We start from the raw sequence: 287,852 nt of genomic DNA on the forward strand, positions 1-287,852 counted from the left end.
GGCAGACACTACAATCCTCCCCAGGGAAACCCTTGTACAGATGTGGTTCCCCCCCAGCCTTCCCCAATGGCCTGCATGCCCTCCCATCCCCACTCCATTAATAGATTACGTTTCACAGGGTATAGCCCTCATCACCAGACTGGCATCTCCACCTTGGTTATGCTGAGGATTAACTCAAGGCTGACACCCACACCCTGCACAACAGCTCCCACCGCTGGCTCCTCTCTCAGCTACCAGATACACAGCACCCTCATCTTGACTCAGCCCTCCAGCTAGATTTCCATCTAGGTTTCCTCCTTCCAGGGGTAGATATCTCTGGAAAACAGTCCAACCAGAGGCAAGTGGGAGGGGACCCACCCACTACTCCAGGCCCCTACCCAGAGACCCTGTAAACATCAACCTCCTGCTGCTCCTCTGTAACCTCAGTCAATGCCACTCTATTTCCCTGGGTCACTTCCCTAAGGCCCCAACACCTTCTTCACCCTTGGCTCAAGGCCTCAGCTGCTCAGTCCAAGGTGCTCTTAGCCCTCTAAGGATACAAGCCTTACTCTCTAGACTCCAAACAATAACTAACTCTGTGCTACCCTGCAGCTCTTTTTATGTGGGCCTGCTGGGCCCTTATTGGGTATTCCTCACAGCCCCTCTCCTATTGGCTGCTTCCTGTGCAGCCTCCCCAGAGTTCTATTAACCCCTTTTCTGCCAGTGTGGGGTGGACTTCCCATCACACTAGGAATGGAGCAGGGATCATAGGGACAGCGGGCACATCCACTGAGACGGGCTATGAGGGAAGGAGGCAGCTGTGACTCTGCTGGGGACAGAGGCCCATTGAAAGGTGGTGGTTCCTCAAGAAGCTAGATCCTCTGGTACTCAGGAGCTTTGGGGATTTGGGTCTTCCAGGTGGGAAGCAGCCTTTCAGTGCCCTGGGGCCCCTAGGTAGGCAGCAGTCCCTTGGGTACTGATGGAGCTGCTTTTAGGCATCTGCCCAATCACACACCACTTCTGGCCAGTTCTGAACCCCAGTGGCCCTGCGGCTTCCCTTTTGTCCGGCAAGGGGAGGAAGGAGTGGGAAAGAGGATATGGCATTACTTTGATTGGTCCCAGGGACGGTGCCTTCTCCAGGTCCACTGGGAAGGGATAATACCAGGGAGAGGTCTGAACCCTAAAGTTGGGGGGGGAAGGGCAAGTGCAGGGGTGATGGGGAGGAGTGAAGATCAGTAGGAGGTTCCTCATCCCCAGTAGAATGTATGGGAACTCCAGCTTGGGCAGCATAAAGAGCACACGTGCATGCGTACCAGGTGGAGAGGATAACTCCCGTAATGGCCACCAGCCATGTTGACATCAGTCTCCAGGCTAAAGCACCAAAAAAACCTGCATCTTGTCACACTTTCCAATCCTTCTGCAAATGCCTATAGGAGGCATTTTGCAAGTGCCTTTATAGCATAAAGAACTGTGTAGTTTAGATTGGTGCAGGTCTCCCCCGATGTCTGGGGTAGTTGCTGATTTATGTCCCATCGTAAACAGTTTGCCTATCAATCAATCTTGCTTTAACTTACCCCGGGAGTTCGAATAACTTTTTCTTCTTTTTTCCCCAGTTGTAGGAGTTTGGTTTCCTGTAGTTTTCTAGGACTAAAACTTTCCCAGACGATTACCGTTTGATGGATGGTGTGCTGTGTGACACCCCCAACTGGCCCAATTCACACATCCAGCTGAACTGTATAAGGAATGGGCAGGTGTAAAGTGGCTTTTTGCCACCTTTGTGCTCTTGAATACGGGGGCTGATTCAACCCCAGACTAAGTCACCTTAGTGCTGCTCTAACCTATGCCGAGCTGTCTATAGTTAGAAGATGTCTCATTGTAGCCATGTCAGTCCCAGGATATTACAGAGACAAGATGGATGAGGTAATATCTTTTATTGGAGCAACTTTTGTTGGCTCAAAAACTTGTCTCTCTCACCAACAGAAGTTAGTCCACTAAAAGATATTACCTCACGCACCTTGTCTCTCTATAGTTAGAAGATGCTGTCTGGCAGCCAAGAACAGCTTGAGCCTAGAGATGCAAAATAAATCTCATACAACATGTCCATAATTGAGGACTGGTGTTCTTCTCTGTCATGAAGATTTTGTGACATCTATTAAATGTGTAATAAATTTAAAAAACCCAATCTAGGAAAATTCTTTTATGATTATTACTGCCTGCCCCCAAATAACTAGCATGTAAGCAGACACAAGATAGACTTTTTTAATGACTCTCCATTGACTGATATCCTGCAACTTGGTGTATGTCCACATTGCAATAAAACACCTGTGGCTAGCCTGTGTCAGTTGACTCGGGCTCACAGGGCTCAGGCTGTGGGGCTATAAAATTGCAGTATAGCTGTTTGGGCTCAGGTTAGAGCCCAGGCTGTGGGACCCTGCGAGTGGGGAGAGACCAGTGTCCAGAGCTCAGACTCTAGCAGAATCTGAATGTCTATACAGCAATTTTGTAGTCCTGCAGTTCGAACCCTGCGAGCCCAAGTCAGCTGATGTTTTATTGTAATAAAACTGGTGTTTTATTGTAATATAGACATACCCTTATTTATTTTTTTAAAGAATGACTGTCACTTATTTTAAAATGAAACTTGGACACAAACACTCCATTTTGAAGGGTTCGGTCCTGCACTCAGCTCATTTGACATCACGTCTCTTGCTGTGATTGCTTAGAAAATGTTTCCCTTCTGATACTCAGTATTTTTACACCTATGTGTCACCAAGGGAGTGATCCTGAGAGAGGCTGACCACACACCACTCAATGAGGGTTGCAGTTGCTTGGCTCCTTTCAGAGTAGGCTCTCACTGAGGATGACTACCTTATTATTCATTTACTGCTGATACAAATAATTAGTCTCAGTAGAAAATTATTAAAAATAAGTTACATGCAACTTACTGTACAAGTTATTTCTAAATGTAAGCAACTAAGCAGATGTGCTTTGTCTCTATTTAGTAGATACATATGGACAGTGGGGAAAATCCTGAGCCCATTTAAGTTAATGGTAAAGGTCCTACTGCTTTTAATGAGGCCAGGATTTCACCAAGGCTTGACCCTGCCCAGTTGAAGTCAATGGACATTTTTGTCATTGATTTTTAATGGAAAGTGGATCAGACTCATATTTAGGGATTCCAACTCGCAAATTTAAAGTGACAACCAACAGAAAACATTGATTGTAACTTTAAAACCCTGCTTTTTAAAAAAACAAATTCAACTTCTCCCCCACCCTCCAAAAATGAGAAGGTTCCTTTCAAGGGATTTTCGACAAAATCCACATCTTGTTTATGTCACCTGCTGAAAATTTCAATGTGCATCAATTTCTGTTCCTGTTCTTCAGTATTCATGTTTTGGTTGCACATAGCAGCTTGCTTTCTTTGTGTGTGTGTGATTACAGTGGGGGATCATATGTTGCAAACAATAAATGAGACTTAAAAAATGTTTATGAGTATTTTAAAAAAGTTTCTGTTTATTTCATTGCTAATGAAACAACTGATTTCTGCTCAAATTTATAGCCATTCAAATAATCCTATAAAATGATTTTTCTAGGCAGTTACAAGGCACAGAAGTCACCAAATATAAACAAGGAAAAGTAGCCAACCCACCCCCCTCCCCCCACACACAATCCCTATATATAGTTTTAGAGGTATGTGAATGATTTACAAGAATCTGAATTGCTCTAAAGAGTGGGCAATGGATCTTTTCATATTTGACCCAACTAATTGAAAAAAGTAGAGCTAGACTGTGCCTTTCGGTCAAACCCAAAGTAAGGAGCAGTGTGAAGGTGAATTGCCACAAGGGAAGCACCAGGTGGCATTCTGACTCAAGGCTTGTCTAGGCTTAAAATGCTACAGCATTACAGCTGAGCTGCTGCACCTACGCTACTCCAGCGTTTCAGTCTAGACACTACCTACGTTGACGGGAGGGATTCTCCAATCAGCATAGGTACTCCACCTCCCAGAGAGGTGGTAGCTAGGTTGATGGAAGCCTTCTTATGATGACCTAGCACTGTCTACATGGAGAATTAAGTTGGTTTAACAGCGCTGCTCGGGGGAGTGGATTTTTCACACCCGACCAACATAGTTAAACCGGAGTGCCTGTGCACACACAGTTTGCACTGTCATTACGACATCCCTTTGTGCATTGTAGTTTACAACCCCTGGTGCAATCAGCCATTTCTGCAAGCCCCACTCGTCCCTATTGCATCTTATTTCCTCCCATCATTGGGCACCCATGTAAGGACCAGGGGGATTCAGGCCTGGATCCACAGAGGAACTTAGGCGTTTCAAGGGCAGCATTGCAAAGACTAACTTTGAGGCACCTAGAAAAGCCACTGAAATCCACAAACCCTGAGTTAGGCGCCTATGCTCCCTACAAAGGCATACAGAGAGTTAGGCACCTAAGAATGGGATTCACAAAAAGCAGCATGCCGGTTGGGGAGCCACGTAAACTAAGGAGATGCTGAGAAGAGGCGTGTGTGTTAAGCCTCACCTCTCTACTAAGTCCAGGAGTAGGTAAGTCCAGGAGTAGGGAAGTCCTATCTCTGCTTGAGTTCCAGAGCTGGGAAACCTTCTCCTGGGATCAGGCACCTAAGCCATTTCTTGCAAGAAACACTGATGGGAGGTGGGGGTCCTGCCCACCTTATTACTTTTAGCCAGTGATTAGATTAGATCATTTGCCCAGCATATGGGAGAGCTGCATTCAATGCCCCTCTCTGTCTGGTGGAGAGAAAGGATTTGAACAGGGGGCTCCCACCTCTTGGGGGCATGCCCCTAACCACTGGGCTACAGGATAGCCTGATGTGTGACTTCCTCAGTTTCTCCTGTTGAAGCTGTTCCACCTTGTATAGTGCTAAATTGAGAATGAACCTGGAAATGGGGGCACTCCCTTGGAAGATGGGACACCCAGGGTCCACTACCAGTGCTCCAATGACTAATTATTTTTCCAAAGTGGAACAGCTTCAACAGGAGAGTTTGAGGGAGTCCCACATCAGAACATCCCATAGTGGTTAAGGCACTCACCAGTGTGGTGGGAGACTCCTCTTCAAAAATCCTTTCCTCCAAAAAGGCAGAGGGGGCAACCAAACACTGGTCCCCCACATCCCAGGTGAGTGCTCTAACTACTGAGCTAAACTTTTTAAGGGGGGATTAAGGGGGGAGGTGGAATTGCCACCACTTCCTCAGCTGGTGTGACTTTGAATGTTCCCCAATTTGGTAGGCATTCTGTGAGAGAGCTAGGCAGAGGAACGCCTATCTTAGCCTCAACTGAGGACCCTGCTGGGGCATGAGATAGGTGTCCAGATGTCTGACGTGAGGTTGTGCGCTTGCCCGAAGGCAGGAATTTAGGTGCCTAGGGAACTTTTATAACAAAAATTGAGTTTAGGCACCCAAAGGATTAGGTGGCAGCCAAGCAGGTTTTGTGTATTGCAGTGGTGCCTACATCTGGGATTTAGGTGCCTGAATCTGGGGCAGAGGTGCCTAAATCCCTTTGTGGATCTGGATCTGAAAGTTGACTTTGTCAAAGTAGCTTAAGGATAACAAACTTTTCAAAGGTTTCAGAATAGCAGCCGTGTTAGTCTGTATTCGCAAAAAGAAAAGGAGGACTTGTGGCACCTTAGAGACTAACAAATTTATTTGAGCATAAGCTTTCATGAGCTATACCTCACTTCATCGGATGCATAAGCTTTCATGAGCTACAGCTCACTTCATCAGATGCATACATCCAATGAAGTGAGCTGTAGCTCACGAAAGCTTAGTCTCCAATAAATTTGTTAGTCTCTAAGGTGCCACAAGTCCTCCTAAACTTTTCAAAATGGCCTTTTTAGGGAACTGTCTAGCACACAATAATTATTTTTTTTAATTATTGCTTAAGGGAATCTTGCAACCTATAAAAATAGTCCATTTTGATTTTAATTTATAGGCAGAAAGTGTTAGCAAATAGCTTTTATCACTCTGCACGCTCAACCTACATATATCTTTTCCAACTAACCTAAAAACAGTCATGGACTCCATGTCACAGGTTTTTCATACAAATATATTGTACTGCAGTTTCTTTTCCTTTAACATGAACCACATCCTTTGAATCATTCTAAGTATACATTCACATATTTAAGAGTAATGATTTAGCTAAAAATATGTGTCTATTTCTTATCTGATTGTAGTAATTAACCTATCAAGGATAATTTGCTATAAAAGGTACAGTACTAGAAATAAATAGTTCTACAGTTCAAAGATCTTCAAAGCAGGTTGCCATTTTCAGTCTGTTAAATTTTCTGAAGTCCTTTCAAAGCATGAACTAAATTTACTACAGTCAAGAAGATAATTTGGACCTACATATATATAGTCCCAGTCAAATGAGAAGCTAATTTCACTTAATCTCCTTCTTGGTTTTGTAATGGGCAGAAACAACCAAGTAATTGTCTGGATTCATGTCCTTGATGGTGGGAGACTTGCTCTGGATTGGAGAGGTTTTCCCATCCACCCGAGAGATCTGCATTATTCGGCAAGGGTCATGTTTCAGCAAGTACCCTGCAAAAGTCTCCCATCCTCCTCCTACACGAACCATCACATGTTTGTTGTGCAGCATCTGAAATTGCATAAAAGACAAAATCTTGAAGGGCTACCATCAAGTTGAAAATCACATTTCTGTTTGAACATGTTGTGCTTACTATAATTACAAGTAACATAGTTTGCAGCCTAGTTTACAAGAAGAATGGGAAGAGGCAGTAGCTTCTGGCTTGCACTGCAGGTTAGTGCAAAAAAAGTGGGGCACGAGCAGGGGAGACAGAAAAGTAATTGCATGTAAGGAAATGGAGCAGCACCCAGTCAGATTTTTCCATTTTAAAAAAATGTTCACTACACGTTCTTGTAGCCTTCCTGAAGAAGCTCATGTTGTTCTTTAGATGTTTATTGATGAGCTCCTTAGTAAAACTGGATATTTTTTAGCTGTATTTGTTGCAAGCATATTTAGTAACGATGCAGCTTTTGATGTTGTAAAAACTGGCTTCTGATTTATTATGGAGAAGGGGCCCTAGCTCTAGAAAGGGTCAACATCCAAAACAATCTACTCTGCCCAAAATTGTTAAATGAGATGTGGAGTTAATTTCTTTAATAAAATGAAGCTCCCTTCAGTGTCAGTGATATGATTTAGCATTTCTGACACACACTGTAATGTACAACAGTAACAGATAAAGTACTGTGGGTCTAAAATGAGGGACGTCTAAAATGACGACGGTACCCTGAACCTGTTATGGAGATGTCTGATTTCAGAAATAAATGGCAAGTGAAAATACAGATGGAGGGCCGGAGGTATTATAATAATTATTATTAATTTGCGTTTGCATTGGGTCCAAATTAAACACACTATTTGTTATGCTTGTAATCTGTATTTTGGAGACACTTGGACATTAAAAAATAAGCATGTTGCTTGTCAGGACTCACTTGCATTAACAGAGCTGTATTGAGAAACTTGAACACTGCCTATCTGCACCATGCCTAGTTCTAATACTAAGTCATCTAATACTTAGTCACCCTGATTTTCATGAACTAAGTATCCATATTTAATCTGTTGTGCACTTATAGCTGAATTGTTGTTATTATTGTGTGTGCGCATGTGCACAGCATGCGATATAGGTCGCCATCAAGTATTAAGTGGTGGAACGTTGCAATCTTATTTGTTACGTCTTTTCTTTTTCCTGATACAGAGTGAGAAATGTGATCCCACCCAAGTAAAATGTAACTTCCCTAATGTCTTCACCTGATATTTCAGCTGGTAGTTTCACATTCACTTCTTTTCATCTCATTTCCTATATATCATAGTAAAAGAAATGTCATCTGGGAATCATAAATGAGCAAGTTCTATGACAGCCACAGCTTAATTCGGGTAATGAAAGATACTTTGATTAATATATTTCACAAAATGCTAGACATCTTTCATCTAGGGTGTAACAAATTCGACTTCTGGTTTGTAAGAGCTCCACCTCTGTGAAAATTCCTCAGCATGCCTACGTAGTCTAGATAATGAGACTTGGATTAATAGCTGTGGTGGGTGTATGTGTGAAATTCACCTAAGGGTCCACACTATTTTGAAGACATAAATGGGACTTAAGTGCTACAAAGGCCTTGTGCTGGTCCTCTGCATAGGGGTAAATTTTATCCAATTTGTCATTTAAACCAGCAAACAGAGTAGTGGGGAGAGAGGAGGGAGGAGGAGAGGAAGTCAAGATAATGAAGTGTTACACTATTAATTAGTTGTTCACACCCACGCTTACAGTAGCTTTTCTTTTGGGGTCATAATTCCATTAAAAAATATATCATCATATGGAAACCAAAGAACAAGTTGCAAGGATTTCTGAAGTGTCAAAGACAGGACACATTTAAATTGAATCAATCTCTCAGGTTTGAATTAGTAGCTGAAGAAAGAAATTAGAAAAGGTTGAAATATTTCATTCAAAAAATGTTTTCAATTAAAATGGCCTTTTTTTCTAAACATTTTTGTTTCAACATTTTATGAAAATGAAAAAAAATTGTTTTCAGTTTGTGAAAACTATGAAAAACTTTTCATTTTTTATAGAGAAACAAAATACATTGAAAATTTTTGAATCAAATCATTTCATTTGAAAATTTTTACTGAAAATACTTAACAATTTCTGATGGGCTCTAATAGAAATAGAACGTTTCTTTACTCCGAGACCTGGGCAACATTTTGGACCTGACTCTGATCTTCCTTACACCGGTATAACTGCATTGACTTTGCTCAAGTTACACCTGATTCACACAGATAGAAAGGGGAGCAGAATCAAATGATCTGACTTTTTTTTAAAAAGTTATTCAAATACTGTATATGTGTAAATTGTTGGAGTGGGCTACATGGTCCTGAAACAGAAGTCAGTCAAACTTTGTAAAATTCTGTCAATCTGAATACATTTGGAGTTTTTCTGGATTTACCTAGTGTGAGATCTGAATCAGGCCCTTACTATGGATAGGATAATCACAAAAAAACCCAAAAGGTTTTTATGTAAGGTTGGAGAAACCCCAGCTCAGACTACCCCAGCCTTCTAGAAACTGGTATACAGCTTCTTTCTCTTCAGGGGCTTCCTCCTGGGTGAGCGCGCTCTTCTATTGGCTACGGCTACACTAGAGAGCTTACAGGGCACATCTTACAGCTGCACCAATGCAACTGTGCTGCTGTAAGCTCTCTAGCATAGCCACTCTAAACTGCCAGGAAAGAGCTCTCCCAGCAACTTAGTTAATCCACCCCCAACAAGCAGCGGTAGCTGTGTTGGCAGGAGAAGCTCTTCTGCTCACATAGTGCTGTCCACACCGGCACGTAGGTCGGTGTAACGTATGTCGCTGAGGAGGGTGGCTTATTCACAGTCCGGAGTGACATAAGTTATACCGACATAAGTGGTAGTGTAAGACATAAACCTCTAAGACATGATCCAAAGCCTTTTGAAGTCAATGGACTTTGGACCTGGATCTTAGTCCCAGACCTAGTTCATTGCACCCTTCTATACTACTGTGGGAGAGAGTTAATTCCTTGTCTGCTGGTGTTCAGCTGATGCTTCTACCCTTTGTCACACAGTGGCTCTCATTTCAAAAGCAATTAGTATCTGGATTTTTGATTTTGTCATACAAGTTAGAGATGGAAAGTTAGCAAAACATATATTAAGTTCATCCCCCTGCCAATGCAGGATTATTGTGTAATTTATAGTGTTTTTTTTTCAAAAAGAAAAGGAGTATTTGTGGCACCTTAGAGACTAACAAATTTATTTGAGCATAAGCTTTCGTGAGCTACAGCTCACTTCATCGGATGCATTCAGTGTGTTTTTTTTTGTAATCTAACTTTAAATTTTTCAAGTGATGCAGCTTCCGCCACTTTCCCCTTAGAGACTATCCCACAAACAAATAAAACTCATTGTTGATAAGTTATTTCCTGATATTCAACCTAGCAATACTCTACAGCCTCTTCTTGTCTTTCCCCAGGCTGCTTTCGCCAGTTTTGTATTTTATTATAATTTGTTATGACATAGTGTTATGCATTTACTACCCATTCTTTCTCTCTCTATATATATAAATGATGTTTTGTTGCCTCCTAAATGTGTCCATTGTTTTGTGCTATGTTCTACCCTGAAAATTCCAATAATACATATATAGTCTGCATTGTCATCTCATTTACACCAGAATAACTCTTCTGGCTTCAAATTACTCCAGATTCACACTTGTGTTAATGAGTCCAGAAGCTGGCAATTTGATAAAACAATAAATACATGAAATAGCACATTGCATTCTTCTCATTTAAAAAACAAACAAACAAATAAAAAACAATCTTTTCCCTACATATTACAGATGACATTATTGTTGACCTGATTCAGTGACTCTATTGGATGAGAATTTAGGAAACAGTAAGAATTTGGATTCAGCAAGTGTAAAACTTTTTCAGTGTTGACGTGAAGGAATTTTCATATTGCTACCAAGTGAATTAAAACTAAAATGAGAAAAACTTTATGATTCAATCATTTCCAGGAGATGTTTAAGAAGGATATAAAATCTTTATTATTTGCTGTTTTCTATGAAGCATGGCTTCCACAAGAGAGTTGTTTTCTCCAGAATCTGCATTTGAATTAGTATAGAAGAGTCTGTGGTGTAGTAGAAAGATGAGAAAACAGCCTTAACAGGCAACAGCATCACAAAGGAATATATGAATGACGTACCACTGTAGTATACATTAAAGTTGTCTCAAGCGGTAACATGAAATGTACATAGAAACATTTGCAGTATGAATCATGTGGACTGAACTGTCATTATATAAGACTTTGGAACTTCAGTGAAATATACTAAAAATGGATGTGTGTTTCACATAAATTAATGTATCGAGAGCTTTAGGGCTTATTAAAGAGATATTGGGCCTATACCCTTAACTCATGTCAATGTAACTCAATAAATAGAGCTATGGTGGTTTACAAGAGTGGAGGATCTGGCCCAGTATGTTATTCTCTATACTATATTACAGCCATATTTAAGTATACACTTTGGGGGGAGAAATTACACACCCTGAGCCTGATCCAAATCCCATTAGAGCCAAATGGAAGCAATCCCACTGACTTTAATTGGAGTCGTATCAGGCCTTAGAAACCAAAATCAGCAAAATTCCACCTGGAGTAAGTTGGAAACCTCTAGGCCAAATTTAGCGGTGACATAAATCGTAGAGTAAGATATGTGTTAGGCATACATTGGTCATAAAGCGCATGGGGGCTAGTGACAGAGTAGGGTTACTTGCACCTATCTGGCATTCAGTGGTTGTGCAAAGTGCGTGAAACTTACACACTGAAAAGATGGAAGGTTGTAAAGCAGGAAAAGCAACTGATAGTGGGCGTGTCTGGTTCTAGGATAAAGATCACATCCACTTCAACTTAGCTCAGCTGAATTGGGGCCACTTTGTCAAATTCATTCTTGTCATCAGAGGGCACAACTCTCATTTGCCATAGTTTACCACTAAGCGTCCCATTCTGAAAGGCACTTAGAACTACAACTCCCATGGATGTCTAGAATCACCAGTTTTTACATAGGCAAGGAGACAAATGCTCTTGGCACTTCTTTAGGGGTGGAGTGGGTAAGAAGGGTAAGACTGCATCATGAAAGGGGTGCATTTCCGTGGCAATGTTTTACTATATGTTTAAAATATTTTGATATAATAAGGTGTGGAAATTCCTAGTGCATTGCTAAACAGCTACAGCTTTTTACCCCAGAGGTGGCTGCATTTCAATGGTGGAAGAAATTATCCTTGTGCATTGTTGGAAAATCATTGCTAAAACAATGGGAGTACTCACATGCAAGTTAATTGCCTCGTGTTTGCAGGATTGGATTCAAATTAATTTAACAAATATTTTATTATAAGAATATATACTGCATAATATATTATGCAAATACGTTTCAGCCTATGGATAAGTCACAAACAGTTCATTATTCACAGGAATTACACTGATAATTTAATATTCACAGTTCCAAATTCAAATTGGTTTGATTGGACACAAATAATTTAGTATGTTTCTGTTGCCTTACTGGTTAAGCATAAAGTCTTAAAGTTAGATTTACAGTGCAAACGCTTTCAATTCTGAATTCCAAATCTGATTTTTCTGTAAACATTTTTGCCGGTAATTTAATTTTTAATTTAATATTTGTGAAAAGCAAACCCCCCAAAAAGTGAAAATGCTATAGTGAGAATTCATTTAAAATGTGAATGAAAAGTTGACTTATTTTTTTCAGTATTTATTCAACCTTAATATTAAAATATTATGGGTTGTTTGATGTACATAAATTGCTATACAAAACACCTTAAATTTCTAAGCTTTTCTTAAGTTTTCAACACTATGATTCATGTAGGAGATGTAGAAGTCAACATTTGAAATCAAAAGACACCAACATAGATCTGGAGTAACTCCAATAGCTCCATCTGTTTTATGTATTTGAGGTATTATATGGTTTTAAAACACCATGTGCATTTTCAGCAGTCCATGAAAAATTAAAATACCAGTTGGATTTACTACTGTAAAAGACCATGTTTTTAAAATTATTAGACTAACTTATATTCAAAATAGTACATAGCAAGTTGAAATTTCAGTTATCATTAATGCAATATCATATTGGATGTTTATTTATACTTCATCACCCGACATCAGATATTTTTCCATCTACTAGTATATTGGGCTCCATTCAACAAATTCTCTTAATACATTCAAATAAGGAAGTAGCCTTTTAGAAATTGGTAGGTAATTGTTGCTATGTTTTAATAGCTTTGAGAATGCCTACTCATCAAAACAGGAAAGCAAGAAAATGAAAATTCCCAGCATGAATATGAAAGAAATACTGAATGGATACTAACTGAAATAGCTAACATTTTCCCATAATATTTTGAACAAAATAGGCCATTTAAAAGATTACAGAACAGATTTTTGCTGGTGTTAATCCAGAAAAACATCACTGATTTAAAGACAGAGTAATGTTACTGATTTAAACCAAGGGGATTAGTTTGTATTTATATCTGTGTAACTGAGATCCAAATATGTCTCTAATATCAGTATTAGAGCATCTCCATTTATTTTATATAGTCTCTCTCTCTCCCCCCACCTTTTTAATTAAAGGTCTATCTAGTGTAAAGTCACTCCCCACACCAAGGCGCACACTGAATCTTACACTGATGGTATGGTCTAATTAGTTAGAGTAGCAGTTTGGCAGTTGTGACTCTTAGGAAAAGTTTTGTTAGAATATACAAGAAAAGTTTTGTTAGTATAGCTATGGTGGCAAACCCTCCTAGCGTAGATGCAATTTTGCCAATATAGTTTATACCAGTTGTCTGCATGAATTTGCAAACAATCCCAGGCAGATCACATATCTGTAGGAAGCAGTCCAGTAACAGCAGGGGATTGGAAGCTATCAGAATTAGGTTCTCCTATCAACTCTGATAGTGACTTAATGTGTGGCCATGTGTAAGTTGTCCAGTGCCTCAGTTTCCCCATTTATAAAACTGGGGTAATACTATTTACACTCCTTTGTAAAGGTTTTGAGATCGAGGGTAGGGTAAACAGACATATCTCCACTGACTTCAATGGAACAACACCCATTTCCATCAGCTAAGAATTTGACCCTTAACAGCTATGTACTTCGGGAAGATTGTACACTTCCTCTATTTTATAATGAAAACACATCACCTCTAAGTGACATTGTGGATTGCATGATGTTCTAGCAAATTACCATGTATTTCAGACATGGTAAGAAGGAGTAAGATACCATGCTGGGAGGTGTTCAGATACTATTCAGAGGAGTGTGGTTTAAATACATAGATCAAGAGATAACCTTATATTCTTAGTCTTTAAAATATACTTATTCAGCAACCTGGGCAAGAATTCATGTGATGAGAAATGGATGTAATGACAAAGGCAGGCAACCACAGGATTTCATGCTTCATTATATGAAGGTATATGTCAGGATGAAAGAGGACAAGCTCAGGCCCCCTAATCAGTCTCTAAACCCCCAACTGCAGCATTCCCATTCTCTGCAACAGCAGGAATGAAGCCAGGCAGAGATCCGTGTGTTATTTTTTATGGAGCTCTATCTGCACTTAGGGTTTAGTGCAGAGCTTGCAGGGATAGGAGAAGGAGTTTTTTCTTCCCCCTCTTCCTTCGGTATGTGGGAGGCAGGGAGAAGAGGTGTTCCGGGGCTACTTCCTAACTCCCTGCCAAGACTCTTGGGATTTGTGGCAATATTGACCTTACCTAGTGGGACCCTGATGATGGAAGATGGAGCAAACAGCTATTCAACACCCCTCAAAGATATGAGGTAGTGCAGGTGGCCAAAAAATCCCAAGAATGATAACAGTACAAGGGGAAGGAGGAGGTGGAGACGGCTGAGGAGATCCCCATGGATATGTGCAGGAGTTAAAGCACAGGTCCCCCTGTTACAAAAGCAGGAAAACTCTCCCGCAGCTACTTACCCTCTTGGCTGTGTAGTGAGAACTTCCCATCTGTCATTCTACTTTATGTGTGTGTGCATCAAATATTTCTCTGTGGGTTGGTTTGAGTCTGTCAGAAAATAGGCCCATTTGATGCTTAAGTTCTTATAGAGGTGCCTAGGTGCAGATTTAGGGAACCATATTTGAACCCTGAACTGCCCACACCAATTTATGTAAATACAGGCACTGACTGCCTCCTAAGAAACTGCAATGCAAATCCGGTAGCCAATTTCAGATATTAATCTTTGACCATCCTTGAGTCATCTATATACAATATTCATGTATGGATTGATAAACAACAAAGTTAAAACTGGAAGAAACAAGACATTTCCCAACTTTGAAAGAATAGTCAGAACCTTTTTTTCCCCATTTCAATAAAAAATTAATCTCATTAAGTCACATTTTGTCCAATCCTCTGTCATTGTGGCATTGTTCTCTATAGAACATTTTCAAGTGTCTTTTCTCATCTAGTTCTAAATGTCTCAAGTGTTCCAGCTTCCACTACTACATCAGAAAAACTATGGGTTGTTTCAAACACCTTTTTTTTAAAAAAAAAAAACCTCTGAGATTTTGTTTTCCAAGTTCTAGCTCTAAACCCCTGAAAAAGGATTGAATATTGCAAATGCTGGCTTTGCCCTCAGGGGCACTTGTGATAATGAACACACAGAATAGTTAATACATTGGGGTAACATTTCCATCTCATTGCTGGGGATTTACATGCACAAATCCCATTAACTGAATCCCCTATAACACGGGATGAAAAAAATCACCTATAATAAAGCTAGATCTGAAAAACATCTCCAGAGCTTTGTAAGAGTCCTGTTAATTGCTTGTCACAACATATCCAGCTGTATCAAGAAGTGGCTTTTATAAATAATACTTTGTTTTGAGCTGTACTTCTAAAGAATTTAATATCAGTTTTAGAACAAAAGATTCTATCAAACATGTTAAAGTGTATTCCCTTGTTTATCAAAACAATGCATTAGTGGGCCCTCTTCCCTCTGAACAATTCATTGTGATATACTGCATATTCAAAGAACAGGCTGGGAATCTGTTGCTGTTTAATATTTAGAACTTAGGTTCACTGATTTAAGTCACCAGTTCCAGAGTAAATCAATCAAATGTAATTTTTCATGATTTTGTAGTGATTGTCTCTCATGGAAAATAAAGTGGAATGGAGTCACTTTACAGAGTCCTTTAGTTTCCAGCTGAGACCAGGGTAGACTTTGCCATTGTATTTTAATCTTTCTTTCTATCTCTTGCTTAAAGAGCTCAGTTTCCAAGTAGAAACAAATAGAACTACCAACTGCTGTGGCAAAATTGCCACACTTATGCATTGCACCCATACTGACCTACATTTAAAATACACACACATGCACAATGAGTGCTTACATGCAAGTAGCACTGACTTAACCATTCAGAAAGTGCTAAAAGTTCCATCCAACTGGAAGGAGTTTTGGCAGCTGCTGGTTCACCGATGCCATAGGCTTCCCTGGCTAGACAGACACCGAGGCTACTACCTGTCCCCTTTTCAGCACCCACATTCTGCTCCTAACCCTTTCATAGGAACAAGGTCTGTGATTGCTAAATATGGTGATCAGGCTCTGAGGTGTCACTCAGCATGTGATCAGCTGTACACTCAGTGATATTCTTTCCCAGATGATTTAGGGACAGATTTTCAAAGAGCAGAAATCCAGGGCACTTGCACAATCCAGAATTTGTAAACACAAATGCTTTGTAAGATGTAGGGTTGCCAACTTTCTAATTGAACAAAATCGAACACCCTTGTCCCTCCCTCTTTTTCCCCCTTCCCCAAGGCCCTGCCCCGGCCCTCCCCTCTCTCTGAGGCCCCACCCCACACTCACTCCAGCCCCCCTCCCTCTGTCGCTTGCTTTCCCCCACTCTCACTCACTTTCACTGGGCTGGGGCATAGGGGTGGAATGCGGGGGGGGGGGGGGGGGGGGGCGGAATGAGGGCTCCAGCTAGAGGTGCAGGCTCCGGGATGGGGCCAGAAATGAGGGGTTATGGGTTCGGGGGGGGTGACGGCTGGGGGTGGGGGGTGCGGACTCAGGCTGAAGATGAGAGGTTTGGGGTGCAGGTGGGGACTCCAGGCTGGGTCAGGGGGTTGGGGTGTTGGAGTGGGCTCAGGGTTGAGGCAGGGTGTGTGGACTCTGCGGTGAGACCAGGGATGCGGGGCTTGGGGTGCAGGAGGCAGCTCTGGCCTAGGGCCGAGGGGTTAGGAGTGCAGGAGAGGGTTTGGGGCTGGGGCAGAGGGTTTGGGGTGAGGGCTCCAGGATGGAGTTTGGGTGTAGGATGGGCTTTTGACCTGGGGCAAGGTGTTCAGGGTGTGGGCTCCGGCCAGGCAGTGCTTCCCTCAGGTGGCTCCTGGTCAGCGGCACAGCGGGGCTAAGGCAGGCCCCCTGTCTGCCCTGGCTCCGAGCTGTTCCCCAATGCGGCTAGATGGACGCATGGCCAGGCAGCTCTGTGCAGTGTATGCTGCCCACAAGCACTGCCCCTGCAGCCCCCATTGGCCGTGGCTCCTGGTCAACTGGAGTTGTGGAGGCGGCTCTGAGGGTGGAGGCAGCACACGGCACTTCCCTGGCCACCCCTCCACCTAGGAGCCAAAGGGAAATACTGGCCACTTCCAGGAGCTGTGTGGAGCCAGGGCAGGCAGGGAGCCTGCCTTAGCCGTGCTGAACCGCCGACTGGACCTTTAACGGCTCAGTCAGCAGTGCTGACTGGAGCTGCCAAAGTCCCTTTTCGACCAGGCATTCCAGTTGAAAACTGGACACCTGGCAACCCAAGTTAGATATCCAAATAGTCATTTGCATGTGCTAATACCCAAACTGCTCATGCAATCACTGGAGCTGTGGAGGGGAAAAAACTGCTCTGCCCTTTCCAGAAGCTGGCCACAAATATCAATCAGTAAGGAAACATCAATCAAAGGGGCCTACAGATAGTTGTCTCTGAGCAGCAAACTGTTCAATTTTGGAAGCCAGCCAAGGAGAAGAAATAGAGCATGCAGCTTTAAGTTTCTCCTCAATTTACAAAAAGCTGGAAACCATCACACTATTTTCAACACTTTTTCTGAACAAAGATTGCTATTAAAATCAGTATATTCAGAAAAATAAGGAAATAAGAATAATTTATAATCTATTATTTAGGTAGTAAGGGCCAGATTCTCAAAGGTGCATAGAGTCCTAACTTCCATTGAAATCAATGGAAGTTGGAAGCCGAAATACTTTGAGGATGTGGGCCTAATCTTTGTGAGTCAAAGACCATCTTTTTGTAATGTGTGTTTACAATGCCTAGCACAATAAGGTCTTTGTCTCTGATTGGGGCAGAATATGTGCTACCACAAGACAAATAAGTAAGAATAATAGGGCACAATGGCAAATTTATATGCAATTTTAACTTGAGCAAATTTCAAACTGCTTCAGAAGGACACATGCAGTATTTCAGATTCATATTTATAAAGCTTCCTTTTAATATTCTTTTTAGCAATGAAAATACAATAATTTTAATAATGTTTTGCAGACAACTATAGGAGGTACCTTGACTTCAAAGAAAACCCTGAAAGAAAACCATTTAGGAAAAAATGAAAGATTCATAAGCTCTAGAGATCAATCAACAAAAGTCTAAAGATGGCACCAGTCTACCAAGGGACCAGATGCTTGGGCTTTTGAATTATGATACCACTGTACTCTGATTAGGAGGTGTTTTATCCTCCCCAATCGTGTCACTCATTTCAGTGACATAAGCAGACCTGAATAACCTTGAGATTCTCACAGTATTTGTGCAGCGTCACTGGCTTAAATTAAGGCATTAAAGAATTCTTTACCTGAGGCAAGCTGTTGTTACATATATAACAGCCTCTTAGCAGATTTTCTTTTGAAGAGGTAATGGAAATATTTATGTTGCATATAGAAAGGCAGATTATTTTTTTTCCAAATGCGGAAGCTTACTGAATTGATGTCAGCAGAAAACCAGTTAATAATCACAACTATGCTCTTGACATTTACACTTTCTTCAAGGTTAGTAGGGTTTTGTAAATGTTTTTATTTAGGTCAGAGAGAAAGTCAAAAGCAAAATGACTTCCAGTAAGCACAGTTTGGCAACAAACAGATTCATGCTCATATTTGATCACAGTACACTAACTTTCTTTTTCTGCTGTTCTTTTTAAAATGATAAAATCAGTGGAATGAAGGATTGGATGGCTCAGGACAATGGGGTAGAACAGCATATGTAGTCTTTTACATCTACCTTACCTATTCAATCTGATCCAAGAGGGTACTGACCCAAAATCATTACTGTCTGATAGCTGTTTAGTAGATTATGTAAACTGAATCCAATTACTTGTTGACAGGTGCCCACAACACAAATCATCCTTTCTGGCCATCTCAGCAGAGAAGCCAGGGATTTGGCTAGTCATGGAAAATGAACTACCCTCTCATCCCTCAAGGCAATTGGACCCATTTAGGATTGAGGCACTTGACTGGGCAGTTTAGGGATGCTGGCACTGCCATAGCCTGTGCTGCACCTGTTTTGTTAGATAATTAGAACATTTATACTTTGTAAGAATGTGCATTAACGATTTTGACCTTGTTCTCACTTTGTTATTCATCTCTCTTCTTCTGCCCACGGGATTTCCTGTGATACAAGAAAAGTACTTGATTGCTTAAAGAACATCCCAAATATCGATGCACATACCAATATTTAGTGACGGAGGAAAAGGGTATGCTTGAGAATATGAATTTCAATATTGGCATGAAGATGTTATTTTTAACCACTTGATACATCCAACAGAGACTCATACACAATGGGCCCAATGCACATTTTCATCACAAACACTCAGCATCCATTAATAATACGTAGAACTTTTAATCTGCAGAGTACTTTGTAAACATTAGATCTCTGTGAAGCAGATAAGTAAATACTTTTAAACCTTCTCTGCTGGCAAATTTCCTTAATACGCATAGCTGAAGTCTAAAAAAGATAATATTGACATTTCATAAAATTGACAGTCAGGTTATGCAGCATTTTCATTTAGGGCCTGATCCGAGGGTGTATCTACACTTCAAATGCTACACCAGCATACCTGTGCCACTGCAGCTACACTGCTGTAGCATTTCAGTGCAGACATTACCTGCACTGATGGGAAAGATTCTCCCACTAGCATAGGCAATCCACCTCCCCAAAAGGCGGTAGCTGGGGCGACAGAAGAATCATTCCATCGACCTAGTGCTGTCTACGTAGGGACTTAGGTTGGCCTAACAATGCCACTCAGTCGTGTGGATTTTCCACACCCCTGACTGATGTAGTTAAATGACCTAATTTTCTGGTGTAGATCAGGCCCAATTCCCACCAAAGTCAACTGGAATCTTTCCATTGCCTTAAATGGGCTTTGGATCAGAACTTTATTAGATCCAAAATGACCCTTCTGTTTTAGTAAAATGTCATTTTTTTTCAGAGAAAGGCATTCAGATAGCCTTATGATGGACATTGTAGAAATACATAGCAGGTCCTAATTAAACCCACTCCTAATTCAGATGCCCTAGTGTTCTCTTTCATCCGAAAGACATTGCTATAAAATATGTAGAGTAACACATGGCACCAACTTGATCACTTCACAAAATTAGTTCCCTCATTGTAGAAAATGAACTTGCTCTGTTAAGATACGTGTGGGATAGAATGAATTGTTTTGTAGCTTTCACAAGCCTTACCCTCACATAATTGATCAGACAGTAATTTTGCTTTTATATTGCTTTCCCTTCCCTCCAAGCTCAGATTACTGTCCATTCTGCAACTTCTTTCATTTGCAGGAAACTTTTTTTATGAGCTAGTCAGCCTTTAACAGCAGGAGTATGGAGAAAGCTGACCTAAATTTAGAACACCTTCGCCTATCGGGACTCACCATAGTGTGTTTTCAAACACCTTATTATTTATTCCATTCACAGGTTGTCTCTACAGGCTATTTGCACCTTGAGTGAGATTTTTTTATCACCAATTGAGTCTTCTGACATTTATACATCTTTTTAAGCTACTTTATGAGTCAACATTGTGTTATATGAAACATTATTCTAAGATGGAGCACTCTCAGCATAGGTCTGCTGATGTAACCCAGAATTGAGGACACTGGTATCCAGGGAAACACTGAGGAACTTGAAAACAGGTGTTCAGTAGATCAACTGGAAATCAGACTACTAGCAAAGGCTGAATACTTACAGATAATCACACAGTAAGTGTGACCATCATTACCATGGCACCTGCTAAATAAAATTATTTACCTGTAGTTCTGCTTCTCTGAACATATCATTCCAACAGGATTCTAACTGCTGAGTTTTTTATGCTTGAGGATAGTGGGAGCCCAGTAGCCAGACCCCTATTGACCATGGTGCACTATCTCTTTTGGGGTATAAATACTGCCCTCTGAATGTTCTAGTCAGTGCTTTTGGTTGCATCAGAAGCACAGCCTCATTTCAGGCCAACCAAGGTCATACCAAGGTGAAATACAATCAGCTACCCATTTAGACTTAGTCATGACACCCACCACACTTGTAGAAAGCACATTGAAATGAAAAATGCTATGGAAGTGCAAAGTAAAGTATTATTTGTATTGCAAACTCTGAATACAAGTCAGAAGCCATTGCAATCTTATGTTTTTTATTTCTTAATTTTCAGAGTATATCAGATCCTTAGCAGGAACTGGGTCAAAGTTGGCTCACAGTTACAATGCTGTAAACCATGGAAGTCAATGGAAATACTTTGGATACACGCTGGTGTAAATAACAGCAGGATTTGGGATTCACAGTTCTGTGATTAAACTTTTTGTTGCTCTTATTTCCGGCTTGTGTCTGGCACACACTGCTTTTTTTTTTTCTTTAATAGGGGTTGGGGATATTCTGCTTTTGGATGTCTAATTAACACTCCTGCTTCTAAAAGGAAGCATGTGTGGGCGAGCTCCTTATATGTGAGAAATGATTCAGATACAGAAAGAAGTAAACACACTTGTTTATTCATTAGGAGGCAAGTGAAGCCTGGGGCTTCTCAGGCATTCGTATAGGAGGAACAATATGAAGCAAAATTAATTGGACGTGGTAGTCTCACTCACAGAATGGCATTTTCCATTTCCCTAGTACTTCACAGCATCCTATTGCCACTGTAAAATTAGGAGAACATAGGGACTGTGGGCTTGATCCAATATCTATTGACTTCGATGCACTTTAGATAAGGCCCTGTGTGAGGGGAACAAGAGATGGAAACTTCTTGCACACTTCTTCTCTATCCACTCATGCAGGGGCCAGCTACAATATAGGCCAGAGTTCTCCATCAAATTAAATCTGGGCTGTTTAGCAGAAATCTAAGTACCAAGCTCCTGCACATTTCCAGCCAGAGCAAGTGACTCATAACAAATATTTTATGCAATGCTCAGCAGAAAAGGTGATGTGGTGAATAGATTAAATATGAAGCAAAAAGCCAGGGGGAGAGTTGATGAGGTTAAGGGGGAAGACAAAAAATGTAAACTGGCAACTGCATGGAGACACGGAAAACCAGATGTATTAAGATTAAATAATATGGGAAGGGGAAAAAATATATAAAAAAGTGCAAAACACATGAAACTGTCAAAGCAAAAGTATGCATTATTGTAGGAGAGAGAAGGGCCAACTATTATCTTTGAATCAAACACACAGCTGTACCTTCTTAGATGTAGACAGCTAATTATTAATTCTTAGTTTTGTATCCATAATGTTTGTACAAGCATTTAGAGCCTCAGAGAGCCACTTATTACAAGCAAATAATTAATTAAGGACAGATTCTGCCTTGCTTACTTATGCTGAGTAAGCCTTTCTTATCCACTAGTCCCAATGAAATCAATAGCACTAGTGGGGGAGAGAGGATATGGTTGAGGGCATAAGTAAGGGTGGCAGATTCTGGCCCTACATAAATAAATGCATAGTAGTGCTCATCAGCAGCCATACTACAAAACAAAGCTGTAAATAAAAAGGAATTTATTCATTTAAAGGGATACTATCAACCTATTTAGGTCCCCCAAATTTACTGTCCTTTAAGGAAATTAAGTTTTTTTAGAAAGTGCGTGCATACAAAAATCCTAGCCATATTGATGTCAATGAGAGTTTTCTCATTCGGTGTTTTTACATATACCTCCCCTCACCTATAGGCACACATTGCAGAGCCCATGTGATAAATGTATTTATCATGCCTGCTTAAGCACCTAATCTGTTCTCTGCCTTCTAAACCAGCCCCTCAAAACTTACTCTGCCAGTCCAAATTTCTAAGCAGCCGCTTCAAACAGCTACCAATAAAGAAAATCAACCTGCCCCCAAAATCTTTCTTCCTCCTCCACAAAATATGGAATTTCCTATCAAAATTGCACTTGGCTGATATGGAGGTAATGTACATGTCATATACAGTACAGATATGTCATAAATAAACTTAACATACGCCAGTGGAATTTATCACATACCGATGACTGCACCACCTGCACACTAATCTAACTCCTCTGGGATTCATTTAACATTCCAACCCCTTCAGCTGCTTTTAACAGCTCTCTCTCTCTCTCTCCAGTGTATGTGATACCATTTTAGAAGCTTGGAGTTAAAATGGCTTGTTTGCTTTCTTCCTTTTTTGTGCATCAGCATCCGTGGGAATGCCACTGCAGCACAGCCAGTACTGATACTCCGTTTGTACACCTGCATTTGAGCTGGAAGGTACAATTTCTAGCTCATGCAGACATACCCCTGCTAGCTCTGCTCAAGCTAGTGTGCTAAAAATAGCAACGTAGATAGCACAGGTGTTAGCTTGAGCTAGCTGCCTCAGTAAATACCCCAAGGGTTCAGGTGGGCAAAAACCTGGTCAGTCTCTTACTATGTGTTTGTGAAGTCCTTAACTCAATAGATACCTGATCTCAGTTGGGGCTTACAGGTGCTGCAGTAATACAAATAATTAATACTTAATAGTAATAATATAAAATGGGATATGGAACCACACTGTTTTTATTTTATCAAAGCAAAATCTTATCAAGAGGTTTTGTGAAAATATAATCACTCCCAGTTTTACTCTTTAAAGAAATGGGCCCAAACTAGAATAATTTATCTTCACCTCCTGAACTTTGGAGATTGTATAAAAGGTAATCTTGATCCAACCAACCCCCTTGTTGTCAACCCATCCCTAGTTGAACAGAATTATCACAGTTGCACATGTATACAATGTGTCAATGTGACCTCAGTGCCACAAGGCATACAAGTAGACCTTCTAACACACCATACTGCCAATAACACAGGTGATTGCCTAGAGTAGCACCATTTCATGGAAAGCAAAACTTACATGGGCAGATTAAGACTCTTTCAGGCTGGTATAATTGAGAGCAGCATTTCGCCTGCTGATTCATAAGATTTTAAACCCAGTTAGCAACGGGAGGATGTGCTGCTCCATTTGGTAATGGCATCTTGACAGTCTTGTGCAATGATACGTGATGACAGAGCAAAACAATGTGCTCATCAGTTCATTAACAAGCCCTGATATGTGAGATTGTCAAGTGACTCACTCTTACATGTTCCTGAGAAACAAAGATATGCCACATATGTCATTGCATTATTTAACTGACTAATGGGATCTAAGCCTACCTCCAGTCTTCTGGGGAAAGCAAAAAAGACTGTGGAGCTGCAGTTATAAAGCAAATCACTGGGTGGCGGACACACACTATGTCCAGAAGGCATGAAGAGGATCATTCAAGACATCTGAAGCTCAAGGAGGAGGCAGTTTTGACCAATTAAGTGAACTTTAGTTTTTCTTCTGCTTATATTATCAAAACCAAGCTCATTGTGAAGGAGTGGAGTATGAATCAGGTTTGAAATCCCTAGACAACCTGGAAGCATAAGTTCCCAGCAGCATAACACCATGCAGTTCACTGTAGCAGGTGATGATGTGATTGATGGGTGATCACTCGTTACCGAGTAAGATCATCTTCCATAGCTCAGGTGGCTAATAAGGCCAATCCTTGAACCACAAGCCCTTATGGTCAAGTCAAGAGATACAGGACACTATTTAGCTTTCCTCTGCACCTACAACCAGGTTACCCATATCCCCTTCACTCATACAATACAATACATTCTAGCCTGCCTATGAACCTGTTTGGATTGTGGCAACCACTAGCCCCCCTCACCTGTTTGTGAAGTTCTGCGAACTGCGGGGAGGCAAGCCAAGAGTCTGTCTCACCCTGCTGGAATGGAAGGTGGAGGCTTGACCTTGATGCTCCCTGAAAAGTCAGTGTGGGAAGTGGCCAGCTAGCACACCTTGCAGAGCCCAGGAGTGAGATGGAGGCCAGGAAGAAAACAACAGGGTCCCCAGGAAGGAGTACTGGACATAGGGACTAGTTTCTGCTTCTGAACTCTGGAAGTAGAAATTGGTCTTTCACAGATTTTGGATCGAAACCCAGAAGATGGGTCTGCTGTTCCCAATCTGAATACACCAAAGTTCTGGGGTATTCAGATCTGGAGTTCCAATCTAAGACCATACCTAATTTGGGGGGATTTTGGAAAAGGTTGATTAAATTTCAGAGAGAAGTGGAGGAGGGGCAGGTAGGTCAATAGGAAAGAACCAGGGAAGAGGAGAAACACAAAGAGAAGCCATCTACTGTAACTTCATTTACTCTTCTTAGATGATAAAAAAAAAAGTTTAATCCACCCACCCTAGATAAAAATGACACCATCATAAAACTGGAAGACTTTGCATTAGGGATTTCTGCTGAACCCCCTATTCCCCCATTGAAAACCCTCTTTCTTTGGAAGGTCTTTTAAACCTTGCACAAAGCAGTATTGGGTAATAGATATCAGAATAGTGTAATATTGCAAAGTACTCCTGCCATTCATTAACTCCATGAAGCATGAATTATTGATTGCCTGCTAAAATCTAATAATAATCTTACCAACCCCCAATTCACCCTCCCCTATTTTTCTTTTCAAGGCCGGTGATACCTTTGTGTAAATAGCAGCCAGAGAAAATTACTAAACCTGAAAACCCTAGTATGTGCGGCCAACAAAAAGAGTGATTTTTAATTACAGAACATTTATTAATGCTCCCAGAATTTTGTTCTCAAAGAGGGAGCTTTCCCCCCAGTACTGCTCTCTGCTAGTGCACCTAGGGATTCTAGCCACCCTAGAAGGGGTGGGGAGGAATACAAGAGGGCTGTGTACCTCCCACACTCATGCCAGCACCCTCATGTGGGGTGGCACACTGGATCTCCATGAAGCCATGGCACTCCCTAAGGCAGAGTGGCCTTGTATCATTGCCAATACAGGCCTGTGCCTTAATGGCACAATCTGGCTCTGAGATGACAAATGGATTCCCAATATACTGAAACAGATCTTCTCCTCTGACTCACTTCCCAAAGGTCATGAGGCAAAGAGTAGGCTTGGCTCCCATACTTTCACCCAGCCCTCTGTAGCAGGAGCTGTGTCCTAGAACCTTTCCATCACTCCAGCCCTCACCTCATTCCCTTGATGAGCTCCAGAAAAGAACCATGTTGGGTGGCGAGTCTCACACTCCCTATCGCTTTTGAGCAACCAGCAGGCCGCTGCATACACCTATTCTGGACAACATACCAATAACCTCTTTCCCCAGCATGCTCTCCTAAAACATGTCACACACCAGAGGGCACATAGATGGATGGATTTAGGAAGGGTAGATGAAAGGCAGGGATACTTAGTGAGAGAAGGTGGGTCTACTCAGGACTTTCTCAGTTCCATTTTAGCTCCAGCTCCCTGAAGCTAGAAGCCCTCTCTCCTCCGACCACAACAATGCCTGGTGGTCTCCCCCAAAGCCCTGGGGGTTAGGGTCCTTAAGGTAAATCACACCTAAAAAACAGACCTGTATCTTAAGGGATGAAGATTTTTTTCAGATGTTGATTCCTGCCTCTCAGATGAATGCCTTAACCCATAGAGTTATTCTCACTTTTCTCTCTCCCAAAGCATATTTAATTATTTATACACAGCAAAACAGCTTCAACAGGAGAGATTGAGAGCAACCCACATCACAATATTCCAGAGGTCAGTTAGGGCACTATAAGGTGGGAACCCCAAATCTTTTCACTATATCAGGCATTGGAGGTAGTTGAACCAGGGTCTCCCATGTCTTGGTGAGTTCCCTAACCACTGGGCTAATGGTTATAAGGGGGGCCACAGTCTCTCCTCCCTGACATTTTGCGTGGAGGCAGGTGTGTACCGCTACTGTTCCTGCAAGCAACTGCCTGATTCCAGAAGAGAGGTTCCCAACTGCAAACCCTGAGGAGGTAGGCATCTCCTTCCAGCCTGGACTTAGGCACTAAATTCCCTGTGAGGGACAGAGTGTACGACACACCCCTCATGTCAGCATCTCCTGTAAGCTAACTTGGGCAGTTGCCTTCCTAGTATACTGGCTTTTGTGGATCCAATTCTTAGGTGCCTATCTCTCCCCATTATAGGGAACCAAGCTGCCTAACTCAGGCTTTGTGGATCCCATGAGTGGCTAGGTGTCTTAAAGTTAGGTGTTGTAACACTCAGCATTGCAATGTGTAAGTCCCTTTGTAGATTTGAGCCTAACTCTTTTGAATTCAATGGACTTGATTATCCTTACAACCACACTGGTTTAACTCCACTGACTTTATTAGAATTACTCCTTATTTACATTGCTGTAAATGAGGGGAGAATTAGGTCCCCCTACTTTATATAATGTTTATGTTTAGACCATATTTCCTTTAAGCAGCACAAACCATCCTCACAAAGTTCTCAAGATGACATAACTGCAAGCCTACAGGGGATAATATTACAATGTTGGAATGAAATGATGTCAGTGCAAGTCTATGAATGCAACATTGTATAAAAGTAATGAACTAAGGCTATATTAATGCATGTTATACAATCATTGCAGGAGCAGCTATCTAAGCAAATTAAACATTAAATAAAATTAAGATGAAGTCAGACTTACAAAAGCACAGAAATTATGATTTAGCTCTGCCATAACAATCATCAATCTTAACTGGATATACTGAGTCAAATTGAGCCAAAAGCAAGCTGGAATATGTTGGCCAAATTCTCGTCTACCGAAGTCCACCTGGCTGCAGTGCATGCAGATTGCCTGGAAATCTCTGGGCCAAATTCACCAGTGATGTATGCTGTGGTGAAAACTACACCTGTAGTCTGGAAACATGTAAGTAATCAAAGTAGTGTAACTTGCACTAATGTGGAATGCTGTGGGGACCAAATTCAATCCTGGGATAAGGAGGAGCAATTCACAAAGGAATGTCAGTCAACCAGATTCTGATTTCAGTTACACTACTGTATAGCCAGGGTAATTTAACTGAAGTGTGGAGGACAGTGTGGGCATAAATTAACATGGGCATGTGATGAAGGGGCTGTTTTACCTTACAGTACTCTGTTAGCTACTTTTCCAGTTCCACGCTCTTCCTTTCACCTGGGGGCCAGGTTCTGTACTCATTTACACAGAAGTCCAAAGTTACACCAAATTCAAAGTCCATTTATATCAACTTACTCTGAATTTAAACTGGTGTAGCTGAGTGCAGACCTTACACTTCAGCATGTAGGTTACACTCATTTTACTCATTCAAGATGATAGTTTCTTGCAAATTACAGTACTTTGTGACTTATACTCATTTTCTGATCACCTGACCAACAACCTGTCTGTAACCTACACCTCTGATTACATCAATGTTGAATATGACTGGATATGCAAAACTTCACAAACTCAATTCACAAAGGCTTATGCAAACCTTTCCTTTGGTTTCAGACAACATGGATTTGCATCTTCTGAGTGTTTCCTCTGCATTTCTGTTTGACTTAACCCCAAACTTCACTTTAAAATTCAGCTGAAACCACAGTTTCATCTGAAGCCACACATTTTCTCAGGGTTTTGAAATAAAGACCATAAATCTCAGATAAGCTTAAAACTGTGCACGATTTGCCCCCGTGTCTCCTTGGTGGCAAAAGAGAAAAATGCTAATGACTTGCCAAAGATCTTCTGTTTTTTTCGTGTTTGCTTTGACAGCATGCCTGATATTGAGCTTGTATCTAATCCTCTCCTTTCCCCAGGAAGGGTCCAGAAAAAACATTGGCAATACTATCTCCTTTGTTCTGTGGAAGTCTGAGTTTATCTTTAGAGTGAGTTCTGGGGCTGTTCACTGTTCTACTTTATTCTTGCAGCACTGATGAGAGATTGCCAAACTGCCAATCCCGGAAATCCATCTACGTGATGGGATTGTTACCAGAAAAGTCACTTTTCTGGGGTGGAAGTTTAGATACTGAGCTGATGACCTCAAAGGGAGATACAGCCTGTGCCTTGAGCGCTATATTGAGTTTCCATGTTATACTTATCCTTATCTTAGTGGGATTTGATAGCCTTATGGCTCTGATAACTCCCTTGATGTGAGGATGAATTATCTGAATTTAGCATTAGCAGGCTAGTTTGTTTCTGGTGGCTGCCAATTGTAACTTGATGGCACTCAGGCTTAGTCCCATGAAAATCCCCTGCTGCAGAAATGCTAGTATGTTGGCTCTCTTTGCACTCATCAGTTTTATATCTTTCCTCCTATACCAGAAGAAAAATCTTTTTAGATTCTGGCAAAGGTCTTGGAATAGGTTCTAGCTGCCAAGGCACTGATTATTGTAACAGAGTCTCCTGGAACTTTTATTCTTTTTTCTGAAAAGCTGGATTCTGGTGTAGAACTGGGTCTTGTGACAGAAGGTATTTTGCCAGTGATAATTTGTGTGTAGTTTGGTTATCAATAACTCTGCTGTCTTGGAGTTCCATAGCCACTTCAGCCAACTTAGAGTGATCAGTATCAAATAACACATTGTCTTGAATCTTATGTAGCTTGCTTAGTATTAGAGTTGGAGAGAGTGCATACAGGAGCTAAGGGGAGAGAGAGGTCACTTACATGACACAGCATCTATGCCCTTCCTGCCATGATTTTTGTAGCTGGTGAAAAATCATTTGCCTTTGTTTTTCTCTTAATTTAAGGAGGTCCACCTGTATGCAACCAGAGCATGTGACTACTTGTTTAAAAAGCTTTTGGCATTTAGGTTCCACTTCCACTATCTTTCTGCTTCGTCTGTCATCTAGCTGGATTTTCCTCAGATACTGCTCTCACAGAGAATTTTGTGAGACAACTACATTGCATACAACAATAGAGAATTCTGTGGCATACAAAAATGTCTGCAAGGACATCTTGTGTAGTAATGACATACAGTAACTCCTGACTTGAAGTCGTCCTGGTTAACATTGTTACGTTGCTGATCAATTAGAGAACATGCTTGTTTAAAGTTGTGCAATGCTCCCTTATAATGTTGTTTGGCAGCCACCTGCATTGTCCACTGCTTGCAGAAAGAGCAGCCCGTTGCAGCTAGCTGGTGGGGGCTTGGAATCAGGGTGGACTGGCAGCCCCCTCATTAGCTCCCCTAAGTTCCCTGTGCGGAAGCTGCCCAGCAAGCTATCAATTGCCCGCAGTTCAGATGTCCCTCCCCCCACTGCCATGTGCTGCTCCTGCCCTCTGCCTTGGAGCTGCTCCCGGGAGCCTCCTGCTTGCTATAAAAGGGGGGGAAGAGGGGTGCTAATGTCAGGGTGTCCCCCTCTTCCCTACCCCCTTCTCCTGTACCTTGTCTCCACAGAGCAGGGGGCAGGGGGACACCCTGACATTAGCACACCTCTTCCCCCCTTTCACAGCAAGCAGGAGGCTCCCGGGTATGTGTATATATATGTCTTTTGTCTGGCAAAAATTTTTTCCCTGGAACCTAACCCCCCCCCCATTTACATTAATTCTTATGGGGAAATTGGATTTGCTTACTGTTTCACTTAAAGTAGCATTTTTCAGGAACATAACTAAAACATTAAGCGAGGAGTTACTGTATCTATTTGTATGGCTGTGTGGTATTTCTAAGTTGCTTATCATTCTAAAAATGCCCTAGCATAAAGCCATAGAGGCCATGGAAATATGCATACCTGAAGCAGATGCCTCAAAATTGCTCCCCAAGTACTCTTATATGATTCTAGTCTTTGGCATGAACAGTTCCCTTCAGAAGAAATTACTTTTGCACTATCTACCTTAGGAAGGTCTATAAGCTCTTTTATGTCCATAAAGACCTTATACTGCCTATGGACTCTAGTAGTTGGTTGACAGAGCATGAAGCTTTGTAAACAAATGTGCAGGTCTAGGCATCAGTTCTGATATAGGTAGTCTTCCTGGAACCCCAAGTTCAAATCCAACAAGTTCAACTCAACCTTTCCAGCTAGATTATGAAGGTGACTGTCTGGTTCTTTGAAATGGTCCTCTCTACCTAGGTCTCCATGTAGAAAACCATGTGCAATTGCATGACCGATTTACATGCAAAATTACTATATGTACAATGGAAATTTAATATTATATATTTAAATAGAAATAAGGGGCCTACTTAGTCATATGTGCACCAGTATATCAGCTGCTGACCTTTTGAAAATCAAGTTGCAGTGGTTCCTAGGCATTCTTTGTGAGAACAGTGTTTGCCCAAACAGTGCTGGCTAATACATCTCTTTCTTCCATTTTTATGTAGTGTTCAGTATTTTGTCACTGTCCACCCAAGACGTGGCTGCATTTCAATGATATAGTATGTGTGTCCTGTCATTTGTGAAACAGTTTGAGATCTTCAGAATGAAAAGTACTGGGTATATGTAAATACAAATGATACATTTTTCTCAGCCCTATACCAAAAAAATTCTGGAGAAAACACAGGCTCCCTCCCCACAGCTACAATGTTCATTAGAGGGAACACTTTTCCCTTTCAGAACTGCTGTTTCCTTGACTAACAAGAAAAAGCTAATACACGAAAAAACATATATCAGAACACATAAGAAGGGTGGATTTGCCAGAATCACTCGCCTGTAAGTTCTATAAATCCTGATTTCAGACTGTATTCTGTGAACATGAAATTATGACCAAACATTTACACACATCACTGTTCTTGAATACTGTGAAATATCTGAGATGCTATGCTAGAACTGAAACGCTAATGGACCATAAAAATCAAGATCAATACTCATTTGAAAACAAAATTTTACCTAAAATGTTTAGTGAATCAAAATTTCAGCTGATTTGAAAAAAATTTTTTTTTACTTATTCTGAGTTGGCATCCTATGGTATTTGTTAAGAAGTGTGACTTCAGTCTGAACTGATATCTGAGAGAACAGTGTTGCACACATACATAAATAATAACTGGGTAGGGCTCACTGGGCCTGGGTGACACCATCACTAATTCAGCCAAGAGTTTTTAAATGCAAATAAACTGTTTGATTTTTTGTGTCTTTGGAGATGATGTTCTTGGATATTTTGCAGTATTGTATCATCAGAACTAGACATTGGGGCGCAGAGAATGCAAGCCACACCTTCTTTAGCTTGAGAGAACCTAAGGGTATCTTCAACTATTTAAAAAAAAAATTTCTAGACCTTTTTTTTACAGAGAGAGAGAGAAGTTAGTTTCTGATTTTTCCAAAGACCATGGTTTATTCACTGGCTCCACACAATAGGCCCCAGATAAATATAGGGTTATAGGAGCTCTTGCCAGCTGGGCTAGAAATGATGATGGTAGGGCTCCTAGAGCTTCCTCACAAAAGATTTTCTGCAGCTGAGCTCAGCCATCTGTTGAGCAGTTATTGTGGATTCTGATCAGCTGGGTAACGAGAGGCAGCCTCACCTAGTGGATTGAAAACAAGGTATTCCTGTGTTTTAATCCCAGTGCTGACACTGAGTTCCTGAATCTGGTTATATTACTTAAATATTTTCTTTATTTTCCCATCCAAAATATTCGGGATAATACTCACCTACTTTTCCATGCATTTTTGAAAAATTAAGGTTATAAATGCTAAAATTCAAAGGTATCCACACAAAGTCCCTCAAAGGTTCAAGGCCTAGCAGCAGCCAGACTTCTGGATCTTTGGGAAATATTCCAACAAAGACTTCTTTTAAATGTTGACAGACCCCAGCTCACAGTTTCCTGCAGCAAAGATCACCCACCTTACTGTACAAAGTGAGTCAGTTAAGCTCAGAAGTGTCTCATCTCACTGACCTTTCCAAAATGCTCAGACCACCCCTGGGAACAGTGGAGTGATCAGAGTGGAGAAAAGTCACCTATGTCAGTCCAGGGCAGGGGTGGGCAAACTTCGGCCCGCCAGCCATTTTAATCCGGCCCTCGAGCTCCCGCTGGGGAATGGGGTATAGGGCCGCTCCGCATGGCTCCCAGAAGCAGCGTCCTGGCCCCCTCCTGCTCCTATGCATAGGGGCAGCCAGGGGGCTCCACTCTGCATGCTGCCTCTGCCCAAAGCGCTGCCCCCGCAGCTCCCATTGTCTGGGAACTGCAGCCAATGTGAGCTGCAGGGGCAGTGCCTGAGGACAGGGCAGCATGCAACAGAACTGCCTGGCTGCCCCTCCGCATAGGAGCCAGAGAGGGGACATCCCGCTGCTTCTGGGAGCCGCTTGAGGTAAGCACCTCCCAGAGCCTGCACCCCTGAGCCTCCCCTCGTGCCCCAACCACCTGCTCCAGCCCTGATCCCCCTCCTGTCCTCCAAACCCCTCAATCTCAGCCTGGAGCACCCTCCTGCACCCCAAATCTCTCAACCCCAGCCCCACCCCAGAGCCTTCACCCCCAGCCAGAGCTCTCACTACCCCCCACCACCATGCCCCAATCCTCTGCCGCAACCCTGGTCCCCCTGCCACACTCTGAACCCCTTGGTCCCAGGCCGGAGCACCCTTCTACACCCCAAACTCCTCATCCCCTGCGCCACCCCAGAGCCCGCACCCCCAGCCAGAGCCCTCACCCCCACACACACACACCCCACTCTCCCTCGCCCAGCCTGGAGCCCTCTCCCGCTTCCTGAACTCTTCATTTCTGGTCCCACCCCAGAGCCCGCACTGCCAGCCAGAACCCTCACTCCCTTCCGCACCCCTACCCCAATTTTGTGACCATTCATGGCCCACCATACAATTTCTATACCCAGATGTGGCTCTTGGGCCAAAAAGTTTGCGCATCCCTGGTCCAGGGGATAAAGGACAATGAGGCAAGCCCAGCCAGAAATGCTATGGCTATGAAATATTCTTTACTAACTGTAAGACACTTGGACATATAGCACACTGGATGGTGTGAACCATACCAAACAAACTTATTTTGCTCTTTTTCTTAAGTACTCCATGCACATGTACACAAAGGACTCTTCAGAAGGGGAACTAAACAAGGTTTAAAGTTCAGGGTTATTTCCTTGCATTGGCAGGATATTTATCCTCTAGTTTTACTGTATGGGAGGGATTTTCAAAAGCTTTCAACTTTGGCTCACTATGCTCCCACTGAAATCAATGAGAGTTTTACCACTGACTTCAGTGAGAGCAGAGTTAGATCAGTGCTGAAGGCTTTTACAAATTTCACATGGGAGAATAGGTAGAGCAGGTACTTTAAAACAAAAAAAACAAAAAAACCCTCCTGTGTATACTGCTTGCCTTCACTTCTCTCAATTTAAGATGCTTTCCAAAATAAGTCCAGCCTTTGTAGTCCTGTCAACAACTATTGATAGACACTGACTCTGAGCAGAGTTAACAGCCTCAGCTATATATCAAGAACCATGGATGATCGCATGAATAATTCTCCAAAGACACCTGAACCATGTTTGCAACGGCCCTGAAAAGTGAGTTCATGCCCATACTACTTGTGGGAGGACTTCACACTTTTCAGGGCTGTCATTTTGGCACTTTTCACAAACACTGAATTTCTTTTTTTTTTTTTTTTTTTAAGAACTATAGAGAGCACCCTGGGGAGAAATGGGGGAGGGTCTGAGAACAATGTACACTTTCAGCATGAAAATGCCATGATATCACTCTTTGGCTTGCTAGTGTATATATTTTGGGAGGGGGAAACAGAAACAGGGCTCGTTGTACCATTATGAAAATGCCAAATAACTCCCTGTCCTCTCCCTTATTAAATCATAGAGAAGCAGTTAAGTAACATGAACCAAGAAGCAAAAAAATTAGCACTAAATATACCATGGTTATTTCTGAAAAATAGGTTTAACTAAAATGCCAGACTGTCATTTTATCTGATTTATTTGACTCTAGTTGACAGATCTTAACAGAACGTAAAAACCACCATAGACCTAGAATTTAAGCACAAATGGAGTATTGATCCTATTTTTTATTGTTTTCCCCCCCAGTGGAGGCTCCTCAAGCTGGGCAGAGGCTTTGTCTACCCCATTTGAATCAGATCTATTTGTCTTATGTGTATATAGAGAGCACAGTATCTAAGCTCTAACATTATGATTTTTACCTGCTGTTGTAAATTGTCTCTGAGTTCACTTCTAAGTGTTAATGTCACCTCCCACTTGTAGATGTTACCAGCCTCCATTGTCTGTTGTTTCAGTGAGGAACTGACTGGAAGTACATTTAATCTTACATTTAAAAAAAATCATACCAGTCTAATCATGCCAAATTAGAGAAACTAACCTTATTTACAAGTGGAAATTATGACATGTTGACACCCAGCAGACTGCCGTACCAGCCAGTAACACTTGGAAGTCCAAAATCAACAGGTTGCACTTTTATATATCTATTGCTCTAGTAGGAGTAAAACTAGACTAGGCAATTAAAAATGGACTAATCAATGCTTGGTTAAAAAGCTGCTGGTATGCTAAAAGTTTAGCAAGAAGATCAACTCCTTCTGCATGTAAGTACCTCTTAAAGATCCAATTTTCATATGCAGCTACAGTGAATCTAACTGACCTGTATAAAAATTCCTTATTTATTGTTCCCTGTCCTATAACCTCTAGCCACCTGCCTCTGTTTGCCTTTACATTATAGGCCCCTCAAGGAAGGCACCATCCCTTTTAAATGTCTGGAAAGTGCTTACCATATTGTGGGTGCTGCCGCAAACAAATAATGAATAGTTGGAAAGGACTTTGCTTTGATCACAGAGCCCTGGAATATTTCTCCCCGTCTGACTTTTGGAAGACACCCAGAATATTAAAAAATCACCTTCAATTTTGTAAACACTCTAATTGATGTTCAATCTCATTTGACTGCTACTATGTTTGTTTTTCTATGAGACTCCCATTGAAGTTTTAAGGAAGATTAAACAAAACCAGAAAGAAATGCCAAAATAGCAGCACTGTGATGAGACTGTCTAAAAGACAGTATTGCTTTAAACTAAATGAACCAGCTCTTCAGCTGATGTAAATCTGCCTAGCTCCATTTGCTTGCTTGTTTTCATCTGATACTAGAAGATCAGGTGAGGCTTAACAAAGATAATTAAATAAAGGAAATAATACATAAGATCAATACATTAATGGATAAACAGAAAGATCAATACATAAAGGGAATAGTTGTGAGGGTTCCCTAGATTAATTTAGGAGTCATTTGAGATGAAATCTTTTCAGGTTTGAAGCTTAAAAATCCAGTAAAAGCCACTAAGTGCACCTGATAGAACATCTTATAAACATTGTGATTAACTATTTTACAAGAGGTTTTATCTGAGATGTACCATCCTAGTGGCCAGGGAAACAGCATGGCTGATGATAAAATATTTCTCAGCTCTAATGCAGAAAGTAAGCACTGATTTGTGATCTGAAGAGATACTGTAGTGCTAGTTCTTTTGAATGGGTTCTCAGAAAAGTATAACATGCTTGAAACTGTTGTGTATTAAGTTGCCCTAACACCAAAATAAAACAGATATTCATTCTATTTAAAACATCTAGGTGGCAGGTGATGGTTTTTCTCTCTCAGCACATCTTTCATTGCTAGCAGTGCGTGGCATCAAAAATGATACCTGAAATGTTAAAGAATCCTAGCCTAGGTTTCTAAAAGCCAAACATTTGATAATGGAAATTCTTATTTAGTGACCCTGCTGTATACGGGATCAGCCTAAGATGGGCCCTTAGTGTATCACATCTGAGGTAATACAAGTGGAAGAACACTGGCCAATGGTCACTCACAAAAAAAGCCGGTCCTCAGATACTCTTTAGGAGCTATGGAGTTTGTTTCTCCCATTCTCAGCTTCAAAAGGGGTCCCTCCTGCTTCTGCTTAGGCATCTTCTGGATTCAGCAGCATGCTGGAGTCCCTCACACCGTTTGCTTCAGTATCTACATAGATGTGTTGTGACCTCTGGGGGAAAGGATTCCAAGTCATATTTGGGGATTATAAATTGGCTTGTTCTGCAAAGTCCAAATCCAGATGTAAATTTCCCCAGGGTTCGAAGGTGTTTGGATCAGCAGTTGTGGCTTGGGCTCACCTGTATGAGGAACTCAAGGTCCCCACTGCTTGCAATAGAGGAGAAAGAGACACAGTTCTGGAGGAAGAAATGACACGGATCAGAGCCCAGGTGGGTTATTAAGCAGAGTGGGTTGCTGGCAGGAAAGGAAGAGTGATTGGGAGGACAGGAGACCATCAAATCCTGCACCCAAAGCCTCAATCGCTGCTGCCTTACCGTGATCAGTAGGAATACTTTTATCAAAAAGCGTTCAAGTAGATTAAGACTTCATGAACTTTTCTGGACTGAGAACACTGAGTCTCTTGCTTTATATTTAAGAACAGTCTCAGTTTGGAATTGTTGGGAGCCTTTATTTAAATTAGAGATCCCTTTCTAGCTATGCATTTCACAGATAGTTAGTCGGGTCTCTTTATGAATACAACATTGTTTTTTAACTTCACATGGATTTTTTTATTTGTCAGGATGTTCATGCTGAAAGGTGATAATATTAAGAAAAGCCAAATTGCCATAGACTTTATCAAATAAACAGGGTAGAGGGAGTGCATATTCTGCAGTGATGGGATTAAAGAAAGATTTTCATACAGATTAAAAATGTTGTATGGAGATATTTTCAGCCTAATATATAAAAACATTCACCACTCAAAGTCTAATCGCAGGTTTCATATTTACAACATTCAGTTCTACCACCTATGCAACTTTATAAGCTTGTGTAAATCAGGTAATGATCCATTTATTTAGCCAGGGGCATTTTTCTGACAATGAAGCTTGTTTGCACACTGACCAGATCAATTTTTATTCCAGTATGAGTTTTGCCTAAATAGAGGCTGAACAAAAACTGAGTAAGGACTTCAGCATGTGGCCCAAGGATTGGAATATTGATTGAAAAAACACCAGAATTAAAAAAAAACCTGATGTGAATTATCATTTTAATTATCCTGTTCCTAGATTATATCTCTCCAAAAAACCAAGCACAACATAAAATGGCTTGGATCAGCTGGTGTGCAGTCAGGATCTTGGGAATGGCACTCTCTATCTGGCCTTCATTTACATAATTTAGGATTTAGGATATACTAATTTCAACAAACATTTGAGTCACATATCTCCTAATTTCCCCATGGAGAATTATTTGCTGTATTTAATACTTCCTTACAACACAGGATTCTTGTTGTATTGCTATGAGATCCTCAAGAGACAAATATTGTATAACTTAAGACCAAAACAGCCAATGCTACTGCATGTGTGTGAACAGATTCTGAACGCTCATAATGTTAACATTTCTCAACCAATTCTCTTCAAATTCATTCCTTAGGTCTCAGTGAAACCTACAAAACAAATAAAGTTTAACTAACACTGCTCCATTTGTTTTTGCGTGATGTGTATGCAAAACTCCCAGTCATAACATCGGAGGAAAATATTTGCTTTCAACAAACACACCCAGCCCTCAAAACAAAAATATCAACTCAAGGCCACCTAAAAACAAAAAACAAACAAAAAAAAGGCACCTCTGAGCTCAGATCAAATTTTCAGTCGAAAAGGAAATTAAACAATGGTGGTGGTTGTGAGTTATAATGACATTTTTATGTTGTTTTATGTATAGCTTCCATAATAGCAGAAGCTGCAATAAGGCATAGCTTCATGGACTTCAGTGGAGTTATTCCAGATCCAGCTGAGGATCTAGCCCATTAGGTTGCAAGCACAACATAACTCATTTACTTGAGGTGAGAGGACACTAATTATTGCCTTAACACTTAGCTGCAAAAGGAAGGTAACTTTAGTAAATAACACTTGCTAAAATCCATTAACAGCTGATGTACAGAGCACAAATGGTCTAATGATCAAGTGCTACAATGATGTAGCATGCTGAGAAGACATGAAGGGACTAAGGAAAAATGAAGCACAAAACAAACTTAGGTTTCAGAGTAACAGCCGTGTTAGTCTGTGTTCGCAAAAAGAAAAGGAGGACTTGTGGCACCTTAGAGACTAACCAATTTATTAGAGCATAAGCTTTCGTGAGCTACAGCTCACTTCCTCAGATGCATCTGAGGAAGTGAGCTGTAGCTCACGAAAGTTTATGCTCTAATAAATTGGTTAGTCTCTAAGGTGCCACAAGTCCTCCTTTTCTTAAAACAAACTTAGAGCCAAATTCTGACTTTGGTTGTGCTTTTGTAGTTCTCTTCAATGGAAGCCCTGCATTAATTAGATGCAGGATGTAAGCCACGTACAAAAGTATCACAATTCTTTCACACAGAAAATCATAATGTACAAAATAACACAAAAAGATTTTCCTAAAATCTGTTGATGCAAAATAACTTCATCATAGGTAGATTTCTGTATTTCTCTAGTACTTTTTATCCAAGAATCTCAAAATACATTGAATTAAGCCTAATTTCATACCGGTGAAGTAGGCATTATTATTCCTATTTTTACGAATGGGGAGATGGAAGGACAGAGTTTAAGTGACTTGTCCCAGTCTGTCCTTGAAGTCTATGGCGGAATTAGTAGCCAATCCTGTAATAAACTAACTAAAGATTTATTAACTAGGAAAGGAAATGAGAGTTATTTACAAGGTTAAAACAGGTAACACACACACAGTGACTCGTTAAGGTTTTGTATTAACAAACAAAACTAAACAACAATACCACAGGATCAACTTCAACAGGAGAGACTGAGATATACCCATGCCAGAATACTCATAGCTCAGTGGTTAGGGCACTCACCTGGGAGGTAGGAAACCCAAGTCCCTGCTTCACATCTGGCAGAGAGAGGATTTGAACCTGTGTCACCCTTACCCTGGATGAGTGTTTTAAAACCATGGGGCTATTGAGTAAATTTGGGTGGTGGATGGGGGATGGGTGGCTGCATCCCTGTAGTTTGTGCAGGGCCCAATGCAATACAAATGCCCAGAGGCTGCCTTAGAGCAGTGGTTCTCAACCTTTTTCCATTTGCAGACCCCTAAAAATACTGACTGGAGGTGTGGACTCCTTTGGAAATATACTATCTGTGTATATATACTGTTGAATTCTGTTCAGTCAGTTTTCAGGCTATGTCTTTCACGGACTCCTTAGACATAGTCCGTGGACCACAGGTTGAGAACCACTGCCTTAGAACCTATCTACAGATCCATCCCTATAGGCAAGATAGTTGAGTGAATGCCTAGTTTGTGAATCCCACTGGGACATAGGTGTGAGTTAGGCACCAAGCTGCTCAGTGGTGTCAGAAATTAGGTGACTGTGTACATGCATGGCAGAAATGTAGGTGTCTTTGGGCATCTACAGGGTTGGGTGGCAGCTGAGCAGGTGTTTTGAGAATCTAAGTTTTGGGCTTAGGCACCTAAAATCCCCTTTGCGAATCCCATCCAAAGTGTTTAAGTGATTTGTCCAAGATCATACAGGAAATCTGTGGCAGATCCAAGAACTGAACTCAGATTTCCTAAATCCCAGTCCACTGTCTTAACCCCAAGGCCATCTACTCAGACCTTAAGCCACCAAAACTCATTGAACCAAATTTATCATCGGAGTAACTTCAGTGAAGCCAGAGGAGTAGCAAAGGGGCACATTTAGCCACTTGTTTCAATTAGAAAAAATGGAACATCAATTTAATTATTTGTATCTGGTTTAATGGGGCTAAGAATTGTTTAGTAATTTAAAACAGGGACTAAGACACACAAATCGCTGAGTTCTAGTTCTGACTCTGCCAGTGACATTCTGTGTAGTCATTTAGACCCCCATATTTAATTGTGCATATATTTTGCCCTTGAGTTGCACACACAGCATTTGACCTGTGCATGTGGCATGTGTCTGCCTTAGAGATTGTCCACAAGCATAAACTTTTTAAAAACTGGGCCACAACCTCATTTCCTCTGTTTCCTCATCTGTAAAGTGATAACTATAACAGTTTCCCTCCTACCTACTGTACCTGGCTATGGTGTAAAAATTAATTACTTCAATCTTGCAAAGTGTTTTTAACTATCAAGCACACTATAAATGTTAAGAATTAGTATTATTCATCATAATTTTTCACATAACTATGCTATTGAGCTTTTATCAACTTAAATATAATCTCAAGAAATTTGTACTTAGAAAAACATTGTTCAACATATCCTACACAATTTAGCACAAGGGAGATGCATACTGAATTTAAAATCACCATGATATTTCACAGCATATGTCTTTGGTTCCCAAGCAGATTAATCAATAATTCAAGGATACAATATATTATTTATAAAATGTCTCATTTTTTTACCCATTCAACACCAGAAATCTTTACTTTCGGTATATAACTTTTAAAAAATGAACAGACTCACACTCTGCAAATATTACTGTGGAAGGTGCTGAGGTATTTTATGGTATGTTAGAACATAAAACCATAAGCCCACAAAATGCCATAATTGCCATGGTAAAAGTAAAACATTAAAAAGTGATTTTTTGGTAATCTAAAAGACAACTTAAATAACAATGGAGGTCCATGGCATAGGGTGTTTAGTAGCTCAGTTAATCAGTTTTGGGATTCTTTCATACAACTATAACCTCAGAGAGGTGGGGTTCAGTCTCCCATACATAGTGTGGATCAAATCTTATTCATGGAATTCAATTAATTTGGCAAAATGGAATACTCAAAAGGAGATTTTCAAAGGTACAAGCAGGAGTTAGGAACCCAGCTACTAGGAATTGGGCACCTGACTGAGCTTTGTGCTCTTGATCATCTCTCCTCAGATGATATATGCTTAAAAAGTGCTCCTTCTTAGCATTTCTGTAATCTAACAAAGATTGTTAAGATTTTAAATTCTGTAACTTGGTTTTTGGTTTGTTTCTTTAAAAAAAACCCCAAAAAACAACAACAACCCTCTCTCTCTCTGAGATGAGGAGAGATTTTAAAAGATTGCCCTCAGACACGTACAGTCCAGTGGAGCACAACTTGGAATATTCTTTGATGTGTAAATCCAAAGTATCTCCATTGAAAACACTGCCCATTCCTGAGTGTGCTGAGTAGGATTTGGCTCAAAGTTAGGACACTCTGGGAACCGGGTTTGAGAGTTTGCTGCTGTTCAGAGCCAGAAGACGACACATTATTAAAACAAATACAGATTCTGATGCCTTCATTCATGGCGAGTAGTGTATTACTCTGTAACTAGTACCACTGGATGGAATGAGCCTACTTGTAGTATAACACACTATTCAGTGTAAGGCCATCAGATTTTGGCCCTTATAAAGCCCTGTAAATATAAACTGTGCTTAGCAAAGTAGACTAATGCCTTAAATCCTCATTTGTACCAATGTAAACTGGAGTAACTCCATTGCTTTCAGCAGAATTATTCCAGATTGATATCGGAGAGCTGAATTTGGTCAGATGATTTCTGCCCCGAAGAAATGACAAGGCTGTATTCCACTGGAGTGCTCTAGCACTTCTGGCTCTGATGCAATGTCTTGTCCCATTGAAGTCAATAGGGTTATTTGTCTGAATAAGACCAGCATAATTTGCAAGCAAGGGGAGCAAAAACAAAGAAAATGAATAACTTCTAAATGGAAAAGGACTCAGTAAGGGAAGAAAATTTATTCTTGAGTTTGTAAAAGTATTGTAAGGAATGGCAAAGTAAAACAAAAAACCCTAAAAAATGCATTTGGATGTGTTCCTTTTATTTCAGCAGCAGAAAGACCATGTCACACATCACAAACAATCTAAATCTTACATACTGTATTGCCAAACCACTGGCCAATTCAGCTCTAATTACACAGTAATACTATTCTTATGTTAAAATGTAAAGCTTTTAAGTCTCCCTGGAAATCACAATATAAACTATGTGTCCTTTTAAGAACATTCAAAACCAGAACATGACCATAAATCTATAGAGATTGCAGTTAAACAATATTTTTATGCCTGAGTCCTGAATGTGTAGAGAGAATTGCTTCTACCGCACAGAGGCATGTTTGCTGTAGAAATAAATGAGTCTTCTGCTGGTATCAATAATTTCTCTCAGCTGTACAATAATAATGTCATTTATGTTTACAGCACGAAAATAATCCCTTAGTAGTACAAAACATCTGTATGCACCGAAAACCATAACTTAAACAATTGTGCAAATAGTAAAAGTTACCACAATGTAGCAGTTGCCTAAAGGTAAACTTCACTTCGTCCATAAGACATTTCACCATTAAGCCTATAAAACAGAGGTTTCTGCTTTGACTGATTTGAATTCTGTCCACATTATGCTTCACTTCACCAATTGCTTTGGAAGGAAAATCTGAAGCTCAACGTTTTCCATCCTTAAAACATGACAGCAATGGGTAGCTGCGTTCCCATTTCTAACACTCAGGGTTAGTAACTCCAAACTGTGGAAAGCACTTACTGTCTCATCCCTAAAGCAAAATGTGTTTCTACAGCAAGACTTAATCAATTTCCAGTTATTCCGGGCATATTATCATAGCAAAATGGTATCACTGAACCATAAGAAAATTCCCTATTTTCCATGGATACTTCCAATTATACTTACATAAACTTTCCAGAGAACAGCATTACAGTTCTTGAAGGAGAACATCCTGTAATGCTCATTTTTCAAAAAGGCTCCCAAGGTGATCCTGGCAATTACAGGCTGATAAGCCTAACTTTAGTACTATGCAAATTGGCTGAAATTATAGTAAAGAACAGAACTATCAGACACATAGATGAACACAATATGTTGGAGAAGAGTCAACATGGCTTTTATAAAGGGAAATCATGCCTCACCAATCTATGAGGATGTCAATGAACATATGAACTAGGGTGAATCAGTGGATATAGTGTACTTGGACTTTTAGAAGGCCTTTGAGGAGGTACCTCATCAAAGGCTTTTAAGCAAAGTATGCAGTCATGAGATAAGAAGGAAGGTCCTGTCCTGGATCAGTGACAGGAAATAAAGCATGGGAATAAATGGTCAGTTTTCACAGTGGAAAGGGGTAAATAGTATCATCCTCAAGAATCAGTACTGGAACCAGTGCTATTCCATATACTCATAAATGATCTGGAAAAAGGGATAAACAGTGAGGGGGCAGAATTCATAGATGATACAAAATTATTCAAGATAGTTAAGTCTGAAGCTGACTGTGATGAGTTACAAAGGCATTCACAAAGCTGGGTGACTGGGCAACAAAACAGCAGATGCAATTCAGTGTTGACAAATGTAAAGTAATGCACAATGGAAAACATAATCCCAACTATAAATACAAAATGATGGGGTCTAAATTAGCTGTTACCACTCAAGAAAAAGATCTTCGAGTCATTGTAGATAGTTCTCTGAAAACATCTGAATCTTTGAAATTTACTTCCAAAATCCTTATATGGGAAAATGGTCTCTTTTTCCCAGGTGTCCTCTCAACTCTTTAAATTGAGGTGGTTCCCTATCCTCAAAGAAAAAATGGACCAACTGTATTAGTTCAGAGGAACAAACAATGCTATAAAAACAAAAAGAAGTCTCCCCTTCCCCACTTTTTTTTGACATGATGCCTTTGCTGAGAAGCTGGAAGTAGGTCAGCCATAGAGGAAATCCCCAGGATGGGGTTATGGGTCACAGACATAGCAAAAAAGGAAGTGGCAAATAAGAGGGTATAGAATTTAGAAGATGAGGATGTTGGGCTCAGGAGAGGCAGAACAGCTGCTGTGGTGTTGAGGGTAAGGAGGAAAGTTAGAACAACCAAAGATAGGCTGGAGGCAAATCCAGGCATAATAAGCATATCATGGGAAAACTGTGAATATAGCTGTGTATGCATCTCTGGGTCCGAATGGTAGCACAAAATATTTGGGATCATGGCAGTTTCAGCATAATTTGTGCTTAGCAAATGTCCCCCCACAAAATGTCCATATTATCTTATTTCTCATGGTTAATTCCGTGATGATTTCCCTGGGTGGATGTAAATAAATATAAAACAACACATTCTTCTTTCCATGAAGGGGCAGAAGTGTATACTAGATTACTGTTTAGAGACTAATCATATGCACACACAGAGATATACTGGTGCCCCTTTCCATATGAATCCCAAAAGAAAATGCCCAGGCTCTGTTTCCATAGCAACCAAACTATAGTGATGTTCTGTGCATGGGTTTATACATTGAGTTAGTTGTAGATAAATCCTTTGGTATTACTACTAGAATAGAATACTGAAGAATATAAGTATTAGAAAAGCACACAGAAATAAAAATGTGATTGTATATGAGAGAGTATGTATTACTCATCGTTTGGTTTGCAGGGGATGATCCTGCAAAATATGGAGCATCTTTCATAGATTCATAGACTTTAAGGCCAGAAGGGACCGTTAGATCATCTACTCCACCATTTTTCAAAGTTAGGGTCGTAACCCACTACTGGGTTGCGGCATGTAAGGCACTGGGTCACGCTGGTCAGCTCCACCCACTGGGATGTTAAAAATCCCATCGGTGGTGCTGCCCAGCTAAGGCAGGCTAGTGCCTACCTGTTCTGAAACCGTGCAGCGCCCTAGAAGAGACCAGTTGCAGGTCTGGCTTCTAGGCAGGGGGGCCATGGGGTTCTGCATGCTGCCCCCACCCTGAGCACCTGGGGGGCACGGTGTCTGCAGGTGAGAGCTGCGCAGAGCTGCTTGCATGCCTCCGCCTAGAAGCCAGATCTGCTGCTGGCCACTTCAGAAGCAGTGCAGTCTGCGGTACCAGGACACGCAGAAAGTCCACACCCCAACGCTGTGCCCCAATCCCCTAGCCCAGTGCTGAACCTCCCACAAACCCAGAACCCCTTTATGCACCCCAAACCCCTCATCCCCAACCCACCCCAGAGCCTGCACCCCCAGCCCAGAGCCCTGACCCCCTCCAGCACCCCACCCTCCTGCCCCAGACCTGAGCCCACTCCCACACCCTGAACCCCTCATCCCTAGCTCCGTTGAGTCACAGGCATCAACAATTTTCTTCAACTGGGTCCCCAGAAAAAAAGATTGAAAACCACTGATTTAGTCTGACTTCCTATATAGCACAGGCCATAGAAGGTCACCCAGTTACCCCTATTTTGAGCCCAAGAACTTGTGTTTGACTAAAATATATCTTCCAGAATGGTATCTTGATTTGAAGACTTCAAGAGATGGAGAATTCATTTCCGTTGGTAATCTGTTCACATGGTTATATCACCTTCACCGTTAAAAATCTATGCCTTACTTCTAATTTGAATTTATCTGACTTTACCTTCCAGCCATTGGGTCTTGCTATGCCTTTCTCCACTAGATTAAAGATCTGTTTAGTAAATTAGAACCTCAGAATTATGAACACCAGAGTTATGAACTGACCAGTCAACCACACACCTCATTTGGAACCGCAAGTATGCAATCAGGCAACAGAAGAGAGACACAAAAAAGCAAATACAGTACAGCTATAGTATTTAAACTGACAAAACATTTTTTAAATAAATGGAATAATGAGATTATAACAGAAACATGAGGAAAATTTTAAAATTTCACTAGAAGTAACTTTTCACAACTTGCCTTTTTAGATTTTGTTAGCATTAACAAAAGTAAACTACTAAAACAATGAAGGAAACTATTCCTTCTGTATAGTAAAGTTTCAAAGCTGTATTAAGTCAATGTTCAGTTGTAAACTTTTGAAAAAATAATCACAACGTTTTGTTCAGAGTTACGAACATCCTCCATTTCTGAGGTGTTTGTAACTCTGAGATTCTATTGTATTTTCTATGAGGAGATGAGCACTCTGAAGTGTTATTGACCTCAGTGGAAATTGAGGGGTTTAGTACCTCAGGCCTGAACAAATTAATGCTAACAAAATCTAAAAAGGCAAGTTATGAAAGGTTTCTTTTAGTGAAATTTTAAAATTTTCATCATGTTTCTGTTATAATCTCATTATTCCATTTTTTTTTTAAAAAAATGTTTTGTCAGTTTAAATACTATAGCTGAAGGATTGAGGATATTAAGGAACAGCTGAGTGTCACAAAACCAGTTAGTGACACAGTGGTGGGAATGGGACACAATGAGCAAAATCATAGAAATGTAGGGCTGGAAGGGACCTCAACAGGGTCATCTACTCCCTCTAGTCCCAGAGCTAATGTGCAAGTGGTTTCCTGTACATGGTATATGCATATGGGAGGGTTAACTCTAAACCAAAGGATCAGATTTATACCTTATTAAATTGGATACCATCATTTATTTTAATTCAAGTAATTAGCATGCATTATTATAAAATGCAGCTTCTGTTACCAGCATTTAAGCAGCCTTTACAGTTATCTACTCCAGTCTAGCCAGCAAACACCACATAAGTGAATTAAGGAAGAACAAAATAAAGAGAAGATGCAATTCTCATTTAAAATACAAGTGTTTTCAGTATTTAAGCTTTCATGTTCACTTCATGGAAGGCATGCTCAGTGTAAGCAGGGTCTGAAATCCAATCTGTTAATTTCCAATCTCAAGAAACTGGAATGGGGAAACAAACCTTAGCTATACTATATTGTCAGACAGGTCCTTGTCGTATTTTTAAATAAAGATTTTCATTTTGCTTTAATATTGCTTGTTACACATTTTGCTCTCTTTTTATATCACATGTAAATACACTCTGCTGAATACCAAAAAAACAGATTTAATGCCTGATCCTATAAATCCTTGCTCCTGAGAGTAATATTCACTGAGGAAAGTAGTCCTGTTTGTTTCAGTAGAACAACTCACTTGAGAGAAGATTATTCTTGTGAAGGATTGGGTTCATTGTATTTTTGTTTTCTTTTTTATTCCAAAGAGAATTTTTTTCTGTGATAAATATTCCAGGCTTTCAAATATTAATTTTGGGTAAATTGCACATGAGGGTTGTGTTCTGCTAGGTTTGTTTTTCATTGGTAATGTGACAGGGTCAGGCCAGATGGCTACAAAAGAGTGGTCGAAGGTAGATACATTAGTTCCAGGTTAAGCAGGTCCCTTTTCCCTGGGTAAAATAACAGGGACTATTCCAGAACACTCAGGAACTTTCTAAAATTAATTAAGGCTAATCAGGACACCTGGTTTAAAAAGGTTCTCACTCCAGTTAGTGAGGTGTGCGTAAGGAGCTGGGAGTGAGAGGACGTGCTGCTGGAGGACTGAGGAGGATAAGCATTATCAGACATCAGGAGGAAGGTCCTGTGGTGAGAATAAAGAAGGTGTTGAGAGGAGGCCCTGGGGAAGTAGCCCAGGGAGTTGTAGCTGTAATGCAGCTGTTACAGGAGCCACTGTAGACAGCTGCAATCCACAGGGCCCTGGGCTGGAACCCGGAGTAGAGGGTGGGCCTGGGTTCCCCCCATCCCTCCATATCCCCAACTCCCTATTTGATACCGGAGGAGTTGACCTGGTCTGTGGGTTCCACCAGAGGGGAAGGTCTCTAGCCTGTTCCCCGATCCACTAGGTGGATCAGCAGAGACTGTGGGGATTGTTCTTCTTCCTTTTCCCCATGCTGGTCAGTGATGAGGCTAACTGTGTGAATGGCAGATTTGAGCCCTGGAAGTGGCCAAACTGAGGGCTGCCATGAACCTCTGAGGTGAGCAAATCTGCCAATAAGCGCAGGACCCACCAAGGAAGAGGAGGAACTTTGTCACAGTGGGGTTGTAACTTGCTTTTAAAATAGCAGCATAAATCCTTACAGAAATGAAATAAGGGAAGTATTCTTAATTTGTCCGTTAAAAAAGTTGTGGATCCAGAACGGAAGAGGAATTTATTGCAGAGGGATAACTTCATTAAATATTTATTAGCATTTTCTTTTTGTGTCCCATAATCTTGAACTCATCTACTGTAGTTACAATATAATTGCATTTATAATGAACACAACGGTATTAATGTGGCCATAATGTAATTCTACCATGACCAAGCAATAATAGTAGTACCATTAAACCAAAGTGTTTATAAGTTCTCAGACATGATCTATGGTTACATCTACATATACGGTGGAGTGTAGAGTACAGACACTACACTCCCAGCTAGCATGGCTATAAATACCAGTGTGAACTGTAAGGTATGGGTTAAGCAAGTAGAGTATATACCCTATGCAGCCCACTAAATGCCAAATAAATGCTTCTCATGTCTACACTGCTATTTTTAGCAGTGTAATGTCCCACCGCCTCCCCCACCAAAGCCTTTCCCCACTGCCCAACCTTTCAGTGTGGCATATAGCTACACACTGCAGTGACAAGTGTGGATGTAGTCTGCCTTTCACATGTAGTGCCTGCACTGTACACACCACCCTAAATATAGACATAGCCTATCTTCTTACTTCAAAGTTTCACACACAATGGTGTCTAGGTGCCCCAGGAGGTGGGTGACATCTAAAAGTGGGCAGGCAAAAGTAACAAGTAGAGGTACACTCAGCCAGATTACAGGAGCAGGTGAACTTTAGCCCATGGGTAAAATTTTCAAAAGTGCTTAAGTGACTTAAAAGCCTAAGTCCCACTTTTTAAAGTGACTTGGACAGTGAGGCCAGATTTACAAAGGTATTCTGGTGTCTAAAGATGCAGATAGGCACCTAGTGAAATTTATGAAAACACCTGAGTGACTTAGTGCCTAGCTCCCATTGAATTTCTTAAGTCACTTAAGCACTTTTGAAAATGTTACCCTAGTATCTGATGCAAGTCAGTGAAAAGTTAGATCCAGGATGGCAGAGCAGAACAAAGAGCCAGTTAAGAGCTATATTCTATAACTTCAGGCATCTCCACAGCATAAATCAAGCCCAGCAGAGCAGCTCTCCACTGTGTGCAGAAAGGTAGTTCTGGTCTGCAGAGGATTTCAGTATTTCAAAGTTTGATTTTGTCCACAAAAGGGAAAGCCTTGAGGTCCCTGCTCTGAGGTGAACTGCCCCAGAGCCACAGATTCCAGTCCAGAAGCCAAGCCATCAGTAAACAATTTCACCATATAAGACCCTAACCCTTGTCCCATTGAAGTCAGTGGAATTTCTTCCACTGGGCTCTAATTGAAGAGCCATAAATCCAGATAATATTGTTGCTGAACCAAACTAATCTAGAAATTTCATCCAAATCCTTTAGTCAGTTACTTTATATGCAAGGGGACAGTTGATGGCAGTGTCCAGGGAAACAACCTATGTTATAAATGGAACAGATGGGACAGAAGGAAAAATTATCCCCAGCAACATCAGGAGATGGTGCCAAATGACCACTGAAATTAAATGTCAGTTAAGCATCTCTCTACCTGCATTTTTACTATATGTAAGAAAGTTTATAAAGGGTTCAAAAGAAAAGCCTAATGCATGTATTAATGTATATGTGAAAAATCCATAGCTTGAAGGGTTAAAACAAGCTGGTGAAGAATTACTATAACCCAGTGGAACGCTCCTTAATGAGACAGAGTCTAGTGCAACCAAACTATAATGTACTTTATTTTTGAACTATGGATCAAGCAGCTCAAGCCTACTTCCACTGAAGTCAATGGCAAAATTTCCAATGACATTAATAGAGCAGGATATGGCCCTAATACTGTAGTTTGATGTCTAATCCATATCATAGTTAGATTTTTTTGGCACAATTCTACCTGGAATGCAGAAGCGTGATATGAAAGGGGTGTTTTGTTTGCACACTTGGAATGGAACACTGACTTGGAATGAATTGTATAACAGAGAAGCCAGCAGTGGGGAATTTGTGACACAAAATTTTGGAAGGAAAACTTACAGTTTATCAAAAAGAGAGGGTTAAGAATGGTTTAAGATTTGTGATTTAAGACTAAAAATAAAGGAAGAAATCAAAAGTGCAAGCTGGCTAAAAAGCACCAGTTTTATACAAGGCTACTTTCAAAGTACAGCTGAAAAACTACAGTTACTCATTTTCCACTGTTAAAAATGTGTTTTTAATGGGAACAACAGTGACTTGTGAAACTTGATACTGTGAAATGAATAGAGGACAAAAATTAAACTAGAAATGTGAATTATAAAACCCCATACATTAGGTGCATAAATGCACAGCTATGGCCTTTGGCTGATTAACACATTAACTTTTGCACAAACTGATTAAAAAGTAATCGTTTTAGTGCCCTAAATATATTGTAGAGTTAAAAGGAAGTTTCAGAGGCAATAAAACATAAATTCCTTTCTTTATCACATTAAAATTCCTTTGCAGAGTCCATCTGTAGCCCAATCTTTCATTTTGCGTAGACTCAGAACTCCTTTTGAATTAATTAAGGGTTTTCAGGCTCCTATTCAGCAATGCACTTAAATGTGTGCTTAACTTTAATCACATGCTTAAGTCCATTCCAATTTAGCAAAGCCCTTAAGTATGCACTTGACTTCAATGGGACTTAAAAATCTTCTTAGAGTTAAGCATATCCTTTAGTGTTTTGCTGAACTGGGACCTCGAGGAATGCAGGACTGAGAATGTGAGGGAGTAAATATTAGCTTGCAGGTTCAAAAGCTAAGATTCCAATTGGCTTCATTTGTCTAAAAAGACTCCCACTGACTTCTACTGATGCTACCCTACCAATGTACGTCAGCCATGGGACGGAGGGATGGAAGAGTAATTTAGACTCTCATTCAGTCTTTGATCTCTCTCCTGAGACTGTCAAGAAGGGTACCAATTAACACAAAGTGGGACGATGGCTTTTCCGACAAGAATACTATTCCAACAGGAAATAAGAAACCATCATCTCTATTTGTGAAGATTCTTCGTCACCATTTATCATGGCCAGCATGGAATCAATGACCTAGAAGTAGAAGACTCTACCATGTTATTAATTCTCCGACCCAACTACCCGTTTCCCCTTCCCCTGCACCCTCCTGTGGACTATATCTCCCCGATTGTGCTGTGGATGAGAATCTGTACTTGTCAGAAAGAAAATATTTTCTTCCATTAACCAGTGGTGCCATTTTAACCTGGAAAGAAGCAGCCCAAGCATTAAAAAATGTTGCTGTCAGATGGCAGATATCAGTGATCCCCAAAAGGAACATTGCATAACATGAAAAATGAAAACTTTTTACCCTAATAAAGAGGATCTTCTCTCCAACTCTGTACCGTCCTTGTGAAAGACGCTCCACACAGAATTTATTGGGGCATTTGCAAGGAGGATCTTCAGAAATGTGTTTGACCTGAAAAACAAGTTATTATTGTATCTCTTTAATAGAGTGTACCTGCAGCAAACTGTTCAAAAGGGTAGTTAACATAATGTCATGCCCTTGATTTATTCTCTGTCATCGTGACAAATGACTTCTTCCTAACACCTCTTCAGGCTTTTAATTAAGGTGCTATTGCTGAAATTGTCTTACTTCTTTTTTCCCTCAACTCTAATGTTTTTAATAGTATGGCATTGAGTGACTTTTTAAGACATTGATTTCAATACCATCGCTACTACTAACGGGCAAAATCATGAAATCTATACTAAATTTCTATGTGGTCCATAGGGAACAATCCCAGTGTATTCAATGTGTTTTTTGCTGAATTAAGAATGAGTAAAAACTGAACGAAGACTTCAGGATTTGGCACTTCTGGTACAGGTAAAGCCTTGAATCAAATAGTAATAAACCTCATATAGCATTCAGATATTAGCAACACAGGCTCTCTTCTTACGTTAAGCCATGTGAGGGGGGGGGCGAATCGGTGATCACAGCTTTTTCAGGGCCACTGTTTTTTTCTCATTCTGCAGTGTTTCTGACATAGCTTGGGGACCCACAAGAAAGACCCTATAGATCTTAAAATATCTGCAGAAGGATCTTTTGCATCAGCATCTTCTGTCATCACTCAGTAATGACAACATAGATGATGTGTCCTCCCTTTGGGTCATGGGCAGAGTTCAGATGGGCCCAAGGATTGGGCCATAATTTCTTCTTGAAATCTACATGTATTTTCAATTACATAAAATGGTAACATTAAACAAATCTATATTCTTACTTATTAAAAATCTTAAAATGAAAAATAAATACAGCAGCAGTTTTTTAAAGCATCTGTGAAATCCAAGCTTGTGGGGATTCCCAAGTCAGAAGGGAATTCCCAGGTGTGGAAAGATAAAGTAGAGGCCGGTGATGCTCTCAGACACACAGTTTGCTATGGAATTGCACTACATAACTGAGTGATCAACTTAGCCCAAAGTTTTGTCAGTCTGAAGTTGATGGTATGTAAATGGAATTGAACTCTACTGGTTTTTGGAGGGTAGATTTACAATTAAAATCCACCTACAAGTCTCAGATGAAAAGTAAAGGAAGTCCAAGTATTGGAGTCCTGAGTATATCTGATACACAAAAAGGAAGCTGCCCAGTAATTTCTCCAGCAGGGCTTCCCTACTAATATAATTAACACTGCTTTATCTCAGAGATAGAGGACCTGATTTCCCACAATCTTCACCTTGCATATCCGTTTAAACCTGGGTAAAACACTATGCTCACTGATCATGAGCCAGGATCCAAGCTAAACTCAGTGCCATTCAGAAGAGTTGCAGGGAGAAAGGTGCCATTTATGTTCCCCCTAGCCTCAGCTCTGAGATGTTCACCAGTGCAGGGACATGGCTGAGGTAGATGATGTGCTGCTGCACTCTCATGGTTGCCTGATGTTGCATTAGTCAATTGGGAGCTGTTATCGGCAGGTGTAATTTAGAGTTGCCTTGAGGGTTCTCTAAGTTACTGGTGTAAAAAATGGACCCCAAAACCCAGGGATCAGGGATGAACAAGGGCTGCTGAAAGTTACTTTTGCCCTATTCCTCATTTACATCAGCCAAACTTCAGCTCCAACTGAGAATTCAGCCTTGAATGTGAAACCAGTGACATTAATATTTAGTAGATGTATATTCTGAACTTTTAGGTGATCTTAAAGTAGCATAACCATCAATGTCAACGAGCAGATCTGGTTGAGTGAACTCTAATTTGACATTCAAGTAGCACTTCCACTAAGAAACAACACTGACAAGTGCATGAAGGCAATCATTTCCACATACTGTCCTTCTCTTGGATGAAAGCTGACCTAATGTATTGATGTCAAATGAAACAAAATGCAGGATGCACTTTCCAAAGGTTTTGTCCACTTCACATAACACTCAGCAGACCTTTTCAGATCCAATTTGTAAACTAAGGCCCCATAAAAAGAGACTGAGAACAGAAAGAAAGCTGTTAGAATAACTTACTGATGAAAGTTTGAGTAACGCTTTCTTAGACAGGAAAAAGGCCAGGGTCATGTACTGGGGCTCTGTTAGGTATTTTGGTTGTCTGACAAAAATACAGGAACAGATCTGTTATACAGAGTAGGAGGTTTTAGGATTTAGGTTTTATACTTGAGGGAAAATTTCAACACGTCAAAGGAACTTTCTTTTTGTTGGAGGTGATTAGGGATATGGATAGATGTAAAAAGTGAACAAGTTAACTAACATTTTTCTGTAATTGATCTTGTCAGCAGATGGGCAGGAAGAGGAACTTTTAAAATTGACTTACCCTCTATCACCTAATTTGAGGGCTTTCCACCTTGTTGCTAAAATGATCCAATGCTCCCATCTGACCAGGCCTTTTCCCTTGTGGAATAATTGCTGGGAATTATTCCACCCTCACTCAAAAATGTGCAGTAATATTGTCGTGAAACTTACTTCATAGCTTGAAATTATACTTGGCACTAAACACATTAAAATGGTCATTGGGCTTGATTTTCCGGTCACTTATTTGTTTTAGCACCAGAATAATTCCAGTGACTTCAGTGGAAATTCTCCTCTATTCACACTGGCATCAAGAGTATTAGGTCTAGGATGTTGAATATCAAACCAATCTTGAGATATTCAGGACCTCTACCATCTGCTTAAAACAGGAGTAACTCTACTGAAGTCAATGGGTCATACCGAATGTAGGTTGCAGGAGCTGCAAAAGGTATATCTGGACATATATGTCCTCGGATCTTGGGACTGCATACCAGAGTGATCGTCTAAATGCTCCCCAAATCAGCTTGCCCATGGCCCCAGGGTCTAACAGGAAGGGATCGCCTGTACATAGATACATGCCAACCATGCCCTCTGGTGACACTCCTTATACTAGAAGCCAGCAGAAAGGTGGTGTAGGGCCTGTTATGATAACTCTATGCTGCCAAGGATTCACCTGAGCAGCGGGAGTCCTCCAGTAGCTGGGTCTGCCACCTTTAGGGTTGCTTTGTTCTGGGTAAGTAGCACAGGGCAGCTCAGCGTTGGGGAGAATCAAAGCCAATTGATTTATACCACTGTAAATCTGGTACAAACCAGAGGATAATTGAGCCCTTACTGTTGTATTTGCCATTGCTGCCTCCACAACCCCACTTGCCTGAGGCGCATAGAAGTATTATTGACTGGAATTTAAAAATCAAATATGGAAGTGGAGGGCAAAATTTAACCCTGTTTTATTTTTTGTGTCTGCTTTGTATGAGTGCTGCCATTAGTTTATAGTGTGGGGACAGTGAGGATCAGGAATTTAACTGGATAAATTCAACCCTTTCTATCCCTTTCTATAAATTCAACCCTTTCTATAATTAAAGAAGATGGCTGGAGACAGCCTTCATACTTTCTTCTCTGTTCCCCTGAGATATACAGTCATCTCTTCCATTCTAAACATCCCCGCATTCTCCACAATCCTCTGAGAGAAGCAATGAGTGGGTTTGCATAGTTAAAGATGACACAAAATATAAAAGTTAAATGTAACCTATTTACATTTTAAAAATACATTTTTCATTAAAAGAATGAACATTAGATTCCATCTGCTCATTGTAACACAAAAGTGGCACATAGGTTTTTCAAGAAGCGCTTTGTAACTCCCAGGTGGCACATCTACCATGTGATATAGCAGTTACTATAGTAACTGTTTCTTTTTATAGAATATATTTGTAATTTCCTAGTTAACCTCTTCATTGCCTCAAAATGTCTCTTTCAGCTGATTCCAGCTGTTTCAAAGTAAACCCCTCTTGTGGAGCGTAACTGAGAAATGATCACTACAGTATCGTGTAAAGAGCTTAATGGATTGTAAAGTAAGGTATTTTCCCTGGTAATAGTGAAGAAAAAAATCTGTTTTGAACTTGTTTTATGCTAGAAGAGGCAGGCAGACCGAGAGCATAAAAAGAAGCTCAAATAACTCAGAAGTGTTTTGTTAGAAATATGTACAAGTCAGTAAGGGACAAATCTCTCAGTCTTTCCTCAGAAAAAAACACCAAATGAGAGTTCAGTCAACAACTAGTTTAAAAAAATAAAATAAAATAAAATAAAAATAATGACAGCCAGACCTGGACCTCAGTAAGAACTTCAGCACTGCAAAGATGGGCCAAATTGAAGATTTCCATTATCCACTAAAATTTTCCAAACTGCAAATATTTGTGGTCACAAATGATATTAATTGTAGACTCTTGCAAATCTTGTCATTAGACCTCTAAATGTGGTGAGATGTCAAACTCAGGCCCTTATGTCCTGTGTATGTCAGAATGTGTCAGGAAGATGTTAGTCTATATTTTTGTCGATATCTCATGATAAGAAGCCTTGCCCAAGCACACTTACAGCATCATCCAACAGTTTTCCTGTGCTCTTTTTCCCTGGAGATTTTGTTGGGGAGGGTGAAGGAGACGGAAGAGGAGCTGAAAGTATTTCCTCTTGTTCAATCTCTTTCTCCAGCTTTATTAACCCAGGAGGTTCCACACCAAACCTTTTGAAAACATGCAAACAAATTACCAGTGCTTTCATATTTTAATAGATCATGATGCATAAACTTCATACATATACAGCTGTGCAACACAGAATTGCTAAACACACTAATGAAGGGATAAATACATGATATACTATTGTAGCTGCTATCAGTATCATAAATATGCAGTATGAAATTAAAATAGCATCTCTCATTTAATCAAATTTACAACAAATGGACTTAGTTTTCAGCTTGTTAGAGAAACATCTATAAATATGTGATATGGTATTTGGTATGTGCCACAAGGTGCGCACAGGTTCTCGCCCTCTTGTCCCTGTGCTCTGTGCTTAGGCTGGTCAAAGAAAGGGTCCCAATCCCTCTTCCAGGTGTTTCACCCGTGTCTCTTTATTTACAGTGCTTAGTGCAGCCCCAATTCCTCCAACACCGATCCCCACACTGATCCTCTCCTGGGTCTTCTGGCTTCTCCCCTGGCTAGCCTCCTCACTGAGCCTTTCCCTGGGCTTATATCTCCTCCCAGACACCAGCTCAGCTGGCTCTACTTGGCTCAGCTGATTCCCCTGAGCCTGCCCTCGTTAGGGTCTGCAGCTGAGCTCCTTGCTGAGTGTCTGGGCCCCTGCACCCGGCTGCTCTGCCGGGAAGCAGGGGAGGAGCCACCCCTTTAGCAGGGCATCCAAAGGGTTTATACCCCTGCCCTGCCACAGTATGTGATAGACACATCCCAAAATTGTTTAATATGAGAGTTCACTTCAGAGAACATCTACTTCACATTTCATCATTCTCTCAGACTTTTTCTAGAAATTATGAAAACTTAAATAGTTTTCACAATAAATCTATATGAGAAAAAATTAATCTGTTAAACCTGAGCATAACCCGCTGTAATAGGTATTATGCCCAGTTTACAGATGGGTAAATGGAGATAGATTCAGGCCAAATTTTTTCAAGAGTGGGCACTGATTTTGTGCACCTCAATTTTTGGGAGTCCAACTTTGAATCTGTGGGGTTTGTTGTTGTTTTTTAAAAACTGCGCAGTACTCACTGTTCCAATTTAAGTGAATTCCTGAAAATCTTAAAGTGTCTCAAGTTTGGCACTCAAAAAATGGAGGCACCCAAAATCAGTGGCTACTCTTACAAGTTTGGTTGTAAGTTACTTGGCCAATGTCATATAAGGAGTGAGTAGCAGAGTTAAGACAGAATCCCAGAATCCTGATGCCTACTTCACAGAACTAACCACTGAACTACACCCCATATTTTTCTTTTTGAACTGAACAAGAAAAGAAAATATCTTTTTATATGATAATTTCCTTTTAGCTAAAGACCACCCTGCTAAATATAGGTTTTCACATCAAACCTATTTTTTAGTGAAAATACATATTGTATTGTGTAATATAAAACCCTAGGGCCAGATCCAGAACTATGCTGATTTACACCAGCTGATGACCCAGCCACTAAAGTTCTGTACCAAAAATATACCAAGTATTAAAGACTAACATTATCATAGAACTTAAAGTCATATAGGCAAAGGGCATAAGTGTATATATTGGCCCTTGCATTTTTCATTACAAATTACAAGCTAATCACACTGCTGCAAGGTAAGTTAATACCCAGAAAACTAAGAAATCAAATCTGTGCTTGTATTGGCTGTTAACTGGTGCAGTCTGCCTTACGAAAAGTCAGCCAACATTGGAGCGAACACTTATATACAATCCATTTACTTCCTGTCTGTCTGCAGATGCTGACATGCTGTAAATCATTAAATTCCCCCTGGGCTCTAAGCCTACACCTGCATGAGGCCTTACTCATCAAATAAACCGTTCCCACTTGCATTAATGCTGCTTCTTTGCTTCTGCTGCTTTTCAGAATCTAACTCACCTCTGATTTCTATCATTACAATAGACAGTATATAATTATTATAGATAACTTTAACAAACTTCTTTCCATTAATCAGCTGAAATTAAATTTAAACATATATTCTTCGTGTATTGCATCACAATCAAACAGCTTAATTAGAAGGTTGAATCGACAAAGAAATCCTTCTGCTCTTCTCACAGTGGCTTTCCATGCAAAAAAAGGTACAAGCCCTGTACTGAGAACTATGTTGGGAATTTCCTTCTCTACTCCTTTCTAGCCTGCCTTCTCCATAACTACAAATAGAGCAGCATCAGACTGTAAAATGATCTCCGATAGACTTCTAAGAGCACCACTTCCTATTTTTCCCAAGGAAAAATTAAGTACAATAGCAGAAAGATATAACTTCTCAACAGACTATAATTTTCAAACAAAAAACATCTGGGGGCTGATTTAAAAAAAAAATAGTTTTACAGCCACGTAGGAAGAATTCCAATTCTTTTTGTAGAACAGAAAGCTTAGCTATTGCATGTCATACCACCAAAAAAGCAGCACACAGATATATTTGCACCTAATTCACTTTCCAGAATGTAAACATTCTTTAAGACATATTTACACATGTGGTGAGATTGATTCTGCTCTCTATGTCAATTTTACCTCAGTGTAATTCCAACTATTTCACTGGAGCTACTCCTACTTTACAAAGGTGTGAAAGATGAATCAGACCTGCACAATCCCACTGATTGCAATGGAACTGGATAGCCTAAGTCAGTACTGCATTTTACCCCATAGGATTCATCCATCTTTCACAAGGACTATCAATCCATTCATGTGGGATCAGTCAGTACAGAATTTGGCCCATTGTATTTATTGAATGAAAAGCCTGTGAGTCTTATACACTTTATTCATGTTTCCTGCTTTAACTTCCATCATATGAGCAAAAGAGAAAAATCAGCAAAGTTATTGATTGGGGCCAGTAGCTGATTAGCCATTGTTTACATGTAGAACAAGATTTTAATTTCTGATAATGGGCTGACCCTCTGTCTAACACTGTCCCTAATCTTGCACTTCTAAGTCTCATGAGTACACTTCAACTGGAACTACTCACATGAGCAAGGGCTGCAAGATCGGGACCACAGATTACCACAGTGGGAGCAGACTCAGGCCCTGAAGGTCTGTCAAGAGCCTGAAATACAAATAATCTCTTCTCTAATGAAAGACCAACCCACTGTCAGCAGGGTGTTTGTTTGTTTATTAATTTATTTAGATGATTTCCTCAAAAATTTTACTATTTTTGAAATTTCACTTTCGTTCATTTAAATGCAAGCTCCAGCAGTAACTTGCAACAGTATCTCTCTTTGCGAGATGATGTGTTCTGTACAAATGGTGACAAAGCTCAATCAAGTCGAGTTGGTCCATCTTTCTGCTGAGTGGGTGTACAGTATTAGCCTAGCTCTCTGGGCACATATCACTAATATAAACACGCTGAAAACTATTTAGATGGTTTGCTAATAATGAAGGCTTCCATAATGTATGGTGAGTTAAATGGTAGCACCTACACAATGACATGTACCTGATAGTGATGTGCAAACTAGAAGAGGACAGATTGTGCCTACCCTTTGTCTGGAAAAGGCTGACTTTGCTCTGCCCTCATTGTAGGCTACCAAGACACAACATGGACCAATGTTCGGGTTCTGTTTTGATAAGAAATCAAAAAAGTCAGGCAGTTTAATGGCTCTCTCTCCTGGATTAGGACCTGCTTCTCTTCTCAGTAATACAGATATAAAGTAGTGTAGCTCCACTGAAGTCAATGGAGTTACACTGATGTAAGCAAAGGGGGAATCAGACCCTTGGTCAGCAAAATAAGTAATCTGAAAATCTCCTGAGAAATTCCCACAGACAAATTCAGCTGTCAATTATGCTCTGGAGTAATTATACTGATGTCAATAGTTACTCTAAATTTACACCTCTTTAAATGAAATCTGATTTTTTTCTCTCTATTTCCTCTATATTCCAGTTACCGTTGGAAAAAAAAAAGTCTCTGGTCTTTATAGAACCTTAAAAGGTTTGTTTCTAGAAAGAAGGCCAGTTTAATAGGGTGATAGGAAGGTTTTCGTCCCCCACCCACCCCAAAACCATCCGTACTATCTATCACTCAGTAAAGGCCTGATCCAACTCCCATTCAAATCAGTTGGAAATATTCAAATTGGCTTGACTGGGAGTTCAATCAGGCCCTAAACACTGAAATCTGAGAAAATTGTTTTGAGAATTCCATAGGTGACTTTTAATGATGATCTCCCCAAACACCTCCTTGTGCTTTTGGAGGAAGAAGAAAAATGTATTTATAACTGCTCAGCGCCTCTTCCTTTCCTAATTCCTTAGGACTCTGTAGAAACTCCTTTTTAATGTCATATCTTTGAGATTCCTGTTCTGAAAAGCAGGCCCCACAGACTTTTAGTACAGTTAGTTCGATCTTCAGGGTGAACAGTGCTTTGAAAATCAAAAAAGATGTCTGTTTAACATCTTATTGTTCCTCATGGGTAATTTAAAGCAATAGCTATAGCAGAGATCAGTTTATTAGAATGCTTTTTTCTTTGTTAAATCCAGCCAACATACAAAACACAGAGTCTATTCACATCACTCGTCTCCCACATAGCTCAGATTTTAGCACACTTAAAGCAAGAACGCCATTAGATACTTGTCATTTAAATGATATAACCCTGTTATGTTACCCCTTCCAGCATTTTCTGTGCACCTTGAAAACTTACTAGGCTGTGGAGAGTTTGCAAATCCCATATTGGGATAGGATTTTTAGGGGGGGAGGAAAAGAAACAAGTCAAAACGGGAAGAAGGAGTTGCCTGTTATTCTGCTCCCAAGTTGGTTAAAATATGAGCCATATGTGACGGGGTATATAAAGGGAAGGGGCTTGGGAGGCTCTGTGTGCTAAAGTAGCCTCACCTTTCCAGCCCTGGCAATCATGCATGGTAGGGAGCAGGGCTTTAAAAAGGAGGGAGCTGCAGTCAGCAAGGGAGGAAGCCCTGAGAAAGGAGTGGCTCCTGTGCAGCGGGAGTAACCATCATGCAAGAAACTCCCCCAGCTCTGTGAGGAGTCCAGAGACCTCTGGGGCAACCCTGATAGGGAAAGACTGGTTTGGCTACCCAGCTCTAAGGACTCCAACAAAGTAAGTACCCCTGAAGTAAGGTGGTGCCATGAACATTTCTGCTTTTTTATTGATCCCAGGAAGGGCCTTATTTTGTGTTGAATCTGAACTTTTGTTTCCCCCCCCCCCCACCTGTAAACAAAGTAAGCAGGCCCACAAGGTGGGGTCCACTGCAAGGATTGTGGCCTGTATTAAAGGGAGACTGCAGAGAGAGACTCTCTTTACACCGTACCTTGATACTTTTTTTTTTTTAACATTAAATTCCCATTGATTGCATGGAATGACGAAATGGAGGGTATCTTTTATAAACCAAAATAAACAGGCATGGTCATTTAAAAAAAAAAAGTGAAGTTGTGCTTAATAAGTGATAGCACTATATGGCCTGGAATTTGGTTTTTACACCTAAGGGATACCCTGCTATGAAAGAGTCAGGGCTGGCCTTACCATGAGGTGAACTGAGGAGGCCGCCTCAGGTGCCAGACTATGGGGCAGGGGGGCAGGCTCCTCTAGGACCCAGAGTGTAGAAAATTGTATCTGCTGCTGGTGCATGTGTATTCTTTCTGCTGTAGATGCACAGAGATGGTGGAGTGCTGTGCTGGAGGAAGGAGGGCACAAGAGACATAACAGGCAGGCAGGAGAAAAGGTGAGAGGGAATAACAGAAAGCAGCAGGAGCTGCAGGGAGAGAGAGAAGGAGGAGCCTCTTATGTACCTCATTAGCACCCCCAGGAGCCTGGACTGATTAACACCAGCTTCTCAGGGAGCTTCCTGTTTCCTGCTGCTTCTCTGAACCCACTTCAGGAGAACAGGCAGTCAACTGAACTAGTAAGAGCTAGTTAGGCCCTTAAGAGGCTGATATCTTTCCTCACTAAGGCCCTGCTACCAGCCTGCTTATTTGTCCCCTTCAATTGAGTGTTGAGAGCCACTATAGCTGGCACAGAACAGCAGTCATGAGTTAAAGAAGAAAACGCCCCCCTGGGGCAGCATTCGGAAAAAGAAAGAAAGCAAAGGAAGGTTTTCTATCTAAGCAGGAAGGAGCACTCCTGAGATACATAGACACAAATGTTCACAGTGAGCCTTCCGGCCCCAGTGAGGATGTGAGTGGTGAGGAGACGCCTGATCTTCCAGTTAGTCAGAGTGCAGGTGACCTGGCAGCGACTGCGGCATCCATATCTCCCTCTCAAATTGATGTAACCATGCACGTTCCTGAAGAAAAGTGTAGATCAGAGAAGAGTGTGGTAGAGGCGCAAGAAAAAGCTGCTGCTGAGTTTAGTTCTTTAAGTTGAGATGATCCAGGACTGTGGACCCACTTGAGCAGCAGCCTGAGGGACTTCCTTGTACTGCATGGGCCACAGCAAGTGAAAAACTTTGTTCCCCAAAGACAATGAAAATCGAACACATTACTGGCGTGAAATCCCCAATGGTGACAAAGTGGGGAGGCCATGGCTTATGTACTCAAAAACCCAGAATGCTGCATACTATTTTTGTTGTAAACTCTTCCAGTCTAATGTTCCAGCCACATTGGATTCTACAGGAACAAAGGACTGGAAAAATCTGGCTAGAAATCTGGCATGCCATGAGAAGGCAGGAAATCACCAGAGAGCATTCCATAGGTGGAAAGAGCTTGAGATGAGACTAAGGTTAAAGGCCACCATAGATGATCAGCATTAAGAGAAGATTGCATCAGAGTCTCTTTACTGGCAAAATGGACTGAAAAGGCTCATTGCCATTGTGAGAATGCTTGCTACCCAAAACCTAGCTCTGTGTGGCACTTCAGATAAGCTGGCTGTGCCAAACAATGGAAACTTCCTTAAAATTATGGAGCTGATGGCTGAGTTTGATACCGTACTCCAGGAGCATCTAAGAAAAGTCACCACCCCAGAAATGTACACACACCACTACCTTGGAAAAACAATTCAAAATGAGATCATATAGTTACTGGCAACAAAAGTCAAACAGAAGATTGTGGCAGATCTGAAGTCAGCAAGATATTACTCTGTTGTTCTGGACTGCACACCTGACATCTGCCATATGGAACAAATTACTTTAATGGTGTGTTTTCTAACAACAACAGAACGTAGTGAAAATGTCTCTGCAATGGTGACTGTCAGAGCATTTTCTATAATTTATTGACATTGGTGATACTACAGGAGCTGGTATGACAAATGTGCTTCTTAAAAAGCTGGAAGATACGGGAATTGTGATAGCTGACATGAGAGGTCAGGGCTACGATAATGGTGCCAACATGAGAGGAAAGAACAGAGGAGTGCAGACACGGATCTGAGAGTTAAACCCTCGAGCTTTTTTGTCCCATGCAGTTCTCATTCATTGAACTTGGTGTTCAGTGATGTAGCATCAGCTTCTAGTGAGGTTGCTGAATTTTTTAATGTAATTCAAAGCATCTATGTATTATTCTCTGCATCAACTCATCGATGGCAAATTTTGAAGCAACATCTGGGAACACCCTCTCTGACACTGAAACCACTGAGTGCCACACAATGGGGAAAGTCGAGTGGAGGTGATAAAGCCTATCAAACACCAACTTGGGAAGACAGATGATGCCATAGTTGCCATTATGAGGATAATGCTATGACGGGAACTGTTCGGGGCAGAACAGTGGCAGAGGGAAATGGAATCACCAGAAACATACATAACTTCAAATTTCTGTGTGGCTTAGTGTTGTGGCATGACATACTGTTTGAAATAAATGTGGTAAGCAAGAGACTCCAAGGTGTTGTCCTTGATATATCTGGAGCAATGGAACAACTGGACAAAGCAAAGTCATACCTACAGTCTTACCGGTCAGATGAGGGATTTCAAAACGTTCTGAAGAGTGCACAGAAGTTGACAGAGGACTTCACACTGAAGCTATTTTCCCACCCATTCAAGAATACAAGAGTCACCGAAGAAGACATTTTGATTACGAGGCACGGGATAATCCCATAAGAGACCCCCAAACAACAATTCAAAGTTGAATTCTTTAACCAGGTGCTAGATTGTGCAATACAGTCAGTTGAACGTTTCATAAAGCTTAAGGAACATAGCAGTATATTTGGGATGTTGTATGATATTCCAAAACTCCTCACTGTACCTGAAGACCTACACCAGCAATGCAGGGCACTAGAGACAGTGTTGACAAATGATGACATGCATGATATTGATGCGAGTGATTTAAGTTATGAACTGAAAGCCCTTTCAAGATACATTTCAGCAGGATCAACTCCAAAGGCTGTTCTGGAATATAGGTTCACAAATAAGATGACCACCCTCTTTCCAAATGCTTTTGTTGCTCTGCACATACTTCTAACACTTCCTGTAACAGTTGCCAGTGGAGAATGCAGCTTCTCCAAGCTGAAGTTAATATAAACACATCTACGCTCCACAATGACATAGGAGAGGCTGGTTGGCCTTGCAACCATCTCAATAGAGCATGAGCTGGCCCAGATTGTGGAGCTTCAGGAAGCAGTTCAAATCTTTGCAACCAAGAAGACATGGAAAGCACAACTTGATTATTCAAACAGATAAAAATGTCAGTGTTTACTATGCAGACAAGAAAAGTTCCATTTGCTGTTCAGGCATTTGAAAGTTAAGTGTTAACTTAAAATGCCTTGTTCAAAAATTTTAAGTGTTAGTTCTCCTTTATTGAGGTAGGTAGCAGAGCAGTACCATGAGAGGAGTAGAACAGGAGAAGGCAGAATTGAGACCTTTCAAAGTTTTGACCCAAGCGAGGAGGCATGGAGCCATTATTTGAGCTTCCTGCCTCAGGTGCCAAAATGTTGTGGGCCAGCCCTGGAAAGAGTACAAATGGGAAAACCCAGGATATACAAACTTAAGTGAGAGAACTTAAGTTTTGAGAGGGAACAATTTAGTGAAGTTGCTTCCCAAGATATGAATGCATTTAAAGCAAACTTTTTCTTAAAAACAAAGAATAATACCTTGTTGAGTTATAATGCCCTAGGACTAGCTTGTGACAGCCTTACTAACATTGAAAATACCTTACTCCCAAAGTAGCCCCTTTGATTTCATGTAAGGGACTACAGTTCACTGTGATATGTAAGGTTTCAGAGGAACAGCCGTGTTAGTCTGTATTCGCAAAAAGAAAAGGAGTACTTGTGGCACCTTAGAGACTAACCAATTTATTTGAGCATGAGCTTTCGTGAGCTACAGCTCACTTCATCAGATGTTTACCGTGGAAACTGCAGCAGACTTTATATACACACAGAAATCATGAAACAATACCTCCTCCCACCCCACTGTCCTGCTGGTAATAGCTTATCTAAAGTGATCAACAGGTGGGCCATTTCCAGCACAAATCCAGGTTTTCTCACCCTCCACCCCCCCACACAAATTCACTCTCCTGCTGGTGCTAGCCCATCCAAAGTGACAACTCTTTACATAATCAAGTCGGGCTATTTCCTGCATAGATCAAGGTTTTCTCACATCCTCCCCACCCCCATACACACACAAACTCACTCTCCTGCTGGTAATAGCTCATCTAAACTGACCATTCTCCAGGTTTAAATCCAAGTTAAACCAGAACATCTGGGGGGGGGTAGGAAAAAACAAGAGGAAACAGGCTACCTTGCATAATGACTTAGCCACTCCCAGTCTCTATTTAAGCCTAAATTAATAGTATCCAATTTGCAAATGAATTCCAATTCAGCAGTTTCTCGCTGGAGTCTGGATTTGAAGTTTTTTTGTTTTAAGATAGCGACCTTCATGTCTGTGATTGCAGGAAATAGCCCGACTTGATTATGTAAAGAGTTGTCACTTTGGATGGGCTAGCACCAGCAGGAGAGTGAATTTGTGTGGGGGGGTGGAGGGTGAGAAAACCTGGATTTGTGCTGGAAATGGCCCACCTGTTGATCACTTTAGATAAGCTATTACCAGCAGGACAGTGGGGTGGGAGGAGGTATTGTTTCATGATTTCTGTGTGTATATAAAGTCTGCTGCAGTTTCCACGGTAAACATCTGATGAAGTGAGCTGTAGCTCACGAAAGCTCATGCTCAAATAAATTGGTTAGTCTCTAAGGTGCCACAAGTACTCCTTTTCTTTTTGTGATATGTAAGAATATCACAATATGAACTCTAAGAATAAAACATAGACTGAATCTAGCAAGAGCAATAGCTCTCCTAGTAGCAGAGACTGTTGAAACCTTTCTTGAGTACCATGTCTGGCCATAAACATCCAACAGAGGAAGATTCAATTTCTGAGCTTGATTCTTATCTTAGATTGGTGCAAATCAGGAATAACGCCACTGAAGTCAATGAGGTTACAGCCAGAGTAAATGAAATCAGATCTAGGTTATCTGAAGGCAGATTCTACTACCACTGATGTCAGTGGGAACACTTTCATTGACTTCATTGGGATCAGGGTTAGATGCTAATATAGAAGATTTAGAGAGAAACGAGTTTTGATTATTTACAGAGACAACATGATTATAAGGAGTAAGAATTTAAAATTAGAACAGGATTTTTTTAAGTAAAGTTGTTAAACTTCTTTTCATATCAGTTTGCCCCAAGATCCTCCTTGTAGTATGAAGACAGCAGAAAAATCTTATTGCTATATTAAGGGAAGTTTGATTATATTGTTTGAACAACTGCCCACAAGATGTTCTTGTGTAACTATCAGTGGGTGTTTGCCTTGACCCTGGCCAGTGTAAATGTTAACATGAAGATGCACTGAGATAGTAAGTCTCTCAGTAGCCACTGCTGTCAAAATGTAAATATTTTTTAATTCTCTAAATATTTTCACCTACCTGGCTGCAATCCTTCCAAGTTCAAGCAAACAAAGGCACACTTCTCTGGGCTGCTTGTGGAGGACTGCGAAAGCAAAATGAAGATAGACAATAGTTACAATAAAGGATATTTTAAGGGTTTCAGTGATGAACAGATCCCAGCTTACTAATGGCTGTCAACAGCATGTTAGTCTTGAATGTCTCTTTTAGGCAAAACTGCCATTGGCTTGCAAGATGCTTTTGCCTGAATAAGGAGTTCAGGATTAAGACTCAAAATGTGGCGTTTCCAAAGGAGCTTCCAACTCTCACTGAATATCCCTTAGGGTCCTTTGAAAATCCTAGCCTAAATCACCAAAGCTTGGTCTACACAATTTGGTAAAATACAGCCTACCTATAGCCATTATACATTGAATGGAGGGCTCCTAAAAAACTCTAAAAACTAGTGAAATGTCAAAGGGTTCTGGATCACTTTTTACGAACTATAAAGATAATGTTCCGTAGGAAACTGTTTTTCTCCCTCTGCTTCAATGAGCAAATATTAATTATATTAGTGAAGACAAATCCTTCTATAAACTTGATCCTGTTATTACTTGTGCACCCAAGCACTCCCTCTGAATACAACATGTGTTTAGGGTACTCAAGGAAGTCACTCAGACATTGAAAAGAAAGCTACTTATCTGTAAATCTTGTTCTCTGAAGATATGCATCTAAGCACGTTGCCATGCTTGGGTCCAGTGCAAGACCTGGGGGAGCTCCCATAGCTTTTATGTTTGGAGGCAGCTGCAGTACCTCATGGACCACTCGGTTAGGTATTTTTGGAAGCACTATCACGTTCCATTATCAGTTCCTTTAAAAACTTGGAGATGGTAACTCCTCCCCACCCCCAAAGAGGCCCAGCAAAATACATATGGAAAAATATACAAAAAATCTGATTGGAGAAGTTTGGGTGATGAGCAATCCATTTGGATGTATAGCTTCAGAGGATAAGAATTATAGGTACCTTGTTTTCTTTTCTCCAGAGATACCCGTCTTAGTGGAATCCTCCTCTTGAGAATAAATTCAGACTTTGGTGTAAATGGACAAGTTTCCCCTTGTCTAATAGAAGAGAAACCAGTGACAGAGAAATCGGTCTACCTTGGCTGTGTTCATGAGAGCTTAGATATATGAACATTTAGGGAATGTGCTGACTCATTTCACTTAATCAAGTGAAAAACACCTCCCAATAGGTGCTTCAGAGACTAAAATTTTTAAGTCAAGAAGTTTTCATCTTCTCCTATATGCTGTACACATGGACCTCTGAGTGAGAACTGCTGAAATAGATATCTTTGAATATAATTAATACAAAGTTGGACAGATCCTCAGCCGATGTAAATTGGTATAGCTCCATTGATATCAATGGAACTATGACAATTTACTTCAGCTGAGGATCTGCCCCAACGACTTTGGGGATTGCACATTCAGCAATACTTTGAAAAAATATATATGCATTTTCCCCCTAGAATCTGAACCAAAAATATTTCCAGAAGGAAAACTGCATAGCAGAAAAATAAAGTGGCAAGGCATTGGGAATAAAATTTCTATTCTATGGCCATCTGCTATTAGACATATCAGAGATGTAAAAGAAGACCTGGACACACCATCCTTCCTAATATTCTTTCTTGCCATAAACTAATTCATGGATGGAAAACTTAATCTTACTGAGAAACCAATATCTTAAAAAAAAAAATGTACACCAATGACCCAGACATACATTCTGCTGCTTCCACCTGAAAACTGTTTCAACATAAGCAATATATTTAATGTATCTTAATGCTAAGAAATATATAAATATACAGCCAGAACAGACTGGATAAACCAGTTCTGGAAATATCTTTGTGGCGTATAGGGGGCAATATTTTTGACCTCTACTTTACATCTGCACACATCGGATGTAAGGCTGGGCGGGGGGTGGGGGAGGCTGCATTTTGGGGGGAAATATCTGTAAACATAAGAAGGTTTGAATGAAGGACATAAAGTCTCTGCCAATGCTCAAACTTCTACTTCTTAAATGAAAACAATGTGCTCCAGTGAATCTGACCCACAATGCTCCAGACACATTTCATGCATTTCACAATGAACAATGTGAAAGAGTGAAATCATTGTTAGAGCATGACAAGCTGTACAGGCAATAATCAACCATAAAAACAAACATCTGGTGATGTGATAAGAATATGGTGATACAGTATTTCTAACAGCAAAATGTTAGCATTCCTGAGGACTATACCAGCATACACATTCAAGAACTTCAGGGGAAAACAAAAGCCATTCTGTATAGAATACAGTACCCACTGGAAATAGTTTAGATTCCCAAAACAGAATTCTTATATTTTTACAAGCAGGGCTTTTTAATGGACTATTAGCTAACAAGGCAATGTGGTCAGGATTTAAGGCAAAGTTCTGAAAGTCAGAAGACATGGGTTCCATTCCTACATCTGTTACAGACCTTTTATGTGAACTTGAGAAAGTCTCTAAAGCCAAAATTTGCAGAAGTGAGCAATGATTGTGGGTACCTTTTTGGGATGCTCATTTTGAGATGCCTTCTGTCTCAAACTGGAGGTACCCAATATTAGTATCCACTTTTTGAAAGGTGGCTGCTACTCTAAACATGTTCCCTCTGCAAAATGGGGAGAACAACACCACCCTTTCCCACAGAAGTGCTGTGAGGCTATATTCAGTGTTTGTAAAGTGCTTTAAGATCTTTGATGGAAGGTGTGATAGAAGGTATGCAAATCTTCTAAACTTTTTATGCCAGTGTGATTTTCATTTATGTTATCCTTTGACAATGATGTTAGTGAGTATTTCAGAGTGTAAATGTGGAACTGAACAGGAAAACTTGTCTGTCTTTGTAATTTTGAGGAAAATGCCCCTACATTGTCTGCACTGGAGCAAGTTAGGAATCCTGTTTAATGTTTCTGCGTTCAAGGGTTAAAAAGCAGTTGCTTGATACCAATAAATACATATATTCAGTAACACAGTTATAAGTAATACAGTTCATGGATTAGAGGAAATTCCTCTTTGGAGTGAGCGATTACAGACTCAGATGGAAATCTTACATCTGTACCTGTGGTATGCTGTTGCTTCCTGTGGGAACTGTATTCATAATTTTCTGAATTACTTACATTAATCTAACTTAATGTAGGTTTCTGAATTATTACCAGTACCTCAAATTTCTGACCTGAAAGGTTACCTGATCCTTCAAACACTGAGTGGCAAATACAAGTTTGCTAAATACCAGATTTATTTATTGTAATTGTAGCAATAGACATTCATCTTGACAAAGAAAGCATCATAAGCAACAAAATAAGACACAATGGGCCAAATTAATTCATGTTATAACTCCACTGATGTCTACAGAGTTACACCAGGGATGACTGTGATCCATTATGTCTTCATTTAGGGGAAACTTTTCTTCTCATTTACAACCCAGGTCAATGTAATGGATGGATGGATGGAGGTAAAAAAGGAGACATTTGTAATTTCCTGTCAGCAATTCACTCTGTCCTTAAGAAGTACATCATTTAGCATATGTAGATTCTTTCATACTTAAAATGTTATTTAATTTATATAGCAGTTTAATCCCTCCCAAGCAATTTGTATAAAAATACACATTTGTGATTCATCTGTTCTGATACCTAAGTTTCCTCCCTTGTGTTTGGTGTTCATTTTCTTATCACATATATTAAATGCATTTCTAATAATAATGTCAAGACAATATTATTAAATGAGCACTAACACACTTTGTATGATCACATACATGTAACATTTATGACATCCAGAAACCTACATTAAAAACTGTTAAGTTTGCAAAATCAAGCACTTCATAGTCAGAAAAAGACAGAAATAAGGCTGCCTCTGCAAACTTAATTTGACCCCCTTGTGCATTGGCATATGCCAAAGGCTTTAATTACATGATCATATACTACTTTTTCCACAGGATATCTGACTCATTCACTGCACAGGATGGATGGTATTGTCAATTTTTTTAAAAAAAAATCCTTGTTGTTCAGTGTGTGGCCGCATTCATTATTCACTGCACACCATCCAAAACCTGCACTGAATACAGAATTATTAGTTCCCTCCTAGGTTTTTCTGAGGTGCTGTCATCTTAGCATTTTACAATATTAATGAATTTATCTTCACAACACCCATGTAAGGGAAGGTGGTATTACTTTTTTATACATGGAAATGGAGGCATAGAATTAAAGCCAAACTTGTCAACTAATTTGGGATGCCCTATTTGAGATCATTAGGGTCATATGTTTCATAGCATGTAGCATTTCCTAGCACCCATTGCCCTCAGATACAGTTGTGAGTGCTCAACACTTCCACAGATCAGACCCCAGTGTCTCAAGTCAGGCACCCAGAAAATGAAGAATAAACAATCAGAGACCACACCTGTGAAAATTTTGGTTTAAGTGATTTTCCCAGTAGCACACAGGAATTCTCTGACAAAAGCAGAGAGAAGACAGTTCTCCAGGGTGCCATTCAACTGTTTTAGCCATTAGACTGTCCTTTCTCTTCCTACAATCCCCTTATTCATTCAGAACACACCTTCCAACTTCTGCAACAAATGAGGCTTTGGTCCTACAGCCTGATTCATTCCCAGAGTAAAAACCATCCTGGGCACTGAATAAGGGAGGGGTCCTGTAGAAAAAAAATAGGCTTTAACTACGTGTTCAGATACTATCATAAAGCATATGTTAAAGAGGGCTGAATTAAGATTACGTGGGCAGCCTTAATTTGACTATTTTCTTAATTCTGAGTGCTTGACTTTCCAACCTTAATTTTAAATTAACGTAGTATTTTGGGATGCAATTTCCTAACTTTTAAAAAAATGTAAATGTAGAAAAAACAATAATTTCATCTTGTGAAACCATATTGACCCATACATAGTCTTCAGCAGGATGGGGATCTTTAGATCCACGGGACACCACTTGAGCAAAGGGAATAACTAGTAATAGTAGAAGGCTGTTATCTTCTATGTGGGCCTGCCACTAGACAGGAATGGAGATTCACACTTTGCGGGTTTCACAGCTATTTGCTAAACAGCACCACAGAATGCCCCAGTATCTGGGAAGAGTAATTGCAGGGAAAGTCCTGCTCAGCTCCTGCAGACGTGACCTGGAACATACTCGGTCACTCTGTAGGGATGGCACCCGCAGTCTGGTCAACATTTAGGAACTGTGAGGGGATGGAGCATATTCAGCTGAGATAGAATCTTCAAAAACATAGCTGCTAAATTCTAAGAAGTCTCTACCAAGCATGTGAAACTTGTCAGAGGTTTATAACTTGGTCAAATCTGGGCAAATTTTCACAGAAATTGCAAAAGGCACTTCCCTGACACCATGGTGAGCTGCCCCACAAAATATCAAGTCTCTGCTCCAAAGTATAGAGGTGCTGGTTCTTATCAATGAAGCAATTTTAAGAATATTTTTAACATGGGCAAATCATATTTTCCCCAACTCTCAGGAATGGATGAACCACTTCAGATGAAACTTTCCAAAATTCTGCCTGAGGTAGAAATGCACCATTTCAGCCCAAACAGTTTAAGGTTGGCAAGTTATAAGCAGCTGAAAACAAGCTTTTATGGAAAGTGTATGGCAACCTTAATTACAGGTGTCACTGCCTGCACTGCCTATTACAGCAGTTGGGTTGAATTTCCACTATTTGTGACTACAGTATTATATGTCATTAATGTGGATTTTCCCTGACCTTTATGGGGGAAATTTTCAAAAGCACAAATGAGATTTAGGAACTCACATCTTATTGACTTTCAATGAGATTTAGGCCCATAACCCATATTTGTGCCTTTGAAAATCTCATCCTAAATACCTGGTCCCCACCCCATAATCACCAAAGAGGTTTATATCCTTTAACCTTCATAAATACCTAAGGGAAACAATCCCAAATATCAGGACAATATTAGGACAACAAAATAATAGTTATTCTCCACCTTCCCCCAAACTCAATTTCTTTGTTCTGCACCCTATTCAAGTTTCTCAGTGTTCCCAAAAGAGTGATACCATCACACTCTTATTTCAGTGAGCTACTTCACTATTTTTTCTCCATATTCAATTATAGTAATGATATATCTCTCAATCTGTAAAAGTTTTTCGTATGGGATGTATCATGACTTCTAACTCTCAACTGTGGTACAAGTATGGAATTAATTATGGAACATCTAAACACTTGATATTTACTGGTATACATTAACTTAACTGTATAGTGCTAATACAATAGGGTTCAAGGTGCTTCTATAGTCCTCAAAGTGACAAGACACGCTCAACAATAATGTGGATTGTTTAGTCAAACACTGTGAAGGATAGAAACAAAGTCTTATTCTGATGCAATTAGATATGAAATATAACCCAATATTTCAAATTGTAAATAGTCATTTGAAAAAGAGTGGCATAGTCATCGATTTTAATTTTGTTTTTACTTTCTTTTAAATGTGAAATTTGAGCAAATATTAAGAGTATTACAAAGAAAAAACTGCTCTATATTGTGCATATAAAAATGTAAGCAATAAATATTTGCTTGCTATTTTTGACAGCAGTGAAAAAGCAATATTAGAATGGAGAACATAGAAGTCTGCATTTTACTCTACACTAACATTAAAACAATGCAGACCACTGTTTAGAGAACCTACTCTACTAAAGGGTGATCATCGTATTGCATCAAAATAAGTCAATGTCAGATATCACACACACAAAAACAGAATATACAAGCACAATGGATGAATAGAACAATACCATCAAACACGCCTAAAACAAATCACACACAGCATGCTGGCACAGTTAATGGCAAACCCTCGTCTTGCTGTGTAGATTCTTTTCGAAGAAATAGATGAAGAATATTCTTTGGCTCCACATCCTATAACCATCCAATAACATTAGAGTATAGACACAGTCATTTTTAACAAAAAGTCCTTAACTTTCTTAACTATGTGAATCAGGCTGAATTCTATCATTCTTACCCTGGCAAAACTCCTACTGAGGCCAATGGGAGTTTTTCCACAGTACAACATTCTTCAGGTCTAAGCCCCATACCAAAATAACCTCAGTATTGAATGCAAACTTCTTCTAGTAAATTGTATTATCATAGTCTCATGGATCCACTGGCCTAAATCCCTGCACAGGGGAACTTCTGCAGGATGTTGCAGGTGCAAATGCTACTACAACCCATGGACTGCAACACTCACTATTTTGCCTACAGGACAAAAATTTGGGCCATAGATAAGGTTGTTGCTGGTAAGTAATTCTAATCCCATATTCTTTAGATATGCTGTTTGTGAAAGACGTGAGTGAAAGGGACACTATATTGGAACACCCATGCTGAGGAAGATGCATCCCCCCTCTTGTGCAGCTGCATTGGGGCTGGGTCATAGTGATACTGGTCAGTTGGGGCTGACCATTGGGACTGGTCAGTTGTAGTACTCAGGACTGTTCCACGCTAGTGTTAATACTGCTGATTTGGTAGAGGGTTGAGGGAAGGGAGGAATGTGGTGTGAGAAAGAGATGACACTGGTAGTTCCTGGGTCTTGAGACAGGTGCATCAGTCCCCTCTACTGCTAGAGACATTATGGCTGATTCTTTCCTGCCTTGTGCAGTCATACTTGTGCATAGTAAGTGCAAAGTGAGTATGACATAGTATCACTGAGCTCTAGTAGCATTTTATACCCACTCTACATGGGTGTAACTAACTACATAAGGGGAAAGGCAATGGAGAACGAGACCTATTGGGTCAGCCTGAGGCACAAGGGCCCCAGAGTTCCCATTGAAATGAGGCAGCTCGCTTCACAGACTCTTTTGTAGTGAAACAATGTAAGTCTAAAAAGGTCTAAAAGTGTCTCATTGATGATAAATTACTAAAGAGCAAACTATTTTATGAAGAGTAATGAGCTAGATTCTGTTCTCCATCACTCTGGAGTAAATCAGAACTGACTTCTCCAACTCACACTGGTGTGAATGGGTGAGATCAGGATTAGGTCCAGTGTGTACACACACTATTTACACACTTCAGGATTTATACCCTTTAAGGACCTCTGTAAAATCAAGTTGCTTGATGACATGATAATTGTACTTGCAAAAATAAATAGAATGCATCATTTCTTCTGCTTCCTTACCAAACATCCTGCATTCTTACCTCAGTCCCACAGGTGCTGAGCACTCTGGCCTTGCTCTTAAGAGAGCAATTAAGCTTGTACTTATCCTTTAAGCACAAGAGCAATAGCTTTAAAAATATACAAGAAGTCTGAGGGGAGAAGTGTAGGCGGCTGTGATAATCCTTTTGGATGTATATCTTCGGAGAACAAATCCCTAGAAGTCAATTGTTTTCTTTTTACAAATATACTCCTAAGAAGATTCCTATGCAATGGACAAATGCAGACCCTGGTGTAGGTAAAAGTTCAGACTTTCACATGGACCTGAAGACAAGGGGTGATATCCGGGGGACTATTCATGTGCTTAAATACCTTACTGGATCAGGTCCAGAATGCTCAGTACCTTGCAGAATTGAGGCCTCCCTAACTCCCAAAACTCCTATTAACATCAATAGTGTGTAGCTCTTTGAGGAAGTGATTATATCTGCTTCTGTGTTTATACAGTGCCCAGTTCTGAGGGAGGATATCTGTGAGTGATTATAGTCTAAGAAATTATCATAATGGGGGCTTTGGATGCACAGGGAGTACATATTTGTGCCACTGTTATGATTTCCATGATTTATTAAATGATTGTTCCTCCCTCAAGGAGGAGGATCCAAATTTAATAAAAGTAATAATAAAACTTATATTATCATTACTATTATTTATCAAATATGTCCCCAGTTTTATTCCCTCCTGCGAGGGACTCAGGGCATTTTCCCATTATTTAATCATAAATTATTTAAACATTTTCAGCAACTCAACAGAAACATTATGAAAATCATCCTCATAAAATCAGACACAGCAAAAACAGAAAATTAGAGCAAGAGCCTTAGATTTAAATAGGACAAGGACAGGGAAATATTCTAAATATAGATGTAACAGTGGTTCTAATTAATTAAAGCAGGTTTTATATACCATAGGCAGGCAAGCAAGATAATAAAGAAGAGAGAGGACGCAATCAGGTAGACTAAGACCAATAAACTGAGGACCATGGAGACTAGATGAGCAAACATTTGCTGTACCACTGACAATTTACACAGGTTTTACACATCAATTTGGTTTATTACAAAAACAAACAAACAAACCAAAAAACCTGTTACCTTAGTAACCACCCCATCTCCAGAGCTATGCAGTCTCAAAGCCACAAAGATCTTTCATAAAGCAATGCAAACACCAGTATGTCATGTGCAGACATATCTCACCACTTTTATATTTCTTAGTTTCACTGAATTTTTATTTGCTGTCTAGAGGGAAAGGAATGTAAAGGTCTATAACTGCAGTTGTTATTTCTACTGCATTGGCCTCAAAGGCCCTAATCAGGATAAAGATCCCATTGTGCTAAGAGCTCCAGCAAAAAGCAGGTAAAAATACCAATTCTCATTGCTTGAAGCTCTATAATTAAATGAACACCATCAACCTGTGATCTAGACCATTTCAGAAAAGGAGCTCATATTAGTTTCAGGTCCTACATCTGACACTGAGTCACCACTCAGTTCTTCCAAATGTTCTATCCATTAGCATGGATATCTTGCTAGACATCAATACTCAAAAAGAGGGGAGGAAAAAACCACCACCAACAGCAAAACTTGTTTTTAACAGACCTCTCAACCAGTCAACAAAAATGAGTTGCTTAATCAAGTTCTTCTAATAAAGGTTGATCTGAATTGTACTTGATATATTTAGGAATACTTTACCTTCCTTTCTTAAGAGCGGAAGTTGTGCAATAAGGAAGGTATCTTGTACTTGTATTTCAGTGGAATTGGAAGAGGCAGAGCAGGCAGCCAATGGCAGCACTGTGTCTGTGAGCCGGGAGTGGGGGGGTGGAGGAAGGGAGATAGTATCCAGGGACTTACTCTTCACACAGATAATAGAATAGCCACAGATCCAGCTGTCGATCTCACAATATCCATACATTTAGGGGTCTATTCCTCTTGCTCCCTCAAGCGCTTGCAAACCCTTCTGTCTCAGATATTCCACAGCTTCAGAGCTTTGGAAGTGTGATCATTCTGTTTGCCTTCCATGTGATTTTTTTCATGGGAGAAGGATGATCAACCCAAAAATACAATTAACCTACATAAAACGTGATAAGATACAATCCACATATCTTCAAAGCAATATCCTCAAAATTGGTATTTGTCAACACATGCTAAATTCTTCTCTGCCAAACGTTTTCCCCCAAAGGATACACAACAGTTCTGTGTATTAAACAAAACAGCGTAAGAATAGAACAGATCAAGTGAAAAGTGAAGCGAAATCCTTTCACAAATAATAGTGCTCAAAAAGCATAACACTAGAACAGAAGGGGAACAGATCAGTTGCAACAGAGATAAGGCTTTACTTATACAGTCAAAGATCTTTTGAGGAACTGAATACAGAAGCCTCTTGATGCATTACAGTGTGTTCATTTATCCTCAGTAGAAACAGATTAGTCTCATCAAAACAGCTTTAGGCTTTTATCCGAGTTCAGATCACAAGCAAACAATCGATTCTCTTCATCTTGTGTTTTCTACTGAAATGCAATCTTGAGGCAAAAAGTTGTCCTACATTTTCTTTCAAAAGAGAAGAGTAATAGGTATGAAGCATTATTAGGACGATGATTTAGCTGAAATAGTCCATTCTTGTAGTGGAGCAGCTGCCGGCACGAGTGTTGAATATCACTCTCCTCCTCAACTGCCTAGAGGAATCAGCTGAAAAGAAGTCAGTGTGGGACGGGGAGAAGAATTTCATATTCTCTCCCTTCCTGAGATATACCTACCAAATCTGTGGTATAATGGTGAATTTCCTGCAGCCAAAACTGTGAGCACATTTGGACCCTACTCTCCAGAGACAGAAAGAATCATCTTGTTTGGTGAACTAAGGAGCAAGAATTTCAGGCCATTCTAATATTAGGGATCTGTACAATTAAAAAAAATGTACCTAGCATAAAATAAATCTTTGTGCAGGGGGCAAATACAAAGCCCATGTACCTCTTAAGTCCAGCGTATGTGGGATTTAAGTGGTGCATAGGTCTTGTGCCCATCCCTTGCAGGGGGGTGCATGCAGACTCAGGAGCTAGCACAGTATTTTCTTCCCCCTGATTTCTGTCACAGCTGCTTTTTTTAGTTTTACATTATTTTATTAGTAGTAGTATTATTACTATATCTATTACTACAAGATGAAACTCAGTTGTACTTTACTGCAGGTTGCAAGCAGTGTCTAAACTTTAATGGATCTTGGTCCTGGTGCTTAATTAATTAAAATTTTCTGACAAATGATAAAGTTCTAGTTCAGAAACAGATTTTTTTTCTTTTAACCATCCATTTTAACACGAACCACAATATCATGGAGGAATTTGGTCATTAATAACTACTATGTATCTAAAAATGGCATGGTCTCACATATGTAGATATTAAAATATGACTAATTTTGAACATTCCATTGCATGCTCTTATGCTTATAAGTGTCTGTCCAGATGCACCCACTTGCCCCCCTGGCACTCCATCAGGTTAGCAGTAAGTGGTGAGATCCAAAGCTCAAGACGGCTGTGGCCCAGCCAGGATATCACTGATAGGGGACTGCCCTTTTAAAGATTCCCTCTTCCCCGTTGGGTAGCAGTGGCTTAGGGCACTAGAGTGTCTAGTGCCATCACTGACTGTGCAGTTCTTATTCAAACTGAATTGCCAGTGAAATAAATAGGAATTTTGACTGATTAAGGGCCACAGGTTAAGTGCCTGCAATACATTAAGCAACTTTATTTCCAGGTTTTAAAAACACTGTGTTGGTATTTTTCTTCCTAGTCATCTGTTTTTTTAAAAAAAATGAATATAGTATTTTGAAATGCTATTTAATCACCTTTAGTAGATCACACTATACTTCTAACATATGTAACAAGGCACGTATGAAAGTTAACCATCTGCAAAATGTCCACCTGGACCACAAAGATATTCAGTAGCCAATCAATTTTAAACAGCAGTGCTTTTGCCTTATTGGTTTAATCCAACTCCCATTAAAATCAGTGGTAGCACAACTGACCTTTTAGTAGACACTATAAAAGCAGAATTTTAACATTGTCAATTACCATATAAGCAAGTACGTACCCAAGCCTTCTGATTCAAATAGGCATGTGTCGTCCACCCCCACATCTCTGCACCAGGATAAGAAATTTGCTGTGTTGTCTCGTGCAAAAAAAGACCCTGAAGGAGCATTGGCTTTGCATGGAATCTTCCGCACTGGCAGGGTCTATAAAAATAAAACAAAACCCCCTCATTCTAGGTATATGATATTTGGAAGGGCAGTATTTGTACCTAGGGAACATGAAATCACATCATGCAGGTACAGCATAGATATATATGTATTGGGTCAACGGTCACTCTTGCTCACTCCCTAAAGAATTACAGCCAAAGATAAATAGTACAATCTATCTGGCACAAAAGTATTCGCCTGGCAGAGCTTTTAAAAGTACGAAGAGATCGACCCAAGATGTGAAGTTTGGATCTGGATCAGTACTAGAACTTTCCCCAAGTTTGGGAGCTTGGAATCCAGTGTTTGGTTCAGCTAATGGAATAAGAAGTCAGCTGTTAAGTAAGGATCCAGATTTGGATCTGAACTTCCCCCAAATTTGGGGCGGATTGCGGTCATTTTTAAAGGTAACAATACAGTTTTGAAAATACTGTATTCACATCTTTCATTAGTAACCAAGAAACGCCTTAGGAACAGGGGTAGCGATGCATGTGCTAGAGTCTTTGGGACTGTAAAATTCTGAACAGCTGACTTTCCAAGCCCATTGAGTAAAGCACACACTATCATCCCGTACTTACAAAATCAAGGACTAGGACACAGCCAGATTCTCAGATCAATGATACCAGAGTAATTCTAACTAAACACTGATTCCAAGGGAGATACTCCAGATTTAGTCAGGTATAACTGAGAGCAGAATCTGGTCCAAACAGAATGACTAGCACAGAAAAACTGAGGGAGTGTTGTACCCTAGTTGCATTTGCAAGAGATACATGCAAAGCTGCTATCAATAATTTTAATTTTCATGTAAAGCTCATTTTTATGGTGTCAAAAGCTATATCTGCCATAGAAGGCCAAATAAGCTGAGAAGTGACCATTGTTACCCCATAACTTTTCAATGTTGCCCCATCACTGAGAAATTCAGACCTCAAAATTGTTTTTATTATGCAGCTTTGCCATTAAAGTGATTTGATCTGCTTCTGTTCTGGAGCTAGTTGTTAGATCCAATAGCCATTAACTAAAGAACTGAGAAAATGCAAATGGTGTCTGTAGCAGTTTCCAGTTCTATGTCCAAAAGTTAGTATCAACAGTCCAAATAATTCTTGAAAGCATCACATAAAATACTGCAAGAAAAAAAATCAAATGACTTTAGAAGGCTTTCACCTGACCCCCAGCTGCTGGCAGCACACTAATTACAGGATTTAGGAACAGCTGGCTTATGCGGGGCAGTCAGAAGGGTGAGGGGGGCGGGAAATCAAACACTTATCTTACTAAAGTTACTTGCAAGACTTCCATTGACTTCACCAAGACTGGGATTTGGCCCAATCTTTAGGAAAAAACTCTATAAAGAACTGAGATGCAGTTTGTATAAAATATGTTACACAGCAGTAGTGTATAATCAAGATAATGCACCCAATTATTTGTTCTAATATGACCTCTTTGTGCTGCCTCAAAAGTACAAAGAAGCCATAAAGCTAGCCTAACTAGCCAATTCACAGTTTTTGCAAGATGTCTGCCCCTGCAAAACTGCCTCCTGGACTGTAGCCTAGAGCATGCTGCTATGCTCCAGAAATGCCCAGCTCCAGACACATCCACTAAGTGACAGGTACAGCTAGGAGTAACTCCGTAGCTGTGGGACTGAATAGGGAGAGGAGTGGTATAAAGGCCACATATATCCATGTTCCTACATGTCAGCTTCTGGGGTCCTGTGGCAAGCACAGTTTAGCTGAATTCAAGAATTAGGCCCAATAATTTTGAGTTATACAGTTTTGAAAAAAGGAATTATTCCTTTTGTTAAGGACCAAAGGACGTAGTGTAGAACAGTGCAACTTCCCAAATACCATTAGTTTCACTAGTTTATTTTAAATAGTGAAAGGCATTGGAATATAGGTTTTAAGAAAAAAATTATTACTGATGCTGATGACACTCACCTATATATCTCATTCTGAATTGATGGAACCACTGCTGCTACTAAAATGGCAGAATGCCTACAGGAAATTTGCTCTTGGATGAAAAGCAGCTGGCTCAAACTGAACCCAGGCAAGGCTGAAGAGATGCAGGTCAGAAAGGGGAAACACTTTGAAGATCTAGCCAAAATTCTGTCTCCACCTTCCAACGAAGCCATACAGCCCCATTCATCAAAGTGGTGTGAAGCCTTAGGGTCTTGTTCGACTCCTCACTAAACTTAGATGATCAGGGAGCATCAGTTTCCCAAAATGCCTCCTTTCACCTCCAGCTTGCCAGGAAACTTCATCCCTTCCTCCCAGATGAGGACCTGGCTACAATGAGCCATGCATTTATCATCTCCAGGCTGGATTACTGTAACTTGCTTTATCTGAAGCTGAAGAGAATGCTCAGGTTCCAACTGGTACAGAATGAGGCTGCCCGCCTACTCTATGGCTCAGCCCCCATGAGCAAATAAGGCCTGTGCTCAAGTCCCTCCACTGGCTCCCAAACAGCATCCAATACCAGTTTAAGGCCATGGTCCTAATTTCCAAGGCAATTAATGGATCAAAGCCCAGGCATACCACAGACTGAATATTGATCTATGAACCCTCAAACAGCTGTGCTCCTCTGGAATAATGCAGATCTCAAAGTCCAGTACAAAGCACGTGAAAGCTGAAGACAAAGTATTCTTGGTCAAGGAGGCTTAGGTCTGGAACAATTTTCCACGGAAGATCAGGTGAATCCAGAATCTGACCATCTTTAGGAAATATTGCCAAGCCTTCCTCTTTGAGAAAACTTTTACCACCATAAGAAATACTCACTGCTTGAACTCCCCTTTTATTCCCAAACTCCTCTCAACCCTCCCAAAAAACCTACCCCAAGCAAAAGTCTGACACCATAAAAGAAGTTACAGAGACTTTCTGAAGTCCTCTAGGGACTTTCCTAATGCTGTTGATTTTACATGCAGGGCTCTTAAATAATATGATGATGTATGGCAGTATAAAACTCTAAGATCAATAGAGAGTTTTGCCAGCTCCTGATTTTATTGCAAGTCTGTTGATATTTGGTGTTTTTTCTTAAAGCTCCAGTCCCAAGAGTGAGGTGTGAATTATGTGCGAATCTCAACTTTTTAATTTTTAAGTAGGTTTCTAGCCCTTGTGGGTACAGAGAAAAACTTTAAAAAGTGAACAACAGAGATAAACACATGAGGCAAATAAAAAAAGAAACACATCATTTATTATTTTTTTAAAATCTTTTCATTTTTAAGCCAATTTCATTATTTGGGGAACTTTTCTCATAATTTTGTACAAAGGGGTTGGCAATACCAAGGATACAATACGTAAGGCTTGATCTCACGGAGTAAGAGCAGAGCAGATATGGAGGGTGGAAAAATACTCTTGAATTTAAGTAATAGTTTGTTGATCACTGTTTGAAATCCTTCCCAGTCCTCCTAGCTCTCCCCCTTCACCCCACTACTAATGTTTTTCCCTTCCATTCTGTCTTAGGATCCCATACTGAGAAGTGCTGAGTTGAAGTCAATAGAAGTTCCTCCTCATAGGATTGGGCTTTAACAATATTAACAATTAGCACTAGTCAAGTTTCTAGAGTAATACCTTCTTCATATCAGAACAATCTCAAAGAGTGAGTGAGCATCAGTATCCTGAGGCAATTTCACACTTTAAAACACTGACTGCTTCGCATTTTCAATTGAGTTCTCCTTCGTGACCTACACCCTTCTTGGTGTTGTATTGAAGCATTCATCCATCTCAACCCAATCCTGCACTCCTTCCTCAGGTGAACTCTCAGTGAATGAGAATTTCATTGGAATAAAAAAAGTACAGAGCTTTCAAAGGAAAAACAACAATACAAAAGAAAGCTAATAAAAAATCAGTGGTAGTTTTATCAGAATAAGGATTCAGGGCCAGGCTATGCCCTTCAGAAAGCCACCAAAATAGAGAGAAATCTTGAGTTTTATGGAACTGAGTCCTTGATGGTGATAGTTCTCCTTATGAATACAAATTATACCACTGTTTCACTCAATATCATTTCCATCAGACACACACTGGTCCCAAATCTGACCTCACACTGCTGCAAATCAGGAGTAATTAATGGAATCGGCAGAGTTAAAATAATGCAAGACTAGTGTAATGAGTTTAGAAATTGGCCCAATGTCTTATCATACTTTTTTACTATAATCAAACCTTTGAAACATATGTTGTTAATTTACAATAGCTCCAATATATGCGTGAATTCGAAAATGTGGTGTTTGGCAACATTATTCATTCATTTGACTCACTAGACCATATATCCCCCAAAACCCAGTCTGATGCTGCTATGTGAGCCTATTGACACAGAGCCAGATCAGCTGATGTAATTGAAGCTAATGGAGAGAAGTCAGTTACATCACTTGAGGATCTGTCCCATAGTGTCCCTATAGATATGTGGATGATCATTTTACTCAGTTAGTTGTGACATTAAGAAGATCAGATGAACTCACCTCACAAAATCTGGATACCTTCTCATTTTAAAATCACTTTAGGTGCGTAATAACTTCATGCAAGACTAATTTAAGAACCAAACCTTGGTTGACTCCCACCCCTTGATAGGTAATTAAGAAGGTGGTGTGCACAAAGTTTCCTCCTTTCAATACCTGGGATAGGAGCCAGCCAGGATTGCAATCCCTGTGCTAAGAGCCTCCTGAGTGTTTACTATCCCAAAGAGGGTGGGAAAGAGTCAGAGCCTCTACATTGAGCGCAGAGCTGAGTAGGTGTGAAGGAGAGCATGCTGCACATGAAGAAGGAGAGTGAAGCATACATGATACCTTTTGTGCCAGGGATCTCAGGGAGGCATTATGCGTTGCTGAGGCACAGTGTCTTCCAGAGCTCTCATGTAGAGTATTGTGGCTCTGCATCATCACCAACACATGGTGTCACCAACACAATCTGACTCTAAATGTTCTGTTTCTGTGTCTCCTACTTTAAGTAGATGGCAAAGCCTGGATATAGAAATGTAATTGAGTATGGCCATTCAGTAATGTATCAGGCCCATACTGGGTTTGTTTCAGTACATAATGTTTATTTAATGTGCTACCCATAAATTAAATATATTCACCTTGACAATTGAGGTCTTCCCCTTAACTGTATCAGTCAAGCGAGTTTCACTGTGAAAGAGATATTTTCATGAAGCTAGCAAAATCTCTTACTTTTATAATGATTAAGACTTCTAGATTACACAATTTATATGAAGATCTACTGAAGGCAAATTGCAAAAGTGTCTAGGTTCCTGAACTATTAAGCTTGTCTGACAGCTATGTTATCGAGTCTAACCAAAAGACATCTTGCCAATGTCACTGACAGGTGGCCTGAACAAGTATGAAATCAGAAGTGGCAATGGCATGTAAACACAAAACATGTGCTAGATTGGTGGTCGGGAGGGTGGGGGTGTTTTGCTTTATAAATAATTCATGGCCTCCCTTCTATTTACTCAGATGACAGAACTTATCAGTACAAACGATATCACTGTCAAAAATGCTTAAAATAAGACTACAGAACAGCAAAGTACCATTCAGCCTAAGCTATCTTACATGCTAAAGAACTATATCATGCATTGAATATATATCACACTATATTCTACCCCATTTCCCACAAACTTAGGGCCCAATCCTGCTCCCACTGAAGCCAACCGCAAAATACCCTTTCATTTCAATTACAGGAGGACTGGGCCAATTCTGAAGAATCGCAAGGGGATACCAATATTTTCTTAACACCTGATACAATTCCCTGCCTCCTTTTAAAAATAAGCCTTTTTTTAGTATTATTATTTTCAAATCTATTACTGTAAGACCCAACTCTAAAACACATGAAAGTTCTTATTAAAGACAGGTTTTATGCTCAAATATTCTTTACTGATTTGTTTAAATGGCTTGAATGTCTCAAAAGTGTTTTGTAACAGATCATTCAGAAATAATTAGGTTTCCATATGGCAAGAGTGACTTTTGTTGACATAGTATAGTATATCCACTGTTACTTTGAAACAGCAGTGCCCACAATTACTCCTATCAAATATCACGAAAACAGGTCCCCAGTTACACTCTTTTTACAGTCTTGTCTTGTTGATGTACATACATGTGGTTTAATGCAGGATGTGAAAGTGTGAGTGAAACAGATGACGTAATCCTGGAAAAATGCTGTTAGGTTCACTTCTATACCCCAGAGGGTCTCTGTTTCACTGTGCTGTGAAATCCCATGGAAAAAGAAATGTATTTTTATACTTTTTTTTCCAGAATGAGATCCATAAATAAATGTTGTGTTGTGTTTTGTTTTGTTTCTAAAAAACTATTTTCTTTAAGCAGACTCAAAGCAGGTTTGAAGGCTTCTGATAATGGCTACATTCCTTTTATTCTCTCCCCCATTTTTGCCACAAAGTACAGGGAATATATGAAGCCATTTTTAATGCTAAAAAAGGGGTTATAGCTGGCTAGGCACTTCCGCAAAAAGTTCTGTTATGTTCTGAATTACCTACAATATCGAAAAAAGGAAGAAAGAGGTATTGTTAAATACTGCAGTATTTACCCACAGATGTATACATCTATGATAGTTATTCAGCTAGTAAGGGATATGAATTCACACTCAAAGGAAACAACTAAAAAAACCTCATTCCAAACCATTTCACTGTCTCAGCTTCGTATCTTCTTTCATTCTGCCCCTATATTTGGAACAGGCTCTCATTTCTTGTTCTGCAAGTACCACCTTCCTCCTTCTCAAACCCCTTAAAATACACTTTCTAGCCTAATATTTTGTCTGAATTAGTGCGTTATAGGCACGAAACACAAAAGCAGAGTTTTGCCATTGACTCATTGTGGCCAGGAGTTCTCCCCTTGTCCTTCATGAATTGGTGACGTGTGAAATACACTTAAGGTTCAATTCTGAAAACACTTACTACCAAGTGTCATGGGTCCTGTCACAGAAGTAAGCCATGTGCCTAGCAGCGTGTGAAGGACAGGCCCCTTACTGTACTCCGTAAACAGGAAGGAATAATAAACTCCCTATGTGTGAATAATAAACAACACAAGTTAAAACCAGGCAACATTTATGCAGTTGCTATACTCCCATTCCCAAATGGTCTTCCTAAACCACCTTAGTCCCCATCCACAGTTCACAAAAATGTTGCCCCCAGTGCATTCCAATTGAGAGCTGGAAGAAAAAAAAATATGGTTCCAACTGCTGTATATTGGTACTGACCCTGAATTTGGCAGTTACATCTACAAGTGTAAGTGAGTATGAATTAAACACTGTCTAAATGATCAGAGAACAATCAGTGGGGTAAACAATCCTCTCTATCAAGCTGCACCCAGGTTCTTTTTTATTTGTTATTGTGCAGAGCACTTTCAAGAGGCACTAAACAGACTAACACCGCAAGAAACTATTAACTTTGACATAAAATTAAAGAGCTAGAACTAGCCATCATAACATCTCACATCACAAAAAGTGAAAGCCTCAATTAAAAAAAAAGTTAAAACCTGGGGCAGCTGTAGGTTAAGACCAATGGCCACTGGGAAAATCTTAAAAATGTAAGGCTGGAAGGGACCATGAGAGGTCATCTAGTTTAGTTCCTCAATGTTGAGGCAGGATCAAGTAAACTTACCTAGACCACCCCTGACAGGTGTTTGTCTAGTCTGTTCTTAAAAACTTCCGGTAATGGGGATTCCACAACCTCCTTTGGTAATCTATTCCAGTAACCGAGTATCAATTATAAACTTGCTATAATTAACAAGTTTTTCCTAGTATCTAACCTAAATCTCCCTTGTTATACATATAAGCCAATTAATTCTTGTCCTACCTATAGTGGACATGGAGAATAATTGACAGCATCCTCTTTGAAAAGTCCTTCTCTCAATCTTTTTTTTTCTCAAGACTAAATTTGACCAGTTTTTTAAAACCTTTTATCACTTTTGTTGCTCTCTTGTGAACTCTCCCCATTTGTCTACATCTTTCTTAAAGTGTGGCACCCAAAACTGCACACAGCACTCCACCTGAAGCCTCACCAGCGCAGAGTAGAGCAGAACAATACTTCCCACATCTTACATATGACACTCCTGCTAATACACCCCAGAATTATATTTGCTTTTCCACAGCTGCATCACATTGCTGGCTCATGTTCAATTTGTGATCTACTGTAACCTCCAGATCCTTTACTGAAGTACTGCGATCTAGCCATTTATTCCCCATTGTGTAGTTGTGCATTTGATTTTTTCCTTCCTAAATGTAGCCTTCTGCACTTCTCTTTACTGAATTTCATCTTGTTGACTTCAGATCATTTCTCCAATTTGTCAAGGTCTTTTTGAATTCTAATCCTGTTCTCCAAAGTGCGAGCAACCTCTCCCTGCTTGGTGTCATCTAACATTTTATAAACATATCCTCCATTTCATTATCCAAGTCATTAATGAAAATATTGACAAGCACTGGACTCAGGACAGACCCCTGCAGGACCCCACTAGATACGTCTCCCCCAGTTTAACAGTGAACCATTGATAACTATTGTTTGAGGATGTTTTTCAACCAGTTGTACATCCATCTTATAGTAATTTCATCTAGACTACATTTCCCTAGTTTGTTTATGAGAATGTCCTGTGGGACTGGGTCAAAAGTCTTACTAAAATCAAGATATATTATGTCTATATCTTCTCCCTACCTCCATCCAAGAGCCCAGAAACCCTGACAAAGAAGGAAATTAGGTTGGTTTGGAATGATTTGTTCTTGGAAAATCTGATCTGGCTAGTTATCACACTATTAACCTCTAGGTGCTTACAAATTCATTGTTTGATAACTTGTTCCAGTACCTTTCCAGAAATTGAAGTTAAGATGTCTGGTCTAATTCCCCAAGTCCTCCTTTTTCCCCTTTCAAAGCTTGCAATCTTGAGACCATTGATAAAATCACTGAACAAAAAATGGGACCAGGAAGAGTGCCCAGAACAATAGAAAAATGGCATTTTTTGTCAAAATACCAAAGAAAGGCAACCTAAGCAACTGTACTGACTGGTGAGGTGTTACAGTCTTTTCAATGATAGGCAAAGTCCTTTGCAGTATCATCTTAAGCAGAATAAGGGAAGAGGTTGAGACAAAGATAAGGAAGAGCAAGATGAATTTCAACCCAGAAGATCATGAGAAGATCACCACATTTCCACCCTAAAAATAATAATTGAAGAGAACATTGATTGGCAAAAACCACTCATCATAAACTTCATAGACTAAGAGAGCATTTGACATCCTCCGTTATGATTCACTCTGGAACATGCTGAAATGTTATGGTATGCCAACAAAAATAATTAACATCATCAAGTCTTCATATCAAGGTGCAGCGTGTATAGTTAAAGTAAATAGACATTTGAGTGAATGGTTTGACCTGGACTCTGGTGTCAAAGAAGGATGCATTCTCTCAACTCTCCTCTTTGGCATGGCCATTGCTTTTCATTATGAGAAAAAGTGCAGATGGATACAATGCAGGCATTGCATGTTTCAACGGAAGTACACTAGAAGATTTAGATTTTGCTGATGACATAGCTCTTCCAAGTGACAGCTCAATCAACTACAAACAAACTTGGAAAGACTGTTCAGAATTACTAAAGAGATGGGGTTAATGATCAGCTATGAAAAAGAAAAATCTAATGACAACCCAAGTGTAAGAGGCCAGCTGGCCTTTAAGGTAAGCCAGACACAGCCTTGCCTGTGACCTACCAGCTAGCCCCTGTGAGGATTTGTGGGATCTGAACCCGGGCCTGGGGGTGCTTCCACACCACCACCGGGCAGTGCTGGCAGAGCCACAGTAAACACACCTTACATCCTGGGAGACCAGTCACTCCAGGAAGTGCTGCCCATGGAAGAGATGCCCAGCATTCCCTTCCCTGGCCTCTGTTTGGCCTAGACATAATTTTAAGCCTGGAGGGAGTACTAAGAAATTGTCTGTGCAACAAGGCAGATCCCTAACCTGCTGCTAAGACAGATGTCACCTTGTTCCTGGTCCCTGTCCTCTGGCCCTGCCCTCTGGTTCCTAGCTATTGACTCCATCTTGACCCTTGGTTACAGCCTCTGATTACCTCTGGCGTGACCATTGGCTCTGGTCCTGGATATTGACTCCAGCTTGGCTCTTGGCTCCAGACCTTGGCTACAAACTCTGGCTCGAACCTCAGGCCTGACCACCCATGGTGCTACCCACTGAACCTGACCATCCATGTCCCAGTTCTTGACAGCCCCAAGCTGATGGTGATATGGCAGGTTAATGATAATTAGTGACCCCAGCTGTGAAAGGGTCAGGAAAAGCCTATATTCACAGAGTGGAGAACTCAGAAAAGAGAGACAAGGAGAGAGGAGCCAAGAGAGTTCCCTCTCTTTGGGAAGGGCCTGGTGAAGTCAGTCTGGAGGAGACGCACAGGAAGCAGGTTAAGCTCCCATGAGGAAAGTCCTGAGATAGGACCTTGAAGGAGTAGGGAGATCCCTGAGGAAGCTGCCTCAGTCCTGATCTGGGAGGCATTGGGGGGAAACTGGCTAGGAGGAAGTAGCATAGGTGACCAGAAGCAGAGAATCACAGTGCAGCCCAAAAGGGCAGAGAATTATCATATGGATATCTTTTTGGACTTTCAGCAGGATCTTTAGTTACCCCAGAAAGGGGATGAACTTAAGAAGTGAACAGATCTTCTGGCCAGGTCACAGAAAGACTCAGAGAGAGACAGGTCAGCACAGGGCTAAAAAGGTGGTAAAAAGGCGGTGCAAGAGACAAGTCCCCCTACAACATAGTGACCTTACTCCACGGGACACTACAGCTGGTATGTGTACTACTTTACAGCCAACAACTCCCAATGCAAGCGTTATGTTAGAAGGCAAAGTAGTACAAGAGATGAGTCAATTCACATACCTTGGCAGTAATGTACAAATCATTGGGGATATCCGGAAGGAAATAATGACATGAACTGGCAAGGTGGCAGCTGCATTCACCAGCTTAGACAAAATTTGGTCATTGAAAATCTACAACTTAAAGACTAACCTATGAATCGTCAACATTCATGTTATTTCTGCCTTAATATATGCATGTGAAAACTGGAAAACTACCAAAAAGTACAGACAGGTGTCTAAATGCCTTTGGAAGCAACTGCCTCAGGAAAATACTGGGTATTAAATTGAATGAATTTATAATGAATGCCGAGAGTCATCCAAGAATTCAACAACCCTGTTTTTCTAAAGTTATCTGGAAAAGAAGATGGAAATATCTGGGCCATGTGTGATGAATAAAGTCAGAGTGTCTGCCAAGGCAAGCGTGCCATTGGGCAGCTGCTGAAACAGGCAGAAGTGGCCAAACGAAAGAATCCTTCTGTTGAACAGGACTTAGAGAGGGGAAACTTATGGGACTGACTTTCAAGAGGACATGCAATGTACGGCCCAGGAAAACCAGAGATAGCGGTGCCTTGTTCATGCCCTTAGCTATGTTGGATGGTGCAAGGAGGATTCAGATTATTTTCACTGTGGTCATGCTGACAGGCCCAAAGCAATATCGAGGTCCATTTGTGCTTAGTACAGTACAAACATGGTAAGAGACAGTCCCTATCCCAGTAGGATTACTATCTACATAAAAGAGAGACAAAAGTATTTGCATCAAAATTGGATAAGTGAGAACTGAGGCATAGAGAGATTAAGTGACTTGTTCAAGATCATACAGGGAGCCTGTGGTAGAGCCAGGGCCCGAATCTAGATCTCCTTAGTCCAACTCTTGTACCTTAACCCCAAGACCAATCTTTCTGTGGACAAAAGTGTCCTAGTTTCTGTGGCACTCCAGTAGACAAACTGAAAGTTGTGTACCAGATCCATGCATTTATTTTGATATTAAATATAATTTATTTTATACTCCCCTTACATTTCAGTTTCAATGTCTATGGATTTTTGTAAGGACAATGCATAACTGCATCATAGAAGCTTTTATAGAGGGAAGCTAGGGGATTTATCATTTGGGTAGGGGATAGCTGAGACTTTTGGAATGGGGTAAGGTGGTAGACAGTTTGGGATTCTGGAGTAAGCTACATTAGCACGATGTTCCTGCTAAAATGATAATCAATGAAACAATGTCAATATTTACATTGCACTCTTTAGGTTTCATAATTAATAAATCATAGAAGAGAATGGGGAAGTTCTCATAATTATTGTTTCAAGCTGTCTGTAGAATCAGGAAGACAACACTGGTGTATCCTTGATTCATACTTTCAAGGATTTTTTTTCACAGTCATAAAGCTAGAAAATTGTTGCGTCATTCCCCTCCTCCCCGCAACAGTTTAGATTCTGGACCAAAACCACTACAACCTGCCACTCCATGCTCACTCTGTCTTTGCCTCATCCTGAGAGAGCAGTGCACACTTATCTAGCTAAACATCTGTAAGAGTTAAATGAAAATTGTGCAATAGTGCAGCCTTCTTTACCCCTTTTATTACAAACAGAAAATGTACGTGGCACATGGACACGGCGCAGTCATGTTAGAGACCTGAATCTGATTCCCAGCACTTTCAGAGGTAACTTTATGCACCTTCCCTGTTACTTTCTTCTCCTCAAACTCCTTGTACATGTTTGAGGTCTTGTTAAAAATGATGTTCATGAAATGCACAGAATTATTAACACCAGTTAGTTCATGGTGTTCTGGCTCCCATTACTATCCCTGCATGAATATTTGATGGGGGAAAGTTGGAGGATCAGTTTTGTCTATGTTCCACTAAGAGGCTAAGCTTTGCAATATCAGCTTCAGAATGATGCATGGGGCTGGGCAGGACCTGTGAACATAAGCAATGAACTCAGGACATTCAGTTAAGAAAGAAACAATTGTTGAACTAGTTTTACTGGTATGCACAAGTGCTAATTTATAATACGTGGAAAATCATCTAAATCGAAGAGGATTTTCACAGGGATAGCAAAAAACACTTCGATGACCCCATGATCAGCCCTGTCAAATCTCAAGTTCCTTCTTTAAAGGATGGAGGCACTAGGTTCTCTTAAAACTGAAAATTAGTCAGAAAAATTTTGAACATTAACAAAACTTCCTATTCATCACTAGCCTCATTCTCAAAAAATGATAGAGCTATTTTTCCTCAATCTTTCAAAAAATGTTCAAGCTACCAAGCATGGAAAATTTCTGTAGGGGACAGGGCCATAGGGAGTCTTGTCTAGCAGTCACAGATTGGCTGAGGTCTGCCCACCAGGGATTGGAGTCACCAGGCCAGAGTTGGAGGAATCGCAAGGCCAGGTCCCATTAACAAGAATCTGGGTCAGAGTCAGGCCAGGGTCAGGTAGTACCAGGTTAGAATCAAGAGGCAGGAATCAGGGTCAGAGTCAGGCTGGAGTTAGAGACAAGAACAGAGGCAATACTGGGTTAGAATCAAGAGGCAAGAATTGGAGTCGAAGTTGGGCTGGAGTCAAAGGCAAAGTTTGGCATTGCAGCAGACCAAGGTCTGTGTAGTTGCCCAGATAACTTCCTGGGCCAACCCCTGGGGTTAAGTACAGACACTTGACCAATCAGAGGGTGGCAGGGTACTGTCACTCTGGGTCTCATGGGTGGTACTTCCTGTAGCAACTACTCTCCACAGAGCTCCCTGGCCCTACGGTTCCTTACACTTTCAGCCTGAATAATCAAAGGTATCAGCAACTAAAAAGAGGCCTATAAAGGGAAATGTTAGCAACCTTATCATAGCTGTTGCTACCACTTCCCGAATGACATGGTGCTGCTCCCAAAGTACTAACATTTTGCACAGATTTATGGAACTGAAGGCAGATGACCTGCCATTGGCTGGTTGAGTAACAAATTCCTAGATGTAGTTATCATGACATGGTGTTTATCATCATTTTAAAATAAAGTCTCTTCTTCTCCTTCTTCTCATTCCTTCTCTTCCCAGTTTTCTCTCAATGATCAATCTCATTCCCTGTGATTCTTTTAAATGTAGTGGTGCCGGTGAGGGAGGAGGTTCTTTCCCTTCCTGCAAGATTAGTTCCAAATGGGGCTTTAACTAACATGAGCCAAATGTCAAGAATAGAGACCAAGATAGTGATCTAGGAAGGAAGTTCTCTCTTCCTTTAGACTATTTTTTGCAGTTGCTTTATCTGATTTATTTTCAGATTTCCAGATGTTTAACAAAGATACAGCTTTTATTTGACACCAAAAATGCTCATATAGGATTTCATGCAGTACTGAAGTTTAGTTTGATTCTCCGAAGCCCTTGTACATTTATTTTAAACAAAAGTTGCATCTTTGTCTTTTTGATAAAGCCTTTGATTTTCTGTAACTTTTCTGATTAGAAATCACAAGAAAGCTGCTGGAGGTTTGGGAATTCTAAAAAAAGCTTCCATGAGTTGAAAAAAATATTGGAATGTTAACCTATAAATCCAAATTTCCAATCCAGCCTTAAATCAGTCTGAAATTATGAAAAAAAGCTTTCTTGTGTCCATCCATTTGATCAAAGAGCTGTGAATTAACATGTGCAAAGAAAAATACATGCAAATGTAAAAATGGGAATTAGATGTACAATTGTCCAACAGATACACAATTTGGAAGCCATTCTTGAAAATTTTGTTCATAATGCATGATTTCTTCTGCCTTATGTTCTCCACTTGCACCTTTGTCTTCCACACACCTCTCTATTTATGAATCTCTGCCTAGTGTTGTATGATTCACAGTGTTTGGGTATAAGAACCAAATCTTGTACTTCTTACTAAGTTATTGCTCAGCCCAAACTGGAGTCCATGGGAATTTAAACTAAATAAGGACTGCAAGGTTTAGCTCAAAGCAATTGTTTGCTCTTGATGATAAATTTAACATGAATGTAAAAAACAAAATCATATGATGCACTTAAGTCCAGATTCTGCAATTATATCCAATAGTGTGTGTGAGAAGCCCCATATCAAGTGTTCTATTATAGGATATACAAGTTATTTTAAAGTACTTAAGAAAAGATGTTATAGTAACCTGTTACCAAGCATTTAGTAGAAATGGGGACACAAAAAATTTCTAGCAATAAGTTAAATATGAATCTGTCTATCTATCTTAGCTAATACTAACTCATCTATCCCCATAATATTGATACAGCTTTAATGATAAATCATTTAGAAATCTAACAGGTAATACTAAAACTGGTAAGAACATGCCATGCATAAATGCAAGAGACATAATTGTCAGCTAATGAAAGCACATGACCGGAAATCCAAAGATCTGGGTTCTGCTGCTCACTCTGACACAGTCTTGCAGGCTGACTTCAAACCAGTCACTTGGGGTGATATTTTCAAAAGCATATTCAGGAGTTAACCAGTAAGCTCCCATTGACTTTTCCAATGCAGGCTAAAAATCAACTCCCACCGATTTTAGGAGCTTGATAAGCTTTGGGTACCTAACTTCTTAAGCTGCTTTTGAAAATCCTATATTGAATATCCGTGCCTCAGTGTCCCCATCTGTAAAATGGGAATGATCGTATCAACTCACACAAGTGTTGTGAGGATTAAATCGATGGGCCCAGATTCTGAGCTACCCTGCAAGGCCATGCAGAGGCAGAGGGGTGAACAAGAAACTCCTTATTCCCTTCCATGGCTGCATTGAGCCCATGACTGCAGCACGGCTGGTGCACTATGACATTCTGCTCCATTCCCAACTGAGACAGCAAACTAGGCTTTCTCCCTGTGCAAGAAGCAGCAGGATGCTTTTCAGAGGCCCAGTGTTTCCATACTCCCACTAGGATTGTGTGGCTCTATATGGCCCCTGACTCAGTGCTGTTGTTTTAAAGCCATGACTTAGCCTTCTGTGTTTATAAAGTGCTTTGGGATCCTTGACTGGAAGGTGCTATATGGTTGCAAACCATCACACTTCCAGAATAGTGTGGTAGTATGCATAACTCTACATCACCATACAGTCCTCAGCAGACAGACAATGCTTCCATTGGGCTCAGTGGGAGAGTTGCTTGTCTGAGGCCTGCAGAATCAGGCCCTCAGTGCATCTGCTATAAACTTGGTAGCAGTCCAGTTAGAGTGTCTGTAAGTGAGTTTAACACATTATTGACAATGCTGAAAAAGGTGTAAGGAATTATCTGACAAACGGCTTTACAGCCTTGTGAAAATAATTCCATCCAGATGGATTAACTCTTGTAAATGGTTTTGCAAGGTTATCTTTTTCTCCCTACACCATGTCAGCAGATCTTCATTCAAAACAATTCAGAGAAAGCTGCATATGTAATTATTACCTCTCCTAGTCATTATGCATTCTAACATTTTGTGTGTTTTTCATGACAGCCGCTACACACTGAGCAGAGGTTTTCATTGAGTTGCCCTCACTGTGTCAGTTTTCCCCTGAGTACTTACATTAATTTAGAACCCAGTAAAGTCAATGTGTAGTTCCAATTATTCCTTCCAGTGGTCACTAGATTGTCTTCCTGATTTCATTTCTTACATGTGGCTAGCCATATTTTATGCTCCTTTCTGCTGGCTTCACTAGGGCTGGATTCCCGGTTTCTGAAGGATACCTGTTTGGCTCACATATCCTATTGAATATTGTCACTTAGCCATACTGGTTTATTTCTTGCAAATCTGCTTTTTTCTTTAGGCATATGCAAGCCTTCTGTGGCTGTCAAATAGTATGCTTAAGCAACCTCAATATAGAGTCTAAGGATTTTAATCACCACATTTGGGCATTTTTGATTAGCGTCTGCATATTAAAAATCCCTAAAATTTGCCACCCTTCCGGGGGGTTTATATGATTCCTCCCTTGATAACGTTGAATTTAATTATTTTGTTACCATCACTACCTAGTGGCTCAATTTTAGTTACTTCTTGAACCAACCCCTGTGTGTTACTTAGGACAATTGAGAATAGCCTCTCCTTTTGTATGCTCTAGGACTAGGTGTTTTAATAAATAATTCTTTAATAAATTGAGAAACTACTTCCCTAAGTCTTGTCCCAATGTAACATTTGATTGGTTTGTATATTGATTTCACCCATTATGGCTACATTATTAGCTTTAGTTGCTTCTGACCTCCCTCAGTATTGGGCATTCAATATCCTTTTCCTATTCAGGCAGCCAGAATTATAAACTTGCTCATATCTGCCTTGGGATTTTGTCATCATACACATTCTGATGTATGGTCCTCTCCACTCTGAAATATTATCTCATTAGATTCTGTGGAAACCTTTATGGATAATGCTACTCCCCCATGTCTATGTCTTAATATGCCCTTCATGTATCAATTCTAGACACGGATTGCAGTACCCCACCGATTTTTGCCATTCCACCCCTGAGATGCCTGATTCTGATATGGAAATATTTAATGCTTCTCCAATGCCCCACATAACCCTGGTGCCCACCAACACTGTCCTAATCCCTTAGCAATGTGCAGCTTTGGCTTCTGAAGGTAAAGTACAAATTTTCTTAATATAAATAATTACTGGCCAAACCTCAAAGTCATGACTCAGTCCTGACTCCCATTGATTTCAGTGAAACATAAGAAGATGTACCAAATCCTGAGCAGCTAGTCAGCATCCCAGATTCCCTAACATTCTGATGCAGTAGTACTATATTTTGCTAAGCAATGTCATCTCAAGAAGTTCTGAACGTTTGGTTGTATTTGGCTAATTAGGATATAAATGGTCTTCCTGGTAGAATAGTTGATTTAGTTCCACCTAGTATTTTCAATATCACAAATCCAAGAGCCCAACCTTTTCATTATGAATATATGTGTGCACCAGTGACCAAATTAACCCCTGTATTCACACCCTACACATTATTGTAATAATCTTTGTACAAAATAAGCCTTGTGATGTATCGTTTGAAAATGAATCATTCATTGGTCAATAATGTCATGGTGAAGTGTATATAGCAACATTATATGTAAAATTATGAAATCACCCCCCCCCCAATAATGTTATAATGTTAAAGGCACATGTTCAAACTCACCTAGCCCTCATTAGGTAGAAGTGGTCAACCAGGCCTGTCTTTAATAAGAGATGTGTGTTTACCTCCATTTGAATATAAGCTGTAAACAGAGTCTTCAAATAGTGAGAGGGGGAAGAAAGAAGACAAAGAAAATTTGCATTTCAGCATATACAGGTGAAAAGAAACAGCATGAAGCCTCCCTCCTCCACCAGACTCCATGTGTCCTTATTCTCAGCCAAAAAGAACTTTAGCTAGGGATTACTCTCATGAAAATGCTTTTCAAAGGGTGACTGAAATATAAAAATGAGGGTCAAAAGCACCCCACGCTCTCTTTCCCTATCCAGCTGTCTTTTTTCACCTAAGAAGGCAAGAAAGCCAGCCACTGGGACCAGATCCTGGCCTGAGAGAATGGTCAGCAAAATTACTGGAAATGTGATAAGAAACTTCACCTTGAGCCAAGTCTAGTTTGTGAAGTTTAGAAAGCATTTTATCTTCATTTTTCTTGTAACTGTTTCTGACTTTAATGCAACATTTCTTGTGTTCACTTAAAATCTCTTCCTTTGTTCTTTGTGAACAAACTTGTTTTATTCTCTAATCAGAACTAATCCAGTGTTGTGAACTGCGTGAGTAACTCCATTTAACGTGCCAAACTGTTGAATCTTGATCCCTTTAGAGGGGTGACAGACCTAGTATATCTGGACTGTCCAGGAGAGGGGTGGACACTTCAGAACATATGTGTTTTGGGAAAAATCTGAGACTGGCAGTGTGTTGGGGTTACCCTACATGTAGTAACTAAGGCTGTTGGAAGCCACAGTGTGGCTGATGTTTGTTAACAAGCTGCTGGGGTCAGAGCTGCTGGACTAGAGCTGTGGCTATACAAAGACACTCTGAGTGTGGCCTGCATGCTGTTTGGCTTTGTGTGAGGAACCCAGGTTAGGAACCACAGCAGCAAAGCATTGTGAGACACCTCAGCTTGCAGGGCAGGTGGTGACACAGCCCCTCACTGGTCTGGACTGCACCCCAGAATGCCATAGCATTCCCCCATCTATAGTCATTGACAGACCTTCTAAAACTCATGGTGTGCTAGCCACCCTTCATTCCAGTTAAACAGAAGACATTATAGAGCAAGATAGCTAGAGACACCTCAAGCGGTGGCTTGCATTATGAGGCTACATGAAAGGCCAAATCAGCAGCTAAGCCATGTGGACTGAGAAATTTCCCTGATTGCAAAGGAAGGAGCTGTGGCATTGATTGGTTATAGCTGTGTGTACAAGATGGGTGTGGTGATATCTTTTACTGGACCAACTTAAGCTGGAGAGAGAGACAAGCTTCTGAGGTTACACAGAGCTCTTCCTCAGGTCACAGCTCTCTGAAGCTTGAAAGCTTGTCTCTCTCACCACCAGAATTTGGTCCAATAGAAAATATTCCCTCACCCGCCTTCTCTCACTAATATCCTCCGACCAACATGGCTACAAGAACACTACATGCATGCAACAGGCAGAAAGTAGCCAGAAGGCAAAATAAAATCAGCAGACAGTGAGAGAAGTGTTGTGAGCATGGCCCTAGGAGGGAACAGAGGAAGAACTCCTTGGGGCACAGGACCATCTGGAAAGGGAGGCTTGGACGGAAAGTACCTCCTGTGTATGTCTTTACTTTGTTCAGGGAAACAGGCATTGTGTACATTTTTTAAAATAAACAGGCTTGCCAAAAAAAGACCTGATTCATCTCATGTAATCAATTTCTCCTCCCAAAGGAAACAACCTAACTCGGGCCCAGGACCCATACAATTACATATAGTACCTCAATTTGAGAATCTCAAAGCACTTTACAAACATTAATGAATTAAGCCTTAAAACAATCATCCAGGATACATTTTATTCCTAATTCACATGTGGGAAGAGGAAGCATAGACATGTTAAGTGTTTTGCCCAAGATCAAATAGCAAGTGGACAGCAGAGCTCGAAACTAACTTGGGTCTCCAGCCTTCCAGTCGTGTGCTTTAGTCATAAGAACATCCTTCCCCATTTGCACACAGACACACAGTGCCCTTTAATACATATTTTTTTAAAAGGAGAACAGAGATTTTGAATTTTATAAGTTTTCACCACTATATGAGCTCTACAAGTGACAACTGCTTAGCTTCTCTGAGCTGTCAAAGAGGCACTCTTTAACATGAGATATATTCTCATGGGAGAATTTATTTAGGGCAAAATACTCTTCTCCAATTCTCAATGTACACCTCCCATCTTCACTGTAAAGCTCAACATGGATACTCTGCAGTCCCTGGGCCAGGTCCTCAGCTGTTGCAAATCAGCATAGCTCCACTGAAATCAATGTAGCTACATCAATTTACACCTGCTGAGGATCTGATTCATTGTATATATTTTCCATTGCCACAAATGGAAGCTTTGGACTTGGAACAAGAGCAAAAAGTACTATAGACATCTGCAATGTGATTAAGGGATGGACAGTGTGGACCAAAGGAGAGACACATCCTGAAAATACAGACTCCGAACAATGATTGCAAACGTAATCACTATCTTTGGGTCAAATTCTGAACACAATCTCAATGGGAGCTGCATATGTCTGCATCCAAATGCTAAATTTGTTCCTCTATTAATACAGTAGCTGAATTTCATTGCATATGTAGTCTAATCCTATAGAGTCATTTTAACTTAGCTCCCATTAGACAAAGAAGACACATTGGAAAGCTGTCTCCAGTTCCCTCACCACATGTAAAAATCCTAAAGTCCATCTAAATCCACTATGAAGCTCAGGCCTACCTCCATTACTGGCCCAAATCAAAGCCCAAGATGCAGACTCTCCCAATTGGGGCCAGGGAGGGAGGGGGCAGGAGGGAAGAGATTTGGATTCAGACCCATGATTCAGGCTTATATATAAAAAAAATAATATTTGAAGACAAGCTGAGCTAAGACACCCCTTCTGAGAGGTCATAAAAAAACCAAGAATGAGTCTGTATGAACCTCTGGAGACTGAAAAATATGTCTACTGAATGTTTTATTTGCTTTTATTTGCCACACAACCATTATGACCTTAATGGAATTCAATGATAATTCAGCATAAATATACATCCAGCTTTAAGTACTGTGGGCAGAATATTATGTTTTGTATATTAAAATACTGATAACTATTAACACATTTTATTTGAGCTTACTTTAAAATCTTACAAGTTACTTAAATCATTCCTAGCAAATGTGCGCTCAGTGCATACCACACATGCCTTGATGCTTTAAATTTGTTTGTACAGCTGTGAAATTCTCAAATTAACTATCTGTCAGGAAAAGTAAAATATTGCCTGGAGATTTAGGAGATGAAATCTAAGCCAGTGGGAGAAAATTACAAAATGGCATCCTGCAACATGAATCACTTTTATGGAATTGCATTTGTTGTAATAAGAAGTTTCTGGGCAGCAAGTCATTAACTGCAACATGGGTAGTTTCAGACATTTACTACTGTACAAGTCTCTGGCATTTATTAATTTCACTATCTCTGTATCTGCCAGTTTACTAAACCTGCAGGATTATGACTCATTTGATATTGCAAACAGCACACATTATGCTTCTGAAAGAAAAATGCAACCTCTCTTGCAGAATGCATTCTACACTGACTGCGCTCCAGGGTCTCCAGCAGTCCATGTGCAGACAAAGTTCCCATTAATGGCAGGAGGAGTTTTAACTGATTCAGCAGTGTAGGATCAGACCTCTAATCAATATGTACCATGAACAGAATTTTCAAAAGTCCCTACAGGCCAAATTTTCAAAGATATTTAGGTGCATAAAGACATACAAAGGCACTAAGTAGGATTTTAAGGAGCACATAGGTACCTAATTAAAAATGGGTGCTTTCAAAAATCCCAGTTATTGCCTTTCTGAATCTTTATGTGACTAAATACCTTGGAAAATCTGGCCCTGAATAATTGATCAGCCTAAATCTATGCGGCTAAGGAATTAGCCCCCTAAATAATATATACATTTTTGAAAATTCGACCTCGTATGCATAAGGGGCATGAAACTGTATTTGACCTCAGAGAATTTATTTCAAATTTGTCCCTCATGGAAGCAGCATTTTGCTGTGCTTGCCTGTGGAAGTATCAGAGAATTCAGCCCCAGAAACCAGGGATCCCTCAAGACCCATGCAGAGCCTATGCTTTCATGCTGACTTTGGCTCCCCACTTCCCTTTCCAGTTTCTTGTTCAGCCAGGAAATTTCCAGCCCACTGCTTCTTCTGGAAGTATCCTAATATCACAGGGATGCCTCTACATCACAGAGGGGGAAGCAATTTAATTAATGCTATCAGGGTCCTCTAGGTGTGGAGAGAGGATAATGCTGTAGAAACAGCTCTGCCACTGGTTCACTCCCTCCTAATTCTTGCACTCCCCCACTCCAAAGACCAATTTCTGTGTGGGGATCCTAAGCAGTTGAGGAAAAGGGAGGGGAACAATCCCATCAAAGCCATACTCCCCAAACTGCCCAATCCTCCTGGATTTTTTTACTCTCCTATAACTAAAAGGGCCAGACTGTGATACTACCTTGCAGTAGGAGTAGTTCCATTGGATCAGTGGTACTGCTTATCTAAAGCATTACTCAGGCTCCATGCAATTCCAATGAACAAATGAACAATAACTTCCTTCAGTGATTCAGTGTGTGCATTATCCATTTTAATGCATTCCTAGATGTGTTACTGGACATGACATCTAAGGCAGACAACTACAAGACTTTTAGAAGGGCCCAGGGATTAGCAATGTACACCTGAGGTAACAGGATGTATGTTTTTCCTTAAACTTGTAAAAATGAATTAAACCCAAAGTATTTTATGGAGCCTGAATTGCCAGTTGAGAAGCAGCTCACACAGAAGGGAGAGCTCCACGTTTGGAGGTAGTTTAAATTTCCTCTGGTCTTTAGGATTATGGCAGTACCTTGTGGGATTTTCCCATTATCTGTCTCCCCGGTCTCACCCTACACTGTCTGCCTCCCCCACACTCAACTTTGGCCTGGCTGCTGCCTCCAAGCTAGTTATTCTGGCTGCCATTCCTTTTATATCAGTCAGCTTCTATTTTTTTTTAAAAAAAGGATCTAAGTGCTTTCTCTATTTTAATAGAAGCTGGAGTGTCTAATAGAGCCAGCTGCCAAAAATGTCATCTTCGAAGGGGCTGCTGGGTAAAAGCCTGTTATGTTTCTTTATTCCTATGCACTGAGTAACAACCTAATGACTCCAGAATACCACATATATTATTAACATGGTATACAGTAATGATGCCAGAGAGTATTGTAGAATTCTTACTATGCTAAATTTCATACACAATGATTCTCATATAAATTTCCTTGGCACCAAGAGTCAAACTTTCCAGTTATGAAGTCTACTGCCTAGGACTGCTACCTTAGGGAATTACAATATGAAAGGATAAACAGACCCCTAATAGTTTGTAATGACACACAGCCATTACACTGTCATTTCTTTGAATTCTTATTATTCCAAATATGAAATATACATTGAGAAATAGCTTTGGACTGAGATTTTTCTATGTTATTTCAATTGATTATACCAGACTGACAAAGAAAATGACCTATAAATCTGAATAATTACAGTATAACAGATTGCCAAAATTCTAATTGTCCTATTCTTTACCTGCTGCCATACTTACTCCAAAGAGTGAGTTCAGTGAACTTTGGCTCTTTTAGGGCCAGATTCTCACCTGGTGTTAGTGTAAGCCCAGAATGTCACAAGATCTGAGGAGGTGGCCCTTGCTAACATCATCTCTCTCTCCAAGCAAATCAGATAACAAAGGTATGTGATAATGTGATGATACAAAAAACCAAAGTGCAGGTATCCAGCAGAATTGCATTGCTTGAGGTGTTGATTTCATAAAATATTTGTTAAATTGTAACTACTGGCTAATCCATCTTGATTCAAAAACCTGTCTCATCCACCTATCAAATTCCTCAATAGTCTATATAGAAAGTAGGAGGGGGGGAGGAGAAAGTAAACATAGAATCATAGAAATGTAGGGCAAGAATGGACCTCAAGAGGTCATCTAGTCCATCCCTTCTGAAAGTGTATGCCAACTGTGCAAATGACTGACTTTCTGGCTCACCAAGAGACAGCAGAACTCTATAAAGGAGAGCTACCAATGGTAGTTCTATATCAACATTTTAGGTGGACCACCATAACTTGCATTAAACTTTCTTCTTTAATACGATAGATAAATAAATAAACTGTGGTAAATAGAGGGGGTCACAGAATAGGAAAAACTTCCACAAAGTGTCTTTTTTGTCAAAAAATTCAAATTTTCAATTTTTTTGATCCCCCTAGCAATTAATAATTGATAAAACTTAAGTAAAACTCATAGCTGCCAAATTTTGCACAGCCCCAGGTATGACATTTTATGCAAACTATATGATAAACTAACTGCGTCTAGATTAGAAGACTTTAAGGCCAGAACAGACCACTCCAATCATCCAATGTGATCTTTTGCACAGCACAGACCATAGAATTATAGTTTCTTCATCAAGCCCATAAGTAGTGGTTGAGCGAGGGCATAACTTTGTATTACAAAGAAATCCAATCCTGATTTAAAGAGTTCAAGTGATGGAAAATCTACCAAATCCTAAAGTATGTAGTTCCAAAGGTTAGTTACATCCACTATAAAAAATGTGCACCTTATTTCGAGTCTGAATTTGTCTAGCTTCAGCTTCCAGCCATTGGATCTTGTTATGCCTTTGCTAGACTAAAGAGTTGTCTACTATCAGAAATCTTTTCCATATATCAGTACTTATAAACTGAACTCTTAACCTTCTCTTCATTAAATTCTTTAGCCTCTCATTGTAAAGCATATTTTCAAGATCTCAGATCATTCCTATAGCACTTTTCTGAACCCTTGCCTATTTGTCAACATCCTTTTCAAAGTGTTGACAACAGAACTGGTGATAATATTCCAGTAATGGTCTTACCAATGCTATATATAGAGGAAATAGCACCTCCCCACTCCTACTTGATATTCCATTGGTTATATACACACAACCCTAGTATTTGCTCTTTTAGCCGCCACATCACATGGAAAACTCATGATTAACTTATCTATCATGACCCCTAAGTCCTTTTCTGAGTCATTGCTTTCCAAAATACAGTCCTACATTCTTAGTTCCTAGACAAATGGCTTTGCATTTAGCTGTAATAATGCATGTTTGTTCAAGAGATGAGATCTAGATTGCTCTGTAGTCCGGACCTGTCATCATTTATCACTGCACCAATTTCTTTGACTTGTGTTTGTGAGTTTTGCATATGTACAAACATCTGCATATGACCATAAACTGTAACTTATGGTCAACACATCCTGCCTCAGTCAGTGGCAAGTGAAGGACAGGAACTGCAGAAAATCTGGCAGCTTGTGGCTAGTGTAAGTGGGAGTGACTCTGAGGAGCTGCTAGGATAGATGGCAGGTAAGTGCCAGACGGAGTCTGAGATGGATGGGTGCCAAACAAACTAAGGGTGCTGGAGGGAGTCTGGGATTGCTGAAGAGGAGGAAGCAGGGAAAACTGGGATTCTCAGAGAGGACTGGGTATCCACTTTTGGAGGGGGAGGGGCTAGGAAAGCCTGTTTAGAGGTAATCTGGAGGCTCAGGGGAGTTGGCTGTATTCATAAGGAGAAAGCCAGACATTGGGATAGGTGACTCTCTGGTAGGATGCTGGGGATCCTGGTGCTAGTACTAGGCCCCTCACTTCTGCCCTATGACTGCCTTCTTCTCCTCTTGGCAGCTCATTCCCTACGGTGATTCAGCATGGGGAGACAGACAGGCCACATGGTTGCCTGGCTTCAGGCAGAGCAAGTGCTACAGTGATCACAGATGGCCTGTAACAGCAACTGCAGCCAGTCCTGTAGAACAGCTCTAATTGAATGTATGGCAGATGTTACCAAAATTATTACAGGGGAAGATGTGTAAGATGGAAAGAGCCAAGCTTGACTCTGAGAGCTCAGGCTTTGTTTTCAGGACTGGCAGTTAGAAAAACCATCTTTTTTTACTTGTACGCTGCGTTCAATTTGATAGGGAACTCACTGAAAGACAATGAACATGAAATTCTACTATGCCATTTTTACAATGTTTCTTTGAAGAGCAGAAGCAGACTTTAGGGCTGATCAGAAGTTTACTGAAGCAAATAGAAAGACTTTCATAGTCCCCATATGTCTTTGAGGCAGTCCATTTAAGAACACATTTCAAAGCAACATTTGATGTTCTTCTGTGGATTCCAGGCTGTTCACTGAAGTGCTGCTGTAACAGAGCCTCCAATGAAACGTGCACTACATTGTCGAGGATACCTGCACGATTTCTAAAATAGCTCATTTTTGTGAAAGAATTGGCATATATGAAAAAGCACTCAGCATTTGGAGGAATGTATACTGATTTTACTAGAGTTTTATTTTCTCATTTTTCTATGTGAAGTAGCGGTCCCAGGTTCTGAGGGGTAGAGCCTCCACAAACAAAAACCTCTGAAACTCTCAAATACAATTAGATCCATGAAGTTACAGATCCCAAATGCTGATAACATATGCGACAACATGTTATCTAAGACTTACTTTGCCAGGCTTGTTTGCATCAAAACTGTTTTCTTTAAATTTCTCTTGTAGGGTCTCAGCTAGTCGACAGAGCAAGGCACCATTATCCAACTTCTCCATAAAAGTTTCTGCCGTTATTTCCCTACCTGAAAGGCAAGAAGAAAATTAACATGGAAAAAAAGGATGCCTGTGTCTACACAGGAAATGTAAATACTGGATTTGCAAGGAAAATCCATAAACCAAACCCACTGAGGTCAATGGCAGTCTTTCCATTAACTTCAATGGGCTTAGAAACAAGCCTTAACTGAATAACTCGCATTACACTGAGTTTTTATCATTTAGTCTTGCTGCTATTTTCCTGGCACTGAGACACAATTTTTTGGATACATTTTTTTGGTTGGATAATTTGCTGTTTTCTTTGGGATGGTGTTGTTAAACATTCGTCTTGTCAAACAACACATTTTTGTAGAATGAGTCCAACTAATATGCCAGATTCTGTTAATCTTATTTTACCATTTCTGACTATACAGGACCACTTTTTTATTTTAATGACATTAAAAGGTGCCAGATTGACAGCCCTGCAGCATAATGTCTTAAATTTATCCGCAGAACAAGTACACTGCAAGCTTCACCCTCACTCCCAATAGTCCCCAGATTTAGAGATGAGATGTTAATTTCTATTTCATTGTTAATTTAGGGTTTGATCCTGGAAGGTGCTGACAATTTTCTGTCAAAATTGTTTTTTGACGGAAAGTTGAGTTTAACAAAATTATTTTTTTTATTAAAGGAGTGTCTACTTTCCATGGAAAATTACCAATTTATTTGGCCTAAAAACTAAATGCCCATAAACAAAAATATTTTGATTTTGATAATGCTGTCACATTGCTTCATGAGGATTGAAGTTTAGTTGCCTCATTTCCCCACTGAACTCTACAGGCTGGCTCCCTGGTGGACTATATCTCACATGATACACTGCTTCCACTTTCCAAGATGGGACATCCTGATGCATCATAGCAGATGTAATCCAATCAGGGTGCCAAGCCTATAGATCAGTGGTTCCCAAACTTGTTCTGCCGCTTGTGCAGGGAAGGACCCTGGCGGGCTGGCCCGGTTTGTTTACCTGCCACGTCCTCAGGTTCGGCCAATCGCAGCTCCCAGTGGCCACGGTTCACTGCTCCAGGCCAATGGGAGCTGCTGGAAGAGGTGGCCAGTACGTCCCTCGGCCCGTGCCGCTTCCAGTAGCTCCCATTGGCCTGGAGCAGTGAACCGCAGCCACTGGGAGCCACGATCGGCCGAACCTGCGGATGCAGCAGGTAAACAAACTGGCCTGGCCTGCCAGGGGCTTTCCCTGCACAAGCGGCGGAACAAGTTTAGAAACCACTGCTATAGATAGGCTTGGAAGGATTAGATTTTTATCAGTGTCAGAAAACGTGGATTTCACTTTACACGCACAAACGATAAAAATATTTCCACTGATAGTAACTGAAATGTACAAATAAGCAAAGTAAGAAAATGCTGCTTGAAAACTTAAGAATTTGATTTAAGGATACTTAATTTGTATATTTTGACGTGTGTAGTTGACAATTTTGTTTTAACTGTTATAAAAATTTTGAATGTCAATGCCTTCTTTCATTAAATAATTATTTTCTGATACCCTCCATAATTTCCTGCAAGTGTGAAAATTAGAAATAGATAAAAATAATAAAATGGTTTAAAATGATCAATATTACCAATCAAAATTATATAAAAAATAAAAATTGAATTCTGTCAAGCCTTCCTATAGAGAAGAAATGAGGCAACTGAACTTCAATACCAGGCAAATTAATTGGAGCTTTAGTTAAAAAAAAAAAAAGAAAAAAAAGAAAAAAAACAGAAATATCAGACACAGATGAGCACAATATGTTGGGGAAGATCAACATGTCTTTTGTACAGGGAAATCATGCCTCGCCAATATATTAGAATTCCTTGAGGGGTTCAATAAATATATGGACAAGTATGATCCAATGGATATAGTGTACATGGACTTTCAAAAAGCTTTTTGACAAGATCCCTCACCAATGACTTTTAAGCAAAGTAGGCAGTCCTAGAATAAGAGTGAAGGATCTCTCTTCGATCAGTAACTGATTAAAAGTTAGAAAACAAAGGGAAGGGATAAATGGTCAGTTTTCACAGTGGAGAGAAGTAAATAGCGGGGTCCCCCAAGGAAATGTACTGGGACGTGGGCTGTTCAACATCTTCATAAATTATCTGGAAAAAGAGGTAGACAGTGAGGTGGCATAGTTTGCAGACAGTACTAAATTACTTGAGACAGTTAACTCTTCACAGTCAGACATGGATTTACGAAGGGATCTCACAAACCTGAGTGACTGGGCAAGAAAATGGCAGATGAAATTCAATGTTGATAAATGCAAAGTAATGCACATTGGAAAACATAATCCCAACTGTACATACAAAATGATGGGGTCTAAATTAGCTGTTACCACTCAAGAAAGAGATCTTGGAGTCATTGTGGATAGTTCTCTGAAAACAGCTGCTCAATATTCAATGACAATTGAAAAAGCTAGAAGAATGTTAGAAATCATAATAAGACAAGAACTATCATTCCACTATATAATTCCATGGTATGCCCACACCTTGAGTACTGAGTGTAGTTCTAGTCTCCCCAACGCAAAAAAGATATATTAGAATTAGAAAAAATACAGAGAAGGGCAACAAAAATGATTAAGGGTCTGGAACAACTTTCATCTGAGAAGAGGTTAAAAAGACTGGGACTCTTCAGCTGAGAAAAGAGATGAGTAATGGGAGATATGATAACAATCTCTAAAATGATGATGATGCGCAGAAAATGAATAAGGAAGGGTTATTTACCTCTTCACATAACACAAGAACCAGGGGTCACCCAATAAAATTAATAGGCAGCAGGTTTAAAATATAAGGAAGTACTTCACACAATGAATAGTCAACCTTTGGAACTTGTTGCCAGGGATGGTGTGAAGGCCAAAAGTATAACTGGATTCAAAAAAGAATTAGATGAATTCATGGAGGATAGGTCCACCAATGGCTATTAGTCCCATGCACTAGTTGTCCCTAAATCTCTGACTGCACACAATAATACAATGCAGTACATGCAATAATAATCATTTTAAAAAACTGTCTCACGCTTCCATTAAAAAAAGGACAGAGGGGAGAAAAGAGAGAGGTTGGGTTGTTTTGTTTTGAACCACATTCCCATTTTTTAAAATAAATTCCTTTTTTTCTACCCCTTTAAAACAAAATAAATTTTTGAAACATTTCATTTTGAATTTTTTTCTCCGAAAATATACAAACCAGAACAATTTTAATCAAATTTTAATTTACAAAAGCACAAAAATCAAAAGGCTACTACAGTAGGATTTATCTGACCATGCCTTTGAAATTGCTGGAAAGCTTTTAGGTACTTTGACAATAATGTAACACCTTGAAGGAAAACAGTCCCCAGTGTTCTTCATTTTGTAGGCTAAAACCAGAGAGGAATAAAATAAGATCTGTAAAGCATGTGATTCTCAGATGCAACAATAGACTCACTTTTCTGGTTCAAGTTAAACTTGCTATTTCTGATACATTTATTCTTTCAAGAACATCTGTTTGACGTAAAATCTTTTTTTCCCCTTCATTTTTTAGCCTTGATTCTCTCCACTGTATATTTCACATTGTAGCCTCTAGTGTATATAATGACTTCTGCAGGTGGCAGAAGAGCAGTAGCAGCACTGCATCACAATGGAAGCCTTTGCATAACTGACATTATTTTAGCGGTGCATGCAGCTCTTCTGGAGCCAGGAATTAAATTAATAGCCCCCAGACACAAAAAAGTCAGTGTCCCAGCATCTTAATACCTTCACCACTATGTTGGCCTACATTTTCTATTGTTAATAATGAAAAATATTTTCCATTTTGACCCTTTGGTCGAAGGTGCTGAAACTATCAGAAAGCTAATTTAAAGAATGGACATATTAGAAGCTGTTTTATTTTAAAAGGTAGTATTATAGAACTCTCTTGTAAGATACGTACATTAATATCTTTAACTATAACTGAAGTTTTATTGTTTTAAATGCAGACTCTTTAGGATTTTCTATATAGGTAAAATAAACCTCATTTTAAATGCCTTTGATATCCTATAATTTATGGACTTGGCTATTCTCTTGGCTACTTTTATAAATCTGATTAAAGCAATAAACTTAAAATATATATTCCTTTTTAAACAGATGCAGAAAAATGCTTTCTATCTTCTCTTGCCTTTTAACGATACAATTACATTAGCAGTTTGATTATTGCATTTTTATATATTAAACTGGAATATTTTAGTTCTGCTGCCTTTTATGAATGCTGAAAGAATGAGTTTTGCATTGAACATCTGTATTTAATGAAAAATATATTAGGTGTTAGCTTTCAATTCACTGTATTTTATGGCCCCAAAAGGTGGCATTTCTTTGCGAAAAGAGACACATTACATATTTAACAGTTGAAATGTATTGACTCAAATGAGAGTTATGTTCATAGCTGGGGAACAAAAAATGGCTTCATATATTTGGATGGAATAAACATTAAACTCCATTAAAAAAAAATCTTTAAAAGAGCTATAATTACAAGAAAGCAGTTGCAATGTGTATATAGGATGGGAACAGCATAATCTATAATAAAAACTAATGCTAGAAGCATGCAAACAGGAAAATAAAGTCTTCTTCAATATAGCAATCAGTCATCCCACTGATTTTAATAGGACTATTTTGCATGAATTAGGATAGCTGCTTACATAAATAAGAGTTATTTAGATCAGGCCCCAAATCCTGCTGATGCTGGATCGGGTTTTGCAATTCAGTTTTGAGAATCGTTAGCAGTCAAAGCATGGGAGCCAAGGTGCTCTGGCAGCTATAGTAGGTTTTAAAATGTCACTCTAGCCTATGTACTTACAATAAGATTATCAATCATTACCATTTAAAAACACAAATAAATATAATGTCATAAACTAAAGGTTTGTAAATTGAGACATTTTGGACCAGATCATCAGGTCTGGCTGAGCTGTGCTTTGCACCGGAGCTAATTCTGGGGCCAGCTGAAGACCATTTCTGCTCCCAGCATAACCTGGAACAAAGTAAGGGCTCCTCTAAGGCACACCAGGAGGAACTTCTCTAGTAATTAGAAACCACTGAAGTCCAAGCACTTTGGCCTGCACCTTTTCACACCTATCTACCCCAACATGCCCTCTACATCAGGGAGCTGAGAACAGGTGGTGTACATACATACGTGAAATCTCCAAATGCCTCAATAGGACCAGGGCAGTAGAAAGCAGCCAGTACTGCTGCCAAAGCCTGAGACCTCTGTCTTCATCATCACCTAGAATCTAATATATAATGCTGAAGCTGTAAAGTTTTTTTTAATTGTCCACTCATTCACACCTGGGTAAATCAGGAGTAACTCCATCCAAGTGAGCTGATGCAAAATTAGTGTAGGAGAGGTGGATCAATCTCCATGTAGAATATACATCACATCAATGTGCTTAGCTGGGTAATAATCAGATTAACACCACCTGAGTGCAATAGTAATGAATATAAAATTCAGTGAGGTATCTTCAAAACTACCAGAATTTCTTACTGAAACACACTCAGAACCCGTTGTCCATAAACTTGGTTTTCCGAGGATGACCTTCAGAAAGAGCATTTGTAACTGAGGGTATGTCTACATTGCAGTGTAAGCCCAGGGTTTGAACTCAAGCTCAAGCCTAACCCCCCTTCTATATACACACATATCATGTTAAAACCCAGGGTCCCAGGACCCCACAGGGTTGGAGGGTCTGAGCCAAACTGGGACTAGGGTTTAAGCCCTATTGCTTTGCATTGTAAATGCAGCCCCACTGGACCCATGCTCTGGGAAGCCATCAAAAGCATTCCACAATTCCATGGGCTGACTTTCGTTGTCCTCTGGACAGTCAACTTCGATGGACAGTCAAGTTTTGTCAGACTGCACTATGAACAAAGGGCTAACGTGGCCACGTTTTTGGAGAGTGTTAGGAAGTCTGGGATATATGTGGTCAGAGTTAGGCCCATATAATGCAGTATAGATGCTGGAGCCCCAGGTTGGGACCCAGGGTTCAACAATTCCTAACCTAGGGTTACAAATCAGTGTAGATGCTCAAGCCCTAGGTTAACAAACCCAAGGTCTAATAACTCAAGTTCTACTAACCCTGGGATTACATTGTAGTATAGATGTACCCTAAAACTAGATTGACTATTTATGGATGAATTAATAAAGAGGGCAACATTTTGCTAAATAGAAAAGGCCTGGTTGTTCCTTCTACACTGGATGGGGCAGGGAACACTCACTAACATGTCATCTGTGAGTTGAAAAATGTTAGCAAAAGGCAAGAGATACATTGTCCCTTCCATGAATAGTGGGCAGATAACAGACACAGTAATACATTTTGCTACATATAACCATTTCAAAAAGGCACAAAGAACTGATGAAGGGTCAGGAAATTCCAGAAAGTACTAATGCAAAGTGTAAGGGAGGACTTATTTTAATATGCAAAGAGGCTTCTCTATTATAAATTGATTATTACTTTAAAACTCACTAGCAAACACAAGAAACATAAGATGGCAATTACCCATCGTAGGATGTCAACCATATAACACTACAAGTTGAACTTAATGTCAAGAGATCCCAGTTTTCATGTGCAGACTTCTAAGAATTCTCTAAGACCCATTTGTGCAATGACGTCATGAGATTACTAAGAGAACTATTCAGACAGTGAAAAATCTCTTGAAGACATCTATACATGACAATAGTGATCCATATAGAGACCTGCTGAACCTACAAAATACACCAATGGAAGGATGGACTTCCCGAGTATTGATGCATATAGGTGCACACAGATGAACAAGGATTTTACTTCCCACAAAACCTCTTGTGCTCAAACTGAAGAAGACACCAGACTTGAAAACAAAACAGGAAGCAAAGCAAAAAAGACAACAATTTTACAACATACATACAAAACCATTGTTCAGGTTGACAAGAAGGTGATTAACTCACTTTAGAACAGACGATAAAAGCTGGAAGCCAACAAGAGTTTTGACTCCCACAAGAGACAGTGATCTTATATTGCAAAAAGTCAGCAGCAGAGAAATAATCAAGAGTCCCTGAAAAGCCCTGGGACTTGCCCTAGCCCATTAAATTTGATCTGTGGTTTTATGTGGCTTCAGATTTGGCAGCTTGGTTCAACCAGTCCTGAAAAGAAGTGGGAATTGGCAGGTACTGAAGTTCCTATCAGGAGTAATGAGGCAATGGACATTACACTTTAAAAGAGATTAAGGACTTGTCTTCACTACAGAGGTAAGTTGACCTAAGTTATGCTACTTCAGCTATGTGAATAACATAGCTGAAGTTGAGGTAGCTTAGGCTGACTTAGTGCAGTGTCTTCACAGCACTGGGTCGAAAGGAGACACTCTCCGGTCGACCTCCCTTACTCTTCTGAGAGAGCTGGAGTACTGGGGTCGACCAGAGAGCGCTCTGCCATCAATTTAGCGGATCTTCACTAGACCCACTAGTTCAATCCCTGCTGCATCGATTGCAGCAGGGTCAATCTTCCTGGTAGTGGAGACCAGCCCTAAGTAACTGCTGGAACATAGGCTAGCTTATAGCCAGTTTGGGAGTAAAACAAGTGAAGTATCCCTGTTTGGGACTTTACACACTGACTCTGCAATATGCCATCTTTTCCAGCTATCCAGTGTAGAAGGCAGTGGTTTTACAGAGGCCATGGCCCAGATCTTCAAAAACATTTAGGAGACATTTATTTCAATGGGAGTTAGGCACCTAAATACTTTTGAGAATCTGGGACCAATCCTTCTTCAGCAAAGAACTTAAGTGCATGCTTAACTTAAAGCACATGGCAGTCCCATTTCAAAAGAACTCAGCTCCCACTGGAACAACCATGCTGGGTTCTGATCTCTTTTGAAAATCTGCCCCATAATTTCACAATGGGAATTATTGGGTGCTGACTATTTCTGAAAATCGGGCTTTTATTTAGATACCTAAACACAAGCCTTTTGAAAACAAGGTCCAAAGCATGATTCTGAGCACTGGAAAAAAAATTGCCCTTATTGTAGTGTACAGAACGATAATTATAAAGAAGGGAAGCAGGGAGTGGAATCTCTATTAAGAGAAAACAATATACAGGAGTAAATTTAAAAGCCACTAAATAAAAAAATAAACAAATAAATAAACACAAAGAGCTGAGAATATACACCCATGTCAGAGCTAAAAATATTTTCCAAATAAAAGGTACAAATATTGTAGTCCCTACTCAAGCAAAAGTCCAATTGTGACACCTTCCCCAATATGAGGCAATCTGAGAACTCAGAGAGAGTGATTGTTTAGACAACCTGAATTACTGATTTTAGGAATTTGGCACTTCCTTTTATTTCTTGTTCTGCCTTTGTATGTACGCATGCCTAATGAAATGCAGCCACATGTATATAGACTCTGCAGTTGTCAGAAATAGTCCTTTGAGCAACTCTGAGAAGTGGACTCCACTGAGATAGTGTCACACAGGGGTGGCCAGCTTGAGCCTGAGAAGGAGCCAGAATTTACCAATGTACATTGCCAAAGAGCCGCAGTAATACGTCAGTAGCCCCCCATCAGCTCCCCCACCCCGCTCCCAGCGCCTCCCACCCATCGGCAGCCCTGCCAATCAGCACCTGCCCGCATCTCCTGATCAGCTGTTTCGTGGCATGCAGGAGACTCTAGGGGGGAGGAGCGAGGGCATGGCAGGCTGAGGCGAGGCGGTGGCAGAGCCAGGGGTTGAGCAGTGGGCACCCCCCGGCACACTGGAAAATTGGCTCCTGTAGCTCCAGCCCCGGAGTTGGTGCCTATACAAGGAGCCGCATATTAACTTCTAAAGAGCTGCATGTGGCTCCGGAGCCACAGGTTGGCCACCCCTGGTGTCACAGATAATCAGCAGAATGTGTGCTTAAACTACTAGGATGTCCTTGAAAATAAATTTAAAATAAAAAAAATATATAGGGCTGAAAGAGATCATCTAGTTCATCCCCCACACTGGGGCAGGACTAGGTATAACTAGACAATCTCTGTATCTAAGTCTGTTCTTAAAAAATCTCCAGTGGTGGGGATTTCACAGCCTGCCTAGATAATCTGTTCCAGTGCCGAACTGTCCTTATAAGTAGAAAGTTTTTCCTAATATCTAAGCTAAATCTCCTTTGCTGTAATTAAACGAATTACTTCTTGACCTACACTCACTGGACATGGAGAACAACTGATTACGGTCCTCACCACAACAGCCCTTATCATGATTTGAAGACTGATGTTGCCCCTCAGCCTTCCTTTCGCTAGGCTTAACATGCCCAGTTCTTTCAATCTTTTTTCATAGGTCATTTTCTAAATCTCTTATTTTTGGTGTTCTCCTCTGCACTCTCTCCTATTTATCCACATCTTTCTTGAAGTGTGGTGCCAAAAACTGGACACAGTACTCCAGCTGATGCTCACCAGTGTAAAACAATTACATCCAGTGCCTTATACAGGACACCCCTGTTAATGCATCCCAGAATAACATTTGCCTTTTTTGCAACTGCATTGCATTATTGACTCATTCAATTTATAACCCCAAATCCATCTCTGCAGTACTGCTGCCTAGCCAAGTTATTCATGTTATTCTTCATGCTGAATCAAATCAAAGGGACATTGTTTTAACTCTTCAGAGTTAATGGGGATAGGATGTCAAAGAATGACTGATTAAAAAACAAAAACCCACCATGCACAGCAACACTACACATCTCAGTCTTCTCTGAGTTCCTCATCTATTTAAAATCACAAATGTAAGTTGCATTGCCCAGCTCTCCTGAATCTACTGTCAAAACCTCTACTTATATTTACAGTCTCAGCCAGTACATTGTCATGGTTTTCAGTTTGTAATTCTGAGCTTAAATCATTGAAGCTGGAAGCAAAATGACTGTCACCTTTCTTCCCAATGATCACTAACATTGAGTACACTATATTTGCCTCTGCAAATGAAACTCCAGAGATACACTTGCCCTCATTCAGTAAACAGATTCAGACAACACTCTTGGCAAAAGAAGATATTTTATGTATTTGTAAAACTCTATACAGTAGAAGCTCAGAGTTATGAACACCAGAGTTACAAACTGACCACTTAACCACACACCTCATTTGGAACTGGAAGTACACAATCAGGCAGCAGCAGAGACCAAAAGAAAAAAAAAAGGCAAATAGAGTACAGTACTGTGTTGAATATAAACTACTAAAAAAATAAAGGGAAAGCATCATTTTTCTTCTGCATAGTAAAGTTTCAAAGCTGTATTAAATCAATGTTCAGCTGTAAACTTTTGAAAGAACCAGAAGGTTTTGTTCAGAGTTACGAACCATTCCAGAGGTGTTCATAACTCTGAGGTTCTACTGTATTGCTGTGAGTCCAAGTGTGTCTGACTCCCTGTCTGCCTGACTGTCGTGCAGCTTAAGTGTTGTGGAATGCAAATTAATAAACAACAGCTAGGTGAAACAAAAGTCATGTCTTGATTCAGCAAAAACAACAATGCATAGTCAGTTAAGACATTTATTTTTAAAAACATGGAGAAAGTCTCCTGTCTGGTGTAGATATGAGGTAATTCCCTTGCAACTAAACTTGCACAACTGAGAGGATCCATTTGTGAAAAACAGTGGGAGAATGAAACCGCTGGACACTGTATGCTGAATAATTAAAACAAAGCTGCACTTGTTTAGGTTAGCACAGAACTGTGAAGGGTTGTCGTTTGACATGTATTTGAAAATAAGATTTTTAATTATATTTGGCATTTCAGACCCTCCTGTTGATGCCACTTTCTTGATGAAAAGTGACCTCATTCATGCTCTTATCAGTGTGAGACCTGTGTGTTATGGACTGTAAGCAAGTTTCCATTTTGCTTCATTAGTGATTAGTAGTACTTTCTTGTTTAATATTTAAGCAGGGTTGCCAAGGTTCCTTCCCCACTCTGAAATCTAGGGTACAGATGTGGGGACCTGCATGAAAGACCCCCTAAGCTTCTTCTTACCAGCTTAGGTTAAAAACTTCCCCAAAGTACAAAATTTGCCTTGTCTTTGAACTGTATGCTGCCACCACCAAGCGTTTTAAATGAAGAACAGGGAAAGAGCCCACTTGGAGATGTCTTCCCACCAAAATATCCCCCCAAGCCCTACACCCCCTTTCCTGGGGAAGGCTTGATAAGAATCCTCATCAATTTGTACAGGTGAACACAGACCCAAACCCTTGGATCTTAAGAACAATGACAAATCAATCAGGTTCTTAAAAGAAGAATTTTAATTAAAGAAAAGGTAAAATCTGTAAATCCCCTCTGTAAAATCAGGATGGTAAATACCTTACAGGGTAATCAGATTCAAAACTTTTAAGTTACAAAAAGACTCAAAAACAGGAATATACATTTGATCCAGCACAGCTTATTTTATCAGCCATTAAACAAAAGGAAATCTAATGCATTTCTATCTAGATTACTTACTAACTTTACAGGAGTTGTAAGGCTGCATTCCTGAACTGTTTCCGGTAAAAGCATCACACAGACAGACCAACCTTTTGTTCTCTCCCCTCCAGATTTGAAAGTGTCTTGGCCTCTCATTGGTCATTTTGGGTCAGCTGCCAGCTAGGTTACCTTAGCTTCTTAACCCTTTACAGGGTTTTGCATCTGCCCGGGAGGGATTTTATAGTACTGTATACAAAAAGGTATACCCTTCCCTTTATATTTATGACAAGGGTGTTCAATGTTTAAACCATGAAGAGCTTCCTGTGACTTTAAATGTTATTAAAATAGAAAAGGAGAGCTGTCTAGTGATTAAGTGAGGGTCAGGCATCAAGATTTTCATCTCTCTGGCTGACTTGGGCAATTCTATATTTACAGTGCCCATTAGCTTCAATGGGAGTTCTGTGCATAGAAGGCTTGTAGAATCAGTCCCTTCTTTTGTGACCTTGTTGAGACATTTCAATTTGCTGTGCCTCACTATCCCCATCTCTAAAATTGGTGTACTGTGTTAAGAGCTGTTGTAAAAATTTACACAACAGCCACTTAGAAAGCAGAACAAGAAGAAATGTTATTGTTCCTATAAAACACAGGAACTATGCTGCATATTCTTGAAGACCATGTACTGACATCTTCTCTATTAACCATTAACACATGCACAACATTTTTTCTAACAATGATATTTACCTTCTTTGCAGGTAATATTGTGAGGTGAATTTTTATAAAAGCCTTTAAGATGCTCATTTGAAAAGCACTATACACGTACAGTGGTTTATGTGAAATATCACTGAGAAGGTTCAAATCATAGAATCATAGAAGTGTAGGACTGGAAGGGACCTTGAGAGGTTGTCTAGTCCAATCCCCTGCACTCAAAGCAGTACTATGTAATAACTAGATCATTCCTGAAAAGTTTTATTTCTAACCTGTTCTTAAAAACCTCCCATGACAGAGATTCCACAACCTCCCTTGGTAACTTTTCCAGTGCTTAACTACCTTGACAGTTAAGAAGTCTTTCCTAATGTCCTATCTAAACATCCCTTGCTGCAATGTAAGCCCATTGCTTCTTGTCCTATCCTCAGAGGTTAATGAGAACAATGTTTCACCCTCCTCCTTTATGTACATAAAAACTGTTATCATGTCCCCTCTCAGTATTCTCTTTTCCAGACTAAACAAACCCAGTTTTTTCAATCTTTCCTCATAGTCATGTTTTCTAGACCTTTAATCATGTTTGTTTTTCTTCTCTGGACTTTCTCCAATTTGTCCACATCTTTCCTGAAATGTGGCACCCAGAACTGGACATAATACTCCAGTTGAGATCTTATTAGTGCAGAGTAGAGGGGAAGAATTACTTCCTGTGTCTTGCTTACAACACTGCTGCTAATACATCCCAGAATGATGTTTGCTTTTTCTGCAATAGTGTTACACTCTTGACTCATATTTAGCTTGTGATCCACTATAATCCCCATATCCTTTTCCACAATACTCCTTCCTAGGCAGTCATTTCCTATTTTGTATGTGTGCAATTGATTGTTCCTTCCTAAATGGAGTACTTGGCATTTGTCCTTATTGAATTTCATCCCATTTACTTCAAACCATTTCTCCAATTTGTTCAGATCATTTTGAATTTAATCCTATCCTCCAAAGCATGTGCAAATCTTCCCATCTTAGTATCATCTGAGAACTTTATAAGTGTACTCTCTGTGCCCCTATCTAAATCACTGATGAAGATATTGAACAGAACTGGACCAATCCCTGCAGGACCTTCCAGCTTGACTGTGAACCACTGATAAATACTCTCTGGGAACGGTTTTCCAACCAGTTGTTCACCCTCCTTACAATAACTCCATCTAGGTTGTATTTCTCTAGTTTGTTTATGAGAAGGTCATGCAAGACATTATCAAAAGCGTTACTAAAGTCAAGACATACCACATCTACCACCTCCCCTCTATCCACAAGCCTTGTTTCCCTGTCAAAGAAAGCTAGTAGGTTAGTTTAACATGATTTGTTCTTGACAAATCCATGCTGTTACTTATCACCTTATTATTTTCTAGATGTTTGCAAATTGATTGCTTGATTATTTGCTCCATTATCCATTAAGTCAGAACTTAAGCTGACTGCATGTGTGTTCTCCCTTTGTGCTGTCCCAGCTCTGCGCAGATAGCTGGCACAGCAGATCTCAAGGAAACTGCCCAATGACCACAAAATCCGTTAAGGTGCAAAGGTGCTTAGTCAGGTTTATTGTCAGCAAAGCACAGTCCTAGCTCCCTGGATCAATGTCTACAGTTACACTAACACATGTATGCCTCGGCTGGACAAAGACACTCCCTCTGAGATACATCTTTATACACCAATACAAACAAGTTATGTATCACCCTCTGACATATTAGGGTGCCACCCATTGCCCATTGCCTGGTTCCTGTAGGTTCAATCAAAACACCCCTATATCACTGGTGAGCAATCAGTTCCCGCAGCTCCCATTGATCGGGAATGGCAAACCATGACCACTGGGAGCTGTGGGCAGCCGTGCAAATGTAAACAAACTGTCTGGTGGTCCGCCAGTGGATTAACGGCACGCACCACATGCAGCCTGCGGGCCACAGTTTGCCCACCACTGATCTATATTCATTATGCTGTCATGCTGACTTTATCCTTAAGATGGGTCAGCGTGTTCCTGTTATCTTTGGGGAATGTGTTTGTCGGGGTGTTCTGATACCACCCTTCTGAAATGTGCTTTCCTGAGTGTTTTGTGCCGAGCACCTCTTAGGAATATATGTTTTTACAATATCAACCCTATGCGTGTCAAATTCTATGAGTAGGGCCTGCTTCTTGTTCACAACTTAACTTTGCTTTATGTCAGCAAGGTTTTGACTACTTTAGCCCAGGCTTCATACCAGGCCTCTGATACATGTGCTTATGTTTCAGGCCCTCTTCCTACTATGATCACTAAGGGGTCAGATATCTTGTCAGCCAGCTCCATGAGTAGTCTAGGATGTATTTTATCTGGCAGTTCCGACTTGAAGACATCTAACTTGTCTATGACAGGTTTCAGAGTAACAGCCACGTTAGTCTGTATTCGCAAAAAGAAAAGGAGTACTCGTGGCACCCTAGAGACTAACCAATTTGAGCATAAGCTTTTGTGAGCTACAGCTCACTTCATCGGATGCATACTGTGGAAAGTGTAGAAGATCTTTTTATACACACAAAGCATAAAAAAATACCTCCCCCCACTACTGTGGAAAGTGTAGAAGATCTTTTTATACACACAAAGCATGAAAAAATACCTCCCCCCACTACTGTGGAAAGTGTAGAAGATCTTTTATACACACAAAGCATGAAAAAATACCTCTCCCCGTAGGGGAGTATTCCACAGTATGCATTCCACAGTATATTCCACAGTATGCATCCGATGAAGTGAGCTGTAGCTCACGAAAGCTTATGCTCAAATAAATTGGTTAGTCTCTAAGGTGCCACAAGTACTCCTTAACTTGTCTATGTAATTTTTAACTTGTTCTTTCCCTATTTTAGCCTCAGATGCTATCTCATTTTTACTGGCGTTCATTATGTTAGCTGTCCAACTGCTACTAAACGTTTTGGTGAAAACTGAAACAACAAAAAATCATTTAACATTTGCCATTTCCACATTTTTTGTTATTGTCTTTTATCTCTCAATAAGTAATGGGCATACCCTGCCATTGGTCTTCCTCTTGCTTTTAATGTATTTGTAGAATGTTTTCTTGTTACACTTTATATCTCTAGCTGGTTTAATCTCATTTTGTGCCTGGGCCTTTCTAATTTTGTCCCTACATGCTTGTGTTGGTTGTTTACATTCATCCTTTGTAATTTTGTAATTTGACTTAGTTTCCACTTTGCGTAGGACTCTTTTTTGAGTTTCAGATCATTGGTGATCTCCTGGTTAAGCCAATGTGGTCTCTTTCCATACTTCCATACATAGAACGAGATAACTGGTTCTGTGGATGAAGGGAAAGCAGTGGACGTGTTGTTCCTTGACTTTAGCAAAGCTTTTGACACTGTCTCCCACAGTATTCTTGCCAGCAAGTTAAAGAAGTATGGGCTGGATGAATGGGCTATAAGGTGGATAGAAAGCTGGATAGATTGTCGGGCTCAACGGGTGGTGATCAATGGCTCCATGTCTAGTTGGCAGCCGGTATCAAGTGGAGTGCCCCAAGGGTCGGTCCTTGTGCCGGTTTTGTTCAATATCTTCATAAATGATCTGGAGGATGGTGTGGATTGCACCCTCAGCAAGTTTGCAGATGACACTAAACTGGGAGGAGAGGTAGATACGCTGGAGGGTAGGGATAGGATACAGAGGGACCTAGACAAATTGGAGGACTGGGCCAAAATAAATCTGATGAGGTTCAACAAGGACAAGTGCAGAGTCCTGCACTTAGGCAGGAAGAATCCAATGCACTGCTACAGACTAGGGACCGAATGGCTCGGCAGCAGTTCTGCAGAAAAGGACCTAGGGGTTACAGTGGATGAGAAGGTGGATCTGAGTCAACTGTGTGCCCTTGTTGCCAAGAAGGCTAATGGCATTTTGAGATGTATAAGTAGGGGCATTGCCAGCAGATCGAGAGACGTGATCGTTCCCCTCTATTCGACACTGGTGAGGCCTCATCTGGAGTACTGTGTCCAGTTTTGGGCTCCACACTACAAGAAGGATGTGGAAAAATTGGAAAGAGTCCAGCGGAGGGCAACAAAAATGATTAGGGGGCTGAAGCACATGACTTATGAGGAGAGGCTGAGGGACCTGGGGATGTTTAGTCTACGGAAGAGAAGAATGAGGGGGGATTTGATAGCTGCTTTCAACTACCTGAAAGGGGGTTCCAAAAAGGATGGCTCTAGACTGTTCTCAGCGGTAGCAGATGACAGAACAAGGAGTAATGGTCTCAAGTTGCAGTGGGGGAGGTTTAGGTTGGATATTAGGAAAAACTTTTTCACTAGAAGGGTGGTGAAACACTGAAATGCGTTACCTAGGGAGGTGGTGGAATCTCCTTCCTTAGAAGTTTTTAAGGTCAGGCTTGACAAAGCTCTGGCTGGGATAATTTAATTGGGGATCGGTCCTGCTTTGAGCAGGGGGTTGGACTAGATGACCTCCTGAGGTCCCTTTCAACCCTGATATTCTATGATTCTATGATTCCTATCTGTCCTATGCAGTAAGATTGTTTGCTCTTGTGCTCTAAATTAAAATATAACCTGTGTCACATAAGGTATAATTTATGAACCAAAATGAAGAGCAAAAGGCTCAAAACTGAATCATAGTTAAAAACTGAGGTCCAAATCCTGCCTTTAGATGATCTCAAATGATTTTTTTGTATTATAAGCTTCGGTTGTGGAGCAGAACCAATGTACAGAGCCTAGCACAAACAGAGAACAAAAAGATGGTCCTTGCCTCAGTGAGCTTACAATCTCCTTAACTTGTATTTTCTAACTGCTATGCTGAGCCAAATAGGTTTCAGGGGTTTTTGAGGTAAATGCTTAGATAATATGTATTAGTAGTTACTATACAAAAACAAGAACAATATCCAGAGCATTCCTTACCTGATTTCTCTATGCTACCACTATATTCTTCTGTCTGACCTAAAGATGCTGCAAATGTTTTGCATACTGTATACTTACAGCCTTTCAAGTTATAAGACATTTAAATGTCTTTAAAATATTTATCTCTGTCTCTCTAACCATATGCAAAAATAAATGAATGGAAGAATTCTAGTGTGCATGCATGGAATTATCAATTTTAAATATTCACAGTTTTAAAACTGCTTACATGATTTTCTCCAGAACTGAACTGATTTGAGTTTCACTGAGGAATACTAAAACAAGCTAAACTTGAAGTTTCTCATTTTATCCATTTTTGAGTTATGCAAATACAAACATTTTGATTTGAATATATCAGAATTGTGTATTTTTTGTTCTTTTATAACTCTAAAACAGCTGAACTGATTTTGTGAAATGTCTGTCCCAAAAAGATCATATCTGAACTAATGGATCAAACATGGAACATGAACCCAAAAGGCAACTTATAACCAACTGAAGAACAGAGGCTTGAATGGAAGTTATAACTTACCCTTACAGTGCTTACTATCACAACTACTAAAATACGGTTGCCCCTTTTGGGCCTAAAGAGTTAGCTAACAGTTGAAGCCTTGCCAAGATTTTTCAGTGAGGAGGAGAAATAGATTATATGATTCAAATACTTCTTTGATGTGAGCTTGTTTATTTACAACAAGGAATATACACAAAGTCCTGTTTCCCTGAACAGAGTAGAAACAGGAGGCATTTTCCTGACTCACAAATTCTAAATCTCTCTCTCCAGTGAGTCCTGTGCCCTATAGAGAGCTGTCTTTGCTCCCTCTTAGGGCCATGCTCACCACTTCTCTCACTGTCTGCTCACTTTCTGCCTATCACACCCATGGACACACACAGCTCCATCCAGGCAATACCACATTTGCAATCAGTCCCCAGGAAAACCCCTCAGCTCACATGGCTTAGCTCTGATTGGCTTTATCATACAATATTTTGCCTTGGGAGGCAAATTCTTATATTTTAGCTATCAATACACAAAGGGACATTTAAATGCTCCTTCCATTTAGCCTGAATGAAAAGTCACCCGTTGACTTTAACCAGGTCTGAAATTGATGTCAAGATCAAAGAAACAATTGACGAGAGCTATTAACATCTTTCATTGTAACAACAAAAATACTAAACCACATAAAGACATAATTCAAATAAATATCCATTTTCATGTTTCAAATTGTTCAATGTTTCAATATTCAAAATGTTTCAAGGACCAACAGTTACTGGGGGAAGAACAATGTTTACCTAGCTAGTTACTTGATAAATAATGTGGATGTGTACCTCTTATAAGAAAGTCTTTCTGACCTTGCTGATGGCTGCATTACTCAGAGGGGCCAGTTAATTGTAACTACTTATTTGGAAGGGAAAATAGTCTGGAGAACCACCTTTCCAGTTGAACTAGAGGCCAAAAGTTAACATACTAACAAGTGTAATTTGCCAATAATTGTATTTTGAATATGTGTGCGCGCTCATGCATGCATACATATATATCTATATAAATATTCTTACCCAGTAGGTTTGTGAGCCACAGCGCTAGATCCTCTTTCATCGGTAATAAGTTGGCCTCATGTCTGCTGGCCAGCCACTGGCTGTATTGATGCATATCAGAAAGGCCAGGTCCTCGTGCCTTTGGGCTCAGAGCACTGCACATTGTTTATCCACTTGTAATACCTGTTTTTTCAAAAAAGTACCTCATTATATTATATAAGGCCTGAAGCTTTCTTTTTTTTTTAAGTTTATTGACAGTGCTTGAAACGAACTATGATCCTGGGATGCAAGATGTCAGACAAACTCATGCAGGTCTAACACATGGAGACAACATACACAATGAAAGTCTTGTTTTGCTAATAGAGCATTTTGCTGGTGATTTAATCATATAGATAGTGTCTGTTTTATTTGTACTCACCCAGGTACACATGTTCCCAACAATCCACTACTCTGCAAGGAATAATTAAAACCAAATCAAAATAAACATTTTGAGATACAGACCTAACAATTCATTAGGACCTGATCCAATGCCCATTGAAACCCATGGAAAGCTTCACTGGGCTTTGGATCAGGCCCCAGAACAGCATATGAGTAAGGGAGTTCTGCAACTGCAATAAACCGTTAACAGTACTAAACAGATACCCATTCCACCAAATGAAATCAGTCGATTCTACAGCTTTATTGTCATAAAAAAATACAAAGAATCCTTTAAAATATTATTTTTAATTTACTGTATTATTCTACAAACATATACAAAGCATAGCAGTCCTGGAGGATGGAGTTTATCCACAAAACAGATACAGTAGCAGTGCAAGCTTCCGACTTCACCGTCCCTACACAAATGCTAATGGGCCTCAGTTCTGAACTATGGAAACCACCTCTAGAGGTGAGAGAGTACTTCATTTTCCCATTCAATATTTTATTCTCAATTTAATTTTTAAAATCATTTCAATAGCCAGAGGTGTGAAGTGCCCACTGGAATTGTAGTTCTATTACTGAAGGTCAAATTCTGCCATCTGCTGCATGGGTGTGCTTGGGAAAGAAAAGGGTGTCAGACTCTTCCTGTCCCTGTGAAGCATAGCAGGGTTTCAGCCTAATGCTAAAGAGAGTGCCAAGTTAGGGGACTGGCTACTGTCCCAGCTGGCACACCATGGCTCCTAGTGAGCACAGTCAGGACCTGGTCAGCCAGCTGATACACTGTATTGTGCAGATGGCATTAGGCAGGGTTCTCACTGTTCTTTTCTAAAGGATCAGGAAGATGCTTATTTACCCTGGCTGTTCTGTGCCATTGTGACCTGCACTTGTAAGATGATTGCAGGGCAGGATGCACTGCTGATGGCTGTTTCCTTCTGCCCCTTGCATAGTGTCTAGAAGTCATGAGTCAGCCGATAGGTAACAGTGACTTTAAAAATAGGGAAGAACAACTTGCTATCCTATGACAGTGGTCAGACAATGGCACCCTGATTTTATGAACGTTGATCTTATGAACGACCTGTTATATGAACATTTTTCTGCCACTGATGGCACGTCTTTCTGATGCCAAATGTGACTTCAATCCATCAGCCAATGTTTGAGCAGCGGCAGAGGTTTGAAAAGACAGATTTGGTGGAAAAGAGGAGACATGGTTCTCTCAAAGAAAAATCAGGCATATATTTGTTACCATTCATTATGTACACAATCATTTAACACTGAATAAATTAACATATGCATTGTATCTACTGGAATTTTGAGATATTCAATTTTATTAACTTTTGGATTTTATTAACTCAATATCAAATTAGTTCATAAAACAGACATTATATTAAATCTATATCTAGCTAGCTAGCTAGCTAGATATAGTAAGAGAGAAGAAAAATGGTTGCAGGATATACAAAGGCTTTTGTAAAAAAAAATGACTGCAGCATTTCATATACACTAGAATTTGGGACAATATAATATATGGATTAAAATTATTCCTCCCTCATTTAACCATGCCCTGGGTAACAAACTTCTTGTTAGATAAAACATCTGGTTAATCTCTTGTTTAGCCCCTGTCAATGTGTTTAGTGTATCACTTCCCTCCTCATCCAAAATTCTGCTTCTACTAAAGTTCTGGATGTCCCTGTGGCATTTTGAATAAATAGGCTCATACTAGTTATCGTTATTTAGAATATGTTTTCCACAGAAATCATTCTGCTTTTTTGGTTAGTGAAAAACACACAAACAAACTAGATTCTCTCCCCCCAAGGTAAAAGTAAGTTTTTGAATTATCATTAGAACTTAGATGTATGTTGGTAAGAGACAAAAATTACAAATAATGGGCCTGATCCTGCATTGCTTGTGCAACCAAAACTCCTTTGCAAGTCAAGGGACTTTGGAGTGAGAAAGGTATGCAATTAAAGTGTAGCTCTGCTTTGAAAATTGACTGTAAAAATGACATCGTGGTTTTATAGTTTCTTGGTTAATGACATCCAGGTCAAATCTGCTCATTTTTGGGGGGCAAACAACAAAAGATTTTTCAAGCTGTCAGCTCTGCAAACTCAGCCTGGAATCTGACTCTCCAAGTGGGTTCTTTCTGGCCTGTGCATCAAATACAATAAATATTCCACCATCATAACTTATTTTAAAGCTTTTCTATGTCATTCTTCACCAGAGTAGCTGAGTTCCTCAAAATATTACAGTGAGATAGGGAGGTATTATCATCACCATTTCACAGCTAGGGGAACTGAGACTCAAAGAGGTTAAGCGACTTGTCCAAATTGTCACAGGGATTCTATGACAGTCAGTATTAAAATCTTCTCTATTTCATCCTTTCTCTCCAGAAGTTATAAAAGAGTCAAAAAGTTATTCTCCTGCAGGTAATAGTTAGGTTGATGTGTGAGCCAGAATGTAATCCAGGTCACTCTCCCATAGTTGTTTTTATGGCGGAATAGTAGTAAAAACTTATCTTACTCATTTAAATAAATACATATGACTCAGGATGTCCAAGGGAAGCAAAGTAAAAGGTACCATTTTTGCACAGTCTCTTTCTAGGTTTACAGATAAGACTTTAAGATAATCATCTTTTTATTTCATTTCATTTATTCTCGGATATATTCATTGGAAAATCTAGAAACCACATTGTTGCTCTGGAAGAAATAAAAAGACACTGTGGCTTAGGATTCTCCTTGGGAGAAAACTGCCTTTCTGCATCCAAGGATACATGTATGGTGAAATGTTCCCCACCAAGGAGCCCCACCAATAAATGTTGAAACTGCAGTGTGCCTGTGATACTGCAGGGTGCAGTGCCACCTGCTGACAGTGTCGGTATTTCTACACTGTATTAAAAGCCTACTGCTGGCCCAGGCCAGCTGACTTGGGCTCACAGGGTTCAGGTTAAGGGACTGTTTAATTGCGGTATAGACATTAGGGCTTGGGTTGGTACCCAGGCTCTAAGACCCTGAGAGGTGGGAGGGTCCACATCGTAATTAAACAGCCCCTTAACCTGAGCCCCGTGAGCCTGAGCCAGCATGGGCAAGCTGTGGGTGTCTGTAGTGTAGACATACCACGTTTGACTTTTGGTGGGGCCGAGGCTGCTCCAACCTGGCTCTGTAGGCTGCGTTATACATGCCTGCCACTAGGGGGTTTCTGGAGGCTCACACAGCAGGGACTATGGAATTAGTGCAAAAAAACAGACAAAGAACAGCACTGTCTACACATGTTCCCTGCAGCCCATTGAGCATATGGGCTTCTGCCAGCAGAAGGAGGCACAAAGCATGGAATTCAAGCATACATGTTGCTATTTCAGTTCAGACTCACAGTACAGGGCTGTTTGCACACACTCACTGCTGACCTGGTTCTTGCCTTTCCCAGACCCAGCAACAAATAAAAGATGGGGAGGGTTCTGAGCAGAAGGAACTTTTGAGCCTGGTGGTGATGGGAGTTAAGGTTTGACTGAAGCTATTCCGGGAGTTGTTTTTCCCCAACATGAGGTAATGTCATTCTTAAAGTATCCTATTAAAATCTCCCAGATTGCTTTCAACAGTCACTGGGAGATTGATGCTGATTCCGGGAGACTCCCGGCCAATCCTGGAGAGTTGACAACCCTAATGGGAGTTAGGAGGTAGAAGGGGGAATAGTTCTGCTCATGGAGGTATGAGTGTGAGGGCGGTAACCGGTGGGAGAAGATTCACACTGAAGGGAATGTTTCTGAATGGTAGTGAGTTTAGGTAGAAAGAAGAGGGGTTCTCAGTATGTAGATGTCATGTGAGTGGCTCTTCTGAGCTGGTAGGGGTTGAAAGGAGCTGAGAGAGCTGGGCAGGGGAGGGGTTCTAAACCAGGAGGGGGACACATTGAGATGTTATGGTCAAGTGCAGGCGGAATCAAGTCAACTGGTGAATGGTGGCGGGGGGGTTGCATATGATAGGGGGGAGTGTAGGGTAACAGCTAGATTGGCAGGGGTGAGGTAGGATGAGGAAAGACCAGTGACACAATCACAGATGGATAAATACTGTATCCACTACCTTTTGTAAAGTTTCACTATTTCTCTTCCTAAAGGGGAAGGAGGGTTCCCCTTTTTTCCCCCATTTCTCCACCAACCTGTCTTATCTCCCGCCGCTAACCACTTACCTTTGACACCCATGACCACTTTGAGAATAACATCAGCCTAAAAGAAAAGGCTGAAGATTGGTAGGTTTGGCCATGTGCTTCAAATTGTCAGTACCAGTGGCAAAGTTGTGGAATTCTTTATTGTTTTTTGAGTTGTTTTTTGTGTGCTAACACTGACCTTCCTCATATTAAATCTGGGAAGTTCATCCAAACTTAATTTAACCTTCCACAGTGACTGTGCGATAAAATTTCTGGCTTCCACTTAAACACTTGTCTCACTTGTTTAATTTGATTAGCATTACCAGCCCAAATGTTGCCTAGTATCATTTCTCTACACATTGGTTAGGATTTTCAAAGAAGTCTAAGGGAGACAGACACTCAAATCCTACTGAAAATCAGTGGGAGTTGAGCACCTAGCTCCTATTGAAAATTCCAGCCATAACCAAGGCTGGATCTTGCAGTCCTTGCTCAGGGGAAATGAACTTTCTATATTTTGATCCCCATTACCATAGTATCTGAAAAACTCACAATCTTTAATGTATTTATGTAGTGACATACGGAAGTATTGTTATCCCAAGTTTACAGAGAAGAAACTCAAACACAGAGAAATGTAGGGTACCTCTGCACTGTGATAAAAGATCCATGGCATGGCCACAGCTGACCCGGGTCAGCTGACTCGGGCTCATGGCACTATAAAATTGCAGTGTAGACATTCAGGCTCGGGCTGGAGACCAGGTTTCGGTATCCTTCCCCCATGACAGCTCTCAGAGCCCAGACTCCAGTCCCAGCCCAAACAGCTACACTGCAATTTTTAGCCCCACACGCCCGAGCACTGTGAGTCCAAGTTAGCTGACCCAGGCTCAGACTTGGTGCTGCAGGTTTTTTATTACAGAATAGACATGCCCTAAGTGACTTCCCTAATGTCACAGATACGGTCTGTGGCACAGCAGGGAACTGAACCCCTAAGCCACTCTAGCACTGGCTCATCCCTTCCCTCATTGAAATCATTAAGGACTTGACAGTCTAGCCTTAAGTTACCAGCATTTTACCCCCAAACATTATTGTATTTTAAACAGTAAAGCCATTGATATAACATCAGCTATAACAAAGCATTAACATCAATTTGTAGAAATGCATGTAGAATTTCTCTTGTTATGGAATCTGTCAGCTTTTCTTTAAGAAACTGAACCTATCACCAGACACGCATAAGAATGTTTAAAACTTACCACTAAAATGCCTTGCTCCTCAAGAAATAAATTTCGTCCACTACTCTTCTGAAAGTGACATAAGCTAGGACAGAACGTTACTTACAGTCTGTTTTGTTGCAAGTCATATTTATGCAGTGCAATCCTTTTTTTCCCCACCCCTGTGACAGCAATAAGGCATCTCAAATTCTTAGGCTCATTGTTTAGGTAAAGAATTCAGTTCAGGATAGTTTACAGTACACCTAATGACACGTAACAGTTTCAACAAGCTGGAAAGTTACATTCCTCCTTGTTTGCTCCCACCAAACAGTGAAGTTTTTATTTTGCTTTACAGTGGCACATTTAGTTTTCTGTGTATTGTAACTCAACTGAGTGTGTTGCCAGCAGTGTAATTTAAACTATCTGCTGATGTCTGTCAATGATCATCAGGTGTAAGTAGGGTGACCAGATGTCCCAATTTTATAGGGACAGTCCCAATTTTGGGGTCTTTTTCTTATATAGGCTCCTATTACTCCCCAACCTCTGTCCCGATTTTTCACACTTGCTGTCTAGTTGTGTATTAAAAAGCATAGATGGATAGAAGAGAGAACATAGGGCAGAGAGGTGAGATGGTCCAGTGGCTAAGGCCTACCCTAGGACTCTGAAGATGTGTGTTCAATTCCCTGCTCCAATACAGACTTCTTCTATAACCTTGAACAAGTCACTTGGGCCTAGATCCTCAGAGGTATTAAGGCACCTCACTCATTGATTTCAATACATTCAATTCCTTTGAGGATGTAGGCCTTAGTTCCTCACCTATAAAATGGGGATAATAGCATTTCCCTTTGCCACAGGGGCATTGTGAGGTGCTCAGACCCTAGGGTAATGAGGGACATATACGTATCATAAATAGGGAAATAGTAATGGGATATAGCACCTTTCACCTCTAAATTACCATTTCAAATCAGCACAGGTAAGCAATGACTAAAAGTTGTTACCAGCTGAAGGCTATTCAGTGGCCTCCATGAAATGAATTTTGTTGTCTTGGTCCATTTGGTGCTGGATGGGCATTCACATCAGGCCCTGTGCCTGCAGTCTCAGCAGACAGAGTAAGGGGCTGAACAGCTGCACAGCCCAAATTCTTTTCTCATCCCTAGAGTTTGTCCTTCCAGGTCAGAGGTGAGGCAGAGTAGTGCAGCAGTATAGTAAACCTTATTCTGTAGCTACCAGTGCACTACTTGCTTTGTGGATTAATAGAAGTTTTCAGCATCCAGGGCCGCAGAAAGCAGAACCATTCATGAGATTTGTGTTCAGCTATTAAAAAACAAACAAACAAACAAAAAACACACTCACACCAAGATTTAAAAAGGGTGTTTGGCAAGTATTTTCACAAGCCAAATAGATACTGTGTTCAGTACTCTCACCCAATTCATTCCTGGTCCTAGGGCCTACCACAAGTTTCTCTATACCACTTAAGCCTAGCATGAAGCTGCATGGGTATGCTGAGCAGCAGAATGGGGTAACTATGCACCTGCTACATGCCATGGAACTGGTATCTGTGCTGGCCCAGATTAAGAGATTCCAAGGCCAAAAGGGACCATTGTGATCTAGTCTGGCCTCATGTATAACACTGGCCATAGAATTTCCCCAAAATAATTGCTAGAGTGTATCTTTTAGAAAAACATCCAATCTTGATTTAAAAATTGTCAGTGATGGAGAATCCACCACAACCCTTGATACATTGTTCCACTGGTTCATTACCTTCACTGTTAAAAATATACAGCTTATTTCCCATTTGAATTTGTCTAGCTTCAACTTCCAGCCATTGGATCATGTTACACCTTTCTCTGCTAGACTGAAGAGCCCATTATTACATATTGGGTTCCCACATAGACACTTATAGACCGTAATCAAGTCACCCCTTAACTTTCTCTTTGGTAATCTAAATAGATTGAGCTCTTTGAGTCTGTCTCTACAAAACATGTTTTCTAATCCTTTAGTCATTCTTGTGCCTCTTCTCTGAAACCTCTCCAAATTATCAATATACTTCTTAGATTGTGGGCGCCAGAACTGGGCTCAATATTCCAGCAGCAGTCATATCAGTGCTAAATACAGAGGTAAAATAACCTCACTACTCCTACTTGAGATTCCCCTGTTTATATATCTAAGGATTACATTAGCTCTTTTGGCCACAGCATCACACTGGGAGCTCATGTTCAGATGTTTATCCACCGTTCCCCTCCCCACCCCAACTCTTACATAGTCACTGCTTCCCAGAATAGAGTCCCCATCCTGTAAGTATGACCTACATTCTGTGTTCCTAGATTTATACAGTTACATTTAGTCATATTAAAATGCATATTGTTTGCTTGCATCCAGTTTATCAAGTAATCCAGATTGCACTGTTCTCTTAATTATTTATCACTCCTCCAATTTTTGGGTTATCTGCAAACTGTATCAGTGATGATTTTTTGTTTTCTTACAGTCATTGATAAAAATGTTAAATAGCATAGGGCCAAGAACTGATCCCTGCGGGATTCCACTAGAAACATTTCCACTCAATGATTACTCATTTACTATTACATTTTGAGTCCTATCACAGTTAGCAAGCTTTTAATCCATTTAATGTCAACCATTGTAATTTTAATGTTGTTCTAGTTTTTTAATCAAAATGTTGTGCAATACCAAGTCAAACACCTTACAGAAGTCTAAGTATCCACACTATTGCCTTTATCAACCAAACTTCTAATCTCATCAAAAAAGAGATATCAAGTTAGTTTCACAGGATCACTTTTGCATAAACCCATGTTGATTGGCATTAATTATATTACCCTCCTTTTATTCTTTATTAGAATTCCATATCAGTCACTCCATTATCTTGCTCAGGATCAATCTCTGTCTGACAAGCCTATAATTACCAGGTCATCCAGTTTATCTTTTAAAAACATTAGCTTTCTTCCAATCTTCTGGATCTTCCTCAATGTTCCAAGCCTTATTGAAAAGCAACATTAATGGTCCAGTGAGCTCCTCAGCCAGCTCTTTTAACACTCATGGATTCAAGTTATCTGGACCTGCTGATTTAACATGTCCAACTTTAGTAGTTGCTGTTTAACATCCTCCTGAGACATTAGCAGAATTGAAAGAGTGTTACCATATGATATGACTACATCATCTGCTTTTCCAAAATACAGAACAGAAATATTTATTGAACACTTCTGCCTTTTCTGCTTATTATTGATAATTCCTACCATTTCTATCTAGAAATGGAACAATACTATTGTTAGGATTCTTTTTGTTCCTAATGTACTTAAATTCCCCCTTACTATCATTGACTCAGCCTATGTGGGACCAATGCCGAAAGTCAATTTGCAAGTGAGATGGTGTTATCTAGGACTATTGAAGGAACTGCAGATCTGCATTTATGCTGATCCAGTGGCCCACATGTTCTTCACAACTGGCACCTGGATTAGAGGGGTGAATTTCATTCCATCTGCATAGAACTCAAATATTCAGGGTTTATGCTAAATTCCCTCTTGTGTGAGATGAGAGTTGGGAAAGCCTGCTAGCTGCAGAAGAAGCAAAGTATACTATAAAGTAAAAGGTTCACATGATACGCAACTCTGCAGTAGCTTCACAGTCACTGGTACCAGTGGGAAAACATCTTGGAAGTGAGTAGCCAGTGCTTTCACCACAGGGACTGCAATCTATAATGCTACACAGAAGCGGTGTACACTGCCTTTGTCTGCAGTTGCAGCTGATGTCCCTCTCTCAATTTCTTGCTGACTTGGAGAGAAGGTAATGGTATTGGATAGCAGTCATTTTGGAAAGGGAGAAGAAGTGAGGATCAAAAGCCAAAGCAGAGCTCATGAGTATCTGGCATGGGTCTCTGCTGGATCTCCCTGCTAGTTCTAATCACATCAAGAAGGATATGGAAAAGAACAAAATTCTGGCCCTTCAGCAGAATTTCAGAGTGTTGTTTGGTGCATTGGTTGACTCATTTTGAAGTAAGCATATGCAAATAACTATATATTTGGGGGGTTAGCAAAAGAGGATATTAAAAAATAGAGACTTTAATAGATCAAATTTTCATCATTAGGGCACCATAAATTGCAAACACAAAGTCTGTTTGTGTATTTGTTTAAGCAAACATGAACCTGCAAACAAACAGGGTCCCTTGCATGCAATCATTGCTTTCAGGAGAACAAATACAGGTTTTGCATACACAATGATTTTGAGCATAAAATATGCAGGTGCAATCTAAACACCCACATTTGAAAATTTGATCTTACTAATGTTATTAAAAACAAAACTACAAGTTGTCCTTTGCCCAGGGCTTATGGTCCTGCAGACTCAGAATATGTATGAGATTAGTCTACAGACTAAATGCTGCATTTGAAATAATCTTTTGTTTTGTTCCTAATATATACATTGATTAACCTCTTCCCAATAGCCACAGAGGTGAACAACAATTTATGAAATTGTTTTCCTTAGTGTCAGGAAATTCTTCCCAGTAACAAGATCTGCTAGACAGTAGAATAATCTCCCAAATGAAGTAGGGGAATGTCCATCACTTGAGACACTTAAAACTGGACTAAAAATAGCACTAAATAAAATATAGATAACAATCAGCTGTTGGCAAGGATGGACTATATATGAACTTATCGGTCTTGTCATCTCTGACTTCTAAGATGCTATGACTTACTATAGAGAACTGCAATAATTGCCCTCATCGTACCCTTTAACTCTTATGGAATAATAGGGACTATACTTATCCAATTCTGATTTTGCTGCCATGATATATTATTCTTACTGAACCCTTAAAGAATTTTACCTTATATAAAATATTATATGTTACTCTTACTTACATTATTTTAAGTACACAGATCTCTAATTTTAATTAGAGAGACAAGGTGGGTGAAGTAGTATCTTTTATGGGACCTCACTCACCTTGTCTCCTAATATCCTGGGACCAAGATGGTTATAACACTCATTTTAATTGTCTTTTCTAACTACAACAATTAATAGGATAAAACCTATTTGCACAGATGCAGAAACCAAGATTATATTTTTGTAAGAAATTCATTTTTCTAGTTCTTTTATTATCCTTATAACTATACACAACTAATTTAGCTCAGTGTTTCTGGTGCTCTCCCAGATTAGCTTGGAGTATACTGTAGATGTTAAAAAGGAGGGGGAATAGAAGGGAATCACCATCTGAAACTCATTAATCAATTAGAATTTTTAAGGGCTTACATCAAAATGTGATCTAGACTGATAAAGTAAACTCTGATTCACAAGAAGCATTTGTCCCTTGTGTTATGAACATACAGGATACAAATGTGCACTGTACTTAAAATGTGTATCTGGAACCTAGCACAGGATTGTATATTGATATTTTGAACTTATAAGACCCTTGGTTTGAAGCCAGCAACAAATTAACTTTAAAAAAAAATATTCTAGGTTACTGAAAGCCTAGGAATTTCCAATACTGTTTTTACCACAGACAGCGTTGCTGTCTTGCAAAATGTTTGTTCGACCAAAAGGAAAGCAGGAATGTTGTTTGTCTCTCTCTCTCACACATAATAACAAAGCTTTAGGAATGTTCGATATTAACTTTGCCATAAAATGATACGTTCTAGGTAATGATCCTGATTCTTAAGGCAGACAAAAATCCTGATAGTTGACTTGCAGGACTGCAGGGTCTAGCCCTTACTCCTCATTTTTCTACTTGCCTAATCAAAATGATTGTTAAAAAAATTGTACAGAAAGGTCAAATCTAAACCTTAGTCTCCATTAGCTAAAGAAGTGATAATGTGTATTACAGATGGCAAATTTTAATAGGTGTTTGCCTGATGAGTTTAATTATTTTTTTTAAAATGCCTGCAGAATAATGACAGGTTTCAGAGTAGCAGCCGTGTTAGTCCGTATCTGCAAAAAGAACAGGAGTACTTGTTAGTCTCTAAGGTGCCACAAGTACTCCTGTTCTTTTTGCAGAATAATGTGGGTTTCTTGCCAATAATCAGCAGCTCCTATGACTTTGCATTTCATTCTTAAATGTTGCTAGGCCTGCTCCGGCTCCCATGAAATCAATGGCCAAGCTTAAAATGACTAACATGGGAGCAGGACAGGTGCCCCTAATATTAAGCCTGTCTCCTTTCTGATCAAATTATAATGAGAACAGATGTAATTTTTTTTCAAAAGCCCCTAAGTGATTCAGGGGCCGAGGTCCCACTGAAAATCAAGAAGAGCTGGGTGGCTGGAAGGATTGCTAGTTCCTCACTGCCTCACCTCCTTCATCACGATTTGGCTGAGGTTCCAACCTGGGTTCCACAATGTAATTCTCATCAGATGGCCGATTGTACCATATGAAATGAATTTAGGAATGTCAGCTAATTTCCTATTAAATCATAATCCACATCACAAAATCATTACACTTGGCACAGCCTGGGCTCGGCAGCGAAGAAACAATCCAAGCTTTAATGTGCGTGGAGACTAAAAGAAAAGTACCTTCCCCACCCCACCCCACCCCCCACAATTTCAAAGAAATGTCAGACATGCTCCGGGGCTGGCGGAGAGGAAGGCTGCAATGCGTTTACCCCAGATACTAGCAAAGAATGCTCTCAGTCCCTTTACCTTTCACGTGCAGCCAGAGCAAGCCATGCTGCTAGGCGATCGCCCTGCTGCCCAGCATGGCTGCAAAAAGGGGAGACATTCCTCGAACAGGAATGGATCGTTTCTAAAAACAATATGAACCAGAAGATCCCAGCATAAAAGGCAAAGCCTGCCCTCCCTTCTGCTGCTTGTGTTTATTGCGTGAGAAAGAAGGCAAAGGAAAAGAGCTCAGTTTGGAATTAGTGCTGTCCTGCCAGTCCTTTGGGGGGTGTCAAGATCGCCCTAATTCCAGTGGCCCAGCTCTGTGGGCAGTGATGACACTATAGCTTGCCCGCAGCCCACCAAACACTTGCTCCTTCGTTTGATGCAGAGATATATTTCCACTGGACAGTGCTGTCATATATAAACAACCTACCTTTCCCTTTTCTTCCAACCATAGTGCTCGAGGGTTGGTGAACGGGGTAAGACCAGACACAAAGCAGAGAAGGGTCCCGAATGGTGCGCTAGAAATTTACAAGATTTTCATGCAACTAAGGCAAAAAATATTCTCCTCCTGGGATCATTCTGAATATTTTGTTGCCAAACACTCACCCCTACCCCGAACCCAAGTAAGTGAGCATCTCACCGTCTGATCCATACTATTCTGGGTGGTTAGTATTATTTTGCTCTCTTCGGGGCCCATGCATATACACCCGGACTGATGGCTTTTCCGTGGGTGGTGTATAACACAGCTTCCCAAGTCCGACTCATTAAAGGAGAGACAATGCAAACATTCATGGAAGGTTTATTTGCATTCAAAAGCGTTCTTGTTAGTCGCGCGGAGAGGCTGCACCCTGGCAAGCTCTGAACTGGAAATAATGATCCTCAAATCATTAACGTTCCCCCCCCCCCACACACACACACTTTACCCCCCTGACACTTTCAAACTCCGGATTTTCAAGGGGGGGGGATGGGAATTGCTTCCTCAATGAGTAGGCAAACGAAAGATTTTTACCTGTGCAGGAGCGCACCGATTGCAATTTGCAAACTTCCTAGCCCAGCTCTCCCCGTCCCTTCCCTACCTCTCTGCTGCAGCGCTCGAAGCAGTTATCCCTGCTGTATCCCCATTAATCACTGACTCGCAAACTCTTTGGACGTGAGAGTTCTTGCAATTTCAAGATTAGAGGAGGAAAACAAAAGAAACCCCGCTCTAAGGTGACAGGCTGAAGGGAAATAATCGTTATCTTACTTAAATCCCCCGACCCCTTTCTCTCTCTGTTCAACTGCAACCGTGAAACAAACAACCAAATCAAACACATTTTAAAGGAGCCCGGGCTCTGACTTCGGTAAATCCAGCCAAACGCCTGCACGAACTACAGTAGCAGTAAACAGAGCTCTCTTCCCTCGTTAGCCATTTATTAGTGGCCAGCATGCCTCACCCCGCACTCCTTAGGCGCTTGCTTGGAAAAAATCTCACTCACTTTCTTCTTGCAATGCCACAAAGCCCTTCTCCTCCTGCAGCCCGTCCCGTTCTCCCAGCCTCAGCACACCGCCAGCAGCTCGGCCACTCTTCATACTTCTGATCTCTCCACTTGGTGCTCTCTTTGGGAAACCTCCCCCCCCACACCCCACTCCCCCTCCAGAAACAGATTTCCTACATTTCATCAGTCCACATAGACCGAACGGAAGTTAAATGCTTACTTTTTCTGGGGGACGGCAAGCGCAATTGACACTGAATTACCCTTGAAACTCTGAGATATTGTGTTACAAGCCCTTGGCAGGAACTTGGCGCTTAGGTCCAAAGTTCCTTTTATTATTATTCCCCTTCCAAAACTGTGTTGGGGGGAGGGGGATCCCATATTTTAAGCTTAAACTTTTTTTTCCCAAAAATTGCTGGCTAGGATTTTTTTTTTTTTTTTTAGCACTTACTAGCACCATTTTATGTTATAACCCGTTTGATTTTGCTGCCCAAGGTGACATAATTTCAGCTTTATCTCTTGTGGGCATTGTGTCTTTGACAGTGAGCGTTAATTACACTTTTCCCAACAAGATTTCATGCTCTTCTATAATTAATTTAAAATAGATACATTAATAACTCAATGTTACACTTTTAAAAGATCTACTAATTGGTGAGGTGTTTTGTTTGGAAAGCTGTTTAAACACCCACCTCCCTTTTATTGCATTCGGTATATTTCAATGTTATGATGAATGTTAGAGATAATGTTCCCCAACTGTTGTTTATTAGTCCATTTTTTGTATGTGCAGAGAAGCCCTTTCATGAATTCAATAGGGGGAAACAGATGTTCAAACTTCTGCTTCTCTTGTGAATGGATGGAGATTATTGTCTTGTTGATTTTCCTAATGGCATCATGTTATCGCTTTCCATAAGAAAGCCCCAGATGAACAGCACACAATTATGTTTCTCTTATAATGCTATTTAATAGCTCTACCCAATGCATATTATGAACCACTATACTGAAATGGAATTGTCTTAACCAGTCCCTGTGGAGAGATGCAGCTCATACTGACCCTTATTTCTCAGTAATGCAATTTTTTTCACTTGGATCAGCTGGGAAACCTGATTTGCATAATTAATGCATGGTTATTTCTCAATACTATATGTAAGCAAATTACTGTACTCTGATTATTAACCAATCAGCTGATCAGTAAGTGGAGGCTTTATGTAAATTTATGTATCCTGACTGGCTATTCTAAACCTTGCTGGTTTGATGGCTATTACCTGCTCAGTTGGTTTTTTTTCAATCAAATCACTGAGACTCCATGGTGAAGTACATAACTATGATGACCTTTATCCATCTTGTAAGTATCTGCACATCACTAACTAAACTCCTCAAGTCCTGGCTCAGCATTTACAGTGTAAAACTTGGGATGGATATTCTGGGGGCAGTCTCTTCTCTGTTTAGTCCAAGATCCTGGTCAGGAACATAGAGGGATAGCTCCAAAACTGTGCATAGCCCTCAAAACTCCACACTTTTATGCCCAGGAAAAGACTAACAGAACAAATACTGAATTAAAATAAAAATCTAACAAAAACTAAAGTGAAGTGAAACACTTCATGTGACCTTGAGAAACAATCTTTTAAAGGATAATGAACAACATTTATATTCCACATCAATTCAGTCTTGAGCTGAGAAGGAACTTTCCAGTACCACTGTATTGCTGAACGACCTGCTGTCATCTAATAGAAAACTTTAAAAACATTCCATTTAGAAAATGTTCTGTGTCTCTAGTTGAGTCTTCCATGCCTGCACTATCCTCAAAGCACATGACTTCCCACTAAATTTAGGAGAAATCCTACACATGGACTCAAGCTCTGAGCCTACTCCAGATTTTCAATGATTAAAAAGTCAAATGCACATTTGTATACATGACTATGGAAAGATTCAAAAAGGTAGTGCAAAGGCTTTCTAGCCAGAATGAGATGTGGACACCTCCTTCATATGGAGAGCGTATACCAAACATTCCAAGATCTGCAACTGGTAGCAGTGGTCCTGAAACTAGGGGTGCTGCTGCACTCCCTGGCTTGAAGTAGTAATAACTAACACCAAATACATAATTTCCATGATCAGCACCCCCACTATAAAAATTGTTCCAGCACCCTTGATTGGTAGTAAAAGATGATTCATTCTCATAGAGCTTTGATGATATTTAATCTTTTTATACTTTTATTGTTTTAGTTGCTATGATTACTCATCATCACTTGGAAAAGAACTGTCAAATGCTAGAAGGGGAATATGCAACATACTGTACAACAGTTAAAATCCACAACACCTGTACAATTTAGATTAAACCCTATCCAAGAAGGACTGGTTGGAACAGTCTACTACAGAACTACCAAGCATGCATCTGAAATCAACATTGGAGCCATCGATAGTGACACCACAATTACGAGTGCATTGAGATTTGTATTTAAAGGTCAGAACTAAAATCTCTGTTTTCTACTTTAATAACTGAATTTAGAGTCTAAATTTAACACAGTATTTTATCAAAGAATCATTGAATTTTCTGTGTAAGTTTATGTTAACTTGTTAACTTTTGCAGAGGAAACATAAAAATGCTCCCCTTTTGAAATTTTGTCCTGTTTTGTTCACATTTCCTTGGTTCCTTCTAGCTGAACAACCATAGTCCCAACAAACATTCAACTTTATGCACTCATTCTGGTAACATCCAGACACAGACCACCACCAAAGGAACCTGGGGTATAAGTGGACATTGAGGGGAGGGGCAACTACGTGGAGGGGGTAGCAGAGTGAACAGGGCTTGGGGAGGCCTGAGGAGAAAGCAGCTTGTGAGGGGATGCTATGGTTCCGCACAAAGTCTTAGTCAATGCACACTCAATTTCAATTATTGCTATTCTGTGTCAAAATTACTACCACATTTAGGACAATATGTACTATACATGGCCATTCACATAACTTTAAGAATCGGAAGAGTGACATTACCTCTGAGTATGACATTGGTGAGACCATCCACTTCTGTTGTCCACATTTTTAAGAAGATGTTGAAAAATTGGAAAAGATTCAGAGAAGAGTTATAAAAATGATTTGTGGTCTAGAAGACATGCCTTATATACCTCTAAAGTAGTTTCAACGATTAAATTTAGGAAAAAAGAAGGTTAAGAGATTACGTGATCATGGTCTATAATTATCTACACAGGGAGAAGGTATATATACTAGAGGCTCTAATGGCTGGAAGTTGGAGTCAGCAAAGTTCAAACTGGAAATAAGATACAAATTTGAAGTGTGTTTGGGGGTAATTAATAAGACACCAAAAGCTGTGATAAGTTTTCCATCATGTGGAGTCTTTAAATCAAAACTGGATTTTTTTCCCTCTAAAATAAAAGCTTTATCTCAATCAGAGGTTATTTATCTTGATGGGGGATTGTTAGGTGAAGTTCTATGGCCTGTGTCATGCAGGAGGCCCCATCTGATCATATGAGAATTCAGCGTCCATGCTATGGTGTCAGATGCCCCAATGTTTATAATCTTCATTAAATAGAGTAGAGGAATGAACAGATTGAGGGCAGTATGTGTCATCTCTGTGTTTGGCAGCTTGAAGAAGAGACATAAATATTCTGAAAATGGGCAAACTTTCAAAAGAATTCAGTCACGCTTGAAAGTAACAACTGGATTTATCATTTCAACTGTCATCAAAATTAGGCATGCCAGAAGTTAACATTGTCTTTATAAACCCATTGCACATGTTGGTTTCATAAGCATTTATCAATTCTGCACTAAAATTCACATTTTTATGAATAACATCTACAAACTATTTTGACACTGCAAGGAAATACGATTTACTTCGTATTGTGTAAACTTGCTTTACCACAAACATTTTCTATAAGTATAGTTCACACATCATTTATAACTACTTCAAAAATGTTCATAAAGTTTTATTGCTATCTGTCACAATTGTGAATTCATTGCTATAGAACACAGTCTGAGTAAAAATACCAAATGACATTGTGTTGACAACCGCAAATCTAAATAATAATAAATTGGTTCGTCTTTATCATAGACTTGATGTATTCATCAAGGAATCACTACTGATGATGATGCTCTTATGTAACCTCCCTTAATACAGAAAGGCGACTGCTGATCTGTATCTGGCTAGGCATGTACAACATTCTGTCCAGGATGATGGAAAATGGATGCTTACCACAATAATCTATGACATTATCACTTCTAGAATCGGCTCAAAATAATTTTAAGGTACCATAGCTCTTACAACCATTCAACAATAAGAAAAACCTTATCTGCACAGATTACTACTGTTGTTTTTTAACATGCTCAGCAGTTTGCTACGTGCTTCACAAAACATACAGAAGACACTGTTCCTGCTCATAAGATTTTATAATCTAAAGGTCAGATTCTGCCACTCTTACTCACACTGAGTAGCAACTTATTCCACCAGCATCCCCAAAAAACTCAATGGGGCTACTTATTACAGTGAAGTACTACTCAACATAACTAAGGGTGTCAGAATCTATCCACTGTGGACACAAAAAGCAACAGGGGGAGAGGGAGGTAACAGGAGGGGGGAGGTAACAGGAGGACAAGAGTTCAACAGCAATGTTGTTTAGTTGCTTAGAGGGTAATATGATTTTTGATGGGTTTTTAAGGTGTGACTGGGTTTGTATTTTTTTTTCATTTTAGTATGTTCTGAAACTATTCTTTTATTATCAAAATATAATTTTCTTATCCTATATTGTGACAGGGCAGCCATTTTCTGAGCAACCCCCCATGACCAGGGGTCACTTTGAAGGCACTCTGCTCCTCCTAGCTCCCTCTTCAGGCCCCTTAAGCATGCCACAACATCTCTTTTGTGACCTTCACCTAGGTCTAGTTTAGTAAGATTCAAACAGTCCTCAGAGTCCTTAATAACAAATGGTTCAAACAGTCCTCAAAGAGTCCCAAAATAAGATCCATAACCATGACACAAAAGTTCATACTTAGCCCTGGTTCTTCTGCCAAACACGGAGCTCTTCCACCTCCTCACTCTACTCCACCCAAAGCCATCACCTTAGCCCTTTCTAGCTGACACTTGGCCCTAGTTTCTTTCTCTTTCAGTGTCTCCTCCATTCTGAGGGAGGAGGCAGTCTATATACTGCTTTCCTTCAGAGAGCTCCTCTGTATCAGCTGGAAGAGAGGAGAGCCCTGCTTCACCCTCAACAGGGTTCCTCATCCCAAGCCCTTTAAGGAACAGTGTCTTGGGATTTTTTTCCCCCATCCAAATCCTAATTTCCTGGGACTGCTTCCTCTCATTGCTATCAGGCCATTTTCTGGGCCTTTGTCCAATCCAATTCCCTGGAACAGGGTCTTCTGGATCCCTCTACCCATAAATGGCCCTATTACAAGTATTCTTTTGAGTCCTCCTCACTTTTCATATTCAAGCATTGCATTGATACTATGGGAGTTACTTACATGGACTGAAGTCAAAATAGACTCTATAGACTAATTTCAGAGTAACTGCCGTGTTAGTCTGTATTTGCGAAAAGAAAAGGAGTACTTGTGGCACGTTAGAGACTAACCAATTTATTTGAGCATAAGCTTTCGTGAGCTTCAGACTAATTGGTTAGTCTCTAACGTGCCACAAGTACTCCTTTTCTTTCTATAGACGAATGATTTTTAAGAAAGTACTTTCTGTCTGAGAATATTATGCATTAAACATGACTTTCTTAGTTAACTACACTGAAGTTATGAACACAGTGAAACACAGAAGATCTATTCTTGATGTTAAATTCCATCACAGAGCCAATGAAATATTTTAGGTTGAAAATAATAACATTTTTTCCCTGTAATGCTAATCACATGATTTGTAACTAAGACATTTTTTGTACTGTGACTGATTAGAAAGGAATGATGAGCTAGTTTTCCATAGGAATTAACTGACCGATGCTGTGCGATGGAGTACATTTCACTGTCATGTTATACAAATAATCCACATGTAGATCTCTGCTTTTTAAAAAGTAAGCAACTGTTCCAGAACAAGGATAATGGAAAAACAATGAATTATTCATAAAGAGTGCAAATTTCTAAGAACAGGTAATGGATTTACAACCCATTCTGCCTGACCACCTGCTCTCTTTTGATTGGTCATAATTCCACCTTCCTGCTTTGTCACTTTACCTTTCAATTCCTTCTTTCTTCAGACACAAATCTAGGTTTCTCTTAAACTCTTTAATAACTCTTTGCTCCAATTTCTTCCCCAGTAACCTATTTCATGTGTTTATGAGCTCTTATGTGGAATTGTTCTTGCTGAGTTTCCCTATATATATAGTAATGTAGGACCCAATCCTGCCTCTAATGACATAAGTGGTAAAACCTCCATTAAGATCAATGAAAGCTGCATTAAGCTTTAATTTTTAGATTATTTTCTCTAGTTTGTGACTCTTTCATCAGCACGAACATTCTGAGCTAAATTATAGGCCACTACTCCAATCTGCAAGAGCCATAACTAAGCATGGATGATTACGAATCTCCATTCTGTTAGCTGTGGATTCATCCGTGCACCCTCACAACCTAAGCACCTCCATATTGCTATTGACACCTCGTGAGCTGGTTTACACTTATCAGAGACATTACTATATTTATAAGACTTTACTCAGTGTGGTAAAAATAAACAAGTATATTTATTTAAACAGGCCAGTCAGCAATTCAAACCCTTCTTATACCTTTCGGGGCAAATGCTAAGCCGAGCAGACACCAAGGATCTCATATGGATGTGTAGGGCATATGTGGAAGGGATGGGGGCGCGTCTTCCCTCTAAGCTGCAAACTGGTTGTGGAACCTTGATCTTTTCACACTGCCACGCGGGGATTCCTGGAAGAGAGTTCCACACTATCCGCAGTAGTGCACACCCAGTATGTATGTATAGTTCCCCTACTTCCGTGCCCCCTTTGCACAGCAGAATTACGGTATTTCACTGCCAGGCTTCTATGGACATGGAGGCAGAGGCAGAATATGTCCCTTAATGCAGTCTGAGGAGAATTAGGAGTACATTTATCTTTTCAGGTAGGTCTGTTTCTCTTTCTTTCTCTACTATTTTCTTTGTTCTTGCTTTCTTTCTGTTGCTTTTGATCTACCCTTTTTCTTTTCTTCACCATACTCCAATCACCTTTATGCTGCTCTCCAGGTGCACTTTACACTGATTTCTGTTCATTTTTTCTCTAGCTATTCCCAGTCTTCTCCTCAAAGACAAACTGCTGCCATCAGTGTCTCCCCCTCCCACCCATCTTCTTCTTTCTCCAACTGTTCAGCTCAAAGAGTCATTCCTAAACCTCAGAGAAGGCTCTGGTTCTAACAACCCTTTCCATTCTTCTATTAAAGAGGCATCACTCAAAACATTCTGAATGGACAGAACATCACTCTGTGTGTACCTTGTTACATTGTCACATGAAACAGGTGGTTCTCCACCTCATTTAATGAACATAAATGACTCCCATTCCTTAGGAGCTGGGAGACTTAGGTTCTGTTCCCAGCTGGCCACTGATCTGTTGTGTGACTTTGAGCAAGTCATTTCACCCTTGTTTCAGTTGCCGTATCCGCATAGTCATACTAACCCTCTTTTGTAAAGCAGTTTGACATTTAGGAATGAAAATCATTATGTAATGCATTATTATTAATTATAGTCTTCTTCCATTTACATAAGTGGGAAGCGGTGGCCAGCACATCCCTCGGCCCACACTGCTTCCCGGAGCCCCCATTGGCCTGGAGCAGCGAACTGCGGCCAGTGGGAGCTGTGATCGGCCGAACCTGTGGATGTGGCAGGTAAACAAACCGGCCCACCAGGGTGCTTACCCTGGCAGGCTGCGTGCCAAAGGTTGCCGATCCCTGATATATAGGATAGTATGCTGTGGTTAGAGCAGGAAAGTCAGGAAACCTGGGAATAATCCTGGTTCTGACAGCCACTTGCTGTCTTAACTAAACAGAAAACTCATGTGTGATCTTGGGAAAGTAATTTTAATTGATCTTCCACTTGCCTCAGCATCCCAATGTATAAAATGCATGTTGTAGTCACTTCACAGGCATGTTTGAGGCTTACTAAAGTAGTATTTATGAAATACTTTGCGATTCTCAGATAGAATTACTAAATAGTACCTATTTTAATTTATCTCTTTTACTTTCTTCCAGCATCCCCCTTACCATGAGGAATTTGCCACACTCCACAATCCCTTCTTTAAAATGGCTTCCTTTGGTGGAACTCCCCTAGATTTATTGCACTATTCCCTGAAATGTGGCACCCTAGACCAGTGGTTTTCAACCTTTTTTCATTTGTGGACCCTGAAAAATTTTCGAATGGAGGTGCAGACCCCTTTGGAAATCTTAGACATAGACTGTGGGCCCCCAGGAGTCTGCGGACCACAGGTTGAAAACCACTGTTCTATGATAATGACAACCTTTCACTGACCCCTTAGATATAGTCTGCGGACACTCAGGGTTCCATAGACCACAGGTTGAAAACCACTGCCCTAGATAAATGTATATGTAGCTGCTAATTAAAGCCATCCCATTATTAATTATTGTTATTATAGTCATACTAAGCATAATAATATACTTTTGGTACTGTTGATTCAGATTTTATTTTTTAATCTTAGAAATCATTACTCTGATTAAATATATTTCAGCACCCTATAGGATCTTTCTTTCTAGTGCCTCTTCATATTCCCCCTCACTGGCAATGGTTCTTTATTCTTGTGACAGTGAGTCATTCTGATGTCCATGTGTGGGGATTGTTTTGTTCAGCAGGTTTCTTGTTTGGTATGAATGCACAACATCTTTGCCAAATGCTCACTTTTGGTTTTCTTCTAGTAAGTGATTTGTCCTGTCTCTGTTTATACTACAGACTGTGCCTTAGGCATGTTTTCCTAATTAGAGCAGGCTGAGCCTTTCTTGCTTTCCTGGGGCTTGTCATAGGCTGAATTACAAACAGTGGTGAGACTAGTTACCCAATTCACTTCATTAATGACACATGTTGCTGAAGCACAGTGAGAGACTATGAAAAGCTCAAATTTCAGACCAACCTTAAAACCAGACGCGCAAAAACAACAATGAGAAGAGAAAGCCATAGACAGTAAGCCAGAGCTTTACCCTTTGTAAATATTGTAGGCATTCTTGAAAATAAGACAGGGCAACCCTTTAATTTAGTATGTTGCACATTTTTTATTTGTCCTGGGACAAAACACCATGACAATGAGTTTATAAAAATAATCAAATTAATAATTACCCTACCAGTTTGAATAAAAACCCTGTGCATAATTTCATACAGTGAATAGGTGAAAATCACTGGGACCCAAGTGGATTTGCTCTTTATTGATATTCAGACCAGATATCTGTATAAGCTAGATGAGTACTAATAGTGCTGTCATTACAAAAATAAGTAACCAGTCTTCAAATGCTCCTTGTATAGTACATTTCTATGCTACCAGGGAATTTGAGGATCTTTGGACACAAGGCAGGACCTGAAAGGCAGCAGAATTTGAGGCCTTCTGTGTATAATAGCCCAGTGCTTCATAAAGAAGAAGGAAAGTCTGAGATAATGTAAGTGTGAGTAAGCCCTGGTCTATACAACAAACTTACGTCAGTATAACTAATCGAGGTAGTTATACCGACTTAACCCCCAGTCCCAGTACACACACTGCTATGCCGATTGGAGGGCTTCTCCTCTCAACATTGCTACTGCTGGGGAGGTGGAGTACCTACGCCAACAGGAGCAGCTCTTCTGTCAGCATAGGTAATGTCTTCACTAAGTGCTACCGTGCACCGGTGCAGCAGTGCCCCTGCAGATTGGGAGTGTAGACAAGCTCTAAGGGAAGAAATAAACACTTATGAAGGACATTTTGAACTCTGTGCCAAAGATTGTGTGTGAAATTATGGGTTAACTTGTAATGTTGTTCCTAACTGAAGAGAAGAAACAAAATGTATATAGCGAAATATGTAATGGTCTGGCTGGGCATGCCTGGTGATTCACATTTCTTGCCTTACCATTCTGGCTATAAAGCTAAGTCTTACTGGCCAATGATAAAATAATAAATTGAGCAGGGTGATCCACTATACCTGAGCCTTTCTTAAAAAAATAAATAATAAGAAATAAGAACAAGAACAAGAAAATAAAAATCAAGAGAGAAGATAGCAAGGTATGAAAAACTCTTTCACAAAGTGGAATGGTTATGGAAAACTAGAATAAATATGATACCAGTGATTACGGGAGCACTTGAAGTGATCCCTACGGGTCTGAATGAGCAGCTCAAGAACACATTAGGAGTGCAAGACCTCAGGATAAGTGACCTGCAGAAGACAGTGCTCTTAGGTACTGTGAGAATTTTAAGGAAGCTCAAAGGAGAACAAGTGCATCTGAACATCTAAAATGCAGGAATTCTGTGAAGGATTTAACAAAACTGACTCCACAAACCTACTGAGTTGGTTCATGGTCAGGATTTATTGGCGATAGATTTTAGACAGTAGCTTTCCCCTTTTTATGCTTAAAGATCATATATGTTGTGAAACTATTAGTTTTGTTGTTTTAAAAAATTCCCATGATGTAACACTGAGGGATGATAATAATTATAATACCTAGCATTTTTAATGCTCTAGATAAACCTTGAGAATGCCCTGGGCCTGCTCCTCCTTTAATTATGGTGCTGTAAATCAGGGGCCATTTAATTGAAGCCAATGGATTTATGCCAGAGTAAAAATGGAGCAAGCAAGAGGAAAATCAGGCTCATCCTGTGTAGCTCAGGGAAAATACAGGTTTGAAACATGTTGAAAAAAAATAAAGTCTGGGCAGGATTTCAACTTTGGTAAGTTTTACTCTTCCTATTAGCAAACCAGGAGCTCAGAACAATTAATTAGGCCTTGAAGAATGCAGGGAGTGATTTTCATGTAGCTCAGATAGAATAGGCTGGATACTCTCAAAGAGTTCTTGACAACTACGTAGTTGCAGTGGCGGAGGTTTAGGTTGGATATTAGGAAAATCTTTTTCACTAGGAGGGTGGTGAAACACTGGAATGCGTTACCTAGGGAGGTGGTGGAATCTCTTTCCTTAGAGCTTTTTAAGGTCAGGCTTGACAAAGCCCTGGCTGGGATGATTTAGTTGGGGATTAGGTCCTGCTTTGAGCAGGGGGTTGGACTAGATGACCTCCTGAGGTCCTTCCAACCCTGATATTCTATGATTCAAAGATTCCAGGAACCTCTTTGGGGTCAAATTCAAATGCATACCGGAGGCAGGTTTATGGGCAATAATTCTGGTTTATGATACTTAATTTTGTAACCCAAGAAATCATCAAACAGGAGCAGGATCCAAACTATGGAGTGTATGCAATATACTGATTAAACCAAAACAAAAAGCATATTATCCACGTATATTACTTTCTGACAGACATCCTAATGGATAATACCTCAGGATATGTCTTCACTGCAGATGGGAGCAAGCCTCCAGGCCAGGTAAGCAAACTCATATTAGCAGGGCTCGAGCTAACACTCTAAAAACAGCAGTGTGAACATTGCGACTTGGGCTGCAGCTAATGCTCTCATGTGCACCTGACCCTTTAGGCCTGAAGGCCAAAGGTGCAGCTGAAGCTGCAACGTCTACATGGCTATTATTAGCATGCTAGCTCAAGCCCTGCTAGTACAAGTCTGTCTATCCTGGCTGGGAGGCTCACTCCCAACTTCAGTGCAGACATACCCATAGTAGCTTGGTTAATTCAAATTACCTGAGAGAGTGCCTCAATAGCCAATGAAACAAACAGGTGAGAAAGAAGACACCCCATCTTGCATATTAGCAGAAAAAATTGTCTAGAAATAACCCACACCATGTAATTTGAGCATTAGAGTTTTCTGATAGGGCCTGAATCTATCTTCTAAACCCCTCCCCAAACCAAAACTTTGTAAAAACTCTAAATGGAAAGGGCCTGTAAGCCTGAGTAGAAACAAAACGCCCCCAGAGACAGTCAGGTCTTTCAGCCAGAGAGAGAATCCTTATCAACAAAAATCAAACCAAGTAATATACGCAAAAAGAGAAACAAAACTTCCACAATCTGAGAAGTGCCAGTACGGTGGTGGTTTCTGTGATGTGAACACCTGTCCCTTAAGTATCAAAGTCCACCAGAGTAATTTTGTAAACATGAAGACACAACAATAGGACAATAACAACTTTTGGTTATTACCAATCTGTTCTCAACTCAAACTGGAAACCTAGAGTCTCTATATCACATTACTTATTCCCTGCACAATTGTATCAGTTTTAAATCTATTTGACTTCAGAAGATGTTAAATTTAGAGAGTAGAAAAACACCACTCCACTATATTTAGCAAATGACCAAAACAAAAACCCACCCATAAACTTTCCTTAAATAGGTGGGGGGGATAGTTTGGAAAGTAGGGTTGGTCTATGTATTAATATTGCCTGAGCCAACCATTCATATGATTTTTCACAGTACATTCTTCTTAATGTGCTGCAAATAATGCATGTGAAACTCTTTAATCATTAATGAGATTAGCATACAACCCTCACCATCAGAATACTCACTTAAGTAATGAGACAAATGCCAGCCCTAATGATTTCTGCCATCCCTTTCCCCCCACATTGGCTTCACAATGGAAAATTGAATTCCTTTGTAAATATGAACCAATGATCTTCTTAGCAAAGATTGAAAAAAGTATATATCCTGTGGTTTCCATTTCCTTGGCTTTATTGTTTTTATGTAAATTCTCCCAGGACATTTCAGGTTATATGTCTGGAAACCCCAGCCATCTAGCAGAGGAAAGGTTGAGAGAATAATGAGAAACGTGCTGGAAGAATTCACATAAAAGCTTTGGAGACATGAAAATGGAAACAACAGACACTGAGAAACTTATTGCACAAAAAATAAATCTCAATCCAGTGTGTGTGTATACATAGTGCACATGGATATATACTGAATAGGTAACTCAGCTATTAGCCCATCCAGACAATGAGAAGTTCTGAGATATCAGGGCAACCACGAGATTGATACTTGCATGGCTTGTGTTATTAGAATCCAGACAGATATAGAAATAGATTTATGCCCAGTTATCCTGCATTGAATTTTATACACATTAAAAATATAATGGGCTCCAACATGAAAAATGTCTTTTTAAAACTTTCCTATACCCTTGTGAATGATAAAGTTTCATTTGTCACTGAAACACATGAAAACTTACCAGTTGGAGAAAACTTTTATTGGTGTTTTTCTTAACTGTACAATTTCACTTTAAGACCACTCAGAACAATTCATTGTTCAAAAGTAAAGCTGTGAGATGCTGGCACACTTGACTACATTTACATACAACAGCCCCACCATTTAAAATCAAGATTTTCAAGAGTGACTAGTGATTTTGCATGGCTCAATTTGGTATCCAACTTGAAATACCTTATTGGGACATTTGTTTTCAGAAAGTGCTGATCATTTACCCTCTGAAAACCAGGGTCTCTTTAACGTGTCTCAATTTGGGCACCTGGAATAAATGTGGCCTAAAATGCTGTAAAAGTTATCTGGAGTTTTCTCACACACACCATATGCCAGACCTTGTTGCAATACTGCCCTAAATGAGCAACTGAGGATTTTCCTGGCATGAGGGAACCATCACCTGGAACAGGAGGCTTGCTAGAGGCATGCATGGCCACTGCATACTGTACTCCAGCTATCTCTGTCTGGTGTAACTGTTCTTCAGGAGTTGTTACAAGCTGGCATTACTTAGGCCTGAGGCATCTGTAAGTTGCAACAGGAGCTAAGCTGACCATCCCCAGGCTCAGTAGAACAAAAGAGGTGGTGTAAAGCCACCTTTACCCACAACCCCTCAGATGCACTGACTGCATCTCCAGCATGGATGAATTGAGCTCTATGCCACAAATGTGATATTACAGACATGACTGATAACATCAGAATTACAGATGAGCCCAAGCAACAAAGCTTGGATACTAAGCTAAACTTCTCAAAAGATGAGAGTTTTAGTTTGGCCCACTATTCAGAGAGGGGGCTACCAGAAAGTTAGATCATAGAACCAGATATCTCTAAATATCAAGGATGTTCCAATCTGACTTTTGATTTTGTCTGTCTTTAATACAATAGTAAACAATTCATGTTTGATGTCTGGCAGAGGGATGTTTTAATCTCTTCATAGCCAAAATCTAATTGGCTGAGACATGTGCAAGGTCCATAAATAACTGTCCACTTATCACCCGGAAGGATGACCACACACTATTGGCAACTTAGTAATTTGCCAAGTGGCCAGAAGTTTTTAGAACTTTTGAGCAAACAGTAACAGGTAACATGACACTGTCTCCCCCAGATAGCTTGTGTTTGGAAATGCAAATCTTTTGCAGCAACCCTTTCCCATTTTGTAGTGCTACGTATGTGGGCATATAGAGTATACCTCCTTTTTTATTTTTAGAGGAAAAATTATGCCCACTTTACAGTAAATGTGACTACTGAGAGGAAACAGAATTGAACAACAGATTATAGATCTCTGGCACATTTGATCAGTTTTGCTGCAAACTGACCAGTCTCGCCTGAGGAGTTTTATTGGCTTCATAACAAAAGGGATGAAATTCATGAGTTTCACAAGGTTTCATATGAATCTTTTGCTTGAATTTCAGGTTCAGACAAAGCATTAACAGTAACTCAAGCAAAATATAGGAGTTGTGAAACCATGCTGGTATGGGTCACTGAAAACTGGGTTTGGTTGGCTTGTTTCTCCTCTGGTTCTTTAATCAACAGCATCTTCTCATTCAACTACTCTCTGGAGGGCCCTACATCCTATCTATCAAAAGCCACTATAGAGGAGAAACTTTTCTCTTGAATACTGTTTAACACTATGGCTGCTGAACACTCTCACAGATGATTGTTCCTGTTTAAAATCTGACTTCAAAAATACATTAAGGATCTTTATTTAAAAAAATAAAAAGCCTGGATGTCTGTCTTGCCTATTCTCCATCCTGCCTGCTTTTGCATGAACATTTACATAAGAACTAAAACAACCCACTTATGGGCAGGCATTTACATCAAATGTACACATAGACATGCAGTGGAGCACCCAAAACGTGCCTGGATCTGACACCTCTCTCTCTCTCTTTTTAATTAGGCGCCAAAAATGGGCAAATACATCAGATCTAATATATACATAACATCCACGTGAAAGAAAACAAACAGGAAAAACAGCTTATAGACACACACATCCATAAAGAAACTTGTAGATACAACTAATGAGTCACAGTATCACAAACAGATGTTATATTAAACCAGATGATACTGCTTTTTTCTTTAAAGAAAACAGATTTGAAACCATATTCCCAAGTGGTGCAAACAGACATAGCTCCAATTAAATCAATGAAATTATGCTGATTTACACCACCTGAGAATCTGACCCTTTGTTGTAAATCTAGGGAGTGGGGATAAGGGTATTATAGTGAAAGGTATTTTTACGGCTGGGCATTGAGATAATAAGTTCTTTGGAATGCTTAAGAAATGCTACTACCACGCTTTTCCCCTCCAAAAAAAGAGAGAGAGAGAGAGCTCATGTACTATATCCGGATGATTTTCTTTTGGATATCCTTGTGGCTCCCTGTTCTCCCTAAACAAAGTATTGAGCCTATAGGTTTTACACAACATGAAATGTAACCATATCCAGAATGCTGACAAATAGTGAAGCTGCCAAACCATAGAAAGGAGGCTTCCAACTCTAAAAGTCCTCCAGGAAAAAATATGTATACATGGAAAAGATAGCCAGTTTGACAAGAAACAGCTTATGCTCTTCTTAACCCAAAGAAAATTCTTCATCTGCTGCACTGCATTTGATTATTGAATCACGCCAATATATCAGGCTGATCAGTGGCCTTCAGACTTATACTGGAAGGCCTCAAAAGATACTGCTAGGGCAGCCAGGCACTAAAATGATAAACCTGGATGCCTTTTATAATATTAGCACCAGGGTATGGGAGATTAAGGTAGTTTTCTGAGTGGAGAGTGTGGAAAAGAGAATTTATGGTTAGGTAGCTGTCATGCTGGGCTCACTGCTTATTACACAAATCATAACTTGTCTCAGTGTTACCTTGTGCTCTTATCTGTTGTATTTGTTATCTTCAGTCTTGGATTGCAAGCTCTTTGGATCAGGTTCTGTCTTTTCATTCTGTGTATATGTACAGTGCCTAGCATAAGGGAGGGGGCGTCTAGGTGCTTCTGCAACAAAAATAAATAACAATAGCTTATTACAAACCTGGGGGGAGAATTTGGCATCTGGGATCAACAGTTCAGGTTGGGAGGGACTTGTGTGAGGTGGAGGTTGGCATGTTGAGATTCAGAGTTCATAGTCAGGAAAAGTGCTGGAGTTTTGGTTAGAGAGATGGGGCAAGTCAGCTGTACTTGCTACTAGTGCAAAAGAAGGGTTTGGAAGTTGGGAGGAGGTTCAGGTTACAGGTGCTTACCACAGCAGGTGTGCAAGAAAGTTTTAGCGGCTTTAGGGTTTGTGCTGTGAGGTTCTTTTAGAGGTTCTGAGGAGATATGACAACCAGGAAAAAGAGCTGGCTTGGGGGCACCTTTCACCCATTTTTATTAGAAAACCAACATGAGCCCCAAACCCCATAGATTTTCCATGATGTAAAAACAAATTTTATCAAACTGGCCTGTTGTAAATTAATGCCCATACATGGATACTAACTAACAAGCTAAGACACCTCTTTGTTGCCTTGATGGTCAGCATCCTCTCATGAAATTAACATGGCAATGTACTAGTACTGTCATTTCATCTAACTTTGCCTAAGAAGCCTGTGCTTCTACAAGAGAAGTTCAGGTATCTCTTGGAGTACAATTATCTTAGCTTTGATAATTCAGATTTCAAGTTCAATTTACAACATCAGAGGAGAGCATGTGGAGCGGCTAAACATCTACTGATTATTTTGGGGGCTCTTCTTGGTGCTCACCTGATATTAGTGAAATCCAAACAGACTGCATCTCCCATAATGCACCACAGTCTCTCCTTGGGTTTGATCTACCATGTTGCATCATGGGAGTCTTTCCTGTGGTGGAATTAGTAACTGGAATCTCATGAAACACCATGACACCTCAGGCAGACACAGAGTTAAAAAACAGGACACAAAAAACCCAACAGGAAAAAAAGTTTAGTTTTGGATCAACAAACTGAAACAAAACATTTCATTTCAGGAATGTCAAAATGTTTCATTTCAATTAAAAATGTCAATATTTTGACTTTTGATCCCAGTTTGGGACAAAATCAAATGTTAAAATACCAGAATTTTGCATAGGCTGGAAATTCCATTTTTCAATCAGCTCTATAGAGGCCTGTTAGAAATCCCATCCATTTCCCTTTACATGCAGGAATGTTCTAGATTTCTTAGGGCTTTGTCCAATGCAGTCATATGTTCACAGCCTGTTTTTGTTAGGTTCCTGGTGCTGCAAATGTGATTATTTGATTTCTTTCAAGTGAAATTTATAGGCACATTTATGTTATATAAACATGTACATTTCATCCAATAAGACTAAAATCAGAAACCCTCAAAGATTTCCTATGAGAAATTCCTGAAGGGAACTTTCTCATTTATTTCTGCTGTGGTGCAGACAAACCTCCAAAATAAATCCTTCATTAAAATATACATGGACCTAAAACTTAGTGAAATTGCTCACTTTAGAGACCATAACACCTATTGCAAGAGAGACTGTGTTAATACTAACTGTTTTCTGACTACCAAAACTTCCATCTGTAGTTTCACCTGAATGCAGTATTCCCCACTTCATATCTTAAACTGTTGTGTTGCATTTGTCGCTGTGTGCTGTTGAATGGTTGACACATTCTACCTGCGAAATGACTGCATTTCAGCAGTGAATGAAGTATAATATGCTTTTCAATCTTTTGGAATAAAAGATGATATGTAAACAAACTATTATTAACATTAATATCAATTGTGGTGGGTGTGTACCGCACATATGTAATGAAATAGTTAATTGGAGAGAGGGAACAATTAGTGTACCTGGTTGCACCTGAAGGGTGAGCTAGGCCCAACTGAAGATGAGTCCAGCTGAGGGATGATCTGGGTGGTGAACATAAAGGGAAGAAGCCCAGATATAAAAAGGCCTGTAGGGAGTAATCCTTCTTTGAATCCTAGAGAATAGAAAAAAGCCCTAGGGAGGGAGAACAAGACTGCCTAAAGGAAGGCCAAGGTAGGAAGAAGTTGAGGGAGATAGTGAGGCCTCTGAAGGAGCAGATCTTAGCCGCTTATCCACAAAGTCCCTGAATGGTACCCCAGATGGACAGGAGAGGGTGAACATGCCTATATTCCCCTTCTGGATCACTGGAAAGATGATGTGGAAACACTATGAGAAGAGGGAGAAGGAATACTGAGTGCAAAGCTTCTCCTCCAGGGAGAAAGTTCTAGGAGGTCTTGCTCAGCTGAACAGTGAGAGAACAATGCTGCAGAGCCTGGGTCAGAGCAAACAGTTATGTCTGAGTTTAGTTTAGTGGATCCTTAGCTTACCTTAGAAGGAGTAAGACTAAATGTGAGCTGGCTGGAGGGTGAGTCATGAGAGGAGGTAGACCGGGGTGGCCAACCTGTGTCTCTAGAGCCACATACAGCTCTTCAGAAGTTAATATGCGGTTCCTTGTGCAGACACTGGTTCCGGGACTGGAGCTACAGGCACCAACTTTCCAATAGGCCAGGGGGTGCTCACTGATCAACCCCTGGTTCTGCCACAGGCCTGACCCCTACTCCTCCCCTTCCTGCCCCTTCCCCTGAGCCTGCTGTGGCCTCGCTCCTCCCTCCTGCACACCACAAAATAGCTGATCAAGAGGTGAGGGGAAGGCGTTGATTGGCAGGGCTGCCGGTGGGTGGGAGGCACTGGGGATGCAGGGCTGCTGACGTATTACTGTGGCTCTTTGGCAATGTACATTGGTAAATTCTGGCTCCTTCGCAGGCTCAGGTTGGCCACCCCTGAGGTAGACCCTTAGAGAGCTAGAGCAGCTGTTGGCAGGGTGCTTGCTGAGGAGAGTCTGCTAGGCCATGCCCAGCCAGAAGGGCATATGCCAACAGTGAGTCCACTCAGCAACAAATTCATTACAATAGTATTGTAGAAATCTAGGGACCTGTGGCCCTCAGGAGAAAATCTGCAGTTAATTCTGAACTGAAAGTCTATTCTAAGACTTTTAAACTCCAGTGCTTTCAGAGGGTGTGTTGTGGATGTGGTTTTGTGTTTTGGTTTTTTTTAGGATTGAAGGACTCATTCCAACTACCTAGCCTGATCCTTTGGCTAACACAGGCCATAAAACTTCACCCAGGAATACCCCCATTGGGTCCAAATCTTTTAGAAAGACCTCAGTCTTGATTTTAAAGATGCCTACTGATGGGCAATCCACTCCATCCTTTCATAGGTTGTTCCAGGGGGTAAATACCTTCACTGTTAAACACACAAATAAGAACCTTCTTTATTTATTTTTTAAGTCAGCACATTAGGAGGGGGAAGAGGTTAGGGGCACTAAAACCCAACTATCTTCCTCATCAGTTCCAAGATTAGTTCTGAGTTGGCAGTGATGATGAGCATCTGCCCTCTGTTCTTTACGTCAGGGGAGGGAGGAGAGAATAGCTCTGGCAGTGGGGGGCCTAGTGAGGACAGGAGCTTCACTGGCTCTGAGTGAGTCTAGAGCAGTACTCAGGAAAGGATGGCTCCTCTTTTGTACAGAACTATTTAAGGTAGCCTAGGAAAGGGGAAAAACAGGAGGAAACTGAGAACCAACAACCATCTAGGGTTCCCCAATTCTCTGCTTCAGTCCGTGTTAGAGCAGCTTGTGGAAATGTTCTAATTTGCACCACTGTAAACAGTCTCTTAGGGACCAAACACTGTCTAGGGACAATCAAAATGCAGTACACTCCAGCTGCTTCCCCTTTCTCCTCCCAACATATCCGTTTGTGCTGCAGCTTCCAGGAGGAGTCAGAGCTTGCTATGCTATCTGTAGGCCTGCTGGGAACTTCCAGGTGCTTTCTGCTCCCTTTGTACCACTCAGGTGATATAAAGGGAAGAGAACAAGGCAGAAAACTTGCCACAGAGCATTGACCTTCCTTCAGTGATATATGCGGCCCTCAAGCTGAGAAGTTCTACACTAGTGCTCTATGCTATCATTTGGAGCTTCATAGCAGCAATAAAGATAAAATTGATGACTCTAATGCAAAAGCATAGGCCTCTGCCACTTGACCTAAAGAAGAATTACTAAAGATAAATTATGCAAATAACAGTGGGAGCTGGTCCTAGCACCAGGAGACATGGAAGTAAGCATATGCCATGTGGATGAGTAGGGCTTGGAATTGGACAAACGGTGCTGTGAACTCTCACAATTTTGACCCCTGCTGTAGGTGGTTTCATGAGCATGTGATAAATTTCCAGCCAACTCTCATCCACTTTGCCAGTCTTTCAGAAGTAACATGCCAAATTAAGTGCTACTGTAACCCATACTAATAGAGTGACTCTGGATCATCCTCTACTGGCTAGACAACATATAGACCAAGAGTTCTCAAACTGGGGGTTGGGACCCCTCAAGGGGTCATGAGGTTATTACATGGGGGGGTTGTGAGCTGTCAGCCTCCACCTCAAATCCCACTTTGCGTCCAGCATTTATAATGGTGTTAAATATACTAAAAAGTGTTTTTAATTTATAAGGGGGTGTCACACTCAGAGGATTGCTATGTGAAAGGGGTCACCACTACAAAAGTTTGAGAACTACCTATATAGACATTTATGACAGCTGCTGCTTGCATGCTAATACATCTGGCTCTTCAGCTCAAGTAGTACAGGCTTATGCTTTTTACTAAGGGTGAGGGCTCTGTCCCCACAGATAACTCAAATAGGAGAACTGCTACATTTGGATATGCTGATTGTAACCGCTAGACCATAACCTGGTACCAGAACCAGGAATAGAAACCAACCTGATGCCTGGCATTCCACTGCAGTATCACAGTCGTGGAACCCACTTGCAATGTGTGTATTGTGGTCCAGCCCAACCCTGGAGAGACATAGTGGGTAGCAACATGAGTGTGAGTGCCATTTCTCTATTTATTCCTATAGGTGAAAAGGAGAGGTCTCTGATTAGTATTGATAACCCTCAATCATGAATCAGCCTGCCCAAAATCATGATTGTGTAAACCTCATCATAATTTAAAAACAATTTGGGTATTATTACTTATTGTTTTTTGAGTCATTAGTGGTTCTGATGACATTTTCAACATTTTTCTCTACAACTGTAAGAGCTAGACACTTTTTTAAAATGAAAGCTGAGCCACACTTAATCACAAGATTATAGCAAATAGGGACTTAAACAAATGCTACAGAGCTAACCACTAGAGCTGGAATCTCTGTGTAGCTGTGGATGTGAAGACTGTGGGTTCAAACGCTGCGGAGTAAAATCTATATATGTCAAAGTTAGTGTTAGACCCCTGGTGTAATTGTGGGGATTATTTTATATTGTACTTCAACGGTGTGGTCATATTTTATGTTGGTGTTGCAGTCACAGCAGTTGCACTGTGGTTAAAGGGAGCTGTCCCTCTAACTACAGGTCACTTTATAGCAGGGCTGTTGGAAGATGCCTGAGAAGGGCAGGTCTGTACTGCAAGCGGGGGTGTGACTGCAGGCTGGCTAGCGAGATGGGCGCTCCGAGCAGCGCTGCACACAGGCACTATAGGCCGAAACAGTCACCCCGGCCTGCACCACTCTCGCCGCTCTGCCTGGCTTTGACCCAGCCGGCTCAAGCAACACTCCCTGACTCCCGAGGCCTTCCCCCGCGATCTAGCGGAAGCGGAAGTCAATTGGCAGGGGACTGACATCACTATCAGCCAATGGGATTGCAGAGCTCACCTCAAGCGGGTTCCCATTGGGCTATCTCACGGGCGGAAGGTAGAGCCGCGGCTCAAACTTGCGGCGGGAAGCGCCGGGGGCCCGGGCGAGCCGTCGCCATGGAGACGCTGTTGTGGCAGGTGGAGCAGCTGCCTGGGCTCCTGGCCGTGTCCCGCTCGGAACAGGTCCGGGACTGGGACCCGCCAACCCTGGACAGAGCCCTGCAGTGGGGCCGCTACTTCCAGCACCTGCACGGCCGCTTCCGCGCCCAGCCCCGGCTCCGGGCCGCCCTGGGGCAGCGGCTCCGCCGAGGGCAGCCGGGGCCGCCGCTAGGCTTCGGACACCTGGGGCGCTGCCCGGAGCTGCTGGGCCTAGCGCTGCTGGGCAACCGTGCGCTGCCGCCCGCCGCCTGCCACCGCCTCCTGCGGAGCTTGCTGCTGCCGCCCAGCGGCCAGGCTACCCCGGGGCCCTGCAGCCTCGGCCTCCTGGCCCGGCGCAGGGCCGCCGTCCAGCTGCTGCCGCCTCCCAGCTCCGCCCCGACGCGCCCTGGGGAGCTGGAGCCGCAGCTGCGGACCGAAGCCCAGCTGCTGCTGTCCCGGCTGCAGGAAGACGAGGAGGAGCAGGGCCCGGCAAGTGTCCTGGAGCAGCTGCCCGGTCCTAGGGTCTACCGGGTGCTTGCGGCGCTGCTGCTGGAGCAGGCCGGGGACGACGCTGGCAGAGAGGGGGCCAGGCCGGCTGCGGCGGTGCTCTCCTGGCTGCTCGGGGACCCAGGCCGGCTCTCCGACTTCTGCCGCCTCCTGCCGGGCTCCCTCCTGGTTGCCCTTTCTGCCCGATACCCCCAGCTGGGCACCCCTTACTTGCATCTCCTTACCAGCTGGGGCAGCCGCCTGCGCTACGATCCCCTGCGTGGCCAGTGGGCTAGCGGCCGCTGCCCCGGTGAGGACGAACTCTCCTGGGAAGAGCTGCGCGAGCGCTTCAGCTGCTTCATGAGGGGACCTGCCCCGCTCCGAGAGGCTGCCCTGGCTTCTCTGAAAAACCTGAAGACCCAGGATGGAGACTTCGAAGTCTGCGGCCTGAGTGTCTGGACTGACCTGTTGCTGGAGATAGAGGCACCCCTCGAAAGAAAGGACTGGACTCTAGAGAGTTAGCCCGGGGGAGGAGAGGACTGGGACATTAAATAGGTTTCATAGGAAATTCAATGGCCTGAAATCCAAAAAAACGGAGTAACTTTATTTTCTCGGTAACTAACACCAAAGCCAACTGGATTATACCTTGTTTGGAGTGAAAAGGCAACTTTGTGATCAGATTGCATGCCATAATATTTAAGTAAGTTAGCAAAGAGTACCTAAGGGACCTGGTTCTGCTCTTGCACATCCTGGTGTAAACCTGGACTGATTTCCCCCCACAGGAGTTACCCATATAAAATCTGTGTAAATGAGCTCAGAATCAGGCCCCTTACATCTAGTCAAGTTGTTCCCAGTTAACTTTCTCTTACACTGAGAACAAGTTGACTAGGAATCTTCTTTCCTCTTATGTCTTTGCCAGCTCTGATATTCCCCAATACTTATGGTTGGGCTATTTGGTTTAAGGGCACCCTTAATTCTGTAGATCACTAACAGGATATGCTTCCATCCCCTATTAGCACTATTGCTACAAAAGTAAAGTGTGCAGAGGAAACTAGTTTAACTTTGTGCTGAAAAGTTAGAAGTTGAACTGTTCATTGCTGTGGGTACAGTCTGTTGACATTTGTTTCTAGTAGCTGCAGAGTACAAAAAGGGGGAAAATGACTTTTTCTCACCTTTTTAGGATGCTCATAATTCCCAGTTAAATGTATTCTTTGCTATCATCTTGTCTTCCAGTGGTGTTTTTTTTTTTCCCCCCTTCATGCTTTGGAATATGCTAGGTACAATGTGGGGAGGGGTGCAGAGGTCAGAGGAGATTTCATGCCCAATGGGAAAGAGTCCAGAAAGCATACATAAAGCCCGCTGATTTGATCTTTTATCAATCACCCTGTGGCATGTTTGTTACTATATTGCAGTGGAAACTTCATTTTTCTATCCTTTGTTTGTCACTGTGAATGGATACTCAGTAGCTTAGCTTTTTGTTGAGTTTTTTTCCATCAAACTGGAAATACCAGTAGAAATACCTTTTTGCAAATGGGTTGGGCAACAGACTTCTTCTTTCCCTCCTAGATGATTACTGAAGAACCTGCTTGTCTTAATTGTCTTTATTAAATTGTGACTTTGATCACAATCTCTATGTGGGAAAATAATTACTGGTCAGGATTTGCTAAATGAAGGCTAGATGTGGAAACTGACCATGAACTATAAAATGGGCGTTATCCTAACACAAAAGCAACTGGCTCCTGCAGTTAACCTCAACTTTTCACAGTAAACTGCTCACTTTTTAAAATAAAACATTTTATTACACAAAGCAAGACGTGGGACGTTACAGGTATGAACGTGGAAGGTTTTTGACCTACAGCCTCAATATACTTCTGAGCTTTGATGCTAACTGCACATAAAAATAAACAGTAAATCTGTTTTGCAAAACAATTGAAATGCTGTATGACGATGATACAGGGCCAAATCATGACCCCTCTACATCTGTTAATTGATCTGTTAAATGTTACTACTTTGGTGAGTGACTGCTCATCAGTGGACCATAAAGGGGGGAATCATAATCTGGCCCATTGTGAGCAACTGTTAAGAGTGCATCAGCAAAATGACACCTTCATTAAGATATTTGATTGCTTCAGATTGTTTAAAAGCACTATGTAAATGGAATATGCCAGAATTCTTAAAATTGTTCTAAATCAGCAAGTCTAGTCTAATCTGAGAGCAAATTTGTATGGGCAAATTATAAACCTATGAAAATAGGAAACTATACTATAAACTCCTTAATTAAAAGACCCTTCCTTATTATAGTGATAGTAGATGATTTAGAGCAGAAGCTCCTTCTCAGTGAAGCTTGAGTCCTCTAGTTACACTGAGTTCATCTTCAACCCAATGTGGCCCATTAAAGCAAGGAATGTCTGCTGCCAGAACATTCAGGCCCCTGCATATCACCCACTTAATGAGGTTATTACAGAGGTGTGTTGCTGGTTGTTTGTTTGTTTAATCAAAACTGAACATCTAAGCCTGTTTCTTTTGTTGCCTTACCGACATTTTGCAGAATACACATAAATTTCAAAGCACAAATAAAATACACAATAAATTATTCAAATAAAATGCCATTGAGACTTTTGGTAAATTACAGGAATCCTAGCATTCCTTTGCTGTTCTACAAAATGTTTGCAAATATTCTGTTGCTGTGGAAATCTTATTCCTTAACCTCATATTTGATCATTTAACAATCCTACTTATCAGACAGTATGATGAAAACCCAAACTGTTTGCAATGGGAATTATAATTAGCAAATATTTTCTGTTCGTGTTTTAACTTGAGATCTACTATAGGTCATTACACATATTGAATCTATTTCCCTAAGTTAAGTATCCTCACACCTTCTTGTCAACTGTCTAAATGGGCCATCTTGATTATCACTACAAATGTTTTTTTTTTTCTCCTGCTGATAATAGCTCATCTTAACTAATTAGCCTCTCACAGTTTGTATGGCAACTTCCAACTTATCTGTATGTGTGTGTATATCTATATATATCTTCTTACTAATGTTCCATTCTATGCATCTGATGAAGTGGGCTGTAGCCCACAAAAGCCTATGCTCTAATAAATCTGTTAGTCTCTAAGGTGCCACAAGTACTCCTGTTCTTTTTACGGATACAGACTAACACAGCTGCTACTCTGAAAACTATAGCTAATGTAATTTCTCTCTTCTAGTTCCACTCCCCTTAAACTCATCTCATACTAGTGAAGTAGTAAATATGTATATCAGGCTCCTACTTCTGCTTTCTCACCCTGTTGTATCAAGTTTTATCCTGTATTTTCATACCTTGTTGGTACCTGCTTCTTGCTGTTATACAGGGAAAGGATACCATGGCACGAAATCTCCACTCTGTACTTTATCTCTTCGTAAGTGAAGCTGCTACCTTTTCCAGAGTCTTACTGAATTATCTTGGAATTTCAAACCATATCCTGGATGGGAATAATTCGTTGCTACCAATAGTGCAGCATGTGCAACATGTAGATCAGTGATACTCAGACTGAGGCTCATGAGCCGCAAGTGGCTCTTTAATGTATCTCCTGCAGGTCTTTGCAGCATTGAGTCCGGTTCTGTTCAATATCTTCTTCAATGATTTAGATAATGGCATAGAGCAGGGGTAGGCAAACTGCGAGCTGCCAGCCAGATCTGGCCCGTCAAGGCTTTGGATCCAGCCCGCGGGATTGCCACCCCTGTGGCGCCGCAGGCCCAGCACCGCTCCCAAAAGCAGCTGGCACCATGTCCCTGCAGCCACTGGGGGGGGAGGGGGCAGAGGGCTCTGCAAGCTTCCCTTGCCTGGAGGCACCACACCCCGCAGCTCCTATTGGCCAGGAATGGAGAACTGCAGCCAATGGGAACTTAGGGGGAGGTACCCACAGGCAAGGGCAGCGTGCGGAGCCCTCTGCTCCCACTCCCCCAGGGGCCACAGGGACGTGGTACCAGCCACTTTCAGGAGCAGCGTGGGGCCAGGGAAGGCAAATAGGGAGCCTGCCCTGGCCCCAGTGCGCACCGCTGCCACCCCAGAGCCGCTCCAAGTAAGCGGTGCGGGGCTGGAGCCCACACTCCAAACACCTCCTGCACCTCAACCCCCTGCCCTGAGCCCCCTGCTGCACCTCAACCCCTTGCCCTGAGCCCCCTTGCACACACCCCACCCACACCCTACACTCCCTCCCGCACCCCAATTCCTGCCCCAGCCTTACATTCATGGCCCTGCATGCAATTTCTCCACCCAGATGTGGCCCTTGGGCCAAAAAGTTTGCGGGTGATACCAAGCTGGGAGGGGTTGCAAGTGCTTTGGAGGATAGGATTAAAAATGATCTAGACAAACTGGAGAAATGGTCTGAAGTAAATAGGATGAAATGTCAATAAGGATAAATGCGAAGTACTCCACTTAGGAAGGAACAATCAGTTATACACATATAAAATGGGAAATGACTGCCTAGGAAGGAGTACTGTGGAAAGGGATCTGAGGGCCAGAGTGGATCACAAGCTAAATATGAGTCAACAGTATAATGCTGTTGCAAAAAGAAGCGAACATTCTGGGATGTATTAGCAGGAATGTTGTAAGCAAGACACGAGAAGTAATTCTTCCTCCCTACTCAGTCCTGATTAGACCTCAACTGGAGTATTGTGTCTAGTTCTGGGTGCCACATTTCAGTAAAGATGTGGACAAATTGGAGAAAGTCCATAGAAGAGCAACAAAAATGATAGAAGGTCTAGAAAACATGACCTGTGAGGGAAGATTGGAAAAAATTGGGTTTGTTTAGTCTGGAGAAGAGACGACTGAGAGGGGACACAATAACAGTTTTCAGGTACGTAAAAGGTTGTTACAAGGAGGAGGAAGAAAAATTGTTCTTAACCTCTAAGGATAGGACAAGAAGCAATGGGCTTAATTTGCAGCAAGTACGGTTTAGGTTGGACATTAGGAAAAACTTCCTAACTGTCAGAGTAGTTAAGCACTGGAACAAATTGCCTATGGAGGTGGTGGAATCTCCATCACTGGGGATTTTTAAGAGCCGGTTAGGCAAACACTTGTCAGGGATGGTCTAGATAATACTTAGTCCTGCCTTGAGTGCAGGGAACTGGACTAGATGACCTCTCGAGGTCCTTTCCAGTTCTATGATTCTATTATATTAAAACTGTATGATTATTAACCAATCAGGATGCTTTGACTATGTTGTTAATCAACTGTAGTTGAAAATAATACTTGGTCAGTCATTTTGCTGTGAGAAATATATAGCAAGTTAAACAATGAATTCACACTACTGTGGTTCTTATGGGTAATATTGATTGCTCATTTGGCTTCTGAACCACGGAGGTCTGATTATCACTGATCTAGATGTTGCTTTACGTGATGTAATTTTATTCTATTTCTAGACAGTGGTAATTGTATACTTTAATTTTTGGAGTATTTTCCTATGTTATATGGCACTGAGTGCACTACCTGTGAGTTTATTTTTTCCTTTGCCTTCCAACCCCAAGAGGAGTCGTAAGTTCCAATTACATATTAAAGAATCTGTCATCCTGAAACATGTTTAAAATAACACCTAAGATTCATCTAGCTGGAAGAAGTAAGAGGCCACTGGCACCTTACGTAAGGGCCATCACAGGTGAAAATCCACCAATGACCACAACAGTGGGAATTTTAACCAAAAAGTTTTAGTGTATACAAGATCAATATCTGTTTTAAATTTACTCTTTAAGTAGCTAATATTGTCCTAATTCTTGTTATCATGTTTGACTGAATTTTCCTTTTGATCTAGTTTATGTTCAGCTGAACTGGGTCTGATCAGCCTTTTGTGTGGGATTTTTGTTTTGCCCTTCACATAAGGAATAAGAAGTCATATGAACTGCCCTGATGGAAAATGTAAGGCAGTACAACAAAGAGATAGAAAATGACAGGGCTAAAAGCATCCATGTACAGCTTTATATTGCATGAAGTGCCTTTCTTTTGATAGACATATAAAATGTGTTAGCATTTGAACAAACTGCCTCTGTGTATTCACAAAAACTTTAGAAAATTAACATGTAGCATTTAAAATTGATGAAAGTAGCATTTTCTTGATGCTGAAGGTCATATAAACATCTTGAGAATCACGTGCATAGAAGTGTGGAGAAATGGGCCACATTGTAATGGTTAATACAGTGTGTATTACACTTTGCTTTCTAAAAAGTTGTTAAATGAACAATATATTTGGGTAATAAAGAATGTCCATGTTGTGAACATTTATTCTTATTTCTACTATCTATTGATTGAAGTTATTTTTAATCAAATTATGGCTCCTATTGCCTTTCAAGTCTGTGACATAGGTGTGGTCGGAATAGGCAACTCCTGAGTTATCATTGCTGTTTGACCTTGGTTAGTTAGTTCCTCACTTGGTTTTCTCCATCTGTAAAATGGGGATACTGCTTAACTAGCTGTTGGGAGGACTTTCAAGAGTGGGGGTTGGCTGGAGGGGAAACCAAACATCCTCTTTGAAAGTAGAGTAATTTTACCACCAGGCTAAACTAATTTTGATTGATTTCTGCACATGTTGGCCACTAGAGGGTGCTTATATTATTTTAGGAATTAAACAAATACTGAGAATTAGAAGGGGGGGAAACAATACTGGGCTAACCTGGGTTAGTCACCCTGAGGAATAGTGGAAATTTTGTTTGGAATTGTTTCAGAGTAGCAGCCGTGTTAGTCTGTATCTGCAAAAAGAAAAGGAGTACTTGTGGCACCTCAGAGACTAACACATTTATTTGAGCACAAACTTTCATGAGCTACAGCTCACTTCATTGGATGCATGCAGTGGAGAATACAATGGGGAGATTTTATTGCAGATTCTGCCTGATCATTTCCTTCTCTGAGGGATCAAAAGGAGGTGTCCCCACTCACACAATTTAGACACCCCTTCTGTATCCTGAAATGTCTGTGCCTATCTGTGAGCAGATCAGATTTATCCTTCTTTACTTGTACTTTTTGGATTGCTGACACTCCACTGTGCCCTCAGTGGGGGCTGATGACTGTTCAGTGGGTCATAGAATAATACATTTATTCCTTTACTGAAGTCATTAGGGAGTTCTGTTATTGACTAGCGATTGGATCAGGTCTTTATCATTGACATCATTGATCATTAAATTGCACTTGGAATCCTTGCCCCCTCTCTTTTTGTGTCACAGAGAGGCAAATAAAGACGTAAGAAATGGACAAAGATGCTGTCATCCTACAGCAGCTGTTTGTCTGGAACATCCACAAAGGAGTTTCTGCAATGTCAAGTGTGGAATCAAGAGCCAGAGTAGCCATTTGCCTTGTTCTTGATCTGTTGCTCTTAGTTAATTTAGAAACATGTAAAATGGAACCACCAACTCGGGAAAGGGATTAGATAGATCAGTGATGATCTCTGCTTAATGTGCAGGTGTTGTCAAAAAAGCAAGCAAGATGTTAACATGCATAAGGAATGAGACAGAGAATACGGAAAATATACCACTACATCAATCAGGCCTGCAGCCTCTTTTGAAATACTGTGTGTGGTAGTGGCCACTCCATTTCAAACAGGATATTAGAGAACTAGAGAGGATCCAGAGAAAGTCAGCAGAAATGATGAGCATGAAAAATAACTTTCATACCGGGCTTGTTTGGGATTGTTTACCGGTGGAGCCAAAAACTAATATAAGTATATAATGAAGCGGGGAAGGCAAACAGGGAGCTTTTGTTCTCCCAGTCTGACAATACACTATGGGATGCTAAACAAATTAAAAGGTGTCAAATTCAAAACAGTTACAAGGAAATAACTTCACACAAGGCATAATTTGTTTGAGGGACTAATTGCCACGGGATGTCATTGAGGACAAGAATTAGCTAGATTTAAAAAGATTAACATTTATATGGATAAGAAGAATATTCAGAATTGTAGCTGATGTTGAGAGGGATATTAAACCTTTATTTTTCTGGGTTTAAAACAATCTCTAGCTAATAGGGATTAGAATTGTTCCCCATCTGCCTATTGCAGGGTTCTTGTACCTTCTGAAGCATGTGATGCTGGCCACTGTCAGAGAACAGAATACTGGCCTAGATGGACTTCACGTTTGAGCCATTATGATAACTCCTGTGATACAGAAAGGAGTAAGTGGTTCTTAATGGCTAAAAAGTATAAAGAACATGAGTTTAAACTGTATCCAGACCTTGCTGTATTTTGCAGCTGTGAAATTTAATATTAAGTCCATTCCTTGCCACAAAATTATGCTCCAGAATTGAAGCTTTCACTTACAACTTTTTCTAGCCCTATGATAGCATAAAAAGGTTTGGAGCATAAACAAACTAAACCAATGCAGTGGTGTCTTCCTAAATCTATAGCTATCCTCAAATGATAGGATCTTCTGCTGCCAGAGTCCAAGCAGCCTTTTTCTCCAGTGATAGGTAGTTGGAGAATTCATGATATGGATGCAAATATTTGGAAAGAGCTGTTTAGAAAAGTTCAGAAAAGCCAGTATTTCTTTAGTACAGCTGAATGAACCTACAGATTATCTTCTGCACAACTTTTACCATTTGATCAGTATGGATCCTTCCCACTCATACATGTTTTGAATTCTGTTTCGCAGTCCACTGAGAGCATGTGCAACAGGGGAACAAAATTATTTGAAGTATTCCAACTCTCAGATCTTGTAGATGGATTAACATTACTGTATTGGTATTTGTGCTGAGACTATAACTCAGAAGTGTTAGAGCAAGTTTTCTTTTAACCTAATCGCTGTAGACACATCCTCTCTGTCCTGTTGCATTTGTGTGTTGTTTCTAGGATCTGGCTGGCATGTAGTTATGCAGAGAATACTACATAGTTTCCAGGCCTCCACCTAAGTGAATGTGTTTTCAATGTGTTTGAGTCTAAGTAGCCTCAGTGAAGCATTTGGTCAGCTTCTTGAGAAAGGACTATTCTCAGTAAGTACCCAATCAAGAAACACTTAACTGACAATGGACTTTGGGAGATGCCAATCCACATCTGAGCTTTCCTGGGAATGTTCAAACTAACATGTTTGTAAACAATGGTGTCAACCTGCAAAAAGTTGAATCATTCGTGGACACGTGACTTGTCCAGGTGGCTACAAACTCCATCTTGTTGCTGTGATTTTGCCCAGGAGAGCAAAGGGGTTTCCACCCACAAAAGAATATAAAAGGCCCTGGAAACCCCTTCATTTTGTCTTCAGCTGGCTCAAAGAAACTGGAACAAAGGACAGTAACTATGGGGCATGAGTGATTGCTGGACCCAGACTAGGAAGGAGTCCAGTCTGTGAAAGAAGCTTATTGGAACATCTCTGGGTGTGAGATTTCATCTGTAATCAATTTCTTAATGTATTAGGCTTAGATTTGTGTGTTTTTGTTTTATTTTGCTTGGTAACTTGCTTTGTTCTATCTGTTATTATTTGGAACCACTTAAATCCTACTTTTTATATTTAATAAAATCACTGTTGCTTATTGTTGAACCCAGAGTTAGTGACGAATACCTGGGGGAGCAAACAGCTGTGCATATCTCTCTATCAGTGTTATAGAGGGCGGATAATTTATGAGTTTACCCTGTATAAGCTTTATACAGAGTAAAACACATGTATTTGGGGTTTGGATCCCATTGGGAACTGGGTATCTGGATGCTGGAGACAGGAATACTAGCTAAGTGGTTTTCAATTAAAGCCTGCAGCTTTGGGAGACGTGGTTCAGACCTGGGTCCGTGTTTGCAGCAGGCTAGCGTATCTGGCTCAACGAGGCAGGGTTCTGAAGTCCCAAGCTGGCAGAGAAATGGGCTCAGAGGTAGTCTCAGCACATCAGGTGGCAGTACCAAGGGGGTCTCTGTGACCCAACCTGTAAGTTACCAAGCAAAATAAGACAAAAACATGCAAGTCTAAGCCTAATACATTAAGAAACTGATTACAGATGAAAGCTCACCCCCAGAGATGTTCCAATAAGCTTATTTGAGATATAAGTACATAGCCACTATTCATAGCTTCAAATACAAAAATGATACACACATATAGCATAATCATAACCAGCAAACTACAACCTTTCCACAGACATCCCACTTGACCTTCTGTGTACAAGACCTGGTGCAGCTATAGGACCCTGTTTGCAACAATGATCTATGCGGTTACAGAGTAGCAGCCGTGTTAGTCTGTATCCACAAAAAGAAAAGGAGGACTTGTGGTACCTTAGAGACTAACACATTTATTTGAGCGTAAGCTTCCATGAGCTACAGCTCACTTCATCAGATGCATGCAGTGGAAAATACAGGAGGGAGATTTTATATACACAGAGAACATGAAACAATGGGTGTTACCATACACACTGTAATGAGAGTAATCAGGTAAGGTGATTTATTACCAGCAGGAGAGAAAAAAACCTTTTGTAGTGATAATCAAGGTGGGCCATTTCCAGCAGTTGAGAAGAATGTGTGAGGAACAGTGGGGGAGGGAGGAGTACTCCTTTTCTTTTTGCGGATACAGACTAACACAGCTGCTACTCTGAAACCTGTCATTATGCAAGGCACTGAATTTAGCCGTATGGAGTGGAAATCCATCAACTTCATGAAAAAACTCATACAGATAGACATCATCTTCCTTTCCAAAGCAAACAGATGGACATCATACCAAAAGGACTGAAGGTAAAAAATCCATTACAATCTACATACCAAACAGATTCTGCTGACAGATTGTGCCACACACTCTCAAAGAAACTGCGGAACCACCTGATCAACATCCTATACAGCAAACATGGAAAGATTAAGAATGAGCTCTCAAAACTCAATACTCTCATAAAAAAACAACCTTCCACACAAACTTCCTCGTGGCTGGACTTTACAAAAACTAGACAAGCCATTTACAACACACACTTTGCTTCTGTACAAAAGAAAAAGGACATTAAACTATCTAAACTTTTACATGCCACAAGGGGCCACAACAGTGGTTCCCTTAACCCATCCAGCAATATTGTTAATCTATCCAGCTATACTCTTAGCCCAGCAGAAGAACCTGTCCTATCTCGGGCCCTCTCCTTCTGCCCCTCCACCCCCATGAACATGATACAGTTCAGTGGTGACCTCGAATCCTATTTTTGACGTCTCCGACTCAAGGAATATTTCCAACACACCTCTGAACAGCATACTAAGCCACAGAGACCTTCCTACCAACACTACAAAAAGAAGGATTCCGGGTGGATTCCTCCTGAAGGTCGAAACAGCAGACTGGACTTCTACATAGAGTGGTCCCGCTGATGTGCATGGGCTGAAATTGTGGAAAAGTAGCACCACTTGCCCCATAACCTCAACCATGCAGAACACAGTGCCATCCACAGCCTCAGAAACAACTCTGACTTCATAACCAAAAAGGCTGACAAAGGAGGTGCTGTTGTCATCATGAATAGGTCAGAATATGAACAGGAGGCTGCTAGGCAGCTCTCCAACACCACATTCTACAAGCCATTACCCTCTGACACCACTCAGGGTTACCAAAAGAAACTACACCATCTGCTCAAGAAACTCCCTGAAAAAGCACAAGAGCAAATTCGCACAGACACACCCCTAGAACCCCGAGCAGGGGTATTCTATCTGCTATCCAAGATCCATAAACCTGGAAATCCTGGATGCCCCATCATTTCAGGCATTGGCACCCTAACAGCAGGATTGTCTGGCTATGTGGACTCTTTCTTCAGGCCCTATGCTACCAGAACTCCTAGCTATCTTTGAGACACCATTGACTTCCTGAGGAAACTACAATTCATCAGTGGTCTTCCTGAAAACACCATCCTAGCCACTATGGATGTAGAAGCCCTCTACATCAACATTCCACACAAAGATGGACTACAAGCTGTGAGGAACAGTATCCCTGATAATGTCACAGCAAACCTGGTGGCTGAACTTTGTGACTGTGTCTCATCCATAACTATTTCACATCTGGGGACAATGTATACCTTCAAAGCAGTGGCACTGCTATGGGTACCCACATGGCCCCACAGAATGGCAACATTTTTATGGCTGACTTAGAACAACGCTTCCTCAGCTCTCGTCCCCTAATGCCCCTACTCTACTTGCGCTACATTGATGACATCTTCATCATCTGGATCCATGGAAAAGAAGCCCTTGAGGAATTCCACCATGATTTCAAAAATTTCCATCCCACCATCAACCTCAGTCTGGACCAGTCCACACAAGAGATCCACCTCCTGGACACTACCGTGCTAATAAACGATAGTCACATAAACACCACTCTATACCAAGATAGTCACATAAACACCACTCTATACCAAAAACCTACTGACTGCTATTCCTACCTACATGCCTCCAGCTTTCGTCCAGACCACACCACACAATCCATTGTCTGCAGCCAAGCTCTACGATACAACCGTATTTGCTCCAACCCCTCAGACAGAGACAAACACCTACAAGATCTCTATCAAGCATTCTTACAACTACAATACCCACCTGCTGAAGTGAAGATTGACAGAGCCAGAAGAGTACCCAGAAGTCACCTGCTACAGGACAGGGCCAACAAAGAAAATAACAGAACACCACTAGCCGTCACCTTCAGCCCCCAACTAAAACCTCTCCAGTGCGTCATCAAGGATCTACAACCTATCCTGAAGGACAGCCCATCACTCTCACAGATCTTGGGAGACAGGCCAGTCCTTGCTTACAGACAGCCCCCCAGCCTGAAGCAAATACTCACCAGCAACCACACAACAAAAACACTAGCCCAGGAACCTATCCTTGCAACAAAGCCCGTTGCCAACTGTGTCCACATATCTAGTCAGGGGACACCATCATAGGGCCTAATCACATCAGCCACACTGTCAGAGGCTTGTTCACCTGCACATCTACCAATGTGATATGTGCCAACAATGCCCCTCTACCATGTACATTGGCCAAACAGGACAGTCTCTACGTAAAAGAATAAATGGACACAAATCAGACATCAAGAATTATAACATTCAAAAACCCGTCGGAGAACACTTCAGTCTCTCTGGTCACTCGATTACAGGCCTAAAAGTGGCAATATTACATCCAAAAATGTCAAAACAGACTCCAACGAGAGACTGCTGAATTGGAATTAATTTTCAAACTGGACACCATTAATTTAGGCTTGAATAAAGACTGGGAGTGGATGTGTCATTACACAAAGTAAAATTATTTCCCCATGTTTATTTTTCTCCCCTACTGTTCCTCACACGTTCTTGTCAACTGCCCATCTTGATTATCACTACAAAAGGTTTTTTTTCTCTCCTGCTGGTAATAGCTCACCTTTCCTGATCACTCTCGTTACGGTGTGTATGGTGACACCCATTGTTTCATGTTCTCTGTGTATATAAAATCCCCCTACTGTATTTTCCACTGCATGCATCTGATGAAGTAAGCTGTAGCTCACGAAAGCTTATGCTCAAATAAATTTGTTGGTCTCTGAGGTGCCACAAGTCCTCCTATATGGTTACAGTTCATGTCAATAACGTCACATGTAGCACTAACAACATCCAAGGCACATAGTGCAATCAATATTTCTCCAATTATGATGCTTGGCAGCTTTTGCTATTCATGGAGCTACGCAAAGATACTAAATCTGATGTGTGGGGTGTTTTCATGTTTACAGTATTGCCAGACAATAAAACAATCTTTGAGTTTTGTAAACCCATACATTTCTGTTTATGAAAGAAATTCTTTGAATTTTTCAAAGATGGTTACTTGCTTTCCAAATGATTTAGTGCTCATTCCCTCTAATGGCTGTCTGCACTCCTATAATATTTTGCCAGCTACTGCAACAACATCTTCACAGTACTGCAGTAGTTGGCCAGCATTCTAGTGCATATTTTAGTTTGAGACTGCCAGAGAGAAAACTAAGGATTCATTAAAGAAAGGAAAATTGTAAGAAAAGAACAGTGGGTATTACCACCCTGCTGCTTTTCTCTATGAAACAGTGGAGGTAACATGCACTATAGTCTAATTGCTCCTTGTGAGGAAAACTGGAGTGCAAGAGGAGCCAGGAGGGCAAGGAGATAGCATACACAATGTCAGACACCTGGCTGCAGCAAAATGGCAAATTCCATTCCAAAAATGCTCCATTCCATAACATACTGGAAAAATGTAAAATCCCATGGCTCCAAAATGGTAGCTTCTGCATGACCTTGATTGAAATGAATAGGGCAGTTCAAAGCAGGCAGCATTGCATTGGTTTACCCGAAAAATGTATATCAGGTGTAATGTCTGCAATCATAAGGGCGAGAAATAAGTTTTTTTTCAATGAAAGTGCAGACAAGGGAGGAAAAGGTGCGATGAAACTTGTTTGCATCCCTGCCCAGGGCCTCATGACACATAGATTGAGAATCCTTGATCTAAGCAATTTCAGCTGATATAGGAAACACAACAGTAGAGGTAACAGACTGTTAATCTTTCATCACTTTTCATCACAGTGTTTCTTTTTAAATGCATTTTTACCCCAGGAAATCAAGATTATGAGCTATAAATGAACTACATAATTTAGTTCTCATTTCTATGCCTGTTTACCTGGGAAAACATATACCAATTAAGTTCTTTTGTTTTCTCTGCTTAACAATTTAGGAAATAATGTACTGTCTTTGCTAATAAATGATACCAACAAACCCACAAAGGTCTATTGATATGATTTTTAAAAACTTGCTGATAAAGGGAAAAAAACACTTTGTTGCCTATTACCAATTAATTTTCCACCAGTGAGAGAAGAGGATGTGATTGGTTGTTAAACTACAAATATTTTAATCATTTCTGAGGTGAAGTTGCTATTGTTTCATAATGATCCCAGCAATCAAAGTTTTATGAGAAAACACAGGTAACAGAACAAACACACAATTTAATGTACAATGACAATACATTTTACATGTTCAGAGACTGAATTAACCGTAGCTGAAGCACAACATTTATCTATAGAAATAAATAAGCAGAAAGTCCATTTGCAAACGGATACGTGAAGCTGGTTCTCTAAAGGATGCAAGTTAAGCATTACAACCTTTATGTAAGCAAAACTCTCAGGAAAGTTTAATGAATATTTTTAAATATTTTTTCCTGAGCAAAGGAAAAGGATAGAAACCTCAATTTATAGGTTTCTTCAATGACAGTCATAACCTGTACTATATAAGTGCATGTGTTTCTTACATCATAATATAGTAATATTTATTGCGTTTTGAAGGGACTAAATGTCTTACAAGTTTTAAAAAAGAACCAACCCAACCTCACTTCTTATATGACAGTTAGTGAAGGATGGAGTATGATATAATGGTCATAGCAGAAGAAAAAACTTTCCATTTCTGTCAATGACTGTTGTCTTGGGCAAGTCATTTAACTCTTCAGATTCCCCATCTCTTATGTGTTTAATTAAACTTACCTGCTCCAGCGAGCTGCTGTAAAGCCCTTTTTGGTGGATGGAACTAGAGAAGTGCAAAAATCATATTTTCTTGGCCATAGTTAAGTATATTGGCTTCTTGGATTGCCTTAATTGTGTATATGTTAGATTTTTCACAAGCTAAAATCGCACTCTTATAGGCGGTGCAGGTAGTGACACCTGTAGTAAAGGTTGCCTTAAAAGTTTCAGCTAAAACAGTTCAGCCATTTCCAAACATGAGGTTAAGGGAAAATATGTTCCTTTGCCTATCTAAAAAAAACCCCAAAAAACCACAACAAATCTCACAACCATTTTATTGACAAGCTCGAGCATCCCCATGCTTTGGAACAACAGCTTTAAATTTGGCCCACATGTTGCCCTGATGTCGGGGGGGCCTTTTGCTGTCTCTGTGAAAATTTAGCTGAATCTAGCCAATTTATATGCCTTTGAAAAAATCTGAGTTTACATATGTTTGGTAGAGATTTGTTAGCGTTTGGCAATCACATTCTCCAAAGATTCCATCTGCAATGGGCATGCTCCATCCTCTCATAGCTCTTTTGTACCCACCATACTGCTTATGTGCCAGTTCTACAGAGTGATTGAGCATGCTCTATTCCAGGACTGAAGTGGCTGAGCAGAGCTTTCCTTGCAATTGCTCTTTCTGGCTTCTGGGGGCACTGGAAATTGGTATGCAGGCTACTTGGCAGATAGTTTATGACTGTTTGCAGTGTATTATTTTCTTGTCTCTATTAATAACTGTAGATCTCATTGTGCCCCCCTCACACCCATGTGTTAACTGTATCTTCTATGGGCAGCTTGCACCACCTACACATGGAATGGGGACCCAGCCACTCTCACAGCAGTGTGTCATCCTTATAGGACCCTGTGGTGGGCACTCTGTGTCTGGATCCATGTGCGGGAGTGGGGAGGTAGGCTAGGGAGGAGGGCATGGATGAGTGGGGTGCACATTTTACCCCTTGTACTCAATGGAGCTGAGGAGCAGAAAGATAACATAGCTCCAGAAAACCAAGGAGGAGTCCGGTGGCACCTTAAAGACTAACAGAATTACTTGGGCATAAGCTTTTGTGTGTAAAATACTTCAGATGCATCTGAAGAAGTGAGTCTTTTACCCACGAAATCTTATGCTCCATAAATCTGTTAGTCTTTAAGGTGCCACCAGACTCCTCGTTGTTTTTGTGGCTACAGACTAACACGGCTACCTCTCTGATACATAGCTCCAGAGCATCCTCTCTTTCTACTCCCATCATGTTGTGGTTGGGATCCTCCCTTCCCCCCACAAAGGAAATTCCCTTGCTGGCCAGTTGAAATGCACTGTGGAAGGACAAGTGTCTGCACTGTGGACAGCCACTGTGGAGGTCAAGAGTCTCTGTTCAGATGGTCCTGCTTTCATAGTAACAGCAAAGCCATCTCCAGAGCCTGGTACTTCAGAGAGAGGGGCGAACTACACTCCTCTCCTAGAGAAATCAATGATAAATCTCCATGAGGAAACCTCACAGAGATTCTACCCCTTTTCATGCTGGTTTTATTAGACCCTGAATTTGGCAGAGGATTCTTCCAAGTAATAACATGAATTTTTACCCAAACTGTCTCTATCTGCAGTCCTGTTTCATTTATTTATCTATTTATTTTAAGTATTCAGCTCTTAAATTCCTCTTCTGTTACATGATAAATTCCTGTAGTATTATGTGATCAATTTATTGTAATCCCTAACCTAGAACATTTTAGTAGAAATGTTCCTGATATACATTAGATAGAAAATATAACAGTCAGAATATAAGATTCTGAATTTAGTTCTCAGCTGTGCCCTCCTATTGCCTTTCCCACTTTAGTGAAACTCCAAAATGGCTATTCTGTAACATTCATATTCTGTAACTTGCAAAGAGGCTAATTTCAGCATTTGATAAAGCATTGTTTGTGGAAATCATGATGAGTTTTAAATCCCGATCCAAAGAGTTTCAGTTTGCATGCTTCCTTTGGGATTGTTTCCCAAAATCAAATAACACAAGCCTTCCTAACCTGCACATTCATATCTTCATTCCTCTCATTACAGGAACAGTAATAAATCAATAATCCAAGAAGAAATCTTAAAGAACTAATTGTTGTATGATATAACTATCAGAAAATGCAGAGAGCAATATGCTACTTCTGGCTGCTAAATGCCAGAAATAATATAAAAGAGACAAGGTGGGTGAGGTAATATATTTTATTGGACCAGTTTCTGTTGGAGAGAGGGACAAGCTTTTGAGCTTACAAAAAGCTCTTCTTCAGAGTACAGGGCAATTTTGTTTCTTCTGCTCTCCTAACTGGTTAACCTTCTTGAACTACTAGGACTCAGTATTATATATATATATATATATATATATTGATAAGATATTGTTAATGAATCCACTGCACATATATATATATATATGTGCAGTGGATTCATTAACAGTATCTTATCAATGTAAATGATCTAGGTAGGAGCAATTGATTTCTCCCAGGAATTAATTGGACAGGATCAATCCCTGAATCACCAGCGTGACAAGATCATTCATCAGATGCTTAATGTCACAATGGGCTAAGCTTGTCCTTTCAGCTGGGACAAGATGGAATACCCTGGGGGGAGGAGGTTTAAATCATTAGGCTGTTGACAATTAATGTTTGTACTGCTCTCTTCCACAGCCTCATTTCTCTTAATACTGAAGTGAATGTTGCTGAGCTCAGAGGAGCTTTGTGATGTTTTATGATTTCTGTGTAATTTTATCCCCTACACTTTTCATACTCAGTTCTCCAAAGACACATAATTATAGCAGAGATACAAGGAGAATGAAAAGCAAAATCACAATGCATAAAAAGTAACAGCTGTTATTGAAGCCAGTCTTTGCCAGGACTGGCCTAGGTTTTGTAGGGCTTTAACCAGCTCCCTCCCCACTTATGAAATCCTCCCTGATGACAACCTCTATGTATTTGTCAGTGTGGTTATATATGCTGAAGAGGGGGATTCTGCACACTATAATTTTGATGTTAGCATTCTATTTTGTGGGAAAATCCTTTTATGCACTGGAGAGGGATGATACTAAGAGAGAAGAATCTTCTGCAGGTTTTAGAAGAAGAGAGAGAATGGCAGGGTATGGTGCTATTTGCTCCTATGTCTGGAGGCCTTTTTAAACTGGTACATAAGCAAATACCTTCTATTGGATTGTCCCAATGAGATGATTTGGCTCAGAGCAGACAGAATTTGTCACTAGACATTTCATATATTAGTTTCTGAGCATGAATTCACTTGCAATTTATATTTTCAAATTTGCTGTCTCCAAAACCAAGGACATACCTGCCCATCTACAGCACTTAAACAAGTACAGAAATAGGTTCAGTTTTAAGGTAGCATGCAGAAGAGAATGACAAAGAGGAAAGTGCCACATTTCAGAAATTAACTTCCACAGCATATCTATATATACCTTCTTACTACTGGAATAGTGGGGAAAAAAGTAATTTCCTTAATTTTTATATGAAATTTATATATAAAATTAGACATATGTACCTCTTCTGCAGCACCCAAATTTTGCTGAAAAGGATGCCGGAAAAATGTTCATGGCAAGTATGCTATGCTACACCCTTTAACACAGTACCAAGCACAGTGGGCATGTGTTTAGAAACTGTGCCTATGTCATTCACAGCTGAAAGCTACATACATTCTGAGCCAAATGTATATGCCTACTGCAAGGCCTGGGGATACTGATACGACACCATTTAGTCTATTCATTTCAACAAGAGGCCTCTGCCATCACTAGCAGATCCAGTGGCCTTTTACATTCCACAGGCTACTGACACTTATTCATATTGAAACTTGTGGTTTGGAAGATAATGACTACTGAAGCATTAACCTGCCATCCGGTTATTACACTGAGTTGCACTGTAGTGTAACAGTATTGTGTGATGTAAGTTATTTTTCTCCTGGCTCCTTTCATTGTTTTCCAAGCCAAGATTTTTTTCATATTCAACAAAAGTGGTGTATCTTCATAGTGGAATGTCTGATCCAAATATTGGTAGGGCATCATGACGGTACTTTCCTTTCTGCATTTCAGAACACTGCGTCTAGTTGTTTATCACACCTGTGACAGTGATCTCCTGTAACTGGTGAGTGTAGCACAGATCATATGGCTCATAATGGCTAAAAGCAAAGCTGTAATATTTGTGAACAGAACATTGTTTAAGACTATTGGAATATATCCATTAAGAGTGAGGAAATAAGTTTTGTCTGGATGGGCTCAAGAGTGCTCTCATTGAAAGCAATTCAATTTTTACCACTGACTACAATGCAAGCAAAATAGGATTCAAATGATTGTGTGAAATGGCAGAGGTGCTATCACCGGCAATGCAAGAAGAAATGATTGCTTAAGCCATTTGTGCATGTATGACATTACAAATAAGTGCTTCAAGGTAGCAATTTATGTGTATGGAATTTACAATATGCAAAATCAATTGCTCATTTTAGGATAACTTAAAAATATTTTAACTGAACAAAAGTCTTTTATCTGATAAACTGACAGAGAATTGCATACTGTACTCTCCCCCACCCATCCTATCCAAATTAGTTTTTCTGAATCTTTCTACAGATTACTTACCTACATTTTGTAACCGGTTAACTTGAGGAGGGGAAAAAATGACACAAATCGTTCTTTGTCTGCTTTTCCAATAATGTCAAAAGCATGTGTCGTTGACACTGTCAGTTTGAGACTGTTGTTGGAAACATGAAATAAATTGCAGGGGACTAACAAGAACAATTTGCAGAAGATACGTGACATATAAATATATATGCACCTCACTAGTCAGCAGACATATGGTGGCATCTGGAATTACTATCTTAACCAGAGCTAATAGCGAGCATACACCATTCACTAATTACAACAGGAAAAAGCTGGACCCTGTGCGCTGCACTGGCAAATTGGTCCCAGTGGTATCTAAGGTATTTCACTGTTGTCATTATAGCCTCAAGCAAAGTCAGGATATTTGAACAGAGTATGGTTTCTTCAACCTATTAAAGATATTATATCCCTATTTATAGTCTAGTTCCATGAACAGAACATTCCAGTAGAAAAACATTTACTGTAGACATTTTGGAATATGGAGCTTTTAAAGGCAGTTGTGTTTAGTTTATGGGCCAGCTATTTTATAAAACGTGGCTAAAGTCACCTTTCTCATTAACCTTTCAGTTCCTCATCTACTGCTTGCTTTTTCAGCACAAGAAAGTAATTGCTTTTTGATTTGTAATGTTTCAGTGAACTGGACATACTATATATGAAAAGATCTTCTAGCAGTTGCATATAATTTTGCTCTGCAATTGTTTACTTCCACCAAAGTCTAATCTTCTAAACTTGTCTGTAAATATGTGATGTCTAAGTCCCTACTGCCATGCATCTCTTGTAGTCATTTACACCTGTGCAAAGTGAATGTGAAATGCAGAAGTACCTGTAACATACCAGAAGAGTAGCACTGTACAGCCACTTTGCACAGGTGTAGTTGACTACACAAGACGTATGGCAGTGGAGGATCAAGCCTGTGATATTTACAATGTAGGGTTTGATTTTGAGTGTTATAATTGAGAAGAAATTATATCACAAATATGAAATTCCTTAAATTTAGTCTTATGCTTCTTTTCTCTCCTGCACAGGTGCTCAGGATGGGATGTTTTAGGCCCCAGTTCAACCCTTTATATTCTTCAACAGTGGTAAGCATTATGTTGGCTGATGCTGATTGATCTCTGGGACCACGACCTTGCCATAACATTGGCCAGGTTGGAAAACCAAATGTTAAGTGAGAATTCTCTTGAACGCTTTTTTTTCTGCTTGTCATAGTAGAGTTATGTGATAGAATTAGTTGAGTAATTGGATTTCTGTAACATTGCAAAGGTACAATATTCTGCCAATAATATTGAATAAAATACACTCAGTCACCATCACGTCTAAGAGGGATATAATTGAGTGAATTTTATCTTCCCTTTTGAATATAGGATGCATATGTTATAACACAAACTTTGCACATTACCACTGTAGCAGGAAAATGCACAATCCACATTGCTATTGAAAAGGTTTCAGAGCGGTAGCCGTGTTAGTCTGTATCAGCAGAAACAACGAAGAGTACTTGTGGCACCTTAGAGACTAACAAATTTATTTGGGCATTAGCTTTCATGGGCTAAAACCCACTTCATCAGATGCATGGAATGGAAAATACAGTGGGAATATATATATACAGAAGACATGAAAAGATGGGGGTTGACTTACCAATTCTAATGAGACAATTCAATTAAAGTGGCCTATTTCCAGCAGGAGGAAAAATCACTTTTGTAGTAAGAAGAAAAAGAGTACTTGTGGCACCTTAGAGACTAACCAATTTATTTGAGCATAAGCTTTTGTGATGCATCCGATGAAGTGAGCTGTAGCTCACGAAAGCTTATGCTCAAATAAATTGGTTAGTCTCTAAGGTGCCACAAGTACTCCTTTTCTTTTTGCAAATACAGACTAACACGGCTGTTACTCTGAAACCTGTCACTTTTGTAGTGGTAATCTGGGTGGCTATTTAAAAGATTCTTTATTCTGATTCTTTTATATATAGAATTAAAAGCTAAAATCAAGTAGAACTTTCAGCAGGATAACTCAGAATCTAAACCATAGGATTAAGATTTATATACATCATTCCACAATTTGAATATCACAGTCAGCTATTTAGGTGGGTTGGTTTCCAAACGAAATAATGATTTTAAAAATATCGTAAGAACTAGGAATGGGGCAAGCTTCCCAAAGTAGTTTTGGGTTCACAAAAACTAGCTGGAATTTGAACTTTTTTGCCCATGTAATTTGCAATCTATTTTTTTTTAATTTTCCCAAAGGTATTTCAACTAATAATAATAATTATAACAATAATTAATAATAAAGAAAGACAGTATTATCTATTAGTTATATCTGAATTACATTTTTTTCCTCTCCACTGTGTCCCAAACCAAGCCTGTAGTGCAAAGCTTCGGAAGTTCATCTATTACTCCCAGGGTCATGACTCTGATGTTGACTCAGTTAGGGTGCTGGATTGCAGAGATGTGCTGGGTAAGACAGCAGTGTAAGCTTGGGGTAGTATGCACAATATCTCTTTTCCCTTTTACCTCATCCTCCCCCACATTCAGAGCGTCAGTGGGTGGATGGATTTGTTTGTTTGTTTGTTTGTTAGGAAAATGCATGAATTCCTTTTTCTTGCTTTTATATCCTCTTAGTTGCAGTCTAAGGATCTGGACTTAAGGCCCAAATTTGTAAAGGTATTTAAAGGTTGCTGTACTTAGCACTCTCTTTCTAAAACACACAACCCCCTGCACATACCTTCCATACACTTTCCAGTTATTTCATGGAAGGATTGAACATCTTTTTGCTATAACTTTCATTTTGTCTATTGCCAAGTCACATGTTAGAATTGCAAAATCTCTGGTTTAATACATAAAACAGGCTAGTTTTAAACCCATTCAGACAGAGACTCTGTCATGTTTTCTTTGTTAATGAAAACAAGTTCCAGAAAATGGTTCATATATGTTCCAAGTCCTAAAGAGCTAATAATTAGTTAAAGATAGCTATTTTTATTATAATAGCACCCAAAAACCCAAATATCAGGGTTCTGTAGTGCTAGCTGTAAACTTACACATATTAAAGGATGGTCCCAGCTTCAAAGAATTTACAATCTAAACAAACAAGACCGGATTGTTGTCTCTATTTTATAGACGGGAGACCCGAGGCATAGAGAGATTAAAGCCCAGATCCTAAAAGGCTCCTAACTTCTAGTGAAATCAGTGGAAGTTGGGTTGCTAACCTACCTTTGAGGATCTGGGCTTAAGGCCCAAATTTGTTGCTGTACTCAGCACTCTAAGGCCTAACTGTTTAGGAACCTAAATCTCATTTTTAAAAGGGATTTACATATTTAGGAGCCGAAATCACATTGACTGTCAATGGGATTTGGGCTCTTAAGTGCCTAAATCATTTGAAAATATTTGGGTTTCTAAATCAGTTAGGTGTTGCAATGCAGAGTACATCAAAGCCTAAACAGCCTTAAAAAAACTGGGCCTAGGTGACCTGCTTAGGGTCACACATGGATTCTTTGGCTGAGGCAGAAAGTTAACCCAGCTCTATGAAGTCCTAGTCCAGTGTCTTAATCGCAAGTCTATCTTTCCTTCATTGTGAGATCCAATCATTTTTACATGCTTCATGAAGTGATGGCAATCCTTATTTATAAAACCCTTAAGAAAAAGTACATAATAGGTATTTAATATACTACTTTTAATAAAATTGTTGGTAACCATGTGCTCTGATTGTAAACTTTGTCTAAGCCAAATCCTTATTCTTTTGGCAGGGCTAGAATGAAAAGTAATTAACTTCATATCAAGCAAGTAGAAAATAGTAGCTTTTCAACCACAATGAAATGCTTAAATCTGAAAAAGCGATGAAGCCTTGGGAATTAGAGGCACATTACTGTGGTGAACTGAAAGGGTGACCTGCCCTAGAGGAATAGAAAGTAGTAATAATGTTCATGTCTCATCTGTCAGAAAGGTGTAGGAGACATTTCTTGTTACCTAATGGCTGTCTCCTTTCTTGAAATATTGAGGGGATTAGAAACACCTTGAATAATTTATGTGCATTGTCATTATTCCAGGACTATACGTTATAGTTCCCACAGACTGATTACGCTGTAACATTCTGGACCATATGTATGGTTTATACAGGTAACATAATACTTGCAAATTACATGTGCTATTTGCCAGTAAAATTAGTTTGGTGTACTTATGCATCAGTCCTATAACAGCTAAATAAACAAAGATTTATATATTAGATCTATCTCCTACATTTTTATAGGGGAAGTCATATTGATTTTTCCCCTCTCATAGATTTGCTAATGAAACACAGCATTAGAAAGGTAACTCTATTACTACTAAAGAAGCCAATATTCTCCAGAATATATGGAGTTCTGTTCTTGTGTGCGTTGTTCCCAGATTTGCATCGTTTTAGGGGTTTCAGGTCCTGTAAATCAGGGTAGGTGCAGAGCTATGCAGTTGATTATCAGATCCCTAGAGAGATAAAAGAAGGCAACTCTGGATATAATTTCTGAGTTGGATTTTTAGTATTATGGGTTTGTGGTGTGGTGTTATGTTATATTTTCCATTGTATATATAAAGTTCCAAAAATCTTAATTGAGTCACTCTATAAATATTATCACTGAAATATTTCATGCCATCTTTTGAGAGTACCCCACTGGTTAAAAATCACTGGCACTACATGGCTCTTTGGGAGGAAAATTTCACTAGGATTTATGTCTGAGGGGAACTAACTACATTTATGGATCTCCATGTGAAGGAGGGTGGATGAGTCAGCTTCCTCCACAGCAATGACTTACAGTGCTCCAGATCCACAAAGAGTCAGAACCACAGATGGAGCTAGGAAGATGTGCATTGTTTCTCCCACAAAGAGCAGTGAATTTGCTAAGGGTCCAAAGTGGCCTTTGCATGCTCCCCACATGTGGGGCAGTCTATTGATGCATTGCCCCAGGAACAGAAAAGCTCACCTCATGCTCCAGAATACCCTGCCTCTATACCATTTCAACACATGCTTAACTTTAAGCAATTTTGCTTAAGTCTTGTTGAAATAAAGGTGATTTAAGCACAAGTTTGAAGCCAAAAACATGCTGAACCAGGGCCGAAATAAATAAATAAATAAATAACAATGTTTCTAAAAGTACATTATTAAACACGTGATAAAGTATGACCCATTTATTTTATTAGATTTTTTTTTTACATACATGAAGTATGGAGGGGGAAGTTATCTAGCCTCCATTAAAAAATTAAATATTACTTCCTCCACCATATTATTTTGTGGCATAGATAGAAACAGATAAAAATATAAACTTAGGTTCCAGTCTTGAAAAGATTGATGTATGCATTTAATTTCACACCCTGAAAGCAGTGCCATTGACTTCAATGGGACTAATCACAACCCAGTGCATAGAGCTATGCACCTGTTTAAGTCTTTGCAAGGTTGAGACCTTACTACATTGTTTCACAATTCTAGGTTTTATTACTTTTTTTTATTTGACTTGTGTCTAACGAAACTACAGTGAATTGCACCATACCTATAATCATAAGTGAAATCCTTAGTATGCATAACCAGGATACATTTTTCCAGCGTTTAGTTCTCTCTATATTCAGGAAACAAGGTCTGACAAGGTTGCTAAAACCTTGAAGTAGGTTTGCTTATCCTAAAAAATTAATAGGTTTACAGTAGAAATATCTGCTAGTTAATTAGGCTCTCTCTCTGTGTGTGTCTCTCTACTGAAGTTGCTCTATCCTGAAATTTTTACCGTATGCTATAAAATCAATAGGTTGTTGAGGTTATTGCTGTCAGGAGCAAGCATAGTCTGCTGATATTGTTCTACAATAACTATCTGTCTGCAAAAAAAAGGTCGAACCCAAATATACATTGACAAATATGATCACTCAATCTCTCACACAAATTAAATAGGTTTCAGAGTAACAGCCGTGTTAGTCTGTATTCGCAAAAAGAAAAGGAGTACTTGTGGCACCTTAGAGACTAACCAATTTATTTGAGCATGAGCTTTCGAAAGCTCATGCTCAAATAAATTGGTTAGTCTCTAAGGTGCCACAAGTACTCCTTTTCTTTTTACAAATTAAATAGGAAAAAATACATTTCTGTCCTCTTAATGGTATTGAGATCACACAGGGCAAACTAAAATTACAATTGTTTATTTACATAAGCTATCCTAATTGAATATTTTAACTATGTTGGGAGACATACATATTTCTACATTGAAATAGAATTAACTAATTCACCAGAATTGGAAATATGCAACTTTTCTCAAGCCTGTTTTATACCTTGCTTTTCTCCTTATTGACTTGCAAGTCCTTGTCTAGTCTATGCTAGGATCTACCATATATACTTTCATTATTTTTATCACAATATGACTTTATTAATGACAGGCTGGGTTGAACTAGGAAAAATAATGTTACTTTCCTAGCTGTACTCATTTGAGTTGTCAAAATGGTACCCCAAAATGAGATACCATGTACAATCAGCAATTCTTCATAATATAATCATCCCTCTCCATTCTTGTGTTCTGTGATCCCAGTGAAATAATTGATAGTTGACTCTTAACTGATTGTTTGGCTTCAGAGTTAGCAGCCCATTGAGACAAATAAGGGGAGTTCATGTTTCTTATAGTTATTGTTTTCTGCTGTCTGAAGACTCAGGAAGACAGACTTTCATTGGTCTACATTTACTTCATAGCCTGAAGCTTATTTCTGAAACTGTATATGTGCTAGAGACATTTATTTTAATGACAGCCTAGATTTTTCAGCTCAAAGTACAGGGGCCAAATGGTATTCACTTGCTAAGACATTAAGAGTTCTGGTGACAGATATGTAGATAGAACTACTTCAGCTACTGCAAGAATTGTGCAAAGGCCCAAACCTACAGTCCTAAAATAGGCAAAATTGATGTCAGTGCGGCTTTTGCCGAAATGGGTGCTCTGATTCAGGCAAGAATCTCTTTTCAGGACTGCACTTTAGGACATACTTTAAGTGCTGTCTTGAATAGGGATGGAATTCAACATATGCTTAAGCGCTTTCCTGATTTGCGGGCCAAGAATGCAGGAAAAGACCCTAAAACAAAAATCCAAATTTATTTTTGATTTGATTACAAAATTGCTCAAGAGGAACTCTTTCCTATTGTTTCAGAGGAGCAGTCGTGTTATTCTGTATCCGCAAAAAGAAAAGGAGGACTCGTGGCACCTTAGAGACTAACCAATTTATTTGAGCATAAGCTTTCGGTAGCTCACAAAAGCTTATGCTCAAATAAATTGGTTAGTCTCTAAGGTGCCACAAGTCCTCCTTTTCTTTTTCCTATTGTTATAAACTTACCTGATCTTTCAAAGCTGCAGGCACAGGCACTATTTTAGAGTCTCCTGCAAATCATCTGCAAAGTCAGCAGGTATATTGCTTTATCCAGTTTCCTACCTTATTGTGGATGTGAATTTACTTATAGGAAGTACATAATGTCATTTCCTCTGCACCTGTCAAACTGCGAAACACAACTGACAGCTACTTCAAAGAAAAGATGTATTAAATGTGGTGTTTGTTTTCAGTTGTAATTTGGTACAAGGTCATTGCTTACTTACCACAACATCTCTTCTTTCTGCTGAAACAGTGGGGACCTGTTTTCATTAGATTACTGTATTTGTTATTACAAGCCAGGAGAAAATGATACATCATCCTAGATTGCCCTTGAAATCCTGGCCCCATCAGAGTCCATTGACTTTAGTATATGTTCTTCTGATACAAAGGAAGATGATGAGAAACATCAGCTTCCACTCTGCAAAAGGATGGGGATTGTAATAGCTCAAATGTTTGGATAAATATTCTAAGTATCCTGCCTTTTGGTTACTAGGCCGTGTATTTTGGATAACTACTATCCTTTTTTACCTCAGCTATTGGTTCAGAAAATCTCTATGCAATCAGATTTCTTGGAGTCAAGCTGCAGATCAACCTCAAATGCTATTTTAAAGTTTCAGTTATGTTTCTTCTGACTCCAGAGATACATGTACAAAAAGGTTCCAGGCTGGAAACTTATTTTGTTTCTGTTAAGTGTCTCTTGCATAATTTGGAATATTACTAATTCTGAAATCCCACTAACCAGAGTCAACTGGGAACACTCATGGCTGGATACATAGTTATATCAGAGTCCTTTGTTTCAAAAGATTTCAGACACCATGACCTCTATTAACCATTATTTGTATCTGGTACAGTATTTACAAGATGATATTCCTCAGATGGGCTCCTAGTTCCCGATTCAGTAAATCACTTAAGCAAATGAGGAATTTTAAATACATGAGTAGTCCCAGTGAAGTTAAGGAAATTACTCAGTAAATTGCTTAAGTACTTTGCTGAATTGCAATTTAAGGCTCCAATCCTGCATCAAGATTTTCTAGATAGGATCCTTGCCCTTATGAGGAGTTCTCATTGATTTCAATAAAATTCTCCAAATGTGCAGAGGTCTGGGCTAGCAGATTCCAGTGTAAGATCATTTTGAAGTGTCTTTTAGGTGCTATCTGCTCTACAAAAATAATTATGCTTAAACAGGGTTGTGAGGCAAAAAAAATTCTATGTCCTCATGGGAAAGGGAAAAAAATTGTATTACACTGTTGAGCCCTAACAGCAGCTAAACATATTGTTAATCCTTGACAGTGTGCTCATTCAGGCCCTTCCAATCTCTCTCCATTACCTTTTTTGGGGATGATTTAAAGGTGTATCTATATCAGTGGTGGGTGAAATTCTGTGGCCTGCGTTGTGCAGGAGGTCAGACTAGATGATCATAATGGTCCCTTCTGACCTAAATATCTATGAATCAGGGCTTAATTTACTTTTATCTGATAGTAAAGTGAAGGCTTTGGGATTGTCATTAGGAAAAACTAGGGTTTCCATGACTACTGTGGTTCATTGACACACACACACACACACAAAGTTGACCATGATTTGACTGAGATTCATCATGATACTTTTTTGTGATACGACATAATAGAAAGGTTGATGATAAAAATGAGCCAGCCAGGGTCTCCAGCTGGTAGGGGCAGAAGCAGGCAAAGCAGGAACCGTTGGTACTTGGAGAACTACCTGTAGTTTTGACTGGACTTTCTCTATACAACACTTCAGTTTCACTCCATACCTGCCCCTCTTACCCACTTCTCCTCTGCCCTGTTCCTCACCCTCTTACCTTCCCCATTCTTTCCATTCAGATGACACCTAAACCCTCCCAATAGATAATTGTGGAATAAATGCTGCCATCCCATTATTCACTCTGCTTGTGTGTTTATATCCCTTACCCTACTCCGTGTTTGTCTTGTCTATTTAGATTGTAAGCTCTTTGGTGCACGACTGTCTTTCTGTTCTGTTTGTACATCTATTATCATGGGGTCCTGGTCCATTACTAGAGCTTCTAGGTGCTACAATAATACAAATAATAAATAATAATTCCCATTCAATCATATTAGATAGTGCCATCTGCACTGACACATTTAGTTTATTTTTTCCAGATATTTTCTTTCTAACCTGCAGAATTTCTTTCCCTCTCCTCTTCATTACTCTTCCCTTGTTACTGTTGCAACAGCTCACACTGTTATTTTCTTATTTTAAAACACACACATACACACTCGCAACAAACCTTTTTTGTTTTTTACTTTTAATTCAAAAAAATCTGGTTGGTTGTTGTGGTAATAAGTAAGAGAGTAGCTGAAGTCACTGGAAGCATGTTGTTTTAAAGAATGTCTTTCCTATCTCCAGACTGTGCCCTAAGGGTGAAATTCACACCGTGCAAAAGCCAGCACAAGGCCTCTGCATCACTTTCATCCCATTTAAAACCGTAGTATAGGATTTAGATAGCACATAGGCCTTGAGCCAGCCTTCTGCACAATGGTGAATGTCATTCCTACAGTACAGTTAATTGATTAAAATAGGGTGTTGTGTAGGCTTTTTGCACTGAGATGAATGTCACTTCTGGTACAATATTTAAAAACAATGTACTTCCTTTTTTGTTGTGTATTTTTTTCATCTATTTGTGATGGCTTTTTAAGATTCCTTTAAAATATTCTTGTCTGTGCTATGTCTCTTTTCTTCCTTTGTTTCCTTTTGCTGTTCCAGTGAGCATTGCTGATTATGTTTAGATTAAGAGTGAAGTGATGTAGAAAACCAACCTTAAACTTCTTCACTTTCTTCCTAATCTGGTAGATGACTCGAGTTTCACTAAGCAAAAAAGAAGGCCAGAAGAAAAAATAATTAAACATGTGGAAAAATATGTTCTTCACTCTTTCAGAAAGCCAATTTAAAAAAAAAAAAAAAATTTTTGCAAGTGATATTAGGTGAGGGATTTTTTCCCACAGATCTAAACAAAATAAAAAGCACTTGTGGGATTAGTCTGAACACATTTTATCAAAGAGGGATTTGGATGGAAAAGCTGTTGAGCTACATTGGGCTGAACATGAGAGCAGAATTTTCATTTCTGTAGAGAGCAAAACATTTACATGGGATAAATAATTAAGTGGGAAAATCATGTTGCTAAAGGTCACAGTGATATTACAGAGTAGTTCTTGCATACAATTTACTATGGGTTACTGAAATAATCATCTTGTGTACTCTTCTATTACCACTGTAGCACTGATATATTCTTGCATTAATCACGTTTGCAGCTCATTGTAAATATTAGATATAGTGGACCAAATTTTCTGCTGGCATCATTCCATTGAAGTCAATGGAAGGACGCAAAGAAACAATTTTGTCTAGTTCCCCACCCCCATTTTTATCTTTTTATTATTATTTGTATTACAGTAGTAGCTACAAGCCCCAGGCAAAATCAGGGTTCATTGTGCTAGGCACTGTGCTAACATAGTGGGAGACAGTTGTTGTCCAAAAAGAGCTTATGCTTGAGATAGGCAAGGCAAAGGGTGAGAGGGGAAACAGAGGCAGAGAGAGAGAGGAAGTGAAGATCATACACCGGGGCAGAGCTTGTAACAACCCAGCCAGTTGCTCCTGGGCCAGTGCTCTGTCCATTAGATCACGCTGTACTTGGACTGCAAAATAAAATAATACAAAAACTACAGGCTATATCATAGTTATTTCAATCTAAAATAACATATCTGAAACTAAGGAATCATAATACTTAATTTACTAGGTGGTTCATGATATAGTCATTATCAACTACCATAGTAATCTTCAGAGCATTTAATTACTGTTTTAGTATTAATTATTTTAGTGACAAATGACAGTTGAACTCCACTAAATGTTGTTTGTTTTATTTCCTTATGGTCTTTATCAAGAATGGTAAATTTTATTTTTTTTTCTTTGAAGCCCCATTGTGAATTTGTACATTCACATAATTAACTAAAATATTTCCTTTTCTGCTTATTTTAATATGACACACAGACTTGATTCCCTTCTGCATGAGTACAGTTTAGAAGATTGATATTTAGCCTTTGTTATTGTGGTGCTTTTTTAAGGATGTGTACTGAAATGGATGATAATGGATTTCAACTGTATCAGCCTAGTTTTGTTCATAATGTATTCAGCCTAATAAAAAAAGGAAGTACTTAGAGTGAGCTTGTAGCTAGGTCTAACATGGCTGAACAAGAGAGCAGTGGGGAATAAAAGCCCTCAGTCTGCTTATAGAGTGACTTTTCCTGGCTCAGAACACAGCTGCGGGAGTGGTGGGGGGTGAAGTCTGGAGGCAATGCTCCCATTGCTCATCTACCATGAGCAAGTGGATGGGGAAGACTGGAGCTGGCTGCATGCAAATGGGGAGCATGCTGCACTCATTAAAGAGATATAGCAGATTTCTCCCATTCTCAGCCCAAGATGAGAAGAGCACCAGGGAAGTTTGTATATCCAGTCACTTCATTAAGGTGCGGAGATCTTTTGAAAATCTGGTCCATGATGTATAAATGTAAGATATTATAAGGTCCCTAAAATGCATGTTTTAAAATATATAAATTCCTATTTAAAGAATTGAATAAAAGTTCTTATGGTCTTTCAGATTAATATATGGTCCATCCCCTAGATTCTTTAATGAGATTTTGTTTTATCTTTTAAAACTTATTTTAAAAGGGAAGGAAAATCCACAAACAATAATTTTGTTAAAATATTAACAGTCTGTGTAAGGGACCAGTCACAGCGAGGCTGGGTTCTAGACATCAGGGATGCTAGGGTGAGCAGGAGTTGGAGGAATTTCAAGAGCCAGGTTCAGTAAGCAAGAGTCGGGATCAGAGTCAGGCTGGGGTTGGAGACCGACATCAGTGGCAATACCAGGCTGGAATCAGGAGGCAGGAATCAGGGACAGAGCCAGGCTGGGGTCGGAGACCAGAGATCAGGAGACAAGGTGAAGTCTGGAGTCACAGCAGGCCCAAAGTCTGTGTGATTTCCCAGATAACTTTCTGGGGCACCCTCCGGGGTTAAATAGGGTACTGGCCCAATCAGAGGGCTGCAGGTACTGTCACTCTGTGTCCCTTGAGCGGTACGTCCTGTGGCACCTGCTCTCCAAAGTGCTCCCTGAGTGTGATTCTGTATCACCTCCCAGTGGCATTGTAGGAACTTCAGCCATGCCAGGCTCTGCAAACCTGGGTTCTAGTCCATAGATCCTTATCATCTGTCTTAAGAAGACAACCCAGATTCAAAACTGAAATTCAATCTTTGAGTCTTCCTTTGGTATTGAGGTTTTTTCAATTGATATGCTCCTCTGATCTGAGCCTCATTATGGCAGATATTCTTACATACCATATGGTCTGCAGTATTTAAACACACTAAAATGAGCTAAAGGTATAGAACCAAATACTCATCTGGGGTAAATCAGCATAGCTTCATTGCAGTCCACAGAGGTATGTTGATTTACATCAGCTGGCGAGCTGGTCCATAGTTTTATTTTTAAGTTTGAATTTCCTGGCTTTGAAAGTTTGAGTCAAACCTGGAATTTTGACAGACTTACTATTTTAATGTAATTTTCTAGGTTTTTTTTTTAAATATGTGGCTGAATTAACTCTGTCACATTCTGCATTGTTTCTCTACAGTCTTGCTAGGGAAGGAATTACTAACTGAATTAAGGAATATAGTTGTATCGTAAGTTTGGCTTTTTATTGCTATTATCTGGTAATTATGCAAAACTAAACAAACTGTGGAAACATTCCTGCCTACCCTTATTCATAAGATAAAGCATTGCTCATGCAAACAAGACCATTTTCTGAATCTACACTGATAAAACATGTTGTGCTAGATCCTCAGATGATATAAATCAGTGTGGCCCCACAATGGAGCTGTGCTGATGTACACCTGTTGAGGCTCTGGCCCATTACAGCAAAGCAGAGTGGGGCAGATTCTGAGAGCCTTGCTCATAATGAATAAGAGCATAAGAACAGCCATTCTGAGTCAGACCAATGGACCATCTAACCAAGTCTACTGTCTGTGACACTTCAAATGCTTCAGAGGGAATGAACAGAACATGATAATTATCGCCCAGTCCCAGCTTCTGGCAGAGGAGGTTTAGGAACACCCACAGCATAGGTTGCATCCCTGACCATCTTGGCTAATAGCCATTGATGGACTTATCCTCCATGAACTTACCTAATTCTTTTTTTAACCCTGTTATACTTTTGCCTTTCACAACATCCCATGGCAATCAGTTACACAGGTTGACTGTGTGATGTGTGGAAAAAGCAATTCCTTTTGTTTGTTTTAAAACCTGCTGTCTGTTCATTTCATTGGATGAACCCTGGTTCTTGTGTTACCTAAAGGGATAAATAACATTTCCCTATTCAGTTTCTCCACACCAGTCATGATTTTATGGATCTCTATCATATCCCCCCCTTAGTTATCTCTTTTCTAAGATGAACAGTCCCAGTATTTTTAATCACTCTTCGTATGAATAGTTCCTTACTCTGAATAGTCCCGTTGAAATCCATAATCACTCTTTCTTAAGATTATTCTTTTTCAATTAATATTTTAAAATTATATAAGGCAACATCAGCACCTTGGTTAGTTGCACCCATATAAGGTAAGGTGTATATTTAAACCGCTATAGCTATACCAATATAATTCCCCATGTGGACACTCTGGTTCCAGTATAAGAATGCCTTCCAGTTAAGCTTATGTAGCTTGGAAGTGGTTTAAGCTAGGCAGAAGAAAGCTACTCTTATATCAGAATAAGAGTGTCCAAATTGGGGAAGTGGGGGAGGTTTATAGCTATATAATTATAGTGGTTTAGCATTGAGTGGACATTACCTTTGGGGTATGACTAGACAGGCGAAAAAGGTTTTTCATGTGATTTTTCATAATCAAGCTAGTTTAATAGGACTGAAAAGACCTATTAAGAGGCAGGATAACACTTTTAAGCCATGTTAGCTAGCGATGTTGTAGCCTGTGGGGAAGCTAATATGGCTTCAAATGTATTAGCGTTCATTTTAATGGGACTTTTCAGCTGTGGAAAGGTAACTTGATTGAGCTAACATGATAGAAAAACACATCCTTGTTGTCCATCACCACAGGGCCTTAGATTGCTAGGCTTTTGTTATGGGAGCTACTGTGAGATTTAACTTGGTGACTACTAGCAGGCTGTTGTGTGCTTCATCTCTGTTAGGACATTCTCGTGTCTGGCCTGCCACCCTAAGTTTTGAGTTGCTCAGTCAACTGGTCCTCAGCCAATGTATGTTAGTGCTGCCTGGACCCACTAAATGTGTCCAAAATAATATTTATGGCCCATTGTAAAGGCCTCTCTGTTTGGTAGTTTTTAAAGCAGAGGCACTTGGATCTGAAAATCTGTAAGGTCCCAGGACACTTCTTTATCCTCTGTTGAACAGTCAGTGTTATAAAACAATAGTTGGCAATTGCAGGCAACAACAGAAACACAAAATTGTATAAAAACACTATTGTCTCTGGGATTTGAAAGATGGGGAGGCTTCTATGGAGAATAATTCATAGTGGTGTACTTTCCAATGGTAGGAATAAATACAGTGGGATTTTGTTGTGTTGTCTTGTTGATTTCTGGGGGGAAGCTATAGGTTACTGCTTTCTCATTAGAGAAACCCATCCCTCTCCTTCCCAGTGTTGTTTGTTACTGTACGTGAAGGACAGTGATCCAGATTTTCAAAACTGATTAGTGGTTTCTGAGTGTCTCAATTTTGGGGGGTTCAACTTGAGACACCATAAAGAGCCCTGATTTTCAGAGGACGGTACTTAGTAACTTCTGAAATTCAAGCTCCTTTAAGGTGTTCCAAGATAGGCAGCAAAGTCAAGGGCCCAAAAGAACTAATGAAATCATATGACTCTTATATCCCTCACCCCTTGGCCCAGATTCTCAGCTGTGTCAAATCTCTGCATGGCATCTTTAGACATCTTTGAACTCCCCATGGCCACAAGAGGCTGCTTCAGCTCCATGGTTTACCTTAGAGCAGCACAGTTGTGCCAGTTTATAGTGCCCCCTTCCCCCTTGTACCAGTTGGGGATTCTGAAGAACAGAACGCTCTGGCCATGTCCTCTTCTGCACTGGCATGCCTCCAGCACTGGTAGGAGAGAGACCAGTATTCTGATCTTCACCTGCTGTGTATTTCCCCATGCCTTAGGGCAGGTTTCCAGCCTCTTTGATAAAGAGGGCCAGATCCTGTGTCCTGTGCTGTGGAGCTGTGCAAAGGGGTCAGAGCAGAGGCCAGGATCTGGCTCTCTTTGTCCATACTTTGTCTTGCTTAGACTGCACAGTCTCTGGGGCAATGACCAACTCTTCTCCTAACCATAGGTCTCCTAATACACTGACAGCACTGTAAGTAAGTAAATAAATAAATATAAATGGACAACAACAACACGAGTAGCTTGTTCTTCAGAGATTGAGTCTGTTGTCTCATTGCTATCATATTGCGTTTCCCAAGAATTCTTTTGGCAGCACTCTGGAGAAGCTTAGAGAACTTCCTCTCCATTTTGGATAGTAAAGTTGACCTGCAATGGTTATTGTTTTTATTTGCCTCTAGAGTTTTAGGACAAAATTCAATCCTGGCACAGGCAGGAAAAACTCCCACTGAAGTCACTGGAATTAGACTAGGGCAAAATTTGGGCCAATATTTCCTAATTTCAGTTTGGAGAAAGCAATGGAGAGACAGAATTTGACTTAAAGAACAACCTGTGAGATTTGAAGTTTCCTGGATATCACTGTGAGGCATTCATCAAGTATGAGTCTCTTTTGGAAAGGGTTGAATAGTACATGTAGTAGCATAAAAGTGTTGAGTTATTATCTATCAGAAATCTACCATTTAATTACACTAATCTGACCTCCTAGACCTGGGGCACAAAAACAGTCACCAGGGGAGGTTTTGCTGTAGCTTTTAAAAGTAGCTGTTTAAAACTCAATCTCACTGCTGCCTTATAAATAGCTTAAGATCCCCAACTGGACTGCTGTTGTGCAAATATCTTAAAACTCTGAGGTCGCTTCTATAGCAGCATGGTGACTGCACCACAGAGAATGGTTTATAGTTACAAAACAATGTGTGAATAGCAACAGAGTCCTCATAGGTTGGCATGTCCTAAATTTAAGGGGACAAGATGGAATACTTTTTTCTTTTTCCCATTGGTGTTACCCTATTTGTCCTTTAGCAGCTGATGAGCTGAATCTTGGAAATGCTATTGTATCATCCTGTGCTTTGATCAAAGTAGGTACACGAATTGTATATTCTTGTTGCGGCTTTATGTAGGGATTTGAAGAAGGAAAACTTTGAAAATGTTAGCTGTGGAATATATTAAGGCATGGAATAGTTTCCATATAGCTGTCCTGAATTTTTTAGTGAAACAGTTTAGCGTGGAATATAATATATTAAAGGACCTTTCTGTTCTTACTGACTGGTCTCATGGTCTTTTCAGAGGTCATGCTCTCTGCTGGAGAACAGAGAGTGGCTAGGTATTACAGAGTTTGACTTCATGAAGTCCTTAAGTTCCTGTATAGTCCCGAGGAGCCCCTGGTGTTCTTTGAAGACTAAAATTATTTTTAGCCTGAATACCCTGGAGCTAGATAATGACTGACCTTGATTAGCTGCCCCCAACAGCAGTTATACTCATAATTCTTTCTTAGCATTTGCCTGCTGAAGTCTCCTATGTAGAAGCATGTTTGGCAATTGCATCTTTAGTAGATTTCAGGGTCTTTGTTACACTGTTTCTTAGATTGAATATCAAATTAACCTTACAATCAGTGTTCTCAGTATATCTGCTGGGTAAAGCTGGTGAATGCTGTGTCTAAAGTTTATTGTCTCTATGCATTATTGTGCTAATTTAGATTGTTAGCTCCTCAGGGGCAGAAGTTTTGTTCTATGATTTTTACAGTACCAACCACAAAGATAATGATTAAATATGAGAAACTGTGATGCATGACAGTGTAGAACTCAGCTGCTGGAGGAGTTTTAGCTGCACTCTTCCCATCTTGAAGTCAGGAGCATTCAGTTTCCGGTTTAGCAGTTCACGAAGCAGCTTTTGCACTGAATGAGATGTGTTCTTTCCTTTCAGCCTTCAGGGACTCACAGGGTTCTCCTAATCTTCAATCGTAGCAAAAACAAACTTAAAAAAAAATTTTTCCAATGCACATTGATCTCTGGGTTCATTTCTACTTTATTGTCCTTGATACTGCCTAATACACTGATCCATGTGACTGCAGAAATGAATTGTAGAAGTTAGATATAGAAAAGCCTTGTTAGATTATCCAGCCTATATCCCAGCTAGGGCAGGGATTGTTTCATATTGGTCTAATCTCCTATTTTGGACCAAAGTAAAGCCCTTCATATCTGTTATCTAGATAATCAAAACTGCTGGACAATTTTTATATCTTTTTGTATATCTTTGAATTTTGATATCTTTTCATAATATATTGCCCCCTTGGCTTGGTCATTTATCGAGATTTTCTTCTTCTATGGTATATGTGCCAGCTAAAGATGAGACCGTCCTCAACAATTTTTGTATCAAAATGTTTTTTCAGAGGTGTTTTTGACCTACTCTGGCTGGCTCTCTGCATTTTCCCATGCAGCCCAGTGATTTGTTTTTAATTTCAGAAAACCCAAGCTTGGAGTTCATAAAGAGAACTCATAGTTCAACATTCACAGAGACTGCCTATTCCACTTGTGGGGATGCTATATAGAAGAATTAAGGTTGCTGATAGTCTATGTTCTAAAGGAACAAAATATTTTTTGTTCAGATCCATTATTCATTAGATTGTGGAAAACAAAACAAAAAAGCCACCCAGGACATAATACAAATACCTGCTTGCAACATGAAAAATCCTGAAAAAATAGAATGAGCATGTTAGACCAGCGACAGGTGAGGTCTCGTTTATACGTTAAGCACTTATGCAGTAAATAAACAAAACTTTTACTGCCTTGGCACCAGTACTTGGAAAATTCTTTCACAAGTCTGGATTTTTCTTACTTTCAACAATGTTTTCTATATAAACATTCTGCCAACTATAGAGAAAATTCCACTCACCACTTGTCTGATTCCCCCATGTACTGGATTCTGTTCCACACGTAGCATTTTTATTTTTTTCAGGCTTTGCCCTCAGGGCTCCAGTATTATTTATTAACTGTAATTGTTCAGCGACCTTCCATACAAGCAACTCTAGTTTCTTAGGAGACTTTGGACTTACTTTTCTAACTGTGTGAGGATCCACGGTAGATGGTGACTTTGATATATCATCCAACTCTTTTCAGGGACCAAAAAAATGATTGGAACAAAGTCTAATGGTCCGAGGCATATTAACACCAGTGTGATAGCCCATTTCCCTGCTTATCAACAGACTAGGAAGGATGCTCTTGTGATTGAGTAATACAGAAGAAAAGTATTTTATTCCCAGCATTGCTGGAGGATTTCTGAGACTCCGTGGGCAAGTCAGTTAAGCATTTTTGTGCCTTCTTTTTTCCCCCTATAAAATGTGGATATATTTTACCTCATGGGAGAATTGTGAGGCTAAATTTTAATGAATTTTTGCAAAACACTTTGTGACCATTGCGTGGAAGATGCTATATAAGAAAAAAAAGTAAAGTTGTTAATTTAGTGAGATAATCTTTTTTGGCGAAGATATTGGGAGTCTTTCTTTTTGCGTGTCCATATGGGTTGCATGTGCATTTTGATATTGAATAAATAATAACAAACTAATAAGAAACACATGCTACCAACTTGTATTTGTTTTTGTCACTCATTAGATTGAGAGACTGCTTTAAGGGGGTAGCACTTTTTTCTTTTGTGAGATTGCAAGGAATATTATATTATATAGGATTACAAAGAAGAGTACTGCATTTCTATCCTCAGAGATTCTGACCTAAATATATCACAATAGGATAGTTCCAGAAATGTTCTTTCAGAAGATATCTACCTTCCTTAAAAAATTAAACAAAATATGAGTTCAATAGGTTGTGAATAGAACTGTATTGTAAATTGCTAGAAAACCAGGGCAAATATTCCATTACAATGCATTGCTCTTATCTAGTCAAATCCATTCCTAGTACACTTATCAAAGATAATAAGATGACTGATGTAGCTGTATCACCACTAGAAGATGTATGAGAGATTGGCTAAAGTATGGTAGCAACGTAGGTCACTGATAAGGACCGTTAAATAAGGTGATTGTTTAGCAATTGGTCTTGCTCAAGGAAGAACCATGGACTAAGTGTCTCCAGACAATTCAGAAGTTTGATTTCTCTTTTAGCAAGGCACCTTTGTTTTTCTTCCCAGTTGTAGAAGAATTTTTGTGGCGGGAAAGAACACTTATTATTGGCAATTTTCTTTGGATCAAATTACCTGCCTAGTCAAACCTGGCAGAAGTGCTCAATGTATGAAGTGTGGAAAGTTTGCTATTTACAATTACAATTATTTGTTTTCTGACTTTTGCTCTTAACCTAATAAAATATTGAATTATCAAATGAAGTTGAAGGTGTACTATATTGGACATGGAAGGCCACTTTAACTATACCCATCATGTGATACTACTCTTACCTCTGGAAATATGCAGTGTATGTTCAAGGATTCAAAATGGCTTTTACAGTATGTTTCATTATCTTATAGTTTTAGAAATGTTCCTGTGCATACAGGCTTTCTCTTTCTGCAGTACACACCAGCTGCTACATTCCTGCAGCCCTTTTTTTGCTATTTGATTTACCCTTTATCAACTAGTGATCACTATTAATGCTTTCCTTGTGTTACTGTTGTACCTTACCTGAATTAAACTCAAATAATCAGGTATCAAGATATCACTTTTCAGGAGCAAGTCTGGACAGCTGGTACTAGGAATGGTAGGACAGGGAATCCGTGAAATGGAGCCTTGGACCAGGATCCTTTTAAGAGAAGAGGAGATTCAGTTAATTGCTTTACATATATTTAGGATGGGGTTTTCAAAAGCAGTTGACACTGCCCTAAAATTCTGGTCCCAGTGTAGTCAATTCTAGAGATAGTCACAAAATGCCAATTCTTCAAACCTGAAATGTCTTGTTAAAGCAGTTTTGGTTTGACAAAATTTCATCAAATCACAGTCAGGTTCCCTTCCAGCTCACTTGGCAGGCTGTTGGGGAGCCCAAGTTTTCAAAGTCTGCAGGTTTGGGGCAACCCTGGTATGCTAGGAGCCTGAAAGCACTGAGAATCCCTCTCTAACCAAGAGATTGGCTTTTGGCTCCACAGCAGGGAGCTTGGCAGCCCTAAGAAACCTGGCTAAAGCCAGGGGATTTTGAATCCATGAGAAATTTTGAAAAAATTGGTTTCTTTTAGATTTGAAATAAATAAATTTTAAAATATCAAAATTTCTTAAGAACCAAATATCCCAAGTTTTGGCCAGCTCTAGTCAACAGTAAAACTCCCATTAAGTAAAGTGGATGGAAAGTTTGGCCAATCCTAAACGCTTTTCCAGATCTCACCCTTTGTGTGTTGAAATGCCATTTTATAGTGTGGTCCATTAATTTTTGCTTTGGAAAATATTCTAGCTTGGAATGCAGTTGTCTAACTCTCATACTCATACTTTTAGAAGAGATGGGCCCAAACCAAAAGCATTGATCCGAAATCATGGATCCCAAATTCATAGCTCTCTAACAGGTAGAACCAAAATTGTAAATCCCAAATGTGAGGTGTTCAAGATCTAGATAACTTCCCTAAATCCAGAGATATTTGAATTTGATGTTCAAATTTGGCCCATTAGGTGAGAAGCGGTAACTCAGATCTCAATCCAGATCCAAGTTTTAATGCCAGGGTTCAGAGCCTTGAGCTATTTGTAAGAGGCATTTGTGACAGAATACTGGCTATCCAGGATAAGTATCACAGAAGAGTGTAAGGCATATAGCTTATGATAAAGTTATTCAGTAGTAAGAGTGAATAAACTGGACCAGCTTCTATTTCCTGATTTATATTTCTGGAAGGCAAAGAACAAAGGTCTTGATATGTCAGCTCTTTTCCATTACAGGGTCTCAAAGGATGGTCTGAGACAGAGTGTACTAGTATTGAGTGTCTCTGTCATTCTTGTGAACAAATATTACTAAAACCCAAGAAATACAGAAAGCTAATCAGTATTCAGCAATAGCAAAGATGTCTCACTCATGAATTCCAATTTCAGAAGATCCTTCACAAATGTTACTTTCTTTAATGGAAATTTTAAAAGCCTCTAAAGTGACACTGCAGGAGAGACATCCTCTCAGACCTTCACATAACAACCTTATTCCTCTCTTTTTGTTGTAGCACTGTATATGTGATATAGTGACAGCAGACTTTTCTTTTCAAGCTATCAAGCATGCCTGGAATAAACTCAAAGGAGTCAAAGACAAGAATTTGACAAGAATCTTCCATGTGTTCCTTTTAAAGAGGGGGAAGGGACACAAATAAGGAATTTTTTTAATTGGTTACAAATGCTTCTTTAATAGAATCTGTAAAGTAATTATACAAGAGTAGAAGAGGAGAAGAAAACTATAATAAGACAAATTCAGCTGTAACATTACATGAGAAAAAGAACATTTACTGTGCACATTTTGGGTGTGTTTGGGGGAGTGTGTATATTGAAGAGAGGGCGAAAGGTAATTGAAAACCTGGGATAAGATTGTTTGTCATTTTAAAAGCATTTGAGGACAAGATTCTGCTGTTGATATCCTTAGCTGTACTCGAGGAAAGGATGGATGGGTCACATATCAGCTGGAGAGGAGGAATTTTGGTGGAATCAGCCAGAACTCTTGCTGCCAGCTTGCACAGACTGGAATGTTAGCTCCTCTTCCTTTGCAGAGGCTGGGGAATGCTTCCTACTGCATGCCCACTCAATTAATCAGCTGTTGTGGAGTGTACATTGCCAAGGCTGATCTGTCATTTTTGCCCTCTTTCTGATTGTTACCCCCTATGGGGTTGCTAGCAGGGAGTGAGAACTGTGCTCCCTAACTGAATTCTTGCCAGCCCTTGGAGTGGCCAGTCAGAAATGAACCCCATATTTTATATCTTCTAAAGTGATCTCATATGTGAGGTTCTTTCCCCCATGAAGCCCAACTTTCTGGAGCTCTATGCATGCACTCAAATATTAAGGCTTGGGACAGGCACAGGTGGGAGAAGGAATAGGATCAAGGACAATGGATCTGTTGCTACTTGTGTCCGCCAGCTATTGCTTTCTGCAGAATGGACTTATAGGTGCAGGCATGGTAAGCACTATTGCTCTGGGCCATACTAGGCTTCACAGCCTAAAAAAGAGGATTTCTTCTCCTATATCCTCATGAACTCACCATTGCCAAACCTAGCTACTCAGCGTGGTTACAGGGCACAGGATTTAAGGAGATACAATGCAATGCTGCATTCTTACTAATATCCACTAATATGGGGCATGATAGGTATTTTTGCAGGAACATTAGGAGGACAATGTATTGATTAGTGTTGAGCCTGATTATAGGTTACTTCTAACGACAGAAAAGGCCTTTTTTTTAAAGCCAGATCCTCTGTGGCTGCCCATGCAAATGACTGCACATGAATAAATGCCGATGCTGCAACCATGATTATCTGAATATGAAAATCTGCAAACTCAGTTTTGGAAGCTGTCTGAAAATCTGGACTATAACGTATAAAGTGCTGGAAAAACAAAGATTGTACTAGTTACATTTGAATAGAATTTGTAAAGGTTATTGACAAATATAAGCAAATATTGTAATTGAAATACATTTTTATACACATAAGGCTTTGTGAACCTTTTTACCTCTTTACGGGCCACATTCTGTTACCCTTGCTCATATTAAGGAGTGCCTTACTCTACCTATAGTCTCACTAAAATCCATGGGACTACTCATAGAGTAAGGCACCACTGTTTCTGAGTAAGCATGACAGAAGCTGGCCCTATATTTTGCAAAGCTGACACAGTTACACAAATTCCAAGAAAAGAATTTCTATTAACGTTATTTTTCACTCTTCTTTTGTAATATGTACAACCTAGCACAGAAAAGGTTAAATGGAAAAACTGAAAGCAATAATGATCAGCGTGAAAGCAGATTCCATGTCCTTGTGGCCTTACAAAGAAACAAAAGAAACAGGGTGCTCAGAATTATTATAACAGAAATGCTCTGGACTGATGAGGAGAAAATGAAACAGCTGAGATAAGATGAAGCCCTTGACTCAAGGAGAAAATGCCCAGCATCCATAAAAATGTTCTTATGAACTGAATCTTTGGAAAACAAATGTAATTTATTACTTAAATATGTTGCAATAGATGGTGCCTGTAGAAGTAAGTGAACTACAGATTACTATGTGCAATTCTGAATAACACTAGTGTGTTGGAAAAAGACAATTTTAGTGGAACGGTTTTACCTTTTGAGCATTCTCTTTTCCACATGTGTAGAATGGTTAATAATACCAGGCACATAATTAGCACTTCTTGGGCAAATTCTACCTCGTTTTACACCCACTGCAATCTCTAGTATGGTTAACCCGAAGCATTCAAAAATCATGAAACAGGGCCCCAGAAATCATGAGATTTAGAAAATGATACATTTTGGATTTTTTTATTTGCCTTTTGGTGTTCATGTTTTCCAGCTTTGCTCCACAATCATGAGTGCTAGAAATTTACCTTAAAAAAGACATAAAAGCAGAGATTCTCACATAATCTGGGAGTTTGGACTTTAAAAAAATCAAATGTAGTGACACTTCTTATAAAATCTCAACAGATGAGAACAGACTATTAGTGAAGTACATGTGGAATAAACTAGGCCAGAATTTGGTCCTTTAGAAACAGATAGTTAATTCTAACTTTTAGTTCTACAAAATTAAACTCATTCTGACTTGTAGTTTGTTTCGCTTTGAGATCCTGCTTCAACCACAAATGCTACTAATTATAATCTATGTATTTTAACTACATTTTCTAGGAGTCAGTGTTTTCTAATGGTAAGAGGGATGGTATGGGGCTGGCAGTCAGGATTGTTGAGGTTGACTCTTGGCTCTGCCAGTGATTTGCTGTATTATTTTGGTCAAGTCCTCTAAGCTCTCTGGCCTAGATTCTCAGCTGTTCCCAATATCTGCTGGATGCAGCTGAGAGAAGGGTGGGCCACAAAGACCTTGTCTCCCTGGTTCTAGGGCCAGTTCTATACTGACCCGAGTCCTGGCATAAATGTGATCAGGCTTGGGGTTGTTGTAATCTATCCCTCCTTCTAGGCATCCACCAACTAGGTAATTGCCAGAGTGCAGAAATACTTCTATAATACCCTGATGCTCTCCACACTCAGCTCCAAATGAGTGCTAATTAGGAGCTAACTGGGCAAACTGGAGACTTCCCCATGGTAGAGAAGGAAAACAGGGACAGAATGAAATTAAGAATCTGGCCCTCTGTTTAATTAATTTACACATCTATAAAGTATATCCCACCGGTTTAGTGAAAGCTTCCGTTTTGGAATGCTTTTATGTTGAGAGGCTTCATTTTTGGAACTGCTTTGAAGTCCTCAGATGAAAATTGCTGTATAAGCACAAAACATTGTAATTATTATTATTATTCATTATGTAGTTATAAGTCGTTTGGTATGTGCTGTTTGAGCTCTTCTTGGTGCATTTTTTTATTGGACTCCATTGTCTGTACAAGTACTGTCCCCTGAACCAGAAAGGAGACTTTCTGTTTCTAAATTAGACAATTACTTCCCACAGACAACTTTTCTGCCAGTAAATACTAAAGAAACCTGGACTGAAAGGTCACTACTACAGTAGGTAATGAAAGGAGGTGTGTGTGTTTTGGTGTGCGTGTTTAATGGAAAATAAGTATTATGTGACTTTGCTGCATAATGTGTTTTGCTGGGAGATGAAGCTGTGCAACAGAAAGCTTTCTCTGGGGGCCCATTTTCTGGGCTTTTTGTCTAGGCCAGGTTTCAGCTTTAAATGGCTTTAAGCTTGTCAAAGAAAGGTTATTAAAAATGTTCCTGCCTTTCAGTCTCCATGCTCAATAGGCACAAAAAATGCAGTACTACAGGGATTTTTTTTCTATTTAGCCATGTCATTGGGCACTTTGCCTATACCTAAAACTGAGATACCATCTCATTTAAGCTCACTAATGGTTCTATATTGAAAGTTTAGCCTGTTCCCTGGTTTATTCTTGCTATTTTAGAAAAAATGAACTTGTACTGATTGCACTTTCCCTACTGCATTTCTCTGCAAGTTTTTAAAATGCAGTGGTTGTTTGTCAAGATGTGCATTTTCAGTGCTAGATATGAGGCTGATGTGTTGGCACTACACTAGTGTTATGCCTAGACTGTCCTGTACTGCTCTTTTATCATCATGTATGCAGTGCCAAATCCCAATCCTGCCAGGAAACAGACTCAATGAAGTTCTACTGTGCGGAGGCAGGCAGGCTGCCAAAGTATTTGTAAATTCTATGCACTGTGGACCATGGCACGACTATTCTGCAGAAGTAGGATGACCATATAGTCCATTTTGGCCATGACAGTCCCTTTTTAAAGTCCTGTCCTGGCCATCCCAACTTTTCTGGCAAAACTGGGCATTTGTCCTGTTTGCTCTTGCCAACTGATCAGCTCGGGCCAGCCCTGGGGCGGGGGGAGAGGGGAAGGAGGGCGGGGTACGCTTGGGCTAGCCCCAGGCAGTGTCGCATTTTCTCTTTTGGCCAGTATGGGCACCCTATGCAGAAGGTGGATATGGGGAGCAACAGGGACAGGTAAGGCTAGGAGCAAGGGCATAACTATGGATTCACAACTGCACAGGTTCATTGGCTAAATCTCAAGTCCCCTGCTGTAGTATCTGTGTATATTATTACTATCTATTGGAGCATATATACTCTGAGACCTGGAGGTTGGGAGGATTCCACAGGCCTACATGCAACTCTCCTATATAAAGCCCATTCACAGTCTTTGCACAGGACGACAGGCTTTGTTCCTTGGGTAATAAGTATTAAATACATGGACACCCCCAGCATGAAAGAAGACCTCAGTAAACATAGTGAGGAGACAAGTGAGTTGAGAGTAGTAAGAGCCTCCATGAGGGTTGGTAATTGGGCAGTATAATGAGTGACACTTCCTCCTTCCACCTTTCTCTCTATGGACAATCATTAATTCTGGTAGAAACTTTGTTCTATTTTGGAAGTACCCTTGACCTATAACAACAGACATTGAGCCAGAATCTGTGCTTTGCAGGAGATACAACCCAGAGGAACAGCCTGGAAGTGAAGAGAGCAAAGGTGACTTTCTACCACCTTTGCACCCTCTGCATTCTGGGCCTACATGGGGGGCTTATCTGGTTCCTGGTCCAATTTAGAGTAACTAGTTGGGGTTTCGCTAAGCTACATTAGTCTTGCATGGTCAGGTATAGGGTTGCATTGTTTGCCAGAACAACAGGAATGCAGCAGGATCCAGCCTTGACTCTTCCCTTTCCAAATCAATCCTTTCTGCTCCCAATCTTACCCCTAGCACATCTTGCAAGGAGGTGGCACTGAACTGCTCCACCAGTCGTACCCCAGCAAAGGGCTTTTCAGAAGGGCTGCTCTGACCTATATATGTACATGATCTGCCACCAGAACACTATGAAGGGGCTGTCACATAAGATAGAATTGGGCCCAGTATAATTATTAAAGACATTAAGAAATTGGGTTTGACTAGCATCAGCAAAACTGGTATATATTTTAAAATAATATCCAAGTCCATCGAAGAGTGTCTAGGATTCATAGACAAGACACTGATGTAATCAGACTACTGACAACTCCAGGAGCAATTGTTTCTACAGCTGTGCCAATAATGCCACTTATAATGGAGGGTGAGATGATTCTTCCATTATAAAACCTGATTTGAGGACGTTCATACCCCAGTTGCTTCTGATTATTTAGGCTGAGATCCCTACTAGTCAGCTTTTTCAGCATGAATGCAATTTTTTTAGCCCCAAATTGTTTTACTATATTAAGCTGTATTTTAGATACTGAGCAGCACAGAAAGGTAATTTAAAGACAGTCCTGCCTGGGTTTGTTGCCAAATCCCCCTAAAAATAAAGTGCTTATTAAAGAAAGCTAAGATTTTGCAGCACCCATTCAAGGAGACAGTTTAAAAGCTTTGAAATTGCTGACATGCTCACTTTGAAAATTGACTGCAGCACATGCATGCAAATATGTTATTTCCAGGATATTTTTATTGTCTTGACGTCAAGGGTAATTACTTCATGATGTTGTGATCAGGGATGGACAGACCAGTTTGGACATAATAAGAACCGCTGAAAATTCCTTGAACTCAATGTTTTTCAAGAGTTATACAGTTGCAAATCCTATAGTGAGACTATCCAACTGGCTTGCAGAATTAATAAAATGTGTGTGCTAATTGGCTGATTGAACTACATGATTTGAACAGGTACATCCTGTTTGTGTGCACAGCTTCCCATATTTGTTTGCAAACGATTGTACTTGAAAAATTTCATGCCTAAATGTAGAAGTCTTATTAAAAAAAAAAAAAAGGTCTTAAATATTTTTAAACATCTACATGGGAAGCAGAAGCCAGCATAAAACCCGAGCTGAATTTAGCCCATAATTTAATTAAAACATCTTCCTATTTGAAGTTAAGGAGATATGCAAACATTATTACAGTTTTCCTTTTCACTTATACATAGGGCCCTACCAAATTCATGGTCCACTCTGATCAATTTCACGCTCTTAGAATGTTTAAAATTGTAAATGTCATGATTTCAGCTATTTAAATCTGAAATTTCATGGTGTTGCAATTGTAGGGGTCCTGGCCGGACCCAAAAAGAAGCTGGTGTGTGTGTGTGTGGGGGGGGGAGGTTGCAAGGTGTATGTGTGTGGGTGTTGCGGCACTGCTACCCTTACTTCTGCGCTGCTTCCTACAGAGCTGGGCCCTCAGTCAGCAGCCACCATTCTCTGGCTGCCCAGCTCTGAAGGCAGCAGCGCAGAAGTAAGGGTGTCATGGTCTGGTATTGCCACCCTTACTTCTGCACTGCTGCTGGCAGGGTGCTGCCTTCAGAGCTGGGCGCCTGGCCAGCAGCTGCCGCTCTCCGACCATCAGCTGTCGCTCTCCAGCCACCCAGGTCTGAAGGTGCAGAAGTAAGGGAGGCAATACCATGGCCCCATAAAATAACTTGCAACCCCCCTGCAACTCCCTTTTGGGTCAGGGCCCCCAATTTGAGAAACGCTGGTCTCCCCATGAAATCTGTATAGCATAGGGTAAAAGCACACAAAAGACCAGTGTTCACAGTGGGAGACCAGATTTCATGGTCTGTGACGTGTTTTTCATGGTCATGAATTTGGTAAGGCCCTACTTATACAACTTGAATGTTGACTTATGAGGAGCTCCTTTCTTTCTTAATGTTTAATTTTTCAAGACACAGTAATACAGTCTATTTCAAAAAGGATTGTCTATTTCAAAAAGGATTTTGATCTTTTGTGTCACAATGTGAAGACTGCATTTTTTCCATTACCTTTACTTTTGTATTGCTAAACAAACTTGTGTCACACATTCTCATGCATAATATTATTCATAATTCTATGAACAAAGGTCTTCCAGTCTTAAACAGAAACATATTCTGCCACCCCTATGTTCTACAAAAAGCAGCTTGGATTTCAAATATTTAATGTGTGAAGCAAATCTTACAGTGGTCAGTCTATGTTCTAAAACACACACACACACACATTCATTGAATAGCTTTCTATAATGCACATTTGTGAATAATATGGTCATTCTTAGACAATCACAAAGGATAAGGAAATGTTAGCAAGAAATCTTGATATATATTTGGTGAAAGGAAGTTTTAACAATTTCCAAACAAAGACTCTGAAAGTGTGAGGCCTTGTCTACACAGGCAAGTTACTGCGCAGTAAAGCAGCTTTCTGTGGTGTAACTCCTGGGATGTACAAACTGCCAAGCCACTTAGTCTGCAGAAACTCCTCGGTTGCAGCATTGCAAAAAACCACCCCGATGAGAGTCATAAGCCTTAAAGCGTAGAGGCTCCAGTGCTGTATTAGCAGTGTAAACACATTACAGTGCAGAAAGCAATCAAATGGCCTCCGGAAGTGTCCCATAATCCCTCAAGTGGCCGCTCTGCTCGGCTGCCCTAGAGACATGCGCCCCTCCCCTTTCAAAGTTCTGTTTCTGACAGCTGTTGCATGCTGTGCTGATCTGCTCAGGGACACAAAGCAAACCATTAATGTGGAATGCTTCTGCTGTTGAACACAGAGGCAGGGTGTGTGTGTGTGTGTGTGACAGAGAGAAAGAGAGAGAGCGAGAGAGCTGGGGAAGGAGGTAGGGACTGATGTTGGGGTTTCAAGACAGCATGCTGACATGCTCTCTGTCCCCCAAAACACACTGTCTCTCCCGCTCCCTCCATACACACACACACACACTCCCTGTCACACACTCTGTTCCCCCCCACCACCATCACTTCAGCTGAAAAGCAGCTGGCAATGTAGTAGGATGCCCATGGAACAATGGGATTGGAAAACCTGCATCATGTGACACTGTGCCCACCCCATGAGGCACTGCAAACCCTTCCCAAAGCACCTTGCAGTTAGTTGCACAGTGGGATAGCTACCACAGTGCACTGCTGTGTTTGCCATTGCAAGAACTGCTAATATGGATGCACTCCACCGTCACAAGGAGCACATTGTGGCTACGCAACAGTGGTTTAATTCCAGCGCTTTAATAAAAGTGGAATAAGTTGTTGCGCAGAAATTTGCCAGTGTAGACATAACCTTAGAAACAACTGAAAAAATAGACACCTTGCTGTACAATGTATCATGAAATACAGAAGCAAGAGGCTAGGATCTAAGAATTAGGATTGTGGAAAACAAAAGGAGAAATAAGCAAATTATTTTGGTACAAACAATAGTAACCAAATGGGATCTATTACATGAAAAGCATGTGATCTTGACAATGCAAATCTAGTCAACAGAATTTAACAACAGAATAAGAGCTGAGTTAAAAATAGTGACATGGAAATGCAAGAACTCAAAAGGTCCAGACCTAAAGGGTTCAGCAGAGTCATTTGTTCTGAATATTCCCAATGGGTTTTAAGTCTGTATGTCTTCAGCATTAATTAGAACATAATGTTCTGGAGATAGATTTATATAGTCCTTTAGCTTATTCAGTAAGAGCCAGATTCTGCCACACTTACGTTGAACAGTGTCTGCCTCCATAAGTAGCCCTACTGAAATCAGTCATGGAGTAAGGAACAATTAAATGCAGGTAAAGCTGACACTTCATCATCTTCTTCCCTTTTCTCATCTAAAGCCGTCAGATCTAAACATCCACCATTTTCATCTGTCTGAGGTAGCCCAAAATTTCATTTGCTTACCGTCTTCTTTGATGCAATCCATCATCGCTTCCTCAGCTTTCCTCAGGGTCTCTTTCCTACCACCCTCTCTTCCCATGCTATCTTCACCAGTCTCCTTCATGCATCCTCTATATGTGTCCAAACCAGCAAAGCTGTGCTTCCTAGTCCATATCCTGAAGTTTGACTTCCATCCTAATACTTTCATTCTGAAATCTGTCTCTACATTTAACTCTTCTTATGGCTCAAAGACATCTAATCTCAAATATCAGTTGCCATGCTTCTGTACCATAAAACATTGAAGGCGGCTTTATTGTCTGTACAGTTGGGCTTTTACAACCCCTGAGATGTCATTCCACATTTTTCCAGCACTCCCCAACCGAGACCGTTTCTTACTTTCAAGCTCGCCATCCTCCAGAACCCAGCTACCAAGGTACTTGAACTGGTCAGTCTGGTTCAGTTGTGCTCCATTAAACTCCATGCCCATGGCACCTCTACTGATCCACATGACCTCAGTCTTAGACATGCTTCTTTTCATGCCATGCCAGCTTAGCTGGTCATACCACTGGTTTACTCTTTCCTTAGGAAATCCTTCTTTTGAGGATGCCCTTATTGCATATAGCGTCTTCTCATCTTTTCTCATGGGGATCTTCCTGCTTACATAGTCCATCAATATGACACACAACAGTGAATTTAGGGCTGAGCCCTGGTGCAGTCTAACTTTCACTTCAAAGGCATGTGTTCTAAAACATATTCCGATCACTGTTTTGGGTGACCTATATAGGTCATTTCCCATAGTTATTAAATACTCAGACATTCCATATTTCCTCAGCACTGATTTAAGCATCTGTCTGTCCACTTTACGATATGACTTCTCTAGGTCTATAAAAGCCCAGAATTTATCTATTGGTGCTCTGGCCGCTGTCTTGCCCACTCTCTCCTATACTAAAGTGATACTTCATTCTCTCACAATATGAGGGTTTGTACAGTGTTTACAGTGTGGTTGTAGCTGTGTTGGTCCCAGGGTGTGAGAAAGGCAGAGTGGGTCAGGTAATATCTTTCATTGAACCAACTTCTAATGAAGAACTCTGTACTGCTTGAAACCTTGTTTCTTCACTAATAAAAGTTGGTCCAATAAAAGATATTGTCTCACTCCCCTTGTCCCTCAGTTTACACAACAGCAGTCTCAGCAGAAAAGCGTGAGATCCTAGCAGTACGGTGTGCAACATTTTCAAGAATCTGTGGAATTATTTATTATTATTAATAAATATGGCTTTCATGAGCCTCTAAGAATCTCAAAGTGCTTCATAAACGTCAGAGATTGTTTCCCAAGTTGAAAAATCAGATCCAAAAACAAATTTACCATAACATCATAGGGCAATTTGTATCTGGTGTTCTGGATTGGCACATTAAAGAGAATTCCAAATTATGAAGTCTGAACCATGATCAAAATCTCCTGTAGTTTGAAGGGTATCAGGCCCAATATTCTAGTGTTGGTCCAACTGTGACAAATATTAATCTCAAAATCACCTCTGAGAGGTAAGGAAGTATTATTATAGCCTAACTAAAGAGGAAACTGAATTACATGAGTGTTAAGATATTTGATGAAGATCATACATTGCATCAGTGGCAGAGCCAGGAAAAGAACTCAGCTTTCCTGTTTCCCAGTCCCTTTATCTAGTCACTAGGCCAGGCTCTCTCATTGTGTTTTCATATGGGATATTTTATTATATGCCACCAACAATTTGGCAATAGTCACAATGATTTGCAGACCCTATGAGGTCAATCCCACAAATGCACGATTTTGCCACAGAAGTGCAATATTATAGGTAGAGCCATTGATGCTACTGATAGCTAAGGTTGTCTGCCAGTTCCCATTATAAGACCTGGTTTTCAGTTATAACATTTTGCCAAACTTTAACCATTCAGGCTTAAATTTTCCACATCTGATTTTTTTTTTTTGAAAGTTTCAGCTAAAAGTGTTCACCTGTTTCAGAGAGGGTCTTGTAGAAAAAAATAGTATGTGAGCATGTAATTAAAATCGGTATCATAATGCATATGAATAAGGGAGCCAAATTAAGGTTACATGGGCAACCTTGATTCTGGTATATCCTAACTCTTGAGTGCTTGATTTTGCAACCTTAACTTTCTTTTAACAATGTGTGTCTGTATTATATAAATATGGATGATGTTATTCCTGTTATTGTCTATTTCCAGTTATCTTTCTACCTCCTATGTGTCCTCTACTGTACTGATTCCGCTAGTGGGTAACAAGTGCAGCTATGGCTATCTTCATAATTAAACAATTTAACCAATTTAAATCCAGCATAACTCCACTGTTTTCAGTTAAAATAATTCCAGATTTATGCTGATATGAGTACTTGGCTACATATTCTGAGAGAAGATACAAAGACAGGAAAACTCCAAACAGCTCATCTAATCTGATTCTTAGCATTCCTAAGCCAACCAGCAGGAAATAGCAGCTCCCCTTCTGTTGTCCCTAATGTCAGCTTCCTGTGTCTGATTGACTCCTTATTTCCCACAGCTGCATAAGCAATCCATTCTCTCTCTTGACAGGGAGGCTAATAGGGCACTCCTGTGTTCTCTCCTTCATCAAATTGCCATTATAATGAACCTATGATTTTCATATTTCAAACATCCACAAAGGTTGTTAATTTGTGACTCAGAACCTAAGAGGAAAAATATTCTAGTTGTAGAAAGAAGAAAGAATCAAAGACAATTTCATAAAATGAAAAATGACTGGGACTCACTCGTCTTTCATTCATCTCTATGGAAATTTTTCTTAGTGGTGTTTACACCTAAGTTCGATTTATACCACAGTTCCTTACCTCTACATATACTGTAGTACAATATTTTTTTTTTAAAAAATAGATTAGGGTATTTTAGAATGATAATTATTCAGTTGATATTACAGCTATAGGGTGAATGCAACAGCCCTGGATGACATGAGTTATCCCCGTGACAAAAAATTAGTCAGTGGGTTTCCTTGAGTTAGCAATGACTTCTTGTGTGAGTAAGGGTTGCAGGATCAGGTAGTATTCTAAGTGAGACTACATAGAGCTAATCCAAACAACATTGAAGTCAAGGGTCTTTGATCAGGCTGATTAACTCCGATTACTAACTATAATACTATATTCCTAGTATCCTGGAAAATGTTATTTTAAAGTAAAATGTTTTTCTAGCATGACAGAGCACTTTCAATAAAACTATTTGGGGCCAATTTCTGATCTTAGTTGCACTAGTGAAAATCTGATTCTCAATTTCCACTGAAACCAGGGTCTGGCCCTTTGAATTTTCTTGATTCTAAGACTCAGCTAATGGTACTTCTACTTGAAGTCAGGAAAGAATATAATTTATATAAAAGAATAGAATTATATAAAAACAATTTACTGTAATATAAGAAATACACTTTGACAAACTAAAAACAAAGATATTATGGACCCAGCTCTTTCTTCTCTTAGTTCCTGATCCAACTCTGATTTTAGTTGAAGTAAAAACATCAGTGGACCTCAGTGGGAGCTGGGCTGGAGTCTTACAATGATAATCAATGGGAGTTGTACATGTGTGAGGGAGGACATTAATTCAGTCCTATATAAACCACAGTGTTCTAACCTGTCTTCAGAATGATTACTTACATTTCTGAGTTGAGACTGTACCAAAACTGCAGCAGGATTTTGCCTGACTAACATCCACATTACTAGGTTTGAAATTGAGCACTTTTCTGAGGATAAGAAAAATGTTGTAAGTAAAGAATATTCTACAATGGGATTTACCAATGGAAGTTTGGAGGTAAGCACAGGTAGAAATGACTGAAGAGTTTGAAAAAAAACCAACAACAGTGAATTTGTGTTCATTTGATTTGGGGTTTTGGTTTGTTTGCGAAGGGTTTTCTTTGTTTATTTCTGGCTTTTTCTTACTTTTTATTCATGGGAAGTCAGCTGGTACACTGAAGGCTAATCTTAGCCCTCAGAGACAGACTATGTCTGTGAAACCTTAGTGTGCCCTGCCATCACAAGATCTGATTTATTTATAGCAGAGTAAATAGAGTGAAAAGAAAAGGAGTACTTGTGGCACCTTAGAGACTAACCAATTTATTTGAGCATAAGCTTTCGTGAGCTACAGCTCACTTCATCGGATGCATCCGATGAAGTGAGCTGTAGCTCACGACAGCTTATGCTCAATTATGCATCCGATGAAGTGAGCTGTAGCTCACGAAAGCTTATGCTCAAATAAATTGGTTAGTCTCTAAGGTGCCAGAAGTACTCCTTTTCTTTTTGCGAATACAGACTAACACGGCTGTTACTCTGAAACCTGTCATTAAATAGAGTGAGAGTTTCATAGCCCATTTCCTTTTAAAAGTCCCTCAAAACTATGGGTTCCACTATCTCCATCTGGGGTATAGCCCCCACATTTCCCTCCCCCATTCCTTGCAAAGTAAAGTCAGCCAAGAAAAGGCATTCCCATCCCTGCTACATATTGTGTATCTACACGCCAAAAAAGTTCAGAATATTCAGATACTTAGTACAAGTCCTGATCCAAAGCCCATTGAAGTTGATGGCAGTCTCCACTGATTTCAATGGCTATTTGCATATAATGGCATTTTCAGAGTTAATATCTATATCTGATACAGTAGAAAAAGTTTCAGTTTCACAATAGAATTATATTCTTCACAGTTAATATAAAGAAATTCATTTACATGACAAAAAAAATGCTGCACTGTAGCTAGGCTCTGCACCTCCATTCTCCCCAGCCCTTCCTGACATAGTGGGTATGTCTGGAGAAGGAAGGGGGAGTGATAGAGCTTTGCTTTGTCATGGCATTCGATTGGATCAGCTAAGGACCATAAATCAGTAGCTTATTTCAAAGCAGCTTGCTAGCAGCTTCAAACTGAATCAGCGTCTGGGTTAGCTCCAAAAGTTGGGGATGCTGAGGGTATGCCTACACTTCAATAAAAAACCTGTGACAGTGACCTCAGATGCCAGGTCAATGAAGACCCTCCCCACTCACCAGGTTTCAGAGCCTGGGCTCCAGCCTGAAACCAAATGTCTGTGCTGCTATTTTTAGTCCTATAGCACAAACCAGAGTCAGTTGACCTGGGCTCTGAGACTCACTGCTGCAGGTCTTTTATTGTAATTTAGATGTATCCTATGGGTTCCTTAATGACCCACCTCATCTTGTGCTGAGCTTGGCAGAGGAGAGAATCTAGCTCTATATCTCTGACCTACTTCTTTAAATGCTGCAAATGTTCCAGTGCAGATTCATATGTTTCAGTACACCATTAAGCTTTGTCTACCCTATAACTTTTTAAAAATTTATATTATAGACATGGGGGAACCGAGACTCAACATTTTTGGACCATTCACAGATAATTATTTTCTCTTTGAAATGGGACCCTAGTCTATTTTTTCTACTTCCAGAAATGTAGACTGAATAATGGAGTTGGGAATTCAGTCTAAAAGCATTTTCTTAACATTTCTGCGATGTACTGCATTTTGTTTAGTATTGTGTTGCACTGTCCCTTTGTCTTACAGTCTGCATGGCAGCATGGCAGCATAGCACTCAGAAATGTGAGGTATCGTACTTAGCCTAAAAATGTCTTATATCCTACACTGAAAGCTTGCAGTTTGAATAGAAGGGGCAGATCCTCAGCTGGTGTAAATCAGAATAGGTACATTGAAGTAATTGGGCCCCGGCTGATTTACACAGGCTGAGAATCTGGCTCACTAAGTCTTTGGCCAAATTCATTCCTGGTGTAACTCTATTCAAAACAAGCCCCTTTGTTTGAATAGGAGACAAAGAAAAACACATGCTACCAACTTCTAATTGCAAAGCTTTGTAATGCTAATTGGTGGTTTTTACACTGGAGAGTAAACTGGAAGTATTCCTACCTTCAGGTGTGCCTCAGGGTTTGGAAGAACTATTGAATTAGGAACAATTGTATTTTAGTGGCATTTGAAAGCAGAGAAAACCAATTCAGTAAATTTTGAAAACAAATCAATTTCTTTCTTACGTAAATTGTTGTCAAATCTGTAGCTTAAAAAATATCCAGGAGTTATACCAAGAGGTATATTTATTTTCCTGTCAATATGCATGTGTATCACCTATTAGTTCTAATAATGTAACTTACCTTTATATAAAAAGAAAAGAGTACAGACTAACACGGCTGTTACTCTGTTACCTTTATATATGACTGAAGGATCCCTAAACGCTTTCCGTGTCACTTATGTTAAGCCACTGCCTGGGTACAGTTTGGTATCCATTTATCACCCATAAAGTTTAAGACAGGAAGTAAAAACAAATGTTATATGTAACTGAGACTATGGGGAGGTGGAGTTATTTAGGTGGAATGTAATTACCAGTGTTGGAATTTAGCGAGGACACTATGATTAACATCCACCTTATTTAAAAGAAAATAAACATGAGCAGACAGGATTTCATTTTTATGCAGTGTTGTAACCATGTTGATCCCTGGATGTTAGAGAGACAAGGTAGGTGAGGTAATATTTTTTATTGGACCAACTTTTGTTGATGAGAGAGATAAGCTTGTCTTTCCCATCAAAAAGAAGTTGATCCAATAAAAGATATTACCTCACCCATCTTGTCTCGCTCCGGATTTTATCTGACAGACAGATATTACGCAAGTGCACTGACAGATTTTTTTTGTTTACTCAGACTCTCACCTTGACATAAATCTAAGAAGATTATGACACTACAAAGGAAAAGAAGCATCAGCACACTCCACTTTCCCACTTGTCAGTTTGAGCAGTTAAATGAAATTTATTTTATAGCCTCATACTGAACCTGGAATATTTAGCTGCAAACTAAAATCAGTTTTAAAAAGACACCTAAAACCACTACAAAAACAAAAGTGGGGAATAAATCCAAAAGCAAAACGTCTGACTCATTTTCTTCTGAGCTTCTGGCTTTTCTGCTAAGCAGTAGATTGGCACAACGTGGGTTCATTGATTGATTTACAGGGTTTATGCAAACATTTTCTTCTCTCTTTGTCTGCATGGGTTTCATGTCCCTTCAAGTTTTACTTTGAGTTTCATTTGTGAACAAACAAAAACAAAAATTACCATCACCACAACCCAACAAAACGACCAGGAGCAAAAGGTTTTGATGTGAAAGTGTAGATCAACCCAGTTTTGCTTACATTCTTTTATATGACTATGGGGTTATTGTTCAATAGTTAAGACAAGACACACTAAAAGGCCAGATCCTCAGACTTCAGTGGGGCTATGCTGATTTACTGCAGCTGAGGATTTTTGCCTGGTTTAGAGAGGAGGGGAGTCAAACTCCCTTGGAGGTGGGCCCGAATTCAATATTTAAATCTGATTCATGAGCTAGATTATAAATTCAGGACTATACAGTCCCCACAATGCAGAGTGCAGTTTTACTGATGCCATTAGGAGATTTGCATAGATATCAATGGGAGAATATGTCCTTTAGGTAGCAACTAAATGTAGTGATTAGGTATTATTTGTTCTGGGCCATATTGTCAATTCATCACTCAGTGGGAAAAGTTGTTCCCCTTTAGTTCATTACTACTTCTGCCCCTTGTTCCTCTTTCTTCCCCCTCCTCCTTTCTCTCTCCCCCTCCCTTGTCTTTGTGAATCAACTCTGTTCTTTCCTCTATTTCCTTCTGTGCAGCAACTTTCAATTCTCAACCCAGTGGGCATCACTGCCACACTCTTTCCCCATTCCATGCACTCAAATGGTCAAGGATTAAAGACACCTTTAGAGGGGTCTGAATTTCACATGGTCTGAGAATCAGGCCCTAAAATTGGGCACAGAAGAATGAAGGCACCCAGAATCACTTCTTAGGTTTGAAAATTTAGGCTGTAACTCCCCAAATACTGATTATTATAGCAATTCTTACAGCTCAACAGCTGTTTAAGAATGGATTCCAGCAACTTTTGTTTACAGTGACAGCTCTTTGTGTTCTCAAACTGGTTGTGTATTTTTAAAAACTCATCATTATGTCAGTGGAAATATAATAAATAAGTACATGGGGCCAGATTCTGATCCCTTATTGTGGATAAGTAGCCCCCTACTACTTGAATAGTCCCATTGACTTAAATGGAAGCACTTGTGGTGTAAGATCGTAGTCAGCATATAAAGGGATCCCAAAGTGGTTTAAAAACTACGTCCCAGATCCTAGTACTCCTAGTTACACTGAGTAGTCCTTTACTCCATGAGTAGTAGCACTGGAATCAGAATCTGGGCTTTTGTAGAGTACTGAACACTGAATCATCCTGCTGAAATACCTATTCTGCACATACTGTACTACAGCAGGGGTGGGCAAATTTTTTGGCCTGAGATCCACATCGGGGAATAGAAATTGTATGGTGGGCCATGAATGCTCACAAAATTGGGGCAGGGGTGCAGGTTCCGGCTGGGGGTGCGGGCTCTGGGGTGGCGCTGGGGTGAGAGGTTTGGGGTGCAGGAGGGTGCTCCATGCTAGGATTGCAGGGTTTGGAGAGCGGGAGGGAGATCAGGGCTGGGGCTGGGGCATGGGGAGAAGCTCAGGGGTGCAGGCTCTGAGCGGCGCTTACCTCAAGCTGTCTGGAGTGCCGAAGCAGGGCTGAGGCACGTGCTGCGGCCCCTGACCCGGTGTCCTGTCTGAAGTACCAGAGGGGGCTGTGGCGTGTGGTGCGGCCCCCGACCTGGCACCCCAGCTGGAGAGCTGGAGTGGGACAAGCCCCAGACCCCGCTTCCGAGTGGGAGTGATCCGGCCCTGTGGGCAGTCTGTCTCCTTACCCACCCTAGCTATTCTTACTCTAAATCAATCGGCAGTGTTGCCAAATGTCAAAATTTTATCAAATATCTCATGAGATGATATTTCGTGTTTTTCTTAAAGCATCAGCTGCAGGAGGCATGTGACCAGGGAGCATATGTTGTCATTTATTTGTAAGTAAATTTCTGGCTCTCATGGTTGCAAGAAAAAGCTTGAAAATCTGATTAGAGTGCATCCTAAAGGCTCAGAAACTAGAGGCCAAACAAAAAGAATACCAAATTATTACAACAATAATTAATAATAAAAAACCCTTCATAATTTTGGAGGGCCTGATTCGTGAATTTTGAATGCATGGGGTTGGCAGTACTATGTATGTCACACTATTGAAATGCTACCTGTAAGGAAAAAAACATTAATATTTGTTCGTATGATGATATTTTCAGTCACTGGCATCTGTCCATTTCCCTGGAACTCTGAATTGCTTTTTATCCACCTTAACTAAAATGCTTACATTCTAAGGCCACTCTTTGATTATGTGCTATGAAATCATGTAAAGCCAAGTTTACTGGCAGTCTGGAACAGTGAATTCCATTAGTGCAGACAGTACTCCAGAAGTTTTAATTATTGAAGCCATGTGAAAGTTGGTTCAGCTATTGACCTGAGCATGCCTTTGATTGCCTGGGTCTTGGTCTAGTTTACTAAAACTTTGACTGATAGTTCATCTTCACTCCACTTTATTTTATTTGTTTAACAAAGTACTTGAGCTAGGCTGCTCAGGATGAAAATAGTTACAGCAAACAAATAATTTTCTCTTCTAAATCATCAAAATAAGGAATATGATTTCATTAGGCAGTGTGGTCAAGTCAGTGGATAGAGCAGTAGAGTGTGACTTAGGAGACCTGATTTCTATTCCCAGCTCTTTTGCTGGGTGTCCTTGGTCAAGGCACATCCCTTCTCTGTGCCTCAGTTTCCCTATCTATAAAATGGAGATAATGACATTGACTTCCTTAGTAAAGTGCTTAGAGATCCATTGATGAAAAGTGCTATATATATATATATATTTATTTATTTAATAATATTTAGATATTATTATTAGTGTGTGTGTGTGGGGGGGGGGGGAGGTTCTGTTCAGAGGATAGTTCTAAATAAAGTTCCACATCATGCTGTCTCTATATTTAAACATTCCCAAAGATAAATAAACTAGCTAGCCTTCTACTCTAGACACAATTTATCCCTTTAACAATAACAATGCTCTGACATATGTTATTTTAGTACTGCTTTGCCATTGCCTTTTCCTGTCACAATTATTTTTACAGCTTCAGGATGCCAGGTCTTTGTTGTTATTCGAGCAGATGCAAATGGGGGTATAACAAATGTCTTTTCTGGCTTCCTCTGTTTCTTTTCCAAGCTTTCGTCTCTTTCCTTCTGAATGTTTGGGGTAGCTGGTGGTCAGTATGCACATCTGGTTTCTTTTCCTTTCCACATAATTTTATTTGGATTCTGTCATACCTCTAAGAATGATGATACCTATACCTGTGAATATGTGCACTTGTGTATGTTTGCCAAATTTGCCAAATATGTATTATAAATAGTCCCAAACTAAAACACAGGATCTTAAAAAAACCCACAAAATTTGAGTGGGAATAGAGAAGTTAAAAATCCAAATCTTGAGTGGTCTCTTGCTGTATAATGGCTGAACCAAACCCATGTAATGATTACATGCTAAATGCATAATCTTTGCATAAAACCTGTTCTCATGTGCTCATCTTTGCATACTAGCAAAGGACTGTTCACTTTTCCACCATATGGCAGTGTTACACCAATACAACACAATGGATTAACAATACACAAATTAGTAAATGAAATATAGGATTTATCTACTAATTTTTCTTTCTAGTAAATTAGTAAGAATAAAAAATTAGTAAATCCCCAATCATTATTTTTTAAAATTGCAAAGCTATTGTATTTCTCAAGTTTTGAACATCTCACTTCTTCTACCACTAGAGTGCACTAAAATATTTGGTTCAAATGTGATTTCCAGAACCTTTCATACCTAAAACTACTGCTGCTTATTTCCTCTTGTAAAATATCTACTCTGTTAAAATATCTGCATAGCTTTTAAATAATGTTAAATATCGACAGGACACTGTTAAAAGAGAAAGCCCAACTGCTGTTTATGTATTATCTGAATGGTACAACTTTAGTTTGTTTAAAAGCTTGAAGTTTCAATCTCTCTCACACACACATGCCTCCCTTACTCTCTCCATTCTGTTTATATTCATTTCAAGCTTTGGGTTTCTAATACTGGATTTTTTGGCAACTGTAAAGAAGCAGCTTGAAAAACACAAAATTTGAAAAGAGAAAATTTTGACAGTTCTTCCTAGCCCAGAATATCAATGACTATAATTTAATCAGTGTTGTGACTGGGCACTGCTAATCTGGTTTATTATATTACTCCTATTAAAGTCAGAGACTCAGGAAAATAATGGTAGCTTTTAACAGTGATAGTACCACATATATCATGCAGCAGATCAGAACACGAGCGCTGATCCAAGTTCCTCAATCCCTAAACTAGCTGGGGTTGAGAGCACAGCAAAGACAGTACACACTTGGCATGAAATCTTGGCCCCATTGAAGTCAGTTGCAAAACTCCCAATGACATTAATGGATCCAAAATTTCATCCTCTGCCTTGAGAGGAGGGAACACCTTATGACGTGAGAGTTGAGTGTTCCTATAGACATATCTTCTCCTACTTGATTTTTAGCCAAAGGAAATGCAGTAGATCTAATCTACCTGGATTTCAGTAAGGCATTTGATATAGTTCCACATGGGAAATTATTAGTTAAATTGGAGAAGATGGGAATTAATATGAGAATTGAAAGGTGGATAAGGAACTGGTTAAAGGGGAAGCTACAGTGGGTCATACTGAAAGGTGGACTGTCAAGCATTACTAGCGGAATTCTTCAGGGATCAATCTCGGGACCAATCTTATTTAACTTTTTTATTACTGATTTTGGCACAAAAAATGGGAGTGTGCTAATAAAATGTGCGGATGACACAAAGTTGCCAATATGGAGGAAGACCGGAATATCATACAAAAAGATCTGGATGACCTTGAAAACTGGAATAATAGAAATGGGATGAAATTTAATAGTGCAAAGTGCAAGGGGTCATTCATTTAGGGACTCACAATAAGAATTTTTCCTATAAGCTGGGGACTTATCAATTGGAAATGACAGAGGAGGAGAAAGACCTGGGTGTATTGTTTGATCACAGGATAACTATGAGCTGCCAGTGTGATGCAGCTATTAAAAAGGCTAATGTAGTCCTTGGATGCACCAGGTGAGGTATTTCCAGTAGAGACCAGGAAGTGTTAGTACCATAACACAAGGCACTGATGAGACCTCATCTGGAATGCTGTGTGGAGTGGGCAGCTGGTACACTCTCCCCACTGCCTTCTTGCCTTTGCAGAGCTGATCTGATTGGCTCACCACACTGTAATCTCTGTCCTGTCACCCTTAGGAGAAGAGTGATGCAAGCAGGCCATGCCGGGGATGTGCCAGGGAGGGTACTACTTAGAAAATCACCTAATTACCCTCATAAGAAAAGGTTGTGGAGCTTGAGTCCTTCATTGTGGAATAAAAGATCCCAGAGTTTATTGCTGAGATTTTATGAAGGTGGGGGACCTGCAAGTTGGTGGGGCTGAAAAGGCTATAAAAAGTGTGGCTAAGCTTTGGAGGAGCATCTGAACTTTCAGTATTTTTTCCAAACCTGACAGCTGCAACCTTGGAGGTGCAGATGCCCTGAAGAAACACACATGTGAAAAAAAAATATCCTGCCTCTTTTGATCCTAAGAAAGAGATACTGTGGTGCAGACAAGGCATCTCTGAAGTGCGATAATCATCAGTCTCCACCCTGTGTGTTCTAGGTGGAAATCCTACTATCCCTCTTTAATCTCCAGAAATTGAGAGTATTGATATACCAAAATTCTGCTTAGGTGAATTTCCTTTTTTTACCTTTGTACCACTATTTATATATGCACAGAAAAAGAGAAGCAATAATATTTCAAAGGCTGCACAGTAGCAGCCAACAGGCAGCCCTGATTCCAGGTGATATTTAATTAGAATAACAGAGAAAGTGACCAGATCATTAACATTTGAAAGAAACACAGACTCTGTTCCCACTTAAGTGTATATATGGCAGCAGTTTCGAGCCCTGCTCACTCTAATTCATCATCCATCACAGTTAAGCATTGATAGTGAGTTGCAAACTTACACTGTAGCACCGCCGGACTTAATTTACTCACAAGTGACATATTGGGGCTTATATAAAAGCAAAATGTGTTAAAGATGTGTAATTACTTCCAGGGGGAAAGTAGCTGGTGCCTATTAGACAAATATATGATGAAGCATCATATCTGCCTGTACAACATCCACTAATTCTTATGCTCCATTTAGATAGGAAGAATCTAGGAGGATTTAGGAACTGTGATAAAAGTGGTAATAGAACTACAGAAATAACATTCAATATGGCCCTGATCCAAAACCCACTGAAGCCAATGAGCCTTTCTACTGACTTGAATAGGCTTTGGATCTAGCACCATGGCCACAGTTCAGGAAAATACTTACGCACATGCTCACATCATTCCTATTTTGCAAGTCACTTAAATTTGTGCTTAACTTTAAACAAATGCTTAAATCTCTTTAAGTCAATGGTACTTTTGCATGTGCTTAACTTTAAGCACTTGCATAAGTGCACTGCTGAATTGGAATGGCATGCTGAGCAGGGGGTTTATTGATCAGATCCAAAACCTACTCAAGTAAATGGAAGGACTCCCATTGACTTCAATGGGCTCTAAATCAGGCTCCAAATATCTAATTATTCTAGAAGGTTTTTTTTTCTTTTTACATTTAAATACTATATTTAAGCAGCAGTTGTTTTTCTACTGTTCATAATAATTCTCCTTGTTTATCATATTATTCTCAGTGTTATGATGGCCCTTTATTAGCCAGTGCTACATTCCTTCCTAAAGGGAGAGGGTAAAACAATATCTGAAATAATAAATGAAAACGTAAAAATTCTATATTGCATAGAGGATTCAGGGAGATGACACTTGAGCAGCCTAGAAGAAGAAATATCTCACATTTGCAACATAATTTATTCTGCAGCAGAAATATTTATTTTGATCTTTCTGACACTAACAACAAAAACAAATCTACTTTACAATTTCCAATGGGATTTTTCCAATAAAGGGATTTTTCACAGAATTCTGTTTTTAAAAGATATCGTTAAAGTGAAAAGGAGGATCATTATGTGATTGTAAGATTCCTGTTGTTCAAAATCTGATTCCCTTCAGAGAAAGCTATAGATATTTTATTAGTTATTTTTCATACAATTGATTTAATGAAGATAGAAGTCAGAATGGGGGGATAACTGATTTCTGTTCCCTGAACAACATTATTTCAATCCTTCCTCCCCAAATCATGTATATCTTTTGACTGTCTTAAATCACACTGTGCATCTGTGGCAATAAATAGCAAATGAATGGGGAAAAAAAGCAAAGGAAACTCCATTGGGGTAATGAGATTACTCTGGAAATAAAGCGGTGGATTACTGAAATCTAATTTGGAAGTGACGAAGTGCATGTGAGTGCCAAGTAATTATTTCTGCACAGTTCTTGTCCATGGGGAGAATGGAGTTATTGGACATTGCACTATGTTAATGATGCCATAGCTTGACATTTACATGAACGTGCAGAAAAATTGGTCTTCCCAGTCCATTTTCTGACAATACGCTGCATCAACTCAGAAGCCTGGCATTAATATCACTGCACTGGAAACAACCTGAGAATACAGCCTTCTTGGCTGGTCTATTGTCATGGAAGGAAAAGTATAACATTATACTACAGACTGCATTTAAAACTCTAATCATGTCACTCAACTCTCTATTGCAGAACATAAAGGAGGGGGCTGGGAGCAAATGGATGCTGCTAAGAGAAGGAATGAAGGAATGAAATACCCTGTACTGTATATATCCAAAATGTAATTTTGGTTGCAATATTCTATTTGAGATGTTTTTGCTAGACAAATGCTAATTGTAAATAACTACCGAGGATCCATATTTATTAAACATTGTTATACTGAAAATACCAAGAATGTTTAATAAAATGGCCTTATATTTCAGGTATGTGGTCCCTTCGTACAGTCTCTACCCAGACAAAGCTATCATTTTATCAACTGGGTCCATCATAAACAATCATGCTAAAACTAATCAGTACCAGATTAAGGCATAGGCAAATTAGGTCTGTTCCTGGCATCCCAACTCCCAGAATAATGTGATGAAGTCAGAATCTCAGGTTTTATTTTAAAACAAATTATCTTAGATGTCATGATCGTAAAGAAAAGCTTGAAAAGATGAATGGCGTGTAAAGCAACTCAGCAATGTCTGCCTGAGTTTGCAGACAGCCTTCAGCAGAGGGCACCGCAGCAGCCACGTGAAGCCAGGGAGAAAAAAATCCCGTCAGAGCAGATCACCAGGCCTCCTTGCTCAGTGGGGGCTGCTGCTACATGACAGGGAATGTCTTGTCATTATATGTGTGCACCATGTGGCCAATAGGTGCTATCATAATACAATTAATAAACTCTAATAATAGAAAAATACTGCTGTGCTTGCCCTTGAAGGAAGCTACCACTAGCAGCCTATGCTCTGCTTGGCTAGTGGCTGTGGTGGGCCCTATATGGGAGTGTATTTAGGGCTCCACCTTGCCTGATCTGACATTGAAGCTGATGCTTTGCTAGGTTTGCTTCCATAAACCCTAATTTTGAGAGATTGGCTCAAGAAGCAAGATTTGTATCTCAAACTCTACACAGGGTTTGGCTCTTACCCACTGCTACCATCATTGGGGCTCCAGACACTGATAATATTAAAATAGACTATTCTGCCACTTTTACATGATTCCTAGAGATCATTTGATTTTGATTTTTAATTAAAAATTGACTAGATTGGTAAAGTCAATTTTCATTAGCAAATGCTAATGAGAATTGTTATAAAGTTTTCAAAATGGTCTAATGATAGTAGAACTTTCATATGTAGTGTGGAAGGTAACATCATCTGATGTCTTGAAAGAAATATTGTAGTGGCAATGGGAGCTGGTGGGAAAGGGTGAAGGTAGATTCATAAAATTTTTCGGATTTTTCCTCCTTATGTTTTAATTTTACCCCTCAAATTGCAAAATTTTGAGTGCTCTAGCACCAACATACTTCTCTTCTAACCGAGACATATTAGTTGGTTTCTGCAATTTAGCTCTCAGTTCAGGAAGATACATTGACTTCAATGAGATTAGTCATGTGCTTAAGTATCTACCTGAATCAGCACATTTATAAATTGCATCTGCTTGTCAAATAATACTAAGAATGCAAAAATAAATAAAGAAATAAAAATGTAGATGGACAAAACGCCAAAAGAGAAAACCATATTGAATAATGTCCGATTGAATCTATAAATATACTGTACTGCAAAGAAATGATTTACTAAATGTCACCTCCAATGAACCACTGTTGTAATGAACTAGGTAGAAACCATGTTTATTACTGCACTCAACTAGACAGTATGTATGTATTTCATATGCCAATTTTTTGACTGATCGAGTTGGCAAGAGCAAACCAAACAAATGCCCACTTTTGCCAAAAAAGTTGGGACAACCAGGATAGGACTTAAAAAAGGGACTGTTCCAGCCAAAATGGGGCATATGGCCACCCTAATATAGATTATTAGAGGGGCAGCATTTGCCTGTAAGTAAGGATTGCAGGATATGTGTCCATATTGTAGCATAAAAATAGGTAAATGTGTATCCTGTATATTTTAACCTCTGCTTCCCAGGGACAGATTCCCATCTCTAAACCTTAGTTTGACACCCCACCCCTATATATTGTGACAGAGTCGGGCCAGATGGCTACAGGAGAGTAATTTTTTTTTGAAGCAAAAGATGTTTTTATTTGCATAACACACTTACAAAGTAAAAACAGTAGCATATGCAATGTGTAACACAGCAACCAATCACAATTATTTTTTCATTAGCTTCAGGGGAGGAAAGTGTTCAAGCTTGCCTGGGCCCAGAGCGGGGGCTTCCTCAACTCTCGTGGTCTTCCACCCTTCCCAGTTACCTGGTGGCCCAGAGCGAGGGGGCTTCATCGACTCTCGTGGTCTTCCACCCCCTCGAGATACCTGGCGCCACGCCCGAGTGTCACCAACAATTCCCTCCTCTGAAAGCACCCAACAAGAGGGGCAGGCTGTGGGGTGGACAGTCCGGGGGGGGGGGGCACGTGCACCCACATGTGAAAGGACCCCTCTAAGGTGGTGGTGTCCGCAGCAGCAATGGCTGGGGCTGGGGTCCCTTACTCTCTCCCCCGATCAAAGGGTCAGACAAAGGGACCCAGATGGGGACACCAAGCAGAGAACCCCGGACAGCGCCCACCACTCCGCAAAAGCATCAAGAGAGTCGGTGGACGCCACCCAGAGGAACTCCGCCCGGATACTTGAACAGACCGATGATCGGAAAACGGCCCCACAGTCACAGGAAACTCCATCGGCCAACCTCCTCTCTCTGGTTTTATAGATGGCCGTTTTAGCCAGGGCCAGGAGGAGGTTAACTAGGACATCCTGTGACTTTGTGAGGCCACGGATGGGGAGTGCATAAATAAAAAGGTGAGGGGAAAAATGTAACCAAAAACGTAATAGGAGATTTGTGAGGAGCTGGAACAGGGGCTGCAGCCTGGCGCACTCCAAATATACGTGCGCCAGGGTTTCCCTCACACCACAAAAGGGACAAGTATCTGGGACGGGGGTGAACCGCGCCAAGTACATGCGCGTGCTCACTGCTCCATGAGGGAGCCGCCAACTGATGTTCCCCGACAGGCCTCGGAACCAAGGTGGAATATAGGCTGGCCCACCGGGACTGCTCACCCTCCAAAGGTGGCAGAAGGTCTCACCACTTTGTATCGGGGCGGGACACTAGGGTGAGGGCGTGAAGGGTGTGGAGCACGAGCGTGTATAGATGTTTCCTTGGTGTGGTTTGGAAGCGTACCGGCTGCAGTTCATGCAGCCGGCTAGCAGTGAAGGGGTGAGGGGGTCAATTGGGTCTGCGGGGAAGGGGTCCAATTAAAAGGTCCGGCGGGCCTGGGGTAGAGGGTGGGCAGGGCATGCCCTCAAGCAGCACCTGGTCAAGGTAAGCTCGAGCAGCGGGCGGCAAAGCGGCCTTCGCCTCCTGAAGTACGCGCCGGGGGGTGCGAGGTCTGGAGAGCCCCATGCGCTGGGCGAGCATCGGGGGATCCAGCCAGTCTCCCCGGTCGTAGTCCAGGAGGTCTCCGACTCTCATGACTTCTGCCAGGATCAAGCTCTTGCGCACCGAGCGGGACTCCGCCATCTGCACACGGAGCTAGGGGTTGTGTAGCAGGGGCTCCGCGAGGAGATCTACCCCCTCGGTGGCCACCACGGACCTGGTCATTAAAAACAGTTTCCAAGTCCGGAGGAGGTCCTGGTAGAAGACCGGCAGCCCCAAGAGGTCTCGCAGAAGACCTCCCGGATGGAGATAAAAGAGCTGCCGGTCATATTGGAGACCTTGGATGCAGCGCAGGATGGCGTGTGCCAGTATGCTCGACGCCGAACTGCCTGCACCATAGAGGAGCCTCTGTAGGGCCTGGAGGCAGAAGACACGGACCTGAGTGTGTAGACACTTCAGGCCCTGTCCTCCTTCCTTCAGGGGTAGATGAAGAACCCCTACAGGGGCCCAGTGCGTTCCTGACCAAAAGAACCCCAGAATCGATGTTCGGAGGTTGGTCAGGAAACCCGGGGCCGGGACCAGGGTGTTGAGCCGGTACCAGAGCATGGACAGGACTAGTTGATTAAGCACCAGCGCTGTCCCTTGGAGGGAGAGACAGCAGAGTAGTCCAGTCCATTTCCGGAGCCACTCTATCACCCCGCCCTCTAAATTTTCCCAGTTTTCTGGTGGAGAGGGATGCATGGCAGAAAGGCAAACGCCGAGGTAGAGCAGCGGACCCGCGCTCCACCGGATGATCTGAAGCGCGGGTGGGAGGGAGCTCGCCTGCCGCCAGTCTTCTACCGCCAAGCCAGAGCTCTTGACCCAGTTGACCCGGGCAGAGGAGGCTGCTGAATGGTCTGATGGTCTGGCAAGCCTCCACCCGCGCCAAGTCACCGGGGTCCTGGATCACAAGGAGCACGTCATCAGTGTACGCCAACAGGACCAACTGCAGCTCTGGCTCCCGCAGCACCAACCCTGTCAACCTTCTGCGGAGGAGACAGAGGAAGGGCTCAATCGCCAGAGCGTACAGCTGGCCCGAGAGGGGGCACCCCTGCCGTACTCCTCACCCGAAGCTGACTGGTTCGGTCAGGGTCCAGTTGAGCTTAACCAGACACTCTGCAGAAGTGTACAGCACCCGGAGAAAACCCACAAACTGTGGTCCGAAGCCAAGTGCCTGCAGAGTGCTCAGGAGGTACCCATGGTCCACCCTATCGAATGCCTTCTCCTGATCTAGGGACAGGAGGGCGAATGACAGACCATCTCTACGCCCGAGTTCCAAAAGGTCCTGAACCATAAATAGGTTATCAAAGATACTGCGGTCCGGGACGGTGTAGGTCTGGTCTGGGTGGATCACGTCCGCCAGCACAGACCCTAGCCACAGTGAGATTGCTTTCGCTACGATTTTATAGTCCATGCTGAGGAGCGAGACGGGACGCTAATTTCGTAAATCGCGGAGGTCCCCCTTCTTTGGCAATAAGGCGAGCACAGCTCGCCTGCACAAAAGAGGGAGGATCCCGCTCTGCAGAGACTCGGCCCAGATAGTGACTAGGTCTGGGCTGAGGACGTCTCAAAACACGCGGTAGAACTCCACGGTCAGCCCGTCCATGCCTGGAGACTTATTAGTGGGCATACGATGGAGGGCTTCTGAGAACTCAGCCAGAGTGAGAGGCAACTCTAGCCGGTCTGGTCGCTCGCGCTGACCTTAGGGAACTCCTCCCAAAGCACTCCGCAAGCGCTAGAGTCGGTCGGATCCGGGGAGAAAAGACTTGCGTAGAAGGCTCAGGCCCATCCGCACATCTCCGCCGGTTCTGTAAGGGGGGTGGCGTCTTCTGCCAAGAGGCAGGTGACGTGTTTCTTGGCCCCCCTCATTTTCTCCAGGGCATAGAAGAAGCGGGAGCCGCGATCCATCTCCCGAAGGAGGCAGATGCGGGATCGAACAAAGGCGCCCCGGGCCCGATGGTCCTCGAGGGCCCGGAGCTCCTCCCGCTTCTCCCGGCACGCTCCGCAGAGGAGCGGGTCTTTGGGGCTGGCGGCCTCTCCAGCTCTAAGACCTACCGTTCCAACTGCTCTATCGCCGCATTTCTCCGTTGGCTGGTGCCCCGGGTGTAGTTGCGGCAGAAAAGCCGGGCGCGCACCTTCCCCAGGTCCCACCATCGCCGCGCCAAGGGAAAGGCATGCCGCTGCCCTCGACAGGCCAGCCAGAATTCCTGGAAGGACATCACAAAGCCCTCATCCTCCAACAGGCTGTTGTTAAAATGCCAATAGGCCGGCCCTGGCCTCTCCGCACAGAGGGAGGCTGTCATGGTGGCTCGGTGATGGTCAGAAAATGGGGCCAGCCGAATGCTGGAGGAGTGGGCTCATGAGAGATGGAAGCGTGATAAATAAATGCGGTCCAACTGGGAGTGGCTCGATCGATGGGCTCCCACCTGGACAAAGGTGAACATGGAAGTGTCATCCGGGTGGTGGTCATGCCAGATATCCACTAGGGACTGATGTTCAACTGTCTCCCAGAGGGTGTCCGCGGCGGCCGGGAACTGCTTGGTCCCCAAGCGGTCTCGCTCCTCGAGGGTGGTATTAAAATCCCCTCCCAGGACCAGGCACTCGTGAGAATCTAAGGTGCCGAGGAAGGCGGACGCCTGCTGATAGAATTGCAGCCGCTCTAAACCCGATGTCGGGGCATAGACATTAATAAGGTTAACCATGAGCCCCTCTATACGGACCCGGAGATGCAGCAGGTGACCCGGCACGGCCTCAGCGACCCCTAGCACCTCAGGCCATAGGTCAGGGGAGAACAGGGTCACCACTCCAGCCTGCCGAATCGTGGACTGACTAAAGTAGACTCTGTCCCCCCACTCCAGCCGCCAACTATCTTCAGCGGTCAGATCCGTATGGGTTTCCTGCAGGAAAATCACAGAGTACCCTCCCTCCTGAAGGAAGGAGAGCACCTGGGACCTGAGGAGAGCCATCCTACGGCCCTGGGTGTTCAATGTTGCAATGGTGAGAGGTGTCATGGGGAGGGCCGGGGGGGATCCTCACTGGCAGGGACGCTCGCATCCCCCAGCGGGCCGCGCAACAGTCCTTGACCCATCCCATAGGTGAGTAATTGGTCACGGAAGACGCGGACCCGCCAGTAGGCCGCGGCATCCTGCTTCCCCGTCCCTTTACTTTCCCCCATGAGGGCCCTTGTGGCTCGGAGGATTTGAAAAAAATCCCCCCCCATCGCTGGAGAGCAAGCTGTACCTTGTTGCGGGAGCCACGGACATCCTCTAAAATCTTCTGCAGCTCTCCTCGCAGCTCATGGGGGGGGTGGGGTTACGGTTTCCCGGTTGTTCCCTGGCGGGGCCCTTGGTGCAGCTCCGTGGACCACTAAAACGGGCAAGCAGGGTGCGGACTCCCGATGAGGTGCCTGATGGGCTGGAGCTTCTAGGCCTGCCTCAAGCCCTGGGGCGATAGGGGGCGGTGGAGGGAAAATAACAGCCCCTAATGGGTCGGGGCAGGAGAACGCAAAGGCCGCTCCCTGGGGGTCATCAGTTGGAAAAGGGAAGGAGACAGCCCTGGGGGCGGCGATAACATCGCAGGAGGTAGACTGGATAGGGGTAGGGGCAGGGGCAGAGGCGAGGTTCTGGGTTTCGGGAGGCAAGCAGCTGGATGGTGGCGCCTCCTGATCAGGCTCGAGGGTTAAGGGGGTGGGGAGGAGGCTCTCAGTGATACTGGGTGTGGGCTCTATGGTGGATTTAGCGGCCACAGCATCAGGAGGTGGATTATCTTCTGTTGGGCCGCCACCGGGGAAGAAAATTGATTGCTCTGCACCAATGGGGGGTGCCCCTGGCAGCTCGTGTCCCGGCGGCACATGAACCACCGTACGCTTGTCCAGAGAGTCCTGTTTGGTTGGCTGGTGCTTCAGGCTCGGTGATCGTCAGCAGGGTGCCATCAGCGGCCGGGTCGATGGAGAAGTCCAGGGGCTCCTTGGAGGCGGGAGCAGAAGCAGGAATTAGGGGGAGGGAGCATGGGGAAAAGAGGGGTGGAGTGAGGTTGCACAAATCGAGGTTTGCTGGCAAAAGGTTGTCCTCCCCCGGGCGACCGGGGTCAGATCTAGGGCCTCGATCTCCTCGAACATGGAGGAGAGGACACTTTCCGTCGCCCTGGGGTTCTCCCCACTGGCACCCACCACGATGGTTGCCTCGGGGTCCATGGGGGCTTCGGGTAGTGTCAGAACAGAAGGGGCTTCCTCGAGAGTCTCAGAGGGGAGGTCTCCCCTGGAGGGGAGACACTACCTTCCAGTGTTACCACGTCTTTCCCGGCTGACACTGGTGGATGGGACGCACTCGTGGGCAAAGCAGAAGGTTCGGCATCGGTGCCCCCCTTCCTGGTCTTCTGGGGGGCCTCCGCCTCGGGTAGATGAGGTGGAGCTGAGTCTTCCGCTTGCCTTGCTTCCCTTGGACTAGGGCCCAGCCCTCCATGGCATCATCTGGGGGCTGGTTAGCAGGGGTCGTATCAGAGGGTAAAGGTGATGGCTCAGGGACTTGCGGAGGGGATGGTGGGGCAGCATAAGGGAGGGAGGATTCTCCCTGGGGCAGGCTCTCTCCCATGCTTGGTGGTATTTCTGCCACACTCTTCTCCATAGATTGTCAGCAGCGAGGGCGGGGCTCTCCCGCTCGTCCGGGCATTGTAGGGGAGGTGCTCCTTGGGCCTGAGCGGGAGAAGTGGTGGTCCGAAGAGGAGGGGGGGCGGGTTCAGGTATCGGGTGGCCAGGGGCTTCGGCAATGACGGGGCTGATGTCCTGCCGGGTCTCGGGGATCCCAGGTGCCCCTCCTTGCCGGGCTAAGGGGCAGTCCCTCCGGACATGCTCTGACACCCGGCAGAGGTAGCACCGGGCTTCCCCCGTGGAGAAATACACCCGGTAACGGGCCCCCTGGTGCGGGACTAGGAAGGACCCCTCGAGCGCCTCTCCATCACGCGCCACCGATGGCGGTAGAAGCTGCACTTGCCAGCGGAAGGAAAAGATATGACAGAGGGTGGGGTCCTTGCAGCCCAACGGGAGAGGGCTGATGACAGAAACAGGTTTCTCCAGGGTGGAAAGGGCGGCTAACAGGGAAGCATTGGGAAGAAAAGGAGGGACAGAGGTCAGGATCAGGCCGACGCCCAGCTCCTCCTGCGGCTCTAGAGGGAAAAACACCCCCCCCACACACACCGCCAGGCCCCTCTCCACTGCCTCCTGGGCGGCAGCCTCCGATGCTAAGAAGAAGAGAACCTTCCCATACATTTTGGAGGCCGCCACAATGGCCGAGGGCCCCACCACCCTCACCAACGCCCACATGTAGGTCTCCACGTGGGTGAAGTGGGCACCAGGAGGGGAGGCTGCCGCCGCCTGGGCATACGTCCTGGGGCGTGAGGGAGGGACACCTGCAGAGCCGGTGGAGGAGGCAGCAGGGAGGGATGCCATGGTCGGTGGCGGGGCTGCAGCAGTGGGGGTGGCCCCTGCCACGGAGGGCCTGGTGGTTTTAGCGGGACCCTTCCCCTTCTTCTTGCCATGGCCTTTCCTGCCAGCTGGGGGGGCTCCCCTAGAGTCTGGGGAGGCGGGGGGCATGGCAGTGGCGCAGGTCACCCTGGTGTCCTCCATTGCTGATGCCCCAGCGGGGGCGGTGGCAGGTGGTTAAAAGGAGTTGGAGTCAGGTAAAAAGGGACAGGCTGTGGGATGGGCAGTTCGGGGGGGGGGGGGGGGGCGCACATGAACCACCGTACGCTTGTCCAGATAGTCCTGTTTGGTTGGCTGGTGCTTCTGGCCCACACAGTGGAATCAGGGTGAGCAGCTAAGTCCAGAGGCAGATGTTAAACAGCCAGCAATGATGATGGAGGGGGCAGTGATGAGGATAGTACTGTGGGGGTTGGGAGGACACAGATGGATCAGGGGACAGCTCCGTGCCACACCCCCTGTGTCCCTACAAACACAGTCCCGACACAGTCAAGGCCTCCCCCCACACGAGAGCACAGTTCGAAAGTTACTCAGTCTTGGGCCCCCTCCACGGCGACTTGTAGATTCCCCGGGCCGTGTTCCTCTGGTAGACGGCTGTTTCTCTGTCTGTTCTGGGCTTTCTTTTTCTCATTCCAGGGATGCCGGGGCGGATGATAAGAAATTCTCTCAGCCAGACACGGGTCCGCAGACAAACAGCAAGCGGCTGGGTCTGGGGGCTGGGTCCTTCCACTCCCCCCACTCCGGGGAAGCAGGCTGGCAGGTCCCCCCTCTCTCGGGGGGGGCGGGTTTCAGCTGGAGTGGCAACAGTGTCCGAGGGCAGGCAGGGGGGCGAGGAGGGATGGGCTAACAGCTGGCCGGCAGCCAGCCAGCACTGTAGCAACAGCGGAGAAAGACAGAAAAACAACCAAAAGAAAAGAAAGGGGGGAGCCGAAAGCAGGGGCAAAAGCAAGGAAAGCCCAGGCCAGAGGGCGGCGGCAGCAGCAGGAGAGCAGGCTACGTAGGTCCCTTTTCCCTGGGCGCGGTACCAGAGGCAATTCCAGAACAATCAGGAACCTTCTGGAGACAATTAAGACAGACAGGCTGACTAGAACACCTGCAGCCAATCAAGAAGCTGATAGAATCAATTAAGGCAGGCTAATCAGGGCACCTGGGTTTAAAAAGGACCTCACTTCAGTTTGTGGTGCACATGTAAGGAGCTGGGAGTAAGAAGTGCAGAAGCTGAGAATGAGGACTACAAGCATTATCAGACACCAGGAGGAAGGTCCTATGGTGAGGATAAAGAAGGTGTTGGGAGGAGGCCATGGGGAAGTAGCCCAGGGAGTTGTTGTTGTTGTCGTTGTTGTCGTCGCACAGCTGTTCCAGGAGGCACTCTAGACAACTGCATTTCACAGGGCCCTGGGCTGGAACCCAGAGTAGAGGGCGGGCCCGGGTTCCCCCCCAAGCCTCCCAACTCCTGGTCAGACACAGGAGGAGCTGACCTGGACTGTGGGTTCATGAAAACGGCCAAACTGAGGGCTGCTGTGAAGCTCCGAGGCTTGCAAATCCGCCAATAATTGCAAGACCCACCAAGGTAGAGGAGGATCTTTGTCCCAATGTATATTTAAAGTATTGTTTGGTATTTCCTTTTGCCCTTCACACTCAGTTGTATATGTCCATTGCCCCCTCCCGCACCCATTTGAAGTCCAAGCTCATATAAATATTTAATCAACAAACCCATCCTCTTCCAGGGCTTCCCACCAAGTGAATGCCACTTCCTCCTTTTCAATTGACACTGAGTGGTAATGTTAGCAGCTGAAATGACCTGATAGAAGAAGCAAAACAAATTGGATGTAAGGCAGACTGGAGATGAGACAGGTAAGCCTGTATTTTTCATGTGATCAATCAGAGGCTTGTCCAATAAAGTCTGAACTCTGGCAAGTGCTTCATTACACACACACACAAAGCGCAACCCAGGAACCTACAATTTTTGTCCTTAATGCCATTTTCTCAAGGGCAGCTCTGAAACTGATATATAGTAAGGTGCTGATCCTGCACTGCTGAAGTCAATGGGAGTTTTGCTATTGACTTCAGTTTGAACAGGATCAGGCCTCAGAGGTTTTATTTTCTAAGCAGTTTTTAAATTACAGGTGTAATTTTACATGCCTGTGTTTGTATGCAGTTTTCCAGTACTGAATTTTCACATGCACATATATGTAAGGTTTGCACATCCTGGGTGAAAATTCAATGCTGTACAGAATGCAGTACTAGGTTTGTGCATCACTTTTAGCCATCATAATAGGGTTTAAGAAGTTCATTGTGATAGTCGTATATGTAACCCCCGGTGAGTGTGTTACAGATCCCCTCTATTATAAATCCACAAAAGAAAAGTGTCTGTTTCACCTCCTACATAATTCTAGCCCATGCTGCAGAAGCTCATGCTTTTAGCTCTGGATATCCCCAGTTCAGTCCCAAGTGTGTTGGCCAAAATGGCACCTGTAATATCTGCATGGGGTAAATTTCACCCAAAGTGGGTTTATTTGCATAAAACTGTAATGCTAGCTGCTGAAGCAACTGATTTGCATGCTTGGATGTTGTTTGTATGCACCAATCCACTCCTGCACATGCAGAAATTTGTTTCTGAAAAATCAAATGAGCAAAAAAGTCTACTATAATTGTAGTTACTAATGTCTCAGCTTGGCAGAATTCAATTTTTATTTTATCATTTTGGTGGATAAAATCAATATTTATTTTAAAGCATTTTTTTCTATTTTTCTTTAAATTTACACAGTTACACAAAATTATGGATTGTATGCTTTTTATTATTTTTAACAATTTAAATGGTCACGGTTTCATAAAATTAAGGGTTGTCAGTAATTTGTAAGTTTTTCATTGACTTCAGGCTTCACAGTTGTGGGAAATTATGGCAGGTCAGATAATGGGAAGGTCAGACAATAATTATATAATGATAGTAGTCGATGCGATTCAAAAAGTTAAAGCTTTATAAACCATTAACACACATTTTGTCAGCATTTTTCTTACATTGTCTATCTGTAAATTTCAGTGTTTATCAAGGGCAAGATTTTTTTTCATTAGCTGGTGTGTGTATGGTGAAATTGACGTTTACTGACATTTACTGATAAAAATCTAATCCTTCCAAGTCTACTAATATCTTAAATTACAGGTATGCAGAAATGTTACAACTTGATCTGTACAACTTACATAAGCAGTAGAATAGAGGAAAGCACATTTACAATGAAAGGAAATACAGTAGAATGGAGGGAATATGAACTATGAGTTTTAAATGCAATATACTAATATTTAAAAACTGTATCAAAGATTTGTTTGTAATCAGCTTCATATTTCATTAAATAGTTCATCTGCTAATGTAACACAAGCAATAAGTCTTTACATTTCTCTTAATTCTGTTATTATTGTCAATCACATTTCTGTGGTAATTGCCTTTCCATCTGTATTGATGGGATACACTTACTGGCTGCAGCCACAAGAATTCTAAACCGATATGGGTCTTTGTTAAACTTTAGTATTTTCCTAATATCATAATGAGAGGGACTGGGGGGAATATATCCCTGAGAATATCTTTTGCATTGGTTTCTGATATCAGAATAGAAGTGTTTCAATGTGGCATATTCCCCAGAGCTCAGGTTGAAGTATCTGAAAATTTGATGTGAGGAATTTTCATAGTGTGTATGTAAGTATAACCTTCTCATCACAGGCATCACCATGGATAGAATCTAGGTCCTTCAGAATTAAAGCATGGATGTATACCTGGAAGGAACTCCTTTGGCTCTTAGCAACAGTAGGCACCTATGCTCTAAGTGGACCAGCCACTAGAAGGGTACGTAACATACTTCAACAGCATTTTACAGGTGTGTGCAAATGTGTGAATGGAAGCAACAGTGATGTACAAAAGCACCTGAAATAGTAATGTTGGAATTATATCTGGCGTGAAAGGGGAGCTCTGAAGACTATATTCACCAACTTTATCTACCCACATAGGAAATGAATATCAGAGCCACTGTCCTGGCCAAGGAAGACGCGATTGGTCTTCATTCATAGCTCATCGGTGTCACAAGAAGGGTCAAATTTGAGCATTATGGGGCCTTCCCCTTCCAAAGCTAAGCACATTACCTATGAAGTGCATCCTATCTCTGTCTGGAAGCAAAGAATACAGATCACCTGCTGGCAAAAGTAGGGAGAGACCCAACAGATCGGGGTTCAATTCCTAGCTTTCCTACAGACTTCTTATGTGACCTTGAGCAAGTCGCTTAGGCCTAGATCCTCAAAGATATTTAGGCATCTAATTCCTATTTATTTAAACAGAAGCTAGGAACCAAAATAGCTCTGAGGATCTGAGCCTAAGTCTCTTTATGTTTTAGAACCCCCTCTGTAAGATGAACGATAGCATGGTGAGGAGGGCTGTATAAGTACCTAGACGGAGAGACCTTGTTACCTGATTGCCATTGAGAAAATGGAACTCGAAATTCAAGAAAAGAATTTTTAAACCAAAGTTTAATGCATAAATTCCTATAAAGAATACTTGAGGATAGCCAATTTTTTAAAAGAAATCAAAATAAAGTCTGAGTAAAGAATAATAGCAAAAACTATTATACAAATTGTTATGCAGCAGCAAAGTCCAACGGCCCCTTCACAATGATAGCAGGAATCAGGGAAAGGTGAAAGCTAATATGAAATGTAATTTAATTAAATTGACTTCTTGCATCTCATAAACTTTAGTTTTCATAATGCTGAAATATTTTGAAAAACTCTGAGCCTTTCTTCCTGTGAAACACATAAGAACATTGAGAATAATATTACACATATGTTCATGCATGCTGTGCCCCAATTACCTTCCTGGGAGCTAGGAAAATACTGTATAATAGTGAGCTATACTATAATGGTACATCTGGCACAAATATGACATGAAAAACTAGGAAAGACATTTTCTTTTTTCAACAGGTAATACTAAAATTAGATATGTACAGTTAAAGAAATATTTACGCATCTTATTACATCTCTTACAAAAATATAGTACTAGAATTCTCTGCATCATTTGCTATTGGCCTAAAACCATTGGAGACAATAGAAAAGCTCCCATTAACTTCAACAGTCTTTGGATCAGGACCTAGATTCCTATGGCTAATTACCTCTGGAACCACTTTACTCATTGGTTAGTATCCTTCCTTTTCTTTCTTGTGCCTGACTGCAGTTTAGCTAGTAAGCTTGCCAAGGGAGAAACTGTCCCTTGTCTTTGTTGATATAGTGCCTAACACTTTGCAGATGTCAATGCAAACTAATAATAAATGGTCATCAGCACTGGCATCTTCAATTGCCCATTACAACACCATTTTTTAACCAATAAATTCTGTGAAAGAAACTAATTTTAAGGGTGGGATTTTCAAAAGCACACAGTGTTGGCCTAGTTTTGTCCTCATTGACCTCAGTGGGAAATCTAGACTTTTGCCATTAACTTCTGTGGGATTGGAATTAGGCCAGGACTGAGCACGTTTGAAAATCCTATCTTAGACTGAATCTGCTCTGATCAATTTAACTTTATATCTGCTTCCCTCAGCACAAAGGAGGGATGTGTCCTCCAGATGATGGAAAATGATGCAAAGTGACCACAGCCTCCCTGGGGAGCCTTTCATGGCCGTTTCAGCGAAAAAATGTATATAGTACTGATAGTGAAGGGAAATGCACAGATTCAGTGTATTCCTTCAGCATCCTTTGCTGGCAAAGTTCAGACTGTATCTTAAAGCTCCCTTCCACTGGCAAAAACACCCAGGAGATGGCTGGCTGTGGTACCATCACATTCCCTCCCTTGAGATTAGTCTCTCTTGCAATGCTGAAGAGTAATTCACACCTTCCTGTGCCACCTTGGGTGAACTTGGCCACTCAGAAGGTATAACTAATATGATGAAGGCACAGAAAGGAAAAAAAAAAGAAGATATTGGGAACCTCTGCAAATGCTAACAAAACATATTATTATGAGAAATAACATCTACTAAAAGGTCAATAGAACTCATTGATACATGACAGGGTGATGGTGAGGAAAAGGCTATTGCAAATGTGGAAAAGATTTCATAGTGCTTGAGTGATGACTTTCAGGGAATTGATTCTTTGTTCCTGGCCCAGGGCTGTATACACTTTCTATAAAATAAAATAAAAGATTTGAAACAGAAATCTTAGATTCAGTGTCCCAGTACCAAGAATTCATTTGTGTTTTATAGAATTAAATTTACAAGCCTGGTATATTCATGAAATATATTTTCTCAAGTCAGTTATGAAACTCTAATGGGTTAAATTAACCAGGCAGTATAAATGTGAGCTGAACATATGGTCAGGCCCGCAGAGGGTTTTGAAAAAAAGAAAATGTCTGGTAAAACAAGTAAATTCCAGCCTCTGAGAATATTTTGTCAGCATGAAAAGAGCCCTCTTATTTACCACAATGAAAAGAAGGGGACATCTACCATTATTTCACCTCTTTGGCATCACACAATGAAGTGGGTGAGAAATAATGTTTAAAATGAGACAAAGAGGAAAATGAGTGGAAGTTCCTTTGGGAAAATGGGTGTGAAGAATTGTGGGGGAGGGATAGAAATCTTTGATGGCTCTGCCTGTAATGGAAAGGAGAGAAAATCTAAAGTGAAGTCCCACAAATTGCAACAAAAATTGCAATTGCTAGGAGCATCCTTTTGTGTTTTGCCTCTAATTGTAGCACTTCAAACCTAATGAGTTGAATGTTTTGGATATTTCAAGTCCTTTAACAGAAACAGTTCATCACAGTAAAACACTTATTACTTGTTTGATTAAGATTGTTTTTGCAAGCTTTAGAATTAATCTAGGAAATCAGTCATTTGGATGCCACTTGAAAGAGGGTACAATAAATGTCAAGACTGCCTCTTCTACGATAGGTTTCAGAATAGTAGCCGTGTTAGTCTGTATTCGCAAAAAGAAAAGGAGTACTAGTGGCACCTTAGACTAACAAATTTATTTGAGCATAAGCTCTCGTGAGCTACAGCTCACTTCATCAGATGCATTCAGTGGAAAATACAGTGAGGAGATTTATATACATAGAGAACATGAAACAATGGGTGTTACCATACACACTGTAACAAGAGTGATCACTTAAGGTGAGATATTACATTTGGGGACAATGTATACCTTCAAATCAGCGGCACTGCTGTGGGTACCCGCATGGCCTCACAGTATGCCAACATTTTTATGGCTGTCTTAGAACAACACTTCCTCAGCTCTCGTCCCCTAATGCCCCTACTTTACTTGCACGACACTGATGATTCATTTGATTGATTGATTGACATTGATCTTCATCATCTGGACCCATGGAAAAGAAGCCGTTGAGGAATTCCACCATGATTTCAACAATTTCCATCCCACCATCAACCTCAGCCTGGACCAGTCCACACAAGAGATCCACTTCCTGGACAGTATGGTGTGAATAAGCAATGGTCACATAAACACCACCCTATACTGGAAACCTACCGACTGCTATTCCTACCTACATGCCTCCATCTTTCATCCAGACCACACCACATGATCCATTGTCTACAACCAAGCTCTACGATACAACCGCATTTGCTCCAACCCCTCAGACAGAGACAAACACCTACAAGGTGTCTATCAAGCATTCTTACAACTACTTTATCCACCTGCTGAAGTGAAGAAACAGATTGACAGAACCAGAAGAGAACCCCGAAGTCACCTATTACAGGACAGGGCCAACAAAGAAAATAACAGAACGCCACTAGCCATCACCTTCAGCCCCCAACTAAAACCTCTCCAGTGCATCATCAAGGATCTACAACCTATCCTGAAGGACAGCCCATCACACTCACAGATCTTGGGAGACAGGCCAGTCCTTGCTTACAGACAGCCCCCCAACCTGAAGCAAATACTCACCAGCAACCACACACCACACAACAAAAACACTAACCCAGGAACCTATCCTTGCAACAAAGCCCATTGCCAACTGTGCCCACATATCTATTCAGGGGACACCATCATAGGGCCTAATCACATCAGCCACACTATCAGAAGCTTGTTCACCTGCACATGTACCAATGTGATATATGCCATCATGTGCCAGCAATGCCCTTCTGCCATGTACATTGGTCAAACAGGACAGTCTCTACGAAAAAGAATAAATGGACACAAATCAGACGTCAAGAATTATAACATTCGAAAACCAGTTGGAGAACACTTCAATCTGTTTGGTCACTCGATTACAAACCTAAAAGTGGCAATTCTTCAACAAACTTCAGAAACAGACTCCAAGGAGAGACTGCTGAATTGGAATTAATTTGCAAACTGGATACAATTAACTTAGGCTTGAATAGAGACTGGGAGTGGATGGGTCATTACACAAAGTAAAACTATTTCCCCATGTTTATTCCCCCCACCCCCACCGTTCCTCAGACATTCTTGTCAACTGCTGGAAATGGCCCACCTTGATCATCACTACAAAAGGTTTCCCCCGCCCCCGGCTCTCCTGCTGGTAATATCTCACCTTAAGTGATCACTCTCATTACAGTGTGTATGGTAACACCCATTGTTTCGTGTTCTCTATGTATATAAATCTCCCCACTGTATTTTCCACTGAATGCATCCGATGAAGTCAGACGTAGCTCACGAAAGCTTATGCTCAAATAAATTTGTTCGTCTCTAAGGTGCTACAAGTCCTCCTTTTCTTCTGTATGATGTGTCTGTGAATCAGAAATTATTTCCCCAACTCTTTCTTTCATTGCAAAGGAATATATTGAAAGGACCAAACATTTATTAGTATGGCTTCCTTTTTTCTGAGAGCATTTGAGCCCACAAATTTGTGCCTCTATTTTTAGCACCATCAACTGAATTTCAGGTGGGATTTTCAGAAGTGTTCTCTGTTGGTCTAACTCTGCCCCCATTAGAATCCATAGGAGTTTTACTATTGATTTCAATGGGAATTGGTTTAGATCTATGCAGAGAGCTTTTCAAAATCTTGTCCTGTCTGATCTTTCGTGCTTGTAGCATGAGAGTGGGAGTGCCAATAAGATAACAATAGCAATAGAAGTGAGTGTTCCAATTGTTATCCCCAGGTCATTTTGTGACTGCGAATTCTGCAGGCATGAAGTAGACTCATCTCTTTTGAAAAAGTACCCAATAAAGAGCAAACATTTTTGCCAGCATTAATATGGAGCCTTTCTCATCTAGGTTACTTGCTAAAATTTAGCCCAGCTTGATAGTGACAGAAAGTTGTGGTAGCTATGGCCCTCTGGTGTTATAAGTCTGTGTACTCATAGTCTTCGTCCACATCAGAAAACCACACTGGCACTTAATTACTATCCTTTGATAGTCCTTTGATACCCTCCCCTTAAAAGGTAACTCTCCAGAAAGAGGCATGTGGATGGGGAAGTGTACATGCTTGTAGTGCTGCTGTCATATCATACCTGATAAACAAAGGATTCAATCTTCAAGCTAATGAAATCAGCACCTGTAGGGTCTGATCCAGAGCCAAATGAAATAGTTGAAAAGACTCCCAATAACTTCAATAGGTTTGGATCAGGGCCTTAATGATCATCGAACATTTTTCCCCTGGAATATTTGTTTACCTATTCACTTTCAGTAATTTTGCCTGCCGTGACACACAAATTGTTCCATTTGACTATGTCAAAAGCAGTCTTTTTCTGGCAAAATAATCTGCCTTTCACTTATCGCAAAATCTAATGTAACTCGATCAGTCTTCGCTTTTTTATGAAACTCTAGAAGTGAAAATTATTCTAGTTGATTCGCATAATCCTCAGTGAGTTATGATGGGAGAAGATATCTAATCATTTTTTCTTTGTTGTTTATTTTAGTTATTTCAAATCAAGATGTGAGCCAGATTCTCAGGGCCATTTCTTCTGCACCTAGCTCAAGATGGGTGGCTACAAAGGTGGAGTTAAGCCACATTTATGTATCATGGGGGCTGCTAAGCATTGGTCCTATCCTGACATTCTATTTAGAGCAGCCTAAAAGCTGCTGTAACTTGTTCAGGCTGGTAATAGCCTCCAAGGTGGTGTTAATGCAACTGGGGATTGGCCAGATATAGCAGCTCTTTCTCTAAACTCCATATGGGGGGCAGAGGATGAGACGGGGCAGGAGCTGTCATTACAAAGGAATGCCTTGTTGTCCAGTTAAACCACGTGTGTGGCAATTTTGGGCTTGCAGACCAGTACAAAGCAGCAACAGCAATGGTCATGATCAAGCCTAAGATATCTGACAATACATTGGGATTTTTGCTTATGCTTTAGATAAATGAAATGAATCAACTTTTAGTCTTTTTATCACTGTTTCGTGTGCTGGAAAAGTATGTGGAGGGAGAGTTGGCTGTTAAAACAATTAAAATACAAAAACAGAGTATATAAAAACTTACCCTTTACCTAATCCTTTTGAGAGATCTTAGAGTTTTAACAGAAAATAGATCCAGATGGGTAGCAGGCCTAGTGCTCTTGAGACACTCAGAAGTAGCCTGCAGTTCAAAATATTTTGGACTTATGGCTCTACAGTCTTGTTTATTTGACTATTTAAATTCACCAAAACTTTTAAAAATAAAAACATTGAAGAAAAGAAAGATTATCCCTGAGGTCCTTCATTGGGATTCATGGTGTCCCTTTTGTTGAAATGTGATTGTAGTCTTTCTTTAGCCTCTTCCTACAAAAATTTGGGATTTTCCTACTGATAAATACTGCTATTGAAAACTTGGGGCATGCAGTTGGGCATGCATTTTTCATATATAATTGTCTGATATACATGCTTTAATTGTTAAGTGTGCAATTTTTCAAAGATGAGATCAGTTGGTACGCCCACATAAAATATAGGCATACTTGTAGTAACTGGAAAACCCCACATTTGTCTTTCCATTGCCATATCAGTGATAGTGCATGCTACCTGATTTGTGCATACAAATGCTAGTTTGCATTTTAAAGGTGTGGTGGGTTGCAAAGTTCTAAACTGACCATAGACAGCACTCCAATTTGTTCAGTATTTTGATCTGAAGATCAGTGGGGCACAAAAATCATGATGGACTGATTTGTTTTTTAATTTCTTTAATGCTTAAGTAGCAATCATTTAACAAAGTTTTGGGGCAACTAGAGCCCTTCCAATGAGTACAGTTATATATCCCAAAGACAGGATGAATTTCAGTTTACTTACCAGCTGCTGGGCCAGATTCTGCTCTCAGTTACACCAGTGTAAATCCAGACTAACCTCATTGGTGTAAGCAAGAGTAGAATGTGGCCCTTAATGTTTCATTTCCCAAGGATGTGGAAATATTTTTTTGTGGGCAAGGATCAAATTGCATGAAATGGACACTAATTAGAATTAGAATTTTAGATATTTTTTGAAAAAATAAATGTATCCTCCATAGACATATTTTACAGATCTGTTTTTGCAGAGCTTGGAAAACTTGAACTAACATTTCTGCCTTCAGCTGTCATTCTGGCATTGGAGGTTAGTAAACCAGACATTTTTTTTTTAATTGCATGTAAAAACAGACGATTCGCCTTACATTTCAAACTCTATATTGGCCCACACTCTTGGAATTGCTTGAATTCTTGCTGGCTCACTAGTGAGGTTTTTATTTGCTTTCTTTTTATCTAGAGACATCTGCATTCAAGTTTGTGATGGAGTGTGAAATGAAATCATTGGGGAAATTGTAGTGAGCACGTGAGCTTTGGGGGGGAAGGAGGAAGGGGGAGCTTGTTCTTAGTTGAGAACTCTCTAAAACTGTTTGTTGTGGACCTTATTCCAAACGTCCTCTATTATTCTCACCTACCAGACAGAGACAGCCTTAAATCCTCTTTATATACTGAAAGGCATTTCAACAAATAATGCACTGGGGGTGTTCAATAATATTCTGTAAGAGAATGTAATATTAAGCGTGGACTACACTGTTAATAACAAATAAAATAATAATAATTATTTGTTTGTTGAGTTGTGGTAGCACCTGGAGGCTCCAATCTGAATCAGGGCCTTGTTGTGCCAGGCCTTGTACTAACACACAGAAAGACCTAGTACCTCATGTAATTTACAATCTAAGGGTTAGATCTTGCAACTAGATCCCCTGAGATGATCTCTGTACCTGAGTGCAGGCATATGGGCAAACTCCTGAGTATAGGTTTGTGGGTTTTCATTGTGTGTGTCATTTTTACCCCATTCCCTTGCACATGTATCCTTTCTTCAACTTTGCTTTGCCTCCCACTTTCTGGCAATCAGGTAGGCAGGCTGTTTTTTAATGGCCTTGCCCCTCTTTTACTATCACAAAAGGCAAAACTCAACTCTTCTTTGATATGTTCCCTTGGTGAAATCCTGTCTCCATTGACATAAAGGCAAAACTACCACTTCAATGGAACCAGGATTTCATCCCTTCTTTCCAGATCATTGAAACAATGAGCTGGCTTCTGAAATCTCTTATGTCCATATTTAATGCTTGCACTTTGCCATCTGGGCAGCTCTCTTGGTTCCCAATTACCCAAACATGTTCACCTGCAATAAGCTCGGTAGTCACTGCAACAGGATCAATAGGAAAGTGGGAATTTTCATTATTTCTTGATTTCAATTGTATGCAGCTTGTGTGTGTGGCATAGTCCTTCAAGCCCTATATTAATCACTGAAATCAGCACATGCTTCACAGTATCGTGAAATCAGGCAACCTATATAGGCCTCCAAGGCCTTAAATCAGACAGGTTCGAATTTTTGGCTTCTTATGTTCAATCACTGCTGCCTAGAATAGCTTCACAGAGCTTAGGATCTGGAAGAAGAAGCAGTATAGCACCATGCATTAGAATGTATGTGTTTGTAGAAGTTGATGATGGGTTTGGGGTATTGAAATATCAACTATCCCTTTCTACGTGGAAGGTAATGTGGTAATAAAGCAAAAAGTATTCTGGCCTAATGCATTTTCATGTAGTATCTTGAAAAATCTCTCTCTCCATCCATCATACCACAAAAAAGGGCAAAATTTCTGGATAAACTGTTAGGATGGTGAGTTAATATCTTTTATTGGCCCAACCTCTGTTGGTGAGAGAGACAAGTCTCACCAACAGAACTTGGGCCAATAAATATATTCTCACCCACCTTGTCTCTATATTATCCTGGGACTGATACGGCTACAACTACACTGCATATATAAAATAAATAAATAAAAAATACTGGACTTTAAAAATACTGGCATGGACCAAGGTGTAGAGTCACAATATCCACTTTAACCCTGGGCTGGCAAATTCCACATTGATTGACATACCTGGGTTTTTACTGTTATGGTAGGAAAACTCCAGAAGAACTGTTCTCAAATCCTTCAGAAGGTATAGCATGCAACTTCTTTTAACACTAATTGTCAGAATTTGGTCCTGAATTTCATCCTCCTAGTTCTGTTTGTTTCTGGGCTTTCATTTATAAAGAAATGTATATTTTATTGTGTGTTGTCCATTGTTGAGTTCCGTTGTCTAAGAAAACATGGAAAAATATTAATAGATAGTGTGTACAAGTCAGCTAAATGTTGTTTTCTGACAAGAGTTTGTTTTGAATAAGATGTTCAAATTCTTTCCTGAAACATGTCATAAGAAACATGCCCAGTGGTTTATAATTTCTGGCTGTAAACCATTGCATGAAGTTAACACATATGTTAAAATGCACATGAGGTATCTCACTTTCCACTAATGAGATTTCAAAATCCATCCTGATTCACTGCTGTTTACATAGGGAAATTAAAAAATTGATTAGTTACTTCCTTCTCTGCATTTCTATACCTTGATTGGCTATTTTCAGTGGCTAGGCAACCAAACTCACAATCTTTGGAACAAGTAGCAGACTTCATAGCAGCAAGGGCTATGAAGCAAGAGGCTCTGGGATCAATTAAAATGCCAGGCTTTTCCAGGCTAGTTTCCAGAGCATCTGTGCATGATTCCACATAAATTTAGGGAATTAAAGATCGGACAAAGGTAAACATTTCTGTGCTTTGGTTAACATTGAATTAAAATGAGGAGATGAAATATGACAAGACCACGCAGTCTGCGGCTACATTTACACACCTTTCATTTTATTTTTTAATGTCCATTTTCAGTCTTTTAGGTCTGTCATAACCATAGGCTGTTTAAATCATAATTGGGCAGAGCTGTGTTGGGGCTGCTATTTCAAAGGTTTAAATAAAGATAGTCTGGGCATTATCAAATGGTTAATGTATATAATTACAATTGTGTATACTTATATAGAAAGATCTTTCAACAAAAAAAAAGTTTCCCTGTAGTCAGACATTGTTAAAAGAAGAAATCTCCAATGGTCATAATGCCTTCTGGATAACATGCTAGCTACAGTCAGATGGAAAGATTATTTTGTCTTTTGAGGTAAGCAACAATATTTGTGCATAAGAAAGATACTGAAGTAAATTATATTCCCACCTCAACAAGAGACTGTAACAGGAAGAAAAGAGGTCTCCTTTCTTTCTGTTGTTTTTAGCTATGGGGAAAGCAGAGATTTAGCCCCCACCGTGCAGCAGCACTCTGTATGAAAGAGCTTGGTTGAATGAACAGCCTGCAAGCCTTTCATTGCTGTGTGTAGTTGGAGAGCAGACATGTCACATGAAGGTGATAGGATGATGTCAGCCAGTTCACAGGAGGCGCTAGTCACATGAATAGGCACTGCAGAAGGAATGAAGAATACTGCACACCACGTGATGATAAATCCTATGACACAGTGCAAAAATGCTAGAAGCAACCTTTCAGTCAAAACAGCCAACAGGAAAAGCAGATGAGAACGGAGAAAAAGATAGGGTGCCGGGTTGGGGGCCACACCACGCAGCTCCCGGAAGCTGCAGCATGGCTCGCCATACAATTTCTATCCCCCAATGTGGCCCTCAGGCCAAAAAGTTTGCCCACCCCTGGCATAGGTAATTAACACAGTCGAGGAGAAAACTCTCTTAGAGCACGTTTGTGACAATTTATTGTGTATTCTATTGGTTTCTGAAGCATAGATCATGTTATACAATGCTAGCTCTTTCTGCTGCTTAAGAAAGGATCAGCTTTATGAGTGCTGATAGCTGCTCTATTGACATACTTCTGAGAGCCATCTGAAGTAATGCCTTCTTGGGCTAGGATAACTTTAGCCTCTCTTCCTGGGATGTGATTGCAGCTCCACCATCCATCTTTCCAGTTGAGAACATATTTTAAAGGAATGTGCCAAAGGACTGACTTTCATATCCACTATTGTTAGGTTTTGGCACCCCATGCCAATCTCAGGCTATAGATACATAGCCCATCTTACCATCATCTAGGGCATTCCAAGTCCTCAGATCTCTTCTCCTAATACAGCTAACAAACCCCCAGGAAGAGCTGTCCATCAGAGTTCCCTTTCAATGTTACAAGTTCAAATGAATTAAGCCATGAACAAAATATTTCCCCAACCTCAATATTAAGTCAGACCTTTTTGTGAGGTTTGAAGAGTGTGATTCACCGTTTTTTGTTTTTTTGCTTAGTTTACTTTTCTTACATATCCACAGTTTAGCACTCCTGCACCTCTGTAGTTCCAGCCCAGCTTAAAACCAAGAAGTAATGGAAATCTCATCCAAAGCCATATTTTGACATTTATGGCTTGATTTCTTACTCAAAGAGAACTGATGGGTGAAGAGAAGTCTACTCCTAAACCTCAACCTTGACTACATATTATGAGAAAAGAGGTCTGAGCATATCCCACAATTATTATGCCAATAATAACATAATTCTATAATAGTAGCACAATACAATTAATCACCTTGTAGATCTCTGACTTAGTTTCCTTCAAAGTATTTATGTGTATGTGTGTTCTGGGGACAGTTTAAATACATCTATACAAGGGGTGGGCAAACTTTTTGGCCTGAGAGCCACATCAGGGAATAGAAACTATACATCGGGCCATGAATGCTCACAAAATTGGGGTTGGGGTATTGGAGGGGCTGCAGGTTCCAGCTGGGGGTGCAGGCTCTGGGGTGGGGCTGGGGATGAGAGGTTTGGGGTGCAGGAGGGTGCTCCAGGCTGGGATTGAGGGGTTTGAAGAGCAGGAGGGGGATCGGGGTAGGGGTGTGGGGAGAGGCTCAGGGGTGGAGGCTCAAGTGGCTCCTGAAAGCAGTGGCATGTCCACTCTCCAGCTCCTACACATGGAGCAGCCGTCAACTCTCAGTGCGGGGCCTTGCCACGGCTTCTGGGAGCCGCGTGGTGCGGCCCCCGCCCCAGCGCCCCGGCTGGAGCACTGGAGCGGGGCTGAGCCGTGTGGTGCGGCCACCAACGCGGTGCCCCAACTGGAGTGCTGGTGTGGTCCCCGACCTGGCTCCCCAGCAGGAGCTCACGGACCAGCTTAAAATGGCTCGCAGGCTGTATCCGGCCTGCGAGCCATAGTTTGCCCACTCCTGATCTATACCATATCATCATACCCAACCTTGCCTTCTTTGGAGAAAAGCAGTAAACTTTTATTAATTCTTCTTCTTCTTCTATTTATTTTACGTCAAATTTAAACTGTACAGGACCCAGAATTTTCAAATTGCTTCCCTTGTTGCAGCTGCAAATTTTTCATCCTCCTCTATTTTTGTGTATAATCCTTCCCTTTTTACAGGCAAAATTTTCAAACTGTCAGTGCAGTTGCCTACTTTTTCCCAAAATGTGGCCTTTTTTCCGAGTGTCAGTGTGAAAGATTAAGAATTTGGCCCTTGAAGATCAGCTGTTAGTTACATTTGATGAATTTCTGTTAAGTTTATATTTAGTTTCAGATATTCAGGATTAATAAGTATAGCATTCCACATCACATTTGTGTCACATTTGAAAACCGGTTTTTACTGACTATACACACCAGAGCATTAAAGTGATGTAGTACCTAGTAAATTCCGTCTTCCTTCAGATTAGTACCTATTTCTTTGTTTTGTAACACAGGGGGTCACAGTGAGAGAGATGCCACTCAAATACATTGTACACTATGAACAAAAGTGTCCGAAATGTAGCACATGATGACCTTGGACCAAGGCAGTGCAAAAATCAGCAACCCCAACTACAGTGGTCCTCATTCTGATCTCAGTTACAGGGATAACAGGGGTAAGTCCCTCAGGACAGAACAGGGATAAGTCCACTGAAATCAGTGGAGACACAGTGGCATGAAACTGGTGTAAGATCAGTGTCAGGTTCAGCCATTTTAATGTTTGGGCTAAATTGAATGCATGGGATGACATCTAGTTACACTACTCCAGGAGTTGCCCCCTGCTTCCTTCTTTCTTTCTTCAGTCCTCTACATGGTGTAGCACGCTCCCTTCATTGTGTGCACTTAGTTCTTCTGCTGGTTGGTATGTAGTAGAGGTGGAGCCAAGACTCGCTCACTCTCTATACCTCTCTGCTCTGGTCCCTTCCAGCTCCTGGTTGTGAGAGCACCAGCTGCACTCTCCCCACCCGCCCTTTCTGTGCTGGACTTCAGATCTGGTGAGCCCTAATAGGACCACCAAAGGGTGGAGGGAAAGGCATCTCACTCTCTTGTACAGCTGCATTAAGGCCAGTCATAATCTAATCCGTTCATAAGTTTCAGTAAGGAAAGCAATTTCTAAGCTGCGGAGTAGATTCTTGCATGTATCTTACACCATTTTCAGAACTGATGTCAGCATTTCAGAATTGATGTCAGTCTGAAGTAGCTGTAAAGCAATTTGACATATTGCACAATCTGATCATGACTACAACTAAACATTACCCTTCCTCCAAAAGCTATCTGTGATTGTCTACAGTGGCATCTGCCTGTCTGTTAAATAGTCATTAACACACACTGATAGGAGCTTGGAGAATGCATGATCGTTGCTGCACTTCTACTGCAAATACAACTGTGCTTTAATGTATCAAGTAAAAAGTATTAACTTTTAAAAAACTATAAATATATTCCTGAAGCTTCATCCAGCCAATTCTTTTTATACCTTAAGCAGGCCAACTTGGATCCCAGGCTCAAAGTGTGGGTTTAATTATAGATGGAAATGGTGCCCTTCATTACTATTTATTTTTGTACATTTTAAAAAAAATAACGTTTAAGCACACTCTTAAAGTTACAGGCACAAAATCTTATCCCTCTTCTGTATAAATTACATTAAAATGTCCCAATACTAGTGAAAATAACTAGCAGCTCCTCTAAAAGGAGGGTTACAACAGTGAAAAAAGCATACTCCCAGGTTGGATAATAAAGCCAGCATGCTGAATTTGTTGTGACTACTGATGTGCCAGGGCATGTGATTCAAAAGCAAACACTCTCTCTCTGCTCCCCTGTCTTGCTTTATCCTTGTGAACTGGTAGGATTTTGGAGTCTACAAGGCTTCTGCAGGAGCAGGGCCAGCAAATGGCCTGCATGAAATACACACACTTGGTTTGCAGTTGTTGGACCATCCAGCTCAGAGACACAGTTTTAACATCAGCCCAGTTCTATTTTTCTTGAGCATAAACATACCTCACAGGAAGATGCTTTAAAACAAAACAAACAAATGTAAATCTTTGGGGAGAACAGCATAGCTTGAGGCCTGTCAGCCTTGACTGTGTCGCTTTACATTGGGCTGCTTTTGCCCTGCTCCACCAACCTTAAACTTGCTGGATCCTGTCACTGGAGGATTTCCCCCTAAGTAAGAGGATCCTCAAGTGGCATGAGCTTTTCTCAGCCATCCCAGAAAATCAAGGCCTCTGTCTTTATAGCTTTCAGAATATCAATCATATTAGGTACCTTAAAACTTATGGGGAAAAAATCAGACATTCCTGAAGTTTCACAAGAAGAAAGAGGGTATGTTTTTCAAAGCATTGTGCTGGGTTTTAGCCGTACAGTTCCCAGTAAAATCAATGGCTATTACCTGGCCAAAACCCTAAGCAGCCTTTTGAAAATTTACCCTTAATGTGAATAACTATAAAGTATATTTAAGTGCAGATGAATATGCTTCTACTGCACCGGCAATTGTAAAAATTAAATGTCTCCCACTGCTGCCAACTCATAACCCCCACAGATTACAATAACACATGTGCTCACAAATGCAGCACAGATATAGCCTAAACTTGGCTTACTAAAGTGAACCACAATAATTCTTTCCAAGAAATGGTTTAATTGTGTTGGCCTGTAAGGTTATTCATATTCTTGGCAGACAACAGAATGCTGTGAGTGCACATGCTTACTGCACATAGAGTAGCTATTGCTGCACTTTCTGTTGCCATTCTGGTGCATCAGCCAGCATAGCATCTAATTCTTCTCTTTACCATTGCAATGATTGTGCAGCTGTTTCTGTGCTGCAGCCCAAACTTTGGTTTCTCCAAAGTGTTGCCATCCTACTGATGTCCTCGTCAACCAGGCAGCGAGTGAGGTTTGGCAGGAACACTTGTCAAAGGCATTGACTTTTTCGTCCTGCTCACAGCCTCCAGAAAGTTTGTTCACCTTGATGCTGAAGCTTACTGCTAATCCAACATCATGATTTTTGAATGCAAAGACCAATGCGTGGGTCCATCCCTCACTCTTCTTTAGCTTTCATATACTTTGGAACATATAGGATTGATAGTACCATTTATATGACAATTTCCATTAGCAAATTTTTGCATATATGAAGGGGGAAAAAATGTCACCGAAGACATTTTTCCCATTCTGTCCCAAAGCACAACAAGATATTTCATTATCCATGTCTCTTGCTTTACTGTATCTGGGTGTTTGGGGAAGGGGGTGTTATGCTAATGGAATTTGAAGTTTCAGGGGATAAAATGTACACAGTGGAGCATTGCCATAATTAGCTGCCTGTTATTGAATGGGCCCGATCCTCAGCGTAGAAAATCAGAATATCTCATTGCCAGCTGAGGATTTGACTGTATGTATTGTCTGAAACAACAGTTCATGAAAATAACAAGTTGTTCACTGACTCAGAAGTGAGTTTCAGGTAGAACTGGTTGAATTATTCATTTAGAATGTTTGTTTGGAACTCTGCCCCTTTTCTGTTTGTGTCATTTGTGAAGGGGTTGTGATTTCTTTGAATGTCTTTATCTGTAAGTATTCATTAGATACTGTAAATTAGTAATTTTTGGCCTATGGGTTGTGTGCAGATTGTTACCTGGTGTAAATTGTCATAGCTATGCCAATTTTCACAATTGTCATGGCTCCATGAGCCAAGTGAGGATTTTCCCCTATTATAGTTTTTATTCATATTTTAGAGTTGGTCACCTAAGCCAGTGGTATTGATTTTGCTCCTAGATAGGACGACTGAAATAGGATAGCAGTGACTAGACACGTATACATTATTATTATATTATTTATTATTATTATTATTATCATGTATTTATTTCTGTCCTGGTAGCATCCAAGACCCCCAAATACTGAGTCTCCAATAGATTTTTTGAGTGAATAAATATTAATATTAAAATACATTAACTTTTTAGGATTCATGACAATTTTAATGAGTAGCCAATGGATTCTGAACACTCATGAATATTTAATAGTAGGATTTCATGAATAACAACAAATGAAATTCAGAGCTGGGATTCATAAATCAGGTTTTCACTATCTGAGCAGTACCTGTTCCTGTTAAACATTTTGAGAGATGCACCAGTTTTCACATAAGTCAAAATGCATCTAGCGTATGTCATCTGAGATCTCTCTCGTTTTCTTTTTCTATGTATATTTATATGCTTATTGTCAAAATACATCTGCTTCCCAAAGTCTTTGAAACTGTTCCATGTCACACTTTGCAGTTCAGATATTGTATCCTTCTGTATCTAACCACAGAGAATGTAATGATTCAATATTTTCCACAATACATGCCCGCAAGAATAGCCAAACCAATGAATGCTTCAGTTTTACAGGCCTTAACATGCTTCGAAAGCCTTTGATCATAATGCTGTTATTCAGTTCAGCATAGCATAAGGCATTCAGGATGAAATCCTGGCCTCATTTAAAGTCTATCAGATTTTCACCATTGTCTTCAGTGAGGGCAGGATTTCACTCTCATTTCAGACTCCACATTAAATTAATTTCCTATTCTCACTGTTGTTTCTGGGGTTCTGAACCTACGGAAAGCACCTTTGATGTCAAATGGAATGCACATTCGATATCACAGACATACAGTAGAGGTGATTCTTGGAATATCTTGGTTTCCTCTTGGCTGTTGAAGCATCCCTATGCTATTCCATTTAATTTATTCTCATAAAGTTATGCTATGACAGATATTAATGGAACAGAAGATCCAGGTGCCTGGGGCTGTAGCCTGTAGTAATACCTTTGCTGTTGCATGCCTGTGATCTTTTTGAGACTGAAACCATAAGGTCCATAAAGTTCATGAGGATATACTGATTTTATAGACTGGGGGAGCATCCCTGGGGGTTTTCTTCAGAAACTGTTTCATAGCTATCATCAGACTTCTAATCCTCATCGTAGTGCCTCATCTTTATTGATATGGATACTGATCTTGTAGAAGACCTAACTTGTATATTGACTTCAACGGTGGTACTTACATATGTCAAGTGGTATACACATGGAAGTATTTGCAAGATCAGGGCTTTTCAGAATTCTACCATACAAAGGTTTTTGCAAGTTCATGCAGTGTTATTGGTTTCAGGGCTTGCTGGGCTTCCTATTTCATTATATTTCCTCTGTTAGTTATAGCCATACATTAAAGGCCAATCATTACCATCTATGCATTTCTATAAATTCTTTTATAAGAGCTGTCATTCAGTGAAATTCTTGTGGCTGTAGCTACCTCCAATAAAAATAGTAGAAATGTATGTATGTGAAGCACAACAGAGGAATAATGATGAGATCTTATACCAGTATCAATTAATAGGAATGCAATATTTCTGTGTGCTCTGCTGTCCATTTACATCCCGGTGGAAAACTGAAAATAAAAAAGTGCTAATGGCTACAACCAAGCAAACTTGCATTAACTGGCCTCTCCCTTGACCATTTCTAAATTCTCCACTTGAAAACCAGATTGTGGAGTATTAAAAACTAACACACATGAAGACAACTTAAGTAAGGTTTAAGGTAGCTCTCAAAGATACATATGTGAAATTAAGCAAGTGTTTGTTTTATAATCTGAACTTGTCCAATAAGGCATTGAATCTTCTCCTTCTGTTGCTACGTTTTTATTTATTATTATATAATGCCACAAGTATATCCAGTGTTTTTTAAAAAAGGCCAAATATGACAAGAATAACCGCCTTACTCTCTTGGAGAAAATGAAGCTCTTTGCTCCTTTTTCAGACATCTGATGAGCATATCAGTCGACAACCTAAATATATATATCCTGAGTGAGACATAATTAGATTTCAAACAGAGTCACTGTGGGCTAGTAGTTGAAGTTTTCCTAATAAGCTTACCATGGGATGGTTTTGCCTTCAGGATAGGTTTGTGGGGCTGGGACTGATACCATAGGGGTCAAAGAGATTTTTGGTGATGCTCAGATTGGAAGCACCTGGAAGACCCAGGTGTCTATATTGATAGGGAATGCCACTATATAAAAATGAGTCAAAAGAGTTTGGGCCCAGATCTACAAAAGGATTTAGGTGTTGCTATAAGGTTAGGTGGCATCTAAGCAGGGATTTTGTAGTCCCCGAATCTGGGACTTTGGTGCCTAAATCCTTTTCTGGATTGGGCCTTATTCATGAAAGGGCAAGAAACCAGATAGGAAATGTTCTATAATATCTCAGACTTAACTAGTGTGCAGGCTTTCTACACTGAGTGAGAGCTATCAGGGAACACTCTGCATATTGAGACAGCAATCAAGCACTCAATTAGGGAAAGGTCTGTATGGAGATAGCTCTATCAGGGAAGCCTTGGCCTGAGAAGCTGTTAAATCTCTCAACTGCATATCAAATTTTTGGGAGTTAAAATATATTCCTGTACATATATATCTGTTTGTGCTGCTTTCGCCAAAGTCCATATTTAGGCTTTTGTTAAGCCTGATGAATATTTAAATTAAGTGGGTTTTTTTGCAAGATCCTCTTCCCTTCTTGGGGCTGTTAAATTTTATTTATGTTTTAAGCTCTCTTGAGCAAGAATTATTACAGGATCTTGAATTGAAGAGCTTAAAGATACATTATTTCTCTAACCCAATGTCATTTTATTTAAGCCAAAATATTCTTAAAATAGAATATGTAGCATCTTGTTCAGAACTTCTAAAGAGTAAGGAACTTATTTTTTTTTTTTTTAGAAGTGAAGACACTGTATGTTCCGTCACTGGAAGCCAAACAGGTGGCTAAGGTGACGGATACCTATAAATAACCTATTATTATTACCATTTTATTTATTTGTATTCTGGTAGCATCCAAAGTTCCCAATCAAGACCAGAACCCCACTGTGCTTGCTGCTGCACAAATAGACATGCGTGTCTATCCTAAAGCGTTTACTGGCTAATTTGCTCCATGGCTAATGTTGAGGAGTTTGAACATCCTGAGAATCAGGAATAATGGAACCCCTTATCTGCTGGGCACTGAGTAGAAGCAGAAACATTTTAAAATTATTTTTGGGGGGAAGTGAGGTTTTATTTTTAAACTTAGTGATTTTTATCTAATCTGTTTTGCCTTCCTGAAGCCTTGGTATTGATTCTTATTTTAGAAAATGCGTTTATTTGACTTTGTTTCTGACTAAATAACAATCTTCTATATATAGCATAGGGGTCACTGTTTAAAAACAGCCAGTTCCTATATAGCACTTCTAATCTACAAACCTCAAAGCATTTTATGAAGGGAGACAAATGTAATTTTACCTATCAGGAAACTGAGGCATAGAAAGGGGAAGTGATTTACCCAAGGTCACATAGCAGGTCAGTGGTGGACCCGGGAACAGAACCTAAGTTTGTTGAGCCCTAATCAAGTGTTCTAGTCACTGATACATATTGCATCTAACATTTATTTATCGTTATCCCCATGTGGTATCTGAGATGTTGCAGCTATGGTCTATTCTAAGTCTGGGGAAGTACTGCTGCAGTTCATTAACTGTGGAGAACCATAGATCATTGCTGACCTATTAGTAGCTAACTCATTGCCTTCTAGTTAACAATAGAAAGTGTAGAAGCAAACAAACAATTACCCACTTTTAAAAATGTGGTTATTTTTTTTAATAGATAAATCATGTTGTTGGGACAGAATTTTGCCTACGGCCAACACTGGCTGTTCATCCTACCTGTCTGGGGTGTGTGTATTTGACAGAGTTCTTTTTCCTTCTCTCATTCAGTTTTTTCCATGTAATTTCCCATGCTGCACTGGTCAGTGTAGAACAGAACAAAGTAGATTGGTGGCCTTGCCTCCTCCTTGCTCTTCCCTTCTTGCTGTGAGCCATTGGTGAATCAGCGAAGGAACAGCCTTTGTCAGGGATTATGAATAAACGTGGGCCCATAAATGGTCTTCTCAGGGATTATGAGGCTTGTATACCCTCCCCCACATTGGGCACCCTCTTAGGGGTCAGGAACCATCTGACCCATAGTGACTTTATTCAATGTTCTGTCATTTTTATTTATTTCATTTACATCAAATCTTGTTCACTGGAATACTGAGTGGACTGCTAAAGGAAATGCACATATCATACATTTCTAGGTTTGCCCTAAAATTTACAGTGTCCTGTAAGACAGAGGGAGTTAATATGCGGTGGTAGCTTGCATGTACCATTTTCACGTTTCTAATCTGCCATAGAGAATGCTTTCTAGTGGTTTGACTTTGAGTTAGTCATCTGATTTACTGCATTGTTATATCATCTTTTTTAAAACACCTGACAGCATAGTTGCACCATCTGTTCCATCCCCAAAGGATTCCGATTAGTAATCTTCACACCTTCAAATTGAACTCCAAAAACAAAGCAAAAAATATTACTAAAAAGTTAACAAGCTGATTCATCCTAAAATAACATCAGTCCCACATACACTACGTGCCCTAAAAAGGAGAATAGCTCCTCCTCTGCATCATAAAGAGCTAATTAAACCTACAGAGAATTCAAATATGCATAATGAACTCCTGGAAAACCTTTGATTGCTGAACCTGCTAGAAGACTCAGACCAAGTGATAAAAGGGAAAATAAACGGCATGCACTATTTGTGTCAATAAAAAAGCTGTGGTGTTTGAAACTCCTACAGATCCTCCTTGAGATCTCTCTACCTGCAAGATAATGTTAAACTGCTGCCAAATGATACATAACTTAGATTATAAATGCACTTTCTGACATAGTGCTGTTATGGAAATGAATCTCCATGATCCCATTTCACAAAGCTGTAGATACAAGAGGCTTGTCACTATTTTCCACATAATATGATTTGTATAAAAGATCCTGATATACGCTATCGCCCCTTTGCACTATGGTAGTAGCACAAAGTGGATATAAAGCAGCCCTAAATGGACATCTGATGATTCTCCCTAACACAGGGGAATCTCTGGTTCCTGTAGACCTGTCATAGCCAGCCTTACAACACGCCTTTCTAATTCCCAGGAAATAGGGGACATATTGGGATATACCAGGGTGGAAAGGGGCAGGGCCAGGGCATTCTGAACTCTGGCAGTCTAGCTGGAGACTTGAGAGTCATTACAAGCAAGCACAATTTTAGAGAAGCCCTGAGGATGATACTCTATCCAACTGGCTGTGAGCTACCAGCATGTTTGGGGGAAGGAGCAGAATGATGATTGGAAATCCTTTTAGCTGCCTCTCAGAGGCCCTGTGAATTATTCTGGTGCATGAGAGCAACATAGTTGCTCTACAAACTGACCTATCCTAATTTTGCAAAAACAGTAATGTGTATAGTCATACATTCCTGCTATTTTTTAATTTACACAGAACACCATCACCCTATAGATTATCCCTACTGGTAGAAAGAATAATCTGCATGAGACAAGAATGAATGAACAAAGTCAGGGCTAGGTCAAAGAATGTAAAATGTGTAGCTTACATCCTCTGACTCTTAAATTCTCTTAAAGTAGCACCCTCTCCATGCCTTCATACAGAGGAGACTAGCAGAGCTGCATTTCCTAAGGTGGAAAATCACAGTTTCCTCCACATGGTTACCTTCCCAGCAAGAGGTTTTTGGGTGTGTATATTGTGACAGGTCAGGCCAGATGGCTCTAGGAGAGTAATAGAAGGCAGATATATTAGCCCCAGGCTAAGTAGGTCCCTGTTCCCTGGGTAAAGTAACAGGGAAGGTTCCAGAACAATCAGGAACCTTCTGGAGATAATTAAGACAGGCTGATTAAAACACCTGCAGCCAATCAAGAAGCTGTTAGAATCAATTAAGGCAGGCTAATCAGGGCACCTATGTTTTAAAAAGGAGCTCACTTCAGTTTGTGGTGTGTGCGTGTGTGTGAGGAGCTGGAAGCAAGAGGCACTAGGAGCTGAGAGTGAGAACGCAGACTGTTGGAGGACTGAGGTGTACAAGCATTATCAGACACCAGGAGGAAGGTCCTATGGTGAGGATAAAGAAGGTGTTGGGAGGAGGCCATGGGGAAGTAGCCCAGGGAGTTGTAGCTGTCACACGGCTGTTCCAGGAGGCACTCTAGACAACTGCATTCCACAGGGCCCTGGGCTGGAACCCGGAGTAGAGGGCAGGCCCGGGTTCCCCCCAAACCTCCCAACTCCTGGTCAGACACAGGAGGAGTTGATCTGTACTGTGAATTCAGAAAAACGGCCAAGCTGAGGGCTTCTGTGAAGCTCCAAGGCGAGCAAATCCGCCAATAAGCTTAAGACCCACCAAGGTAGAGCAGGAACTTTGTCACAATATATGCACAGCTCAAGCCAGCATTTATTGTACGAAGCTTACTAGAAAGATTATATATACATATATATAATCTTTCTAAAGTTTCATACAATAATTGTGCACACACACACATATATATTAAAAATTTCTAGTAAGCTTCATACAATTATATATATATATTATATATAACATTAATTAATGGAAGGGCTTCTATATTTTCAAGGTATTGAGCCAGGCCCTTGGGGTTCCACTAATGTCTTTTTGTGCCACTCTGGTGGTGCAAAGTGACCTTATACCTGCCCTAAATGAGCAACTGAAGATGCCCCCAGAGCCTGGGGGAATCTTTAGCTGGAATAAAACTATCCCCAATGCAGCATCTCCCACCCTGAACACAGGGATGGAAAGGGGCAGTAGGGGATGTTCCATGGTCAGGGGAAAGCCATTAGAAGCTGATACAGGTTAGAGCAGCTAGAGTAGCTGTTCTTCATTTGCTCTAATTTGTGATTTCCGCCCTTCCCCTCCCCCCCAACAATCCCCATATAAAAGTAACTTTCTTAAATTCCCTAATCCTTCACTGTTACCTCTCCCTAAATAGCTGCTTTTTCCTGGCTGACTCAGAGCCACATGATGTTAAAGTTGCAGTCATCCAGTTCAGGAACAGGAACAATTCCACATGGCATATATGTTCAATCACAGCTAATCATCACAAATTAACAATTGAATATTGTCCCATCAAATGTTCTTGGCAAACTGTTTTTGGTCAATCAGCAGAGTAAAGAAACAACTTACAAAAACAACAAAAGTATACATTTAAATATTGAGTAAATTTGCTGATCTGTTAGCAGATGTTCTTCAAGAAGAGAGAGACACTTATATTCCAGTTCTCTAATGAGCTCCCCAGAGACAGTCCCATGTGCCCGCATGAAGCCCCACTGTCTTCATTGTCTAAATTTGTCAAGTAAATTATTGCCTGTGAATTATTGGCTCAGTTCCAATGCAACTACAAAAGGTGGGGTGAACAATGGAACAATGGGGTGAACAAGGGAAACCAAGATGAAAATTCCAGAAATACCAATCCACAGCAACTCTCCTCCAAACCAATTTAAACTGATGGTTAAGGGGATACTAACAGGTAAACTCCTTCAGCAATCAGTGCTGTAAAAATAGAGGAATATACTTTAGTCATAATTTTCTACGACCTCTGAACATTGAGATATTTCACTTGAGTCATCATTGAGGGGATTATCTGAGATGGCTTGTGGGCTGGACATGACCTCAGTAAAGCTGTATTCTTGACAAGAACAAATTTTACAGCTCCAATGAAATTAAGTTGCTGGCCAGCTATTCATCACAGTCTTGTCTCCAGTCACTTCCAACAGAAAGTTATGTATCTGCTCAGAGAACATCTTTAAGTAAAAATTTTCTTTCATGTCCAGCTTTCTCCTCACAAAATGTATTAAGTTTTGCACAACCTTCTAGAGGATAATGGTTACCAAATTCACCCGAGATATTTCTAAAAAGTTTGCATGTTATAATTACCCAGTGAATATCTTGTGATGTCCAGACAACCTACAAGCAATCCATGTACAAACAAACACTTGTGGAATAAGGAAAATATCAATCAACAGCTAATAAAGATATTACGGTAAATAGTTGAATCCGGTGCAATGCATGCGCTGGTTAATAATAATAAACAAGATCACATCCTTTATTGCTTAACTTTGATGGAAGTATGACAACTTAGTGCAATAGTTGTTTATCAGACTCAGAACTGTAAAAAACATAACAAACAAACAAAACCCCATATAACTTCCATTGTGGTGTATGCAGCTCTGTAAATTTTATGCTTTTGTTTTCTGTCTAGTGCATTCTTATATTTATAGGATAAATAAATCTCCTAAATGTCTCCTAGATGCAGCTGCCATTTTGCACTCAATTCAAATGCAGCCTATTGCAGACAAAATCTACACCTTGCTGTTCCATGAAGAATTTACTTTCGTTCTTTCTTACTTGCTGTTTTCCCTTAATATAAAATATATGGCTGTTCCTGTGTATGGAAAATGTGAAAATTGCTATATGAAATATATGGCTAGTTATGTCTCTACCTGCACATAATTTCACCCATGCCCAGGAAAAATGCATCTCTCTATATTAAAGGAGTTCAATAAAGTACATTGCCACCACATACTGTGTGTAGTTTCTCTACACACAAAATTGCACCCTGGCATTCTGAGCAGAATGACTCAGGAGTGAAGCTAGGGGAAATATGTTAAGCAGTGCCCTTCTTTCAGCGGCAGCTGTGAAGCAGCATAAATTCTCTCCCTCTTCCCATGCCTGTTGCTGATGGCAGCATCTGTGTGACCTAGAACTTTGGCTGTGTCTTCAAGTGGGATGACCATTTTTCCTGGAAGTCATTAAGTACTGCTAAGTGTGGTGTTAGGGTCCTCTGCCAAATGCTCAGGGTGGGTAGTGACAGAATATTTGTAGCCAAGAGGGCCCTGGGATGGTAGGGAGTGTGGTGAAGTGAGAAAGCTGTGGGGCTCCAGGCCGGGGAAGCAAGGGTTAATAAACAGAGCTCAGAAACACAGGGGCTCAAGAGGCTCCCTGAAGCCAGCTTGGACCACTAATACAAAGGAGGACATCATCTCGGAGGCATTTCTGGGAGAGGAGAAGCAATCCTGTTTGGCTGATCCAGAGTGAGGTTTTCTTCACCTGGGCAATCCTATCATGAGACCTCACGTTGCTTTGTCTGTGTTTGATTGCCAGAAGAGCCTTCCCTCTGAACAGGAGATGGGGCTCCAAAGACACATTTTTTCTCTCAGCTTGCTTCTGAGCCTTGCTTTGTTTTGATGAAAGGAGGAATTCTAGTCTCAGCTCTTTCATTTACCGGTATGAATAATTTTGTGCAAAATATACTCTCTTTATTATTGGGCAGGCAAGTTACATTCTTTTACATTACAGAGGGAGTAACTGAGGGGCGACACAAGGTCATTTCTTACAGAACTCAAACTCAAGCCTCATTCACTTACACACAATGTCTTCAGAACGAATGTGTCAACACTGTGTGCTTGGCTGTGCTGTCTCTGGGCACTAGACCCTCCTCTCCTTCTCCAAGAAGAGAACCTGGCATTTCTGATTCCCAACAGCTCACTGGTGCTTAGCAAATAGTTGCATAGACCTTCCACAAAGCAGCCTACTACTGCTACCGACTACTCATTTATTTCAAGTGGTAGAGGTCTAGGCTGTGGATTCAGACTCTGCTTACTACTCATGTAAGTAGTACATACTACATACAGGCAGTATAATTCCACGTAATGGAATCTTATTTAGGGGATACTGCTTCAGCTCTGAATCAGAGGAAAGAATTTTGTGAATGTTCTACATTTTTGTCCATTTCATACAATGAAAGTATCCACTGTGGTTTAGCTGAACAGGAGCTTGAGTAAGTAACTCTACCTCTATGGTCAGTTATCTTCGGGTTATGTCAATTTAAAGATCAGTTGTTTACTAAGCAATATAGCATATTGTATCTTTGAAATCGGACAACCCCTGTGTAGTACAAAGTGTACCTTAAGTTATTATCTGCAAATAAACCTTAGTAATGAGGTTTTAGATCTATTGGTTGAGTGTTGATGATAAATTCTCTGTGGAACTGACTTCAACCCATTAAGCAAGCTAGCTCCTGCCATCGTGGTTGTTAATTTGACAGGACTGTGTCACATTAAGTAGAACAAACATATTTTCACCCACTCAGCCATCCAGAACGGACATGGCTGTTACTCTAACAACTGGATATTGATTGGAATCATTCACCCCTTCTGACCTGGGGCTGGTATACAAAAATAGAGCCAGAGCTGATTAAGAAATTGCATGTGTTTTGGGCACATGTGTGCAGTGTTAACAGAACCCATAAATTTCAAGCTATTTGAATGTGTCATGTTAAAGGTCTGAGCATTGGATCTGCCACTCACTTCCTTCAGAGGCACTGAAGCCTCATTTATCTTGAATTATTTATTTTTTCTATATTCAGATACCCATCTGGTCAGACTTTTAGGGTTCACTGCCTCACAGCCAAAAAATAACTTGGAAAACCTGCATCTACAATAAAATCTCTAATCGGAAAGCTAAAATCAAAATAATAAATGAATGAAAGAAAAATGAAGGATTTGTTTCCATTATAATCTAGGCAAAGGTAAATCATTAAGTAGCTAGTAGTGGGTTAGGTTTATGCTTTCTTGACATAAAACTTATGATTTCTTACATTTTAATAAAAGTTAAGAAGAGGTAGAAAAGAATGTGTATAAGTAGAGGACGCAGCTGCCACCACATTCAGAAGGCTGAGCAGTTTTAGAGGACCAATACAAAATATATTACACTTCTTCCACCAAGTTCAGTGGGCAAGGTTATTGTTTAGCTTACACACCCATTTGAGGGAGTAAAGGTGCATAAATTTTGCCCTCACTGGCCAGTGTGAGCCATATGCTCTCTGTCTCACAGCACAGAGAAAAGAGAACCTTGGAGTGGGCAGAGCCTTAATTCTAGCCCTGAAAGCACTGACCAGCCTTGATGAGGCAGCATGGAGGAGGCGGGGTGGGATGGGGAGGGGGAAATTGAGCTGCTTCTGCATAGACCAATGGGTGGTGGGGTCAAATCATGAGCCCCACTGTGACTGTTCTGAAGCTAGTGCAATTGCATGCTACCTCTTACTCAGGGCTCCTTGTTATGTCACAGTCCAGATTACACATAAGATTATGTATTTGTTGCTGGGTTGTTTTTAATTTTCTTTTCTTTCTGTGTTACAGAATGTTCATACTTATGTATTACATTGATTTTATTAGACTGATTTTATTAAGTAAGGATCATTTTGATGAATTTTCCCAGTTCCCCAGGATAACTCATTTAAAAGGGTCTCTCTTTTCCATATGTGGTTGTGCATTTAGTTAACCATTTTCTTTGGAATTGCTGTGACTGAAGATAGTGGAATAGCAGAGTCCAAGAGGCGAATGATAAATTCTCACATGTGAATCCAAAAATATCAAACCCAACAGTCAGAACTTGTCTGAAGATGTGCATGCTTTTTAAAACCATAAAAGAAAGCCAAGCACGAGGGAGGAGGGTCTAGAGTCAAAATCTGTATTGGTGAAGCTGATAGAGGGGGCTAATGCTGATTTTCTTACTCTAATATAGTTTCTGGTTCAAGGTTAGAAGAAAACAACTCTTTCTGTGATGACTTGTCTCATGACACAGTGAACCACTTAGATATGTGACATTACTCATGTTGGCTAGCAAAGAGGGAGGTCACTGAGCTCTGCCACTGAGGAAAGAACTTTTTGGTTCTTCACTGTATATTCATAAGAATTTCCCAATATTTATCTTTTGGATATTAAAGAACCAAATTTTATGTTGGAGTAAACGGGCAAAACTGCTATAAAAATCCATTAAACTGAGTCCATTTCCACTGGTAGAGAATCTGGCCCAGAAGTGCAATGGTTCTGTTTGGGACAAAGGAGCCACTTAACTGTGGTTGATGGTATTTGGTGAACTGTTGCAGTGGGGTACAATCTGAGCTAGTAAAGAATAAAATCGAAATCAAGTAAATAATAAAAGCTAGTAAATAAAAAATTCAAAATCGATTTTGTTCTTTTTTTAATCTGTAGAATTCTTATTGAAAATATTTTCACTTTCAAAACAAGTCAAAAAGCAATTTTTCACATTTTGAAACTGAAAATTTATTTCCAAAAATTATTTGCTTTGGGGGGGAGAATCATAGAATATCAGGGTTGGAAGGGACCTCAGGAGGTCATCTAGTCGAACCACCTGCTCAAAGCAGGACCAATCCCCAACTAAATCATCCAAGCCAGGGCTTTGTCAAGCCTGATCTTAAACTTCTAAGGAAGGAGATTCCACCACCTTCCTAGGTAACGCATTCACCACGCTTCACCTCCCTCGTAGTGAAAAGGTTTTTCCTGATATCCAACCTAAACCTCCCCCACTGCAACTTGAGACCATTACTCCTCCTTCTGTCATCTGCTACCGCTGAGAACAGTCTAGATCCATCCTCTTTGGAACCCCCTTTCAGGTAGTTGAAAGCAGCTATCAATTCCTTCCTCATTCTTCTCTTCCGCAGACTAAACAATCCCAGTTCCCTCAGCTTCTCCTCATAAGTCATGTGCTTCAGCCCCCTAATCATTTTTGTTGCCCTCTTCTGGACTCTTTCCAACTTTTCCACATCCTTCTTGTAGTGTGGGGCCCAAAACTGGACACAGATGAGGCCTCACCAATGTTGAATAGAGGGGAATGATCACGTCCCTCGATCTGCTGGCTATGCCCCTACTTATACCCAAAATGCCATTGGCTTTCTTAGGAACAAGGGCACACTGTTGACTCATATCCAGCTTCTCATCCACTGCAACCCCTAGGTCCTTTTCTGCAGAACTGCAGCCTAGCCATTCGGTCCCCAGGCTGTAGCGGTGCATGGGATTCTTCCGTCCTAAGTGCAGGACTCTGCACTTGTCCTTGTTGAACCTCCTCAGATTTCTTTTGGCCCAACCCTCTAATTTGTCTAGGTCCCTCTGTATCCTATCCCTACCCTCCAGCGTATCTACCTCTCCTCCCCGTTTAGTGTCAAACTTGCTGAGGGTGCAATCCATACCATCCTCCAGATCATTTATGAAGATATTGAACAAAACCGGCCCAAGGACCGACCCTTGGGCCACTCCACTTGATACCGGCTGCCAACTAGACACGGAGCCATTGATCACTACCCGTTGAGCCCGACAATCTAGCCAACTTTCTATCCACCTTATAGCCCATTTATCCAGCCCATACTTCTTTAACTTGCTGGCAAGAATACTGTGGGAGACAATGTCAAAAGCTTTGCTAAAGTCAAGGAACAACACGTCCACTGCTTTCCCTTCATCCACAGAGCCAGTTATCTCATCATAGAAGGCAATTAGATTTGTCAGGCATGACTTGCCTTTGGTGAATCCATGCTGACTGTTCCTGATCACTTTCCTCTAAGTGCTTCAGAATTGATTCCTTGAGGACCTGTTCCATGATTTTTCCAGGGACTGAGGTGAGTCTGGCTGTCCTGTAGTTTCCAGGGTCCTCCTCCTTCCCTTTTTTAAAGATGGGCACTACATTAGCCTTTTTCCAGTTGTCCAGGACCTCCCCCGATCGCCATGAGATTTCAAAGATAATGGGCAATGGCTCTGCAATCACATTCGCCAACTCCTTTAGCACTCTCAGATGCAGCTCATCTGTCCCCATGGACTTGTGCTCATTCAGCTTTTCTAAATAGTCCCTAACCACTTCTTTCTCCACAGAGGGATGGTCACCTCCTCCTCCCCATGCTGTGGTGCCCAGTGCAGCAGTCTGGGAGCTGACCTTGTTTATGAAAACAGAGGCAAAAAAAGCATTGAGTACATTAGCTTTTTCTACATCCTCTGTCACTAGGTTGCCTCCCTCATTCAGTAAGGGGCCCACACTTTCCTTGACTTTCTTCTTGTTGCTAACATACCTGAAGAAACCCTTGTTGTTACTCTTAACATCTCTTGCTAGCTGCAACTCCAAGTGTGATTTGGCCTTCCTGATTTCACTCCTGCATACCCGAGCAATATTTTTATACTCTTCCCTGGTCATTTGTCCAATCTTCCACTTCTTGTAAGCTTCTCTTTTGTGTTCTTTCTACACATTGGGATGGTTTGTCCCTGTAACCTCAATAAGGATTCTTTAAAATACAGCCAGCTCTCCTGGACTCCTTTCCCCCTCATGTTATTCTCCCAGGGGATCCTGCCCATCAGTTCCCGGAGGGAGTCAAAGTCTGCTTTTCTGAAGTTCAGGGTCCGTATTCTGCTGCTCTCCTTTCTTCCTTGTGTCAGGATCCTGAATTCGACCATCTCATGGTTATTACCTCCCAGGTTCCCATCCACTTTTGCTTCCCCTACTAGTTCTTCCTAGTTTGTGAGCAGCAGGTCAAGAAGAGCTCTGCCCCTAGTTAGTTCCTCCAGCACTTGCACCAGGAAATTGTCCCCTACAATTTCCAAAAACTTCCTGGATTGTCTGTGCACCACTGTATTGCTCTCCCAGCAGATATCAGGGTGATTGAAGTCTCCCATGAGAACCAGGGCCTGCGATCTAGTAACTTCCGTTAGTTGCCGGAAGAAAGCCTCATCCACCTCATCCCCCCTTATCTAAGCTAACAATAATAATTGACACTATTTCCACACATGCCCCCTCCCCAAACAAATAGAAAATAAAAATAAAAAGGGGCTGAAAACAAGAAAAGAAAAGCTACAAAACAAACAAGATAAATGATTAGAAGAAAGATACAACGAAGGAATAAAAACAAAAAATGGAAAACAAGAAGACTTACAACTGAACACAAACCAAAAAGTTACAACAATAACAGCTGAAGATAATCATGACCAAGCTAGAAGAGTAAAAATGAAGATCAAATATGAAGACCAAATACAAAGACTGCAAAAGAAGGGGAGGAGGATTTTAAAATTAAAAGAACTTTTCACTTCCGATTTCAATGAAATATATAGATATAGTTTTTTTTTTTTTAAATTATCAGTTTCATGAAGTTTTTCAAAAAGAAGCCATTTTCTCCCAAAAATTGTTTTCATTGAAAAAATTTTGAGTAGCTCTGCTCCCCAGTGCTTTACAATGACCAGGGAAGACACCGTAGGAAGTTCTTTTAAAAAGACAGTGCAATCTAGTAGAACTTGACCTTCTTTTACTATAGCTTATGAGCTGTAGACCAGTCTCGGGAAGATATTTTGATACATTGCACTGTGGAAATCACTGGGTTTCAGCCAAGTGGACATGCTGATGAAAACTGACTTTGGCATCATTGAGCTACAATGGCATTAAGTATTCATGGGGACTCTGCAGAGGACTCATGGGGACTCTGCAGAAACCTGACTGAATGCAGAATTAGTCACAAGGGAGACACAGGCACTGCTGTGAATCAAAAATAAGCAATGCGTTATTTTTTCATGCTGCTGAGCTATAAATATATCCACTCAGAAAATGAGGCTCTCTATTACAACAGGATTATCAGGGCAGAAGAGTTGTACTAAAGTATGTCATAGATAGATATAAAGGATGTAAACAAAGCATCCTTCACAACAAGATAAGAAGTTAACTGTCTTAATTACAACTATTGTATATCATTACTATAATTTTGCAATGATGTTGAATTTGCAATTTGGATATCCTCAAACACTTCTGCTATTGCTCATTTGCATGTAGATTTAATATTTTGCTCATAAATAAAGTGATTCAAAATAATTATTTTCATTTATACTAGAATTATATTTTTGACATTTTGCTTAGCAGACTACAGCCCCAGAAGACAACGGCATTGTCTTTGAAACTTTCATGAGTCCTGTAAACAGAGCATCCCAGATTCTTTAGTGTGATGCAATGTTTTTGTACTGCAGTTCCAGCACAATCTGACGCCAAGGCCAGCTCAGCTAGCCACAGGAAGATCACCGCCAGTGTAAGGGAATGATACATTAGTATGTTGCCTCCTATGTCAACCCTTTCCCTTTCACTGGAATAAGGACATGACAGGGCACCAAAGAGGAGGAGGGAAGTCTGAGACTTACCTATACCCCACCAATCCCTGAGTGCTGCATTGATCTTTGGGGCCACTGTTAACTGTATCTGTCATAAATATAAAGGGAAGGGTAAACACCTTTAAAATCCCTGCTGGCCAGAGGAAAAACCCTTTCACCTGTAAAGGGTTAAGAAGCTAGGATAACCTTGCTGGCACCTGACCAAAATAACCAATGAGGAGACAAGATACTTTCAAAGCTGGGGGGAGGGTGTGTGGAAACAAAGGTTCTCTCTGTCTGTGTGTGTTTTTGCCAGGAACAGAAAAGGAATGGAGTCTTAGAACTTAGTAAGTAATCTAGCTAGATATGCGTTAGATTCTGTTTTGTTTAAATGGCTGATAAAATAAGCTGTGCTGAATGGAATGTACATTCCTGTTTGTGTCTTTTTGTAACTTAAGGTTTTGCCTAGAGGGATTCTCTGTTTTTAATCTGATTACCCTCTAAGGTATTTACATCCTGATTTTACAGAGGTGATTCTTTTACTTTTTCTTCCATTAAAACTCTTCTTTTAAGAACCTGATTGCTTTTTCGTTGTTCTTAAGATCCAAGGGTTTGGGTCTGTGTTCACTTATGCAAATTGAGGATTTTTATCAAGCCTTACCCAGGAAACGGGGTGTAGGGTTTGGGGAGGATTCTGGGTGGAAAGACGTTTCCAAGTGGGCTCTTTCCCTGTTATATATTTGTTAGACGCTTGGTGGTGGCAGCAATAAAGTCCAAGGTAAAATAGTTTGTATCTTGGGGAAGTTTTAACCTAAGCTGGTAAAAATAAGCTTAGGGGGTTTTCATGCAGGTCCCCACATCTGTACCCTAGAGTTCAGAGTGGGGAAGGAACCTTGACAGTATCTTAGAGTACCTTTCAGGCTGCTTTAGTTATACTAGTCTGGTGAACAGTTGGCCTATGATCAGGACCCTGTAAAGGTCATTCCAGGCTTTTGGGTTATCATCCCAAAGCTCCATTGTGCACGCCTTAACCATAAATGAGAATCCAGGCCAGCATGTACAGAACAACAACTGCTGCAAAACTCTTCCTACAAACGATCTCTCCAATCTTTAAATGACTGTGCTTTGGCCTTGTTCACACCCTTTTTGTGTCTGCTTTCTGGGACTGAGTTTTACTGGCACAAGTATTTATAGAAAGGAAATTTCAAAGTCTCAGCATGGCTTTGTGGAAAATGAATTTTAAAGTCTCACATGCAAGCATTTGTACCAGAGGTTCATGGGCCTTAATCTAATGAAGAAACAGAAACAATACAATGTGACATTATTGAACAACCACCCCGAGCCATACTGCAAATAGTAAATAGAATATATGCCTGCTTATCCAGGTCCATTTAGCCTGGATGACCTCTGAAAGTTTCAAGTAACCAGGTGTTTGGATAAATGGAAGTGTTCTGTAACACAGGGCTACATGGGGAACATACCGTGGACTCGGATAATCATGAGGTTTTGGTTAAATGGAATTTGTATAACTAGTATTATTCTGTACTGTTATTTCCAGAAAGCTGTTCATGATCGATCAATAGAGCTAGAATTATTCCCAGAAACATCTGGGTCCTGATCCTCAGACCATTAAAGTCAATAGGAGTCTTTCCATTGACTTCAGTGAGCTTTGGATCAGGCCTGTAATAAATTAATCTGAAGCAATCACAACCTGCTCTCAGATATTCCATGAGGATTAAGAGGTTAAACTCATTAGATAAATTATTCATTGTGAATTATTCACTCAGCGCTCTAATAATATATATATTCTAATAGTACAGGTCATCCTGGACCAGTTACCTCATACCCTGCTATTCCCTCATTACTCTGTTTGTTGACCTTCAAGGCGTGTTAAAAGTGTTATGTACTTCCTCAGTGTTTTCCTGAACTGGAAGAGGAATGAGTTGGGAAGGGAGGGTCACTGTTTTATTTTGTGGGTTTGGGAGAATTTTACATGTAAATATTAGATCACTTTTGAATTTTTGAATGTATTTGTATGTTGTATTCTCAGTGTGCCTTGAGCTTTAGATACCACTTAGATAATTCATAGCTCTCAGAGCATTTTACAAGGGAAGCTAAATATCATTATCCCCAATCTACAGGTAAGGAAACTGAGGTGCAGGGACTGAAGTTACTTTCCCAAGGCTATATAGCAAGACATAACAGAGGCTAGAAACTTATCCACTGTACAACACTGTCTCTTTTTATTGACATTAATAGAAACCATCTCTGTTTACTAGATATTCTTGTTTAGTCATTACATCTTTACTATGCACTTCTACCATGCAAAGAGAAAGATTAAATTTAGTAGAAGTTGCCCTCTTGAAATTCCTCTTGATTTAAAAATATAGAGGGAAGTGATTATATTTATTATAATCCATGGATATAAACAAAAAGACCCAAAATAGTGGATTTATAGATGTAATTCCAACACAAAATATTGGGAGTGACTGAACTATCCCATTGCTATTGGGCCTATTTAAGTTAATAGGAGCTTTCCATTGATTATTTATTTATATTATGGTAGTACTTAGCAGCCCCAAAACAAATTGTATGAAGTGCCTAGAGGTCTAAACTGAGGTTGGAGCCCTAATATGCTTGACATTTTACAAACCTATTATAGAAGAGTCCCTACCCTGAAGATCTTACAGTCTAAGTGGACAAAAATATGCCAAGGAAGTAGTGCTTATCCACATTTTACTTTTGGGACTCAAGTCACTTAGGACATGTCTACACTGCAATGTAAGCCCAGCATTAGTAGAAGTCAAGTTACCAGACCCTGGGTTTCTTAACTTAGGGTTTGAGTGTCAACAGTCTTTCATAACCCCAGGTTAGGAATTGTTGAACTCCAGGTCCCAACTTGAGGCTCCAGTGTCTACACTGCATTATGCAGGCCAGAGTCCAACCACCCATATCCCAACCACTTCCTAACTCCCTCCCAAAATGTGGCTGCTCTAGCCCTTTGCTAATGGTGCAGTGTGGGAAAACTTGACTGCCCACCAAACTTGACTGTCCACAGGACATAGAAAGTTGGCCCATGGGATTGTGGGAAACTTTTGGCAAACTCCCAGAACACAAGTCCAGTGGGGCTGCGTATACACTGCAAAGCAATATGGCTTGAACCCTGGGTCCTAGCTTGACTGAAGCTCAGACCCTTCATCAATAGGGTCCTGGTACCCTGGATTTAAACCCTGGGTTAATGCGATGTGTGTAGACAGAACGGGGGTTAGGCTTGAGCCAGAGTTCAAACCCTGGGCTTACACTGCAGGTGTACATCTACACTGGAATAAAAGACCCACAGCATAGTTGTGGCTGACCTGGTTCAGCTGACTTGGGCTCCTGGGGCTCAGGCTGCAAATTGCTGTGTAGACATTTGGGCTTCGGCTGGACCCTGGGGCCCTCCTCCCTTGCACAGTCCCAGAGCTTGGGCTGCAGCCTGCACCTGAATGTGTATACAGGAATTTTACAGCCCCACAACCCAAGCCCCATGAGCCTGAGTCAGCTGACCTAGGCCAGCTGCAGGTGTTTAATTTCTGTGTGGATGTACCCACAATGATCAACACAAGACTTGCCCAAGGTCACACGGGAAGTCTGTGATAGAGACAGGAACTGAACCCAGGTCTCTTGAGACCCAATCCACAGGATCAGCCCACTGTGTCATGTTTGTAGGTTACCAGGCATCAATATAAAATATCTGTAATAGAGCAAGAGCCCTCTCCTGCTGCCACTACTCATAGGAGTGTTATAATTCTACCCAGCTAATACTGTTTTCATTACTGAAAGTGACAAACTGTATGAAACGAACATGGCCTCATTTAAGGGAAATAAATTATAGATGCTGAGGCTGGTTCAACCAGGTTCTGATTTTGACTGATCTTTCTTAGCCTGATTAAATCAAGCCTGGGCTGGGCTACCACGAAGATTTAGTGAATTTGATTAAATTGGAACACTTCCGACAACTACAGAATGGTGTATGGCTTTTCTGTGATATACTGCTCTACTATTTTGCTCTTTCCATACCTTAACATCATCTGATTGAAAGAAACTATACAGTCTCCAATGAACATTGTAGCAGCAGCAATAATTTGTCTTCAGATCCTGTTAAGCATTAACAAATAAGTATTACTGGATAAAACAGGACTGAAAGTTTTCTTGATCTGTTTGATTAGCAAAAATAATTCAGAAATTTAGTATTTTGGAGTTTTCTGAAAAACACATGGGTCTGACTCTGATTTCACTTACAGCAGCTTTACACAGTATAACTCCTATAACTTTAATAGAGTTACAACATTTACACTCTTCTTACAAAATATGATGTGTATGTCCTCTGGGCTCCTTGGACTTCACTTTCTGTCACTAGAGCTTGAACATATCTGTGGGCTCTGCTGAGCTTTCCAGGCTTGATTTGTCTTCATTCATGCTCGAAGCCCTGCTGTGCATTTAGGTCTTGGCTCCTTAGCTCGCGGGGGAGGAGGGGAGGAAGTGATGGTGTTTTCCAAGGCCACCCATTCATGGTGCCAAAATGAGCTATTGTTCTGAGAAGATTAAATAGATCTTCACATAATATGATGCTTCCTCTAAATAGCTGACATGGAGACACCTAAACTATCATCACTGGGTGTTTGAATTAACACCCGTGAAGTTAAATGAGGGCAGCTCATATTATTCAGAGCTATTGTTTCAAGCTGTCTGCAGATTCAGGCAGGCATTACTGCACTTGATTCATGTTGTCATGGATTTATTTCTAACCATAACAGCTAGACTTTAAAATGAAATGCGAGCTGAGATTCTGGAGAAGAAGCCATTTTGGGAGTTGTGCTGGTGTGCTATGCCGCTGTATGCATAGCTTCATTGAAAACAAAAATGCATCTAAAGAATGACAAGCACTCCGCAGATATAGGGGAAAAAACAGAGAGGGGTCACAAGGAAGTTACCGGCACGCGTGGCATGCTAGCATTTACTGTACCAAGGTGATACCATGCACACACAAGACAACCTGAGTATTTATTATTTTATCTAGTGCCAGCTTTCAGCATCTGTGCATTGATTTATGAAAGGACTAAATCTGTATAAGAAAATTTGTCCTTGCTGCTGCAGACATTCAACGCAGGAATGTTAAAATGCTGAAGCCTGCAAATGTCATTTTATCATGGTGGAATTTTAATGAGTTCTTGAAAGTGCAGCTCATTTCTTCATCTGTCATAATGTGATAATTAAATAAAGAACTGATCGTGAATTACATACATCCCCTTATATAGACAACTTCCATGTGAGCCTTAGCTTGACTTGAGATGGTTTGTTTTATCTCCTAGTAAATTCAGATTTGGAGCAGCAGTAGTGGCAGCAGTGAGGAAAGCAAAGGGGGGCAGGCTTGCAAAGATGGACTGAGAGCAACCCCGCCTACAGAGATCAGTTTGCAGGGAATAATTTTGAGCAGCCTGGTAAGGATGATAAGTGGCCTGCCCTACAAAAAGAAGCAATAAGAAAACAAGATGTTGATTTGTGAAAATAATGGGCTGTGAGCGTGAAAGAGAACAAGAGCTGTCTTATGATATGGCCCACATCACTCTGCTATCTGAGCACCTCCGAAACTCTAATGTTTTTGATCCTCACAACACCCTTAGGAGCAAGGGAAATGTTCTTATTCCCAGTTGAGAACTGAAGCAGAGAGAGGCTATGTGACTGGGCTACAGGCATAGCAAAAGTTTGTGTCCAAGAAAGGAATTGAACCTAGGTTTCCTAAGTCTAGGCTAGTGCCCTAACCACTGGCCAATCCTGCCTCTCTAAAATACAGCCCATACTTTCTACATCACTCCTACCACATGGCAAAGGGACAGCCACTAGGGGGAGAATTAGAAGGGAGATGTCCCTCTCTGTCTTTTTATTATCTTGTTGTTTCATCCTCAGAACAGCTCCAGGGGAACTATTCTTTCTCACTCTTTGGTCCCGCTAAGCATTTCTTTTATGTGGCTGTATATGTTCATGGCGCTATAGTACATTATTCTGATCAGAGACATGGATTCTGTGCAGGAAGGAGGTGGAGAGGATAAAGCAACAGGAGGGGATATTAGAGACTGGCACACTGGGCCAGAAAAAATTACACCAGGCAGATGGCAAGCCTAGTTGCTAGTGTTACACTCTCAAGGTAGTTATCATAGATATTTTCAATACATCCTGCAACTTTTAATATAGATTTCATTTTGGACAGTTACACGGGAATAAAGAAAGCTGGAAAAGGGTGATAGCAATACAGAAATAACAGAATGTAGGCAAGTTGTTTACAATCATATGATAATGGAATCATTGCTTCAGGTAGGTGGCACAGTCAGGAAATAGGGAATTAATTTCATTGTGATAGTGTGCCAGTAATATACAAGAAACGCTAAAGGCCTGTTCCAACACCCTTACTCTAGTTTACTACTCATGGAGTAAGATACTACTGAATGTGACCAAGAATATCAGAATATGGCCCTCAATTAGGTGGTTTTGCTGCCATAGGATCTTAATCAACATGTTTTCAAAAAGTTTTCCAGATTGAAAAATATTATTCATTTTTACTTTGTTTCATGCAAGACAGTTTTCCTGTAAACAGTATAACCCATGCTTCCCAACATTCTGCAGTAAATCCTAAATTTTTAAAGACCAGATTTTGTGGTTCACTGAAACTACTGAATGGATTAGTGTATATTTTTTGTGGACCTACAAATTAAAAATTACAATGTAGCTATTTGTAAGTCACATAGCGGGATAAGTTCCATAATCATTGACACAGAGTGTAGCCTTACTTTAAACACAGCGTAATAGTGTACATGCACTTCAGTTATACTGTAGATTTTTTTTTACTGATGACTTTTTGTCAGCTCCTTGATGTAACAGCCTTTTCAAACAATTCTGCGGTCTTTGGATTTCATATTTGTATGCGTAATAATACACTTTTCATGTACAGTATTTTCAGCATGGCATAAGCATGCTTATATATCATAAAGGAGTGGAAATATCAGGCTCCAGGCAAAGGATGTTGAATATAGGTGAAAATGAATTCTCAAAGACGTTGTTGCAATCTCTTTCTACTCTAACCAAAAGGCTTCACCCCTCAATAGCTATCTTCCTTCAAATGACTCTTTTAACAAGCATGCCAATTTGTACAGGCATGGCAGGAGTTTGTTAGTTAGTTCCTAGTATTATTAGTTCTTAGTATTATTATTGGAATATGGAGCTTTTCATTCATAGGCCACATCCAACCCCAGAATTATTATTGTCTCTGCAGTATATGAAATTAATTGATGGGCTTGGGCTTGGTCCAGTTCCTTACGGGCAGTTGTCCACATCATACAAACTCCTGCCATGCCTGTACAAATTGGCATGCTTGTTAAAAGAGTCATTTGAAGGAAGATAGCTATTGAGGGGTGAAGCCTTTTGGTTAGAGTAGAAAGAGATTGCAACAACGTCTTTGAGAATTCATTTTCACCTATATTCAACATCCTTTGCTCAGACATTGAGAAGTCCAATGGGACTCTTCAAAATGAATGGAGCCATTTTACAGGTAAAGGTTAATTTTGGTTGTTTAGTTGTTTGCATTTTGATCAAATGCCATTTGCTTAAGGAAAAACAAAACAAAACTTACAGGCATTTTTCCATGGATAGTTTGTACATGTGGGTCCAATATGTTTTTAAGGATCAAGGATGATATTGATGTGGGCATACAAGAGAGAACTATTGTTTGTTTTGTGAATTTACTAATGGCCAGATTCTGAAATCCTGACGCTGAATGTCCCTTATTCCACGAGTCTTCCCAATGAAATCCATAGCATTACTTCATGATATGATGGGCTTCACAATGTAAGGAAGGAAAGAAAATGTTTAGCTTCCCTTTCTTTCCTCCCATACTGCTATAATTACAGGACAATTTTGCCTTTTCAGTCACTGTCATTTGTTTTCTTTAATGGTGCTAAGTGAGAAGACACATATGACCGCACATCCTGTGAATGAACTATTCAAATCCTATATCTTGGCTGGGGGTTAGACTAGATGACCCTTGCGGTCCCTTCTAACCCTATGATTCTATGATAAGGTTTTTTTAAAGTGCTCTGTCTCTTTAAGAGATGGAAAGCATTAATCCCACTGGGAATCTTGCTGTCTGAACAGGCATCTTAGCTTTAAACACTGACTAATGTCTTGTAAATGAGGCCTGCTATTTGGTCATTCTTTTGGTCCATTAGTAATTCACAATCCATTGCTATTCATAATGCTATCTGTGTTGAACCGCATGTAGAGTGCATTTCAAAATGTTAGTAAATCTGCCCTTTGAAGACTATTAGTTAAGCAATACATCAACAAAGGGTGTGTGGTGCTGTGATGAAATTATCATAGTCCAGCATTGTTAGAACATATGAGGTGCCATCAGAGGACTCTAATTCCTCTGAGGAAAAGTAATTTATTACAGCAACATCCTCTGAATTTCCTTTATTGGTAGAAAAATTATTGGGACAGAAAATTTGGCAATAAACAGCAGTATTAGCATTGTTAAATATTTCCTATAGATTGATTTATCTTTTCAGAACTCATACCAGCTAATACCAACATTAAATGAAACCTTTCATAATATACAGCTATTTAATACACACATTTGGCATCACATATTTTTAAAATGGGAGATATGGCAAAAGTAATAAGTCCTGGTTGATTTCAGTATATTAACATTAAAGGACTTTCATTTTTATTTTAAAAAAGACAGACGACTATAACAGAACAATTTTTTAGTATCAAATACTATAATTATGCTTGCTAGACATTTTCTTTAAAATCCCAGATCGCAAGGGCTTGGAGGAGAAGTCCCCAGAGCAGGTATGCATTGCGCTGTCATAGGTATCCCTATGCTGCACAAGGCCCTGTGCAGATGCCTGCTGGGGGGGTATATCTGGGGGCAGGAAGGCACCTGTCAGGAGTAGGGCCAAGCTGCACACATGCCACTGTGAGTATTCTGGTTTGCACAGCACAGAATACCTGCTGCTTTTTTTGAGAGAGTGAGGGACTTAATAAAATACCTTCTGCCATTGTTGTGTCAGGCTAAGGTGATAAAAAAACTGTTCTTTGTGTTTTGAAGAAATTCTATCCACACTTTCCAGTGGCTCTGTTTCAAAAATAGATGAAGCTTGAAAGGTGAAGTGTCAGAAGTCCTGAATGAGGCCTTTGGTAGCTGTGGAGTGAATGAAAATGAGGAAGTTGTAGGCAATTGAAAAGTGAATTCTGAACATAATTTCAAAAATCCAGATGTGAAAACACTTAAGATGTGATTTTTTTTTTAATTTTTATTTTATTTTAATGGCTGCTTTACTGCAAAACACATGTTTGGAGGGGGTAGTGGGTAGGTGCTGACTGCTGGGAGGCTATTTTGGGGAAATCTTCACATTGTACTGTATGTGTTCTGCTTCATGGTTACAACTGAATGAATTTTGGCCTTTTTTCCTGTCCATTAAATTATACAGGGATGGACTTTTATTTTTACAAATTAAGGGCAAGCTCCTGCAAACATTTAGGCTATGTCTACACTGCAATAAAAAACCCACAGTTGGCCCACACCAGCAGACTCGGGCTTGCGGGGCTTGGGCTCCAGGGCTGTTTAATTGTGGTGCAGATGTTCTGGCTCAGGCTGCAGCCCAAGCTCTGAGATCCTCCCACCTCGTAGGATCCAAGGGCCTGGACTCCAGCCCGAGCCTGTAATTACTCTGCAATTAAACAGCCCCACAGCCCAATCCCTGTGACCCCAAGTCAGCTGGCACAGGCCAGCCACTGGTGTCTAATTGCCGTGAAGACATGCCCTCAGACACGTGATATTACACATCGGAGTAAAATTGCTCATATCCATGTTTGCAGGATTAGACCCATACGACTGAATTTTTAAAAACTCATCACCTAGCAGCTCCGATTGTTCTCTGTTTTTCCAGACCAATATATCCCATACTTCCCAGTACTGTGTAGCAAGTTCTGTGTATTTTGAAGCCAGAATGAAAACATTGAAAGCAACTGGGTGATGGGAACTTTTGAAAATCTGGCTAACTTGACTTATTTGAGCAAAAGCAGTTGGGAATCAGTCCTGTACTGGTAAATCAGATTTTTAAATAGTGGGCAAGATTGATTTAATGGGCACACCTTGAGTTTATAAGAGAGATTAAACTGTTCCTAGTTAGGACAATAAATCTTCAAAAGGCTTCATTGTACTCCAGCTAGTACTTTGCTTTGGCATATTTTTTCCAGACAAAATACCAACAGTAAAATTCTGTTTTCAGATACCAACATGTGACTCCCATTAACTAGCTGAGATCAAGAAACTTAAAACACTCCATTAGAATGATTCCCCACTTTCCCAGGAGGCATAGCCACAAATTAGATAGCAACTTTAAGTAAGGGATTACTTGCTACTACCTGAAAATATTAAGCTACTGAAAAAACATCATCCTTAAAAAAAAAAAAGTGTTTAATTTTGAACTGTGGCCCAGAGGCATAGCAGGTTTGTATTCCAAATTACCATAGATGAATTTGATGGCCTGAGGTTGTGTTAGTTCAGATTGATTGAAACATCAGTCAGGTTTAATCATGATGGTTGCGAGAAAGGAATATAAATTGTAAACATCATGGTAGTGCCAAATAGGATGATCAATAAATAAGCGCTCACAGAAATTTGAAGTGTTACATTTCACATGAACTATGAACTCACTTCATAGTAGCTGTGCTAAAATAGCTGTGATCCATAGCAGGAGGGACTGATTAATATTGTTTATGACATTTTATTAAAGTAAGTTGAACTTCATTTTTCAAAATCCTGGTCAGACTCGCTATTTTTATTCAGTTCCTTTGAAAGCATTTCCTCAGAATAATCCCATGATTTTTTCTTTGTGTGAATGGAATTGAGACTTTCAGTTAAAAAATAATGAACAGTAATTAGGGCATAAATTATTTAAAGGCCTTGTAGTTTAAGCAGACATAAAACCTGGCAGGCAATTAAATTCATGGCAAGCTCTGGGGGATATGGGTGGAAACAGGTGGAAATAAGTATTTTGTGAAATCTGAAGACAAGCTCGAGGGCTCAGGAGATGGTGGTGTGTGGATGCAAACTGGCATTTTTCAATCTAAAGCTGGTTTAACAAGCTATTTGGGAAACCTTATTGCACTAGTGTGCATGTCCCCTGTGGGGTATCATGAACCCAGAGCTTCTCATTTAGAGCTGCAGATGGGGAACAGCTAGCTAGCTCTATGAAAGCTTTCTCAAGCGTCCATCTTTTGTGCATAGAAATATCTGTGAAGTGCAGCCCAACATTACAGATGCTGTGAAATCAAAGCAGAGCAAACAGTGTTTGGATAAATAAGCAAAGCTTACCAGCATTTATTAATATTGTTAATGGCATAGTGCTAAAGGCTCTGCTACAATGAGCCTACACCAAAATGGAAAGTTTACACTGCTTAAATAGTACTAAAATCTTTCCACAGAACTGACAAAAACTTACCTTGGCCTTTTTGTTTTCCACAATAGATGTTTTAATACTCATCTATCTTCAGTATGCTAATATCATTCCAATTAATAAATAGCTTATGAAATAGTGGGATACATTATCCCTGGAAAAATGTACAGGTATTTGAAAAAATGCTTCAATTAAATAGACATATAGCTCCCTTTTGTTGGCTGTCTAGACCATCACTGTGCAATGTATACAAATCTACAAGACTTGTTGTCCTTTCTTCTCATTAAATATGGATTGTTGTAAATAATAGTGATATCTCCTTGTAGATATGGCCTAGCAAACCAGTATAATATGTGTGTATATAATCTATGATTTTGCTGGATGCTTTGGAATGATGCATCACCAAAGGACTTGATCCTCTGCCTTGTGGGAAAGAAAGTCCCAAATCCCTTACTCAACCAAGGCTAGACCCTGATCTGGTATAAATTGGCATAACTGTATTAATTTAGAGCTCTATAATTTACCCCAGAAGAGGATCTGGCCCATAGTGTTCAGCTGTGCACTCCCCTCTTATCCTACAAACACTTAACACCCTGGGTGTTTAATTGCAGTGTAGACATACCCTCAGTAACTTTTCTCACCTGCCTAAGTATTTGCAGAATTAGAATCTTAGGTTTCACTCCTAGTAATTGGGAGGGGTACCTTGGCAGCCTCCTATCTGTGCTTTTATTAATGCCAGGTCAGCTTCTCACCATTATTGTTAACACTGTAAACCTTAACTAATGTAAAGTGTTACTCTTCATTTTGCTTATTTGTTATATCCCAGAGCTGAGGCTATCAGACCCCAGTACATCCTAGGCAGCATTATTATACAAGAGTGTAGAGCTATGAAACAATATAACGATCAGACTATTATGCTGTCATATTTTGGGGTGCAACCCAGACTAGTAATGTGTTGTTTCACCACCTGCCCGGAAACCTTGGGTGCCATAAATGCTTTGCAGCTGTGGCTCACAGCCTGGTCAGCAACAGCCAGGAGACACGTGTACAGTTCTGAGTGTCTATATTCTGTGCAGCGACGGTTCAGCACTCTGATCGCAGCAGGCAACACAACAGCCCCACCTTGTTTTCTCCCAGCCTTGGTTGCTACTTGCAAGGTGACCCCAACACACCCTTAGTCCCAAATTTCCCCATAACCATCTGCCCTGAAGTGTCCAGCCTTCTCCTGGAATACTCAGAGAATTAATACATAGGCACTGGAAGATTTTTTTAATTAAAGGTAAATGTATTCAGCCGAGTTATTCACTTTTGAAAACTGCCTGCTGTGTGAGAGGTTGTTCCTTTCAGAATATTTCAAATATACTTGTTAGCATCGTGGGGGTGGGGGATAACCAGGGAGACTTAGTTGTCCTTTCACCTAATTGTGGGTTGGCTTCCCAGTGAAGGAGTAATGAGTGACACAGAGTCTGGATATATTCTAAGTGTACCTGGTTTATTTACAAATACACTTCAGTCCTAGAATGAGATATTCAAACAGCATGCAGGGCAATCCCTTCCTTCAGGAGTCTCAACCCAACACCAATGTCTGGTCCCCAGAGAGCAATTCTGCCTCAAAAATTGACTCTAATCTGAGACCAAGGCAGAGTGTAATTTTTCCTGCTACTCTCACAGCTCTTTCTCGGAGGGCCACTGCCTTTACACAGAACCCTGCATGACAAAAACTAGGAACTACACAGAATGACTTAGCAAGACTGAATATTTATCGAGGAGCTCTTTCATGATCTGAAAATCAAACAAAACCTACCAAAAGTGGAAACATGGATGAATTGCTAAGGAGGAGCACAAAAGAACAGCACAAGCATTCTGGGGTGTATTAACAGAAGAATCATATGTACAACATGGGAGGTAATACTCCCACTCTACTGGTACTGATAAAGCCTCAGCTGGAGTACTGTGTCCAATTCTGGGCACCAGGCTTTAGGAACAATGTGAACAAACTGGAGCAAGTCCAGAAGAGAGCAATAAAAATGACAAAATGTTTAGAAAACTGGCCTCAGAGGAAAGGGTTAAAAAAAAAACTGGGTATGTTTAGTCTTTAGAAAAGAAGACTGAGGGGGCGGGGAACCTGATAACAGTCCTCAAATATGTTAAAGGCTGTTATAAAGAGAATGGGGTCAGTTGCTCTCTATGTCCACTGAAGGTATGACAAGAAGTAATGGGCTTAATCTGCAGCAAGGGAGATTTAAATCAGATATTAAGAAAAACTTTCTAACTATAAGTAGGGCTCCATGTATGTCATGGAGGCCGTGGAAGTCCCGTATTCTGTGACTTTCTGCGACCTCTGTAACTTCTGCAGTAGCCAGTGTGGCTGACCCCAGGGCTGCCCAAGCAGCCAACCTCACCGGCCACTGCTGGAGCGGCCTGGGGCCAGCAGCACTGGCTGCTGCTTGGGCAGCCCTGGGCAGCTGGCCCCAGGGTGGACGGAGCAGCCACTGTTCTGGCGGCTCCCAGTAGCTGGCGCTGCTGGCCCTGGTACCCCCCCCCCCCAGGAGCGGTCCGCCGTGGCCCCCCGGGTGCTCCCCCCACAGCTGTGCCCCTACAGCAGTAGCCACCTCAAGATTTAGTCAGGGGTATTTACAGTGTAAGTCATGGACAGGTCATGGGCCATGAATTTTTGTTTATTGCCCATGACCTGTCCATGACTTTTTCTAAAAATACCCATGACTAAATCATAGCCTTAACTATGAGGTTAGTTAAGCTCTGGAGGGCCACTGCCTCTACACAGAACCCTGCATGACAAAAACTAGCAACTATGCAGAATGACTTACCAAGACTGAACATTTATCGAGGAGCTCTTTAATGATCTGAAAATCAAACAAAACCTACCAAAAGTGGAAATATGAATGAATTACTAAGAAGGAGCAATCATAGAATCACAGAATGGGCTGGAATGGGATTTGAGAAGTCATCAAGTCCAGTCTTCTGCACTGAAGCAGAAGCCAAGGAAGGTTGTGGAATCCCCATCATTGGAGGTTTTTCGGAACAGGTTGGACAAACACCTATCAGGAATGGCCCTGCCTCGGTGCAGAAGACTGGACTTGATGACTTCTCAAGTCCCATTCCAGCCCATTCTATGATTCGCTTATATGCCAGGAAAGAGGACTTTGAAGATTATGGGTAATAGTGCCATCCTATGAGGCCTTCTATAACAATATTCTCCATTGGTACTTTCCTTGCAACAAATGTAGTTGTTTACTGGCCAAAGTCAATTAGCTATAGTTGGTATTCACAGGCACCAATGAATGATGGAGAAAAGGTGTTATCTTCCCTCCTATTAAAACTTGCTCAGTGATGTTCCCCAGAGTCACTGTTGTTTACCCTGGCTCAATTTAAAATGTCAACAAGGTGTCATTCAAGGTGCCTTTGAAATCTTTACTGAGTTTCTCAATTATGTTCAGGTTGGGGGTATGATTGATAGACGATCTCTACTTTGTCTCAAGGATGAATTTCACTGGAGGTGCAAATCAATTGCTGTTAACATATGGCTCCAATAGACAATTAAATACCATTTTTTTCGACCCCTGACGTGCCTTCTGTTATTTTTCAACATACACCCATACTAACCTCTAATTTAATCTTAGTCATTCTTATGCTAGTTAATAATGGCTCTCTTTTGCCTTCCCAGGAGTTGAATAAATTCATTATGACTGATTATGTCAAACTCAAACCAGTGGCATTTCCTCTTTCTTTGTGGTTCTCAGTTTTCAAACCTCCCTTCACATCTGTTAGACTAGAGGACCCCAAAACATGTTACTGTTCTAGCATCTGATCAGATTTTGGCCTGTGATGTATTCTGGTGATTGGCAATGTGATCCTGGAGTGTCACTAGGACCCTAGCCACTATGCATAACACAAGGAAATAGTTCATACTTTCTTTATTTCTACTACAACAGTTCTTCTTTGTCTCTTTATCAGTCTGTTCAGTGGCTAAGGAGAGGAAAGGGATAAACTCCCAGTGCTGTGGTGTTGGTGGTTTTCAATAGTAAGGCTATTTTTCAAGCTTGTCAGCCAGCACTGACATTATGCAGTTCTTTAGGAGGTGTTCTTTTGATGGATAATACACCAGTGACATAAGCCAGAACAGCAATGGCAGCAGCAGAAGCAACTGAGGTGGTAGCATGATTTTTAGTGGATGAAACAGAAGAACTTGCAGAACCTGTGAGAATGTGACCCACAGGAGAAGCTGTTGCCAACTTGCTCTCTTTTTTTTTATAACTTTCCCCTTTCTTTTTCATTATGTTGGACATTTTTCTGAGACTGAGTTTTGTAAACTGTAAGTAGCTTATGATATTGAACAGGGTCTGCTGTGATATAGAACACACACAAACAAAACATGTGAAAAAGGACTTTCAAATGATGGAGAAGACATTGGTGAGCTAGGGCCAGTTCTGTGAAGTACATAATGTCCAGTCATCACCCATAGACCCTAGTGGGAGCTAACAATGCTCCATTACTTGCAAAGTTGCTCAGCACTGGGGCACAAGGCTTTAGTTTGCTGTGAATTCCAGTGCCCAGTGTGCCAAGTTAGATCTTACAATGATTCTCCCCATACACCTTCACTTGGCAAGGAGATTGCAAGCTTGGCATTCAAAGCAAGAGTTCTCCATGGTTATCCAGGCAAGCCTTTGTTATGTCTGCTAATATCTCTACAATGCACTCCAGATGGTTCTGTCCTTGAATTCTATTCAGAAATGTGGATAAGTGAAGAAACCTGCTGCTCACTAACTCAGCAGTATTTATAGGTGAAACGTGCTATACCTTTTCTCTGCACAGATTGCACTGGCTCAGTTTCCAGGTACAGTTCAAAATATTGATTTGAGC

At 40.7% G+C, this 287,852-nt stretch overlaps 2 protein-coding genes across 8 annotated transcripts; one reads left to right on the plus strand and one right to left on the minus strand.

The window, feature by feature from the left end:
* Window positions 1-3,491: 3,491 nt before the first annotated feature.
* Window positions 3,492-161,245, minus strand: GAS2 (growth arrest specific 2). Of its 7 annotated transcripts, XM_073347820.1 has the most exons (9): window positions 160,328-160,485; window positions 154,530-154,657; window positions 124,625-124,786; window positions 105,975-106,099; window positions 79,370-79,511; window positions 67,133-67,196; window positions 56,225-56,369; window positions 51,729-51,836; window positions 3,492-6,605 (listed from the first exon to the last, which is right to left on the minus strand). In XM_073347820.1, the coding sequence occupies exons 3-9, from the start codon at window positions 124,764-124,766 to the stop codon at window positions 6,387-6,389; spliced, it is 945 nt and encodes a 314-aa protein (XP_073203921.1). In that variant the 5' UTR covers window positions 124,767-124,786; window positions 154,530-154,657; window positions 160,328-160,485; the 3' UTR covers window positions 3,492-6,386. The 7 variants fall into 7 exon arrangements, with proteins under 7 accessions (XP_073203921.1, XP_073203924.1, XP_073203927.1 ...); XM_073347823.1 differs by lacking the exons at window positions 154,530-154,657; window positions 160,328-160,485 and adding an exon at window positions 161,178-161,245; XM_073347826.1 differs by lacking the exon at window positions 124,625-124,786 and having other exon boundaries at window positions 160,328-160,484.
* Window positions 160,372-164,607, plus strand: FANCF (FA complementation group F). The gene has a single exon (XM_073347818.1). It carries the CDS (start codon window positions 160,426-160,428, stop codon window positions 161,452-161,454), a length of 1,029 nt encoding a protein of 342 aa, XP_073203919.1. The 5' UTR covers window positions 160,372-160,425; the 3' UTR covers window positions 161,455-164,607.
* Window positions 164,608-287,852: the final 123,245 nt, after the last annotated feature.

The sequence above is a fragment of the Lepidochelys kempii genome, chromosome 6 (genome assembly GCF_965140265.1).
Source record: "Lepidochelys kempii isolate rLepKem1 chromosome 6, rLepKem1.hap2, whole genome shotgun sequence".
In the NCBI taxonomy this organism is placed as follows: domain Eukaryota; kingdom Metazoa; phylum Chordata; order Testudines; family Cheloniidae; genus Lepidochelys; species Lepidochelys kempii.

What these genes read in the sequence shown, in the direction of transcription:
- GAS2 (XM_073347823.1), bottom strand. Translation starts at nt 124,766, where the DNA reads ATGTGCAGTGCTCTGAGCCCAAAGGCACGAGGACCTGGCCTTTCTGAT. An exon ending in CTTGGAAGGATTGCAGCCAG is followed by an intron (nt 56,370 to 67,132) that starts GTAGGTGAAAAT and finishes TGTTTTCAAAAG; the next exon opens with GTTTGGTGTGGAACCTCCTG. An exon ending in GAAAACTGTTGGATGATGCT is followed by an intron (nt 51,837 to 56,224) that starts GTAAGTGTGCTT and finishes CTTGTTTTTCAG; the next exon opens with GTCAAACACATTTCTGAAGA.
- FANCF (XM_073347818.1), top strand. Translation starts at nt 160,426, where the DNA reads ATGGAGACGCTGTTGTGGCAGGTGGAGCAGCTGCCTGGGCTCCTGGCC.